The 288358-nt window shown below is 43.7% G+C and overlaps 10 protein-coding genes and 1 long non-coding RNA gene across 40 annotated transcripts in view; 4 read left to right on the forward strand and 7 right to left on the reverse strand.

The window, feature by feature from the left end:
* The first annotated feature begins 13412 nt into the window (after window positions 1-13412).
* rgmd (RGM domain family, member D) lies at window positions 13413-19594 on the forward strand. The gene is made up of 3 exons (XM_029001941.1): window positions 13413-13605; window positions 15476-15987; window positions 18000-19594. Exons 1-3 carry the CDS (start codon window positions 13512-13514, stop codon window positions 18675-18677), a joined length of 1284 nt encoding a protein of 427 aa, XP_028857774.1. The 5' UTR covers window positions 13413-13511; the 3' UTR covers window positions 18678-19594.
* A 2938-nt stretch (window positions 19595-22532) lies between these two features.
* On the reverse strand, window positions 22533-171440 carry celf5a (cugbp, Elav-like family member 5a). 6 transcript variants are annotated; one of them, XM_029001940.1, is made up of 12 exons: window positions 170951-171440; window positions 159230-159312; window positions 87026-87074; window positions 50791-50919; window positions 49202-49281; window positions 41499-41645; window positions 35082-35226; window positions 28403-28615; window positions 28239-28325; window positions 27830-27973; window positions 26043-26205; window positions 22533-25952 (listed from the first exon to the last, which is right to left on the reverse strand). In XM_029001940.1, the coding sequence occupies exons 1-11, from the start codon at window positions 171318-171320 to the stop codon at window positions 26078-26080; spliced, it is 1575 nt and encodes a 524-aa protein (XP_028857773.1). In that variant the 5' UTR covers window positions 171321-171440; the 3' UTR covers window positions 22533-25952; window positions 26043-26077. The 6 variants fall into 6 exon arrangements, with proteins under 6 accessions (XP_028857773.1, XP_028857772.1, XP_028857771.1 ...); XM_029001939.1 differs by having other exon boundaries at window positions 35061-35226; XM_029001938.1 differs by having other exon boundaries at window positions 35061-35229.
* A 21479-nt stretch (window positions 171441-192919) lies between these two features.
* On the reverse strand, window positions 192920-195738 carry rxfp3.2b (relaxin family peptide receptor 3.2b). Its single transcript, XM_029000932.1, has one exon. It carries the CDS (start codon window positions 195736-195738, stop codon window positions 194563-194565), a length of 1176 nt encoding a protein of 391 aa, XP_028856765.1. The 3' UTR covers window positions 192920-194562.
* A 3502-nt stretch (window positions 195739-199240) lies between these two features.
* creb3l3a (cAMP responsive element binding protein 3-like 3a) lies at window positions 199241-203754 on the reverse strand. Of its 3 annotated transcripts, none has more exons than XM_029001194.1 (10): window positions 203346-203754; window positions 202840-202950; window positions 202513-202732; window positions 202187-202320; window positions 201972-202094; window positions 201770-201876; window positions 201485-201553; window positions 201307-201382; window positions 200581-200677; window positions 199241-199935 (listed from the first exon to the last, which is right to left on the reverse strand). In XM_029001194.1, exons 1-10 carry the CDS (start codon window positions 203364-203366, stop codon window positions 199637-199639), a joined length of 1257 nt encoding a protein of 418 aa, XP_028857027.1. In that variant the 5' UTR covers window positions 203367-203754; the 3' UTR covers window positions 199241-199636. The 3 variants fall into 3 exon arrangements, with proteins under 3 accessions (XP_028857027.1, XP_028857028.1, XP_028857025.1); XM_029001195.1 differs by having other exon boundaries at window positions 201972-202082; window positions 203296-203754; XM_029001192.1 differs by having other exon boundaries at window positions 203296-203754.
* A 5835-nt stretch (window positions 203755-209589) lies between these two features.
* On the reverse strand, window positions 209590-213701 carry btbd2a (BTB (POZ) domain containing 2a). The gene is made up of 9 exons (XM_029000677.1): window positions 213100-213701; window positions 212845-212964; window positions 212538-212694; window positions 212319-212424; window positions 211575-211772; window positions 211295-211487; window positions 210794-210881; window positions 210550-210696; window positions 209590-210465 (listed from the first exon to the last, which is right to left on the reverse strand). Exons 1-9 carry the CDS (start codon window positions 213699-213701, stop codon window positions 210304-210306), a joined length of 1773 nt encoding a protein of 590 aa, XP_028856510.1. The 3' UTR covers window positions 209590-210303.
* A 1654-nt stretch (window positions 213702-215355) lies between these two features.
* Window positions 215356-218710, forward strand: hmg20b (high mobility group 20B). 2 transcript variants are annotated; one of them, XM_029001087.1, is made up of 10 exons: window positions 215515-215522; window positions 215959-216014; window positions 216096-216201; window positions 216306-216533; window positions 216619-216739; window positions 216807-216862; window positions 216960-217026; window positions 217114-217329; window positions 217417-217549; window positions 218100-218710. In XM_029001087.1, the coding sequence occupies exons 2-10, from the start codon at window positions 215983-215985 to the stop codon at window positions 218110-218112; spliced, it is 972 nt and encodes a 323-aa protein (XP_028856920.1). In that variant the 5' UTR covers window positions 215515-215522; window positions 215959-215982; the 3' UTR covers window positions 218113-218710. The 2 variants fall into 2 exon arrangements, with proteins under 2 accessions (XP_028856919.1, XP_028856920.1); XM_029001086.1 differs by lacking the exon at window positions 215959-216014 and having other exon boundaries at window positions 215356-215522.
* A 3046-nt stretch (window positions 218711-221756) lies between these two features.
* On the forward strand, window positions 221757-258347 carry unc13a (unc-13 homolog A (C. elegans)). Of its 12 annotated transcripts, XM_028999631.1 has the most exons (46): window positions 221757-221876; window positions 221980-222121; window positions 225253-225282; window positions 225420-225519; window positions 226650-226767; window positions 226865-226988; window positions 227066-227136; window positions 227698-227752; window positions 228207-228236; window positions 228929-229124; window positions 229711-229830; window positions 232714-233448; window positions 234432-234531; window positions 236313-236359; window positions 236632-236710; window positions 238577-238582; window positions 238734-238808; window positions 238888-239107; window positions 239650-239877; window positions 240225-240366; window positions 240480-240649; window positions 240764-240879; window positions 241257-241420; window positions 241550-241703; window positions 242153-242221; window positions 242496-242585; window positions 242689-242823; window positions 243324-243457; window positions 243543-243628; window positions 244261-244387; window positions 244590-244686; window positions 245016-245159; window positions 245253-245330; window positions 245441-245518; window positions 245640-245728; window positions 246308-246460; window positions 246586-246709; window positions 247451-247456; window positions 248793-248822; window positions 249797-249853; window positions 249969-250049; window positions 250318-250465; window positions 251127-251183; window positions 253286-253378; window positions 253459-253618; window positions 254327-258347. In XM_028999631.1, the coding sequence occupies exons 2-46, from the start codon at window positions 222100-222102 to the stop codon at window positions 254616-254618; spliced, it is 5430 nt and encodes a 1809-aa protein (XP_028855464.1). In that variant the 5' UTR covers window positions 221757-221876; window positions 221980-222099; the 3' UTR covers window positions 254619-258347. The 12 variants fall into 12 exon arrangements, with proteins under 12 accessions (XP_028855464.1, XP_028855468.1, XP_028855466.1 ...); XM_028999635.1 differs by lacking the exon at window positions 251127-251183; XM_028999633.1 differs by lacking the exon at window positions 248793-248822.
* Window positions 257892-274633, reverse strand: LOC114801588 (unconventional myosin-Vb). Its single transcript, XM_028999643.1, has 35 exons — window positions 274496-274633; window positions 273900-274010; window positions 273389-273557; window positions 272594-272738; window positions 271828-271984; window positions 271581-271724; window positions 271219-271300; window positions 270999-271106; window positions 270792-270904; window positions 270369-270637; window positions 268217-268298; window positions 267990-268130; window positions 267616-267741; window positions 267284-267367; window positions 267046-267189; window positions 266827-266924; window positions 266500-266586; window positions 265660-265980; window positions 265334-265490; window positions 264848-265087; window positions 264364-264573; window positions 264176-264269; window positions 263782-263930; window positions 263245-263394; window positions 263059-263159; window positions 262796-262901; window positions 262615-262723; window positions 261983-262090; window positions 261753-261904; window positions 261326-261412; window positions 260573-260708; window positions 260186-260483; window positions 259208-259382; window positions 259035-259115; window positions 257892-258775 (listed from the first exon to the last, which is right to left on the reverse strand). Exons 1-35 carry the CDS (start codon window positions 274523-274525, stop codon window positions 258614-258616), a joined length of 4926 nt encoding a protein of 1641 aa, XP_028855476.1. The 5' UTR covers window positions 274526-274633; the 3' UTR covers window positions 257892-258613.
* LOC114801590 (uncharacterized) lies at window positions 258485-268414 on the forward strand. 3 transcript variants are annotated; one of them, XR_003751603.1, is made up of 4 exons: window positions 258485-258736; window positions 265344-265435; window positions 265695-267690; window positions 268011-268414. It is a non-coding gene; the product is annotated as an uncharacterized LOC114801590 (long non-coding RNA). The 3 variants fall into 3 exon arrangements; XR_003751602.1 differs by having other exon boundaries at window positions 265695-267236; window positions 267607-268414; XR_003751601.1 differs by having other exon boundaries at window positions 265695-268414.
* A 2789-nt stretch (window positions 274634-277422) lies between the features above and the next one.
* mbd3b (methyl-CpG binding domain protein 3b) lies at window positions 277423-282977 on the reverse strand. 6 transcript variants are annotated; one of them, XM_029000592.1, is made up of 9 exons: window positions 282851-282977; window positions 282560-282709; window positions 281551-281616; window positions 280122-280281; window positions 279533-279670; window positions 279112-279205; window positions 278856-279033; window positions 278183-278335; window positions 277423-277978 (listed from the first exon to the last, which is right to left on the reverse strand). In XM_029000592.1, exons 2-8 carry the CDS (start codon window positions 282571-282573, stop codon window positions 278188-278190), a joined length of 798 nt encoding a protein of 265 aa, XP_028856425.1. In that variant the 5' UTR covers window positions 282574-282709; window positions 282851-282977; the 3' UTR covers window positions 277423-277978; window positions 278183-278187. The 6 variants fall into 6 exon arrangements, with proteins under 6 accessions (XP_028856425.1, XP_028856424.1, XP_028856422.1 ...); XM_029000591.1 differs by having other exon boundaries at window positions 279112-279202; window positions 281551-281619; XM_029000589.1 differs by having other exon boundaries at window positions 281551-281619.
* Window positions 282978-283965: 988 nt separating this feature from the next.
* The window catches only part of tcf3b (transcription factor 3b), a 19654-nt gene continuing 15261 nt past the window's right edge, over window positions 283966-288358 (reverse strand). For all 4 annotated transcript variants that reach the window (XM_029001247.1, XM_029001246.1, XM_029001245.1 and 1 more), the window contains exons 16-19: window positions 288259-288358; window positions 287475-287707; window positions 287233-287385; window positions 283966-286900 (exon numbers count right to left, since the gene is read on the reverse strand). The exon at window positions 288259-288358 is cut by the window's right edge and continues 36 nt beyond it. In XM_029001247.1, the coding sequence (XP_028857080.1) occupies window positions 287240-287385; window positions 287475-287707; window positions 288259-288358 (479 nt within the window). In that variant the 3' untranslated portion in view covers window positions 283966-286900; window positions 287233-287239. The remainder of the gene's footprint in view (window positions 286901-287232; window positions 287386-287474; window positions 287708-288258) is intronic.

Here is a 288358-nt window from a genome sequence, read left to right on the forward strand (position 1 = left end):
TTTTTTCTATACATTTTGTTTGGTTTTGTTTTGGGTTTATTTATTTATTTATTTATTTTAAACCATTTTTATTGGGCTTAGAACAATTTTACCTAATTTATTCTATTTTTTGGCCTTATACCTTGTGTGATGTTTTAAGACCCGTGCCTGTTAGCTTGACTCGTTGTTATAGGATTTTAGCAAGTCTGCTGGAGAAAAACCTTCAATTAAACATGATATGTTGCAACTTTCAGCTGATGTCCCTCTAGTTTTGCCAAAGGATCAATAATATCTGGTACCTCACATGCTTTGTAGCTACACATTAATTGTTGTTCATGAAATATTGAAACAGGTGGTCAATAGATTCAAGCCCTTGAAGATAAATCAAACATTCAGAAACAAACGATCCGGGCAGCGCTCGCTCTCCACTTGTTAATGGCTAAAATTCGCGGCTACTTTCTTCGTGTGCCAGAGACCGGCAATTTGAGTGCTCTTTGTTTTCTCTTCCCCTCTTTTGTTTTGCTTTCCTTCTCCCAAGCTGCAAGTCTTTAGTCAATGTCCTGCTTTGACAGGTGAAGATCAACTGGACCCATCGCCACTGGCAGCCCTGTGGGACTGAAGGGAAAGGTCACACCGGGGTCATCGGCAGCTCAGTTATTCTATCCCTATTCAATAATAAACCCAGCCCCCACCAGGTTAAAGGTCAAATACAACATACATTCTTGTTCTACCTTTCCACAAACAGCTCAGTTCCTGCTGCTTAAATGTGTGAAGCAATGTAAGTCGTCTGGCAATTATTATTATCTGGCAGTAATTATTATTGCGTTAATTGCACTTGTCAAGGATAAATGATCACAGTAAAGACTGCTTAACAAGCCTTGGATTTCATCTCTAATTAGCCCTCAGGGTCTTATGGGTTGGCAGTGTTGGGAGACAACATGTTAAAGACATGTCAGCTCTACACAGTATATGGATGGGGGCGATTATAAAAGTGCTCGGTTAGGCAGCCAAAAGAAGCAAAAATGACATGAAATGTTTCTTTTATTTCCCCCAAAGGCTTGTACAAATCAAATAATTAATAAATGTTACAATTATTCCGAATGGCCCAGGACTATTTGAGCAAAATAATGGTTTGGATGAAAGGTCTTTCTTTACCATTTTATTTCATTTGAACCCAAGAGTAAAAAAAAAATTAGGAACAAATGAAATGTGTCTAAGCCTGAATTGGTTTTAGCCAGTTTTCTATCAATGCTCTACAGTTGGAGTTTGTGGAACATTTTAGTCCCTTTGCATTGAAAAATATGACTATTAATCAATCATGATTACATTAAAACTATGTTTGACCTGGTATGTGTTAAATAAAAAAGCTGAAATAATTCAAAGCACTTTAAAGAAACATTTAGTTACTCCGCCACTGCATACACCATCAACATACTTTTATTAAATATTTCCTTACAATCTGTCAACCGAGGTGAAAACAGATGTTTATTTCAGGGGGAATACAAAACATGGAAATTCACAATTAATGCCACACAGAATGTATGCATTTATGTCATTTTGTGCTCCAAAGACAATACCTATTGTGCAAGGACAGATAAATAAAGTTAACAATAAATAAATAAAGTAAACATTTCGAGTAATAGTCACACGGATTGGATGAAATTAAATGACATATTAACATGTTTTCTTGCTCCTGATACCATCTTTTACAGCTGTCTAGCCTCTTCTGGACCTTGAAAACCTGAACTAGGTTTACATTGCAGAAGGATGGACAGTGTTAGGAATCTCCTCTGCCTACCACCACCTCTTACTCCCCCAACCCCACCCCAACCAAACGTGTTCATGAATTCCTCCAGGGAGACAGACGCAGATAATTGGTCACAGATTTTTGTTGGCAAGACACAAAGGGACCTCCTATTCACCCCTGCGCAGCTGTCCCATTCACATTCCCATACGGTTTCACCCCACTGCTTCAGCCCAGGCCCGGTTCTCCCTGCAGGGTCTCTGTGTGCTGACCCGGCCATTCCCAAACACTGCCCCTTTCAGTGGCACAGCTGAGCCATTGGGACACTTCCCTCCCATGACCCTGATCCTCAGCCCCTTCATGACCCCCCAGGATCCACTGACATGAACGGAACACCTAAAGCCATTATTTGTTCTCTTTGAAATTGGTAGCACCAATTAGGGTTCCATGTGGTTAGAAATGCACCTGTTGGATGGACACCAACAGTACCAGAGGTTCTTTTTTTTTCATGTGTAAAAGGTCCTCTATTTTTATCCACTGCTTCAGCTGACAGATCATTTTAAAAAGTTCAATCAAAGACTTGTCAAAGCTGAGAAAAGTTTAATTTACATACCAAAGACATTTAGTCATCCAGTGGTAGAGACGCCTGGCCTCTGGGGGGAATGCAAACTCATTCCATATGAGTAGCTGACTTCATGTTTTATCATTCACATGTCCAGCCAAGCTAATGTTCACAATTGCACTTAAAAAATGGCAATTTGGCATATAATTGGGTCAGGATAATTGATACATGCTGGTGTTCAGATTTCTAATGCTAATGAATGCTAATGTTGGCAGCCTGGATTTCTACAAAAATAATAAAGAAATAATTGTAAAGTACATAACAACGGAATATTATTATTATTGATTATATGAAAATATCAAAGAAAATAATTCTATACCATCAACTGGCCTTTAATATAACATATAGATTCATAGTGTTTTAGTAATTGAGGCATGTAAGAATCCTTGGAAAAAAGTTTTTAGGCACTGTTGCAGTCAGCTTCCTGTTCTTTTCTCACAATTCTATCTAGTTTAATGGATCACATGTGTAGATTTAGAGTGCAATGCGAAGCGGAGAAGGTATCAGGTAATTCCTACAGTGGAAAGACTCACATGGTGTAGCACAAGAGTTTGCAGTAAAAAAAAAAGTTCAGACAAAAGCCTTCTGGTGAGAGTTTACTGAGGAAAGAGGATGGCGAATGTGATTGAATTCCCAGTCACAAACAGCATTTCAACTTACAGTGGGGCTAGAATTCTTGCACAGCTCGTCTGGCCATCTCCAGAGACTCATGGGAAGCCAGAGGTCAACCGCCCCTTTCCTGATGTGCCATATGTTAAAGGAATTCAGCATTGCATTGTGGGAGTTAAAGCCCCCTACCCCCATAACTTTCCAAATTACTAACACATACATTTCTGGTGCTCCTTACTTTGTAGGAGCTCAAAAATCACGGCAAAAATTGCTTTTAATGAATCTCAGGTCAATCTTTGAGGAAGTGGAAATGTTTTATTACACATTTTAACACAAGTTATAAACCACTGGAAGCACAACCAGAGGAGCATTTTTTTCTCCGGAAAAGTCCACATTGTTTCACTGAACTACATTTCTGTTCCTTTAGAAATGTGACACGTTTACTGTTGATTAATGTAAATAAATATATGTACTATTTACTTCATAAATATATGTATTCATAAGTATTTGAAACCAACTTACACTTTCTAAGTAGGTGATATACAATTAGTTACAGATTAACCCTTCTGATCAGCTATAGCATTAAGACATTAACACTTTAAGATACTGCAACATTAATATTTACTTATTTTCTATTTTAAGCCCAACATATGTAATAAACTGATTATTCATCAATCGTCAAATAAGTTAACTTAAATTATCACTATACAGTTTCCTGCATCTATATGTTTTTATCAGTCAACACGAAAACCAACAATTATAAAAGAGAAACTTTGTCTGGCCAGTGAATGAAAAAGAAAAGTTACCTGAACCATAGTAAGGCTTTTGTTTCTTTGGGAGCCCCCTTCCTGTTTTTCTTTTTTTTCAGAGAAACTCTCTCTAACAAGACTAATTAAATGTTATTAGCAATTATTCCAACTCAGCTTTTTTTCATCCTCGCGAAGGAAAGGCTGAGAGGAGAAAAGCACCACAGTTCCATAGGTCTTTCCATCTAATTAGCCGCCGAGCAATTAACAGGGCTTCGTAAATTTTTCCTTTTTGTCCTTTTGTCCACACGTGGCTGTGTTTCTGAAAGAAACATTTGGGTCAGTTGGACTTTCTTCTTTCTGACAGTTAAGCATCATGGGCATGAGATGCAGTAAAGTGAATTACCATTCATGGTCTGAAGTGGTAAGTTATGTTTCTCTGCCAGTACTGGAACTAGTGTGTATGTCTTTGGGGAGAATGTGTGTGTGTGTATGTGTGTATGAGGGGGAGGGGGGTCAAGCCTGGGTGGGATATTCACACTCAGGCTGATGGATGTCTGTCAGCCAGCTTGTGGGAAATAAGACAAAAGGAAAATAAACATGAGGCGAAATGCTGGATTTTAGTCCATGCGGCCTGTGAGGAAATAGGCAACAAAAAGAAATATATTATCATTATTATTTGTACAAGACTACAACTACAAACCATGAACATATATATTTCTTTGTCTTTGTGTATTTGTTGTAAATTGAGATGGGCAATTTCATAGAAATGCCCACACAATTGTTGGGAAACGCTACTGAAAAGGCACTTGTGTCCACTTCAATCACACCCCTACAAATTCCAGTGTGGACGATTCGCCTCTGAAGCTATATGGTGGCCTTTGAAAAGATTCCAGCACTGGGTAACAGAATGAACAGAATGCAATCTGTCATTGTATTAATCTCCATTCCACAGTTTCCCACAGCAAAGGCATTTTATGCACACATTAATTATGCACTAGTAATCCATTTATAGAACTTGAATTGACAAGATGTATTGTCACACATTGGATAGATTACACAATGAAATGAGAAAGCATAATTGGTTCAGAATCAGTCATTTCAGCTCATGCTTTCTGAAGCCTAGAAGTTGAGATTCAACTTCTGAACAAACCCACAACAGACTTCAGACAGACAGATGCTCACAAGGACCACATGTTGTCTTGTGCAATGTGTTATGCTGTGGGGAAAATGTTGTTTGTTGGGCAGATTTATTGGAGGATTGCTGTCACGGTTCTTAAAAGAGCACAGCCCGGCGTTCTAACGTGAAATTTAGCAGTCGAAATGTTAAGGAATGTGCAACTGAGATATTATGAATTTGTGGTCCTGTAGGTAGCTGCCCTGCCAGAGACTGGGGGAGGGGGGTTTTATTACACTCCGCCATCATCCAGCTCGACACGTTTCAAACTTACCATAAAGGGGCAGACACTGCCCTCAGTTTCCTACGAAAGAGGCCTAAACAGGGATCCGGCAATAAAGGAGGCTTTCTTTCCCCTGCTTTTCACAAGGAAAATGTGATTATTGTAAGGGCCTCTCTTGCTCTTTTCTATTCCCCGAATATGTTATGCAAAAAAGGCAACGCGGGGATAAAAATGTGCGGAGGCCAACATTTGCAAACAGAGACAGCACTGAAAATATTAATTTAAACTCTGGTTCAGATTATACAGTACTAATGACTCACACGAACAGCGTAGGTGGGTGATTAATAATTTGAGGAGTTTTCTGGGACAATAGATTGTTTTGAGAGCTTTATTTGTCTATCAGGTACTGGAGTGAACCCTAAAATCTGACAAATTACCGAAAATTGCATGCATGCAGTCATTCCTTTGCGGACGCTCTTGGCCCATCTGGTAGTGATCTCAGCACAAAGGGCCCTCTGCTGAGGAGCACATTTTCTCTCGGCGGCACAGTGTGGAAACAAGACGTTCCTCGCTCTGCTCGCGTCTCCGTGGGAGGCACGTGAAGGGATGCGATGCGTGATGCCTGGCAGATGTCCCAGTGGAGCCGTCCTCTCGCTCGTCTAAGCCAAGGAGCAGCAGTGGGTTTTAATTGAAAGCTGCAGAGATGAATGTCGAGCCATGACATCGTCGTGCATTTCAAAGGACTTCTCAATCTGGCAACCTTAAGCACAGCAGTTAAAAGATGTTGGGTTCGATTTCCTGTGCTTGGCACCGCATAGACCAGATTCAAATGATTAGTGCATCAAAAAGCACATTTGGGCTGATCTCTCACACAAGGTCCTTAAGGGCCCGTTGGGAATCAGACATCATTGGTAATTAAACCTTTGGTCTTTCCCAATATAGATGCCATCTCCAAACCAAATGTGGCCTTTTCTCTCGTCTTTCAGCAACTGCAGAGCAGTACTATTATTTTTTTAACTGTAGAAGATTGCGACAACAACGGTGTGCACCCCAAAATTGGTCTTTGTTTCTTGAGGAATTATTTCGTTTTATATTTCGTCTCTGAGCTGAACACTGCCGAGGTAAATCTCCCAACACAGCTGAGGCTCTTAGGTCTCAATTTCCTCTCTCCACAGCTTCCTGCCCTCCAACCTAAAACGCAGACTGGCCCCCTAATAGCACCCCCACCCCCAAAGCTGCATGATGTCACTACTTTTTTTGTTTTTCTTGCAATTTTTCCCCCCCGAGGCCTCCATTGTTTTTAAATATTAACAGGTGTATTGAGATCGTTTTGCGCCGATCTCCTCCCGCACCGTCACATCTGCTTCAGCTCTCGCTTCCTTTCGCTGTGTTTGTTCTGTGCTCGCCGTGTCTTTGATGGCCGTGGCCCCTGCTCCTCGGCTTCAGCAAGTGACCCCAAGCGGTTACGCTCCCACTTTGCTGCTAGCCTGCAGTGAAAAGTCCAGCTAGCATGGTGCTACGCTAAACATGAAATGATCTTTTGTTCATATATATTTATTCAATTTAAGGGCAAAAATACAAAACAATATATATGCCAAAATATTGCACTATACAATGCTGAACCTAACCTTTTCTGCATTCTGCTATTTTCTGCATTAAACCTTATTCGAAAGAGTATTTTAATTTCAATGTTCAAACAAATATGTTCATATTATGAACAGCTCTCAAGGTTGCTCCGTCCACTACTCCACGTCACCCATAAGCAATAGAATGACCATTTTCAATCCAGAGGAAGGTTCCACAAGACTTGAATTTAACATCTCTTCCATACTAGGGGTAGGGGGTAGAGCGGCATTCCAGCCATTAGTGCAATCCAGCCATGACAGATCCTTCATTGTTGGAGGGAGAGACCGAAGTGTTCATCTTCAGAGAAAAGCCAAACTCATTCATCATGCTGAATGGCAGTTCTCTCCACTTCCTGAGTTCACCATATGAGGAGTAGCACTTACCATCAACATCGTCCAGGCCAGGCGTGGAACGGCAAGGCTTTCAGTCCTCCCATCCCTTACCTTTCTATCAGCAGCTTATCAGGCATTTTTCCATATTAAAAGATCCAAACAGACTTTGTGGTGGCACTTAATTCCACAGTACCACAGCAGCAACAACCCTCATAACACTTCTGAACAGTTCACTCAGAGCGTTTCAGAATCTCCCTGATGTCAGTGTGGCGCCCAAGTCAATATTAAAACTGTCATCACTCCGCACTGCTGACAATAGCCTGGCACGGCCTTCAAACTATTTTGCATCTCTTTGTCAGTGTCAGTACCGCAGACTTACACCTTACAGGGCCCGATCCCCCCTCTGACTGGTAAAGACATCACTTAAGAAATAAGCAAAATGAATAATATTTCTTTGAAATTCAACTCATGTGTTTCTTAACATATGGCTGTTACCACTAAAAATAATTTCCTCTTTCTAACAATGCCCTTGCAGAGATAATTGGGGCCATGAAATGGAGGCTGCAGACATCATTTGCTGTTATACAGGCCTTGTGTTATAGTAATTAAAGCAGCTAATTTTGCCAATGTGTTAAATGGGCTAACTGCCGCAGCCATTACAGGAGCCTTTCTGCAGATGGGCAGCTGAGATATACAGCAGGGCCATGCTGGCGGGGAGTTGGCAGCACTCCTTTTGTGGCAAGAGAAGGGCAGAAAAAGTGTTTTCAGACCACTGTGCACAAAGTTTAGCATATGGCAGAAAAAGTTATTGTGACGTAAAGTTATAATGAAGGATATACAATCCAAATGTGAGTCACAGTCATAGACATTAATGGTTATGTGGAGTACATACAGCAGTATCTTTCCTATGGATATTAGTTTACTTTGGCGTGCAGAGGCTTGGAAATATTTCTCCTATTCCTAGCGTGCTCAGCTCACATTTACATTACCTGGAATATGACACGACAGACGGGTGGGATTGTTGTGATTTACTGGATCCCCTGCTGACACAGGCTGATGTTCGGTATCAAGGCCTTCTCCTTCTGTCTGCACTTGGCATCTGATGAATTTTGTATCCATGCTGGAAACAAATTACAAAGGTACGAGTGATGTGTTGGTGACAGCAAACAGCACGCAAACTCCAGTAACTGTGACCTACAGAATGTAAAGTAACTGTAACCCACAGATCATTTTAATTATGCACTAATAATTGATAGATAGATAGATGGATAGATAGATATACAGACTCCCACCCAATAATGCTAATTAAATATATTCATATAGTATTAATATAAGGGTGTGCACACTTATATATAATCTTTTTTATTTGTATTTTTCCCCTAACAGATGTTTTCAATTTAATTGTACAGGTTATAGGTCACATTAAAGGTGGGACTATTGTTCAGTTTACTGTACAACAAACTCCGATTATTATGTGGCAATCATTCATAGTTGCAACAATAGCAACGCTGTTCTCAGGAGACCCCCCCCCCCCCCCTCCCCACCCGACTCTCATTCACTCTCCCAAGGTCTGCTGGACACCTGCTCTGTGCAGTGAGAGCAGGGAACAACTGGAGACGTGGTGTAATTGTGTGTGTATGCGGCAGTGTGTGGGTGTGTGCGCGCTGGAAACAGCGGGGCGAATTGGCGTGGCCTCCATTCGGTTTTAACCCTCTACGCTGTTGAACGCCGCTATGTCGCCACGGGGGCTTTGGACGGTCACATGCCTCCTCAGAAAAAGATATGGAAACAATCTGTGGCACAGTGAGGCGGAGATTACATGGCTCCCGATAGGCTTTGGGTCCAATAATGCTCCAAATCCAACGGTGCCGTGTTGCTGCAATTTGGACCCTTTGTCTTTGCAAACTATGTACTGCACGTAGTCAACCACATCATTCTATAATTGGTCTTTCGCACTGTTTGGGGAAGAGAGAGGGCAAGAAAGAGAGAGGGGCGTTACAAAGAAGGAACGTGAGGAAGGATTACTGGTTGGAATAGCAGTGGATCAACTTAAAAACAACAATGACTCGATTTTGAGATCTCGGCCATCGGAATGCATCGGAGCGCTGCAGCTGTCCACGCGAACAGCTGTCCATATGAAAACGTTCGGTGCAACACACACACTCTTTTACAGAGATTTCACATGCAGATACAGTTTACATTTCAACAAACGGAAGACAACAGTACCAAAACTAACAACGGCGGGGCTATGACAAAGACATAAGATGTACGTTTTCATGACAAATGGTTGATTATTTTTATAAAACCAATGATCTGGAAACACATTTAGAGCCATAGGGTGTTTGTATGAAGATGAAGTTTTTTGTTAACCCAGGTGGCTCTTTTTAAGAAAAACGGCCATGGATATGAGATACAAACGTCTGAAATGCGTTTTGCAGGCAGCCGTGTTTTATGACTCTTTCCGACTGGAATTCTGAATGCGCGTGCTGATGGCTTGTGAAAGATGCACCCAGGGAGGGGGATCAGAGGGGTAAAGATGAGAGACTCTAAAGACTGTAATACCAGACAGGGCACTCATTCATTCCTCAGCGCGGTGCATATGTTTCGTTAACGCCGCCAGCCGCCACCGAGAATATGGACCGTTGTCCAAAGGTGACATATGTTCCCAAGTCAATGAATGTCAATGCATGTAAAAAGGGTGTTTTTTTTTCTTTTTCAACAATTACATTCCTAGATATCCAAGAATAATGGAATATAACAAATCAAAGCGGCGATTATTTTAAAAGGCAGCTGCTGTCATGTGGCTTAATTCTTGGATGTCTCTTTGTGGATAGCGGCTGGCATATTAGTTGCCCAGTTGAGGCTGGTGGGGTCTGTTCTCATCTCATGGTGGTGGTGATACACATAACTATACTGCAAACATCAAAAAACCCAAGGTAAGTTTAATTTTGTTTTCACACATTTCTTGGATGTCAGACCTGGGCGCTTTGCCTTACAAAACGTGCGGAAAATAATGTTCACTGTGTAATTTTGGCTATGTGGGAATTTTTTTTTCCCCCAATCGGATTCAGTACAGAGGGGGTCACTCTACATTTGTCCACATTTCACCCAAGCTTGGATGAAAAAGTACCTTAAGGCACAGCAGAACGAATTGAATTGTACTTGCACTGGAGATGCTACCATGTTTCCAGGTTCTGAATTGTGACAGAGCACTGTCCTTGGAGAGACCTTGGTGAACGGAGCTCAGACTGCGAAATTTATTACAGCGTGGCTTGTGAGTTACTGCGTGTAAACCTGGTTTCACTCCCAGGCTTTTGTTTTCTCAAGATCAGAAGTAGCACAAGTTCACTGAAATGTCCTGGATCTGAACAGCAACAGACGTGATACAGAAGTGGAATCAAGTGCTGTGATGTTTGCCTGAGCTGCACTGAAACCTTTTAGCCATATGATCAGTTTGGGGCCGTCCTATATGCTGTTCCCAAAATGCAACTTGCTGTACACTGATGTCATCATCAAATACATATAGTCTCAAACTACGGTTGGAAAGCAAACAAAATACAAAGCGAAGAAACGAAGTTCAGAGTCTATTTAAAGAAACCGGGGGGGTATTTAAGACTTTGTGACTTTGTGACAGGTTTTGTGCGGCATCGGCTCTGTGCATAAAACCCAGCGAGCCTACAGGATCCTTGCAGGACATATTTTTCATTGCTGCTCCCTTTCTGCACCCCTTAACAGCTGAAGGGTGGAAGGGGAGCTAGAGCAGGTGTGTGCGGCTGGGTTAGTAGGTGGTGTGGGTCCGTGTGTGTGTGGTGTGTGAGATGCCATCCACCGGCTCACAATGAAGTCATTAAATTAAAAGCTCTTGATAATTGGACATTTCAGAGGTTGAATTAACGTTTACTTGAAATCACAAAATTGCTTTCAGAATGTTTTGCCTTTTTGTGTGTTCACACACAAGCAGGCATGAACTTTAGGCTATCCTACAAGTATTTGATGAAGTATTTGATATTGCACATGTATCATAAAAAATGGAGAACAGGCACAGTTAATTTACATTGGTTATCTAATAAATCTACACTGTGTTGGCCTCTAATTAGTTCAAAAGCAGGAAATATCAACAAATGAATCCTATTATGTTGCCCCTCAAAATAATTATTGCCAACAAATATCCCCATTGTGTCCCGCTGGTTTGTCATTTGGGAAAATAATCATCCGCCCGCTAGTATAACAGCGTCAGTGTGGCTTCCCCTCTGTGCACCGTCAAACATCAATCAAGGAGGTGAGAGGGGTCCTCGACTAGAGATGCTATCGAGGCAGGCCTACGGTCATTCGCACTCCTCAGGATCTTATCTTCGCAGCGATAACAGCCGCGTTATAGGTCGACACATGTCAAGTGTGCAGCGTTGTCTTGCTCAAATAGAGATTACGCTGATGGTTCCCCCAATAACGCGGTTTTAACGCTCTCAACTGTGCCTGAAGGAATGTCAGATGACATTAAGAGGACATAAAAGGTCCATTATGGAGACTGAATTATAACAATCAATTATTCTAATTATTCATCTAATTATTAGATGCTAAAATGCCTTTCTCTTCAAACTTTTATCACATTTACAGAGTGTAAACATAAAAAAAGTGCAAAGAATCCAAAGCGGGGGAAGATGGCCAGCTATAGGTGGCCTAGATTTCTGGTTTCTTCCAGACCGCAGTGTGATGGGCCTAATAACAAAAACAAGCATCTCGGTGTGGAGCTGGGCTCACAGTGTGAGGACCTTAATGAGGAACATATGGAGCTGCCCAGACATAAAGTCAGAGGAAACCGAATCCCTCTCGCTTTCTTCCCTCCCAACCTTCTCTCCACCGCCTTCTCCCTCCACTTCTCTCTGCTTTATCGCTTGCCTTTTCCTCAGCCTTTACTTCTTGTCTTTTCTGTTTGCAGACATCGTTTAGACCTCTGAGCGTTTGGGTTACGTAGAAACACAGCGTGAATGAAGTGGTCTGATAAAGCAGCGTGGCCCACAAAAAAAAAAAAAAAAAAAGCAATTACATTTAAAATGTTTTTTAAAATGTAGATCTTATTCCATTTTCAGCAGTTTTGCCCTCAGTGTTTTGCCACTTCGTACCCTTATCTCCACCAAAGTTCCCTTTGTCTCTGATCTCTTTTACTTTTCACTCGCTTGTCCAACTCACAAATCGAGACCAGCCGTTCCTTCTCACTGGCCTGGCATTCAGGTCTGCTGTGAAGCGGATGGCTAATTTTACCAGACTGACCTCATTCTTCTATTGTATTAGAACAAGTGATCCAGTGTCAGTAGAAATGCACTGGCTTCTTAAAAAAACCTGATTCATCCCAGTAATTTAGTTGGTCCCTTGTTTTGAGAGGTATAATATGTATATATGCTTGGTCATGCAGTGTACTATAGTCAAAAGGAAAAGTCTGAATAAAGGGTTCTTTCTCTTACCTCCAGCCCAAAAAGCCAACAAGAACATTGGATTCCCACATCCATATATGTGAATGAGTAAAATGCAATGAAGCCCTGTGGTTGCACCAACTATGCACCAATAAAAATGGATTTTGTAGAGTTATTGAAACATTAGTACAATGTTAGTACAATGAACAATTTGAAAATGATTTAAGAACATGTAGGCTAAACCAGGACCTTCATTGAGTTTTATTTGCCATTATCATATTCATGTTCATAATATAGTATAACAATGTTTTTTCAGGTAGTACTCTAGCTTCAATGGATTCAAGAAGACAGTCGTGTGGCAGGTAAGATTTCTTTTATCGGTTTTGCAATGAACATATGAAGTTTTCAGTATACAGAATTAACACTCTTTGTGCAGAGAGTAAATGCAATAAATTGAGTATGACCTTAAAATTAGGTGAGAATAGCTGCTCATGCAACAGCAGTAATCATAGCGGATGCACATGTACAGTAGATGCTCAATAAATTAAATTCATATGAATAAATATAAAAGTATAAAAGTAAGCTGAAGCAAAGCTGAAGGAGACTAAAGCAAACTTTCTTCTCTCTTTACATGACCACTGCTTTTTGCTCACCAAACTGTCACCAAGGCTCTTTCCACCACTTTTATTATTGCAAATTAAAATCCATCGCTGGATGTCCCACTATTTTTATATAACTCCCCCACCAGTGGCCAGAAATAGTCATTTAATCAAATAACGCATTAATCAAATCCTGTAAAAAAAAAACCAAAAAAAAAAACCAGCAATAAACAATAGTAAATAGACACGGTCGGGCATCCATTGGCCCGCTGCTCGTCGGGGGGCGTGGTCTGCTTGGCCCCGCCCCCCGCGCCCGGAGAGCAGCCTTCCATTTGAATGACAGCGCCGGGGCTCGGATCAGGAATTCTGCCTGCTTTTCCCCCCGCAGCTCCAGCGCCCATGAGCAGCAGCAGTCGGAGAAGTCCATTCTAACTGGATGGATTGGCATGGGGAGAAGCGGACCTCAAAGCTTGGCTAAGCGGCGGCTCTGGACGTGTTTTTCGGCCGTGATGGTTTTGTTCTCCCTGTCGGTGCGGCCAGGTGAGTTGGACGGTGGGAGTTGGGGAAAGTTCCCCTGCAGGCGTGTGCGCGCTGGCGGCGAGCTAACTGTTAGCTGGCCCGTAAACTCGCCGGCCAACTTACTTGTTCGCTCTCCGTCCGGCTCTCGATGAGCCTTCTGCGGACTCACGTTGCAGGGACATCCGCAAACTTTAATCCGGGCTGCGGAGTCAAATCCCCGCACGGCACCGATTTTATTTATTTATTTTTTTAGCGTTAGCATTAGCGCGCTAACGCAGTAGCCGACTTTCTGCACCGAGTCGCGGGCAGAAGGTCATTGGTTAGCGCGGGCAGGTCGGTAAACGTCTCGTATCGTGCTTCACGATTCCTAGAACATATCGTGGAACCCACAATAAATTTATGATAAAAATAAGGAGCTAAAACAGCATTTGTTGTGGACTTTACATTTGGCTCAGACTTACACTTCTGATAGCTGCATTGCTAAGCTAGTTACTTTTTTTCTTTCGCGAAAAAGTTATTTTGCGAATAAATAATTCGCGTTTTAAAGTTGTGAAGCTGCGTTCCGAAGTGCTGTTTATTCGAGTGTAGCGGCGCCTGCTTTTAATCACACTGGCTAATGTCGCCTAGATGACATTTCTTTAAAATAATCTCACTATTAATATCCACAGTGTGCGTCCGTAATTACAATTCGTTCAGATGGGGACAATTAAAACCAATATAGATTAAACGAAAAAACTCGCGACGAACTTTTCTCCCATGATTGATTTGCGTGCCCTCCACCTTAATTAGTTTTAGTGGATAGGCATTTAGAATAAAATTGAATCTGTATAAATAATGAAAGTTTTTACACAAGGAGAAATGCAATCATGTAGTTTAGACAGGGTTTTTAAAAATGTTTATCGTTTTTTTTATGCTGACATGTTCTATCTGAAGTAAATTCATGCTTTTCATTTTTTTGTTCATTTTTTTTATTTGATCAAATTCCATACAACCAGTTGGTTTTTATCATAGCAAATTAACTTGAAAACGTATGAACCAGTTTGCAAGGATGCCAGTAATTTGTGTGTGTGTGTGTGTGTGTGTATAATATATATTAGTTTGGGTTATGCTTTGGTATAACATTGTCATACATGGCCTGTGCTTCTGTGTCATGACACTTGCTTTGTGTCTCTCGGCCAATTAAAATGTTTTAAAACTGTTAAAATGTCGGCTGATTCATTAGGTGTCTATGGCCATCAAAGATGCTTTGTATGCATTTGGAATAAATAGTTGTGAATACATACAACAGCAAGATATCATTTTATGTATTCATCAACATTGCATTCTAGTCCATCGACAAGATTCATTGACATCACTGCCACTGGAGCCATTTTGAACCGATTGCTGTCTATAAGTGCATTCCAAGTGGATTCTGATTATTATAGTGTTATTATCCATGAGGAACTGTCAACATTATTGCCTTTGGGAGTTGTGGAGTTGTTTGTCATTCTGTGACATGTGGCCCTTTATTTTAACACGGGGACGTTTGCAAGCTGAACTTATGTCATATGAAATGCACTAGTGACATAGCGGGTTCAGACATTTATCAGTGTCCAACCTTGTCACTCAGGGGGCGCGGTGTTTATGTATTGTAAGTAAAGGGACTAAATTATTACAAAGTAACACATTTAAAAGATTTTTCTCATGACTTTTATATACTATGTACAATAGTGTTTCATCATATTAGTTTGGTTTATTCTATGGCCAAAAGAATCCCAAATTATTAGTAATTATGAAATGGTATTTGTAAAAACACATTATTACTCGTTTTTATTAATAACTAGTTTCAAGATTATTATATATGTATTCCCTGGCAATCTGGTTGAGCTGATGAATGCGTCTTGCTCTGCAGCATGCTGCCAGCAGTGCCGGATCCAGCGCTGTAATGCAGAGTACGTTGCGTCTACGTCGCCCTCTGGTGGGCTGCAGGAGGAGGTCCCTCCCGACGTGGACTACTGCACGGCACTGAGGGCCTACTCCCTCTGCACACGGCGGACCGCACGCAGCTGCCGCGGGGACCTGGTGTACCATTCAGCCGTCTTCCGCATCAAGGAGCTCTTCTCTCAGCACAACTGCTCCAGCGACGGCCCCACGTCCTCGGACAAGGCGCCCAGCACCCCCAGGCCGTCTGTGCCCGAGCTGTGCGACTACGAAAGTCGCGTTTTGGCCATGGGGCCTGGCGGGCTCCAGAAGAAGTATGCCCACTGTGGATTATTTGGCGACCCCCACTTGCGGACTTTCCGTGATGAGTTTCAGACGTGCAAGGTGGAAGGTGCCTGGCCGCTCATTGATAACCGGTACCTGTCGGTACAGGTTACGAACGTGCCAGTCGTACAGGATTCCAGCGCCACGGCCACCAGCAAGGTATGATGAGGTTCTTCATATGATAAACAAGAACTGCATGTACACATTCTACTGAGAATGTAGGCCTTAATAGACAAGATAATTGCACAACTTATGCTCACCAAAATGTAATGTCCTACTTTTGTTCTGCATTTAATGATTCTGATGTGATTGATCTTTTTATAATCAGAAATCTTAAAAAGACTATTCAGTCCCAATCATTCTTTGAGCAGATTAAATAATTCTAATCCTCTAAGGAAAATTAGGAATTTATAATTAAATTTAAGACCGAAAACAAATGGACATTAATTTGCATTTGATGGGAGGAGGGCCTTAACGTGTATTTTCACACAATTATACTGCTGTTTCTATTTTTATAACGATATAAATACAAATTATGGATGTTTTCTGCAACAGGATGTAAAACTCCTTAGACATTAATTCCTAGATGATTAAATCTGAAATCTGACTGACTGGCTTTATGTTAATCGACTCATGATCTAAGTTTGAAATAATGATACAAGGGTTCTTTCATCTCACACCAAGTGGTGGTTTATTTTACTCCGGGAAAGATAATAAAGGGAGTTAAATTCTAGCTATTACACGGTACTTCTATAATCCAGTAATCTACTGCCTCAAAAAACTTCAGTTTGGTAAGAGTCTCCACGAGCCAATAGTCTGTGCTAAATATAAAGCACCACTCATATTTATTATGAGTGGCTTTCATCCATCGGCTTGTAAAGTCGGGTTGAGTGGTGGTCTTAGTTCTCTAATTTGGCACAAACGATGACGATGAATGGGCCCGGATCAGGGCTATTTGATCTGCTCCTCTGGCACTATTGAACATCGTAAAGCCATGCAGCAGACGGCAATAACGTTTCAAAAGCCTCGCGTTGCGTACGTCCTAAACGTCCTGCCAAAACAACATGGACTCGTAAAGACATGGACTCAATAAAACCTTCGGTGTCTGATGCCACGATGCTCGATCCTGCCGAGACCGAACACGGCTGTCGAGCAGTATCGGTGTCATGGAAGGTTGTATGTGGTCTGAAACACTCTTCATGCAGGTGATGCATGTCAACATAGCAGGAATGATTCCAACTAGCTCACATATCAGGATCAGATAGGATCACGTATCAGGATCAGTGTAACTGATACGTGGCGTTTCGGGTCTTTGTGGGTTTGTGTCCATGCGTGTGTACTACCTCGTCAGTGCTTTCCAAGCTCGGCACAGCACACGGTGACATAGCAAAATGTCCATCACCCTTGGTGAGCAGTGGCCAGCCATGACAGGCGCCCGGGGAGCAGCGTGTGGGGACGGTGCCTCAGTGGCACCTTGGCGGTTTGGGATTCGAAAAGGAAACCTTTTGATTACGGGTCAGTTTCCTTACCTGCGAGGACACCACTGCCCCCCCACACACATGAACACATTAAACAGCCGATATGAAACATCTGTTTGACGTACAGTGGTTTGAATTTAATGTACCACTGAATATTTTTCCATATGAAGACAGGATGCAGAAAAAAAACTGAATCGATCTCCAGAAACAACAATAGAGCTTCTGATGTATAAGACCAAGTTGGACCATGCACCATGCAAGCCATTGGTGCCCATTACCTTTCAACCACTTTCTTTATGTTTAAATGTATTTCTCTCTTACCTAGACATTCCTAAAAATACTTTAGTTTTACTTAAGTAATTGCTCTGAACATTGCTGTTGGCACTAATGCTCCTGAATCACTTTGTTTCAGGTACATTACGAATTTTGTTTGCCATTGTTTGAATGATCTAGATAGGGACAAATAGACATACACTAAGACAGAGGAGCAAAAAAATAGGAATAATAATTAATAATTAGGTTTCCATTACTTGTTCTTGTTATTTCTTACAAATGAAACTTGATTATTTGACAGTAAAGGTTGAAAGTACATATACATACGGTAATACAAAAATTACTAACCATCTTGGAGGTTGGTGGAGGTCAGATTACAAACCACTCTGTAACAGTTTTTTTCTTCTCCATCCTTCTCAGATTACTGTGATCTTCAAGTCGTATCATGGCTGTACGGAACAGAAGGTCTACCAGGCCACCACTGAGGACCTGCCCTCCGCCTTCCAGGATGGGACACGCAGTGGAGGAGAGGGGGGCAGCCTATGGATTGTAGAGAAAGGTGGCATAGGTGGACGGCAGGTCAAAATTCAGGCCCGCTACATTGGGACATCCATTATAGTGCGGAGGGTGGGGCGCTACCTGACCTTCGCCATTCGCATGCCAGAAGACACCCTGGAGTCTTCTGAGGAGAACGGGGGCCTGCAGCTTTGCCTGCATGGCTGCCCACGCAACGAGCTCATCAAGGAGCACATGCTGAACCGCCAGAGCCACCACCCACGGGCTCAGGGTGACGCCGGCAGCATGGCCCTGGCCCTACCGCCTCACCAGGCCTACACAGTGGAGCGTGCCACCACCAAGTGTCGAGAGACCCTGCAGGTGGAGGACGTTTACTTCCAGTCCTGCGTCTTTGACCTGCTCACCACAGGTGACCCAGAATTCTCTATGGCCGCCTATGGCGCTCTGGAGGACCTCAAAGCCCTTCCTCCCAGCAGACTGAGGCAGACCGTCCCCTGGAGTCCTCCCCTCCCCAGTTCGGGGGCTGCGGTCCTACCAGGCATGCTCCTGATCGTGCTCCTGTCTGCTGTGCTGCTGTCGTGAACCCGATGGAAGAGATTACAGCTTGAGGATCTCATGCCCATGAGAGTATACTTGTGACTACTTCTTCACTGAATCTTAACCTTACCCAGGCATTTGGGGTTGGACACTCCAGATGATTTGTCTCCAACATGCAGTCTTGGAGATGAGCTTGACTTTTTTTTTTAAATTTTATTAATTTCTCCCTCTTCAGGAGTCTGATTGGAGCAAGTGGTACATTTCATAATTGCTGTCTCACAAACATGCTTTGTGGTTTTAGAGAACTTGGGGTAAATAAACTCAATGTGAAATTAACATGAATAAAAGTCGTCCAAGAGAAGGTAGCTACAACAAACGGCTTCATAGGGACCTTCATGCTGCTTTTCGGCAGACTGTGTTGTGGTGTGTAGACATTAGGGGCTTCCCTAGGACATTTACAAGGTACTTGTAATTGGGGTGTGACAGGGTGGGACGGTTGACTGACGCTCTAGCCCAATCGGTTGTGTAGGATTTCTAGGCACTTAACTGCAAATGCTATGAACTGTTTTGACACGTTTACTCAGACCGGATCCAACAACTGCATGAAAATACTACCTATTCATTGGCTCTGAGTTTGGTCTTGGGTTGAGGGTCTCGAATGGCACTCAACAAAATAATCAGTGAAACACTCCCATCTTCAAGCTGCTCTGCTTCCTGCATTGTTAAAGGTAAAGAAACACATTCTTTATAAAATAATATATTGAAAGAGTGTATATATGTGTTAATAATGTGTACATTTGCCTGTGTATAGATGATTTAACTGTGACATTTTTTTTCTAGTAGACTTTTTAATCCATGTAATTAATTAACTAATATGTTTTACACTGTAATCCCTTCAATATTAAAGAGTTGGATACAAAGTCATGTTTTTTTCTTTCAATAAACTAAAGGTTTAAAACATTTTCTTTTGCCCTATCAAATCCTTTTCTGAATATTTGTGGGAAATATTTTACTCTGGAATTACAAAGTATCATCCCTAGACTCCTGTATGACAGACGGCTGTTGATGTTCCTTATGCTCTCCTCACAACACATTGCCTGAGAAGAAGAGTAGAGGGCCGCTGAAGCTTTTGACTCTCCTAGAGGTCCCAGGACTACACTGGTTCCATCACTTGGGATCTCTACAGTCAAACACGTAGCAAACATACAACTGGTTAGACTCTAAAAGCTGGTGTCTGATACATAAGAGCATGCTGCAGAATCAGCAGACAGGCAGCAGTGAGTATCTGAAGGTGATGACTGCTGAATAACAGTTGAGGAAAACTGAGGAATAATGACTGTTTGATGTGTTTTGTAATGTTACATTCAAGTCATTAGTTATAATAGAAATAATAATGCCTGGGATAATCATGTCTCAACCTAAAAACACGCAAGAACAATGACCAAAAAAGTGAATCTTATCAAATACTTAGCAAATCATTCCTGGAGGAAGCCCATAGGTTCAAATAGTCACCAAGTTGAATTTGTGAATTCATCAAAATGATGAGTCACAGACATACTATACTCACAGACTATAGTATGTCTGTGATGTCGCTTACTGATGATACATATCATCAGTAAGCGACATGGCCACACAATTCCAAGGTTGTCAATTCGAATCCTGACTGTTGTGTTTGTGAGCTGTGGGCAGCAATGGTGCCCCCTAGTAATGAGGTTAAGATTAACATGTAATGTTCTGTTTTAACCAGAGGGGGCAGCGCTGCTGATTGAACATGATGATATTACAGTGACAAGCTCATGTATTAATGTCGGAAGATCTGTTCATTTGCCCAAAGCTTGACAACAGCAGTTAAAAAAGTTTAAAGTCGAAAGGTTGAATCTACAGCAAGGATATTGTACCAACTATATATCTCTAATGAACATAGAGGAGAAAAGCTCTCCTCCTCCTGCATCAACTCTTTACGCTTTCACTTTCATCTCATAAACAAGGACAATTATTGTGCCAATGAGTTTTTAAGGAAGGCCCCATGAGTGATTGATATTCACAAAGGATGAATTAATTTAATATTAATTAAGCAATTGACTAGATAAATAGACTATGCCATAGATGTCTGCTCCTTGATTGATAAATAGTTAGATTGATGGCTGCCTTTGTGTGGGGTTCACCAGTTCAGAACAACAATTGCATTCACATGAGTTCCACAGTTTTTCACAAGTTAATATGATTGCTGTGAAATAAATGTCACCAGAATCAACTGCCGTGATCATTTGTGACATCACACAAAACATACAACAAGCAAAATGTCACTTGGTTATTTAAATTTTGTGCATGGTGAGTCAAAAGTAATCATCCCGGATATCCAAATCTTGTAGTACACACAAGTTCATTGCAATAAACACAACAGAAGCCTGTAACTGTATGGATGGGTTATAACTTATGACATTTGAGGTGAACACATTTTTTTGAATAATAATAAATGTTGTAATGCATGATAGCATAGGCTTTTGTGCCATTAGAGACACAGACAATGCATAATAAATGACTACTTAGGGCCAATTAGGTAGAATTTCCTCATGTAAGAGCTAATGGCATGAGATAATATGGGAAGGGGTCATGTTTCCTGCTAAAATCTACAGGACAGCATAGCTTTGTTGCAGACACCTCATCATCTGGGTGTATATATTTGTTAATGAAGCTGTCATTACATTTCTTATAAATGGCACCTCCATACCCCGAAGCCAGGAAAAAACCCAGCTCGGAAATGACGCATCAGCATCATAAATCTTGGAAAGTTACAATAATTTGCAATTCACTCCCTCATCAAAGGCAATATTACCCTAATTTATTATCATCCTGCACACAGGGCGCACAGAGGCCGTACCGATAAGAGTTTATCAGGAGGGGGATTGATTTTCATTAACTGATTGTAATAAAGATGAACTGCCGGCCTCGCGCGCTGACCAAGAGCCACACTTTATTGTAATTGGGCCAATTTATTTCATGAGCCAGTGGCTCTACTTTTCCAGAGCTTCCTCCTTCTCATCATCCCTTCTCACTTCATTACTGTTACCCACATACAGTATCTGGCTTCTTGCATTTTATTCTGATTAAGCAAAAGATGAATATGGTCTCGCTTCTTCTGTGTTATGAGAATATACTCAGATTATAGGGGAAACAATATTGAACTAAACCTAAAACGAATACATTTTTTATGTGTAGGTCGTGAAATTTTTAAATACACTGTTCATCAATTTCCTATTGTTTATTTAGATGAAAAAATACTTTCATAAACATCTTAAAGAACACCTACATTAAACAATTAAAAAGTCGACATCCAGTTTGAATTTTTATTGTAAAATTGAAAAAAAGGAGAGACAAAAGCCCAGTAAGCATTTCATTTTGATGCATACATTTTTTCATAAGGATGAGTAAAGCAATATTTTCCCCCTTCAAATAAGTAGATAAATAAATACATAAATATAAATAAATAAAATAAATAAATACTTGTTCAGTACAGTATTGGCAATAATTTCCATTATTTAATACGAAATAATGTTAAGCAGCAAGTGTCTGAGAAAATTCAACAGGAGAAAAATGATTGGTTCCTCAGTCTATTTTAGAACAACGTCTCAGTTTTTTTTCTTCTTTTCATAAAAAAAGTTACTGATCTCCATTCAAGTCACACAAAGTCCATCAAGCAGACGGTGGTGTCTCCTTTAAAAAAGAAAAGGTTGAACAACATTATCCCATACAGGTTTAATACTGACATGGCCTCGCATTACTGATCTGCATCTTTCATATCTTTTTGTGCTGAGAAACCAGAATTTTAACATTGTTCATGAAGCAAAACCCTCCCCACCTTTCCCTCCCAACAGTACCCACCCAATGACACCCTCCCTTAGAATCCAAAAGATTCCTGTGCTGATTTTTCCCTAATATACAGATTTCATATCTATAATAAGCTACTTTCCTTAGCATACAAACCATAGTTAAAGAATCATATAGTTAATACGAGTAGTACCATTATTGTAATTTTAACCCGCCCACCCCATCCCCTATACTGAGCATGCTCAGAGATTGAGTGGGCATTATGTTTGAAAAGTAAGAAATTAATAAAACATGGAATAGAGTGAATAAAATGGCTGTTCAGTGCGAGCAGATCTGAGCACATTTTCCCCTTCAGCATAAACACAGCAGGAGAAAAAAAATCTTGCCAATTGGTGTAGCTCAAAATCCACCCCCTCGAAACAAGATTAACAGCAACAACAACAAAAGTACCTGAATGTACACCATAATTAAACATGGCGCCGACTCAAATTAAATCTCAATGGCAATTAGTGAAAAAAGTAGCTTGATTGGATTTGGCCATTAACTTGTCTACTGTGATGCGATTCTGCTATGCTGAAATAACATACAACAATGTCAATATTTCATGGACGCAACCTTCTTTTGTTTTTAATTAAGTATATATTTGATTTACAATGAATTCCACATCCCTTGTGGACATGGTATTAGAACCCTAAGGTTCTGATGTGAGAGTCACTGTCACTGCAGGACAATAATGTCTCGACCAGCATTTACTGCACTGCAAAGTATAAACTCTCCATTACACAGATTGACAGGGAGATGTCCTGCAGGAGGCGGAGCGCTGCATGCGCGAGGGGTGAGAGTGCGCCCAACCCCTCCCACCAGCGCAAAGGTCAAAGGTTCAGCTCAGAGCGAGGTGGGGGGGTGTTATTCATTCAGAGCAGAAGATAAAAGGCTTTATTCTGGTATGTAAAAAAAGACATTGCAAGATATAGGCAGATGATAACTGGGATTCGTTAATGAAAGTGAAAGTAATTGTTGTTTTTATCATTGTGAAACACTGCAGCACAGCACACAGTGACACCACGAAACGTGTCCTCTGCTTTTAACCGTCACACTTGGTGAGCAGTGGGCAGCCATGACAGGCGCTCAGGGAGCAGTGTGTGGGGACGGTGCTTTGCTCAGTGGCACCTCAGTTGTTCGGGATTTGAACCCACAACCGCTCGGTTACAAGTTCGCTTTCTTACCCGCCAAGCCACCACTGCCCCATGTCTAATGTTTAAATGTTCAAACCTCTCACAGAGATTAATAGGGTTTATTCACTTCAGTTCCTTAATAGAAAGCTGACTGTGGTGCTAATTCCTGAGGAGTTAATTATCTGTTCAATGTGGCAAATAAAACAGAAAGAGAAATAGGGTGTCTTTATACTACAGGCCCAATATGCAGTTTTACGCTCTTGGGAGAAAGAGCATTGAGCCAGTGTGCCTTATGCAGGATAGCTCCCTTCTTCATTTTTGGCAAAGGGATTTCTTTCCCAGTTATGCCACTGACAGCAGGTCTGCATTTTTTTAATTGATGGATCGTTTCACTTCTTCTGACCTCCTATGGCTGTTAAGCGCAATCTGCTCCTTATGGCAGCTATCAGAGGGCTGCCATTACATTTTATGCCATTCGCTGACAGCTTCCCCACCCTCTGCAACCACTGAAAACCCCACTCAGTAACAATCAGTATCCTGTAAAAAAAAAAAAAAGTATATTTCTAAAAAATAAATACATAAGCCAAAGGAGGTGTTCGCCCTTAACTCTGTTAGTTTATGATTCTTTTTCTCATTATGAAAAAATGAACAGCCCCATTAAATTCACTGGAAAACGCTGTGTTGTCGACTACACGCCTCTCTCGCCCTGCAAAGCAGCCCCCTGCCTGGTCAGTGGAATTATAATCCCAATTATGCCGCGACCGAGCGCTCTGGCGACGCCCATTAACAGTGGCGCTCTGTGAAGGTGCGGCAGCTGGATTACTGGTTGAGGTGAACAGGTGGTGGTGGTTGAACAGGGGATGGGGTTTAACACCCAGAAGGCACCAAGTTGCTCGGGTGGCAATTGCCACGGCGTTCTCAGGGTAATTTGTGTATTTTATTAACCAATTAAAGATGTTGCAGTCTTCACTGCAGCTCATGGCACATTTACCACTGTGCTTTACTGGCAGATTATCAATGCTTTAATGACGGCACTTTTGTTTTCCTGATGAGGGGCGTTTTCTACATGGATAAAAAAAAAAAAGAAAGTACGAGCGGAGTGTTAAATAAGTTAATAAGTGTTAAGAGTGTGTAGTTTACAAGGATGGAGCATGGACATGAATGGATAAAATGCGTAAGGCTCTTTGTCCCTGTCTTATCATTTGAGAGGAAGTTTTAAGTTCCTGCAGCCTGGAATTATTATTATTTTATTTTTTTTACACTTTAAGGTAGCAATGGGAGGAGCTCAGAATTTGGCGTGGAAAAATAGATTTGAATGGAAATGAGAATGATCAACTTAATTTCATATGAATGAAGATTTGAACATGCCCACAATCTCTAATCCATATATATTCTACTCCACTAAAATATTATAGCTTTTTTAAAATTATTTTTTCCTTTCCCCCCCTGTTTTTAAATATTCTGAAACCCAGTAAAAGAAGTCAAAGTAAAAGAAACCAATTAATTTTCATCCTCCACCCTGAAGCTATTGTTTGTTCTTCATTTTTAACATTTTTTTTTCCAAGATATAATAATCAATATTAGTAGTAGATTGTAGCATTAGTGTCATTAGTACTATACAGTATATCACCATTGAACAATAAAAATGTTTGGTCCTTTGGTCCCTTAGGGGAGAAAGATTTTTGAGTTGCACTGCTGCTAATGGACACCTCGGTGACCTCATAAATACAAGGTTCTGCACTTGCCGAGAGAGAGATGCTGAGAGGACAGGAGAACGAGGAAAAGAGAAAGACAGAAAGGTCCATCCGTGGAACAAAGAGCCTCTTTTTTCCACTGTGTGTATATGTTCTTTTCTTCTTTTTTTTTTTTTTTTAAACTTCTTCTTCTTCTTCATGATCTTCAAGTTTAACCCTCATTTGTCCAGTAAAGTAAAAGCCACGAGCGCCTCTTCTTTTATATATGTGTGTATATAATATGTATATAGAAATCTATTTTGAAATCTATCTTGCTGCTTTTTCTTTGTTTGTTTGTTGCTTAATTAACAATTCAAGTCTGAGTGAGTGAAGTCCTGTAGCCCAGAGTTCGGGTTGCTACCCGTGTTCGCCGGCGTCCTGCTTTGCCCTGCGGTGCACTGCTGTCGTTGTTGGGTTCGGTCCGTCAGTGGTGCCAGGCTCCTCTGCACCTCTCACTGCTGCTATGCGGTCTTCTTATGTAAATGCTGATATGCCTTTGAAAAAAAATCCTTGTTTTTTTTTTTATATATTTCTTTTTTAAAATTAGTTTTAAAGAAAAAACAAATACTTTCGCTTTTCAAAACCTGAAAGAAAACAGATCCAAACGTACAGGTGAACTTCTTTCATTAGTCTGTTTTTTAATTCATCATAAAGACTGTTCTGTAGGCACCGACCTGTGCTGTTGCAGTAGATGCTGAAGGAAGGCCTGTCAGTACGGGCGACTAGCGTCCTTTGGCCTCTTTAACTGAACTTTCAACCTCTTCATCCCAATCTGAAAGCCGTTCATGGCCTGGATGGCCGCCTGCGCACTTGCTGGATTGTCAAAGCTCACAAAGCCTGTGGGACCAGAAAGAGGTTTTCAGTCCAAGAGGCCAGTTCGAGAATTGTTGTACAGAAGTACATGGATAATCTATGGTTTAAACATCAAATTATTATTATTATTTTGCTCCTGCATACGTCCTGCACTCCTTTACATTAATTACACTAATTAAGGAAAATGTTAGTGTCTGAGGCGTGTGAAACACTTTGCCGGGCAGCTTGTTTTCCTCCAGGTGCAGGAGCAAAGCCTGGAAAGTCAGTGACCAGAAACTGCCGTGGAGTGTAGCTCCGGCTGATACACACCCTGACGTCTGGAGTGTCATTAGGAACATCCAACGGACCATGAAAAACAGCAGGACCCTCCCCAAGTCCCCAGCCACCTGGGAGAGGAGGTGTCCACCGCTGCGCCATTAAGGGGGAAGGGTTATGCGCTGGATATGGGTTATGCATGCAGAGACTGCACACTCGCCTCGATGTCAAGGAGGGATGCAGAAATAAAGCAGCCTTAGGGGGAGCTAGAGGTTTTTTTTTTTTCTCCGAGTGCAATCAGCCTCCCCTCTGTCCCCTGTGCTTCCTCTGCAGATTAATTACCCCACGGAGTGGCACACTCCCCAGACCCCGCATTACCTTGTAAATGTATAGTGTACTAGTCAATACGGCAAACAGGTCTTCTTTCATGAATTTATATGTCATTAGGTTCCCTGAGGGGCCGAGCAAAAAATCAATTTTTGGTTAGGGATGTGGCCCTGCCTGAAGCGAAAACAAATGTTGATCTATAATAATGCTATATTCACATGTTCTGAACCTCACCCCGTCCAGAAGGTATTTTAAAGGGCAGCGGTGTGCTTGTGGGATGTATTGCATAGAGTATTGCAGAGCAGAAGGGGAAGTCGGGGCACAGTGTGTATTATGCCCACTTCCTTCTGAGTATTGATGGGTACGATGTGTTAGGGTGCAGTGATCTCTATGCTATAGTTATAGACAATTCTGAATTCTCGGGTCATATTCTATGCCAAGGCTTAGTACAAATCCATAGAGTTTCCTTCCCGTTTCATTACTTTCAGGAAGATGAAGAATGTTTCCTAAGGTAACTGGTTACAAAAAGTATGGCGGGGTGATGATATCATAACAAATTCAATGATGTTGAAATTTCTAAAATGTTATTTATTTTATTCACGCAAATATTCATGTGACAGATCATTGTAAAAAAATTGTAAAATTCTGACAGAAATAATGAATTAAAAAATTCAGGTGTAATTCTGCTAATGTTAGTAGCTTAATGCTACATTATACAAACAACTATATACATTATACAACTATAAACTGTAACACCTAATGTTTAGCATTGACATACTGTAAATAAATCAGGTTACAGCTGTCATGATTGGTTTATTTACATTACGTCAATCCTAAAATACTAGTTGGGACAGATTAATTAAATTTATTGAACTTTTTTCAGTGTGGCTGTGTGTGGCATAACTTGTTCTTGTTTATTTTTTTTGGCAACTGATGATTTTGCAATATGTTTAAGTGACTAATAATCTCTGAAAACCCCAGGTGAACAACGCTGACAATTGTGAAATAAACAATAGTGGATTTTGAATCCCACTGCATGTGTGGCCTTGCGTGGTTCTTTACTCACCAAAGCACTTGCTCTGGTTTGTGGCTCTGTCCATGAAGACCTTGGAGGAGATGACCGTCCCAAAGGGCAGGAACATTTGCATGAGCTCATTATCTCCAAACTCCTGTGGCAGGTGGTAGATGAAGAGATTACAGCCTTCGGGTCCTGCAACACAGAGGTAGCCATAATATGCTTTATTATTCATATCACATGCCATATTTGTATGTTAATAATGTGTTCGTTGCTTCATCACAATCAGACAGTTTTTACATAGATGTTAGGCTTCTGTCTCTCGTTAGAGGACGATCGTTTTGCCCTCTAGGTGAGGGAAACTCAGACAATTTTAGATTTACGTTTCAAGGACCAGCAGCTCTTATGGAGTTTGTCTGTAAGGGACAATGTCTTAATAATGGCAACCGCGGCCCCTCACCTTCTCTCTGCTGCTGTTGCTGGATGACCTGTGGAGGCTGTGGCAGGGTCTGTCCAATCGGAGTCAGTGTGGTTGCTGGGTAAATTGCTGTGAGAGAGGGGGCAAGGTTAGTACAGCTCACCATTTGTTCAGGCTGAGAATTTTTTAAACATTTTTTAATGTACCTGTGTACTGCTGTACGCCTGTGAAGGCTTGCTGGAGGGTGTCGGCAGCAGTGGGGCTCTGGGTGGAGTAGGGTGGAAGGCCGTTGGTGTACACCGCCTCCACAGCGGGATGTCCATTGGGCTGGTGCGGGATGCCAGTGAAGCCATTGACAATCGGCGTGACAATGCTTGGCACGGCGGAGGTGGTGATGCTGGCAGGTGGGGAGCTGAGGCCTGCAGGGAACAGGGGGGGAGACACGGAGAGACAGGCGGTGAGACCTGGGCCGCTCACGGAGAGTCTGATGATATGAACTTGTCACGCCCTGCCACATCTGACATCCAGCTGGAGAAATCGGTCCGACAAAACATGACTCGCCTGCCATGACTGGGTGACACCCAGTCGGTGTTTAACACTTGCATGATGAAACCTCCATGCAATCTAGAGGAACAGGGTGCAATAGCTTCATTGTTTACAAAAATGAAAAGAATCTTTCTTTCGTCCTCTCGTTCTTTTCTTTCCAACAGATACAAAGTCAATCGGTGGGCGCTTACAGTCAAATGCATGAATATGTGTGACGTCTCTGTACCAGGTTACCACGGAGGTACGTGCATCACTGATGGCAGGAAAAAAAATCCCAAAGGACCACCTTTCACTCTGTGGCCAAAAGAACATGATTGGACAGAAAAGTCTGGTTGTCACGGAAACCCTCAGGCCCACTACTCCAGTAGTCTGCTCATATGGTTAAGAGCCTATAGAAAAGTCCTGGCGGCAATATGCCCAGCAGAGTGGCTCTGCTCTGATGTGAATAGCAGCGCTGTCTGCGTACGAGCCGGGGCCCTGGACGGCTCCCGAGCTGGGAGGGGTGGTGGGTGGGTGGGTGGGTGGGGGGGGGGTTTGGGGGGGTGCTCCGCCTTTAGCGACACATCCGCTGACAATCAGGCAGCCAATTGCTGCAAGCATGGGAATAGCGGCGCTCCAGAGAGAGCCCTTGTGTCTCTTTTTTCCCCCACCATTTCCGCTCCTTAAGCTCCCGGCAATTGTTTGTTTCCTGTAGCCCTGTGATGAATTAGACTGCAGTTCCTCCCCCCCTCTGCTAGGCCCGGGAGACCGCTTCCCCGTTCGCCGCGACTCAGCCGGGGAGCCGGCCTGACCACACGCGCCGCACTGTACCAGCTGATAATGTAGCCTCTCCATCAACAGGCAAATTCATTTTCCTAAAGCTACGATTCCGGTGCCGGGGGTGAACGAGGTCAATGGATGGCCACGTCGGCACGCTGATAAGGTGGCAGAGGAATGAGATTATAAAAGTCACTGGCTGTGAGATTGGGCCGCGTGGAAAGTGATGGACCCCAGGGCAGGAAGAGCCGGCACATCGGGGATGAGCCAATGCCGCAGGCCGACTGTGGCCACCGTAATGTGATAGAGTGCAGATAAATTCAGACACGTAATACCTTTAAATAGCCCACGGTGCACTCCAGCACGAGAACCAAACTTGGCATGAAACACTCATGGCACATCCTGTGACAACTGGGCCTCTGGGACTCTTACAAGGCAACAAGGACACATTAGAGATGGAGTTCAGAGGTCATGAACTCAGTAGACACAATCCCATTTGAAATGCACTGTTTAGGATATCTACATGAGGTTGTGTTTACCACATTTACAGGAAGAGTCACCTACCTCCCACAAATTCTGAAGTGGAAAGTTCAGGAGTTCATGAGCTGTGACTAGCTGTGACTAGAGATCCTCTTACATGGAGAGACTCCAATATACCTCTTCACACTTTAATGGTTTTTCTGTGTTTAACCCAGTAAATTAACAAAAGTGGGAATTTGTGGCGTTATGTTTATCATAATAGGGAAAGAATGGGAATTCACACGCTGGCTTCCTCTCCATGTTAAGAATATCTATGATGTGTTTGCTGACATTTTCAGAAAAGGCGGACGAAGCGGACAAGAGAACAATGAGTTTTTTTGGCATTCCTGTTGCTGTTGCCAAGCAACGGTATTCTCCTGACTTCTCATGGCTATGTCTCAATTCGAGAACTGCAGGCTTCTGAGACTGCATTTGAAGACAAAATTTGACATAAGGAGCCTGACAAGGCTGTCCCCATTTAGAAGGTCCTTCAAAGGGCCCATAAATGCAACCTTCATTTCCCAGGTTGATAAGGATGCATTTGATAGGTTCATTAGTCTTTTACCCTAATCTGGCTGCCTAGTCGTGGAAGGCGAGTCATGTTTTCTCGATTCGATTTCAACCAGCTGAATGTCAGATATGGCAGGACGTGACAAGTTCGCTACAATTTTTTTTTAAACAATGACCAAGGGTAAAATGGAGATCTACAGGATATGATAAATGTTTATTTTATCCAACATTAAAATAGTTTGTAAATGTGCTCCGGTGCTTCATTTTGCAAAAGGCTGTCTCACAACAAGGCTGCACCCTATAAAACACGTGAGATTATAGCAAGTGAAGAAAATATATAAAAAGAAAACAAATCACATGTATAATCAGTAAAAAGTACAAAGAAAAAATAAATGTTATGAAATCACAGTGACTCTTGTCACAAAGGCCAAGCTTTCATCCTCCAAAGGATCTGGCCTTCAGATTCACACATTCACGATTTCTCTGACTTTACACAAGGATGGGAGGGGATGCCAACACACGATGAATCACTTGATTTTTCACTTCGCCAGCCGCATCCAACACGAAATACATATACAGTAGATTAAAATGATTTATTCCAAAAAGATAGAAAGTGTGGCCTTTTGCAGTTTGCACAGTGCAGAACACACAGACTTGGATTTTTTTATTTAGATGATGTTACTATGCCTAATGATCTAGGTGCATAAAGGCATGTACTAAATATGACAAATAACTTCACAAATCAAGCATATGTGTTCTCTGTCGCCTTTCCGTGTGACAACACATCCCAAAAAAAACAATGTCAGCTTGATTTTGTATGACAGGAACCTGATTTAATGCCCATTACAACAGTGTGCTGGTGGTGATTTGTTGGTGTAACTCGAAGTAGCAGCACAAGGGAACGACTTGCCATATGCACCCAAACTATATATTGTGCTAATTATACAGACAGATCATACAGCCCCATGCTGCACCTGGGCCTTATAGCAACGTGTTATACTCTTCTTGTCACAAACTTGTCACCGGATGGCTCAGAAAGTTAAAACCAAGCAAATAGTCTTGACAATTGTCATTATTCCTTTCCTCGCCACTGTGTTAAGCATTTGTTAATCAAACGATTGCTTGATGAAACAGAACAAAGCGTTCCCACTTCACATAAGGAAATTGACAAACTAAATCAGCTATGTTTAATTTTTCCTTCACTATCACACCACTTTGCCCTTTTCCTGGGCACTATTAGTTCTGGTGGAATTATTTATTTTTTTCAATAAATTATCTATGATCACACATTTAATTCTTTTTAGCTTGTGTAAATGAATGCTTTTGAGTAAAGGTAATTTAAGCTGAAATAATAAAAAGCAGCCATAAAGACTCAATGAAAATGTAATAACCCAGTGTTAGACAGCTAGAGTTCTGCGGGCTAGAAGGTGTTCCAGTTAAACCATGCTGAGTGCACGTGCCACGCAAACTGCCTATTCAGAGTTGGCTATTCATCCATGGACCCTCGGCATGAAAATGTTGTGGTTCACGAAAAAGCCGAATTCACGGCAAAGACCACAGCTGGTCCACAGAACCATTCATTACCTCCCACCGCGCCATTTAAAGCCCCCTCTTTAAACAGGCCTGCCTTCCATGTCTATAATTAGTCCAATGACGGCAAGAGCGCGGGTCTGCAGCCCCTGCACGCATCCAGCATCAGCCCATGGCTGCTAAAGGGCTCCGCCCATGTAAGTTCAGACTCTATCAGGTGGCAGAACCTGCGGTGCACTTGTGAGGTCTGAAGAGACAGGTGTGAGTCCATGGGCCGTAGACGCTTGGAAGGCGGGAGGTGAGCATCCGTGGAAGGAGAACGTCTGAATGTCTTCTCCAAGGCTGGAGATAAACATGGTTTGGAAAGAGGTGAAGACAGTTCTATCGTGAAGCAGCACACATGGGGGGGACACAGGCTGAAGGGGAGTCAAACAGAAACGGTCAGTACCAGGTAAACTTAGATCATCAGAGGAGAAGGCTGAAGCATCGTTGTGGTTGGAGGGGGGGTCAAAGGCCACCCGATTCAAACAGGAGCAAGAAATCGAGGTCAGAGTCAAATGGTCGGCAAGGTGGAAATCAGATCAGGTAAGGCTTACAGCAGTGTGATAATAATCGACAAGATGCTCGCATGGTTTGGAAGATTTGTGATGCTTTTATCCTGGTTGTTGACCTTTGGGTGGATTGCATCTGAGTCGATGGGTGCGAGAGTGCGCCCCCTGTGGTGCCCGTGACAGGCTCGTGTGATTGACATGCTGACAGCGAAGCCGCATCTCAATTCGCCCAGGTCCCACGTGTGTCACTTTTTCATTTTTATCTCTTTGTACCTCAGGAGCTGCACCTGCTGAACATTATTTTCAAAAAGCATCATCATGCATCATTGTAAGGATACATGCTCTAATCAAGTCAACCATCTGGCAGCCTGCTTATGCACCATCAAGCTGAAATGCTTTACATCTGTTGATCAAAAGCATGCACCATTGTTTTCTGAGAACACCCTTAACCTTTGCGTTTCTCCCTGTTTCGCACTGCAGCACCCGCTTTGTGTTTTCGCCTTTTCAGTTGCCGGGTGATGGCCAGGCTCATGAGGCGTCTTTGTTTTCCCCCAAATTCAATGCATTTTGTGAAGCCTTCAAAATACAATTTAAGGTGTTTTTTCATTGGTAGGCTAGTATTAGAAAGGAATCCATTTACATAATAAAAATGGTACTGATAGCTGGATGTCTTCTGGGGTCTTGTTTTTGGGATGGGTGGGAGGTTGGGAATAGCATTTTCCAGCACACTTCTGCCCCAACACAACATAACTTAATGTTTTAGAAATGCATGTAGAAAAGAACACAAAATATTTCAATTTGTTGGTGTGGAAGACTTGCCTGCAACATCACTGGCTCAAATGTCAGTAGGCACATGAGCCTGCGGTGCTGTACTAGGACTGTCCCTGTTATTAATGAACAAACGTTCTATGTAAGACAACATAATAAATGAAGATCATAAAGATGAAACAACTTCAGGCAAAGAAACGAAAGACCCTCATGTCAGAGGGAGTCGGGTAAGGCAATGTGTAAAGCCAGTTTTCTGTGAGAAGGATTAATTGTGCAATGGATTCCAATAGGGTCAATAAAAAGGTAATCGCGTAACCTTTCTCTGCACTTCTTCAATTTGCACACACACAAAAGAAACACCAACAAGAATCTTTTAATTGAATGATCTTAAAAACTCCAATTCATTAAGTAGTCATTAACATGGCACGGACTCCCACTGAAATGTACATGCTTGATTTGCAGCTGAATTGGATTCTTTTCAGGAAATTTGTACTATTTGAAGAAAAAAGAACAATTCAACATTGTTATGTCAGTGTGCACAGTCTGCACAGTGCATCAATTCACAGACGGTGGCTTTGAAAACCCTTTGGCAAACATCAAATGTGCAACACAATGTAATATTCATTTATATTAGGGTGTCATAAAGTATGGATTGATCGATATCTGCATACTTTGAATTCATTACCCTTCAATTCAGTTTTAATATTAAGATCACACGTGGATGATACAAATAAAAAAAAAAAAAAGTGTTGTCGTCTTACATTCGGGTTCTAGTCAAAAAACCTGCAGGTGGCACCAACTACAGCATTCACTTGCTCACTATCCATTACCATTTTTCCCCTGCATAATCAGTGAATGAACGGGGCCTTGATTCTAGTTTATTAGAATTAGTATGCTTGATCAAATTTGACATTATGTAAATCATTACATTTATATTTTTATGAGCAACACGTACGGGAGTCACACAACCTCCGACTGACAACAGTCAGAACAACAGTAGATGACAAGAGAGGGTGTATAAAGTGAGATATGGAGCACTTCCTTTAGTCCTACTGTTGAAGGAGAACGCAGCAACCAAACTGTTAATGCAGCAATTTTGTACAACAACAAGAAAAAAAAAAAAAACAATGGCAGCTTGGATCCTGTATTATTCATTATGTGACTCCTTCTGACGAAGATCTAAACATATTGAAAAAACAGATTTTGCTGGATAGGCAAATGTTCTTAAGTGCTTCTCCTGAAAGAACCCCCCACCCAACCCCCACCCCCTTTTCATGTGTCGTCGCTGAGGACTGAGGCATGTTCATACTAGAACACGGATTGGCTTTTTTGAGGCATTTTTTTACTTAAAAGTTCAAGGTTGAAGAAACAAAGGACGTTAGTTGCTTCCCAGCCTCTTGCATTAATTATATATAAATGAATTATAATACATTTATAGGCTTATCATTGTCAGATCCCTGTAAATGTAACATTATTTTAATAGATGACGGCCCAATATTCTGAAGTAATTGGCTGACAGAACTTTATCATTTTTAATCTTTATCACTGTCTACTCATCCAACTGAAAAGTCTTATTTTTAATGAACAGCTTAATGGAATGAGACAGCACGAAATCCCCTCCCTTTCACCCATGGACGCAGTCCGTCATGCCACCACCCGAGGGGGAAGGACGCTCGGTGCTCACCCAGTGGCTGATGAAACTCACCCGACACCGGGGTCATGGGGGTGGGCGGGAGGCCGTTGATGTTGATCGCCCCCATCTGGTGGATGTGTGTCGTGGGGAACGCCACGCTGGGTGTCAGGTAGCCCCCGTGGCTGGCCGCCATAATGGCAGCCTGCTGCTGCATCAGCTGCTGGATAGATAGATAGACGGATAGATTGAAAGAGAGAGAAGGAAATAAAAAGGAAGACATGTAAGTGGGCGCGTGGGGGGGGCACAAAAAAGTTGGGGAAGAGGGCAGGGTACGCGGGCGTGATGGATGGATGGTGCATGGCAGAGTTGAGGAGAAAGTGGAGTGGGGGGGAGAAAAAGAGGGAGAGAATCTGTCACGGCGTGTTTAGCGAACGTGTCCGTCTGCTGTGTCAGGAAGCTGTCATTATCCCGCGAGAAACGTTTCAATAGATGTGTGTCTCGCTCGGCGCCATGCGCACATCACCGCCTGGATTGCGGACGCCTGTCCCGTCTCAGAGCCTGTTGTTAATGCCCCCGTTTGTCTCATTGTACATGTGTTCTCCTGCCACCAATATGCATTCGGCAATGACTTTGTCATGTAAGTCCATTAATGCCGGACATGCTGATAAATAACTGGGCTGTCCGACTTGTCCCATCCAGTTCTTATCGAGCTGAACTGTGAGATATATCTGCAGTAACGTACTGCTTACAGGACAACTCCTGACTCCTTGGATATACAAGGCAGTGACAAATTAAAGGAAAAGCGCTGAATAGACGAGAAACTCGTTTGTGGCACATCTTGCTCTCCTGGAGTCCAAACTTTTTTCAATAGTGCCATTTCAATGTGTAACAAACTACAGAAAGCCAGCAGACTAAATATACCTGGTATTTCTAAAACATTGAAAACAGCATTTGTTCAATTATATAGTTTATTTTGATGTCTATAGGTAGTGCATAAGTGAAACAAAGCTTTGATACTGTCAGAATATATATATATAATGTGTGTGTGTATAAAAATGTATCAAACATTTTTTTTAAATTATAAATATTTTACCATTTATTTCAGAGCAAGAAATGAAGCCAATTAAATGAAAAAAGAGAGAAAAACACCAACTCATTCCAACAGAAATGAAAGACATCAAAGTGAACTGCTGGCTACTTCTGACGCTTTTTGAGTAGAAGCGCTTCAGGCCACTTCAGATCTGTTGACGGGCTGCATTTAGCCCCCAGGCGAAACTTTGGACGTGCCTGCATTAGCGAGAAAGGTCACTGGAACAACTGAAACACTTCTATCCTGATGGGAATCTTCCAGGGTGTCGATGCCCCATTCACAATCATTACTGGATGACTTCAGGATGATAATCATCCCTTCAGCCAGGAAGGATGGTGTCCGTCCCTCTCTCAGGTAGAGTAACAAAGACTCGAGAATCTAGAAGAATTAGTTTTTAGGATGTTAGAAAAAGGTTTTGGAATATTATAATACTGATCATTGTCCAGACCGATTGATTGAATTAATGTTCTTGCAAAAGCTAATTTTGTTCAGTAGAGTATCTAATCTTGAGGTCAACTTTTTTTGTGTGAGTCTGTGAGTTTATGCTGTTCAATGGAACTTTCCCTAACGGTGTTCTGAAGCTCCTGCTTCTATCACTAATTCTAATGACATTATTGGTGGACCGCATGATGACTCTTGCTGTATTTGCATGGAGTCCCTGGATAGGAAGAGCCAATTATTTTCCTTCAATGCCCCTGTCAGGTACCCTGAAAGCGAGCGTCCCGCCACAAAATGGGCGCCGCTGGCACCTCATCCATTAGCACCATGGCTCACCACCACTATCTATTAACTCCTTTGTCATTTGCATAATTTTATCAACGTGACAAATGGGCATCATCCATTTTGCTCCAAACAAGATAAATTAAGCTTTTGGGTAATACAAAAAAGCAACAGGAACTCAACAAAAGAAACAGAGGCAATACAAAATAATTCCTAAACATTGACAACAACAACACAAAACTATGGCACTGCTGACACAATGCCAACCCTACTGCACCCATCAAGATACGAGACCAAATGGCTCAGCCTCTCCCAGCCTTTATTACAGCTCATAGCATGTCAGACTTAATTGGGCCACTTTTGTCCCTCTCATGTCCCACTCGCTGATTTCAATAGGACCCCGGGTCTTAAGATGGCTGGAACTTGCCTACTGTCCTGTCTGCTAGATGTCCACAAAAGCAAGAGGAAGTGCGCTGTCAGATAACAGAACCAGGCTGAAGGCTTTTCCTGGAGCCCAATTTCTTGCTCGGCACCGCACAGATAATGCCCTCTTTTCATGGCCAGATTATCATGGATACCAGCGTGCCAGTCTGATATGCTTTTTTTTCCCCTCAAGAATTAAAACACTAAAAATTGAGGCCTCAACCATGTAATTATGTTGGGCCGAAGTGAGTAATATCAATTTGTTACCGTGCAAGAAAAAAAAACTGGTCTGGGCGACAAGGACACTCAGAATCATTTCATGCTTCAGTTCTGGTCCCTTTTATCGAAATGTGACCAAGGCATAACTAGGGCTGGGTACTGTTCAAAATGTGAACACAACAAAAATACATTGAACAAAATGTTGTTGTTTTTTTTTTTTTTCCTCAATGGTGCATTCAAAACATTTAAAAATATATATACTGACTGCCTGGTGGCACACATCTTTTTTTCTTTTGACCTTTTTTCTCTTTTCTGCCAGTGTGAAATAAATTAAAGAATTAAAGAATTAAAAAAAAAAAAAAAATTATTATATGGGTTAATCATGTCCTTTTTATTATATTAAGTTACTTAAGTTGCACACTGGTTTAAAATCAGTTATACCTTGCATAGCTTAATACTTTCAAAGTCATGATGCAAAAAGAACAGATCAAAGTTATGCTTCATTATGCTAAATTGTAAAAAAAAAATATTGATAATCATTCATTTGTAGAAATTCCATCAGGTGAAATTTGAATTTGCAGTATGCAGCAGTATGTTTTCCTCCCAGCCTCTACAATGTGTCATGTTATGTCAGACAACCTTTACATCTCGCAAACAGATTAGCAAGATTTCCTGTTTGGCACAAATGCTTAATTTTTAATGCTTGATAGCATCTGAGAATTTTGGTTGCTACCCAGCCATACCCATAAGTGAACAATGGATAATTATTAAGATAAACTTATTAATTAAAAGACTCCAAGGTGGACAAAAAGATAAATGGTGCCAAAGAACAGCGAGACAGACGGGGAAAAAGTTGCCTGTGACACAGCTTCCATTTAGTGGCAAGCATCTGCTTTTTTTATTGCAACCTGATGGCATTACTCTCCCTTGGTGCTAGCAGGCAATCACCTCTTTATCACATGGCAATTATCTCTGTAGCACCGCTCGGCGACTCTGGTGACTCTCAGCGCTGTCACATGTGACCCTTACAGCCAGTCCGGAGAGCAGAGAGGGAGGGAGAGATGGAAATGGGGGGAAAGTGGAGCATGAGTTGGGGACGGTGGGGTGGAGGACCCCTGTTATTGAGGTCCTGCACCTGCAAATGGCCTAAAAGTGCAGTCCTGCGTGTTTTCCAGGGTGGGTGGGGGGGTGGTCTGCAGACCCCGGCTGTGACAGAAGCTTGAGGGATTCATTTAGTCATGTGTAGGGAATGTGCGTTATGGCTTGTTCTCTCCTGGGTGTCGTGACTTGAGTGTGACAGCTGGGGAGTAGTGTGTAACCGCTGAGTTTATTTTTCTTGACGGCGCTTCAGTGTGAAAGTGACCCTATCACATCTTCACAATTTCAGTCCCATTTGTGAAGACATTCAAATAAAGAAAATTATAACATTGTTGTAATTTCTGACTGAGGTCTTTTGAAGAAATAACAAATGAAGTACAGACAGGTGTCACACCAACATGAAGTGGATGTGTTGAGATTTGCCAGAACAGCTTAAGACACACATTAATTCAAATGATATTCCCTCATGTATGTTGTCTAAGACATTGCTACAAGCTCTGATGCTCCCTGAGACAGCAATTTGAAGGTCATAACATGCGATTGACCATTTCCATATTGATCAATAATTCAGTGACCTTTGTGTCTTGTGGATGAGGCCACTATCATCCTCTACAATTCGTATCAACACTCCAATCAGGATAAAAATGCTTCATAAAGTTGTATACAGGTGATCACTCACAATATACTAGTTCACCCAAATCATGCGGCAAAATGACCCTCCAATAATTTCCTCCACTCAGTTGTACTTTCATCCCATTTTCACTTGTTTGTACAGAGTGAAGTGACATTCAGGGGACATTCAGATGGCTCCATTCCATACAAAACACACTGTTCTTAACAAAAGGCTAACTTGACTTCTAAATGAAGTTATTTTCTGCAAGGAACCTCACCACGTTATACCCCCCTGAGCTGAGGGCTTCAAGGACGGCTAAGCATATTCCCCCATGTTCCAACAGGGGGCGGTGTTCCTCAATGGGAGTTTCAAACAAACTCATCACTCTCCCACAAAAATTCAGGGCCTTCATTAACGCTGTCCTGAGAACATATTGGAAAGCTATCAAGCAATTTGTGAGTCATATTAGTCTAATGCAAAGTTTTTTTTTTCCTTTTTTGATGATGATGAGCAGTGAATGCGAGAGGGATCTCTCAGCCTCCGCTTTTGACAAGCATGCTTGTTTTTCAAAGGCACTGTAGCAGATTGAGATGGCTGCTGCATGAAACAGACAAGGGATCAAAAGAGGAAGACAAGGGGGAGTCACATGTAGATGATTAACATTCTCCAGACATGTCTGGCAGCAAAATTGATGTTGTTTTAAAAGTATTAAAATATACACATTTTTATGCAACTTTCAGGTTAAGCATGTAAAACTTTTTCTACATTTTTATATTTCCCAACATGTATACCTTGAAGGAAAAAAAAAATCTCATTTTTGGCACATGTTGTCAGTGTTCCGCCCCTCCAATTTATGTTTGCAACCCCCTCCTCTGCTTTGACTAAAATCCAATTTGCTGCCTGTCAGCTCAGTTCCATAATCCCATCCGGTGCTGTAGTTGTGAAGTGGCTCTTTAATTTTGTCATTTTCTATGTTTTGTGTGTTGCCATTTTTTTGTTGTCGTTGTTGTTGTGTTGACGCAGTATTTGGCAGGAAGAAGGTCTATAGGAAGGCAGGATACGAGACCTCGCCACTCAGGGCGAGGAAATGTTTTAGATGCAACACTTCTCCATTCCTTCAGCCAAAAGACATGCTGATGGGAACTTTCTTTTCCTTCTATTAGGTCATTTCGGAGGAAAAAAGCATAGTAACCAATGATTAAATAATGTTGACATATTGTCTATTTTACCGTTTGCTTGCTTCTAAACTAATAATGTCCCTTAGACACAGAGCGCACAAAATAATTTACTTAAACATATTGCAGATCCCTAGAACAGCATCACACTGCAGACTCCATATTGCATTCTATTGATTTTCTCTATTACTTTATTGCACACTGTCTTTTGTGCCTTAAGATCATATTACTAAATTAACCATTTTTTTTTCTTCCTGTCATAAGCCCCGCATTTGTGTCAAATAACATCTAACGCAGCGCAGCAATAAACCTCCTCTTAGGCTCAGGCGTTTGAATTTTTATTTCGTTGTCTTAGCCCCCAGACTCACTTCCTTAGGCAACACTGTGCAATAAAACTTGATGATAAATCAATTGGTGTTTTGGCACTCTCACGCCATGTAAAAGTTCATCATTCTTTCTGTCAGTAATGAACGGAACAGCGCAGAATGTGCTGGAGGAGGAGGAGGCAGCGCTGGGGACGCAGCGGGTGGGAGTGCGGCCCCAGCCTCTGACACAGTAAATAAGAGTCACGGCCAACCTGTGCAGGGCACAATGGGCTCCCCGCAGGCCGCCGCTGCCTCCAGCGCTCCTGGAACATTTGCATTTCTCTACGTTTCCTTGGGACGGACTGCATTTCATGAATGGTAATGAAGGCTGCAGTTGTACTGGAGAGTGCACAGAGATGGCCTCGCAATTACTCTGGGACAGCCAATTTGCACATTTCATACAACACCCTCCCCACGCCTGTGATATGAAAATGAGAACGAAATGGATAAGCCCGCAAGACCTGGACAGCTTCGACAATTAATCCTGCCATTTATAGAGTGGAAAAAAATTTGGCCCGTGTGTATTAATATAAATAAAAATACCGCTGCTCTTTCTATTTGCATGCGGGTATGAATAGACGTGAAGCATGATTGACATCTTAAGTGTCTATCAGTATTTGTGTTGTGCATGCTAAGGAATGAGCAGAAATCAATTTTGCATGGGATATATTCTGACTCATGTCTGACCCTGGGGTCATGGAGCCGAGGGGAGGCTGGAGGTGAGCGTAGGCTGGGATGAGTTGTGCCGGGGCGTTCCCGGGTGAAGCAGGGCCAAGCGGTACTCACTGCGTGTGCGTAGGTGCTGTACGTGCTGAAGGGCAAGGCAATGGCGGGGTTGAAGATGCCAAACTGGCCCACCATCTGCTGCATGCGGCGGATGGTGCGCTCCTTGTCCGTGTCGGCGAACTTCACCACCAGGCTAGAAGAGGCGCCCTGGGGGGGGAGAGAATCGGAGCCGGTCTGAGGAGAGAGGGTTAGGCACGTTTAACCCGCCACTCCGGTTAGGGCACGGCACACATCACAATGCCATGTTCCAAGGCAAACCCCACCCCGGTGCAGTGAAACATCCCGATAGGGGATGTCACACAGGCCACACCAAGGACATTATATCATCCCTTCAACAGTAATTAACACTAATTTAAGAAATCCCCAGTGGATGTCTTGTTCATGATAAGGTGTTAAATTAACATTTTTATACTTTATAAAAACACATCCACAGTCAGATACAACCACAAACTTTAATACCAAACATTACAAAATACTGCTTAGCTGTTAAACAATTTTCATTCCGTATTATGCCACTATTATGTTACCGTATTATGACCTGGCATAACTCATGATGACAATTTCATACTTTGGTGCAAATGTCAGATTCACTAGTTCAACAATCAGAATGCTTACACTGAAAATCTGTCTGCGTGTTGTTTTTGGTTGTGGAAATGGTATTGTTATGTCATAACAGAGACTACGTGTGGTGTCCACTGACATTTTTGTGAAGGAGTATTACACAAAAGGAGGGAGGAGACTGGGAGCTGCGTTAATATGTGAGGTGAAAGTCATTGTAATACACTGCAACACAACGCACGGTGACACAATGAAACCTGTCCTCTGCTTTTAACCATCACCCTCGGTGAGCAGTGGGCAGCCATGGCAGGCGCCCGGGGAGCAGTGTGTGGGGACGGTGCTTTGCTCAGTGGGGATTCGGGATTCAATCGGGATTCAAACCGGCAACCTTCTGATTACAGGGGCCGCATCTTTACCCTCTAGACCACCACTGCCCCCAACTTGGAGGGAATAATGAGGAAGCTGGGATGTGTGAGAGCTGTCAATCATCCCTACAGGACTTCTCCCATCTTAAACCATAGGAATCTTCTAGGTCACTCTAACAAAAGGGCTGGGTAGATAGTTACTTTCTCCTCAAGTGAATATGCAGAACTAACCTGCAGTTTTCTTAGTTAATTATGTAAATGTATTAATTTATGTAAAGCTGATCTATTATCTTTTCTAGCACCACAAAAATCTGACCATTTACATGCCATTATGCCTTTTTACCATGTTCATAGTCACAACATCATGCACCAAACTGCCAACTGACCAGTGTTGTTTAGTTTGATCAGAGATGGAACTATTTTACCACAGAACTTAATATTAATGTTTGTCTGTAAGCTTTTTTAAAAGTTTTATTGTCACAATGTGGACATAGAAATATGTGGATCTCAATGTGTAGCAGTCCTCCATATTGCACAATCTTTTATACAATCATACTTCTTCTACCAAGCAAAAGAAAATAAAAGTTGGAGTGGATTAAAAATATAATTTTTTTTTCAGTAGTACCAGAAAAAGTGATTCATGACTCCGTCTCTATGTCCTAAAACGGCCAGGCACGTCTGTCACACACACCATTCTTTAAGAATCTCCCAATGATGTAGCGCATCGCTTGACCTTTCACGTGGTCCGTCATGCCGCTGTCCGACCCCCCGTCCCCACCCCCAAATCGCCTAATCGATGCCTGTAAAAGGGTGAAATATTACTCTGATCTGACAGCGTGGAAAGGTTGTGCATCAGGCGAGATAAGAGCCTCCCCGAAATTGATGTGAGATTGTCAATAACGGCAGCAAGCGGCGGCGCGCCGGCCGAGGCTGTGGGCTATTTGCGCTGCCGGGGGGCTCCCGGCTGGGGCGCGGGGTTTGTGATGGGGTGGAGGCTGTCTGAGAGGATGTGCTGTGGGCCTGCATTATGGCTCCAGATGGAGGTGAGGAGCACTCGCTTCCCTCCTCAGCCTCTCAGACGCGTCTCTCGCAATTCGACCGGGAGCTTTCCGCGGGAGATGAGGACGTGTCAATCACATTTCATCTCCGGGCTCTACAATTACCTTCCCGCCCGTTCGCCTCTGCTCACACTGGCCAGGCTCATACAACAAGAAGGCCACTGGAGTGGAAGATGAATGCACATTAAAAATGAAACCTCGGTATCTCCACCATTACACAACTGCTCAGCCACTGGCGCTGCATTAGGCCTGTGTTCATTAAGCACGCTGTATGACTAAACAATGCGGTGCTCCGCGAGGCTGCCCACTTCAGGGGAAGAGTAGGGCGGCTCACACAATAGGACACACTCACCACTCCCCATGCAGCCTCATCCTCGCGGCCAGCAGAGCGAGGAAACGCAAGGTCAGGCACTATGGCACGCGGGCTTCTGTTGTGTCCCTCTCGCTTTTAAAATCAGCCCCATTAAAGTTACGGCTGGGTATCAGTGTTAGGGAGTCTTGATCCAGAGGCGATGCGGTGTTGGGTGAATATTAACTCAGATGCAGCCATGGCACTTCACCAATGATGTAATGAGAGGATTGCACTCAGATGTGAGGTGACATGTCTTGGAGCGTCTGGACAGAAGTGGACAGCATTGCAGCCGTCAGCACAGCACTATGCTGTATAGATAATTGTTAATTACTAAGCATGGATACAGTAAAATGTGTTGAGGCCTCTGTTCTGTTTACTTTAAGGCTGAAATTCCTTTGAATGTCCTAGAAACACTTGGATTCATAATGAAAGTTTGGTGACAGTGACCCTCTCTGCATATCCACTTCTGCTCACTACTCACTTTTGACAGTGCTTGTTGTCTGAACATAACTGTAGTGTTGAAGCACATTCCTGATTAAGACCAATCTGACTCCATGTTGATCCTTAGGGACCCTCCCCGTAATTGGCGAATCGAAGATATTCTGGATAAAAGCCTCAGATAAATTATTGATGACAGTTCACTCACGGGCAATGAACTGAAGCATAGCAGTAAAACTGCCAACTCCATCCAAGCCCAAACATGTAACTTTGGCATCGCAGTCATACAGCGTATTCTTAACCACAGTGACTCACAAAGCTTCAATGCCAGATTCTCCCCTCTCTGTTATTCTACTGGAGGAATGGGCATCATTCTAAAACCATTCCCCTGTTTGAAGTGTGGGGTTGATGTCTAGTGGCTGAAGGTCATATCATATGATTTACATCATTCTCATACCACGTCTCATCATTATCTTGGAAATCCCCACCACTGTCTTCTTGATTGAAATGCTTTATAACAGGTGATCACTCACAATTACTTTGTACTGATCTGCAGTGTCACTGTCCATTAAAGGGACAAAGGACCTGAATCAGCCAACAAAAATCCATTCACTTCTTTGGCCTTGATTTGGCACCCATCTGCACAAACAACATGACCGCAATGTTCTCAAAGGCATTAAGGAAATCTGTGTTATATAATTTTTTTGTGTGTGGGATTTGAGGAGGCTTCAATGCATTTTTAATGCAAATTTTACATTCTGCAATCAATTTCTCTCGGTTTGAACAGTCTACTGTTAAAAAAAATCACATTTGCCCCCGATGGCCCTGTTTTGTAACTTAAGATACACTAGGATATATATAAAATACTTCATTTTGCATAATACACATAAAATCAGCATTATGCAAAACTGCACACATTTATTTTCCTCCACTACCCACATTACAACATTATTGCTGTTTTATTTGAAGTTCACCAACAATTATGAGATGCAGGGAATGGATGGCAACTCCAGTGACATTTTTATGTTCTGTACCTTCATGTGGTGTTACTCCAGGCAAGACAATGTTTCATTAGTCTCCGCGTAGCCTACTTTGGCAGCCATAAGCCTGTTCTATCAGCCCCCTCCCCATTCCTGCGTTTTATCCGTCTGTGAGGATATCACTGAGCAGAACCACAGCTACAGAGTCAGGTGGATGAACTATGAAGTAAAAGTCTCATTAAATTTTAAGCTGCCGAGTGTCAGGAGAAGTCCCATAGGCTTAGAGCCTCTGGAATGGATTCGGGAAGAGGGGGTAAAAGTGTGGGAATAAAACGTGCAGCTGTGCTGCCGGGGTGAAAAAAGAAAAGCCTCAAATCCAAGTGATGCCGGCCTCTTTACGAGAGTCCCGTAGCAGGGGGCACCTTGATGCCTCAGTTCCTCAGATCGGAGAAGGTAAAGCCACAAACTAAGCAGTGTACTCTGTATTACTCCGGCTCCATGCATCTGTCTCTGCACATTACTCTCCAATAAGGTTGCGTTATCCAGCGCCCGTCGCCGTCTTACACAAGTGTCTGAAACTCGCAACAGTCTCGGGCGTCGCACTGCAGTTCTGACCTTCTATGCAACGTAAACATACAGAAACACATTTTAATGGCTTTTAATGAGGAATCGTTTACATGTTTAAGTTCCACTGAAATATGACCCCTGCTTTATACAATACCGTAATCACGTAACGCACTAATGACAAACGATGGTACGAAAAAGCGTAAATATGTGTAAAGGCTAATACTTTTCTCGAAAATAGATGTTTAATTTGTTTCAAACTCTTTATTGAATAAAAAGCTTGTGAGGCTTGGCAGCCAATTTGAATGTTAGATAGTGATAACCTCATATTAACCTTCATATTACCATAATTAGATTTCCTTTTCCCCCACGTAGCACTGCATCTGCAGCTCCTGGGCAACAGAAGGAAACCACTTTTATAGCATCAGATCAGCATTTTCTCTGGGTGGTGTGTCAACAAATGAAAATATAATCGTGCTCCAATGGTGGGAAGCCGATGCTGTGGCTTTTTTCCTCCTCACCAAGCGGATTTTAATATCAGATAGCGGGGAGCTGGAGCTTTCATTACGACCCCAGCATCGGCTAAGCCCGGCCCAATCTCTGCCAGAGCCGAGTGAAAATGAGGCCCCAACCGGCCTCGTCCCCAAACCTTTTCTGCTTGTTATTCCGCCCTGTGACCTCCGCCTCTACACGACCTTCCTGAATCCCGGCAATTTGCTTTACAGCTCCAGTGTTTAAATTTTTAATTGTGGAGCGGAGATGGTGCGGGGGGCAGAAACACCGATGATGCGTGTGCAGAATGGTGACCATCTTCAACACACACACACACACGTATACACAGAAAAAAAGCACATATGCTTCTACACATACAAACACAACACGCAAACTTTTAACACACTTCTGCACCACACACACACACCCATATCAGCCACACTAATCTAGAACATATAACACGCCTACACCCATACACCTTAAACATGAAATATGTGCAACCTACACCCTGTCAACTAGAAAATGAGATCAGTCTGTAGATCTCTGAGCTGTGCAGATGAGAGATACAGACTTTAATATACAGTACAGACAATCAGATATTCACACTCTCTTTAGAATTTAGGCCTCCATATAGTATTTTAAGTTAAATGTATCCTATCTATGGTTTACTAATCTATTTTTGAAAATGGCATCTTAAACTTTTTATATTGTATCCCATGCATTTGTGTTAATTCTATAAGACTGATGATGTTAATGTTTATGTAGTTTAAAGCTTAATTTACCACAGGCCTTAGAATACTTATGCTGGGTCCTAATGCCACCTGGGTTAATACAGGAGAGAGGGGGGCGTGACTGGTCGCAACGCAGTGCAGCAGCTCACGTGCAGCAGATGAGATGCTGATATGCTTTTTAGAATCAATTAACCAGACAAGGAGGTTATAAATCCTGTCCACTCAATCCTAACGCTCCCTCAAATCTCTCCGTCTCTGTCACCCCTTTCTCCATCTACTCCCTCCACCCCACGCTTATACGCAAATGAATAATTCACGAGCCGGTGTGGTGAAAGGTGAAGTAAACAAGTCTATTGCCTTATATCCCGGGAGGCTGGAAACGGGAGAAGAGTGAGAGGAGAGAGAGAGAGATAGGGCCTAAAGTTGAGCACCTAATATGGCTCGGCTCTCTGCCTCGTCGTTCACACCGTCCCAGAGTCATTTGCACTTATATTGACCTCAAGGTTGCACCAAAACTAATGACACAGCGTGCTCCTTATCCTCAGCACGGTGCCTATAAATAATAAAATCACATGCTGTAATGCCTCACTTCTGAGGGCCCCGGCCCCCATCGCCTGCCTTGCGGCATGACTTTCTCAGAAAAGGGAGCGCAAGTGGTGCCAGGTACTTCAGAACGTGGCATAATGCGGCCGCTGCCATATACCCAGAGTGGACGCCTCGGCCCTATAAAGCAGAATCAGCGGCCATTGTCAGTGTGGGTGAAGAGATGGAATAGACTGTCAGGAGCAAGACCTCGCGCTGACTCTTCAGAGACTCAACCATTACTTGCTTCCATTATTCTTCAATATATGGCCGATTCAAATCATCAGTTTTAGCCCATTTAAAGCCAATTTAAATGTAAATGTTATTGTAAATGTTACTAAAATTCTGTAGTGGATATGTGCTTGTCTACAGGGGTGGTTTTTGATATGGGTGACAGGGCGGCATCAGGGAGGGGGCGGCATCACAGGCTTTTTTTCCCCCGTGCATGCCCATGCCAGTGCATTTTTGGGATTACATGGGCACCGATTGGCTTTCGATTCATTCTATCACATACATATATGCAGGAAGTGGGTGCGCGGTGTTGATACTGGAGTGCAAAATGAACACTGATGGAAGATCAAAAGCCTCATATATATTTATATATATCTAGTTAAATTCAGCATGGTTCCAACAATAGGTTTTACAAAATAATATATGAATATACAATTCTTAATATGTTTTATGTGATTGTGTGTTGCACATCTTAAGACAGATGTGCCCACCGCTCTCAGTTTAATCCAGCTTTGGTGCTGGAAGAATCTTAAGGATCTGATGGAATTATTTAGTTTGCCGACCATTTAAAAAAACTGCCAACACACTCAAAAAAATGCCAAAAATATATCAAATAGTTTTTTCACCTAAAATTTGCAATCTAGACAAAAAAAAAACAAAAAAAACAATACTGGTAGAAAATATGATATTTTGTCAGAAGCGTTGTATTTATTCCTGAAAAAAAAACTGGCATTGTGTTAAATTCTGGCCAGTCCTTGAGTTTCATCAGCTCATTAATTGCCATGGTTGCTTAGACCACTGCCAAAGCAAAGCCTTCATAAATCAGCAACTAACGCAAAGCCATTCCATGATGTCATTTAGTCTCGCTACAAACAGAGCATTGCACAACTGCACCATGAGCAACTTATGTTAATCATTGACTGTCCTTTGAAAGCAGCCTAATGACAATATTGCTTTTTGCAGCTCAATTCAATGCAGCATTTAATTGATCTGTATTCGCCCTTTTGACCAGTGTGGCCCAGTATATATTATCGCCGCCTCAGTTAAAAGATCTTCAGTAATGGTTCCTCTTTGGTGGGGTGATTTGTCAAGGTTTTTTTTTTTAAACTCACCTTTTAAACTTGCCGATAAGTTGTTCTTGCGCTCTAAATTATATTTTAATGTCTAAAAATTAGGCAAACGTTGCATAATTTTTACAAAAAAAGCAGAACTGATCTTAAGCCAGGCCAAGTTGAATTCAAAAGCGGCAAACTGGGAAGGACACCATCCGATTGTGGTTGTATCTATCTGAACCTGTTTACCACCAGAGACATGTGTAAAAAAGACAGTGAAAGAAAAGTGGTCATACTCACTGGCATGGTCTGGCTGCCGTGCAGGGCGCTGATTGCAGACTGGGCCTCGGCGTGCGTGGAGAACTTTACAAAGGCACAGCCTGAAGAACACACACACAGAGTGTGGTTATGCGTTATCCACAACCATGTCACAACACGACGAGGCAGTATAGAGAGGCTCCCACTGCACAGCAGGCTCCTAAACTCCAGAACCCTGGAGCTGCAGGCTCTTGTTGGCCTTGCGTTGATGGAGCAGAAAAGCACGCTATTTAGCACCAAATGCCAGTCTGTGCATATTAAACACACGCGTGCTGCCAGCTGACACTGTTAAGATTCCTCGCATGTTCGACCTAGCGTTCCTCGAAAATAAGTCAAACGTGTTACTCCCAAATGTGTGCTTGATCAGAACCTGCGGCGTGTGAAACAAGATGTTCGGAGCGACTGCCTCTTAAATCGTGATATAATATGCACAGATTTCCATGCGCGGCTGTTGTAATTGGAACTGTACAGACTAACGGTTCAGATGGGATGGGGGGGGGCATCGTTTGCTGCGATGCATTTCAGATCAGCTGAGTCATTCGATCTCTGGGGGAGGTCTGATCTTAAAGGTGCCATATTGTGAAAATTTCACTTTGTGAGATTATTTAACATTAATACGAGTTCCCCCAGCCTCTCAATGGTCCTGCAGTGGCTAGAAAGTGTGATTTGTGTAAAGAGCGCTTTGGCCATTCTGCTTCCCCGTTCAGAGAGTGGCAGACGATCGCCTCTGGAATTTGTCCCCTTATGTCGTCATAAGGTTTGACGCTTTGATGCCTTGTCCACCCAGAGAATTTCCCACCCCTCCCCTTAAAAAAGTAACTCCACCTTCCATCATAGCTTCCAAGCATGCAAAGCATTCCAGTTACTCTCTGATTGGGTGTAAAAATGAGCACAAATGTATTTTTTTAGTTCCATCACGTGATACGCTGAAGAACCTATGGGTTCATTTAATTTTTTCTGGAAAAACGTTGACACGACTTCCTGTTTGCTCCAAGCAGGAAGTCTTGATGACATAATTTCCTTCTATACTTCAATAGGCCGCTCTCCTCCTTGTCCTGTCTCTCTCCTCCTCATTTTCATTTTAAGCACACACACCCAAACGGCGCGTCCTGAGGTCATCTCATTGTGCGACTGGCTAAAAGTGTCTGTAAATCTGCACCACGGCTGAATTTCGGAAAGAGACTTCACATACAGTTTATACCGTACAGCAAATACCGGTATATACCGATATAAAAGACCAATATAAAAGCAACGTGGCCCTTTAACGTGACCCGTACACATAAAGGAGAACAAATCAGACAAAACCCAAAACTCCGACAGACCACGTGGCTTCCCATTCAACTTCCTCTGCCTCAGGAATCATTTCAGAACCGTGTTCACGGGCCCTGGTTCACGGATCCTTCCTGCACCTCCTATGTGCTTTGGTCCATGTCAGCAAATAGGGGTGTCTCTCACCGTGTCACTCATTCCGATGCCTTTGGATACAGTGAGCTGTTAAATGTACTTGTGCTGATGTCTCTCATGGCGACTGGGTGGGAAATGCAGTGTTCTGTAAGAGCTACAGATAATACCTTTGCTGTTTCCGTCTGGTCCTCGCAGCACCGTGCACTCCTCGATGACGCCGTAGGGCTCAAAGAGACGGTAGACGTCTTCCTCTGTCTGCTGTTTGTTCAGCATTCCCACGAACAGCTTCCTGTCTTCTGGAACGAACCAAACACAGACACAGGGTGAACATTGATGCATTTGCACACATACACACACTCGGAGCCAAATATTTGCTGCTATGCAAAAGCATTTGGTGCAGGGGAAACGGCGGCTGCGTTTGCCTGCCCTATTTAAGCTCCCAGAGTTGAGTCAGAGAGTGCGCTGTTGCCCTGTGCCAGAGTCTGTTCATTTCAGCTCCTCAGATAATTGGGTTTGCTCCTGCATTTGGGTCCTGGGCAAGCCTGGGGTTGTGCGAGTGAACCACCAGCGCTCAGAGCCCAGGGTGATGTCAGGAGAGGAGCTGATGAAAAACAGCGAGGGCCTCACTTCCACCCCGGTACTTCGGGCAGCCCTGCAGACGCACTACTGCTGACCCGCTGTTTTATTGAATACAGGCTATTTATTTCTCAATCTTTCTGGCCTCAGACTATGCTTAATTGCTGCTGATCCAGTGGTTTCAGTATAGGCAAAGAAATATTTCAGTGCTTGTCGCCGAACAATGGCGCCGTTCTCCTGCATGGGGAATGCTGACTTTTCAGTAAGTGTAGTATTGAGCTACGTCAAAAGTAAAGGGAGGAGGGGGGTTGCTGGTGCTCTTTACCTCGACCCGGATGGTGTATTAACAGATCCGTGTAGAACCCGGAAAGGCACAGGACCAGAAAGACAAAGGAAATACTATCTCTGGTAAAGCAAGGGCCCTGACCCCCGGCTCGATGATATTCCTTGCACACACAGGCCGGCTCCCTCGCCCGGCACGGCCCATGATGCACCTTTAAAATAATCACGAGTGTCAGTGAACCGTCTGGAGAGGGGCAGCCCCTCATGCATACTCCTTATTGTATGTGGCAGGATCAGAGGGTACGTATCAAAATAGAAGCGATTCGTTGTGACATCTGTCATGGCGGATTGGGGAGAATTTATTTCCACCAAAAAAGAAAAAAAGGGAGGGAGGGAGAGAGCGAGAGCCCTGAACTGGAAAATAAAAGGCCAAAATGCTCCTGCTTCTTGCCTAAGGCACACGAGCGTATGAATTTTAAGGTGGGGTTTCGGTGTTTACACATTAAATCTGTACGCCATGCCTCTCTGCTCGCTCGCTCGCCCACTGCGCCCCACCGACCAGCGACGCACAGGGCTCTCCACCCGTCTGTTACCTGCAATGTCGGCTGCCAACAGCTCCCGCCCCGCGCCTCGGAGCCCGGATTACGCGACTCGGCAACCGAGGGGGATTAATGTATTCATCTGACCTATATAGATTTCATACGCGCTGATGTGGCTGCCAAGAACAGACTTCCTTCAGCACCTTTTACAATGCGGCAGCGCCACTGTGCCACGGCTGATAGCGTTCACCAGAAAATTCATCCACGGCTCAGTGGAGTATTTTTGTTGGATTGGGAGGCTATCGGGAAGAAAAACAGGATATCAGATTGCGGAGCAGTGTAGGTTTTCCAGTAGCTAACAACGGCATCCAATTGGAGCTCCAAATAAACACCAGCAACGATGCCCCCCTTCCCCACAGCTGTGTGTTTCCACGGATTTGCTCCGTTCTAACAGCGAGAGAGAGCCTGTTTCAGAGACGCGAGCACGGTGGAAAAACAATGAATATGCAGGAGGTTACATCAGCCAGCAGCGCCTTCCTCTAATTTCCACCCAGGCTTTTATAGTGAAGGCTCCGGAATGAAACGGCATCATCCTGGGACAGCAGCGTCAGCTCACAGGAACAATTTGGCTGCGGACATGAAACTCACCCTCCTACAGCAGGGTCCCATGCACGCTCATTAATAAATTAGATGTTCGGGGGGTAGCCCAGAGTCATGATCTCTGAGATCCTCTCACTTGTTAACTTTCTGTGAAAAATGTTCTCTCATTTGCAGATGTGGCTGATCCCTTAATAGGATTCTTACTAAAACAGAAAAAAAGGCCAATGTCAAGACTATGAGACAAAGTCAAAAATTTCCCCTGATTTCTTCTGATTGTATCATGCTGATTTACGAGCACATAGAACAATAAAGTACTATTGCATCAGTATTGCCAACAGTCTTAGTTAAAGTAACATTGTCTTTGGCTGATTGATGATTTATTCAGTATTGAATAGTCGCCAAAAAAAAGCATACATTTGGCAACATCTTCATTTTGGTGCATATTTTAAGATAAAAAACACTGAAGTGGTTATTATGAAGTTGACAGATAAACTCAGATATGATATATGGTGAAAGCTACCTTCACTTCTTCCCCAATAAAAACTCACCTTAATCTTTAATAGATTGATACTGGATAAGAACGTATTGATAATGTATGGGCAAAGGAAGTGTCGCAATATATTGCAGTATTGATTTTTATCTCACCCCTAGTACCAACCATGTCCGCTTTTCAGGGACGTGTGTGACACAGGCGCAGAGAAAGCTCGTGGCTTGGAGAGAAATGTGGGGTGGGGGGGATGGAGCGATGGTAGGTTGCTATGACGACTACTCATACAGCGCGCTGTCAGTCATGTGCCGCTGGTGGTGGGGAGCGGAAGGGAGGAGGGGGAGGGGTTGTCGGGTCATCTCCCTGTCTGTTCTCATCGTTCTTTCATCAGCCAAAAGAAGAGGAAACTAATGCTGACCCGTATTAACATACCAACGGAAAAAAGGGGGAAATAACGAATGCACACATTTGTTAAGAGGCATCAGAGCCTTCCCATGTGGGAACGGCTAACAGCCTTCATCAAAACAACGCGTCTCCATATCTCATTATTCGGCTTTCAAGTGAGACACAATAACTGCACAAGCAAGCAAGGCACTATTTAAAACAGCATTAATAATCTACAAGAGAGGCAAGAGTGCTTAGGCAGTAAAAATTAATCCAGATCATTACGGACGTTACGTATAGCTGTGTTAGCACTAATGAGAGATCAGCGTGGCTAACCTCTCTGCTGGGCCGCTGCGAGGCGCGTGCTGGGGAGGGCAGGGTTTGAAGATTCCTCCCTGCGCTTTGTGCTCTGAGCCGAGTCGCTGGTACACACCTTTTGATGTTATAATAATGGAACAACCCCTGGCAGGCCTGTCGGTTGCTTTTAGAGACGGGGGAAAATTGTCTATTAAAAGGAAGCTCAGTACGCTGGCGCGCCGCGACGCGCCTTCCTCAGCCTGTCCGGTGGATTCAGTGTTTTTTTTTCCCCCCGTTTGGTGATTCTAACAGGACACCATTGTCACACTGTTTCTTTCAGAAAATAGAATTACATTTTAATCAATTTTATTCAATGTATATTTTAAGCAGTTCAGATTTGCTTAAAATGTCTCAAAATGCCAATCTGTAAACCACACAATTACATAAATAAAATACATACCGAAAAAACAAATAAGTGCTTTGCAGGATTTGGTATTTTTGCTCATGATTCCCTTTTAAAACACTTTAAAGAGGTCCACGTCCCAAAACGTGGTCCTAGGTTCCTGCCTGCACTCGCTGGTCACATTATTACTAACCATGAATCTTCCAGAGGCTGTTGTCATGAATTCTAGCTCTTCAGGGGCCAGTTTCCGAACGCAGAACAGATGATGGACTGGCTACACTACCACAGCCCACAACCAGATGAGGGTCACCTAAATCACTATGTGGTCCCCCATCCACACCTCACATCTGGTCAAAAACTGGCCACATCTGTGTCACCTTAAAAACATGTCAAACCAGGTCTACAGGTGTATCTAATAAAGTGTCCAGGTAGTTGATATTCATAGTATGCATTTGCTACAGTGCACACACATCTCCTGCTGTTTCCATCCGACCCATTATGGGAAAATGCAATATCCTGGTTAGTGCCACTGGGTCTCCCGCTGCTGGCACCTTTAAAATTAAAGGCGCCTCCTGGACATGCATGAGCATGGAGGCGAATAATGGTGCAACACAGCAAAGCAGAGCAGCACAATAAAACACCTCGTCTCTTTACTCCATCACCTACACGCTGCGCGCTCGGCTCCACGTTAAATTGGCCATTCCTCTGGCAGGCGCCGGCCCAGCAGCGCTATTCGGAGGCGTGCTGCTTTGTGCCAGAATTTTGTCACAGTTTCATCATCCTTGTGTGAAGGTTCCAGCTTCTGCGGTGGTGAGAATCTATTAAAGTCATCAGTATAAATACCACCGAGCAGCCTTCTCTGGGCTTCAGTAACAGCACTGCAGCGCATCCTGCTCTAAACACACCTCTGGGATGTATTAGGCCTCGGTGCTTTAATACTCAGACTTTTACTTGGCAAACTGAATCACAGAGGTCCCCAACCACTTTATTGCTATCCCATTTATACACACACACATACACACAGACACACACACACACACACACACACACTTTAACATTAGGGCTGCAACGATACTTGAACCAAGACCAAATCTCATTTTGTCATTATGGAAAATACCGCTGCTAGCCTTTAAGCTGTAGCCTGCTCTCATCATGTTACAAATGCAACAAAGCTCATTTTTCATTTCACAATTTACTCTATGACATGTAAATCATGAACTTTTATTACAACCAGCTCCACGTCTACAATACTACCGGTCCAATCTCCCGCATTCCATGTCATATGCACTTTATGTGCATTTTGTCATCTCAATTATAATCTGTATATTGTGTATGCCCGTAAAAAACTATTCTATAAAATATATAGAAATCTAAACATGTATTACATTTGTGTGACTTTTATATATATATATTTACTTGGCATCTCCCCTAAAAAAAAAAAACCAAGGTTCAATTCAAACTGTGCCTCAAAACCTCAGACTACTCTCGTTACACCATTCTCTGCACAATACACGTTATATTTATTTAAAATAAGTGGGCGAGGCTTCTGTTGCAACATCATCCGTATTTCGATAGCCCCGATAGGCAGTCATTCTAAAACTGCCTGCCTTTCTGACCTCTTGTACACCCATCACATATCCAGCATCCCAGCCAGACGACAGTGCTTCCTGTGAACCAAATGGCCCTTCCCAGAAGCCTTGAACACGGTCCTGTACAAGGACTAACCGGTGACTGCATTCATGCTGACAGTCCTCCTGGGTGTACAGTACTTTTTTTTTTTTTTTTAGCAGAATGATGACGCAGTACTCGGGTGCCCCTAAATTTGCAGTGGACTAAAAAAAGGACAGAAGAAGAAAGCACTTAAACTACTTTATCTCCACCATACACGTCTCAGCAAATTTACACTTAATATGATAACAGATGTGAAATATGACCCGCTGCCTTGTGCCGGCTTCAACGTATTACTCAGACAGCCATAAATCCTGAAACTGCTGCGTGACATCTATACGTACCATATATATAAACATTTACAGTACTGCAGTGCTATTTATATTGTCTGCCTTCATAATGCCATTTGCCCGGCTTTTTGGTATTAGTTATTATATAGATTTTTTCCTTCCACTATACCCTGGTGGACAACTTATATGCTTTGGTACTGTTGCAGCCTGTTTCTTAATTATTTTCGCATTGGTGGAATTTCATGGATTCATGGGTATAATGGTGGTACCCACACCAAACCCCCGTATCTCCATCCCATCTGTACCTTATCTTCCTCCTTATTTTGTCACCATCTCGGAGGGGTTCATGAGCTTTCTTCTGAATGTCAGTACTTTCAGGTTAGACCATACCAGGCAGTGGGTCGGGACCACATGGGCAACCCTGCAGGCACATGTTGCTCTACTCACACTATTTTCAAACGAGTGTTAAGCACAGCCTTACATACTAAGCATGGGGCTTGTTCGCTACTGAAAGGTCAAAGGCATCCTGAGGGATAGGTACGTAGATTAACCAAAAGGAAGCACTCTGTAGGTATCTGTATCGAGCTACCTTCATTCTAAATGACTGAAACCCGCACTTGTCAATACGTCATTAAATATTGTGTTCTAAGTGACTGAAACAATCACACACAAATGGTTGTTCGTTTCTTTCTTGTTGTACATTGTAACAGACCTAATGTCTGTTACCAGTAATGACACTCTGAACAGCCATGTATTGGTAACTATTGTTAAAGACGTTTACTTCTTGCCCTAACCAGGTTGCAAAATTTATTATACTAAGGAAACAATATTAGTTCTGTAATTATACCAGCTGGCTAAAAACAAGCTCACGTTGTCTAGTTACAGTAAAGGACGGTGGGGAGTTTTAAAAGTTTCCTGGGTGCTGAGGAAGGGCGGAGCTAAGAAGGTAACAAGGTGTCGTTGACAGAGGGAGCTATAGGTAAAGATGTAAAATGATTTATAAACAAATAATTGTGCAATTCAAATGTTTATTAGTTTATTATTTAATGAATGAACATTATGATTTATTATGAACCAGTTAAACCAGTTAAAGATAATCATTTTTAGAGGCTGACTTATGTTTTTTTATTCATATATATTTCTAAAATAATTATTGAAGGTTTTTAAAATATAATTTAATAAATGGAGTCTTGCCTTCGAACTGCAACCATTTTGTGTCTCCATCACCGCTCAGCTGTCCTGCAAAGCAGGATCTTCATGGGGTCCCCTTACATAGATATGTATTAATGTAAATCGGGGGGACACCTGATTAGTGGCTTTCCCATACTGAACAAGCCTCATGCTTGCCGTGTAGTGCTGCAATTAGCGCCAGTTTGGAAATAGTGCCCAGAGCGATCAAGAAAAGTACTGAAGAAGCCAGCTGTGAATGAAAGGGATGAGAATGCGGCGTGCGTGTCGTGAAGTGTGGCAGAGTTGGGTCCTTTGAGGGGCGTCCTGTGTGGGAGAAAGTTTAGCAGGCCTCGTTGGCAATGAACACTAGAGCTCAGAGGGCACGCAGCGTGCCGACCGTGCCAGTTTAATGTGGGAGGTGCGTGGGTGTGTCGGGATCATGACAACAATGTTTCTCATGACTCAGTGAGGATTCTTCGTCCTGAAATACAGCGCCTTCAGGACACACGTCTTTATCCATATTCATGCAGTAATCTCCAGGTGTTTCAGCACGCTGCCCCCTTCTGCACCTTTCTCAGGAAAACTGCAGTGTAAACAGTTATAGATGGGGGGGGGCTGTATAAGGTAAACCAGCAAACAAAGAAATAAATACACAGGCCTTAAAGCGTGGCAGATATATTTGTAGCTTTATAATAACTCAAGCTTTTTTTTTTTTTGCCTCAAGAATACAGTGCTGACGCTGATACCGGCTCAGGATGTGAAAGCTGTGAACTTCTCACCCCCGACTTTCTCTCGTGTCTCATATCCTTCCCCAGAAAATGGGTGTTAATGTTCCTGCGGCTGCCGGCGGGCGCGACAGTCACCGCCTGCAACAGCACACTTAATCGACCCGCTTGTGCTAAAACCTTTTGCACATGCAAAGCATTTAAAACTGCAAATCTCATCCTCCAGGTACGGGTGTTTGGACAATATTGACCAAGTGTCAGATTTGCTTTTGTACCCATGCTATCCTTCCCTACAGGGAAGTGCTTTTTGTAGAACCAGTTTGATAGAAAAAGTACCTAAATGTACTGTATCACAACATTTCCTGTGTCTTAGTTGGAGTCTTGGTGGAGGGAATTGAATGTCTCTACGAACTGCATGGTGCACCATGGGAATAAGTCTAGGGCGGGGGAGTGCATCGCGGAACATTGTAGAATCCTCACTCTGGGTGGTACATTTTTTAATAAGAAAAAAAAAAGTTTAGGCCAGTTTTTTAGTTTTAGATTTTTAGTTTTATATTTGTAAATAGTCAGAAAATGTTACATTTATATGTTTCATTTCACTAGAGGGAAAAACTAGCAAACTTTGCACATTCACGTAATAGGAAGAATTTTGTTTGTGTCTATGTTGTTTGTATTTTGTTTTTTTTTAATAATTTTATGTAATGTTGTGTTCTTTACTTTATTTTTCTGGTGGTGAACAATAACAGTGGTGGCCTAGCGGCTAAAGAAATGGACCCGTAATCAGAAAGTTGCCGGTTCGAATCCCGAGCCGCCAAGGTGCCCCTGAATAAAGCACCATCCCCACACACTGCTCCCCGGGTGCCTGTCATGGCTGCCCACTTCTCACCAAGGGTGATGGTTAAAAGTAGAGGACACATTTTGTTGTGTCTCCGTGTGATCTGCTTTCACTTCGCTTTCAACAAAGTAGTTACTTGGCAACAACTGTATTTTTACTGTAATTAAGTACCATTTTCATGCATCTATAATTTACTAATGCATTTCCATTTTAGAAGACCTGTTACTTTAACTTTGCCTACAATAGTTTTAACAGGCCCCAGTGTCAGACTAGTTAAACAGTTTGGTTGTTAACATCTCAAAGGTAAATATGTAATATGTAATGATATGTATAAATGAGCATGTGTTTTACTGCCCCATACACAACTTTACGCACCCACTAAATGAATCTCCTCATAGTAGAAATGACTGCAGCAACACAAATAAATTCTATATTTACTGTTATATATAATATTCAGTTCTTTGGCCTTCAGCAGTTGATTTAGTTTTTATTTTATGGTACTACGCAACTTGTAAATCTGTAATGGACATTTCATGAAGGGTTTCAAGTAACATTTGTTACTTTCATTTTAGTTTTAGGCTTAAGGCATCCATTGTGTGTAACCAGCAAAAGAACGATACAGCAGCAGACTGTATCATTTTTTTCCAGTCTTTGTTTTTTATAATGAGTCTCGACCTTCTCCCCAGACCATCCCATTTCCTATACACCATAAGGAGCACCTGGCATGTCCACAGCCTCCAACTGCAGCCAGGATCCTCTCTAGCCTGGAATGTGTCCACTAGACACCGGCCAGATTGAAACGGGCATGTTTGCTGTCCTCATCCTGGGATTTTTAAAAAGCAGGATGGAGGAAGATTCAATCCCATCACTGCAGACCCACTCTTCCCCCAAACGCTTATTAAAAATGGATTAGAAAGGGGGAGGGAGAGTGACGCCAACCCCCCCCCCCCCCCCCCCCCCCTTCCTTTGGACCATCCCAGAGTTTTGACAATCCCATTTGTTTTCATTTTGAGAATGTTTGGCTCAATACCTAATGGATTTCAATCTATATATGGACAAAATTATCATGAGATATGAGCGCAATTGTTTACTGGCTGTCATTTAATTACACCTTGATATGAAAGTTCCCATATGATACTTCGAAGCTATATGAGATTCAACACAGCATTTTAAAATAATGATATATTATTTTACCTCACAAAAGAAAATGACTGGGATAATGTTTAATTTAGTCTGTCTATTAATGCCCTGGTGATTGTGTGTGTGTCTCCCTTTAGACCAGCTGTTTGTGAAGGAAGCTTTAATGCAGAAATGCCGCTGACCTGCTCTCACCTCAACCTGCACCACAGGGCCTTTGAGTGTGAACGCAGAAGTGTGGTGTCAGCACGCACCATATGGAACTCTAGTTAAATAATATGGAAAAAAAAAACCTGATCGTGGAATAAAAACTATATGCTTGAAAGTGTGTGTATGTGTGTGTGTTTGGGGGAGTTGCATCTCTTATCTCTCGTGCTTCACTACCTTCTGGCAAGAGCGTCTTCTCTCAGCTCAGGCCCAGAGCCACGCTCTGCCCAATTCCAATCACATCCCTCCAATTCCTCTTCACCTTAATCTAATTAAGAGTCTGAACAGCAACGAATCTGTGTGTACCATGAATGAATATATTTACATATTTATGCACATTCAAAAAAACTGTGAGCCTGAAGGCATTTTTTGTGGCCCCACCCACTTAATTATGAAAATGCAGGATATTCAGAAGTTTTAGGATCATGATTCCTGCAGGGATATTAGAAGGTTGAAGATAAGCTGTTTGCGAGATATTCTACATTTTACTCTACATAAGACCTCTATGGTTTTCTGACCTTAATGTGTGTGTGTGTGTGTGTGTGTGTGTGTGTGTATGTGTGCATGTGTATAGATGGGGGGTTATATTGTATATGTCTAATACCTAAGCTCAGTAAGAATGCACTAAGTTGCCTACATGACTCAGTCTGAGTTTTCATTGTTAATCTTGACTGAGCTCTGGCAGCACCAACAGTTAACACACTGACTTTAATAGCTTGTAAGGTATTAAAAAGACTGGCAGAATGCAAAATGGGGGCATCCATACTTCAAACAGCAATTGGTGGTGTCAGTGGCACTAGCTAATGTGAAGGATTATCTGAAATGATCTTATTCATCATTTCAAAGGGCAGTCACTGTCGTGATGATTAGCTACTGTACACACCTGTCAATTACGTCTCCCCGGAGAGCAGAAACACCGAGCAGAGGCGGAGAAAATAGCGTCTATGATTCAGACACAGGCATAGCATTTCAAAGGTAACAAGTTACAAGATATTTCATAGATACAAGAATTCAGAGCTATAGATATAGATATAGAATATTCTTTTGTTGCAGATTCCTTAGCCTTTTGCTTCAACTTCAGCAAATGTACTATTATTATAATTTTATATTTTTATTATTTTATTAATATTATTATTAAGGCTCATAATGAAAGTATCACCAAGATTAATCACTGATATTTATAAATACATTATAAATGTGCTTAAATAAAATAACACAATTAATGCAGCTTCGTTTTGTTTGCTTCCTATGTAGGAAGTAATCTTTTACTTGAGTTAACCACTGAACAAAATATTATTTCTAAATATTTATTTCTAATTATTTACTCTCTGCAGGGTGTAAAAAAATCCCTGTCTAAACCTCTTTCTTATAGTTGTCTGTGTTAAAACAAAAAGCCATAGTTAAAAAATGCATTATTACAATCTTTAGTCTTAAGACAATTTAGTCTTCATTGTGATTCATAACGTTGCAAAATGTGGGTTTAATTTGCTATTTTTATTTCTTATTATTGCTATAACATAAAAAACAGAATAAATTCTAGCAGCTAGTTTACCAATACATACTCTTTTTTTAACACTTTCAGGTTTCTCTGCCAAGTGTTTCACTGACTAATAAAGTCTGAGAATCCATAGTGCTATGGTGGTTTAAGGCGAGGGCGGAATGGTGTTATTCCAGGATGAGAAAGCAGCATGGGGATATATATTGTGTGATGTTACATCATGAATGCATTAATTAATTTCTCTAATAAATTATCTAGATAACCTTGGACTAAATTAATGGATATTCTATTAAGGTCTGTGGCTCAAAGCAGACTCTATGGGGGAAGCTACCCAATTTTAATGCAAAACACACATGCCATAAATCCATTAGCATGTCAAATATTTAAAATGTTAAAAAGTTTTAAAGTTGTATTTAATTAAACACATTCATAAAGAAAAAACGGAGACAGAAAAAAGCCCAGAGGGAGACAGCAAGCAGAATCCGAGAAACTAAAAACAGAATCCCATCAGCCTCATGGCCATAAAGGCACACATCACACTCCACTCTCCTCCTCAGACCGGGAGGGGTGGACTCACAGTTAAACTCCTGTTGGCATCACCAAAAAAATCACTTTTAACTTAAATATTCAAACTCAACATTATCATCAAATTCCCATGCAAACAAATACCAAACACAAGCAAAGCCAAAAATCAGACATTTTCCAACACCATGCAACCACATTAGAACTGTTGCCGTTGTGAATCCCGATCCGCCAAGGTTCCAATGAGGTGCCACTGAGCAAAGCACCGTCCCCACACACTGCTCCCCTGTCATGGCTGGCCACTGTCGTTGTGTCACCGTGTGCTGTGCTGCAGTCTTTCACAATGACAATCACTTCACTTTCATACTCACACATTATTGTGCATTACATTTTACTATTAAATTTTCGTGTATATCTGCAAATGTATGTAAATAGGATTTTTTCTTTTTTACATTCAACTGTTCCTTATACTGTGTCGCTTGAAAGTCACCAGAGGCTAGAAGCATAACATACTTGGCCAATAAACATGATACAAAAATGTCAGCATTGTATACTGAGAACAAAGTTTTGTGTTAATCTTTTCATCACATTTCATCATCACAGCCAAGACAGAGCTAAAAATATTGAAACATGACAATGACAATAACTAACCATTACATGAAAGTGTGCATAATGTTTATTCACGTACACAACCGATCATATTCACACCCATTTCTATCCAGCCAAGAGTCACACCCATTTAAAGGCAACACTACCCATCCGATTACACACGCATAAACCATAACAAAGAATAAACTGCATCGCAAAACCCAGAGCGCACGCACATAAATGCTGGCATCTTCAAAAAGCCAACACCTCTTTCGCGTCTGAGTGACAGGAGACCCCAGCGAGCTGCACAGCGAAGTACAGCCAATGTTCCGTTTTAACAGAGAAGTGTTGGCGGTCCCACGAGCCCAGATCGGGGGGAAGAACGAGAGAGAGAGGGAGGCTTTCATAAACGCATAATGATGTGCTCTAAAACCACAGGGGTGAATGTAACCTTTAGCGATGGAGGACGATGTTATTAGAAAACCCAAAGTCGGTGCAGTCATTTAAGTGTGTCCTGACAGTCACCGCTATTCCCATTCGTTTCTCGGCTGTCTGTTGAAACGCGTTGAGGGAGGGGAAAAAATGCCACCAGAAATAAAAATAATAGACCCCCCCCCCCACCTTCCCTACCATTTCCCATTCAATTTCCTACCACTGACCTGCAGTAACTAGAGAAATCAATGTGGCCGGAGGTAAAGGATTTCTACTGCTACACTTAAAAAAAATCCCATCCATCACTGGCCGATGTCAAAGTGACAATCTAGCTTGTCTGATCCTGACACGCACATCCTCTTTGAGCACAAATTAAACCCATGATCCTTGGAGTCACCTGTGATTAATACAGGCGATCCCACCCTATATGTGGGATTTAGCTGGAATGCTGAGGCCTGGCTTTTGGATTAAACTGTGCCCAGAGGAGGAAACCGTGTCTTTGACTGGGGGGGTGCTTGATGTCAAATCCCACACAAGTGACAGGCTTTGGTTGGTTGTAAGGCGGGGTCTTGGCCTGCAGTGTGCAGTTTAAATCTAATAACTTCATATTTACAGAGTTTTAATGAGCAGGAAAATATGCCCAGAGAATACAAGATGCTTCTTTGATCTAATGTTCAACCAAACATTTACTCTAATTAAGTTTTTTTTTACTCTATGGGGCCAGGAAATCAATGTGTGACATGGCTGATATACATCTACTAATGACAGCTTCACCTACAGAATATTCAACTGAAGCTGACGGCATCACTCAGAACAAATTTACAATCCTACTAATCAGACCAAAAAGAGGCTAAACCAGGAATTTCACGGGAAGATTTTTCCAATTAAATATTCTGCCTGCTGGTGGGTTCTTAATGAAGCTCATAGTGAATTCAAATCAGGATTCACATGATAAGACAAATTAAACATACAGTATGTGAGGGATGGTCCACAACTATATGTGCGTAATTGATATTAATGTGAAGAACTTCAATGAATGACTCTATGAATTTCATTACTTTTATTGAATGGCTCAGACCTCTATATAGTGTCTAGATTAGGGGTGTTGGAAAATATATACACAGCAATATATTGTGATATCTTACATGGTGATACTGTATCGATACAGAGACATAAAATATCAATATTTTTGTATAATTTAGTCCACCGGGTGGTGCTGACTGTGTCCTCTACAAGCACGACACCAGCCTTATGTGATCCACCCATATTTACATTTTCAACTGTAGAATATTTCAATATGTATATTAATACAACATATCATTATATAATTGTACCATGACCCATGTATCATGATGTGTACCGTATGACATTCTTCCAAAATTCTACACTATTCAACAGGCAGAGTGTATTACAAAGCCAGAGCATTAATTCAGAACAGTGATTACACATGGCAATAAACCCCTAATAAAGGTTGGTTGCTATTTAATTAATGCTCAGGATACTTCGGCATTTATGGATAGATTAATGTAATGTAAAACAATGACATTAAAATCTTTGTAAATATTGTTTTTTTTTTAGATTCTGGTTCTGTTACTTTTGAACATCGTCATCATCTTTAAACCCGTCAGTAACATTTGATTTTTTGGTTGCCATAAAAACAGTAACAGCACTATAGTTGTATGCCAGTTGTGTAATAATAAATTCTGTAGATGCTCTGCTGTTCTTCATTCAGATCAAAACATGACGTGAATGGAGTTAAAAAAAAACATATCACACATGAGTGGTTCATGACCTGAACATACACCTCCCTCTGATAAGACAAGGTGGCTTAAAAGCATGAAGGCAAGAGCAAATAATGCCCTGACTAAATATGGATCATTGTGTCTTTTATCTTCAAGCACAGCTTTCAAACCATCTGTTGTCAGGGCTCCAGTCAAAAGTCAAGTGAGCTCTGCTTCCTAAGCATATGACAGAAGATGGAGGGGGAGGATGGGGGGAGGAGCATGTGGTGAGAAAAGAACAGAAAAGGCCAAATAACTTCTCAGGCGTGAAAGAAGACTCTGAATCTATTTTTCCTTTCCATTGAAGGCCAGAAAAAAAAAAATCTGAAAAGTTATTTCCAATCAGAGGCTCAGAGAGTTCTTAAAAACACGGCCGCATCACATTAAGAACCATTACATTTTCCCGAAAGGGTGGTCTTTTCAGAATGTACACTGCACTTTAGACTCAGAATTTGATTTTGTATTTTTTTTTATATTAATATACGATAGTTTAATAAGCTACCGCTTCAGATCTTGACATGGTTTCGTGCTCCGGTTTTGTGTAGGCTAATAACCTCAGTGTGGTGATGTAGGTGCTTAACTCTTCTGGAGGGTTTCATTGGTTTCACATTATGATTTATTATTCCATATGCCGCCGAGCTTTCCTCTCACACATGAGTATGCACATCCCGGTGCCAGTGCCCTCATGCCTTGCAATTTCCTGCTCCTTCCTCTCTTTTGAGGGGCGTAATTAGTATCCATGCTTCTGGTGTCGTTTTCTGCTGTAACAAATAACTGTGGAGCTGAAACAACAGCGAGACGCCATGCAGAACATATAATGTGCGACGGGAAAGAAAATGTGGTGGCTGGTATTGACCACTTTATTGGCTTCAAAAGTCCCTAACGCCATCACATCATATGTGCCGAGCAGGAAAGCCTGGTGGAGATGAAACGCCTCTTTTAGGAAACTAATCACCATGCTGGACAAAGTCCCGGCCCTGCGTTCACTCATTGATGGGGAAATGGTTGCCCTTTGTCACGCGGCACGACAGGTCTGCTCGTCAGTCACATGAGCAGCATGGGGCGCGTGTTATGTTAACACCCCCGTTCCCAGCCGCGATTTGACACGACCTAGGCTTGAAAGAAGGAGCACTTGGAATTTGATTCCATTTCGCGGAGACATCAAAGAAGACTCAAAGCTCATTTCTCCGTATTCGAGCCAAAGTGGCTCGACGGGACACCGTCAACTGTGAACAGAACGCATTTCTTTAGTCTTGCTTATTTATTTATTTATTCTGTCATTTAGGTTGCCATCGTGCTCCCTCATCGCCAGAGGTAGAGCGGAAGAAATCGCTACACATAATAGATCTGCCAATTGCCCTGCAAAGGTGTTGATAAGCAGGGCTCAAGGCCAACCCTGATCTGTGCCACCCGCCAGGAAAAAAAGGACACAAATAAATGAACATGCGCCAGGAGATGTATCCACCCTAACCGCATTTATTCAGGCTGGTCTTCCTCCAAGGGTGAATAGAAGATGAATAAACAGCCTGCTAGGACCAGTGACACCAGTGACAACTATTAATGCATATGCAAAGTCATCTTTCAAGTCACCTTCAAACGTTTCACCAAAGCTGATGTACTGTAGGTCAGGTTGCCACCTCTGATCCAATCAAAGATTGGGGAAAGTACGAAGATGGACAGAAATGGCAAGCATGCCCTACATTTAATTTAATTAGGTAATTTTTTTTATTTTGAAAACACAAAATAATAGGAAGAAGATTTAGGTTATGTCTGGCAGCCCGTCAAATATGTTCTATATGATGACGAGGAAGGAAAACGGTGTTGTCAAATGATCTGTCATCCCCTTCATTATAAGTAGTATATAATTATAGTGTATCTCATTATAAATAAATCCACATACTGCATTAAATGAGAGTACTGTTTTATTATGGAGCTCATCAATTTTTGATTGCCATAATATATTTCTGGAGAGGTGATTAATGGTGGTGATTCCTGATATGACACCGAAGACCAAAAAGCCTTTTTATTTCTATTAGAAAATGGCTCACATAACAATAATCAATGCTTAAATCCCGGCAGACATCATTTTTATACTAATATTTGGATTCTCTACAATACTACCACTACATAAATCCTGTGTACAATTTTTCTGCCTCGTTCAATTGAGCTATTTATTGCAGAAATAATGGTTTAAAGCAGAAGCATGATTGTTCTTCACAATACTGTCAGAAAATACATTGATTTTCACAGCACATTGCTAAAAGTCTGCCACCAGCACATCATGACCCCCACTAAATGAGCAAGGCCTTGAAAACATATCATTATTTGTAATAAGAGTGTTTGTTATTACAAGTATTTTGCTTCAAACCCATATACACTTAATGTTGACTCAGGCTGCTCATCCATTTAGAGTATGGTCCATTTAGCCCTTCTGTCATTACAGATAATAAAATAGAATAAAATAAACACAAAGTCACTTTGAACCACTAAATACTCTTTTCCCAGCAGACGTAGAGTTTGCATGTAGGGGCAAAATTATTCATTTTAAAAGCTCCAACACCGCTGTGCATTTGTGCTGAACAAATTTGAGTTAATTAGAAAACAAATTGTACCAAATTCACTCTGTGACCATTAAAATCTTATTTTTTATGCTCTGCGAAGAACCTATATCACCACACACACGGACACAAACACACACACAAAAATTGAAACCCAGATATAAGCCTATGCATTTTAATAAATTTTCATAAATTTATATTAAAGAATACACCAGATCGCTTCCTTAGTCAGGCCTTTCGGTGCTCCAACCACGGAACTTTAATGAAAGATTCCAGCAACAGAGCAGAGACGCTTGGTTGGCCTAATGAGATCTCTAACTGTTCCTACCATCTGCCAACCTGGAGTCATGACATTAGGGATGCTTTGAGCTGGGATTCATTCATTCTCCTAATCTAATCTCCTATATCAACAGTTAATACAGAGGCTTTGTGAATTCATCATGTTAATCTCCAATTAAAAAATTGCTAAATGGACGGGCCACTCCGCTTCAAGTGTAGACAATCCCGAGAGGACCGGCGCAAATGGAGGACCTTAAAGACCTTTCCACGTCGCTCGTTGGATCCGGGTGTTTCAGATGCGCGGCAGAGCTCTGCCCAGGTGAAAAAAAAAAAAGGCGAAGTTTCGTCCGCGGCACGCACAGTTGTCAGTCTCGCTGAGCAGAGATTACTTTCAAACCAGAGTATGATTGACTTGCCTCTGTTCCAGGAAATTTGCTTTCCAGGTTTTTTTTTTCTCTTTTTGTCTTTGAAAGACAAACCATCCAATAAGGGTGAAAACACAATCTGACACAGTGGAGGACAACCACAGACCAGCTCTCTGGGGAAAAATGCGGCCTTCAATCATCGCGCTTCTATTTTTTTTTTTCTTTTTACATAACATTATTACTAAAATGATCATGCCTGTTCGCTGTCATCGCAAGTAGCGGTGATCCCATTATCACATCTCGGGAGCAGAATTGCGCCCACAGTCACGCCATTAAGTGCAGAAAGTGTATAGCATGTGTGCGTGTTGCTCCCCCGTCCGCCTCCCCATCACACACTCGAGTCCCTCCCTGCTGGAGTGCAAATTGAAAAGCGGAGCACTCACTGGAGACCGGATTAGGCCCTTTCGACCCCAACATGCTTAAAACTGCCATAATCTCCCATGCAGATCACATCTGCGGCTAATTGAGGGATTTGCTGGAGGATCCGAGGGCGGCCCGCTCCACCGTGTACTCCTGTTTATTTATTCATCTATTTATCTATTTAACTGTCTGCCGGCCACGCCAGGCTGGGCGCACTCGTCCAGGTGATCCCTCCGTCAGGACGCGTCTCCGGCGCGCTGTCCACCACAATTACTGCGCCGGCCCTCTCATGTGGTCCGGGTTCACATGAATAATTCAAGCGGTCACCCACCCAGCCACGCCCTGGTCCCGCGGCCCATTTTTACAGAGCTGAAATGCTCAAACTCCTGACTTCGCTACCAGCTGATGACTGTGTTTTCAGTCCACTGTACACATTCCCTTTAGACATGGGTGTGAGGCGGGGCTTCCACATCGCTGTATGCACTTGTGGAACTCACTGTCACGTCTGAACACAATTAAGGTCCAAACCTGGAGTGCTGTTGTGTTGTGTTTGTGGGGGACAGTACTTGAGGACAGTTTTGCGCGTGTGTTTGCCTGCAGTGGGTGGAGCTGGGAAGCGAAGATCTATTTTTTCCTATTACCCCGGTGCATACGTGAGCCTCATTTACATTCATGGTTATCCAGATAATGAAGCTTTCAATCCGGGGGATCCTGTGGTGAGAACAATGAACCCAATTACCTCCCGCCGCCTGCGAGATGGGATGGCAGACTCTGAGACAGATGGGAGAGGCTGCGGTCGGCCGGCAATCCAAACACATTCATCTCATTCCCCTGTTTCCCTGCTCCTGCTCCTGTCGCAACTTATCAACAGGCTGAGGCCAAAACCCTGCGATTGGCATCACATACACACACACACAGACACACACACACCTTCAACCTGTGGCCCAATGTTCCCTGAGTCACATCCCACCAGCTCTCACTCAACCCACCTTAGATATCTCCACTATATCCAGAACACAAGACAAGTTGTTCCGTTTTCATACGTTTCTTTATCTCAAAATGCAGCTTCTACGTAACAAGAATTCTTTAGCATTTGAGATAATATGTCTTAAAATAAAAATTCTAGGCTCAATTATTGTCGATTTCGTATTACTCTTTATTTCATATTTCAACAAATGTCAACTGGTTCCTCACCCGGACGTGGATCTGCCGAGGTGCCTGCATTATTGATGAGCCTCTAATTACGCTTATTGCAATTATCAGCTGACCTTTCCATAGGACATCACTGCTCATTATCAGGTGTATTCTGCCTTGTAATTTCTAATGAAATAAACATCACACAGTAATCTCCTCCTCAAGCAGGATTAGGGTCTCACTTATTAAAGCTGAACATGTACTGGCTAAATTGACAGAATCACCCCATTAATATTAACCCCTCTGCTTAGTTAAGTACATTTCCTTCCACATTTTTTCCAGTTTAATGCACAGAGTGTGTATAGAAACCTTTGCGTCTCTGGAGGAAAAAATATAACTTTTTTTTTGTCTGATGGTTTAAGACCTGGATAAAGGAACGCAGTGAAATCAGTGATAAACCATTCCTAATGTTCCTCCCACCCCTCTCTGTAGGTGCCTGGCTTGTCAAGAACCCTGCAGAGGATCCTGTGCTGAACTGTTCCGCTATTCCATTACAATCGCATTTCTCCAGTGATGAGAAAAAATATAGAAAAATATAAATTATATATATATATATATATATATATATATGCCCCCAAACAACAGTTTCCTGGCAGCGTGGCAAGCAGGTTGAAGCTCTGCAGAGAAGACGCACCAGCCAGAGGATTAATGGTCCCGGGGGAGGCCAAGGTAAGCGCACAGCTCCCGCCTGACATCTTTGTACTTGTAAGAGCACACAAATTAGCCAGGCGATGCAGTGAGTAATGGCCAGGTCACTTCCATCAGTCCTATTTAACAATGCATGCGAAGTGCCGCGGGGATGAGTGTTGGGAACGTTGACGCTTGCCGCGCCTTCGAGCGGTTCTGACAGGCGCCTTTTTTTTTTTCTTGCAAGGCCTCGGCAGAGGTAGGACACCTCCAGATGTTTGGAGCTCATCATTTCCTTTCCTCCGCGTAAAAAAAACATCAGAGGGGTTGACGGCGACTCCTGTTCTCACCCAGTGGTAACAGTGGGTGTGCGCTGGCATCGCTAACTGGAATTTGTGGGATTTTTGTGGTTATGACTCGACAGTAAAGAAAGTAAAAGAAAACAGATGGCTTATGTAGAAGTGTCTCAAATCCGCTTACGGGGGGTGAAAAAACACTGGGTCAGCTGTTTGCTGAGGAAGTGATATCGTTTTAAGCACCTCTCATGTAGCGAGTTGATTTACACTAGGTGTTTAACAATTTTTGTCTGAGGCTCTCTTTTGGATGTAATTTCCTTTCGTTCACTAGTTAGACAAATTGCCATGGGTGCTCTACATGCCAGAGCAAGAGTAAGAGAATTTGCATTATTTTGCATTTCAAGGACAAGATAGTTATTCCAGTGAGATTCTGATCATGTCACCAGTTTGTCTCTTGCCTTCTTCACTGTGTGTGTGACCTGCATTGGGCCAGCGTACCACCCCACCGCAGGTGAATCCCTATCTCATGCTCAATGTTTCTGGCATGCACTAGGTCCTGGCATCCGTGGCCCTAATACAGATTTGGGCGGTCACAGAAAGTGAAAGTGAAGTGATTGTCATTGTGATGCACTGCAGCACAGCACAGCACACAAGGAACACAGCAAAACGTGTCCTCTGCATTTAACCATTACCTTAGTGTGCAGTGTGCAGCCCGGGCATGAAAGGTGCCCGGGGAGCAGTGCGTGGGGACGGTACCTTGCTTAAGGGGACCTTAGTGGCACCATTTCTGATTACAGGTCCGCTTCCTTATCTGCTAAGCCACCACTGCCATTACATTGAGAGGAAGAGTAATCACTATTCTGTCACTTCATCTGTTGTGTGAATTAGCTTTGACTGAAAAGATCAGAACCGGTAACAGCAGCACTGCCGACCACTGAACACAGAAGGCCGTGTCTGTTTGCTGGCAATGACAGGTGAGGTCCCAGCCACGCTCCAGCCATGTGACGGAGGCTCTCGCAGCTGTGCGCAGCTGACGCTCTCTCCCCAGCACACTGCTTCCCTCACTAATGACCAGAAGCTCTGCATTCCCTGGCTCCCACGGGGGAACAGCTGCTGCCATCAACAGCTTTTCTCTGGGCTTTGAAGAGATGCGGCGCTGGCGACGGTTCTGCCCGGCAGAAGCGCCAGCGTGGTGGCTAAGCCTGCTGAAGCCCCATCCAGCCAATTTACTCTCCCAGAATGCCAAGCAAACTCTAATGGGGACACCAGGGACCACCAGCGGTTAGGTCCGTTCAAAGATAGGGGAATACAAAAGGGTGGTGCAGAAGATCACTCCTGGGGCACTGCTTCCTAATTTCCACCGTGGAAAGGGCCTGTTTGATTCTACCCAGACCAATTTGTTTTAAATGACAAAGTCCTTTTTAAAGCTATTGTTTTCCTGCTCCGGTATTGGCACGCATAGCCCCTGGTTAGGATTGCCCTTTAGACTGTTTGTGAGGAGTATAAGAGAACACGTGGGGAGAAAAAGAGTGCCCATTCCTGCCACGTCTTCTGTTCTGATAAGCACGGTGCCTGCAGTCAGGCTTCCAGCCCACGGGGTGCACATTTTAACACGGTTAATTTGTGCCAAACTGGCAGCACTTTCATACCGTTTTTAAAGGCGAGGGAAGGGCAAGGCAATGTTTTTATGGTTCCATCATGGTCAAGTGGCATCGCACTGGAGCCATGTTGAAGCATTGGCACATTGGTTAGATGATATCTGATTACAATGGCCATCATTTATCGCTATAATTATATCACCATTACTGGCTGCGCCTGTGGTTTTTCTCCAATTTAGACTTAATAATTGAGTTTCAAAAAAAGTGTCTCATTATTAATGCAACCATTTGATCCATGCTTCATATAAAAAGCTGCATTTAATTTTCCACTTGCTTGAATGAAAGCAATCACATTAGTTTGCTTTTTCTGGATCAGAACATTTGTCATGTCTTATTGGCACCAATTGCATGGGAGCTCAGTGAGGATGATTTTCTTTCTTTTTGTTCTTTCACAGTGTCAAAGAAGTACCCGAAGCGCGCAACTACATGAAGAAAAACAACAGAAAATCAATATATGCACCTCCATTCTGCTGGAGGTTCTTAAAATGCTCAGGCTTCTATTCAGCCTATAAAGCAGAATATCTTCGTACTTGTTGCGTTCGGTAAAACTGGGCAATTTGCTTGCTGTCAGGGCAGCAATTTTCGACAAAAAGCTCATCCGAGGTTTTTCGTTGCCATAGAAGCAGCCTGAGCCCTCCCCTGCTTCAGCACACTCCCGCGTGTTAACACAGGACCTATGAGTGCCTCTTTGTTTGCCAATCTCAAACTGGCAAGGGCTCCAGCCCCCCAAAAATTGGCTCACAGTGTGCCTGGCATGCCAATTCCAGCTGGTCTCTCCAGAACTGGCCCTCACCTCCCGGCTTACAACGTGACAATACAGCAATGAGCTCGAAAGAAGAAAAAAAACTGGCTTCTGTCTCCACACCAGCGCAGCCATTGAGACCAGCCATTAACACTGATCATTAACAGAGGTGTCCAGTTATCAGCATCAACCATCGACATTCAAGCAGCAACATAAGAGAACAGTTTCAAGCACAACAAAATAATGCCAATGAGCACCAAGTTTCAGCAGAACATCATCACCAAGATAAAAGACCATGGACACTGTTGTCACGGTGGATTCACCAAGGACCTTGCACACTTGACGAAAGCTCCCGGAGCAGTGTTTGCAGGCCACGCCCTTCTTGATTCACTATTTTAAACTGGCATTAAGTGCAGTGCCAAGCATGTGGCTTGCTCACTAGGGCAAGGGAACAGGGTATGTATTTATTTGTACTGAACTAGGGTTAAAACAAGAAGGAACAGCTTGGTAACTTGCTGTATCTTGAAGAGAAGATTGTTGGTGCTTTCAAATGGGAGGAGGACCATGATCTACACAAACTACTTCAACCTTACTGGATGATTTAAACCCCCGCCTATCAAAATGAATTAAAGGTCCAAAGAAAATTACACACAAAATTACAAAAAAGGTAATTAGTACCAAGCTGTTCACATAAATCCTAGGATGCCTTTGGCCTTATCATGGTGAATGAACCCCACCCTTAGTATCAGTGCAATCATCATTAGGCCAGAGCATCATCCACGGCATAATCATCTAAAGAATAATTTTTGTCAATGGCAATCAACACAACCGATTAGCTATTAACATCCAAAACAACAGAAAAGCTGTTGAAACTGACCAATGACAGAGAAGATTTGTGCATTCACAGACTAAGGCTGTAGTCTCTGGTTTCTGCTTTTCAACCGCACACCCTTTTCGCATCCTCTACATCTCACACCATTTCAGCTCTAATCTCATCTGAAGGTGCTTATTACAACCAAGCTTCCAGCGACCTTAAATGTGCCACACTCTGCTGAAAAGGTCATCAGCATTGCTGGAAATGAGGAGAGGAAGACACGCAGGTTGTTTGGACAGCTCGGCCACATGGTGGCCCAAGGTCTTCTGGGGGAGGCAGAGTGCCTCCCCACAGCTATGTTTACCCTTTAGCTGCAGCAGAGCATGCACCAGTGTAGAGACGAGTTAAATGCTGTGCCGAATCCTAATGTCAGATTAGAACTGACTGGGGGATGGCCACACCGCTCATATATATATATATATATATATGCCATATATCGCATCTCTGACATTTTATTAATGTCATCACAATAGGGCCCATGTAGCTGGGTGCTGGAGACGGGTTTGGCAGAATAACAATTTAAGGTCTTTTCAATAATGATTCACTGGCAGTCAGTGTGGATTAAATGAAAACGCATATATGTAGAAACCGCACTTCAGTGTAGCAGTGATGTGATAAAATACGAGGCAGGATTCTGGTGTGTCTCCGGCCTGTTTGCTGAAAGACACCTGCTTCAGCTGAACGGAGATGAGAAAGGAGGGAAAGGCAGAATAATCAGAAGCGGCCGGCGCATTGTTTATTCTGCTTTAATGGCATCAGCGGTACAAATAAAAACCCTGTCTCATTGATGCGCAAGGATCCCATTTCTTCAGATTAATAATTCAGACTGTACACCGAGGAGCCCAGGAATAGCTTTCTAAAATAAAAAAATAAAAAGATGAAGGAGGGGGACATCCGATCAGCAGTAAACTTCCACAGGGCGAGGAAGCATAGCATTTCCTATTAACACCACGTTTAAAGCCATCATTACGCCAAGCACAATGACCAGTTTTATCACGGCCGCAACAATCTCGTTTTGATGCCTGCTGTCAGAGTCGGTGAGCTTGCATGTTGGATTGCTCTTGTTAGGCCGGGGCAAGATGCCGTATAGATTGAGCGGACCCTCAAGATTGCACGTCGGCCTTGTAAATTCCCAAACAGGAAGGGGAGGGTCCTGCAGTGTTCAAGGTCCTGCTTTAACATGCCGAATCAATCCCAGTTTTCCCAAGCATTAGCAACACCAGCAGCACAGGCGTGTCCTAAATGCATCTTCCCCCAAAGTGCACATTTGCTACTCCCTTATTCCCCCGTAGCATTAATGGGAGGCAAAAGTCCATGACCAGAACCACAATATGTTTTTTTTTGTTATGGCTTGAGAGAAATTCCAGTATGTGCTATTTTTTTTTAATCTGTTTGCGACACGAGGAGAACGGAATCCTATTGACTACTATGTGTTTAAAGCGCACCTCCTGGACAAGCACAGACAGGCCTATTTACCTCTCCTGAGTGTAGAAAATCAATACTGTAAAAAATATTTTGGTCAATGTCATCTCATTGTATATAATGCTATCCACCGGGGGGAAAGGGTGTGCCTTTTACAAAGATCAAATATTATATCCACAGGAGCAATTAAGAGAATGTGTCCCTGTTGAGATGTCACATTGAGAAGATATCCGACGAACAAACTTTCTGCAACCCAGAACAAACTTTAAAATGGGAGGAGCACATGGCCAGTGTTGAGGAGAGTTCTTAAAATGTTTCATTTGTTACAGTTGCAAGTTACCCTATTTCTAATTTAACAGTAATATAACTATTTTCATTACTATATAAAAGTAATGTAATCAATTACATTTGATTACTTGTTGATTACTTTTGTAAATTATGAATAAATGTTCTTAACTGTTATCCATTAAGAAATGCCTTAACCTGGCAGTGTTTACCTTACAACAGTACTAAACAACTTTAAAGATAATATAATAAAAGCAACCACAAGGACAGACTTCAGGCATCATTTTTAGCATAAGATCACTACAGTTATAAAGTTGTAACTTTTTATAAAATCAACAATGTGAAATCAAATTGTTCAAGAACATTAACTGTTGTGATGAACTTTATGGTTATGTTACCCACTAGGCTACCACCACCTTTACCTCTAGTAACTATATCTCTATTTCAGTCAACAAACTGAAACATAGGTCTATTGTTATCACATGCTATTTCCATTTCATACATACGGCCTATAATAAGCACCTTTCACTGTCAAAACACACCAGGCAGGACTACAGCATCTGGCATCTTTCACTAGCTACTGCCTTCCTCACATGTCATGGTAAGATGATATCGTTTAATTAAATCGCTATAATCAACTTATAATCACTGCTGTAATCAACCTGTCTTCCATCTTGGTTTCAGAGCCTGCTTCAGTGCCTTGTTCCTTTTCAAATTCAAGTTTGACTGTGTTGTGTGCAGAAGCAAAATCACTTTCCAATCTTAACAGATTCCAGCACATAACGGACTCATGACATTGGGTGGGACCTGGGCTTGGTTCAGACTTTTATTTGGTTACAGAGTTGGGCACTTGACCAGTCTGCTTTGTCTCCCACACATTTCCCATAATTCCCTTTTGATCATGCACCTTGCTCCTGGTAACTGTCTAGTCTGTAATTTAATTACACCTTTTCCAGGTTTAACAGATTACAATAACAATTCTTTAGGAATTAAATTATGTACCACCATTATATGTAATTCGTTAGTCCCCAACACTGCCCACGGCAATGATTGACAGCTCTCAGACATGCTGCTGCATAATTGACATCACATGCTCAAATCATCAAGAAAAAAGTTAAGGTTTCTTATTTCTTTTATTTATTTATGTACATTTTGAGGACGCCTTTGACCTTACATCAACCAACAAGGCCCATGCACAGAACATAGTTAATCCCTGTATAAAATGAGTGCTCTTTGTCTGATTCTAGGCAAAACTGGTCCTGTGCCAGACCCAAATGTGGATTGGCACCCACATTTTTTCCAGGATGCTACCTCTCTCTCTCATCACTCCAAGCTGAGCTCTGGGAAGCTAATCTAGAGTAAAGAGCCACTGCGGCTCTGATCTTGCCAATAAGTCTCGCTGCCATCAAAGTGCTCTTTGAAGTTCATGTTCTGTAAAAATTGGTTCAGGTGTCAGGTCAGAGTTCCTCCAGCCAAAGGTAGGGCAGCTATTTGAAGCACGCTGCCTTTGTATTTCTTGCAGTCCTTCATGTTTATTGTAAAGGAGCAATCAGTCCGCCCTGTGTTTCAGCTCAGCTCTGTGCCTAAGATGAGAACTGTCTTGGGGCTACGCTTATTAACTTCTTTGTGCTGAGAGCCATTCAGAAATCACCCCTGACATTGGTTAGGCTGGAGCCCTGAGCCTGATATACCCATCAGTGGGAAAGGCGTTAAAAGGAAAAAAGAAGGGGTGGAGGGTGGGGGGGGGCATTGGCTATTCTGAAGGGTTCCAAGGACGAAACGGTCGGTGCTGAGAGAATCAACGCACCGGTTGGCAGAGCTTTAATGAAGCCACAGGTATGTATACATAGAGGCTTCCTCATGTTAATGCAGTCCGTGTTCTTTCATGCACCACAGCCAAAAGGTTACAGATCCTCCAAGTACAACATTTTTACAGCCAGGGAATAAGTGGTTCTCTCTCCATTACCTGTGCAGTCATTTGACTGCTGGGCGGGTAATCATCGGGCTGCTCCAGACGCTGATCGCAGGCGCCGCTTTCGGCATCATGCCCCATTTAGAAGCCTCTTTGCAGAGATCACTGAAGCACTGTGGGCCCACTCTAATGGGGCATTGCACCAGAGTCCTCGACATGCCCAAATATTTCCTCCAAGGTCTTAATCCAGCACTGGGCATCAAAAAAAAAATGTACCCGTAAGAAATCGGACTGGGTTTTTAAAAGAGAAGGACAGAAAGGGAGCTGAAAAAATAGGTTATGGGAAGAGTGTGAAGAGGTAAGCGTGAAACACTTTCAAAGGAGCTGCACTGTGCTCTCCGCTTGCAACGGAGTTGCACTGAAGGCTGCAGGCCAAAGGCACATTTTATTTGAATCATTTGAAATGTTCCGTTGAATTACTGGATAACACCAAAGGGGGTCACTGCCAAAAAATTACATAAAGAATTAATGGCAGCCACTTCATACATACTGCCTACGCACAAATTAATTTCCCATCGACTCAACCAAAATCCATTTTCATTGCAAAAACAAAAAAAAAAATCCATCCACACACGCTAAAGCACACATTGATTTTGCAGAAGCTTAAGCTGTGGCTTTTCTTAAGATGTGCACAGTACACAAATGTCTAGAATGTTTTGTGATATAAATAATATCTTGTTTGTATAAAACCACAAATTGCACTGGATCTGAGCAGTAATGCCTGGGATGGTTATGTAAAAACAAGCCTGCTTTTACTTCCATGCCCTTGTGATCTTGGAGCAAATGAATACACCATTGATTTAGGATTATAGGGACAATTTACTGCAGTGTTTTACAAGTTACTCTAGGGACTCTAGGATCTTAACGATCTGAAGTGGATGGCCCAAGTGCATTTAGCACCAGTTTTTTTTATTTTTTTGGCCCATCATGCAATCGCACTGAACCAACTAGCTACACCTGATTTTAAATAACCAGGCAGAAGTGCATTCACTATTTGAAAGGCACGAGTACTGGACAGGCTCAAACTAAGAAGGACACTTGTCTTGCAACGGGCTTACTAGAGAGCCGTAGACGGTTTCAGTCTTTTAACAATCTGATTCTGCTTTATGTACTGATACAAACAGAAGACCTCACTGTATTGCATATTCTAATATCAACACCTCCCACATATATTAGCCTCTATTTAGAATGCTATCTGTCATCTAATGGCTGCCAACATGTCACTTCCAGCACTTATTACATTTAGCGGAACTGGAGGGAAAAAATGAAATGCTGAGACTTATGCACAAGCAAAAGTGCTCACCAGACCAGATTATATTTGCTGATTTTCTCTATGAATCTCACAAACTCTATGCATTATTTATCTATTGGAAATAATGATTCTGTCTCTTGCTAGGCTATCAATGAAAATCCAGAATTTGCTCTTGCATGACCACCCTGTTAAAAAACTGGCACAAATGCTTAAAAGTCAATAGACAGAAAGAAAATGCATGCGTCTAAAAAGACTCTTAGACTCAGCGGAGTAATGTCCTGAAGTGCAGTGCTTACGCTCCCACAGTCTGTCTCTCTCTGACGCCAGCAGCAACTGCAAGGTCACACGCTGCCATCTTTTTACATCTCATAATGTTAGCCAAGCTAGAATATTCCTCTTCACACACAACATGCGAAAAGCGGGAACAGAGGAAAAAAAAAAATCTCGACCTGTGCGATATAAAGATATCCCGTATATCTCCGCCCGCCAGCAGTGCATTTCAAAAGTAACCATGGAGATGAATGAAGTGTTTGCCACACTTGGCTCTGTGTGCGCACGCTTCTGTGTGCTTGAGCATCTATTTTACATGCATGTTAATAATACTGTTTAAATGTATGTGTGTATGTAGATCCGAAAAAAAATTGAAGAGACTTTAATTCAATCAGGAGAGATTAGCAGAGCGAGGAGCAGAAGTGGGGCAGAAAATCCAGCGCGGGGCAGAGCACACAAAGAGAAATCCCAATCTCCAGTTGATTTGCATTATATTTGTGAATGCTGATTTAATCAGGCGCCCACACTGTCACAGTAATAAGCAGGTGGATCCTGCGCAGGGCTCATTAAAACACGACTCCGTTGGCGGCGGTGCGCCGCGCAGCCTGGGAAAAGTTGGGGAGAATTCTGCAGCCGCCCGGTCTAATCCCCTTCCCATCTGCTAATGGACCTGCTCTCCCAGTGCTGCACTGGGCCCTGCCCCGCCCCATCTGGGTGCTCCTGCCCTCCATCGTCTTCCGTTGGCTTCCTGTGTGTGTACACGTACATACGTGTTTGATGTTTAATTTTTTAATCATACACATGTAGCATACACAAATGCTACTCTGTGTATGAGGGGACAATGTGTGTGTGTGTGTGTGTGTGCTGTGGGGAGAGTATCTTACTGCGCTCTAATGAGCAGAGTTGGTTATGAAGTAGTGTCATTAACTCTGAGAGCACGCGGGTGATTATAGTGATTTGGCGGTGCTCTTACTGAGCCGCTCGGCCAATCAAGATGCCCAGAGGGGTCCTCTGGTGCTCTGCAATCACAGCACACACACCCACACAGACACACGCACACACACACACACTCCCTCATGAGGAGGCAAAAATCTGATCTAATATAGAAAATATGCACTACCGTACCTCTAAACATGAAATTTTGCACTCAGCAACTTGCCACTAAAACAAAATAGTTTGCTTCTTTTTCAGTATTCCACTTAAATTACAATATCATTATTGTAAGACATACATAATGATAATTACATAAGTACATACATACATAATTACACTGATTCCAGGCATCAATAATCAAAAAAAGTATTATTAAAATTTATATACACACAGACACACACACACACAGTGTCATGTAAGGCAGGAAACATGTTGCCAATTGATTAAAGTGATTTACTGTACAAAGGCTACAGATTTAATCTTGCCCAAATGTGGTTTTCATCCAATTAAATTATTAAATAACCTGCAAATCAATAGCTGATAAATCCATTCAGAAAAAATATTTGAGTTCCATAATTACTGAAAGTTTTAATCCCCACCAACAGTGAACCCAGAGCTGTCATCCCCACTAAATGTCTACGGTATTTCTGTAACATTTCACTAGTGACTAAACCGCTTCTGCAATGACCAGTGGACCCACCCAGCCTCAGTGGGCATGATGGGTTCGCATTTTTGCTTAGTAGAAATGGAGCCAGTCACTTGGAAATTAACTACAGTCTTCCTACGCAGATATACAGGGTGGGCCATTTATATGGATACACCTTAATAAAATGGGAATGGTTGGGGATATTAACATCCTGCGTGTGGCACATTAGTATATGCGAGGGGGCAAACTTTTCAAGATGGGTGGTGACCATAGTGGCCATTTTGAAGTCGGTCATCTTGGATCCAACTTCAGTTTTTTCATTAGGAAGAGGGTCATGTGACACATCAAATTTATTGGTAATTTCATAAGAAAAACAATGGTGTGCTTGGTTTTAACGTAACTTGTTTCTGACCACTTATAGTTTCTGACCACTTATAAAATGTGTTCAATGTCACCAACCATTCCCATTTTATTAAGGCGTATACATACTATATAAATGGCCAACCCTGTAGAAAGAAACTAGTATTGAGATTGAAGTTAAGTAAGAGGACACTGTTCTGTCCTGTTCTCGAAGATCAGATCACATCGTAGGATCCATTCATGCAAGAACTCCCACAACTGCGTGCAGCTTTAATGTGTACGCTGATTATAATTCCGCCAGAGTGCAGTTTTATAGCAGCACTGTGTTAAAGGGCCACAGCCAGTGCTGTCACCCAATCGCAAAGTACAGTGTAATATTTATGTGTGTGGCTGCACACACTCAGGGCGCAGGTCTTTCCGGTCTCCACGGAAGGTGACAGGCTTTAATGAGAACCTGATTTTTATATATATTTTTTTCCTCTGAAAGAAGACAAGTGTGTTTCTCAAGGTGATTGTTGCAGTGATAAGAAAGGCGGTCTTATTAGGGGTGACGGCGGAGGAGTAGGCATGGCTGGATAACCTTGCGCGGGGTGCCTTCAACGTGAGCATCGCCACCGCTCGTCAGGACACAATCTGCTGGGCTGGAATTACCTTACAGCCAGAGGAAAACTAAACATGATTTCTGACCTTTACTTTTTGTGTTCAACAGTAACCTTTGGTGGTCCGGGTGTACAGGCAGCACAGCGCCAAAATGAATTTCTGTACTGGCGCATGCAGCCAATTCCATTTTATTTTATTTCAGTGTGTGTGTGTGTATGTGTGTGTGTACACTGACAACATGTGCACTAATATGACTATGTAGATGAGTGTGGCTGATTAAGAGCCGTGCATCATGCTACATATAACTAGGCTAAGTGCAAATAATTTTCCATGCACACCGAGAGCATAAACATAGGAAGTGGGTGTGGGTGGATGTATATGACCTGTCATGGGGGACAGAGGTGCTGTTCAGTATTTTCTTTTTGAATGGCTGTCCGTGAGATGACTTTTCAGAAGCACGTTTCATTACATGCAGGATCTGCTTTCACACCAAGCAGAAATACCAAAATCCTAATAACATATGTCATATTTCATAAGAAAAAAATCCTGTATTATTTAATAATTTGATAAGTGAATGCAGCATATGGAACCTGTATAAACTCCTGAGGAGATATATGAAAAGAATTATGCTGTATTTCACACTAAATTTGTTGATGGTGTTGATGGAATCAGTTATATCAGCACATTTACATATAATATTCTGTCTTTCATGTATGTATAGTCTTTGCTTGGCTTACGATGACATAAAGTAAAGTAATGTAAAGTAAAGTAAAGCATTTCTTGTGGTTATGCTTATTAGAATATTTTACATTTACAATAGTGGTGGAGCCTTCATAGAAAAACTGGCACAAAAAAATGTTTACATTTACAGTATTTAGCAGATGCTAAATCTGCTACACCAGTGCTTTGTAGTTTATATCTGATCTTCAAAACTGTTAAGTGAGACTATCAACTAAGTTATTAAGGTGCAAATAACATTACATTTAAAGTAGGTTTATTCCTAATCAGCATGTTTTTTGCACATTTTATTGACAGCTGTGCCACTAGTTAATAAGATTGAAATGTTTAAAACTGACCAGTGTTGGTGATCATAGTGGTCATTGTTGCCAACCTGGTTATGCTGCTTGACCAGCACACTGATCCAAATGAGATGAGGCTTGTTCACAGAATGTGGTAGATTTATTATATTTAATAAACAAAAGCTAATAAATTAGAAAAATATATATGCGAAATGTGAAAAAAAAAGATGTGTTGAACCAACAAATCCCTGTTGTCTGGGTTATTGTAGCAGGAGTAGGAGCAGTCCCCTCGCCACCATCCCCTGGGTGTACAGTTTGGAGATCTGCTCAGATCAAAGCGGTTCAGAGGAGCAGCTCCCTCATTACTTAAGCGGTATGTAATATGTGAGGTCACACTGCTGTGTTTCTCCCTCAGCGAACGCAGCAAGAGAGACGCTGTTCCACAGACCCCCACCTCCACGTACGCAGGGCCCACCGGCTTGTTTGTGCCGCCGGTCACTTCACCGTTCCTGAGTAATCCTGTTCTCTGTCCTTCAGACTGGAGCAAAAACAAACAGCAAGCTGCAGCTCAGTCTTGCCGGGAAACTCTGGTAGGAGGAGGACTGAAGCGGAAATTGACCCATTCTGTTACATTTTGGAGTCAGTGCACATGAGTCTAAAATAGAAAAAAGTAAAATGAAGAAACATGCTTGAGTGTATGTAACAGTGTCTATACTGCATGTGTGTGAATGGACATAAACCACATATATACTGAATGTATGTGTCAGAGAGTAGGTACACAAAATCCTTATTGGGGTGGTACTACTCACCAGAAGACCATAAAGTCACAGGTTCAAACACCACTTGCTACCATTAACCACTGAGTGTCTCCAGGGGGGCTGTCCCTGTAACTACTGATTATAAATCGCTCTGTACAAGAGTATCTGATTAATGCTGAGAATGTAAACATAAAAGACAGAGATTCCAATTTAGCAATGTAGCCAAGATATTGTGAGTTGGTTCATTGATTAAGATAACTATAAAGTTATAATGCATGTCCTCTTAATTTTCCATTAATATAATTTTACTTAACAAGAAAAAAATACAAACAAAAAAATTATGATAAATTCAAAGGCAAAAACTCGGCGCAAAAAAAAATCATATTTCAAGATGTAAGATTTTGAATTAATTAGCAGTTCTGTGAAGGTCTGAACTCTGCTGTCAGGCATCGGTTGAGCTGAGGGGCCCAACTTCCACAGCCCTGCTTCAGTGCAGGCTTCATAGACTCAATCCAATTACAAATTAAAACAAAATAAAACCAAAATTGGCACAGACTCTGTCTTTCTTTGGTGGGCGAGTTGAGGGTGGCAGAGGGCCCCGGGTCCGGGGAGGGGTTTAGGTGGAAATCAAAGCAGTTAAAGCTGATTTATCCTGTGTAAGGCCTCAAAGGGTTCACACTGTTACTCAACAGCCCTTCAAAAAGAAATATCAGCGGCCTTAACATCCAGCCTGCGCCAGTCATCTGCCCTGCATGTGAAGCAAAATCAATGTATTTCATATCCCAGGTGCTGCAGACAGCCATGTGTGTGTGTGTGTGTGTGTGTGTGTGTGTGTGTGTGTGTGTGTGTGTGTGTGGTTCCTCAGAGACCCCACTGCTCTCCTGAACGATACACACTCTACAATAGACCAAAGCGGAGTCAAACCTAGTTTGTGACACACACGCTGATATATGAGACTAGAACAGCACAGGAGGATTAATATTCACACCCAGCCATTTAGACAATGGGGGAGCAGGTATCAAAGTCCTTATTCTCTCAAGGTTCGCATTTTTCTTTGAGCTGCAGCATGGTGAACATCCCAGTGGAGGTGTCACTTGTCTATCAATTTTCAGCAACATTCACCGGGCTAAAGAAAACGTGCCTTTGTACCGTCCTAAACTCTATCAGCACAAGAGCAGTCGCCACTGAAGATAATTGCATGCCATTGTCAACAGTTAACAGCCACTTATGGTGTCCTCACCAATTCAAGGTTGCAAAATGTCATTGCTCAGTATACTTCTAATGATAACACACCAATATCCAAATTTAACTAGGCAGGGTGTCAATCAAGTGACCCATCAAGGAGAATTGCATCCGCACCAAACACACCAATGCAGATTGTAATGAGAAGGAAATGTTGAAGGTGCTTAATCACATTACCTCTGTAGTCTTAATAAACTGTGACAGTTAGTCCTTGTGGATGGGATTCCTATAGGCTTAGCAGGTGCCTCCCAAATGGACGCCTCTGAACAGGTGCTCTGGCCTCGTGTTCGCTTAATGAGATTGAGAGTGTAATTAGCCGAGCAGAAGCAGCACTGTGGGCTGAAGCCCACCCCAGCCCCTGAGAACCTGCAGGCCCCATCCCTGGTGGCGTCTCTCCAGCTCCTAGTACATAATTAAGACCTTGCGCCTTAATCGGAACCGGTACGGTGCTGGGACGATGACCCCATGGCATCACTGGACACCGGGCAAAGCCATTTGAGGCCGTCTTGGTGCTCTTGATTTCTCTCAGATCTGTTCATTTAAGGTGATGAGCAACTTTGAGACCTGGCCGAGGGCTCGTTTAAGCCCCACCAGGCCACCGGCAGCCAGGCAATAACGGGAACTGCGACCTGCCTAGGAGAGCCTTGGGAGCCCTAAAGCCAGGCACTCAGAGCAAAGTAAAAAGACAGCTGAGTGTCACTGTTAATGCGAACACACACCACCACAATGGCAAAATCAATGGGGTTTTATGGTGCATCAATCTTGACAGCACAAGACCCACTCGTCTGCCACTTTGACTGTTTGGGGGCGTGGGTTGGGCTGCGGCAAGCGTCGCAACTGATCTTCTTTGGCCTTTTTATAGCGGTCTCCTGGGGTGAATCTGTCCTTTGAAGGCAGCGTTGTTTGACAGTCAGCCAAGCTGAAAGCCACCCTAATGGATCCCAAAACAGAGGGTTTCTAGGTGAGCTTATGGATGGTGGGATGGATCCATGATCTCACTCACCATTGCTAAAGGTACAGCGAAGTAAAGCCTCAAAGGAAAAAAAAACAACATCACAATCCTCATTCCTTTGCACATATTATATGTGAAGTTTACTGCATTATATGTTGAATTTACTGTATGCCATTTTTCCAACACCTCCCAAAAAGACAGAATAAGTAAAAATGCCGATTTTCTTTTTCAAAATGTAACTTGAATCCAGTACCTATACCAAGTGGTGCCTGAGGAAAGTGCGGAAAATTATCCAAGAGACCAGTCACCACAGCCATAAACTGTTCAGGCAGGCGGAACTGCAGCATCCAGTCCTGGACCAGCAGACTGGGGGACAGTCTCTTCCACCAGACTACTGACCACTGACTACTGCACAATGACACTTATCTACTCACCACTAATTGCACCTGATGACACATGTTTTTTTTTTTTTTTTGTCCATAGATGTGAGTTCTTGTGACTAAAGAGTTAACCGTTTTCTGAAACTTGGACTACACTGGGAAAAACTACTAGAATTTGTACTCAAGTGTACTCAATATTTGTACACACTGTGAAACTTTCAAAGTAGAGCAACTCACCAAATGCAAATAAAAGCTAAATGAAGTGCTAAAATGAAAATTAACAGACTGCTGTTCTATATGGCCTCTACTGTAAATACAGCAAATTCCATGTTTCTTGCATGTTTTCTGTGCTCTGCCTGTCTGTACATGTAAAAGAACTTGAAGCGAATGAAAACCCAGGTACAATCTGAACAGGTGCAATCAAATCTAGCCAAATCCAGGACAAAGAAAAGAAAATCTTGGTGCCTGACTGTTCCGCAGGCAGCACGTCCCTGTTCACGCCTCGTCTTCCAACCGTTTATGCCCTCGTTTAGGACATACACTTCGGTTTGACCAAACATGCAGTTGAGGGCTTTGGGGCCTGGGGCTGTGGTCCCAGTATCGCGGGCTAATTACTATTTAATTTACAGTGTAGTGGTAATGTGCTTGGCACGAGGAACAAGGTTAGACAGGCAACAGAAGCCACTTCCTCTGCACTCAGTAACACCACAGCCTTCTTAATTAAAATGAATACTCACGGCATCCATCAGATAGACAGAGAGAGGGAGAACAAATGGTACGAAAGAGCAGGGAAGAGCGAGGAAAAGCGCTGAGGGGAGTCATGGGAGGGAGGGGACTGGATGAGAGATAAAAAGCATGGAGAAAAGAAGACAACTACCTCCACGGCTCTCACTGTCAGCCGGCTTCACCTGGATGGGGCGAGTCATCTGGAAAAACAATGGAGAGGCAAAAAGGTTAGTTCTCGCGTGTGAAACTGTCGTCGCCTCAACAAGGCAACAAGCTTGAAGTGTCAGACACCTCACCCACACAAACAGCTGTTACCCGGCCCTGATCAAACTGCCATGCAAAGATTCACCTTGAGGAAGAAACTTGGTCTAGCCATGCGTTAAAAAAAAACAGATAGCGAGGAAGTCGAAAGAGAGAGTTTGTATTTTAGACCACGCCTTGGCCGTATTCTTGGGTGTGAGGGAAACGCAACAATAATAAAAGTGGAAAGTGCCACAGGAGGAGCAGCGATCAATGCGGCCCTATTGATCCCCGGCCGCTGGGCTGAGGAGGGAGTCTGGCAAGGAAGGATTCAGTGGTTAGGAGCCTCACAGTAATCCACTGGAACCTGATAAGAATGGCATTGGCTGGATTAGATGCTTCTGCCATCGCAGCCTTTGTGTCGTGCGTTCGCCAGACTTTTCTATCCTTCTTTTTTCATTAAATTTGAAAGGGCTGAGTGGTTTGTTTTTTGACTCCTTTCATACTCCTTTAAACTTCACGTCAGGCATCACAGTGTTGCTTAAATGAAACAAAAAACGATTCAAGTTTCCTACACTGATATGTTTCAGACTAGATCATAGTTTTCAGGTCATTAATGAAACCTTTGCTGTAATAATAATAATCACACTGATATCTCTGGGAAATGTATTTCCCATAATGCTTCTCATTTAGTGCTATAATCCAGTGACCTGGGTGATTTTCTTCCATATAAAACAAAAATAGCTTTGCTAATAACCAACCGGGGGCTTTTTAAGCGATCTGAGATCGGTGTCCATTTGTGACACGATTACCAAAAATGCGAATCAACCTCAACTTGTCATGACTCTGTCAACCATCTGCAACCTGGCATTAAGCAGCTCTTTATTTCAGGTGAACCCTTGCATCCATCCAAATTCCCAGAGTCACTGAAAAATCTTACAGAGTTTCCAGGGTCAACATTTCTTCACACTCATACTTTTTCTTCTCAATTTTCTTTTACTGTCCAATACCAGAGCAGAGCTAAAAGGTCAGATTTAAAGACAGAGCAGTCCCATAAAAGCATGCCTTGTTCAAGGAGAAACACCATAATGGGATTTTAAAACGTCTTAATAACATGCTGATATATGGGGGAGCGGCCCAGGCCAGATTCATTAAGTGCTAAACGTATCCATTTTCACCTTCAGGAACGAAATAACCTTCCTCTCAGGAATTATTCCATAAATTTATCCATCGTAAATAATAACTAGCCGAGGCCAAGTATTTGTGGAGTGAAAGGTGAGAATGTTTTGCTTTTGAAGGTTGAACTTCAGACCTTCGTTTTCTGCAGTCCATGTCCCTCCATCGTCTGTTTGCTGATTTCAGAGAAGAGAAAACGCCCGTGTAGCGCAAGATTTAAGTGCTGTGAAATTACCCATAACACAGCAAATCCTCTCATAAGCCACCTCTCTTCGAAATATTTGCATGACTATAAGCAGTAATTTGGTGTTTCGGGTATTTGAGGGAGAAATGAGTTTCACTAAACATGCTGACAAAAAAACAAGACAAAGTTAACCCTTAAATGAGGAAGGGTGAACACTTGAATATCATTATTTTCAAACCATAACATGCTATAAAATGATACGAAAAAGTCTGCATAAAACATTATGTACTATAAATACAGGTGAAGGTGCTAGTCAGGATTGACGACACCTGGACACATCACCTGTGCCCAATCCTGACAGCTGTTAAAAGCCTGTGACTCCGCCCCTCTGAGGTGGTGACATTTTAGTGGAGTCAGTTTCGTGAACTCAGTTTATGAACTTGACCTTCTGTGTGGACCTGACAACAGTTTGTGTTTTTGGGTTCTGGCAATCGGCACACGCCTGCGCTGTTTATGGCCATCGAACCTGATTTTGTCTCAGTTCCTTTATTGTTATAAATAATATCCCCTTCCCAGAATGTCCCCGTCTCTGCACTTCCCTCCCCCGTCAGCTCTCCTTGGTGACAAGTATTAATAGTAGTGAAATTGTAGTGGTAAACTGGGTGTTTAAAACTAAAGTTGCATTCCTGAAATACATTTCAGGTTTTTATGAATGGTACAGTTTAATAGTTGTTGTTTTAATGCATCTTTGAAGCCTTTTATGACAATATAAATCTTAACCGAAACTAACCACCTTCACCTAATGATGAAATGCACAATGATGAAAAACAATGATGAGCTCTCATTGTATTCTCATTCAATGGCTTACAAAAAGTGTGGTCAAATCTGGCAGTGTCTTTTCTCTCCTTTGCAGGGGTTTTATCACCATTAAAAAAAACCTAATCAGTGTTGCTGCTGGGACATCAGAGAAAAGTAGGGTGTGAGTACAGAACAAATTGCTTTAATAACAACGCGCCAGGGACTTACTGAGGGATGGAAAGTGTGCGGCAGTGCTGTGAAAAGGCCGAAAAGCTCACAGCAAAGCCAGTAAATGTTTACTGTTCGGTAAACAGTATTCAGAACATTGGCAGCGCAAAGAAATTCGCTGCAATAAGCACGCAACACCGCTGATGACATTTTATTTTATTTCACTGTGTCTGCATCCATTTGGTTCCGATTCCGAGAGCTTATTCACACTTTGCCTCAAGACACCACGGAGGCAAACAAAGGATGCAGGTCTTTGTTTTTTTTTTTGTGTCTTTTCTTTCATTTTATTTTACAGGGTTTGTGTGTGGAGGGAACGCATCTCTTAAACCGGTTACAGTTGGCTTGAAAAACGACTTGTCTTACGGTCCAGTCATTTGCCCGAAAGCGATGCATTTCTCCCGCAGAATCACTTTGTTACGTTCCTCCCCGCTCCGGCACAAATAAATATATATCCATTGTGTACGAGTACACACGTTCGCCAGGTGCACACACGCTCGCAGAGTAAACAAAGAGTGCAATTGATGAACTCATGCCGTTGTCAGGGAAACCATTCATTTCGCCTCGCTCCTGGGAGTTTCGCCCCCCTCCCTCCTCCTGCGAGCTGCCGCTCTACCCCTCCTTCAGTCATTTGCTAAAAAGAAATTAATGATACAAAAAAAAAAAATCAAATAAAAACACACTGGGAGAGTGGGTTCATTCTCCATCCAGTCCTAACAACAAAAACACGCTAATTGTTGTGCCTTTATTTCCAGAGAGGGCACCTACTGAATAAGATGAGGGGAGGGATGGGGTGGAGGGAGAGAGAGAGAGAGAGAGAGAGAGAGCTGCCTGCAACTGCCAGATAAGATTGCCTTGCAGTTGAGTGGCATTTCTACAGCCCCGACTCCACCCTAATGCCTCACACATACGTTACGTTGATGGAGCCCGGCGAGTGAAAATGCATACACACACACACCCGGTCCTCATTGCTGCCTGCGCCTCTCAAGGCCGAGCCTTCGCACAATTCTGTCCGCAGCATTCTGTCTACGTGGAGTAAGTGTTTTCACAGATTTTCTGTTAAACTAGACACGACGCTGCAAAAACCTGGAAATGAAACACCAGCATAATTCCCTTGCCCTGTTACGCAATGGTGGTTAGTAAACTAGTGAGCATTTGCAATCAATGGGTTGTTAAATGTTCGTGTAGTTATACTTGTTCCAAAAGCATCTGGAATTGTGTGGTCTCCCGGGAAAGTGGGTTATCATCTTCATAAAATCCATTGTTTAAAAAAAAAGGTGTTGACTTGGCACGATGCATTAATTTTAGATTATTAAAAAGTGCATTCATGTTACAGAGCAAACAATCCGCACTTTATTTGCATTCAGTATCTGGAGTAGGGATATTATTTGCATTATATGCATCTTTGCAAACACAGACGGCTAGCACTTCTGCGTTCATTCCCATTGAATCAAAAGTTGAAATGTCACTCATATACAGACAATGCCGTTGCGGAAACCAGCAATATTGCTCTATATATCAGTAGTACATGTGTTCGTAGTTTTTGATTTCATGTAAAAATGACCACCCTGTGAATAGAATATAACCGTTTCTAGAATATATCCTTCTGGTGTACTAAGTCTCTCACCTTTATCCATCCCTCTGAGCGCTGTCCCTTTTCATGGGATCTTTTCCTCCACTGGGCTATTCTCCAGCCTCTGTCCACTTGTGTTTAAGCAGCAGCAGATCTTGATAATCTCATTGTTTATTTCACTGTCCCCAGCACCTGGGCTGTTTGGAGGCTGTAAATGGTTTTAGAGGGGGAATGCGCGACATCAATTTCCTAAAGTGAGCCAACTCCTTCCCGGTGTCATTTCTGATTATGCAGTTATGCATGACTTGGCCTGTGTGAATGGGGGTGAAGAGCAAGTCACGCATTACAGGCTATTCTCCACCATGCTGCAGATTACCGGCCGCCTCCGCCAACAATTCACCCCAAATCTCGCAACTAAAATGCTCAGCATCCATAACCTTGCTTAAATACAAAAATGTCCACTTCATGTAAGAATCAATTCATATCCATCCTTGTCTCTTCATATCTGTTTTTTTATACTTTTAACATAATTTAACATAATAGGTTTTGCATCAAGAGCACAAAGAGCCACAAACATGGTAATGGCAATGCGTGGAGATGCCCTAGAACTCTTTTCAGTTGCATATGAGCCATTTTTTCTGAGCGCATACAGTATAAATATCATATTCTCCAGCTCTAAAGACTTCAGTGAATTTGCAGACGATGTAAATTCAGGCATCCACCACCACAAGACTCTATCCTTTAATAAATTGGCAAGCCAGGGTATGTTAGGAGAGGTTCCTCACCAGGCCTGAAAGGTTCCTAACTGGTGTTTCAGTTCTTTACATCAGCCTCTTTCAAGACATAGTGATTAGAATTTATTAAGTCATTATTATTTTCATTACTGCATTTTTACTTAATGGCTCCAGAGTATGCTCCAGTCGTACCATCTTTTCTCATTACACAACTTCCTCATGGGACGGCACCCAAACATGTTAAGTGCAAAGTAATTTGCTACTGAGTATACTGTTTTCTACAGCTTTTTGCTGACTATTATGAAACAGCAACAGAGCGAGGTGTCTGGAGGGGGGTATTCGTGTATATAGCTGTGTGTGTGCTTTATGAGTTAAATGTGAAATAACAGAGTGTCCCTAGATCATTAATACACATTAGCAGTCCATCAAGGTTCACTTTTCCCCCTTATTCCTAATAGGAAAATAAACACCTTTAGAGCAGAGCATCCCAGCTGTGATAATTAATATTATTGATTTGAAAGTGTGCCGCGTGGTGACAGCCCAGAGACTCGATCCGACTCATAAATCTGCTGAGAGAGAGAGAGAGAGAGAGAGAGAGAGAGAGAGAGAGAGGTGGGAGTGTACGTGTTCCTGTTCTAGCATATTTACATTTGTTTGGGAAAACTCCTATCAAAGAGAGAGCGAGCCTGCAGCACGGCAGTGAGGAGTTGTGTGAAAGGCGTGGCTAGAAGTACCACTGTGAGCCCAACAATAAGAGCCCTCACTGCTCCCATCACTTGTCAATAGCTGTAACTTTAACCTGGAACAGCCAGACCAAAAGTGACCGCAGGTCAGTCAGGCCCACAGCCTCTCCATTGAATCTGTGGTGCGAAGTGAAAATAATAAAGAGAAGACCAGCAACCTCTGGCCATCTCTGACCCAGTGGATGGACACGACCACTGCCCTTCAGGTGTTGTGACTGTACCCATTGTTCTAATTAGAAAGCCTGTAGTCATTAATCCATTTTACTACATTGGGTAAAAAAAGAAAACATACAAAGAAAATTCATCAGAATGCTCTTTCTACATTATATTCATCAAATTCATACATTTTCTTTGGAGCTACACAGACAAGTAAAAATATGTGAGGTTTGGATTAAAAAAATGTAATTAACAAATGAAAAATGTTAATTATTGCAAAATGATAAGTTGAACTATTTTATGGTTATTTTTATGTTGCACAAATATATTTTACAAAATCGTAACCATTCTGAACAACATCGTTTACACCTGCCAAAAAAAAGAATGAACAATGAATAATAGATTGTTTTGTTTTCTTGAAAGAAATTAGGTAATTAATGATGGATTTAATTGTTTTCCCATCAGTTTATGTTGTGTGACCCAATGAATCGATTCTGTTAATTGTATTTTTAATTGATACTAATTTTAAACTAATTCCAAATAATATTAATAAATCAATAAATCAATTTTGGATAGCTGCACGACCTCTGCATTGATCTTATTAATTGTGACCTCAGACATTGTGTCATGTGACACCAAACACCTTCAAAAACAGGGGTCTTCAAAGACATAACTTTAACAGAGATGTCATAGAATTTAAATAAATCAATGCTATCAGTGAAGACAAAAAACGAATCCAACAATCTTGGTTAAAGACAATGATTACAGTGAAAAGGACCAGCAACCGTGGATGTTGTGTTTTTATCTGACACACCACCTCAGTGCCGGGTAAAGGTTAATACAAATAACTAATAATTAGATCCAATCAGCCATTCACTTGCTTCTATATGACAGCATGCATTTCCATGTCATCTGCAATCGTTTTGTTTGCTAGTTCTCCAGCTTACTGAGACTCATGTGGAGAACCCCTATGCCACAGTATGTAAACACAAGCATTATTCATTCCTGTTTACCTACCACATCCACATCTTTATGTATTCAAAATGTTTTTGTTTCCTTCAGGTGAACTTCACCGCCATTCTGACATTTTCTTTGTAGAGGTTCCACGGTTTTATTAAGGTAAATGCCAGACACCTTAAATTACCTCCCAACATATCTGCACTGCCCGAATCACCATGGACAAGCCTGGCCACCATGGACAAGTTTGCCTTAAAGGGACATATCACCTAAATCTCCACCTTTGGAGTACAGTGCTATATCTAAAAAATAGTTGAGAGGCTCCTTTTGCTGTCACTCTTCTGATTTCTTTTGACATCAGTGACTTCAGGAGATGATTTTAAAGTATCGTCTAAAATACAACCATTCCTGGATGAGTTCAGCTTGCTGGCCACTGATAAAAGTTGAATATTAGAAAACCCATTAATTATCTATAAAGCACCACAGATGCTTAAAATTTTTTATTTTCCCTAGAGATGGAAAACTGGGATCTAAAAGTCCACCAGTTTCCCTAACAATTTTCCCGCCTCAAATTCTTGGACGTTAATGCCCCTTTAAAGTCAACAGGCACAGGACAAACGTTCACTTGTCAGACCCAATCGCTGTGCAAGGGCGGGATTAAAAAGATTTCTGCTCGCATGTGACAGTGCCGCTACAGCAAAGTCATGGTTGGCAGCAGATAGAAGGGTCTGAGCAAACGGCCTAATCCGGCAAACACTGTCATCCGCTCAAAGCAGTCAAACATCCAAAGGAAGATAAAGAGAAGAGTTGGAAGAGTCCAACTGGCCCCCCTGACTTTAGAGCGTGCTGCTACTATCAGGGGCATCGCTGCCCAGCATCTCCTGCCCGACGTCTTTCAACTCCAAACAGATATTGACATGCTGTGTTTCAGTGATCCATAATCTGTGTCAACACATTCGGAGTTAGATTTGTTTTGAACCCTCCCCCCATAGACCAGTTACCCCCGTCAGGGGTCGGCACAGAGGATCGACCGGTTGTCCGCATAATTCATTTGACAAAAGTTATATGAAAGTGAAGTGATTGACATTGTAAACACTGCAGCGCAGCACACGGTGACAACGAAACGTGTCCTCTGCTTTTGACCATCACCCTTACTAAGCAGTGTGCAGCCATGACAGGCGCCCGGGGAGCCGTGTGTGGGGACGGTGCTTTGCTCAGTGGCACCTTGGCGGATCGGAATTCGAATCAGCGACCTCCTGCTTCCTTAACCGCTAGGCCACCACTGCCCCTATATGCTGGATGCCCTTCCTGACGCAACCCTCCCCATTTACCCGGGCTGGGGACCGGCACCAAGAAACATACTGTCACATGTGTCCCCAGTGGCTGGGATCTTCTTACACAAAGCAATACAATGTGTTAATCGGGTTACCACCTTCCATATGTTGTGCAGTTCACCATCATTAGCAAACTTATGGAATGATTAGCAGTGTTAGAGTTACAGTGGTGAATATGTTTACGTGGCCTCACTTGTTCAGTACAGATGTTTTGGAATTGTAAGTTTGGTGCTGTCCACTGATGGCTTGTTACCAAGGTGTAATACGGAAAAAGAAAACTGATGGAAAACCAAGACTGATGAGGGGAGCTCAATGTAAAAAAAAAAAAAAAATCTGTCACCTTTTCCAGTATTTAACAGCATTTAACCTGTGCTTAGCTATCTGATATCTGGCAAATATCACTAAAACTGAGTCAAATTAACTGTAGTTACTGCATACCAAAGACAAAAATAAGTTTAGCAAACTGGAGGAGAAGTATCAGAGGAAGTTTTGCTACCACGCACGCCATGAATCTAGAGAAGCTCTACACATTCAGGGGACTTCACAGGGCGTCGGCTCTTGATTTATTTCCTACTAAGGTGCTCTTGTTGGAGCTGACCGCATACTGCTACTGGGTCTTAAAGAGGTGATGATATCTCAGCATGCAGCACACAGCAATATAGTAGGCCGTGCTTTGTGCCCTCCCGGGGTGATGACTTGGGGATGCTCCCAGTGCTGTCACTGCAAGTGTTGGATTGTGACAGATTATAGGGCACTGCCTTGACCAATAGGCAGCCGGAAATGCTTCCTGGTCGGTGACCCATAATTCCCGGAGTACCTATGCCGAGTTGACGTTTCTTTAATGGGTTACAGACCTCCAGCGAGCCCACACCTCTAGAGCGCTATGATAGACTATTAGCAATTCACCACAGCTTGCACTTTTTTTTTTAAACCCCCCCCTCCCCATCCCTCCACCCACCAGCATGTTCCAGGGGGATGACAGCACCAGAACAGAACACAGAAGAAAGGAACAGAGGAAGAGGGGAATGCAGAAGGGAAAAGAGGGGGAGGCAGCCAAGCATGTTGTATTGGCAAGGAGGGGGTTTGGGATCTTAACATTTGAGGAATGAATATTAAGACAGAAAGAGGGGGAGAAACCCCGAGTCTCCAAACCGCACAAAGTCAAAACCATCAGAATCATCTGACCCCCTAAAAAAAATGAAAATAATAATAATGCTGTGTGGTCTCCTTGTCAGCGCGCTGTCACCTCCACCACATCAGCAGAATGCGAAGCGAGTTCCCAGAATGCCAGAGACTAACTCCATCGCTCTGGTTACTCAGCTTTGACTTTATTTAATGTTAACCAACAGGCCCAGGCACTTTTCTTTTTTTTTCTGCTGAGATGATAAAAAAAAAAAACATCATAAGTGATCAGCACTGCTGTGGGAGGAAGAATGCAGATCCTACAGAGACTGAGAGAAGCAGCCAGAACCCCTGAGACTGGACGCCCTGTCCACCTGCTCCTGGTTTCACTCTCGGCATCTGACTGTGCACAAAAAAGGAACGAACCCTGCGCCATCACGCGACCGGACTGTCCACATAATGGCAGGTCTGCCTCATCTCCATAAAGTCTAACAGAGCAAAGCACCAAAATAAACATTTGCTGTGGGCCGGGGAGGGGCGGGGCCAACCTTGAACTGACAGAAGCCTGGAGCTGAGGCAGAGGCACACGGAATGACCTCCTGGCATTTCCAAATCTGCAGCAAAAGGCTCTGACTAAGTGAGAACAAGAGGCAGTGAGGCAGAAAACATGCTGGAAGTGTCTGTCCATCCCCAACTCGGCTCCCTCTGAAGGATTTTGATGGCTGTTTTTGGCATGTGGGAGGGCGGACCGCAAAAAGTGTGTATTCCGAGTCGCTGAGTCACTGTGTAGCCTGTGGACCTGTGGAGTGGTGGTCTTTTTTTAGGATGGAGGTCATCAAGCAGATCCTACATCTTACCTGCCCAGAGCCTTCATCATCATCATCATCACTTCTAACAGCTGAATAGCAAAATTGCATAAGTAATCTTTTTCTTTATTGGTTTCCAGTGTTTGTGTCTGACAAGGGGGTTTCAGGTGATCTCAGGTCCACCTTTTTGCATTTTTAACTTGTTAACTGCATAAACACTGACAATGCACACTATTATAATCCCATAATGCCCCAAATGGCCATTATGGTCAAGAAATGACATTATTTTGGAAAGGACCACATCGAGTACTGTACGGAATTTCAGTGCCCTACCAACGCTGTCTCGGTTCTCCCTAAGACCCCGATGAGACTGACCTGTCCCGACATTAATCAGCCGGCGCTGAGGACCGCAGCCGGGCAGACGCGGCGCCGCCCACACTCTCCTCCCATCAGATGCGGCGCTGCCACTGTCATTTATCCGACGCCTCCTTTCACTTTGCACTTTAGCGGCAGCTGCCGCTCCCTCGCTCACGCTGCCTTGACAGAAGCTACGATCCCCTCTGGGCTCGGAGCCTGCTGCCACTCAGGGACATTTGTATGCATGCATTTATTCATGAGCATGTATTAAATGAAAGACGTGTTTTACAGTCAACATCGATGTGCGGCCGGAGAAAGGGGTGGAAGGGAAAAGGCAACTCTTCCTGAACCGTGTCAGGATGCTGGGAATCAGCGTCATTTTTCAGGATGTAGCCAAGCATTCCTTTTTTTTTTTCCTCTTTCGTTCCCTTTTTTGGAAAACCATTCAGTTTTGTGCTAAAAAACACAAATAAAAGGATGATATTGCATACCCAACATGATCCAGTTTTTTAATACAGATAATGTATTATGCTTCAAGTTTTTCTAAAGGCTCCCAGACAGGCATTGAGCCAGTGGCACAATGGGAGGAGGGCACTTTGCTCGCAAAGTATGTACAGAAAAAGGAGAAAAAGAGGCCAAGAAAAGTGATTTAGGCCCATAGTTCATCTTCATCTGTGCACTGTCCCACAATCCAGTTCATGAAATAAGTCCTGCTGAAAATCAATGGCAGCCCCAGCCTTGTAAAGGTCACCCATTCAGCACAGGTGGCCTTTGTGAGCGGCTAAACCCCACACTTGTATGGCGCAGCGCTGCTAAGTAGAATTAATGGGGGGGATCGATTATTCTGCACACGCCTTAAATTGAACTAAGCAGGGAATCATTTTAAGGCAGGAACTGTAGCATGACAAGCAATGGGACACGTTCGGCCATTTATAAAGTAAAGGCAGAAAATGAAAGTAAAGGCAGAAAATATCAGAGGAAAAAAAAAAGGGGGGGGGTGTAAGTACAGTCCCATTCAGGCAGGGACGCTGCGCTCCTGGAATCTGATGTTATTCGCTGCGACTGAATCCACCCGGGGACCGCAACGCTGATTTGATAGTGAGGAGCGCTACCCACTGGCCCGCCCCTCTTCTTTTTCACTCTGCTGTTCCCCACGTCACCTCGGGCACCTCATTTCTCAAGTTTTTTTTTTCTGTACATGTTTAAAATAAAATCAATAAAGCACCAAGGGAGACAAATAAACGTGGCCGATGGCCGCAGGGGAAGGCGCCCGACATGCGTCCCACAACTCTGGCCACATGCTCACCGGCAGCTCCCTGACACGTCCAGCCAAGTGGCAGATTGGCATTGGGGGGGGGCAGGGGGTGTCGCACAAGGAATGCTGCACGGATAGCAGGCGTGCCGAGTCCGGGGCATCATTTATAATGTATATCGTGGGAGATTTTCATATATGAAATGCGGCGTCTCGCTACCCCTCTCTGTCTCTTTCTGCGCGCAAGTGAAGAATCGCCTGTGGGGCTGATTTCAATATTCTGTACTGTTTGTACTTTCACACTGGTAATTCACACAGACCCCGTGTTCGCGGGTGCACCTCTTACTGTGCACGCCAAAAAGGATTAAGTGCTCCATGACTATATGTAAACACGTTTAAGATTATTCAAATCACGGCTAGATATGGCGGCTTTTGTGCCTAACCCCTAACTAGGCCAAGAGTTTTAATGCCAATCCGGCTTCGAAATGACAGTGTTAAGAGATAGAAAACAAGGAAACGGGGGAAAACAAAGGCCCGATATTATTGCCAGGGGATTATCCAGCCTTGCATAGCCAACATTGTCACCTTTCCCCTGTCCTCTATGCCTATTTAAAAAGCTTAGATGGCTAGCGTAGGTCTAGCATGCGAGAAATGAAATAAACGCGACAAGTGGCCACTTAACCACAGACTCTCTGGCTGAAACTTGATGAGTCCCGCGTCTTTGTACACTTCAACAAATGCTAAGTGACACGCTTAAGTGGGTTCAGGTTGCGTATCAGGGGTAATTCACTAAAAATACAAATGAGGCTGGCAGTGGAAACCAATAACTATCCACCAGATTCAAATAGAGGCAGCGCCGCTTTCCCATGCTGCACTGCACGTCACTATCGACTCATTCAGCTATCAAGCTGTGGGAATAAACAGCCAGTATGGACAGGATAGATTTTCCTCATTGAGAATCAATATCAAATAACCCCACTGTTCACTTGCAATTATGGGCTGGATCAAACCTGCCTGCCTCTTTATTTTCTATTCCACTGTTAAATCTGACCTTCAGGTCCCTGCTCCCTGCTCCCCATGCTGAGTTCGAGTCAAGGGTCCTAACTTTTGGGGGATTCAAATTGAGCCCCCAGGGTGGGAACAGGGGTGTGCATCTCCCATGACAGATCAATTACAGGCCCACCACAGGGCACTGGGCCACTGTTTTTTTCCCTTTCCAAAGGCTGCTAACAAAATCCCAATGTCACAGATGACATTACTGACTCAATATGTTATCCTGAGCGTCCAATGCCTCAAGCCGCTGCCTGTTTTTACAGTTTGACCATTTGACCTATGAGGATGATCTTGTGGTTCTAACATCACCGGGCTGGCTTTGTCCTGTTCCAATTTCCATTTCCAACTACAGGAATAAAAGTTATTGTGATTTTTATTTTGTTATTATTTTTGTTGTCATGTGTGTTATTATTATGAACCAGCTCACTCACACATTCATGACAAAACTCACTTACACAAAAGAAATTATGTAAATAAATGCCTGTTTATGTCTTTAAAAATATTTACATGCAGCCATAATAAATATGTGACCGAGGTTGCACATCCCACAAATGAAGTGATGACCCCTGTAGAATAGACAGACCAACATCATGCCTAATGTTGTGCAGGTCCACAACAAGGATGCCATGACCAAAGCAAGGACATTATGAGGTTTCCCAGTAGAAAATTACTCAGAGCATCGCACTGCCTTGTTTTTCACATTAACTATCTACTTGCTACCCAGTTCTGACACTTGGATGTCCATTGTAAACACTCCTGAAGATGGACTGCAGGAGGTAGGAGTTGGGCCCTGTGAAATACTGATTATTTTTTCCTAATTCCATTTTATTTTTTCAATTTTAATTCTTCTGAATTCTATGTTTTATGTTATAAATGTATTTATTCAACGAAAATTTTTGTGATTATGGAGTGGATGGCAGAAAAGAAATACAACATGACAAATCATATTTAATCACTGTTCAACACTGTTCAAGTGCTTGTGCATTTACTGTTTGCTGTTGTATTTACATGGTATTTAAATATGTAAATACCATGTAAATAAAATGTGCATTGGAAGCAAAGAACTATTTCACAATATCACACATTCTTCCATTGTGAAATATAAGTGTTTCACGTTTGATATAAACATAAAAAGCATACCAAATAAATAAACATTGGGAGACCTGAAATAAAAATAACTGGAACGTTGTTTACAAAATCCCGTTTTGAATCACCTGATTTCTTTGCATGACCAAGTGTTTGCCGGGTTTGCGTGGAGCCAGCCGGGCGAGTGGTCCAGATTCGACACTGACAGCCTCTTCGCCACAGATGACCGCACGTTTACATTGCGTTGGTGTGTGCAAACATCCCATCTCAATGTGTAGTGGGCGGAAGTGGCCAGAAATGTGAATTATACACAATTTTACATTTACATTTATGTCATTTATCTTCTGGTTCATGGGTAAGTGTGTTAATTACTAGGTAACTACCACCCAACAACTACAATATATATTATGGCAAGCCAAACAGGAAATAAATAATATATATATTGACAGGGAACTGAATATATGGAATGAAAGTCTGAATATATGGAATGAAACCCGAATATATGGAATGAAAGTCTGAATATATGGAATGAAAGTTTGAATATATGGAATGAAGTCTGAATATATGGAATGAAACCCGAATATATGGAATGAAAGTCTGAATATGTGGAATGAAAGTCTGAATATATGGAATGAAACTCTGAATATATGGAATGAAACTCTGAATAAATGGAATGAAAGTCTGAATATATGGAATGAAATTCTGAATATATATATATATATATATATATCTCTCTCTCTCTCTCTCTCTCTCTCTCTCTCTCACCCACTGTACCACTGTCACAAAGTGTTTCAGTTCCCACTACTTTTAATGTTGTGGCTCTAGAGTGCATTTGTATCAGGCATGAAAGAGATTGCCGTGTGTCATGTTCACAGACATTACTGTATAGTAGCACGTGTTAGTACATCTGATGATCTCTGTGCATTCTGGTGTTTGTGTGTGTGTGTGTGTGTGTGTGTAATCTCTGCCCCCCCTCTCTCAGTGTGAGAAATGACATTTGCACATCGTGCTGCACATCTGTCCCCTAAACACCTCAGGCTGCTCCACAGAGGCTAGCAGTAATTAATTAACAGGAAATAAAGAGGCACTCAGATGGCTGTTTCCATAGCACCCAAGCCTTCACTACCCAGCCAAAGCCTACTCACCATATTGAGAGTGAGAGCTGGACCTCGGATTTAGTCTGCAGCATTAGGAGATATTAAAATACACACATGATATTTAATGGATGGGTGAAGTGTGCAGGAGATGATGCAGATTAGAGTGCAGAACGCTATCTCTCCTGCCTTAAGCTGCACTGGCATCTCTTTTCACACAGCAAGCACCACGCCCATCTGTCTTTTACATGTGAGCTACACAGGCTCTTTCTAGAAAAAAAAAACAGGGAGTCCACAGCTCTAAAGCAAGCGCCCCTGGTAATCTCTGCTTATACTTTTCTGTGCATTCTCTGCACCGGTCTGCGGCATGCCGCACATACACATGAGCCGTGGCTTACAATATACAGAGACAGATATTTGCCTCGTTCACTGCCATAAGACTCTATGCAAATAATGTCCTTTATATAGTTTCGTATGAATTTTGCACAGGCTAAATATTGTGTTGGTTTATTCTGTCATAGACAACATTAGCCAACACAGCTGGGGTTTAAGAGAAAAGCCAATGTATGGAACTATAGGGCAAAAGACGAAACGACTAAAAGAATGCAAGTAGTTCAGAAACAAGTATGGGACACAGGTCTATTTAGAGTGACCATCCCCCCTTGTGTGGGTGGCGGAAGGAACCTGGAGGAAAAACGCTTCAACACAAGGAGTGCATGCAAACTCCACACAAACAAAGGTGGGGCTCAGATTTGAACTCACAACATTGGAGGTGTAGGGTCAAGTGATTGCCATTGTGAAACACCGCAGCACAGCACATGGTGCACGAAACGAAATGTGTCTTCTGTATTTAACCATAACCCTTGGTGAGCACTGGGCAGCCATGACAGGCATCCGGGGAGCAGTCTGTGGGGATGGTGCTTTGCTCCGTGGCACCTCAGTGGAACCTTGGCAGCTCGGGATTCAAACCTTATGATTACGGGGCTGCTTCCTTAACCACTAGGCCATCAAAGTGTGAGTCCAACTCCACAGGGTTGGCCCATGCACTTAGTTCTCTTATTAATGGTCCTGAACCATGATCTGATGTCCCATAGTGCTGTTCATATTGGAACCACACCACTACCCTTAATGTACCCATTTCTGATGTAATTCCAATATGAACAGCAAGAACAAGTACATCAGACAGCCCATTTAGGAAATATTTCAATCCACTGTAATTAGGCTAGTTTGTTACGACTCATAGGTGCTTTTTTTAATCTTTCCTTTCTAAGTGCAGCAGCCTCCCTTGTTTTAATGAACTAATGAGAGAGTTTGCTTGGCTAACCATGAGTGAGACAAGAAGAAGAGGAGTTGGCAGCCGGCACAGCTTTACAAGCCAAATAAAAAAAAGCTTCATTCCAGATAGGTCCATCTTTTTCAGGCTGAAGCAGTAAAGTAAAACTCTTGAGCAAGGCTGTGATGTAAATATGTTTAGAGGCACACAATGTATCTGCAGCCACATCGGCATCAAGCAGATCATTTAGACTTGTCAACATTTAATTAAAAGTTCTAACAGCACTTGTTTTTTTTCCGCCCCATCTGTTCCATTACTCAACCCTTAAAAGCTGAAAAATTAGTATACAACTGCTTATAGTTATAATAGTACAATACATCATATATAATATATAATTTCTTTACTTTCATACTATAGTATGTGCTATGTTATATTTCTAGTATGAAAATAATTGATCATATTCTACATACAAATGGTTAAGTAACAATATGTTATTGGCTCTTTCCACTGCCAAACCGACACAAATAAATTCTTAGCAATTTATCGATAATCCATGTGACAATTCAGATCACACTACAGCCCTTTTTGTTTTGGTCTTTTGGAAAAGTTGTTCGCACCTATTCATTTACAAACATGCCAAAGCACCTGGAAAATATGGCCGTAATAATCACCATTAATGACTTCCCCCAAAAAGTAACATTACTCAATCACAGCATAGGATTTATCACATATTATGGATTGCTAAACTCAGTAGAACAAAACAGGGCATCAATACAGCAGGCTGTGAATAAGTACATAGCTGTTTGTTGCAATGACCGGGGGGCTGCGAGCACAGAACGCTCCCACGATGCCTTTCTCTCTGTCTTTCTCCATCTCTATCTGTTCTGGCTCCACAGTCTATCGTTCCCTTCTCCCTTGCTCGCTCTGTATACACAAACACAGTCTCTGTGTAGTTTTTTAATCCACTGGGTAGGTGCAGAGGCAGTGACAGGCACAGGCAGTGACAGGTCCTTTAAATTCACGACTGCCAATTAGAGTCACTCCTGGCGGCGAATAAAAAAGTGGGGGGTGGGGGGACGGGGGGGGGGGGGGGGGGGGTGCAGCGATGAGCGTGGGCCTGACAGGCACGATGTGGAGATGGAAATGTGGTAATTTGGAGCAATTCGGCAACTCGCTGGCGCTTGCCTTGCCTGCCTGTCTGTCCGCCGGAATAAATGGGGTCAGCGGCGTGTGATCGGCAACTTTCATTTATATGTAAATGACCCCACAGCCGCCACAGCCACCGCCGCTGCTCCGCCATCGCCCACTGCTCTCTGGCTCAGGGCCTGAGAGGCAGCCAACCACCCAGCCCCACCGTGTCTGCTCCCATTGCATACTCTCTCTCTCTCTCTCACACACACACACACACACACACACACACGCTCACTGACTAATACAAATTGTGTTATAAACTCCATAATACACATACATACATACACACACACTTACACATCTTCCCAAATACTGTTCCTAATAGGCAAACACACACAATCACAGAGTGACATACACATACCCTCTACCTCCATCAAATATTTAGGTTTATTTTGATACACGATTAACCTCTGGATTTTTCTAATTAATCGATTAGTTGATGCTTTTAAACTGTACGAGGAAACAAATAATCATGAAATACACCACCACAATTAGCTCTTGTTAACTGGAAATAAAGTGCCACTAACATTTGTTGACCTAATGATGTAGTGACAAAACTAATCGATTACGCAGTTGGTTGGTAACTATTTTAAAAATCTATTTATTTGATTAGTTGTTGCAGCCCTAATATGCACAGTGACTTATTTGCACAAAGACACTCATCTGCATAAGCTGTTCAAGCACAATTTAATCTCACACACCTTCAGGTTGTTTTAAGTCTACATACTCTCACTCTCACACTATATGCATGCTTTACTGACACACACACACACACACACACACACTTCACTCTTCAAAAAGACTCCTAAACATTCTCTCATTCACTGTCTCTCACCGTCTCTGACCCTCACACACACACACACACACACACCCACACACATACAGTTGGGTGTCAGTAGAGCTGCAAGTTCTCTGGTTGAAATACCGGCTGCTTTTCCTGTTCCTGGTGAATAATAAAAGCCATTATTCCACCATCCCCCTGAATAAGAAGCAGAGAAAAACAGGACACAAGGGCCACACACAAAGGTGAGAATAATTACACAAATAAGGGAGGCAATAATTAAACATAAATCATTAAACACCAGTTCTGTAAGGTTTTCAACTCATGTCTGCTTTTCTGCTCTTAAGTGCACAGGCTGTACTTAAGTTTAAATATTAAAGGCTGAGCTGCAAACTCAAGGATCATGTTTATTCACTTTCACTTATTTATGAGGCAAACACTTTTGATGATATATTGATTTCATTATCAGATCTTTAAATTATGATCATTTGCACCATATATTCATTCATGTCCTGTCTATTACTGAAATCTGCAGATGGCATAATTCTGCTCTTTGGACAGATTTTGCAGGATTTAAACTCAGTAAATGATTCATGTGATAAAATAAATCCATTTGCCATACATCTGGATGACGGAAAAGCATGACCAGCAAACTATGTCTATTTTTTACAGCTAAAGGTCCCTGTTGTGAATATGAAATATGTGTTTTAATAACATGTTTTTCCACCCCTATTTTAAGTCAGACATTTTAATATGCTTCACAGTATGGGCCAAATGTTCCCACATTTGTTAAAAGTGAAACAAGGAGATAAATGTGGAGATATGTTATAATTTTTAAGTGCTGCTCATCCATGTTTCTTCACATCAACCCCGGGCAGAATGGGAGCTGTCCTGCACCGTGTACCCTTGTGGAGCCTCCTACCTCGAACTGTTGGTAGGGCTAAGGTGCCGCCCCACGGGGCGGCCGGAGGGGGGTACTGAAGCTGTTGGGGAACCCTGCTGAGGAGCCCTGATCCTGGGAATCAGAGTCAGTCTGCAGCTCAGCTCCTTTAAATGCCTCGCTCACAAAAGCTCCAGCCAGCACTAAACTTGGCCTCAGGAAGACGTTGCTCGATCAGAAGCAATGTTTTTGGAAAGCGGCGCTCTTCAGTAGGGCCATGTGGTGCGGTGTACCGTGCTCGGACTTCATTAGGGGTTAATGTGGTCAGTGCGACCACGGGTGGTGTGAATGTGACTCCTGCCCACAGGCTGCATCATCACAGTGTAGCGCCCACCCACCCCCAACTCCATAAATACCCACAAACACACATACACACAAATACCCAACACGTCGAAAATCTACAGTATTCACCAGTAATCAGCTCGAGCAGCATGCGGGGGTAGAGGAAGGGAGGGAGACGGAACGGGATTGCAGGGTAATGTCGGAAGGCGTAGTCCTTGCATGGCTGAGGGTGAGGAGGCCTTATTAAAATTTCAGTGGTGCCAGGTGGGCCCGGCTCCTCCTGGTGTCCTTGTGTCTGCAGTTAAACAGACTATCCTTCATTTCTTCATCTATTAACCTTGAGGGGGGGGAGCAACTCTAAATCCTACTGCCTTCTGCTGGTTATTTAACATGAAAGTTATACACACACACACACACACACACACACACACACACACATGCAGCAGGGTGCGAAGCATGCTGCCTGAAGTGTGTAAACAAGTGTGCAATGCGAGTGACCTCTTTAAAATTCCATGCCCATTTATTCTGTTCTGCATATGAATCAACCACCAATCGGGTATAAACTTAACATGTATTTTAAAGAGATACTGAGACACCACACACATTAGGATCTCTACAATGCTGTTGACTTTTTCTTAAATTATGTCCAGGGGCCTTGGAAGATGTTCAATATTGTTGCAAACCATGTACACTCCCATCATGGATGTATTTATTCCCTGATGACAGTGAACATTGGAGCATCGGAGGGATCGAGCATTGGAGGGCTGTGCTGGAAAACAAGACCTTTAAAACTTGAAAATCCAATGCCACCATGGGCCACACTATAAGACATGGAAATGTGTGTCTTCTGGATTTAAAGATTGCTAGCAGCCAGCTCTGTTGGTTAATGCATAACAATTTCTCACACCCAGAACAATTTCATGATGTTTAAATGAGACAGAAAGAACTCTTCAGCTCTCGAGGACTCTTCTTCCTCATTCAGCCCCCTGTCAATACATCACACACACAAGCTCCCGTCTGCTCTATTTCCATCGCCCCTAATAGTCAGGTGCATCAAACTAAGCCAAGTTTGGACCACGCCCACTGCCAGATAGAATTTCAGTGATTTTATTCAAGCATTCTGATTGGCAAACAAGTGAATATAAACTTCCTATTGGTTACAAATTATATAGCAATTAAATAATTCCTATTGACTTTCATGTCATTACCTGTTCACCTGCTAATTAACTGTTACTGGAGCATATTCATCACTGATGCATTGGAAGCAGAATCATTTGTAAAAAGGTTTATATAAAATGCATCATCTTTGACTGCATCAAGTCCCGCAGATCATCTCCAGTGGTGCCATGTTTGGACGTTCTCTGCTGAGAGTTGTAAGTTAGAGCAATGTGGCATCTGAAACAAGTGAAGGCAGAGGCCTGGGACTGGCGCCATACCCCAGGCCTGTGGGCTTATTTTTTTGTCTGTCTGTCTGTGTGTGTGTGTTTGTGTGTGTGTTGAGGGGGTGGAGTGGGGGGATTGTCAGTCCACAGCACATCTTTATTCGGACGGGCGGATAGTGACCTTCGCACTCCTCCCTGAGCACATCAGGACTGCGTAATGAAGACTTCAGGGCCAGGCACAACAAATTCGAATAAATTGCCGTGCCATGACTGAAAAGCGAGAATTCTAATCCCCCTGCATATTCGGTGGCACATTAATTCTCAACAGCAGGGAAGCCGGAGTGGATGTGATTGTGTGTCCTACTACACTACTGCCTACTGCACAGCCAACACACACACACACACACACACACACCTTGAATACACACTCGCTGCACAATGCAACAAGCTACTTTAATAAAAACGTCAACACCGATATCTGGAGCGAACCTTTAAGAAAAACACCCTGTGATCCGGCAGTCACTGGGGGGAGAGAGAGGCCAGGAGGAGCCCACAGATGGGGGAGTACAGGAGGGGATATGGGGGAAAGAAACTGTCACCATGGCAACACTTGACCTTTAAAGGTGAAGCAAAGTTGAGCAAAGTTGTCTTTCTTCTTCACTTAAAGGGGAGTGACATTTAATAGTCTCCACAGGTCAAAGGAGGGTAACAAACACCAAATAAAGGCTGCCAGCTGCTTAAATAAAAGACCTCAGTGTTATCAACAGAGATGGCCTGGGCCCTGGCCAGCCTGCCATTTGGTGACTTCCGAACATCAATGGTGAGAACATACTCACCTACTGGTGATGGTGGCCACACCCCGTACATTAAAAGGACTTATGTGATTAAAGGACAATGTGATTAAAATGGCCTTCTAACTGTCAACTCAGAGGTTCACTCAACATCCTCACCAAACTAAACATGACATTAATGGCATAATAAAAAAGAGAGAAAATCTCATGATTCTGTGTGACAATTAGTCTTCTAAATCATTCTAAATTAATGAAGATAATGGAACTAAATGCAATACATTAAACGCAATTAAACATTTTAAAATATAGTTAGCTACTTTTGCCAAGGTGGCTATTTGTCTTTTTAATTTTTTTGTCCTCCAGGATCAGGATTTGGAACCCCTGCAGTACGTAATATTAAGATTCAAATCCGCTGAAACCCAGCTAATTTACAATACGTCTGGAAAGCTTACATTCTGTTAGTCCAACTTCATACCAAACACAGTCATGGTGCAGCACTTGTTCCAAGGGCTTTCAAAAATGTTCTTCTCGTTTAATATTGTTGAAATTTTTTCAATACACATGACAATGTCGCTAATAGTTTCACAGAGAGCTCACTGAAGCAATGTCTCGAGTAATATGATGAAATTTCATCATTTGGGTTGAAATGCAGCTTTATGAATCCAGTTCTTCATTGCTTAGTGAAGATAATGCACTCTGAGGAAACATCTCATCACCAACAATAAGCAGCAGTACTTGTCTGTGTGTCAGCGCATCCACATTGAAAGACATCTGAAATCTTTGCCCGTCTCACTCCTCCTAATCCAAACATTTAACTGCCAGTTAATTAAGGAGGAGCAGTGGTCCACAGAGCGATGTCTCCTCCAGCAAGCATGCCGGCTCACCACTGGCCACCGTAATGGATTGTGGTCCACGGACGACTCAGATGTTTGACCTTCGTTCCTGTGGCAGGGCGAGAAGGGGAGCACAACCTCCACCCCATCCCATTTACGATCCATCTCATACAACTCAAAGCTCTGGGGAGGCCATCCTCTGCCTCTCGCTTTTTCCTGCTCAAGCCGTGAAATAGGCGGGACTTTCACTACCCCCATCCCTTTGTTCTACTCGCAGCTCCATTGCTGTAAACTTAATTGCTAATTAAATGGAAAAATCTTGAAGTGATGAGATACTCTGTAAGGACTGCATCATTAGGATTATTCAAAATCGACACATCAGCGAACAAACAAGCATAAAGCTCGTAGTCGTGATAATATATATGGGAAATGTTCTTCTGCCATGCATGAGCTCAAAAGGGGAAGGGGGGTTCACTATTCGCTGTAGCATCCATGCACAGAAAAATGTGGAAAATGTGACTGAGGCAAACTCCTGTTGTCCTCCCGATAAATTCAGAAGGTTTTGAACAACCCAACCCAACCCAACACCTCAAACGACATCTGAGGACGCCGGGGGGCTCGGGAGGTCGCCGTGTGAAACCCCACAGCCTTATTGTGGATGCTGCGAGGCTGCGTCTTCCATCACCTACGCACGTTTTATGCCCTTTTACATCAGGCATAATGTCTTAGTGTCTGTACATCCCATAATGAGGCAGTTACTACTTGAGAAAGGGAGGGGTGGATGCAGGGCTGCGGTGGCGGAAGGCGGGAGGCGGGCCGTTGCGATTGACACAGATAGGCACAGCCAGCACCGTTGTTAACATCTTGAGTGTTTATGCTATTATGACCCCGGTAAAATCAAATAACTCGTCAAGCGTCTGCCGGGGGGGGAAGGGTGCGTCGGGCCACGGCGCCCAATAAACACATAAATAAATGCATAAACAAACAAGCACTTCAGACGTTCTCCTGACGCGCTGGAGACAGCACCCAGGGCCGCGGGAAGACTCTCCGAGTCTCGGCGCTGCCTGCCGTGATTGATTCAGAGGAGTCGGATCAAAGGCGACCGAGCAGCAGCAGCAGCTCGCTGCGGGGCGGAGCCTGGTTGAGGGATAGTGTTCGTGCCGTCACTCAGCCCAGGGGACGGTCCTGCTGTTTACAGGCTAGTCCACACATCCCCTCTACCTGCTGGGCCAGGGAGAGCGGTCTGGACATGGCATGTCTGTCAATCCTGCCCGCCGCCAAGCCGGCCTGCAGGTTCAGTACCATTAATAACAGAGTCTAATAGCGGCGGGTAATGTTAGACGGAATTGGAAAAAGATGAGCTAATGAACTAATAAGTTATCTGATATGGATGCTCCCCGTGGGCCAGTTTCCTTCCCAAGGACATTTAAGGAAGCGGAGACTGAAGGTGGACAGGCCAAGAAAGTAAAGGAAGAGAGGACAAAAAAAAAAAGAAAAGGGTTGGCAACGTGAAATATTTCCTGATATCGACCTTCTAGTCAGGGACATGCATAGATTTCTGTATCTGGAAGATAAGTGGCTTTGATAAAGTAGGTTAGCATTGATTAATCCATGAAAACTTGGGACTGCGGCGCTGGAGTTAATGAGTAAGGTTTTCTATTTTCCTTGCAATCTCTCACGTCTTTCATTCCACGGGAGCGCAGGGACCCCGCGAGCGAGCTCGCGGTGGGCCGTGTGTTATTTTGGCAGAGGACGAGCAATCAATGGCACTGACATTTGTTGCTGTGAAGGATTAACAATGCGGCTGCAACTTAACAGTTGCGCGCGCCACCTCAGGTGCGCATGTGAGGGGACTGCAGGTCAAGGCTAATCGGAGAAGCGCTGTGGTTATTTATCTACATAGGCGCGCATAAAAGGGGAATGAAAGAAGATCTATATGTGCGGGGAGGTGCAAATGGAGTGCCAAACGTGTGCACCCTGCCTCTTCGGCAGCCAGGCAATTTCCCACCATTTCAATTGGCAATAAACAGCAAGTGTGTACCCGTCCATTTTTTCGTTCCATAACCACCCCTTTGTTGCAATATTGAACATCATTCAGCGACAAGAAAATGCAGCCTTCTGAAATCCTTACAGACAATCACCATTGTGTCACCTAACGATGGAAATAACAGGGTTTTAAATTCCCATCTACATTATTTGGGTGGCTTTTACGCCGCTGCACTTAATGAGACATGACAGCCTTTTGCACTTAGCTGCAGGGAAGTAAATGCAAACAAAACAACACGTTGACTATTTCCATCTGTCACATTTAGGGCAACCTTGAGATGTACCATATCGCTCACCCACACATCTGTGGGGAAAGGTATGTCACATGACTTGTGATCATGAGTCACGTCATATTAACACACTTTATCTGTCTTAAAAGAACCCAACCACTAGGGACGCATGTGACCGCATGTCCCCAGCCCGCGCAAATGGGCGGGGTTGCAACAGGAAGGGCATCCGTTGCAAAACTTTTGCCAAGTCAACTATGCAGACAACCGATGGGAGCAGCCGAAAGAAAACGGTGATCGGTCTTAAATAAATCAAATGCACACATAATTAGATCAGAGTAAAAGCATGGAAAGAAATAAATAGGTAAGTATTTTTCTGAATTTTGAAACTTATACACTAATGCACACCTATCCTGTATCCTAAAGTCACCGTGTGAAGTGATTGTCATTGTCAAACAGTGCAGCACTGCACACAATGCACACAATGTCCACAGTGTCCTCTGCATGTAACCCGTCACCTTAGTGAGCAGTGGGCAGCCATAGGCAGCAGTGTGTGGGGATGGTACTGGCGCTTTGGGATTTGAACGTGGAACCTTCTGATTGCGAGTCCGCTTCCTCCACTTACATGGCTCCTCCATTGTATTCCCAGAAAAGTGGTTTCATTTTGTTGAGGGGTGTGAGAACAGCTCAAACATAAAAAAAAAGATTATTTGACAAATAAATGAGCATTAGAGGTATACTATGTATGGGCTAAAAGAGACACTACTGGTGGAGGAGGTGCGGCTTTGGCTTCCAGAGACTGTGTAATATTTTAACCTCTGCACTGAAAACACAAGAAGGTCTGCACTCCGCAGAGCGTTCGAACTTCATTACCCAAAGAGCAAGGACACAATGGAAGCTAAGCTATGGCATTCTGTAAGTCGTAAGCCATTCTACATTTTAAAGCAAAGGTGAAGGGGGACAAAAAAAAAACAGCTATGCCTGTCCCTCTGCATGCTGCATCACAGTCCGAAGCACTTCTCCCCCCTCAGCTCATTTCCAAATCCCTACTTCCAGCCCCCATAGCCTTTAAATCATGGGTGTTACAGGACCGCACCTCCCCACCCTCCTCCCTTTCCCACCCTCTTTGTTTTAATGCCTTTTTCCAGGAGGTGTCCAGGTTATTCCAGGAAAAGACAGCACCATAGACCCCCTGACACACAGCGTAAATCAGCCGGCGTGGAAAGATCTAATGGCACCAAGCAGGCCTGATATACTGTGAGGGGAGGGCTGTCTCTCTCACACACACACACACACACACATACACACAATGTTCAAATATAGAAATGTACTAGCAGATACGAAGCTCAGACATCAAGATTTTCACAGGGACACTATAGGCTAGGTGGCTATTAAGTGTTTTTTCGCCATGGCGGCTCAGTGCTCATCAGTGTCACAAGCACCCTCCCACCTTCCCAGACCCGCAGTAGACGCGCTGATGAGCAGGGCCCCAGAAGTGCAAACTCATTTCCCCGACACCAAACGCATCCAGCTGGGTCTTCAGAGCTCGTAGTCATTATCCGCCGCAGTGTCTTAGGCAATTTATTTATCCTAATGAGTTTTTATATGTTTGCTTCCCTGTGCGAGCGCCGGGATGCTGATGTGTGATGCGTTGCTGGCGGCGGTGCTTGTCCGCGCAGCCGGAGTGAATGACAGGGCTAACAACACACGACCCGCCTGTCCGTCAGACCAACACCCCACCAGCTCATCAGTGGAGCGCCCTGGTGGAAACACCATGCCAGGAGCACACACAAACACACACACACACACACACACACACACACATCTCCTCCTGTTAAAACAGCACAAATTAGCAATTTTCAGGCAAGACATTCTAAGTGGCGAGGCATGAAATGGTGACATTAGGAGTCAGGATGTCTAATAGGTGTGCATTAGCGTATATGTGTGTCTGTGTGTGTGTTGTTTGTAATCAGTTTGTAATTATGCTGTACAACTCTGCTCTGTTAAGCTCGGTATGTTGTCTTTGTTTTGTGCTATACATTCCTCTTCAAAGACACATTAACATTTACAACATTTATCAGACGCCCTTATCCAGGGCGACTTACAATCAGTAGTTACAGGGACAGTCCCCCTGGAGCAATTTAGGGTTAAGTGTCTTGCTCAGGGACACAATGGTAGTAAGTGGGGTTTGAACCTGGGTCTTCTGGTTCATAGACGAGTGTGTTACCCACTAGGCTACTACCAACCCAGGCAAGGGTTGGTAGTACACCAACTATTTTATGTAAAAAAAATATCATAGAATCATTAAAAACACAAAGTTGCCTTTAATGCCCACTGCTCACTAATGTGATGTGTTAAATGCAGAGGACACTTTTCTTTGTGTCACCGTGTGCTGTGTTGCTGTGCATCACATTGACAAAAGCAATTACTTTCAATTTCAGTATCTCAGTATTTTGGGAGGATTAAACCAACAAATTTGAAAGAAAGGCTTCGTTTTTAGTTTTGAACTTCATATGGGGCGTAATATTAAAATTTTAATTCCAATACAAATGCATGTAAAATTAGGGTAAAATAACCGCCCCACCTTTGGTCATGGGTGCGATTCTTACATTTTATAGCATAGCACCCAACTACTGTTTTGCCTTTTTTCACTTTGATTGGACAATGCACAGAATATGCTAACAAGAGAATATGTTAATTAGGCTACCACCCAGCCTTCAACCCAAAATGCAGTTACTGTCAACGTATCTGTCTCACTAATAGCAACCAAAGGGACTATATTTATGGTAGGACTCAGAAATTAGCCTACATAATAAAAAAAAATGCATCAATGCCTTTGTGTTGGCAGCACTAAGATTGTAGCACGTCCTGAACAGAACTATGCAATGCTGTGCTGCACTATATTATTACTCAGTTTTGCTGTGCTCGGCCCTGCTGCGCTGAGTTGTGTTGTTTTGTCTAGCCTTGTGTTGAATTATTAAACATTCCAGTGCTGTGCTTGCTGCACTGACTTGCATTATTAAAACCGCCTTGTAACCATGTGCTGTGCCCTGTTATGTTGTGTTATGCTTGCTGTAATAGGTTAAATGTTGAGTAAAACGTGTGCAGGTCTGTGCCGCTGTGCTGTGGCTGTGAATGGCCTTGTTGGGGGACGAGTGTGTTGAGGTCCAGTCGTGCCCGCAGAGGGCCTGACTGAGCATGGCCCTGCCACACACTAGCAACGAGAGAAGGGGGGGGGGGGGATTAATCATAACCCCTGAAGACTGACTCGTATACCTTGTGTGTAAAGTGTTTGTTACTGCCTGTGAGATGTTAGAAAACCGTGTGTGTGTGTGAGAGCCTTTTGTAAATTTGTATGTGGAAAGTGTGTGCACATATGAACATGTATATACAGTATATCTATGTGCAGGCATGCTTATTTCGCATGCATGGATGTGTGAATGTATATGTGTGTGTGTGTGTGTGGGTCTCCAGCCCCATCAGCAGTGACAGTGAAGGTCAGTCCTGACGGTGAGCTCCACTAGCAGGCCTCCCTCCAGCTCCACACTTTAGCCTGCGGGCAGTGGGACATCACTGTCATACCCAACCCTGACTCACTCCACCCTAAACAACCACACACACACACACACACGTTCCTCCTTTGACACACACATACACTTCTCCCTGTTTGTTTCAGATATGCACACTCTCTCTCCCTCCCTGCATAGACTCTCACATTCACACACCACCCACTGACCATCCAACCCCCAACACACACACACACACACACACACAAACGATGCACTGCTCTGCCCTTCTCCTGTCCCCAATCAGCCCCACGCAGTCCTTAAAGCGCGCTGGCTCTCAGAGATCCCCGCCCAGCTGGCCAGTCGCTCTTTACAGCCGACACATCGCTCACGAGGGGAGGAACACATTGCACAATTACAGCCCGATTAAGAGGGCGATATTTTATCACGTCCGCTGTGCTTCTGTTGGACTGCAGTTTGCTTGGCAGCGCTTGTGAGCTTGGAGGCCACGACCGGGGGCTTTCGCTCTGATTTAAGTGGGGACCTGTCCTCGTGTGGGGGGAGCATGAAGTGGGTGTTAGGACCCTCACCAAATACCCTTCCGCCATCCATCCCACACCTACATAACCAGCAGCCTCTCTGTGGGTTTGGGGTGTAATTAAATTCAATAAATAAGCGAAGGTGAAAAAATAAATCAAGTGGAAACTGATGAACAACAGGAGATTAAATGCCACTGAGGCGTGCAAACAAATATTTCAATGCTATTTTTTTCAATAGAATACACAGAGGAGCCCTGCCACAGCTGCCACGTTCCGCAATGCACAGCCACCAAAAATAATAATCACCGTCATCAACCCCATGTCCACAAACACACACACGAACACACACTCTTCAGGCCCTCACACCCACAACACCTCTTTCAGCTGAAGAATACAGGTCTTTATTAATGACTATTGAAGTAGCAATTAATGGTGAATAATACATGAACTACAGCTGTGGAAATCTGAATAAAAACCGTAATTAGGTACTAAAGAGGAGCGGAGAAATGGTGCTGGTGCATATTAATGCATTCATTAAGCTGCAGACGAGGGCTCTACAGGAACTTGTAAACTCTACTTAGGTTCTGGAAGGAGCGGATTGTAATGGAGTCCCATCTTCATCCAGTCGCCTTTGGTGTGTCAGCAGCGCCAACGCGGTCATTACTCCATTTAAGATGCTTATTTTCCTGCGGTGTAATGACTGGATCTGGATGGGCTGAGCAGCTCCTTTTCAAACTTGTGGCCATAACTACTGTGGGCTCTGTTTTAACTTTTTATCCAAACATACCAGTTCTCTTTTATTCTGTTTATTATAATTAATGCAAGTATACAAAAATGCTTTTCATTCTTTTTCCTTACTTTCCCTTTAATTCATACAATTGTTTTTCATCCTAACAGCCTATGAAATGTACCCTCAGTGACAAAAGTTGTTTCTGTGCACAGTGCTGTCAAAATTACAATGTTAGCATTTGTGTGGCCAATTTTAGCACTTGTACAGATCTGGGAGTTTGAGCTTTTTTACCAGCCAATAGTAAAGGTGTTCAGATCTGGGTATTTTGACCTGGGTGAGAACAACTGCAGTGAAACATGTCTCAGTGATCAACAGCACTTTTCATGGTTCACTGAGTATATTTAACCCTAATTTCTCTCATTGCCCATCAAGCTTTCCAACTCTTGTGACAACACAAGAACTTTACTAATACTGTGATAATGGCATAGACCAGGATTCTTAAGCTCATTGCAATCAAGGTCCAGGTAGTGTCGATTTTCCAACCTTCCATAAGTGTTATGCCAGTCGGAAACAGTATCTATGAGCAAAAGGGGCACATTTTTAAACTGGGAACGGGGAAGAGTAAAAAAAACAGTCTTTTAACAGCAGCATTGAGAGGTGCCCCCAATACAGGGATTTATTTGTGGTCTCTCAGCCCTAAGAGGCCACAATTTTATCCTGAATGTTTCAAATATTGTCTCAGTCCCAATCTGTCTCTATCCATTGTGTTGATTGAGACCACAAGTGCCACTGGATTGCAAGGACAAAATCACTTTCCCTGCTACCCCCTGCACAAAAAAATCTTATTCCAAAAATATGTCCCCCACCCGATCAGTCACACTCACTCTCCCCTCCTCTTAACAGCTGCTCTCTCTTTATTATCCCACTCCCTCGCTTCTTCTCTCCGCCACCCTGGCCTTTCCTCCCTAATCCTCCACCAATATTCTCCTGTATGTCCCTCATTCCCCACAGAGCTTCTTTTGCATTGACAAGCGTAAAGTTGTTTTTTCTTTTCCTTTCATTACATCTTTCTGGCTTTTTCTATTGTATTAAAGTTTTAGCTGGTTGTAGAAGCAGGATTACTTAATTATTTCAGCACTTATCAGAGGAACTACAGCAGATCAAAATACATTAAGTATAATTGGCAACTTCTGTCGCTAATAAATGTGTTCCAGGCTTTATTATTCCCCCCAAAATGCAGATATGCTATTATTTGAAGTCCTTTTGTCATGTCTGTGTTGTAGTTGCTGCTCGGCTGAGATAATTAGGAAGAAATTTGGAATTTGCTCACTGCAATAACAGCAGAAGACATGATTTGGTGGCTTAAACAAATGGGGATTATTATTATTATTTATCATTTGGAGTGAGCTCACATTAAACTCACCCTGCTGCCCTTGGCTAATTGCGTAACCCTGACCTCGAGCAGCAGGACCCCGGATTTCTGAGCTTCACCAGCTTTTATGGGTCTGCTGTAAATGACGCATCGCTCCGAGCGGAGATTGAGGACAGGGAGAGGGGGAGAGGGTGTAAATCATTCAAATGAAATGCATCATTTGCCTGACGGAACACTGAGAGAGAGCTGGTGACTCATGGGAAGGCTACTGCAGAAGCCTGAACTGACCAGGCTTTAGAGCTTGAAGCCCCATTCCCAGGTCAGCACCATCTCCATCACAGGGAAACCCACTCACCATGCATCACTTGGATCCAGGACAACAGAAGCAAACTGCATTCTTTAAGCTGCAAGGTGTACTAATCAAAATCAGAAAAGCAAGAAAAAAAAATGATATATAATTGGCACTTTGGCCAAGATAACACACAACAAAAGTAAGAGAGGCAAGACTACATGGATGAGACAACGAATTAAAAATGAGAGGGAATTATTTGCCCTGAAAACCGCAAATGAAATTACTGAGGAAATACTTGATATGTTATTTCTGATCTGTCAAGGGGCCATCCAAGTTGGGTTCTTGAAGAGGCAGGTACTCGTTGCTAATATTCAGAAAATTCCCAAATTCTCCCACACCACTCGATGTATACGTTCCCTCCACAGGCTTCCTGTATCAGATTGGCACCCTTCTACATCAGATCTACTCGCTCTGCACCTCAATCTCTCAGATCCTCCAGCACTGCTCGACTGGCACCACCATCTCTCAAGGAAAAATTTTTTAGGAAGAGTCATCTAGACTCTTCTCTGTCTTGGCTCCTAGGAGGTGGAATGACCTTCCAGGTCATGTAGAGTCACTAAAGATCTTCAAACGTAAGCTAAAAACCTTCCTTTTTTGCTGAGTTATAAAGATAATGATATTCACAGATTGGTTACTGATCCAGCATTCATGTAAGTTTCCCTAGGTAAGTATAAATGTACATGGACAATCAAGTATTAATAAAAGAATGAATGGAACCACATTCACATGTCACTCTCTACTCTAGTTCCCAATGAGTCAACAGTCGCGCAACCAACCATTGACCCACAAAAATCCTGGCCATAGGTGAACAACTAGCAGCCTGACTAACCTCAGGTAGACGTTTGAAACAGCGTTTCCCACACACAGGGGCACAGATCAAAAATGTGCGCAGCGCCTGTCTAATCTGCCCAGCGGTTCAGGGTCAATACGGCCAACTATCGGACAGCGAGCATAAACCAACATGACACTGCTCCTTTGGCTTTACCTTGGCCCGATAACCTTGATCAGCATCTACATCAGTCATGGTTTCTTGTGTCCGGGTCTTTTCCCGTTGGGGGAACCCCCGTTTCCTGGCTTGCTTCAGTCCTCACCAGGGTCACACGTCTAATTTAGCTTGATTAGCTTCACAAACCGCTCCGGCTTTAGCTGCGACCTCGGACAGCGGCGCACTAACAAACAAGACGGGTGTGCTCCTTATTGAACGTAAAGCCATATTCCCAGGCTGAAGCTTTAAAAAATGATTATAATAAAATATAGGGCCATCTCCCTTTCATATCGTCCTCCCGCGTTCAGCGAATTAGCATAAATCCTGTTACTGCTGGTATTAATAATACACGACCTACTATTACATTTCTTTTGTGAAAATGGCTCTTGATGTACAGAGGTTATGAATCTTATGAATTTCTGAAGCACCAAATAGCGCAGAGTGCAGGGACAAATGTATTCACTTGCAGGAACAATGATGGCGAGGTAATAGCTCCTCAGGCCGAGCCGCTGAAAGGGGGCCTGTATGGCGAATTAGGCCCATTTGAGCTGGACGCTAGGCGAGGTGGCTGAGTGACTCAACCGGTGCGAGCCAGAATGAGATGCAAGAGGAACGCACTGGCATTCTGAGGGGCGGAAGGGGGAAAAAAATCCCCAAAAAACAAAGAAAAGCGCGCGAATCCCAGGCCGCTTGACAGGCTTTGTGAGGGTACACTGCGCATTGGCTGATGGGGGAGGGATTGACGTCAGCGGGAGGGGGACACGCGCTCGCTGCTGTCTCTGAACTCGTCTTCAAAGCCATGCTTGGCAGCTGCTTTCATGCCGTAGCGGCGCTGGCCCACTACCACTCTCTGAGGAGTCGTGAGGGGCCACAGCGCCGCGGAACGCGAGAATACGAACATGAACACGCACGCGCCGCGTGGGCGTCTGAGCGCGTGAGGGAAGAGCAGGATGTGTGAGTCTGCTGGATTTTTGTAACACAAAACTGGGTTTTGTTGTTGTGAAAATGTAATTATTAATTCAACTTTAACTTGTTACCATCTATTTCTAGTTGTTTTTCACATATACTGTCACATGGACTGACATCATTTAATTTCCTCTATAGATTAATTCATTAAATTCTAAATACTTGTTAATTCAGCAGGTGGATTGTTATTGAAATTATGAAATATGGTTAAAAGTAGATATGCAAAAATCTTTTTCATTTCAGTTTTTGTGTAAATGTGAAATGAACTAGCATTATTCAGTCAGCTCAGTGATACAGGCAATGACAACTTGAATGAATTCATCCTGGACCAACACGCTCAATCTGGTCCCCACATCAGAAGTGAAAACAACAGCCTGGTTGCCACGGTAACGTGTTACGCATGATGAATTAAAATATTGGCTGCATGAAAAACCATTTCTCAAAAAGACTGTACAAATTGGACGGCCCTCGACACCTTAAATTTGTACTGGCTATGAAGCGTTGTCAGATTATAATCTGCATGACGAGATACTGATATGAATGAGTGACATAATACAATTATAACTTCATGTAAATGAATGAATGTTTGGAGGACCTGACACCTAGGTACACGTCTGTACCTAGGATTAAATCAATCGTCCCAGTCGACTTGCTCTCTGGAACTTTTGCAGAAAAACAATGTGGCGCTTCCCTACCCTACCCCTTCCTAATTCTGTCCCCGCATCTTTTCTTTTCCATGTTTCTTTTATGCCTTCCCCCCTCTGTTTTTTTATTTCTCTTTGCTCTCAGATTTTCACCTCCTTTTATCTTCACTTCATACAGAATAACTGTGCGAACTTCAAACCCTCCCTCCGCCGAATCTGCAGGATTCTAAAGCAAAAGTAATCCCGGAAGAGATATTTTTTACATTCAGACACAGAGAAGCACAGAGAAAGTGAAAAATTTCATGCCTTGCATTGTGATTTATCTAAAACAAAAGTAAGAGGGGGTGGGGGGAAAGAGCACAAAATGTTCAATATGATGCAAATGTGGCACCACTTTTTCAAGCATTTGTACTTAACACTTAAAAATCTTATAATACAGCCCTATCACACGTTGATATCTAAAAATGACGTATGTGGGGAAAAGATTCTTTTTTAAATATTAGGGTCATTTAAGACATATTCCACATTTAGTATTACTTTGTTTGTCAGTGGTGGAGCAGTGGTGGCCTAGCAGTTAAGGAAGCGGCCCCGTAATCAGAAGGTTGCCGTTTGGAATCCCGATCCACCACTGAGCCACTGAGGTGCCACGGAGCAAAGCACCGTCCCCACACACTGCTCCCCGGGCGCCTGCATGGCTGCCCACTGCTCACTAAAGGTGATGGGTTAAAAGCAGAGGACACATTTCGTTGTGTCACCATGTGCTGTGCTGTGTTTCACAATCACTTCACTCTCACCGTTAATAATGTTTGTATTTAACACTAGAACACGACAAGCGGTAAAAACACTGACATGGTATTGATATGATTAGCTTTGTTGTTGATCACCATCAGTATATTCATGAATCTTGGTAAAAACACTCAGGTAGTTTGAACAATAACAATATTTTAGAGTTAAGGCCTGTTGGGTTCCGTCATGGCTCACAGGGGATCTTAATGTACAGATGTGCACCAACTGAGGCAGGTTTGGAAGTGTAATTGCAGTGCCAAAAACTCACAGTAGCTCACTGCAAGTTTCAGCAATAAAGCAGATTAATACATGTTAATTGCCATATAGCGGCATGCTTAAGCGCAATACCTGAGATTTATCATGACGATTACGCCCCTGCTTTAAGAGCTGAGAATTGCGATAAGGGCCACCCAGAGGCCCATGCTAAAACGCTAGTTCCAGGAAATTAGAAATCTATGTGAGAAGGCCTTGCTCTTGTCATTGCCATCATTATCATTTTTCTTGTTTGCCGGTGATTGTGCGCAGTTTTCTCCGGGTTTGTTTGACTAGTGAGAGCTTCCAAATGGGCCAGTCATGTAGCGCGGGGGAGCAGGACAGAGTCTGGAGACACCCCGAGCTGTAATGAGCCGGCATTGTGTTGTACTTTACAGCAGTTCATCTTTAGAATGAATAGTCCCAGAAGGGCCAGGTGGTTAATGCCATTTATTAATAGAAAGACACAGGCAGCAATTTGGGCTGGAGCCCTCGGAGAGCCTTTTATTAAAGGGCCTGGACAGATAGAGGAAGCATGATGCACGGCCCGGATATTGATTGCTCGGAGAAAATGCTGGCCGCAGACGAGGGGGGACTGGAAGAGCGTTAAGGAGAGGACATCCCAGAGCGTCAATAAAAATGTTTTGATTGGGCAGAGTCAGTGATTAAGGTGGAATTAAGTGCAACACGCTGCCGAGCTCAATTATCATCGACGCGGTGACGCAGGAAGGAGCTCATGGAGAGCACAAGTCCTGGCGTGGCATTAGTCTGATTTTGACAAGTGCTACTCCATCACAACACAAGCCCCAGAACATAAGTGTATCCACATTATAGTGGTGTAGTTAACACTGACGCTGCGGCACCTTCAGGGAGCATCTAATAAGTCATTTAGTATGATCTCAGTCTCAACCACATTTTCTGACTATGCAATGTCAACATAGCCTGTTAACCTGTTAATATATATACAATAAATGAGTAAAACATGATGATGAAGCTATGATGCAATCACTCAATTATATTCTGTATCATAATGCCATTTGAATCTCCAGTAGGTTCCTGTGTAGTGCTGTAGCTCCAGTCACGTTGCAGGACCTCACAATCAAAAAAAAGCTAAATATCACTGCTGTGTTAAGAATGGAGCCACAATGGTCAGCAGTGGTTCACCCCAACTAGAACATTCCCAGATTCATTGATTATAGATGATCACCTTGACAGTAAAAAAAGACCAAAAACAAATGTAATGCTTTATTCAGCATTATTTTAAAGTTTTACATCCATATGTAGCTAGAAACAGAGGGATTCTTCAAAAGTGGCCAGTATAAGAAATTCAGTTTGGGTAGACATAACTAGGTACTACAAAACTGGTGAGCACAACGCCTTGAGTCATCACAGACCTCGTGTAGAGCCTCCCCAGAGCCCGGAAGGACCCTGCCTATTAATGAGGCACCGGGCATTACCTCCCTGTTAGCCTGCTCTGTGCTGCACCATTTGTCATAAGTCGGCCCTGTCACTGCAGCCCAATGCAGCGAGGCGGCAGCGTGGCACGAGGTTCCTCCCTCTCCTGCTACCCCCCCCCCCACCACTGTAGGAGAATTTCATTTGATAAAAGGGTCCAAACAAAGAAGACCTGAAGAGTTCACAGAACTAACTCACTGCACCAAGCAACTTTCGCTCACATCTGTGAAGCTGTCGACCAAACCTACATCACCAAAGTTGGGTAACTTTGCACAGTTATTTACAGCTTTAAAGTGTAGCGGGAAGAAAAGGTCTTACCTGTTAGAGATTAGCCAAGGGCAACGTCCCAGACATGAAAGAAGAGGGGGAGAAAAGAGAGAAAAATAAATGTAATTCAACTGATCGACACACAGAATGCACAATCACATTCTCCGCAATCTTGTCAGTGTCGAGGATGCCTCAATTTGTATAAATTTAATTCCCAGCCCATTTCCAGCACACAACATTTGGTTTCCATCTCCCTGTTTTTTAAAAAACAATAAACTACAGAGCGGGAAAAGCGAGGGCTCTGGATTTACAGGCTCTTAAAACCGCTGGCCAGTGGCGGGGCGGTGTGATGGATCAGGCTAATATACCTGCTGAGTGTGACTGGAGGGTCCATGGGGGGGGGCAGCTCAGACCCCTGGGCCACAGCGCTGTGCCACGCCTATCCACCGCGCCCATTGCCAGTCTGACCAATGATGTGTTTGAAACATAAATATTCATTGACATTGGTGATTTTTTTTTTTTTGCACATGCACCACTACTGCCATCTGCAGAAGCAGGAGTCAAGCTGTGCCACTCGGCTTCATCCTCCTCCATACATACATTAGCGGGAGCAACTGCAAAGCCAAATCCCTCAAAGCCCATCCAAAGCAACCTACACTTGGCGCACGAGTGTTGCAGCTCACTGCTTGATGGCAGCACTCTCCCACCGGCCCCACGCTCTACATAATTTACTAAACACTGCAAAAGTTATTCTGATATGCACTGCTAGAGCGCCGGAGCAACATATCCTGGTGACACGCATATGTGCTACAGGTATATGCTATTCAATACAAACAGTGCTCAAAATGTGAAAGGAAGTTTGAGGTGAAAAACTTGACTTGAACTAATCCTGTTCAAATAGCGAAAAGGTTTAAAAAGTTCTTCTTCGAACTCAAAACAACAACTATACGCCAACTTCAGACTTCATTTTGCTCTCAAATAGAATCAACTCCTCCCAGTTGGCAACAGAATATTTTTGTGAGTCTGCAATATGTATTACTGAATAGCATAAACACAAAACCTAGGGCGCTTTCACACCAAAGTACGTTTGCTTTGGTCCTAATCAGTCTGTGATTTTTGGACATTATATCATTTTTCTCTTGGTTTGCTTCCTTTGCACACAGGGAAAAATACATCAATTCAAATAACACAAGAACTTTCTCTCTGCTGATTTATTGCAGCGGGAACAACAGGAAGCAGATCTGCTGTTGTGGACTGTGTTTGCAAGAAGCTGGAGAGACCTGATGAATGTATATTTATGCAGGTTGGCTGTTGCCCTGGCGATTTGATATTATATTACGTGCATTTACCACTTTAGGCAAAACATACATTTTGAAAACGTAGCACAATTACGCCTTGAAAACAATATGATGATGCACTGGAGTCGCTGAAGGTGCATAACAAGACAAGACAGGAGGTGACGTGCATTAATCATTTCAACTGTGAAAAAGAAATTCACCCATTATTTTTAAGTTCTCAGATCATGTGACAGCGTTTGTTCCTGGTTTGGTTCCGGATGCATTTGGGTCCAGACCTTTGTGGTGTGTTGTTTGGTGCGCACACGAGTCCAATTACTGTGATCACACAAGACAAAATGAACCAAGGATGAAAATGAAGTTGAGTTAGATTGAAGTGCACTGAAGTCTGTAGATGTAAAAGCACTCGTAGTCATGAACATGTAATTCATTTGCTTCCAGTGTCTATGAGACACAGATTGCTCTGTTCATAGCTATCCTGAAGAGAAAAGTTAGTCAGAAGTTAGTCGAGAATAAACTGACTATGTAAGTCATTACCAATGCTTCTTTTCTCCATTAGATCACTTAATACACTACGTACAGTCTTGTGAAGGGCATGAATTGCCTCTACTGTCCTATGCTCATGGCCACGTCAAAGCCACTATAGCCTCTTACACAAGGGCAAACAGATCAAACCCTCAACAACTGGGCTTAAATTTGCAGCTGTCACATCTGGAACGATGGCTGGACATAGCATGGAAGAAGGCCGTATACGCACGACAGGGGATTAATACATGGTGAACAGGACAGGGGAGACATCAAGTAACAATGAACAGCAAACAGACACGAACTGGGCAACTTTATGCAGTCATACACAGGTGAAAACTATGAGGAAACATAATAGCACAGGACGACCATGAAACTCCGGTATCGTGACAGCAGCATCATTTAAAAGAGTAAAAAGGTTGAGTCGTTTGGTACACGTGGAGCCTACTCCATCCCGGTGGAAGACGTTATTTCAATCAGAGCAGCTTCAACTGGGACTCTCAGCAGGAGGCTGGACCCCTACCATGGGGTTCAGAAGAGCCTCCTTTCAGACGCTGCATAAGAGCGAAAGGGGCTTCGTTCAGAGCTGAGCTGTCCGCTCTGAAGGTATTTGCTGTGTAATTATTTAAAGGCTTTACATTACAGTCTGAAGAAGAAGAAAAAGAAGAAGTGGCACTGGGCAAGAGGAGAATCAGTAGGGTCCCTGCTGAGAGAGAGAAGCCTTTAATGTCAGCCAAATCCAGGGACCGGTTAAAATGAGTAGACATCAGTACCTTTGGCTCCGGGAAACTGCTGTTGGGTTGCACCAACTGGAGAGATACAAACATTGCAGGACCCAGAACCTGAAGCAAATAAGCTGGAAAGGGGGATAAGACTCCGGGGATATGATTCGAGTGCCTTGCATTTGAATGTTTAAAGTTAAACTTAAGACAAATATTGTCTATTTGATGCACAGCGATGCAAGGCCTGGTGGTTGAATGAAGACAGCAAAGTGTTCCAGAACACAGTGGAGAGGAGCAGCCATTAGCATTCATCTCCCACAGCCTCCCCGGAACGGAAAGTGGACCATGAAAGTGAAAGAAAGGACGAAATTATAGGAACATTATCTGTACATTACTTACCCAGCATTTATCAAGTGCGCTCCTTTTTGCCAAATGGCTGGCAAAAGTATACATTACGTGCCCTCTGCCTGGTGGGTAAGTGTTAGAGTCGTCTTTGTCTTTGTCACACTCGCTCACACACACACACTCTCCCACACACTATGCGCGACGCACACAGAGACGCACACGCTGTGACACTTTAATCATAGAACAGGGTGCCGAGAGTTCAAGACAAAGCACAATCACCACTGTGATAATTTCGTCCTCTCCTTCAATCAGCACCTCAGTAATTGCATCGGTCACCATCTCCATTTCATCTTTCATCTCTCTACCTTGACTGCCAAGAGGACAAAGGACCTCCTTCGACCGGAGGACAAGCTAAACGCTCGCGGCGCTGAAGGGGAAAGACAAGCGTCTAATCAGAAGGACGGCGAGGAATGACTAATTGTTGTCATTTTAATCAAGACCTATTCAAACTTGATTTGTATTGTTATCCCCTGTGCAGGTCAGTGTAATTGTGTCACTTAAAAAAAAAAAATCGCACACACATACAAATGCAATAGGAATGACCCTGCGGTGGGATGACACGATCGGTCAAAATAACAGAGTTTAGCACCATTAATGTCCCGGTCCACGAGGAAGAGTTGAAGAGCTCCGTAATTTAAGGTTTCTGCCCCAGATCCCGTTTTTTTTTACGTTGGGAATAATTAGACGCATCGATGTTGTGCATGCGCCGTAATGCGCATGTCATGTAAACGGAATTGGGCTTTGAATGATTCACGGAGAGCAGTTGAAATTTTCATGGAAAACACAGGCAGAGTGTGAGGAGGCCATTTATAATATATTAAAGATCAGGACAGGGCAGAAGACTGGGATACAGACACACACACACACACACACACTCTTATACAGCATGAGGATTCATCAATGCAGACCAAGAAATAGGAAGGGGCAAAGAAGCGAGGGAGTGCTGAACTGAAAAATAATGCTTCTGACAGGGAAGGGGGGAAAAACAGGCTCCCGGCTCTTCACCCTGACATCATGTGCATAACGTAGACAAAATACACACGCATGTGCGCGCACACACACACACACACACACACATACACAATTCACCAGCATATGGACACAGTGCACTCACTCCTCTCTTCCTAAAGTAATGGATTTGTGAGGGGCGGTGGAGATAAAAAACAGACAGAAGGATCAATTTAGATGATCTATGAAAGATATTAGTAATGACATTTATGAATATTTTATGGAACGTAGAGAATGTCATCATAAATTTTTATATAGGGAAATGAGGCAGGAATATAAAACAAACAGCATTAAACTTTGAACGTGGCACCCATGTCAAACGAATTGTGCTGGGAGTGAAGGAAGAGCCGGGGGAGGTGGGCGCTCCATCACCCTCCGGCTCCTCCCAGATTGCTGGGCCCTGGAGCGGCACAAGAAATGCCTGCGCAGGAACGAGGGGAGCGTGTTGTGGGGGTGGCGCCTCCCAGAAACACAGCCATCAATATGTTTATCCAGATATTGATTTGTCCCCACGGGCTGTGTTTAGCTGATTGTCGTGCATTAAACTAAAAGCCGGCAAAACGCTTTACATGCATAATGTCTGGCGCGGCACTCGCATAATTCTACATCGCTATCATATCTCAGGGCTTGAGTGGAGGTCGTCCTCAGGCACCAACGGGCGGGAGGGGTCCGAAATGTGCACACATATATGTGTGTGCATGTGCGGGGAGGCGGATGGCGTCGGAATGCATGACTTTCATTTTATTTGTACAAGGCTGTCTGTCCTGTCACCGCTCTTCTCTGCAGCAGGGCCTCCTCTGGGGAGAGTGGCGCTCTTATTAGAAAGCTCCATCTCAGGAAGAGAGAGAGGGCGAGAGCGCCGCGCACACTGATTCCGGCTCACCCTCCCATTTACATAATAGCCGGAGATATTCCCCCTGTCCTCCTGTGCATTCATGTCCTGACAGGTGAGCGCTATAAAAAGGCGGCTGAGCCGCACACAGATGGCTCAGCAGAAATAGAAATAAAAAGAGACATCGGGCTTCCCGGTGACAGTGGGCGAATTTTCTACGTGCTCTCAGAAGCCGCTTTGCCATTAAATTACAACACAGGGTCTGCTTCTGAGACCTAGTTCAACTGGTCAATGCTGTCAGACCGATGCTGACCATCTGACCCAAAGCCAAAATTGGTTCTCAGGTGGTTAAAAAAATTAAGACAATTAGCAGCAAATTTTGCAACGAATTAATCCTGATTGATTACAATCACGATCATAGCGGCAAAATTCGCAATGACTTAATCATGATTGATTACAATCATGATTCATTACGTGGTACTGCGTGTGCTTAAATAAATATTTCATCCGGTCACAGCTGATTTCCACTCTCTGCTTGCCTGAAAAAAGCAGATCTACACGCAGACACATGATGTGCTTTGCTGTCTGTCTCCATCTATCTTTCTTGCTAGTACGCATGTCAAACTCAACACCGATACTAAGGATGGTACTCGATAGTTTTTTCGATAGCATTTTCGTAGATCATTTAAGTTAGAACACCATAAATATAAATGTATTTTGATGTTTTTGAGTTGAACGTTGAGTTAAAAAGTTTCCTTGCTTCTCATGCTTTTCACGCTTTTCACAGAAGGGAAAATTATTGTGCGTTGAGCAATTAGGGCTGTAATCGGGCCCGAAAAGTTAGATCCTGTGCGAGCCCGACAGAATCCGACTTGACCCAACAAGTACAGCTTTTTAAAAGCAAGGCTTTGAGTGCAATACTCCATTTCACCTCCTCAGCGTTCTTAAAACGAATTAAAACTAATCACCTGTCGATGGTGGCCGAGAATTGCATGTCAAATTAAAATTTTATAAAAAAATTGGCATTTAATAAAACATGCAAAGCACTTTTACCAATCACCAAAACAAATTTATGAGCAGCAAATCATAAAGGATAGGTACTCTACTGGAAGTTTGCTGACCGATCATTTACTGTGTGAGCTCTACCCAACCTGATCTGGGCCCGACTAAAATTAGGAAAATACTTTCGAACAGTGATCTTGCTTTTTACATTTTATAGCATGCCTGCTGCTGAAGAGTTATGTTTAAAGTGTCTCTCACTTTAGGTGAGAGACTCTCACAGGTTAACATTGGGTGCTCCAGGTAGCCGGGGGACAGGCTGCCTTCTTCAATGCATGTGGAAAATTGCTGGTGACTTGTGTGACCGGCAGATCACACAAATTTAAGAATTTAAGTATCAGTGCTAATTAATATCGAAATTGATACTTCCATAGAATCCATGGCATTCGAATCGACTTACATGGATTGCTTTTGCATCCATGTCATTGGTCAAAGCCCACACAGTGCACAAAATGTTGTTGTGTTCATTGTGTTAATTTATAACTTTTATAACTTCCTCACAGTGATTAATTTTGACCGCCCGAGTTGTTATTTTACATATATTATTACATTTTATTTAAATACACAGGTATTGGTAGATGCCCCCCTCCCCATTGTTGACTTTGATGTTATGGCCTTAATGTAACCCAGCAACTGAGCTCTGATGTCCACAGCGTTGACAGCCAGCTTCCCACAAGGGGGGGGGACCAAACGTGGGACTCTGTATTCAGAGGGCACCTGTTGAAAACCGCGAACCCGTCCTCGCTGAGAATAATTACAGTGATTTTGCAGCGGCGGGTGCACAGAGTAATTGCAGTCTTTCTGGAGCCGTGCAGCCCGAGCTTGCAATCTCACCGCTCAGTGCACGCCATGCCAATACAGGCCAGGCCCGTTACCGCCGCATCAAAGGAGGACGCCAAGGCGTCTGCTGTAATTAAGTCCCTGTTGCCATGGTGACGCCTAGCCAAGTGATAGCGCGGCTGACAGTGGCATGCTGTCCGAATCCTCCTCTTATTAGCTGCGGATAAGAGGAGTGCTGGCGTTTCGAATGATAATGGCCGACGCTAATGGCTGTGATGTCCAGGTGCTGTGCCGTAAACAGACAGGCAGGGATCAGATATCTTACGGATCGCCTTTAATAAAAACAGCCGCCGCGGCTCGCCTCCCGCACTCACTTAGCCGGGCAGCTTTGCCATCACTTCACCCATTACAAATTATGTTATTTAGCAAACGTCTATGCTGACACCCTCGGGATGGAAAGCTTGATGGAGGGAATGTATAATATTACATAAAGCATTAGCACTGTGTAAAGCGTCAATGATTGGTGTTAAGGTTTTCATTACACGAATTGAGTAATTGCTTGTCATTCCGAGCTGGCATGTCCCACAATCATCCTCACTTGTGTGCCATCCATCAAGTTTTTAACTGCTGACGACCCGGCCCACATCTAAACCAAGCAACATCATGGAAGCTCTGTTAGTCTGTTGCATTCCGCATCTGGGTAGATGGCTTGAGAATAACGGTTGAACAATAATTGCATTATACAAATTGCATTTACAAAAAATTCAAACATCATAAAAAGATAATTAGTTTTCGTTATTCTATACAAAATGGTATAGAATATATATATGTTCAACCCCTCAGCTCCAACTGGAAGCTGGAAACTTTTGTATTGTAAATCTTTTTTAATTGACAGCAGCCCAGTTTGTCTGTGTCGCACACGTGCACTTTATGTCGGTAAGTGTCTAATTGTTCAAAGGTTACATGTATCACCAGGTTCAACTTCAACTTGGACTATAATACAACTATAATTTCATGCATTTCAGACATTAAAGATGTCATTCAGTAGATTACTGGCTGCACTAGGATTGAGAAGCATCCACTATTTATGCTTAATCAATATGATGGTTTTGAGGATTTATGATATGTTACACACATATGTGTATGTATGTAGATATGACGTGTGTGTGCGTGTGCCTGTGTGTATTAGTCTTGTCACGATACTGAAATTCCAAACTCAATACCGATACTATTTTCAATACTACAGGGGGAGTAAAAAGAAACAAACACAGGAATTTATTTTTTAAAAATAAATGAATAAATAAATACATTGAATAAATAAATAACTAAACAAATAAATTTAAGAAATGCATTTTAATGTTTTTGAGCCAAATTTTTAAAAATGCTCTTCTCATGCTGCAGAAGTGAAAAATGTATTGGCGTTAAGCAATTAGACCCGTAAGTGAGCCTTAAAAGTTGGGTCCAGCCCGAGCCTGACAGAATCCTATCCAATCCAACCCAACCCGGCAAGTACAGCTTTTTAAAAACCCGGCTTTCTGTGTATGCACTATGAGCGCAATACTCTGTTTCACCTCCTAAGCATTTTTATATTTCTCTCATGATAATTAAAATGCATTACCTGACAACAGTGGCCGAGAATTGCTAATAAAAAAATCATTTAATAAAACTCAATTATAACAAGCAAAATACTTTTAACAATCAACAAAACAAATTTACAAGCAGCGAATAATACGGAAAGGACACGCACTACAGTCTAGAAGTTTGTTTTTGCTGACTGATCATTTACTGGGCAGGCTCTTTCTATCAAGCTTGGTGCTGCAGAATTATGTTTAATTGTGTCTCTCATTGGGTCCTCCAGGTAGCCGTGGGAGGGGTGTGTGCTGCAATGCATGTTGCTAATTGTTGAAATCTGCTAGTGATTTGTGTGAACTGACAGATGCAAAACTGGAATTTGAATATCAATACCAGTGCTAATTTTAGTATTGATTAATTTTAAACTTCTAAACTACCAAGCTACAGAACACTGCAGGGTTATAGTGTCTGGAGCACAATTTTCAATTGTAAAAAACTACATAAATACATACACACACACACACACACACAATTGAAAATTGTGCTCCAAACCCTATAACCCTGCAGTATTCTGTAGCTTGGTAGTTTAGAAACTGACACTACACCATTTCTCTTTTTCAAGAAGGGCTAAGAGCAAATGTTTTTAGTTGCTCAAGCAGAAACTGTACTTTGTGTGGAATCGAGTGTAAACTCCTGACAATTTGCTGACCACAAACACTCCTAACCACCAGAAGTGCGTCTAAGCATCCCATTTTGCCTTCGCCAATCTCTTCTCCCACCAGTCACCAGTCCCACATAGTTATGTTGAGTTATCTCCTAATATAGTCTGCTCATGGCCATGGGGCAAAGCAGATAGCAGCAGAAAAGTCCTCTGCCCATCTACACCTCTCCTCCTCAGGATGGGGTGAGGGGGTGGACAGCTGCAGTCAAGCAAATGATTTGTTCAGTTAAGCGGCCAAGGCCACGTCCACATCCAGCTTCTGGTTGTGAAGTGCAGAGAGGGTTGAGTCTTTGTGCGTCTACCTTTGCTGTGGAAAGGCCACTTAGTGAAAACTAATATATATATTTCTTGAATTCTTTAAAGCAACGACTATTTCTTGAATTAAATCCCTGCATAATTTTTTTTCCAAGTTCTCATTTGATTAGGCAATTGTTTAAAAGTATAGCCCGGGCGATGCAATTGCGGACAGCAGAAGCATGACACGCTGCATCATAACACGGCCAGTGTGGCGGCACTCCAGTTTGTTCACAGATGCTACACCAACATTGCATACAGGGGTTTTTGTTAATATCCAGCAAGAAACCTGCCAGGGTCCCAGGGGCCGAGGGCTAGCAGGGGCTCTCACCAAAATAAACAACGAGGCGTGAGCGTGATGAGATTGGGAGGCAGAGGACTGAGAGATCAATAACTTAATGGAATTAGTCCAGCTTTGAAACCCGGCTGCCAATCATATTTACTGAGGGCTGTTTGCCATTGCGTCCTGCATAATATATTTGGGCTGTGAAATCTTATTGGTGCTTCGACACAGCGACAGCCAATCGAAATAGTTTAACTCTGAAGAAGACTAAACGATGAACAAGGCCTTCTTAAAGTATGAAGCTACAGGGACAGTCCCCCCAGAGCAACTCAACTCAACTTAACTTAAGTGTCTTGCTCAGGGACACAATGGTAGTAAGTGGGATTTGAACCTGGGTCTTCTGGTTCATAGACGAGTGTGTTACCCGCTAGGCTACTACCACCTCGCAGTATTAGTGGCTAGCTCAGTATTTTCCCAACAGAACAGTGTCATCAGGTGTCATGTCACTTAACCAGTTCAAAGCATTACCGTTAAAAAAAAAAACATTATGTGCGCATGTTCAGTGTTTCGTGCATTGTGGTCAGTAAATGGAGTTGATGAACACCAATTCCATATGCCCAGTCAACAAGTGTGGACCATCCAAATCGATCAATGCAATCATGAGATATTCCTGTGCGTATTTGTCCAGAACGAATCGTGAACAGTCCCAATGCCACTCGTAGCTTTACTGAATGACAAACAAACTATTGTTCAAAAGATCAGAATTGCATCAGACAATTGCAAGATTACAATTGTCTGATATAGGGGGCGCTCAGGAGCAAAAATACCACATTAAGACTGCCTTCCTCCTGGTAAACGCTCAATGCCTCGACAATGACCACTGCGCCTTTTATGCACTTAAATAAACTGCTGCACCGCCATGCTTTTAAAGTGGACACAAAAAAGAGGACTATAAAAGCGCTGGCAGCTCTCAGGACGAGCGTTTTCCCAACTCCCACTGGTGCACATTAACCAGTGCCTGAACCGGACACGGGCACTGCACTCCGGGCCTTGTCTTGGCCCCCTTCAGACCCAGTAACACGGCGGCAAGTTAACCAAATGCCGAGCCCGGCCAGCGGCAGGCTGGTCGGCGCTGCCCGGGAGACGCCCACTCTGCCCCCAGGTGAGAAGAGGTGCCAGGAACGTGGGCCGGCACAATAAGCCAAGCTCACGGCGGGGAAGTCATGCACCGAGCGCGATTAAGGACACGGAGCAGATGCCCACCTGCTCCTGCTGAACCTGGCCATGCCTGGGTGTCTAGGGTCACCCTGGGGTGCCTTAATACGCCGTTTCCATCTGTTGCCTGGAAAGTGAAGGGCAAAGACGTCCAAGCGCACAGACATTTTCTCCCTCCGGCCTCTCCACTCCTCTCCCGCTCTGGGAGAAATTGATGAAATAACCCAGTCTCTTTCTTTTGCCTTTTAAGGCAGTGACATCTACAGAAAAAAAGCTTCTTTCGTCTGACATACTGGCATTGTGCATTATCACAATGAGGGAATGAGCAGAGAAAAAAGACTACAAGCTCCTCAGCATGTCTCCTTTGATGCGGCTCAATCTCACCATTTATCAAAGACAATTCGGCTAGAAATGCTATTACTGGCACACAGAAATGCAACAGTGTAGTGTTAAAAAGTTGAATAATGCAATGATAAATACACGTATTTAAACCCACGTCACTCAAACCGCATTGTGTTTTTTCTTCTCCTGCTTCCCCCGGTCGTAAATGATTATTATCAGTTCGAAGGCTCTCTTTATTGTAATTGCCTTGTAAATAAATTTGCTTGTCATTACTTTTCAAGCCAATTACATGGTGTCTAATGGCAGTGCTTAATTAGCAGACACTCTTGTGGAAAAATGGAGACAGAGGAAAGAAAAGAAACAAATGGTAGTGGGGGTGGTTGGTTGGGGAAAGGGGGATGCATTCTTTCGATAATGATACCGTCCATCAGTTTTCCACCCAGATCACAATGCGCTTCCGTCACATTTGCGTCCATCTCCTTTCTTGCCACAGCGAAGTGAGACCCGGACACTCCTAACAACCCAAAGCAACCGTGCACAGCACACATGACGAAGACTGTGAAGCCGTTGTTTTTTCCTTTTTTGCTACACTTGCCACACATTTCCACACATTAGATCAATCAAGATCAGCAGTGACCCAGCATTTACAAAAATTATCACAGATATTGTGCCTCATTCTAAAGGTTTAAGTGTAATCAATCGCATGGGTTCATACTACAGTTCTACTCTAATATTATATTAAATCCTTCACCCCCACCCCAGTGTTTCATTAGGTCTCATTTCCAACATTTTGTCAGAAAACGATGGATAGGAGGTGACATGGGTGCATTCTCATTGGCTGTAGCCTGTCGGCATCTCAATCATCTCAACCACGATGATTCAGTAAGAATGTTCACCACTGAAATGCAAATCTGAAATTGTGTTTAATGACCACTGGCATACTATCATTGTAAAATGATTGGCAAACGTCAGTCACTGTTTAGAATAAATAAATTATTTACAACACTATCATAGTTAATCTCTATGTTGCATTTTGCTCAAAACAGCATGGGATGGGAACATGGAAATGCGATTCCCATTTAATCAGGAATGCTGCAGCTCTAGTCCCCAGGTACAGCAGCAGATCTTGAGTCGTAATGTTTGCCATGATTGTAATTTGATAGGCTTTGCATTGGCAGGGAACAGTTGAGGCCTGGAATGCCTCCATTTATATAATGAAACGCTCGACGTGGCGACAGATGCCCAGACGGGTCACTGCCAACTTCCTCTAGTGAACCAGAACATTCACCAGAATTTTCTGGAAGCGATTTGGTGTCAACAGCCCAGAATGCAGTAGCATTCACAATAACACTTGATTGTGGTGAGGTCAGCTGACCATTCAGGCTGCAGCCACACTTGTTTGAGAGGGCGTGAAAACCCTGTCTCCAAACTCCCTGGTCTGCTTGGCTATTACAGGCTGGAAAAACGTCGCTGCTCTGACAGCATTATCACTGGGCCAATCTGACACGGGGTGTGTGATGGCAGCTGTGTTAAGAGCCGGGAGAGATCTGTATGGTGCGAGATTAGACTTTGGCCATTTACAGAACGAGGGCGGAGCAGTGGGCTTAATACAAGGGACCTGGCAGCATAATCGCGTTTCTTATCCTGCCCTGCATCTGCCTCATTTCACGACAGTTTCTCTCTTATCTTTCACCATTCTCCCGCTATCCTGACCAATCAAATTTGGCCTGGCAAAGGAATTAGCAGGGAAAACACTGATAAAACTTGTCGTTTTTATTTTGTGCTTTTGTTTTTTCGTATTTTTTTTTCCTACCCAGCTGAAATTACCAGGACGCTTGGCATTCTTATCTGTCTAGCTTTAGCAGCCTGTCACGCTGCGCTGGCAGTCCGGAGCTTTCTCGAAGTGTGGCTTTGAAGGCAGAGCACTAGGGGGGTGGGGTGGATGTATTAAATCACAATAATGCCTGGTCTCCATCAGCGTTAATAATATGATGCAGCTCTGGCGGCCTCAAACAGCCGGGTCGGAATGGCTCCGGCCCCCTGGGCTACTCATATGTGAACCGGGACACTGTGCTACGAGGTTGCAGGTAGAATTTCCACTCTGTCCCAGCAGATGATGAAAACCGAAGAGCAAGCACAGAAAAGAGACTATCACTTTTTCCCATTAGTTGAATTCTGGCCATCATTTATGCCGATTAAAAAAAAATAGAAAAGGCATAAATGACCATATATAAATATATGTGGAAATATAACCCACTTTTGAGTTTTCATGTTATTGTGTGTGTGTATGTGTGTGAGACTCAGCAAGCATTCCCTTTTCACTGCTTGGGTAAATAATTTCTTTGAATATAAAGGAAATAAAATCCCTTTGAAAAGGAAAATTGAAAAAGCACACATTGTTAAATCCTCAACTTATGGAAAAAGCTTGAGGGCATGAAGATGAGGGTGAATTTAAAAGCTATATTTTGAAATAAGAAATGAAAATGGTGCAATGGTGTTAAATTTGCCTGTATGTTTGTGTGTATAAAACACGTTTCCTTTAACAATACTTCAAAAACATTCAGATGAACTCAGTCATCTTAAACAAAAAGTTTCTTTTACATACATGGTAATAACAGTCAAGGCAATTTTAGAAATATACATTCATGGGTACATAATCTAAAGATGATATTTTCCAAACATATCTTTATTTGAATAATTTCTATTCTAAAATATGTCTATAGCTAAAACAAACTCATTATAAAAGAAAACACAGGAAAGGGCTGAATCTATTCTTGCAAAACAGTAATATAGCAAATAGATATTGAATTATCCTTAAACAGCCAGACTCTTAGTCATCAATTTTAGCTTCAATAATATTAATATGCATCAATGTTTTCTGCCTTGCTTTTTTTAAATTAAGTTCATGTCAATTTGGTTATTTTATATTGGCATAGGCCCGCACTATGCATGGCAGGAAAAAAAAAAAAAAAAAAACACACACACAATACCCTACCCCATGCAGGACAACCATTGTTATACGCCGTGCGTTCTGCAATTACTCTTCAAAGTGTGTTTACTGATGAAACCTCCCCAGGGGGAAGCCAAGCCGCTTCCAATGAAAATAAACCGACATATGGATGAGAAAGGTAATATCTGCTGGAGCAGAGATAAACAAGATCTCCTCGGCTCAGTCCAGGTAAAGGTTAACTCAACTCCTCCAGGCACTGCGTGAGGAGGAAGAGGAGGAGGACGAGGAGGAGGAGGAGGGGTTGTGTTGTGTGTTCCGACGCTGTGTACAAGACGCATTTATGAAGAGGGGTAAAGTGACGTCTTGGCAACACATGCTCGTACCGCATTTCCACCGTGTTCTATAGTTGCAGAGGGTGTCGACTGACATCTGTGTAAAAAATGGCAGACTCTATTATCTTCGAACAACACTGCAGTAATAGGAACTCGGAGGAGAGAACATGGACCCGCATCCTCACAGATGCATAAACATACAAAAACACGGCAAAACATATTTCTGCCAAAAAAAAAAAAAAACAGAGAACAAAAAAAGCAGAGGGGACACAAAAGATATGCAGACTCTCCTCTCTCACACCTTCCACGGCATCACACCAACGATCCCGCACTTGGAAGCGGAGAGAAAGGAGGATGCAGCTGACGCCGTAATCGCCCCGCGCACGGTGCATCTTTCAGCGGGAAAGAAGCTGCCATCTTTCCTGAGACCAGATGGCATCATTACACCACTAAGGCTGAGTGATTACGCCGAGCGGCGGGGCTCGGGGAAAACAATGGCTGATATTTCCATAAGCGTCCTCCCGCCCCTCCCCGCCTTTATCCTTCCATCCCCCTCCCTCACCCCGCACTCCGCCACGGGAAGATAATTAACACCGAGAGGGCAAAAAAAAAAAAAAAAAAAAAAGAGGGTGTTTGCGCCTCTTCCCTTCGCTCAACGGCGCGCTGGAATAAAGTGGGAGGCGGCGAGGGCCAACAGGGTGGCACGGCCGCGCCGTATCAATGCCCTTTTGTTGCCGTGCAATCTTGTCAGCCCGGGCGTGGAGGAGGGGAAAAAAGAGAACGAAAGCCGTGACTGGGATAATCTTAAAGACAAAGGTCAACAAGTTTAGAGTGTGATGGAGAGAGCGTGACACACCTGTCACATCTCAGATAGGCCGAGCGCGAGAGATGGAGCCAGGCATTAAGGATTCAACAAAGGAGGCCGAATGAAAGAAAGCATTACCGGGCTGCAGTCAGGGGGGAAATATGAAAAGAAGCGAAAGAGGCGAGGGAGCTGAGGAAGCCAGTGGTTAGCAACACAAAAGGGAGCACTAGCATGTTTCCTGTGGGGAATGCAGGGTTGTATGGGGATTGTGTGTTTTTACACTTTCATAATTCGGATCTCTGGTCCAAAGAAAAAGGCAGTTTCCTCCTTACCCGTCAGGTAGAACATGCAAGGCATTTAAAGAATAATTCCATCATAATTCCTTGCACAAATACATGTTCATAATTTCTACAATATTTATGTCCTGATAGTTTTACTTTAGTATTTGCCTGGACACTGACTTACAACCAAGGCTAAAAATATGTATTTGTCCTGACCAGAAGACATATTTAAATGGTTTTCCCCTTCTCTACTTAGAAAGCAAAATGCATGTTAATGAATTAACATTTTATTTCAAAATTTAAAGTTTGGTCCTTTTCAGTAAATATAAGGAAACACCGTTAGATGGCGCTGCCAATGGGGAATGTGTGAGCAAGGTCTGGTGAGCCAAGTCATTTATAATATCTTTATTTATTTACCAATTTTATTGTACATTTATTATTTCACCCCTTAATGGTCTCCCAAATTGTGGTATTTTTTAATATATAAGTAACTTAAAAACTGCATTTTTGTCAATATTTAAATTTTTATTTAATGCATAAATTTTATCGAGTCTATTATAGCGTATATTATACTTTTTTATTATATATATATTAATAACCTGAAGTCAGTTTTGATGACTAAATACATGGATGAAAACATAATTTCACTGATAAAGTGATAAAATCATTTTTTACAAAATATTGAAAACTCTTCTAGTATTCCATTTTGACCTCAACAGCACTTTTTTCTAATACTGGAATAAATTAATGACATTTTTTTATCATTTTCCAGTTTGTTAAACTTTTTTTGCTTTTCATTCTCCAAACCGTTTCTAATCCCTGCTAACAACTGTAACACCCAGCCACTCTTATCATCCCAGGCATAATCCATCAGCCGCCTTTTAATATCTCATGCCCCCTTATTGTTTTACTTCTGGAAGCTCCTTGTCAGACATCTTCACTGTTTAGCTCTTCACTCACGGCCTGCATTGAGTTTTAAGCGTATTTCTCTCTTCTCCCTTCACCTCGCACTCCTTTACACACCATCGTCCTCCTCTGACATCCTCCGTGCCTTTTTTTTTTTCCCTTCTTCCTTCTCTCTCCCGATCTGTTCTCCCTCACCCCACTACCCCTGGCAGGCCTGAAGCCCCCCCCTTCCTCCTCGAGCCCCCCAGGCGTTCTCTCTTCTTCAGTCGAATGACAGCAAATCTTACTCATCTCCAGTCATGGCCCAGGGCACGGGAGCAACATCTGCTTATATAACTGTTAATTTGAAGTATGTATGCCCAAACTGTCAGACGCCCCCTCTCTCTCTCGCTCTCCCACCTCCCGCTTCTCATCTCTTCCCTCCCGCTCTTCCTCTCACTCCCGTTCCTTCTGTATAGTGCATTGAGATAAGATCTTACAGTAACCTGTGAGTTTAAAGAAGCCGTACAGCGGCTTGTAAACAAGACAATACAAAACTCTTCTTTCTCTCCGGCATCAGCACCTCAGCAAAGCAGAAGTTCAGAAATCAAAGCGAATTCTGCTCAAAAGCAAAGGCCCGTATTATTAACACTCGCGTCATATCGCATCGTGGGCAAAGCGGTGGGTGCTAATGCTTCATCTTCGGATTTACCTTCTCTCTCCCGCCAGGCCCTGAACTCGCTGCGTGCCATCAGGGAGTGGGCGAAGCAGCGGCCCGGTGGCACGGGGACATAATCAGCGATGCGGCTGCGTGTACAGGGGAGATAAGGGCCGCTCGGCCGCCGCGCCCGCCGCCGGCATATGCCTCTTCGCCGGGCGGAGCATTGAGGCCGACTGCAAGGCTCTGGCCGGCACTCCAGTCTATCCATCCGCCGAGTGATGCCTCTATTACAATGGCTGCCCCACAGCTACGCGGGCCCGGCGCCAGCAGCACAGGATTATAATTAGAGGAACCATGAAGTGCCCCGGACACCGCCAATTGATCTGCCACTGACAGTCCAATATTTCCACCAGGGAAATAAACCCTCGGATCACGCAGCGGCAAGGGGGACTGGCTGGTGGGGGGGCGGGTCAGGGTTCTTCGGCTCTCATCTTTGTCGTTTTCTGCCCGGCCTGCCTGGGCCGGTGTTTTTTCCTTTAAGCCGCGAACTTCAGTGCCGTGGACAGTTTTGCCGTGCGCTTTCATATGCGGACGTGCCCGAGTCCGACTCTGTGAAATTAAAATGCAGGAGATGCCTCTGGAGAGGCGTCTGGTTTTAAATGCATGAGTCTCGTTCATTGGAGCGACTTAGCGCGGCTCTTTATCAAATCTGGTGTTTGATGTAGGGTGCACGGCAATGGGCGCTGCGCCTTTGTGTGCGTCGCTGAGTGGGAATGGAATCTTGGCTTAGCCACGTCAATTCCCCGCTCTGTTTTTATTTTTCAAATGAGATGTTCGAGGGCTCTGACTGTGTTGCTGTTGTAATTTCAGGTCAATTCAACAAATAAATTAGATTTGGGTGTCGGTGTGGGGGGGGGTTACATTTTGAAGTATTTTTTTTTTATATGTTTCTTTGTCTTCCCCGTCCCCAATCATTACAAAGAGAAGATAAGTCTAAAGTGCTTCCTATAAAGCCGATGCTGAGAAAGCTTTACAATTAAGCCATCGAACATGGAGCAGCTGTTGCACACGGGTGTACAAAGAGCCAAAAAAAATGAATGGGAGGCAAATGTAACTCTAAAAGTACTGTCAACCCTGGCAAAGCATTAACTAAATCACCATTAACTGTGCAAGATTATCTGTAATTCGCTGCAATATGGTGCAGATGAGCCAAACTTTTTATTTATATTTTATTATATATTTTATGTCGGTGCATAATGACACCTATAAAAAAAAATCATTTTTTAAATGGCGTCACATCGTGAGTTGAAGAGTAAGGCCTCTGTGATCTCTTTGTGACTGTTGTCGCATAAATTATTTGGTGATCACAGAATAAATAGGCAGCAATTAAGCAGGAACCCATCAAACGTATACTGCGACAATGTATTATTGAATAATATCAATTTTGCATTGCAGCATTACAGATTAATAAAACATGACCAGCGGGGTCAGATGGAGCGACTATCCCATTCATTCTGATTAAGCTGTCAGTCACTCGTCCCAGGACGAGCGTTGAAGAGAAAAGGAAACTGGAAATAATAAATGATAGCCAATGCCCAGGCTAATGAGAGAATTTTTTTTTTGTACTAAAATGAGTGTTTAATGTTCTAATCCCTGCATTGAAATGTACTGCCAGTTGGGTCTTTCATCTTCCCATGAGAGCAGCATATCGAGATCGGAAAAAAAATTGCTGCAGCATTCATAAACAGCGCCACATCCCCCGAACGTTCTTTGCAAACACAGGGCCATGACTCAGGCTTTTGGTGTGCCATTATTCTCTGTACACCGCGATTAAATATTGTGGCGTAACACCCTCTATTTGAAACAAGCCAGTCGAGCTTCATGTGTCACCCAGACGCTCTGAGGTAACGTACCCTCCTTCATCAGGAGGCAGTGGCTGCATTATCAGTGCATTAGAAGTGTGGCAGGACGATATTAATGGCCTCTTCCTTCTGCTAAATTAAAAATGACTGCAGAAAAAGCACAAAACCCTGCTTCGCTCCAGTGTAGGTAGGCTTTCTTCGTATTGAGTCCGGGGCTGTGGCTTGTGTGTGTGTGTGCGCCTTGACAAATACTTTAGGCTAATGAGATTTAATTGCCAAATATTAAAGTGGTAATTATCACCAGCTCTGTTATTTTCATCCCAGTAAAATCATAGGGGCCCGAAACCTCATTAACGAGGCAAGAGAGCGCACACAAGGAACACTGCAATGCTTGGTAATGCAAGTGGCATAAACGGTAAATAATCATCTTTGGATGTATTCGATGGAAACGCCCTTAACAAACCTAAGGGATGGGAACAACACACCTTTAAAAAAAAAAGTCAGGTCATGTGATCAATCATGTGATCAGTAATTGGCAGCCAACAGTAAATGTTTCAGTGGCTGTTTGTTTGATTATTATTAACAATAATGACAATAATGACAAAGACGAGTGGCTTGTGGTTGGTTGGATCGGCACGTTTGGCCTGACAGACCCGTCTCGCTAAATTAAAAGCAGAACGCGCGGGAATATGGAGCATTCCACGTGAACACGCAAGCTAGTGATCTAATTTCTCTCACGATGTGGCGGACTGAAAAGAAAACCCGGCGGGGTTGGGGGCACGTGCACGTGTAATATATATATATATATTTTTTTTAGATGGGGTGAAAAGAAACAAAACCCTTTTGGCCAACATGAAGCGTAGTGGGATCTTTTTTTTTCTTTTTTTGGTTTGTTGCTGTATGTTTTAATTGGAGCTCCGCTAAAAATGACACGAGTGACATTTAAATACATTCACGCATGCGCATTTCATCTACAGGCGCTCGAAATGGATCACAGGGTGGTAGTAGCCTAGTGGGTAACACACTCGCTACTATGAACCAGAAGACCCAGCTTCAAATCCCACTTACTACCATTGTGTCCCTGAGCAAGACATTTGAGTGTCTCCTGGGGGGACTGTCCCTGTAACTACTGATTGTAAGTCGCTGTGGATAAGAGCGTCTGATAAATGCTGTAAATGTAAATGAAAAGGCAAAACCAGCTGAAAACATCAAAAAGAAGGGACCATTCTGGAGGTTTTGATAGACCAAATCAAATCAATCGTAGAACGACAAACTGAGATTTATTGACATAAAATAAGGAGAAACGTGGCGGCGTTGTGCAGAAGGACACTGTGAATGGAGGAATTGTAGTGAAACAGTCCGAGTTTCAGTGCCGAGTTGCTGTTCTAAAACCGAGTAGGCCCCTGTCTGGCCGTTCAGGGCTCTGGGGGAGCCTGGGGCGCCTCGACGCTCACAGTCCCGGGAGGAGCAGACGGGCCTGCTGAGCGAGGAGAAAAAAATGGCTTTGAAAGGGACAGGAGAGGCAGTTTAACAAGTTTAAAAGCTCAAACATGGCTTTGAAGTATTTTTGTTACATGCATAAACAGATATAGTGGCCAGCGCATTCTGAGAGTCATTGTCAGGAAGAAAATGGCATTTAGAGCCTTCAAATCGACTTTACGTTATTCTACAGTGTTATTATTACTGTGGAGCCTAATGAGTGGCTGTGTTCATTATGGGCAGTATTGTACTGTATTTTTTACTTGATGCGTTCCAACAGAAATGCAGGTCACAAAAGCAATTATACACTTCCCTCAAGTAGCACAGCCAATTTACAGAGAAACAAACAGAAAAAAATCAGATTAAATGGAGGTGGGTAAAGTGGGTAAAGACTTTTGCAATGTCATGTAGGCTAGTTTTTTTGGATTACAGTGAATAAAACACCACCCCACCCACCCCAAGCAGCTATGTCAACTGTGTCAGACAGAGCACATAAAATGTATCACAACTTCATCTGAAATGCCACTCTTTTGCATGCTTTTGACTAACCCCTTGGTGTCTGCAATCAAGTTGCCTGATGTGTATGACACACAATTTTAATCACATTATCATATTGCCGTTAGCTAACATGGAACTGTATTAAGTGCACTCACATGCTGAAATTATTAAGGTACATACATTCTCTTGGGTTTTTGCCTTGGCTGGCAGTAATGAGAATGTGCTTTAGGACCACGGACAGCAACAGGGTGAACCTACTATTCTGAAGTTCAAGCTATCACCTAATTTGGACACATGATTCACAGACGGCTTAGTAGAGACCTACATCGCAAGACCACGGTATCATCAAACAACCAAACAGTGGGACTTGACCCTTGGTTTTGTCGGTGAGAAAACAAAACACCAGACTACAAACCTTACTCAGAAGTGAAAGATTTGCTAAAGACTCCATCTGTTAAAACTGTGATCCGAGTATTTTTTTTTTAAACACCCACACAAACACACATGTACACACAAACACATGCACACTCCAGGAGGAGAACAAAGGCAGAATTTCAGAGGCCCTCTGCAGCTCTCTTACCAAGCCATATTGAAAATACGAAGCTTCTCTTTCTAAAGATACAGCCTTGACGTGGGAACGATCAAATCTAAAGCTGGTGCCTTGAAAGAGCTTTGTGGACTACAAAGATCCTTAGTCCTATTGTGCTTTTTGCATATGAACTTTCTTAAGTCACTGCATGTCACATTTACTCAGTTTAAGGACCAGTTTAACCAGCTAAAATATTTAGCCCAGCCACAAAGCATTTCTTTGCAAATGATAGTCTACTTTACTGTGGCAAAAGGCAAATACTGGATCTCTTTACATGCCGGTGTGAGACTCAGTTGAACCAAAACTGTGGAATTCTGAACAATGATCCTAACCAACACCATTAGGCTAAATAAATATTGACTAGTGCTGGGTTTAAACATGCATAATTTGTTTTTGCCATAGATTTCAACAATGACTTGTTGTGTTCTGGTGGAGTGGAAAGAAATAGAAAGTATTTAAATGCTTAAGCAGATAAGCAAGGTTGTCTGGGGTAAAACATTTATAATCTACCAATACACATAATAAATGAACTATATGACATTGTAAACATTAAACTGATATTACTGAAATATTACTTCTGGCTCTAAACATTTTTGAGCCATGTTCAAAGCAGTTGAGAAAGAAACTTTAGTATATAACTATATTGAAAGAAACAAATTATTAAATTATATATTCAAATATAAGAAAAGTTCATGTGTTGAATAGCAATTAAGAGAAGTTAACTACATTACCTGGAATAAAGCAAATGATAAACTGGGTATCGAAGTGTGTAAAGTTGCTATTATCTGAATCATTTTATAAACACCTTACCACAGTGCAATGTGTTTTGTGGCATGCAGCTTTAAAACCTGTATTCACTACGGTTTAAATTTAAACCCAAAGGAACCAGTTGACATTTTCAGATCTCCACTGAGGCTATGTATTTTATAATGTAACTGTGCTGAGACACAGGCCACAGCTTTGTTGGTTTAGCCACTCTGAGATAATCTACCTCTTGTTGCATCAGAATGAGGGACACATCAGATGTTATGTAGATAGTGCTAATGGAAAGTTAAGCAGGGTCGCTCCCTGCAGACTTCCCTTGCGTTCTCAGCTGGAGACTGTAGAAGATACAGCAGAGCATCATCACAGCTCCATGGTCCCTGTTTATACATCAGACTTTCATAGAGCCCTGGAGGCTGTTGTAAAAAAAAGAATTCACACTAAGTTATTTGACCAGCGGGCATAAGTACTGCAGGAAGTGCCAAATATACCTAGTTGTCTGCTTACTCTATGTACAGGCCAATCAGAGTTATCAGATCATGGTAAAGCACAAATGTACAGACACAAATACAACAGAAATACTGTATGTAGAAACAACCCTGCAGGTTGCCCCAAGCTCCGCTCGATTGGGTGCATACGACTCTGCAGGTTGCTGGCCTAGCCATAGCAAATTCACATGATTCGTTCTGTTAAGAGAACAGTAGATATATGTTTGAGTACGGCAACCAGAGGGAAATCCCTTTTTGTCACGTTCTCAGACGGGCAGAAGTCACCTTCGCTAAAGCCTCATAAATACATTAACAAAAGCAGTCAGCGAGCAAAAAAACAGAAGCTCTTGCACTCAAAAAGGTTCAATGTAAGGGATTGATTTATATGCCATTTACATCTTTGCTCCCCTATGTCCCACCTCAGAGAATTGTAGCTCCAAAAGTGTGAATGCAAGCTAACATTAAATTAGGAACTGTGTTTTTTTTCTCCTCACACCGTATGGGGCTAACCCAACAGAGACGAAACCCAACGTTCCCTCTCTGTTCCCTCTTATAATAAATCTGACACAATCAGAAGCTGGTCACTTACTTGTCAAAGACAAAGTGCTTTTGGAAGTGCAGCATGAAGTGAGGGGATTTCATTGGAACGCTGACGGCACTGCATTTGTTCTGGTGGAAAGTCAGGAAGTCTGTCAGCTCGGGAGAGGTGGGAGGGAGTCTGGGAGACTGGCAGCGGGGCTCATTGACTTGGGCACTGCAGCTTGTTAGCTGTGCTGGGATTAGAAGTGGGGCTTTGGGTGCTCTGGATGAGCTACATGGAGCAGAACTGGTGGTTTTCATTCCCCGGTGCAAGCGTGTGGGTGGTAATAATGCAGCAATGGCAAAATGGTGTCAGGAAAATGGCTAAAAGTGCACTTATTAGCCATAGCACATTCGATTAGATCAGTGGTGCTATGAATTGCGTCTCATGGCTCATCTCTTTGCTCAGCTCACTCTGTCCTGGCGTGGAGATCCATGTTGGCTTCAGGTTAGATGGCGGATGGAGATGAAGCCAGTGCTGCTTTTTTTTTCAGTCCAGCTGGAACAAAGGGAACCAAATTGAGGGCGGCAGCCCAGCGCTGCCAGGCCAAGCATGACACAGATCAATAAATAATCATAAATAATAAATCAGGGACAACAGGTAAAATAAACCTTGTAGATAAATGTGTGTTTTCTTCAACTCCCCCACAGCTCCGTAGTCTCCTACTCACACCTAATGGATTGTGCACTCTGTTGCGCTGTCGTTTCCTCGTGTTGCCATGGCGACTGGTCAGCAAGCCCATTAGAGAGGAAGCGTGATGACGAGAGACGACTCAATTCAGCCGCTTTCCCGGCGTGACACACACACACACACACACACACACACACACACACACAGTCCCATACAGGCCGTGGAATAGGTTCACATTGACTATATGTGAACAGCAACACTGTACCAGCAAATGGATTATTATTCCAACTGTAACGCGAACCGGGACCAGAACAAGAGAGACGTGTAGGAGGAAACGAGAGACCTCGGTGCGGTGGGACGCAGGGAGGCAGGTAAGTTCCTCCGCGTTAATCTGCGAACGGGGACGGCGCGAGCCGCAACACCACACTGATGTTGTCGTTCGCGTATTAAGACACAAGACAGGGCAGGACAGAGTGACAGGAAGGAGTTCAGGTATCGGGAGAACAGAGAGGACAGGTACGGTCTTACTGGGAGCGGGTTTTCGGAGCCGAGTCGAATGGCGTGCGTCATTCAATGACTGAGCAATTGGCAGCTGCTCTCCAGCCTATTATATAGGAGTCACGTTACCTCGTTTCCGTGTTACTCCCGGTCACATGATTGGATCATGTGACAGTACCCCCCCCTCCAGGGCCGACCCCCGACGGCCCCGGAGTGGCGGCGGTACGCTGCCGGTACTCAGCCACCAGAGACGGGTCCAGGATGAAACGACTCGGGATCCAAGACCGTTCTTCTGGTCCATAGCCGGTCCAATGCACCAGGTACTGGACCCCCCGACCTCTGCGGCGCGAGGCAATGATGCGCTCCACAGTGTAGGCGGGTCCCCCGTCGACGATGCGTGGCGGTGGCGGATCCGGAGCAGGAGGATGAAGCGAGGATCGGACAAAGGGTTTGAGTTTACTGACATGGAAGACTGGATGGACACGGATGGCAGGAGGGAGTTGGAGACGGTATGTGAGGGGGTTGATCCGACTGAGGATCCGGAATGGTCCGATGTATCGAGGGGACAGCTTGTGTGACTCAGTCCTGAGACGTAGGTCTTTGGTGGACAGCCACACCCTCTGTCCCACTCGGAAGTGCAGTCGACGAGGGTGCCGGCGATCGTGCTGGGTGGACATCCTTCGGGAGGCGATGAGGAGGGCCGACCGCGCCGATTTCCAGGCCGTTCGACAACCGCGGATCATCTGACGGGCCGAGGGGACCCCACCTGCAGGCACCTGGTGCGTGAAGATGGGGGGCTGATATCCATGGCAGATCTCAAAGGGACTATGGCCGGTGGCGGAGGAGATTTGCAGGTTGTGGGCCAGCTCCGCCCACAGGAGAAACCCGGGCCAAGTGCGTTGGTGTTCGGACGCGAAGCATCGCAGGTATCGTCCCAGCTGTTGGTTGGCCCTCTCCACCTGACCGTTGGTCTGGGGATGGTAGCCAGAGGAGAGGCTGCAGGTGGATCCGATAAGGCGACAAAACGCCTTCCACACAGCTGAGACGAATTGGGGTCCCCGATCAGAGACGATGTCTTGGGGGAACCCATGGAGGCGGACCACGTGTTGAAGCACGAGGTCAGCGGTTGTGGCAGAGGACGGTAGGCCGGGCAGGGCGACCAAGTGGACCGCTTTGGAGAAACGATCCACTATGGTCAGGATGGTGGTCATACCACTAGCTTCAGGGAGGCCGGTGATGAAGTCCAAGGCGAGGTGGGTCCAGGGGCGATGAGGAATGGGAAGGGGACGCAGGGGCCCAGCAGCCGGAGTGTTGGGAGTCTTGGCACGGGCACAGACATCACATGCATCCACGTAGGCCTGTACGTCCCGTCGTACTGAAGGCCACCAGAATGCTCGGCGAATGAAGGAGAGGGTCCGTTGGCGTCCTGGATGGCCTGAGAGGACGGAGGAATGGCCCCAATGCAGTACATCGGGCCGGCAGGTATTTGGGACGTACAGGCACCCGGGTGGGGTGTTGTCTGGGCCAGGGTCGGATGCCTGTGCTGCCCGGACCTTCGTCTCGAGGGACCACCGGAGAGGGCCTAGGATGCGATGAGGAGGAAGAACGGGTTCGGGGTCAGAGGATGGTGAGTCTGGGGCGTGTTGACGGGACAGGGCATCGGCTTTCTGGTTTTTGGAGCCGGGACGGTAGGAGAGTTGGAAGTCGAACTGTTCAAAGAATAGTGCCCACCTCGCCTGGCGGGGATTGAGCTGTTTGGTGGTTTTGATAGAGATTAGGTTTTGGTGATCGGTCCAGACCAGAAAGGGGGTGTCACTGCCTTGCAGCCAGTGCCGCCACTCCTCGAGGGCCCACCTGACCGCCAGCAGCTCACGGTCCCCCACCCCGTATCGCTGCTGTGCAGGGGTGAACTTCCGCGAGAAGAAGCAACACGGGTGCAATTTCCGGTCCGGACCGCGTTGAGAGAGGACGGCGCCAGCACCCACCTCTGACGCGTCCACTTCTACAACAAACGGAAGGGTAGGGTCTGGGTGTTGAAGAATGGGGGCGGTGGTGAAATGGTGACACAAAGATTTAAATGCTTGAATGGCCTCCGGGGTTAGGCGAAGCGGACCTGGTGACGGTTTGGTGAGAGCAGTGAGGGGTGCTGCGACCGTACTGTAGCCACGGATGAAGCGACGATAGAAATTTGCAAACCCAAGAAACCGCTGCAGTTGCTTCAGCGTCGTGGGTAGGGGCCACGACGCCACTGCTTCTAGCTTCTTGGGCTCCATGGCCACACCCTGGGACGAGATGGTAAAACCCAGGAACGTGGTGGAGCGCTGGTGGAAGGCGCATTTTTCCAGCTTACAGTACAGTCGGTGGGCGAGCAATCTCTTTAGTACTGCCCTCACGTGTTGAATATGGGATTCTAGAGTGGGTGAATAAATGAGTACGTCGTCCAGGTAGGCATACACCCACCGTCCCAGCATGTCCTGGAGAGTATCATTTATGAACTGCTGGAAGACGGCGGGTGCGTTGCATAGACCGAATGGAATTACTAGGGATTCAAAATGACCAGTGGGGGTGATGAAGGCGGTTTTCCACTCATCGCCCTCCCGGATACGAATCAGGTTGTAGGCAGACCGGAGATCCAGCTTCGTGAAATACTTGGCTCCCGAGAGGGCGTCCAGGGCGGTGTTGGTGAGGGGTAACGGTGTTCGATTTTTGATGGTGATTTTATTGAGTCCCCGATAGTCCACGCACGGTCGCAGACCACCATCCTTCTTGGTCACAAAGAAGAACCCTGCCGCGGCCGGGGAGGTCGAGGGGCGGATGGTGCCGTTTTGAAGCGCCTCTGCCACAAACCGCTCCATGGCCAATTGCTCTGCCTTGGAGAGGGAGTAGAGATGTCCTTTCGGAGGAGTGGTTCCTGGCAGCAGATCAATGGCCATGTCGCCTGGTCGATGGGGAGGCAGCTGGGCGGCTTTGGCTGAACTGAAGACGGTGGCTAGGTCATGGTAACAGGAGGGAATGTTGTCTAACACTGGAGGACTCGGTTCTGGGTTCGTGGAGACAGACGAGGAGGGTTGTGGCAGAAGGCAATGGTGATGGCAGTGCGCTCCCCACTCCAACACCATGCCCGACGACCAGGAGAGATGGGGTTCATGTAGGGACAACCAGGGGAACCCGAGGAGGAGTGGTGAGGTGATGATCTTGGTCACCAGAAATTGGATTTTCTCCACATGGGAGTCCAGCCGGAGTTGCAGAGGGACCGTACGGTGAATGATGGGTCCTGCGGAGATAGGATGACCATCCACGGAGGTTATTGTGAGAGGACTTGGGAGGAGTTCCAGGGGAATGTGATGTTGTCGGATGAAGGAGTGGTCTATGAAATTTCCAGCCGCCCCGGAGTCCACAAAGGCTGTGGTGGAGATGCTTCGCTGATTACATTCCAGGACGGCCGGGAGAGTGAGTCGGGAGGTCGGTGGCATCAGATGTGGAGGAAGGGGCCTAGATGGCCGTGCCGTGCTGATCTGCTGGGTGTCCCGTCTCCCCGGACGAATAGGGCAGGTCAGGCGGATGTGTGAGGGGGAAGCGCAGTATGCACACAAACCCTCCCGAAAACGCCGTTGCTTCTCTTCAGGCGTGAGGGTTGTCCGTCCCAGCTGCATGGGTTCCCCCCTATGGTCTGGAGGAGTGACGGTGGGCTGAAGTGGTGATAGAGGCGGTCGAGGGGTCTGATGCAGGGTCGGAATGGGGGCCGCAGTTTTCGGGAGAGCCAGCAGATGGCGATCAATCCGCATTGCGAGTTGTATGAGGGCCTCATATGTTGCTGGCATCTCCCGACTGACCATCTCACCCCGAATTCGTGGGGCCAGTCCCTCATAGTACATCATCCGGAGGGCGTGGTCGCCCAGCGGAGTCTTTGCAGCCAGGGTCCGGAATCTGGCGGTAAACTGGCTGACTGATGAGGAACCCTGGCGCAGATGGTAAAGCTGTGACGCGACGTCTTCCACGCCGTCCGGATGACAGAAGGTGAGTTTTAATTCCTCCACGAATTCGGCATACGAGAGGGACGCAGAACTGGGGGAACTAATTCGCGCAGCCGCCCACTCTGCGGCGGTACCACCGAGCCGGGTTAGTAATAAGGCGATTCGGGACCGGGCACTGGGGTAGCGGCTAGGCTGTAACTCGAAAATCAACGAGAGAGCGGTGAGGAGCACCTCGCCGCTCCCCTCGGTCCCGTTCCAGCGCTCCGGGAGCGGCAAACTGGGTTCGGGAACCGCGGGGGGGCGAGGGCTCTGCGCCACGCTCGCCGCTTCATGGTCTCGGTGCGCGGCGGTCACTTCCTGAACGCGCTGCCGCAGGAAGCGAACCTCCTGCGACAGACTTCCAAAAAGATTCTCCTGCCGCGCTATCCGATCGCACAAAGCAGCGAGATGTGAAGCGCGTAATTCGGGCTCAGTCATTCTGTAACGCGAACCGGGACCAGAACAAGAGAGACGTGTAGGAGGAAACGAGAGACCTCGGTGCGGTGGGACGCAGGGAGGCAGGTAAGTTCCTCCGCGTTAATCTGCGAACGGGGACGGCGCGAGCCGCAACACCACACTGATGTTGTCGTTCGCGTATTAAGACACAAGACAGGGCAGGACAGAGTGACAGGAAGGAGTTCAGGTATCGGGAGAACAGAGAGGACAGGTACGGTCTTACTGGGAGCGGGTTTTCGGAGCCGAGTCGAATGGCGTGCGTCATTCAATGACTGAGCAATTGGCAGCTGCTCTCCAGCCTATTATATAGGAGTCACGTTACCTCGTTTCCGTGTTACTCCCGGTCACATGATTGGATCATGTGACACCAACAGGAATTTTTCACACAGAGTTACTGCTGCTGGGGACTTTACGGCCCCCTTTGCTGCTGTGTTTTAGCGCGCGGACGATGCTCCCTGGACAACAGACTCTTTTTATATGAAAAGCATGGATCACCGAGGCATCTTGGAGTACCCGGAGGCATCAAAGCCATATGATTACCAGCCACCCCCTTCAAAGAGTACGGCAGTATTCCAGCTCAGCCCAAAGTGCTCCATATAGTGCCATGCTGACAACTTAATGATTATCCCTAGGAGGCTTTTGGTGTTCATCATGGTGCTCTGTAATGGATTGGTTGCTATGGTGCTCTCAGAGCAGTTTATAACCAGCAGTGGTGGTCAGCAGCAGGGCCGTTTCGTAACAGCCCAGTGATTCAGACCTCTGTGTTTTCATTATTTCACCCCGTCGTCCGACTTATGAAACAGTCTTCTGCAGGCTTAATGAGTGAGGACACATGGAGCGCGCTCTCAGAAACGCAGATCAAATGCGCCCGCCGAGCAGCGCGGGGCTAAATTGCTTCCGCAGCACACTGCTGGCATATCCACCCCAGCTGTGAAGGGGGCAGGGGGATGTGCTGAAATGCGCGATCGTGCTGCCAGGGCACCAACCCTAAAAACACCTGCACCCAACAACCACCTTACACTGCGGAAAGCCTCCTTTTTTTCGTAGTCTGTTGACATAAAGACATTCATTTAGACATAACCTGATGGTCCATGTACCCCTGTTAAAAACACGACAATACAAGTCATTATAAGACAAACAAGCAAGCATTTACCTGAGACCCTTATCCAGAGCGACTTACAATCGGTAGTTACAGGGACACTCTCCCCCTGGAGACACTCAGGCTTAAGTGTCTTGCTCAGGGACACAATGGTAGTAAGTGGGATTTGAACCTGGGTCTTCTGGTTCATAGGCGAGTGTGTTACCCACTAGGCTACTACCAGCCTACTACCTACTAGCCATTAGACATAAGAGCATCAATACTTATGATAAAAGAACAGTGAATTGCTATGGCAAGATTTACAACATTTACAACATTTAACCGTATTTTTAATAATCATTCCAAAACAACCTGCATGGATATTATTTTAGCCTAACTGCGTTATGTTGAAAATATTGCTTAAATTAGTCCAACATTTCTCAGAGAGCAACATCCCCACTTAGGCTCCACGGGGCTAAAACTGCGTTGTTAATGATGTGAGCTGTGATTGGGTCCTGCCTGGAGAGAGTGCGGGGCACCAGCTGCCTGCTGTCATGCCTCACGTCAATCAAACCGCAGCCCTCATCCCTCTGCAAACACTTCATCGCCGCACATCAGTCCCAATTTCTGCTGACAAATGCCCCTACCTTCTGCGGCCTCAGACCGATCTGCCTTCCAAATGAGGCTGCCGGGGAGAAGAGTGCAGTGGGCTGCCCAGCTCAGGGGGATGGCTGTTTTAACATGGATCGCTGTTTCAACACCCCGCTGAAAGTATGGCTTCAAGCTGTCTACATGACCCTGTGTCCTCTCTCTCGCTTGCTCCCCCCCCCTTCTCTCTCTCTCTGTTTCCTCTCCATCGCAGGCATTCACTTTGTTTTTCTTTCCATAAAAGGGACAATCATCATTAAAGAAAGAAGGCTCCATTACGTGTCATATTACATTGTTTCCTTCACATAAATAGAAAGCAGAGCTTTCAGCCACAACCGCAGCGTTTTTAAGCCCTGTCCTTAAAACCAGGTCAGGCCATTTGTATGTTGTGGGTGTGACATGTCTCAGAGGTGCGGTTACGTCTAGATTGTTCTTTGCAGGGATTATGAAACTGAATTGTCAACATTAGATTCCACATTCGCGTTCCCCAGCCTCTCAGATCTCTTGTTACAGGGGCCGGTGTTGCCTTGTGCTCCGCTTCTCACCTCTGTGCGCATGCCCACCTGGCCACACCTGCACTTGGTGTTCAGGGACACCAAGATGGATTGGCAGTCAGGGTAAGTCTTCCTCCTGGCTCCTCTGGCTTGGCCATTAAAAGGGGGTTGGGGACAAGTGTTGGGCCGGCAGACACCGACCCCATAGCATGGCTAACCCAGATCCCAACATCACATGACTAAATTCCACAGACGCCCATCTAGTCTCCAGCCATGGCCAGAAATAGGCTATAGATGCTAAAAATATGAAACATTAATAATTCACCCCCCTCCCCCCCAAAAAAATCCCCTGCACAACAGATAAAATAGCACACATCACCCAGAAGTGGCTTAATGGGCAGGGGCTGGTGGATTATCGCATTTCCCCCCATTTTTCAACGTGATCCACAAGTCTCCAATGCCAGCGCAACTGCCTGTGCTAATTGTTTTTTCTCTGAAGATCAAAACATCTGATGTTCTCGAGACATGAATATATGCAACCTCCGCCACCCCCTCCCCCAACTCGCCCCGCTTCACTCATCATTATTTCAAAAGCTACGAGTAACTTCTGACGTTGAGTCACTTAAGCTCCATGATCCTCATGGCGTTAAGATGCTGTTCCAGGGTTTTTGTTTTGCCTCGAAAGGCGAATTTGCCAGAACGATCTGCTAAATGCAGTGAAAAGAAAGGCCAGGTCCACCTGACTAATACTGTAAACCAAAAAGCAAAGCGGAAAAGAACAAGAGAAGCAACCATTAGCCAAGCGTGTTTCCATCTATTTCTAACTGCTGCTGCTACAAGGCGCAGGAGCGGACTCCCCGAGGAGCACTCGAATCTCGAATCTCTTCACTGTGTGCATTATACCACCAGACTATTATCGGCCAACACACACAAACACACACAGACTCACAAACGTTCCAACCATCTCCCAAAATGCCACTGTTGGCCAAATACTCATATTTCTGCACTGTGCCACTGCACTGGATCTCAATAATCTGTCAAAAATGTGATGCCGGCATGGTGCCTGTATACATGTACCTGGACTATTTTGTGATGCATGCAGGGTTTCTGGTAATTATCTCAATCCTGCTGGCCACAAAAAAAGAGGAGCACCGGCAGTCTAGAGACGCATTTCAGTGGCTAACCACGAGACAAATCCTGCACTGAGCCGAGATCAACTAAAAGCACAACCAAGGTGCATTTCTAAAGCATTATCACTCTATTTACACTCCTGAGAACCATTTAAAACAGAAACAGTAACTTAACATAACTGCATGTGTACATTTGAAATATAATTTTTGTATGAAGTATGAAACTCAGAACCTTCCACAAATGGAAAGGCTCCATTCCAAGACATTCACATGCAAATGGGACGCCTGCTTCCCGCTCCTGTCTCTTAAGCTATTCAGTCATTCAGACCCCCGTAATGCCACCACCACCACCACCTCAGCCCCCTCCCTGCTTCCCCTGCTACCCAAGGGCCAAATTCTAACGAGCTGGAACCTCACACTACAAGGCCTCCCATCCGCCTAGCACCGCCCGGCTTCCCGCCGCTCGGCCCCCTCCCCACCCTGAATTATTCAGCCCGAGCGGCAGTGGGGCGGCTGGCGAGCAGGTGGGTTTGAAATGGCAGGAATCCGAAGCCCCGGGGACGCCGGCGCGCTGCAGCCGGCCGATCTCATTTCCACCACACAAGGTCGGCGCACTCTCTCTTGCCGGCGTGGCCCGGCTCCACAGCGCCCGACACACGGATCAGCAGAGAGACGCCAGCGCACAGAAGACTTGCTTTACATAGTTCAGCCCTGAGACGTGCGCTTCACACCTTAACCAGACATGCACACACTGGTAAGACACACTCAGCATTGCAACTCGGCACGTGTGCATGCGTGCAGACACTGTGTTTGCTGGTTAGCGTGAGTGGGTTTTGAAAGCATTTCTCATCAAAAATATAGAAACTTGCCATTGTGTTGCTGGTCCACACTAAGAATATCTTACAAAATAAATATGTATAAAAACGAGCATCTTGTAAAAAAATGGATGTTACATACAGGGCTAGAGCTATTTGGTTATACACGTCACATATTTATACCCGAGGTCCTCGAAAATAAAATGCGTGTTTCTGTTGAATTATTTTGTAGTGACCCAAGATTTAACAAGTGTGGCCCACAGCGTGTTGATGAGAACAACACATCAACACAATTACCAGCCTTGCTGCCATGTGTTTAAAGGGTTCTGAGCATGTTGTTATTTTTGCAGCTTAGCGATTAAGAATTTGGGGAATAGGATTTGTTGCGATGCCGTGCTTGGCTGGGTAAATCTGCTGTAGAGGTGCACGGACTGAGACCGGTTCTGAAACGTGGAGGCGATGCCCCCTAATCTACACGCTTAAATGCCCTAATAACAAACTAGCTGGAGGGTTAAATAAATACACAACTAAATATAGCAGAGCAAAGCTCATTAATGTGTATTATGTGACTCAAAAGAAAATAGTCAGTTAAACACACATAAACACACTCTCACACCAACAAAAATACACACACACACACAACTTGGGTGCATTGGTTCATTTTACATACATATGTGCATGCACACATACATACATGCATGGATATGTAAAGTATTTATAAGTAATTTTCTGCCTGTTCCAGTCATTTCGTGGATTTTGCTTCTATGTTTTTACTCAAATCTGTTAAAATGGATTACAACCATCCATTCAGGGCATTACCTGAGTGGACATTCATAATGGAAAAAGACATGACCATGTTATAAAAGTGCACATACATATTTTGCTTGCTAAGCAATTACATTTTCTTACAATGGCACTACATACACTTCACTTATTGATCACATTGTGAAATTTTAAATGTATGGAAAAATGTTAATGGAAAAACATAGTCCTTAATAACATATAAATCCTCTCTGGGGTACAGCCAGTTCACATTAATTACTCCACAGCTCCTGACAAACTGCATATCAAGCAGTATTCCACAAGCAACTGGCATATCTACTTACCATCAGCACAGAGCAACAGGGGTCATTTCTGAGAGATTTAGGGGTGGCTGACTATGAAGAGGCCGGCAAAATACTAATGCAGCAGAGTATGGACACGAACACAGGCACACATACATTCATTTTTATACTGTCAATGAATAAATAGATTAATATAGTATGGATTTACCGAAAAGGTTCAATATATCATCTGTAGGCCTAGTATCATTTGTAACTTTCTCACTTGTTATCTGCATGTTCAGAACCTGGCAGCTCCATCTAATGAAATTAAGATTTTGGATATTGTCTGGGTATTTGGGTTCACTGGAAGTCATAGGGATACATAAAAAAAAGCCTGCAAAATATGGAATGTGTACAAATGTTTAAATACCTTTTTGTTACAAGCTAAAACCTACTGTTATCCATGAACCCAAACCTCAGTACCCAGAACTTTTTGTGTTGAACATTTACACCACCTTACACCACCCGCTACCTGTTTCCAGAGGGAGCATCTTCCAAGAGCATAGGAAGAGGCGTAGCTTTCTCAGCAATGTCTGACACATGTCAGTGTCTTGTTGTTGTGTTTCAGGCGAGATGGTAGAAAGATCCACCTCACATAAAACCACACTGAACAGCACGCAGGAGGCGCCTGGTTTCATGATGCAATCGAGTGTGAGAATGTGTGTGTGTGTGTGTTTGTGTGTGGCTTCTGAAGAACACATAAGAGTATATTCGTGCATATGCATCCAAAGCAAACCAAATTTCAATTGTCCCCAGCCACAATGTGCTTGTCTATAATTTGTCACATCCCTTTTCATATCTTAAATCTTTAAAGACCCAGATGGCTCAGAAACTCCTCCTTTTTCAAAAAATTAGCCAAGCCGCCATGTTCTGTCCCTTTACCCTCATTTATACATTCATCTGCATATTCTTTTTAATCCCGGTGGCGGGTCAACCCTGACGGATGGCCGCCGAGGTTGGCAAGTGGGCGCAATTAGTAGCGCTGCGCGCGGAAAGCACTGGCAGCGCAAAATCAGCTCTGCGAGAAACCCTCTTTTTAACGCCCTGCTAAACACAGTTATAGTCTGGCCTCAACACATCCCTTGGCATTCTCTCAAAGAACAACTTTTCCCCCTCTCTCCCTTCTATTATTCAAATGCTCTTTAAGAAAAAAAAAGCCCTCAAGCTTCAAGCTTGGCAAATTTGAAGGATAAAAAGAAGCTACTTGTTTTTCAAGAAAGTGCCAGAAATGTTCAAAGTTAGCAGCGCTGTATTTGCATCTTTAATGTGAAACATGTGCCTTTTGGCTGGGCATGGTCTCCTCTTGTCTTTTTAAAAAAAAAATTTCCCCGTTTTTTTTTCCAGAGATTTGGTTTAACCGCCCGGCGTTGATGTTCATCTGCCGGGGTTTTGATCTCTCCACGTTGAGCCAGCCAGCCTGTATCAAGGCACTTTGCTCTTCTTTGCTTTTCTCCACTCTCCCTATTGGCTGTTATCTTCGGCACAATTTAAAAAAAAAAAAAGCTTGACGAGGCAAAAAAAAAAAAAAAACTCCTTTGGGTGAGACGTGTTTATTTTTTCACGTTGATTTAAATTTTTTCCTAAAGTTACTAAGAGTGGCTCGGCACCCTTTACAAACAGCAGAGATAAATTCAAGAACAAGTTCTGCATCTGATGTGAGTGCATCAAAAGCACACATGGAATGCATAGGCAGACTTGAGAACCACACAAACCCCCCTACTCAACACAACGCCACAACGCTTATTGGATGGACATAGTGGGCGGAGAGGACTTACCCCTGGCAATGTCTTCTGTTCGTGCAAAGCATTCTGGGCTTTGATGGCTGACTCACGAGCGCAGTAGGTGAGAAAGGCGCAGCCTGGAAGAGAAGACAGACGGCCAACATGTTAACATCAGCCAAAGTCAGCGCTGATGACCACATCAGCATCAGTCTAAAACTGTAAACCAGCAACCACACATAACATTTAGCTGATTAATGCCATATTTGCAAAAAAAATTATAATTATTATTCATTCTCAAATGGTTCACAAAATGGATTAAGACAACAGTGTTAGATGTTTAATTGTTTTGCGTTCAGTGTTCAATGTAGAATTAATGTTAATTGAAGTTTAGATGTTTGAAAGAAAACAAAAAATGTATTATACTGCAGATTGGCAGAATATTAACATAAATATGCCTGTATCTGCATTGGGAGCTAATCACCACTGCTGCAGGCACTGGCAGAACAGAACAGTCCCAACAGAACAGGACAATGAGAATGCTGGGGTGCCGCACCCAAGGGTTTCCCCCATCAACCTCACTTAGTTTCAGCCGGTGTCAGTCATGGAAAACAACCGGGGCGCACTGGGAGACGGGGGAAGTGTCCCTTACAATGACGGAGGCAGGGCCGCCGCGGAAAGTCCCTGCAGACAGGCTAAACACAGACAGTCTATTTTCTACTACGGGGAGCCCGTCTGATCCGCCGAGCATGCTGGACCACAGTCCCACTGCCATAGATCAGGCCGCGCTGCTGCCGAGCTGAGAAGAAACACTGAGCCCTTCTGACAAGGAGGCTACAACCCGGAGAGCTGAGGGGGTTTTGTTTGGCCAGGGTGGGGGCGAATACAGTGGGGTGGAGCAGCAGGAAAAGACAGCAGGGCTCCCTGAACACAAAGGGGGTGGCCAAACTCGTGACCTCCTGATGCCTGATTACCACACACACCGCCAGCCTTACAAAGAGACACCACAGCCACCCAGACAGCCAGAAATAATTCTTACTATTACATCTAAACTGGAATTGCACTGAAACATTCCTTAACGCCTATTACACTGATTAAAGGCACTAACAATTTTAGGGATAAACTTCCGACTTTCGGAAGGGCAAATTCATTCATTTATGATCCAGTTGCTGGTTTGTTGCTAAGCAACGCCATTCAGTCAGCAGTCAAGTAGCTAGCAGATGCTTATTACTTATGTTGGGGCCAATAAAACAAAGTAAATAGGGCAGACTGAAAAAAAGATGCGCAGTGGGATCACAGTCACAACTTCAGAACTCACTACGAATCCATTTCATAGTGTTATGGAACTTATTTTTGGATTCGGAAAAGAATAGTTTTAATATTTATGAAAATATAGACTCCAGAAATCCAGGATTTCTGTGGCAACACAAATATGAACTGATGCAAGAATGTATGCAAGATATTGAAATTGTTGCCAGTGGTACTGAAGAAAAGACTGACCTGACCTGAATAACTGAAGTATAGAGCAGTGGTTCCCAACCTGGGGTCTGCTGGGTCAGAGTTCGCAGTGGTAGTGCAGAATTGTATCTGCCCTGAGGTCACCAAAATGATATTTCTGAACATTAAATGTATAAACAATAACAGAGCCAATGGATAATCAGAACTCTGTATTATCCTGTATGCTTTAGTTACTAGAGCTGTAGATCTTGGCCCAGGATGGGTCAGCTTCATACTCAATCTCCTATCAATTTATTCAGGTTCGGGTCGGCTCAGCTTAGTCAGCAAACATGAACATCCGATGTATAGTACCTGTCCCTTCCGTATGTTTTGCTGATTGGTATGTTTTTTTTGCATGTTGTAAATTTGTTTTATTAAACGTTTGATTTGTAATTCTCAGCCACCATCGTCAGGTGACGCATTTTAATTATCACAACAGAAATGCAAAAATGCAGAAAAAGCAGCTGAAAATTATATTTTAAACAGGCACGCTTCTTTTCCTTCTTAGTCGAGCACCCGAAGCGTGCACGAAGAGAGCCGGGCTTTTAAAAAGCTGAACATTGCAAGAGCTCACAGGATCATGGCGGTATGGAAATGGCGCAGTAGAAACACTGACTGTGTGACTGTCATTTATTTAAATGCGCCGCACAGCATTACAGGTCGGGCTCGGACTGAATTCTGTTGGGCTTGGGCCGGGCGACGATTACAGCTCTGATGTGGACTTTATATAGCCTGCAGTGTAAAACAAGGAGAATAAGACCAAAAACCTACAACAAAGTTTAGGTCATGCAGTCATGGATTTATTTAATCATGCAAAAATAATTAAGAAGAACAAAGTTTGCCATTGCCAGAGTGGCAGATCAGGACATAATTTCAAAACTAGTGAATGAGCAAGGAGAAAGCTAATCATGGAGGCGACCAACAGGCAAATGGTAAACTAAATCCCTTTAATTCTCCAGAAACCAGAACAATAGACAGCTATTCTTTCACGTTCAGTAATTTCATTAGATTAACAAAGTAACATGGAATAAATACAAGAAGCAGGTGTCAGGACCCTGTGAGGGGTCCTAGGGATGTTAGGAGATTAACAGGGCTGCATGAAATTGAATGGCAGGACAATGCTCTTTTCTCCACAGTACAACCATTTAGCATGCTGCCCCACAAAAAACATCCACATGGGATGATGTCTAAAAGTCAAAAGTAAAGCCATCGGACAATTGTGCATACAGTCAAGTCTGGTAGAGGCAACACTGTTTTAAGATCCTGGTTCTCTGAAGCTGGGACATGGCCTGTGGTCAGCACAGAGTGAATAACAAACGGCTCAATATAGCTGGATATTTTGGAACCAAACCTGCAGCCCTCTGCCAGACAACTGCGGATAAAAAAGAATTTCAGCAATCACAGCAATGATCCAAAACTCAAACTCAAATAAACCATGGAAGGGCATAAAAAATCGAAGATCAGTTCCCTGGAATAATCCAATCAGATCGCTGTCCTCAATCCCCCAGCTCAGGATTTCCCAGCCTTGCTCCAGGAGCAGCTACTTCCAGAAATACTCCATTCCAACTCCCTTTGCTTTCACATTATTTTTTCCATTATTAGGCCATTAACGAACACCTGTGTCTAACTAAAATCAGGTTGGAAGGGTTCCCATTTTAACAAGGGTATTTTTTTTTAAATATGTATGCGACACATCAGACCCCTCACTTTCTCAACCAGTATTCTTAAAGTATTATTTTTCCAATGCCCCCTAACATTCTCAGAAGACCCAGAAGATTTGCAATGAGCGTCCTGAAATTTCCTTAACTGTATGTTAGCATTGATAAAGCGTGACTCCCACAGTGCGCAGCCTCAAAATTGATAACTGCAACGGGGTGACCTTTAAAGACCCAGATGGTGAATGGGAGTGGCACTGACAAGAATTTAAGTATTGATTCCCCGCCACATGCACTGTGCTCCGGAGGCCCCTCAGACCGCCTGTGGCTATGAACTGTGAGGCAGGTGCAGGTCATGACCCCTTCACTACCTCACCACCTCGTGCTTCCCCGGTCCCCCAGTAGTCCTGTTGTAGTGATTTCCAATGGAAGTCATACAAATCAGTCCATCAAGGAGATGACATTCTAACTACGGAAATTTCTATTTTGGATCAAGAATCAGTAGCTGCATTAATAATAATAGTAATAATACAAAATACAAATACAAGAGACATATCTCACAGGTGTTTTAAACCATACTTTCAAATGTAATGCTGGGTGCAAATTTGCAACCCTCAGGCAATAGCTGTAGCGTATTCATCATTTGAATTCAAACACGTACAAATTGGGGGCACTCTGTTGCATACCAAATACCAGAAATCTGAGAGTATGATGAAATAGTTTGAAACACGACACAAAAAAAAAGACAGAAGAAGATGAAGAAGAAGGACTGTAACAAGGCCCTGCTGACACAGCAGCAAGCCAACCGGTGTAGAGAAATGATATTCTGCTCCTTCTGATCAAAAAATCCAACCCGTTCACCACATCATCTACCCTACCAGGCAACCACATGAACCAGTCAGCTGCATTCAGTGCTTTGTAACGTCTGAAGAGACTGCAGTGGGCTGACCCATGGGCTGCTGGGAAGGTGTTGAAATGGCAGTAATTAAAGAGCACAAATTGAAGGTGCCGCTCCTGCCTTGACTCAGACAGCAGCCCGATTGCTGGCTTATTTACTGCCGCCACTGTGTATCCGGTCCAGGAACCTTTGGCCACAGAGTCTGGGTCCCTCCGCTGCTTCACCGGGCCTCGGCCATTATTACCCCTTCTTCTTGCTCTTCTTCATCGCCGTTGTCTCCCTCTGCTGTCACACCCTCCCGAGCTCTCTCACACTCCCGATCTCATTCTATCGTTCTATCTCTCTCTGCCCCAGAGGAGCCTGGCCCAGCGTAATGAAAAAGCATGAACTTTCCCCCCCTGCTATGGCATTTACTTCATAAAAAAAAAAAAAAAGCCAGCCATCTCTGACACAGGTTCTGCCCATCACCTCGTACTTCATTTCCACATGCAGGGAAATGTCATCGCCAGGGCAAGATTGCTTGCTTACTTCATTTTATGGCAGCGGACACTTGGGGGAAATGACAAGCTTTTGGAAGATTTGGGCTGAAACGCGCATCATCAGCAGCTCTGACACAATGTGATTATTAGCTGAATCCGTGCCAGGCGCCTCGCTCGGTGGTCCAGATTGGATATGAAGGATAATCAAACGGGTCTCGGAGCAGCCCTTGCAGTTCTTAATCGCCCCCACGTCGGCCAATCCCTGATCTCCAATCTATTCAGACATAACAAGTGCCCTGCCGCTCGCAAGGGGGGGGTGCAGTCTAACCAAAGTGCTCTCACTCATTGTTCAGACAACAATATTTTTCCTGCCCCCGCCTAATTATCTCGTAATGAGTCCTGTAATATAAGCAGTACTCTAGCGTAACCTGTAAACCTTAATTAAGTCGGGCACCTTTAACTGAGCCCGGCCTCCACCGCGCCAGCATGGCTCCGAGTCGCGAGCCCAAGTGCCTTTCACGCGGCCGAGGGCGCCCCTATGGAGTACGGCGTCGGACTGATTCATCCGAATGCACCAGGAGACCGTCTCGGCGAGTAGATCTACTGCCGTCCGGCAAAATAGCTGCGCTGCGAGATGTACAGTATGATGGATCCTTCACTCATGACTTTCAGTAGAGACAATTCAGTAGAGAAAAAAATAGTATTCAGATGTTTCGATTTAATAATCGAACATTTTAATCCAACAGTAACACACTTGAGGTTGTGCTATACTATAAGATGAGAAGTTTATATATCAATTTATGATGTTGCGGCATCATACTTTCAAACAAGGACTTTCCCTCGTATTTACTTTCAAGAGATTCTGAATCAAATTTTTGTTTTTGTCTCAAGAACTGTTTTCAGAAAGCACAAAGCGTGTACATGTCTACTTCTGTGTAGAAGCACAACGCAGTTTAGTACTCTGCTCTCATTTTTGTGTAGCAGTTGCGGGGTCAGCGTTTGCCTGGAGTTGGAACGAATGTCCCGTTCAATCCGAGCACGACTACAGGCAGCGCCTACGAGAGTTTACGTCAGGATCGATGAGCTACACATGTCATTCTTTCATGTTCAGCGACTGCTAAACATGAATTTTTCCACAGTAAAAAAGAAAAACTTTTGTCCAGTCCACGGCGGCGCTCTCGGCGGTTCCACAACAGTGTAAGAAAATGCCTGCATTTCATTTCTTATTAACCACACCGGCCAAATCTGAGCGCGATACGCATCTGCACTACTTACCAGCCAATCAGAAGCGGGTGAGTGCAGTGGGGCCTTATCGCATGCGGAGGAGCGTTTAGTGCTTGACTAATGTTACACGGGGTGGAATTGATGGCGGAGGCAGAACAATGAGAGGCAGAGGAGCGGCTCCCACTGGGGGCGACAGCTGCTCCCTTCCCCTCCAGCTCCTCGGTACGGGAGCCGTCTTTAGGGGACGGTTGGCAGGCAATCAGTGATGTCATGCCAGCAGTGCAGAGATGGCAGCTTAACCTATTTTCAGAAATACCACAGATTTCTATTTATAGCCCTGCTGAGCAGCGTGTATTTCCATACACCCCAGCGATGGCCCCCCCCATTTTTCGAACCCGTCTCCCAGTCAACGCAATCACCGCCACCAGTCCCGTCCACGTTAATATTTCAGCATTAGTGACTGGCAAGGAAACGGTTTTAGCAGCAGGAGTAGGAGACGGGAGGTGGCAGGGCCTGCTTTTCATCTATCAGCAGCTCTGAGGAGGTGATTATGTTATACATCTGCCAAACCTGCCCTCTACACCACCCACCCTGCACTAAATCCCTTTGTTTTCCTCCCGTGCCCCCCGATGGAGTGGATATGGCTCAAAACCTGTCAAGGAGACAACGGCAGTGCAGAAAGCACAAGTCTAGGATCGCCTCGGGTTTAAAGCCTCCATTTGTTTCAGGGGCGCTGACACCCGCTTCATCTTCCGCAGTCCGCTCATCCATCGTGCTTGTCAGTCATCTTCCTTCTGTCCGCTCATCGGCGGCACGTGCGCGAGCCGAAGACTTCGGGCTTGTCAGACTCCGCACAGACTGACACAGCGGAAGCATGCGATCCTGCTCTAAATGAGGGTTCGCCACCGAGACTCGACAAAAATCGTCATTTTTCATCGAGGCGCTCTTCTGTTCTTCAAGCCACCAATGTTACTGTGGCGGGGCTGCCGACTGTATGGTGCCAGCTTCAACACGCAGAGGACTGATACAGTCTAGCAAGGGTAGAAATGAGGCTGTCTATAAAAGCCAGCATGTATCGAGCCAACTGAGACATACTATAGGAAATGAACACCGATGAAATAAAACCGAGCAGTCATGGACGCCATCATGCTGAGGTGCTGATGTCCTTCCATTAGGTCTTCTTACAGACATGTCCAGACACTGTTTTTTTGTTTGTTTGTTTTTATCAATATGATATATCAGTTTTTATCTACCGATTCTTCATTTATCAACTAAATCCAAATCCCGATTAATAAGGAGGAGCTCTTGCTACGGACCGGATAAGGGGGTAAGATTCTCTTTCCACTGCCAAGAGGATAATCCTTCATATGTGCAAATAAAGATCACCAATATATATTTAATTTGTTTTTGGCACTCATCAAAATAGTTGTGCTTTTTTTTTTTTTACTTCAATCCATGATGCATGACTTGTTAGATGGTATAAGAAGCCATGAGGATGAGGATGGAGTTGGAGGAAGACATTTTGCGTTTGGCCATGAGCTTCCTTCGTTTCTCGCTAACAAGCTGTCGTATTCCATTGGACGCCTGCCTGGTAGTGAGAATCGCTCCCTCGCTCTCCAAACAGCGTCAGTTCTGTAACTCGTCTGCTGTGTCCACCTTTGATCCGTGAGAACTGCCAGCTCCTTTGTCACGTTCTCATTCAGCTTTAATGAATCTGTGATTGTTTGGCTATTGTGTGGGGGATCTTAAGGAAGCAGACCATGTCAAAACAGAGGCTTCTTTTTATTTCTGTTGGTTTAATGAAAGAGGGTTTTTTTTACCAAAAGATCTCGAAATGTTATCGTCTTTCCCATTTTATCTGTTATCTGTCATTTTATCTGTTTCCTGCCAGCCAATCCTGCTAACCCTCACACTCCCAGTGTCTCTTGCCTCCACTCTATTCTCATTGGCATGCAGAATTTGCAGTTTTAGTTACTTAATATTAAATATTAAAGCATACACCACAAAATACTTGACAAAGCAGTGAAGTCTTGAAGAAAAACATCTTTTCTCTTTTTCTACAAGCCTTCCAACTTCTACAAGTTTATTTCAGGCCAAATTAAGGAAAACAATAATACAATGATAATAACTGCAAATTAAGATCTCTCTTGTCCATAATGTTCCACATGCTACAATTCGGGAAGCTTTCTTTTCAGAACTCATTAGTACAGCAGGACACTGTCCATGGTGGAAGTCCCAGGGAAGGACAGCAGCACCATGGATAGTTCCCTTGTACAATGATCTTCATATCAATAACATCAACGATTCCACGTAAAACAGAACAGGTTTCATATATGACTATGGGACTGCTTCCTGTGGGTCTTGATAGACAGAACTCATTTTTAGAGGAACGTTTCCTTGAAGAGCCAAACCTTTTTTTTTCAGAAGCATTAGGAACCACATTTATTCCAAGTTCAGCCACAACTGACAGACATTGTGATGTGCTCACAAATATTTTTCAATTTATGGGTTATGGCTTCTTATTTAAGGCTTTAAACCTGCCAGAATGCAATCCAAATACAATATTTTATGTCAGGCCTGAATAATCTGTTTAATCTAAGAGCCCCGCAGAGCAAAACAAAAATGCCTGACAGCAATAAGCCTGAGTTTAATCTGAAGTAAGCAAAAAAATGAAACATGAATTACAAGAAGCAATCTCTTTTCAAATCAGGGCCCCACAGTAATCTTTATTGGTGTTAACCTAAAAGGATATCTAAACCAAACATTTGTATTTCAGATCATATTAATACTGGCCGTACTTCCAAGAACTGGTGCCTTTCAGGCTAATATGGGCCGTCCCAAAGACCATCTTTCTGGTAAGAGCACACAAATAGCTGAATGAAAATTATTTTTAATGGACACCGATGTCTTCAGAGAATCTATAAATCTAAAAGGCCTGGGCATTTAAAAGTGTGTGCACGTGTAATAAATTCAGCATTAGAATTAAAAGGCGAATTACAGGAGATGCCTGCCGGAGCCAAAACGAGCTCATTCTGTAGTCCGGGCCCATTGCTCCTGTCAGAAGCTGGAGATGCGCTGCAATTTTTATGAGGAAACCTTGTTGCTTATTACAATATTTACAGACATTCTGCCGGTTGCCTGAATGAAGGTTTATTATTAAATTTATAGGGTCTGGTGGCCTTACTAACTGGCCAGACATGAGGCAATATCATTATGTCTAAATAAATCATGAGGTCTGTCAGTAAGTGAAAGGGCTGGCTGGGCAATGTCAGAAGAGAAAAAAATATGTTTTGACGACCTTGCTCTCTCTCTCTCTCTCTCTCTCTCTCTCTCTATAGTTAAAAAGTATTCACCCACTTTTTGAAAAAATTCTAATTAAAGCATTTTCTTTTTCTGCTCCCTAAACCACCTGAAGTTATTGCAGAGCACCTGTGGCAGAAAACTCTAGCTCGAAAATAAATCTTTTCCCTGGTCTCCTGCATGCCTCCCTCCAAGAGGTTCCAACACCTCACTCCATCCATTTTCCACTCGCGTTTTATGAGCTTTCTGGGCCCTGGAGCAGAGATGCTTCCTCGTTACATTATGTTACCATCCTCTCTGTTCTTGGTATAGGGAGTCACCTCAGGATGTCTGGAGGATGCGCAGTGTTAATCACTGCTGTGCAATAAAAAAAAACTCAATTTTCATCTCATCTCAAGGTCTCACATGGCAAGTTTTAGTTCCGATTCATATTAACCCTCCTACTAGAAGCCTCCCCTTAATGATTACATTTGCACTTCTACCACCACCTTTACAGCAAAATATCCAAAATATTTTAACAAAATCAAAAAATATTCATTGCATAGTGATTTCTGAAATGGCCACAATAACCAGTTCAGCTATGGAGAGGGGCCGTTGTAATCTGTTTTTTACGCATAAATCAGGAATCCAAGTACCTATACGTCCCACCCATGTACAGTAAATAAGCTGGCACAAACATGTAGACCTTTACATCCGGCAGACAGTCTTGGTCCCTGTTACAGCCGCCTGTGCAGAATTCACGACTCCAGTGCTGACACGATAATCAGTTTCTGGGGATGGCCTGTCTGTGTTTTTTTTTTTTTTTGTTTTTTTTTGGTGGATTCGGAGACGTGCCACATGTGCTCCATTTCTTGGAGATCTAGGCACTAGCAACAGGGTACATGGATATAGTGCATGCGGAGGGTGGAGTACGTATGTGTTTTTCCCCACTAAACCTTGACTATCTGGTGCAACAGTGAAATATAACATTATATTAATGTACATAATGATGTAAAATTATGCAAAAGTGACCAGTTATGGACATAAGATCCATTTAATTCGATATTCATGGGCGAAGGAAGGCGTTCCAGGTGTGATCTCCCCCGACAACCTTCTAGCCTGATTCCAGCCGACCTGCACAGCCTATATTCTCAGCTCTCCTGTTACGCGGGCATCCCACAAAAGGGAGGGCATAAAAATAAAACTTGGATAAATATTTCATTAGATTATTGCTATGATTTAATGGGCCTCTCCTTGGTTGGGGTCTACAGCAATATCTCAAGTCAATTTATAAATGCATTAACACAATGATCCCCCTGACACCAGCTTAATATTGGTGAAGCAATGCAAGAACGCTGCCAGACATTAATATGTGAGTGTTTGCTGTGTGTGTGTGTGTGTGTGTGTGTGTGTGTGTGTGTGTGTGTGTGTGTGTGTGTGTGTGTGTGCTTATATGTGTTCGTAAAATGTGTTACGGTAACCCCATGTACCATACAGCATAAATTATGATACTAATTATAATAATATGAGTATCAGTCCTTGTATCTCATGTTTCAGTCCAAAAATAATCTCCTCTGAACGATTCACACAGCTACAGGTGTTACCTGCTGTAAATAACATGACCAGCAACATTTTAAAACATGACGCCAACATTTATACCGCATGCTATAAGTGCCAAATGTGGTATTATTTGTCCATTCTTTTTCTTCGTGGTTGAACAGGAGCAATATAAATAATCCAGTGTATGAATTTGGTGATATAATTGTAGAAAAATCTATAATTTAGTCATTTTTTTCTCCTCCATGAACAGATTCATGCATGTATATTAATGGTCACCCACCATGAATAAACGTTCTTGCGCTGAATGTGAATGATTCATAATCATGGGAGCAGTTACAATTTTGCCGATTCAGTTCAAAAATTAGTGGAGTAGCGCGGCAAATATTAATTTTAGGATTCTGCTCAGATGTTGTAAGATCATTTTAAATGTCCCTTGTCTGTGCTGTGTTTTTTTTTTTTTTTTTTTTTTTTACTTTGCCTTGGTGGGCTCCGTAACGTCAAAACCAATGGAAATATTAAGATAACAATTTTTGATTGATTGGCATGTTGATGAGATATATATCATTTTATTATGCTAGCATATTTGCATATAAACTGCAATCATCTGCTGAGGAGCCACTCACAGGTGGAATTAGTTTGGTTCTCTATTGGCTTTTGTGTCCGTAAAAATAAATAGATGAACGAGCTGCAGGCCCAGGGTGCGAGACATGCACATGGGAAGATGTTAAAGGAATAAATAAGTCATGCTCTCTCTCGTGCTTTTCGTTGGAGACTTTCAGTGGGAAAGGCTCTTTAAAAATGCATCCGCCATCCAAACCGACCTCGGTTCTGAGGCGGCGAGGGACAAAATAAAACCCAATAAGTGTACGAACAGAAATAAGCCGACAAAAAAAGGGTGGATCTGAGGATTTTGGAAGGGGGGGGGGGTCCTACGTCACTGTGGAGGAACGCTCCCCAAAAACATGTCACACTACGCTTAACAAAAACAACAACAACAACTACAACAAAAAGAAATAAACAATAACTCCAAGAAACAAGAAATTTAAAGGAGAAGATGCATTGCTTGGAGCGCCCGTGACTTCCACTGTTGCATCTGGACACCGGACCGACAGACAATAAAAGGCACGTCGCCGCAGGCTGCGTGCGTGAAACGTCGCATCACCGCACATCCACGCCGGCTCGTTACCTTTGTGCATGCCGGTGTATCGGTCCTTCAGAACTGTCAGCTCGTGGATCTTCCCGAACTGCTCGAACAGGGGCTTCAGGTCCTTCTCCTCCAGGTTCCGCGGTATTTGCCCGATAAACAGCTTTATGGCGTCTTGGTCTTTCATGGTGCCGCTCTCCGGGTGAATGGAGATGGATTCGGACCCGTTCATGGGCTTGGGGAGTGGGACCTGGGAGTACTGGTGCTGGTGCGGGAGGAGGAGTGGCGGCGCCCCCGGTCCGGTGAAAACCAGGCTGGTGTGAGCGGGATGGGGCTGCTGCTGTGGATGGTGGTGGTGGAGCTGCTGCTGCTGCTGCTGCCGTCTTGTTTCAGTCTGAGTGAATCTGGCCATTCTGAGGCTGGGAGCAGACTGGATGATAATAATAATGACAGCACACACACACACACACACACACACACGCTGAGAGAGAGCAAGCACTCAGCTGGAATCCCGGGCTCACTTTCCACCCAACACACACCACGCTAACACACGCACACACGCACGTACACACCGCGCGTTTTGTGGAAGGAGCGGCGGCGCGGCGGCGGAGACCGCCGCTCGTTTTAGCTCTGGTGCGACACCACGTGGCAGATGCGAGGTACTGCACGCCTCCACGTTGCGCTCGTACACATTGCAAATACATGCCATATATTTCACATTTAGCCTTTAAATTCTACATGGAACGTATCATTTAATATAACAATGGCACAACACAACTTACAATTATCTTGCCATATTACAGAGGTGTGCACGCTATGTATTCTATTTCACAGCAACCACGTTCCTCGATGGCAGTGGTCTCTTTCAGTAGGTTTCTCTGCCTTGCCGCAGGGCGATAAAAGTAGTTGACTTGACCTCGTAATTCCCCAGATTTTCCCACTTGGTTTTTGTTGTTGTAAAGACAACTCACAGGATCCACCGAAAACATTCAAAGAGTCTAAAAGGAGCACCTACTCCAGAGGTACTGCTGAGTTTCTGCCTTCTTCCACGTGTGAGTGTAGTGTGAGGTCTGTGTAGTCAGACTGAATCAACAGCTGGAAGAACAAGGCCAGGATTTGGATCCTGCATGGTCTACCACATTTCAATGTTTAATGTTATGGCCAATGAGGTGGGCGATAGCTTGCAAAAGGATTAGCTTCATGTGAAAAACTGTACGTTCCTGTTTAGTAAAAATCATTCATAATTTCACGCCACTCCCAATTGGGGTTTCATTCCATTTATAGACTTCTAGAGCTTTGACACGCTTTTTCTGTCAGATGTTCAGTCAACCACTATTCACCCTTGTTTCTCTGCGCCATTTGTGAAGCATAACATGTTTTTTGTCAGTCTGACTGCTTTCCTTGTCTCTTTGCCCATCTGGTATCTCATTCTCCTGCTGTGCTTTGTTGGTTTGTGTTCAGATCGCCCATATTGCTCTGTTTGCTCCTGATTCGACTGCAGCCAGATCTCCGACTACAACTTGTGGATTAGTGATTTGGGGTTGGCCGCATGAACTCTTCCCTCTTGGCCCTTGCCCGCCTGCTACAGTTCCATCGCTCTGGATTCACCACCGGTATACAGGAGGGAGGGGGGGGGAATAAACAGAGAAGAACCGTATTATCCGTATTTTTAGTTGTCACATTCAATAAAGCTCCAAACAGCCAGAGCCAATGCAGAGAAAGAATGACTGCTGGCAGAAATGGGATAATGGTGAGCCATTTTCTTCATAAGGTTTTATTGCTCCTGGGAATAACTCACGCTGGTGGAGATGACATAGCAGGCAAGGTGTAAAGTTCACCGCATTCAGAGGGCTGTATATACCAATCCAGCCACCAGATAAACACGATTCCCGTTTTCATATCGCAGCCATCCGCTGGGCCTTCATTCAATTTTGAATGCATCTATTTGGATACCTGAACGAGATGTGACTGAGCGGCGGCAGGGAGGGGTGTCGGTTTTCGCCGTGGCGCCTTATCAGATCTGGCTGCAGCTCGGCCTGTCTGACGCGCGGCAGGGAAACAAAGAAGGACACAGGGCCTTACATCCATTAGGCAGAGCGGTGCCGCCGCAGCAGCCTCGGAGGGACGTTGCGTGGCTATTTTTAGGGGGGGGTGTTTGACGGGAGAGGACAGGGTGAGAACTTCCAGTTCATGCTTCGTATTGACCGTTTCCATTAGTATTTTGTCAGGCTGAGAGGAGAGACAAGAAATCAATAGTGCCAGTACTATTAGTGCAAACTTGCACCGAACAAAAAAAAACTAAAAAAAGTTCCATACAATTTAGCATGCTAGCGTTAATGCTACAGCTTGTTAAGCACTCACTCGTCAAAAAGAGAGGCAGTCAGGCTTGATCTTTACAGTCTGCAGTGACTTGGGCCCAGGGGGTGGCAGGGAGAGCTGAGGGAGCTACTTAACTTTCAGCAGAGCTCAGGCTCACACAGATAAGCACTAATTACCAAAAAAAAAAACCTACAGCGTAATAATCACTCACACGCACGCACAGACACACAGGAATAAACCGAAACCTCCATCACATTCAATCTAATCTGAAGCTTAAAGGGTCACTGCACATTTAAATATGTTGTTGTGAGCTGTGAACTGACTGATAAGCTTCTACTTTAACGTCTCATATCAAACCGACATGTTCAGATTGTGAAAATTACTTATGTTTATTTTACAATTAGTATTTTAAGAACACAAACCCAGCCACTGGTGATGCATATGACAGTGTATCACTTTATTGCTGGCCCCCAGCCCATGTAAATGGGGAGGGTTGCATTAGGAAGGACATCCGGCATAAAACCTTTGCCAAGTCAACTATGTGGACAACCAGACCGGATGATCCACGGTGGCAAACTTGTTTTGTACATAATAACATTTTAACTAAAATAAAATGTTCTTTACAGTAACTCAGCTGTGCCCTTCTTAGCATTTTTCAAAAATGTGCTGTGGCGGGAGATAGAGGTTATGATGTTGGCACAACACCTAATACATTACATACAATACAGACATCTGACAGGATATGATCATAAACCTGATGATCATAAAATAGTAGAAACATGGGATAAGACACACCCAGTGTACTAATAGATGTTTTCTTATTAATTCTTAACATGTTTCAATGTACTTTTTCTTTATACTAGCATATGAATGCTACAATATTTATACAATCATTAAGCAGTATTATAATATAAATAATATTATAAAATTTTAGTAAATAACCAAATACTCCATTTCCCTCTGCACTTTGGTCACCTTTGGGATTTCCCTTTTGGATCAATAAATTATCGATATATATTTCGACTGGGAATCTGATTCTTTTTGGACAGTGGATGAGTCTGGATCAACTGAGACAGTATTCTGTGTTTCCATTTTCCCTCCAAATGTTGTCAGATTGTCTGATGGCATTAAATATCCAATTTGTTTATTTTGTCCATGTGCCCATTCTTTTAAAGAGTCATCCCCATGAGATATTTATTATGAGATATTTACAGGACTATCTGACTTGGAACACACTTCCCTGCATGCTGGTTGGCTTGCAATCCTTCTCTTTTCAAAACCATCATAATACATAATTAATATGAACATCTGACAATGTCTACCACAATAATGAAAATAACTGCATACAGAATCATTTTAGATGCTTTAAACACGTGAGTAGTGACACATGCTGAACTACCAGTGTCGTGTGTGATTTCTTCAGATGAACATATAAAAGCTGAGGTAATCTGCGCATGATACCAAAAATTCTATGCAATAAACACAGAATCTAACGTAGTAGATTATGGCACCTTGTAGATTGATGATGAATGATTGAGTCTGCTCTTGTGGTGTTGTCCTTGCATAACACTGTCTTACTTCACTTCTTATCATTCACTGTCTTCACCGCAAGGTAATGAGTCACCAACCGCAGTCACCTGAGGCCTCTCAGACCACGCCCATTTTATCCAGAAATCATACGAAGAGTATATTATAATTTTACCTGTTATACATAGAAGAACAGGTTTGCTTCTTATATTGCTGTACAAAAATGAAAATAAAATACACAAACATCCAACATGCTTACAATATGTTTGCAATTAATTGTTTTAATATGTTGCAAATCTCATAAGGCTAAAGAGACAATGGCCTGCTATGATTTGTCAGGTATATGCAGTATGTCCACCAAACAGCGGATGTGCATTACTGCAACTTCACCTATAGGTGGAACTATAATCACATGGTTTTTATGCAATTGTCTTCTATCCAGCTGCCCTTCTTCCAAATTAACCTCCAGCCAAGGCACAGCATTGGGGAAGGTGGAATCTGTACCAGCAATCTTCATGTGGTGAATCCTATATCACCCAGCTTCAAAGGGTGCAAAATGCCGCTGTGTTTTGGCTCACAAAAACATTTTACCGGTTTTATCCATGCCTCATTGGTTACCTGTTCATTATTTTAGGATTCATTTTAAAATTAGTTTCTTTGTCTTTAAGGCTCTGAATGGTCTCTATGATCAACTGATCAGTGTGTCAAAAACTAAGCATAAACAGAAACTGCACTTTTAATGCTGCAGCTCCAAGACTGTGGAATGACTTGCCCTTGTTTATTAGATAGGCTTTCTCCTTTTCAATTTTTAGACTCCCACTTTAGACACTACTTTCTACTTTGGCTTTCGACTCACTGTAAGATGTTGACTTAATTTTTTTTTTATGTGATTGTGGTTTTTATCTTATTTGTCTTATCTTCTTCAATTCTCTGTACAGCACTTTGGGTCCTAGGACTGAATGTTAAAGTTGGCATGGTATGGTAAAAGCTGTACATTAAAATATGCTATTAGCAATCTAAGATTAAAAAAAGTGGTTGAAAAAAAAAGTGGTTGTCAGTGCTGTTCACAAACTTTTACACTTTCCTTGCTTTGCAGGGTAGAAGGTGTGCTGTACTTTGCTGAAAAGTATTTTAAATCTTAAAAATTCTCACCATTGTGATCCTATTTATTTTCCTTTCAACAAGATGTCGCATCATCTGAAGGTCTGATTAAAATTGGCAAGTCTCTGACTTACAGAGCTGAGCTGACGACTGATGTGAGCACATCAACATTTTCTGATGCATTGCTCATCATGAGTCATCGATCATTGCAGCAACACTGTAGCAAAGAAAAGTCTCTGCCCATTCTGTGTAATTATGGATGCCTATTTATTTGCAGGAATAAAGAAGTAAAAACTGAACGGGATCTGCAATGATTGCTGAGAAAATATGATATGATTTTCATACAAGACGAACAAACCTGACTAATGAACAGTGCACAAAAAGGAGCACTTTTAAAAAGACATTAGTCTTTATAAAAATAAATGTTGTTTTTTTAAACACGTCAAATTCTTATTGGAAGAAACGTGTTGGCAAAGAAGTGAACTTTTTCATGTTCGTCCCAGGCTCCACTTCCCCTGAGAATTAGTGTATGTGTGTGTGCGTGTTGTGTCGAGTGTGCAACCAATTTCCCAGTAAGTCCCCATCCCATAGTGTGCACTCGGTGGTAGGCTTCCAGGTTGTGGGATCCTGCACTAGTCGCCCCCCAAGGGTCCTACTGCAGGATTAGAACTCCTCGCGGTCTAATAAGTGTCAGGCGTGGCTGGTTTGGTTTCATTAGCTCCTTATTTAAGCCCACCTGATCCATGGTTCTACAGAGTCGTCCTCGACCAAGGCGTTCCCCTTTCCCGAACAAGTTTGGTATGTGAAGTGTATGTGTGTATCTCCCTGCTGTCGCCAGTGAAGTGATTGTCACATGTGATACACAGCAGCACAGCACACAGCACATTACAGACTCTTGCTCAGCCCTCGGGATTCCCCTCGGGCAGTGATGTCACCCAGTGAACTGGGACTGTGGACAAAGCCAAGGTATAGGACTTGGATATGACGGGGATTATGGCTGGGACTTACTGGCTTCACAGAGCCATTACCGAGGGGAGTCAGAGAGGGAGAATTGTCCAGTGCAAAGCGCACTGATTTATTTGTTTGTTTTATGTAAATAACCTAATTTTTCGTTTATACCTTCAGTGTCCATCTTCGTCTCCTCGCCTTGGTCATGACAAACTGTTACTTCCATAAATTGAAGATCAAAAGTCTCTGGACCAGTTGCAGAAAGACTTTCAAGGTCATTCCATCCCACAAAGCTATTTCAGATCTTCAGGGCAGTCATGGATGTATAGCACTCTTCGGGTATTCAGAATTTTCTAGTTCTAAACCAGACAATATACATCAAATTATAATATCAGCTAACATTTCAGTGATGGGCCAACCTATTAAAAATTACATTTCCTATTTCAAGTAGCAGATAGAAATGTAAAAATTACCATTTATTAAAAAGAAAACAAAAATCATGCTAGTGTGAGATTACAAACTTTTTTACATGTAGTGAAACATAGTCGATGTATACAGCATTTGTGGTACTTTTGATGTGCTCTCTGTCACTGTTAAAATAAACCTACCATTAAAATTATACTGTTCTGAGACTTTTCATTTCTTTGTCATTGGACAAACTTACAAAATCAGCGAGGGGTCAAATAATTATTTCCTCTACTGTATGTCCCCAGTGGCATGGTTAGTCAAATTATATAGCAGTAAGTTTGCAGTAATTGATGTGATTTATTCATGATGGGGGAAAAACAGTAGGAAACCTGTTGGTGAAATCACTTCTGTGACAACACAGGAGATGTGACCTTTATCATACATCTATAATTATACATGTTTTTATACGTCTGAGGTCGTATATCATATCATCTCTGACAACAAGTCTACTTCCTAAGGTCTTGACTAAGGTCAAGGATTTTGTGTAACTGCTTGTAAATCTCTGTCCATCTATGTATATTCACCAATAAATTACTTTCATGTCACGCGCCAACATAACAACTGGGTTAAACTCAAGGCAACCAAAAACACTGCAAAGTCCTGATTCAGGTCACTGTCTTGTTGTATCACACAACACCTTGACATTATTATCTTGACGTCAAGGACTCTACTTCAAGCTGAAATTTTTTATCATTTTGATATTTTGGACCTGAGATATCATATCTTTTCCAAATCATCATTCTCCCTCCTCTGTGAGCTGAAATATTGTTGCAGGGTCCTTTTTACAAACACAGCATATTGTAACCAAAAAACTCAATTTCAGACTTCTGTCTACAGAACATGAAACATCCAAGCAGTGTACAACTAACTTGACTTGTGTTGGCAGGTTTTTGACAGTTCTTTCTTTTGCTTTGCAAAATGTACATTGTTGGAAATCACAGAGGTCAGATGTTTCTTGTAGTTGGCCATAGAGCTTGCACATATCATAAGGTTTTTTGTCCCACTCCTCTTTGCAGATCCTCTCCAAACCATTTCCAATACCCTGGCTGAGGGAAGGAGGTTCTCACTCAAGATTTGACAGTACATAGCGTAAATTTGTTCTAATCTGACTACAACAATTTCACTGAGTCCTCCTCTAAATCATTTACATGATCAGTGGTTGTCACGGGTCTGACTCAACAGTCAGTCAAAGTGCCGCTCCAGAAGAGTTTGGTTTCCGGTTGTTAATGTCATTATGATATCGATTTCCTAATTGTATGTAAATGATGTAGAAATGTATAAAATCCAAGCATATTGTGTCTAGTACACGTTGGGACATTTTATGTTTCTGTTATTGTTATAAGTAAGCTCCTGTTCCATGAAAGTCATGCAAATTAGTTCTTGCCTCCATGCCTCATCACGGCAACTTCCTGTCAGTGGAAAACCTGTACATGTGCTTTCTTGAGAAGGGGGACCTTGTGGGCACAGCAGGATTTCAGTCCTTCACAGCATGGTGTGTCACAAACTGTTTTCTTGGTGACTATGGTCCATTAAAAAGTTCCTCCCAATAGTTCTGGGCTGGTTCCACACCGATCTCCCTATCATTGAACCTCCACAAGGTGAGATCTCATCTGGAGCTCCAGATTGAGGGAGATTAACGGTTAAGTGATCAGTTCTAGTTCATTAGGACCCTCAACTATGAATACAATCTTTTTATTTACTCAGATTCTGTACATAAGTTAGACAATAAGAACGTTACAAGTTAATCTAAATATTCTCTAAAGAGGAAGGTCTTGAGCTGCCGTTTGAAAATACTCAATGACAGAGCTGTTCTGACCTCAAGGGGAAGTTCATTCCACCACCAAGGGGCCAAGACGGAGAAGAGTCTAGATGAATGTCTTCCTTTTACCTTTAGTGATGGAGGGACCAGGCGAGCAGTACTGGAGGCTCGGAGTATACGAGGTGCAGTGCGAGGTGTAATAAGGGCTGTGAGGTAGGATGGTGCAACTCCATGTTTGGCTTTGTAGGCCAGTATCAGTATTTTGAACCTGATGCGTGCAGCTACTTGGAGCCAGTGGAGGGAACGTAGCAGAGGGGTGGTGTGGGAGAACTTGGGAAGGTTGAAGATCAGTCATGCTGCTGCATTTTGTATGAGTTGTAGAGGTCGGATGGTGGTAGACCAGCTAGAAGGGAGTTGCAGTAATCCAGTCGTGAGATTACTAAGGCTGAACCAGTATCTGGGTGGCCTGTGATGACAGATAAGGGCAGATTCGTCTGATATTGTAGAGAAGGAATCATGAAGCGGGAAAGGTTGCTGATGTGAGTTGAGAAGGAGAGTTGGTTGTCTATTGTTACTCCAAGGTTGCGGGCTGTTGTAGAAGGAGAGAGCTGTGAGTTGTCCAGGTAAATAGCAAGATCCTGATGTGGTGAAGAATCTGCTGGAATGAATATTAGTTCAGTTTTGGTGGGATTGAGTTTGAGGTGATGGGCTGCCATCCAAGATGAGATGTTGGTTAGACATGCAGAGATTTTGGAAGCAGCATGTAGATCAGAGGGAGGAAAAGAGAAGATGAGTTGTGTGTCATCGGCATAGCAGCACCAAGTGATCTCGTGGAGAGGGATAAAAGGAGAGGACCTAGCACCTAGCCTTGAGGGACACCAGTGGAGAGTCTACATGAGGCAGAGGTGGATCCTTTCCAAGTCACTTGGTAAGATCGCTCATCAAGGTAGGAAGCAAACCACTGCCATGCTGAGCCCTGAATTCCAAGCATCTTCAGGATTGACAAGAGAGTCTTGTGGTTAACTCTGTCAAATGCTGCAGAGAGGTTGAAGAGAATAAGAAACAAAGTTGTGCAGAATTTTAATCCATGATGACGTAGTGTGTTACCAATAGTAGCCTTTGTTACTGTAGTCCTATCTTTCCCAGGTTGAGGGAGATTGTCAGTGATCTTGTACTTTTTCTTGTTTCAATGTTCAGTTGATCTTTTCTCACCAAGCTGATTGCCTACTGTATATTGGCTCGTCCCAGTCTTGTGCAGGTGTGCAATCTTGTCCATTGTGTTCTGAGACTGCTCTCTGTTCTTGGCCATAGTTGAGGTTGGAGTCTGACTGTTTGAAGGTGTGGACAGATTCAACATGTTCAACGCATTCAAACATGTGCCATCAATACAGGTAATGAGTGACAGATAGAACAGCATCATAAAGGAGAAGTAACAGGTCTGTGAGGGACAGAATTCTACAATGTGATTTATTGGATGTTCTTTACATTCTGTCTCTTACAGTTAAAGTGTACTTCAGATTAAAATGACAGATCTTTCACACATTACAGAGCTTTCACACATGCACTTCCTTTCTCTCTCACTCACTCAGATTACTACAATAAGTAGATACAGTTTATTCATTTCACCAGACTTAGAGTTTTTCAGTTGTTGCAATTTACACGAAGATTAGGTCACATTTTCATAGTAATCCATGCAGAAGTGGAGGTAATTGGCAGGAATTGGCAGTTCAAGATGGAGTTTGGTTCATTAGTATTTCATGTGCATTTCTGCCTGTCAAAGACCAATGACCTTGAATTATAGAGAAGGGTCAGATACATGCTGTCCACACACTGCTCAAATCATCCTTCTCAGCAGGGTAAACATTTCTAAGAAATGTATTATAGAAAGGAATTAATTGTAGTCAGACTTAAAAGTATTGGGGCATTGTTAAATTAATTCTTATTCACATGTGTAAAACCTTGTTAGATGAAAACTCTCTAACTCTAAATTTCTCCAAATAATGGATATGCATTCACTATCATTTGGGATGCTTATTCTGCTTCACTGAAACAACTGAAGACGTTTATAAAATCCTCTATAGCTGGTAGTCGGAGTTCTGAGTCCACTCTGTGCTGAGATCAGTAGAGCCCTCGGTATTTAGCACACTTCACTGCCCAATACACAACCTGAATGTTAATAGAACACTGTGGGCACAATTTTCATGAAGATTTTATACTGGAGCCTTTGGAGAGTGAAATCTGTTAAAGGCATTGTTTGAAAGAGTGAATCCATGAATCAAATATTAAATCTCCTTGGACTCAACTGGTCTAGACTAGACAGTTCACAGAAACCGTGCTTTATTAGCTGTTAATGCAGTCCAGTCCAAGAACAAGCTGATGATAAGCACCACAAATTTTGAACTCCAAATATTTCTCAGATTTTAAGAATAGTACAAACCTGGTTCTACATATGTAATGGACTTTTTTCTGATTTAAAATTTAATCCAGTCATCAAAACCTTCCTGCCAAGATTTCACATTTCATTTAATCAGTTCTGATAGAAAAAAAAATACATTGCAGTTATTGAAGGTTCTGTGAAAAGGTGTACTTCAAATTCCCACAGATATCAGTAAGGTGAGGTCATTAGTATAATAAGATCAGGATAAATAAAAACACAGAAAGAAACCATTTTAAAATACTTGTTCAATGACATGCAAGAAATGACCTTGGGAAATGAAGGTTGTGGGAATTACTTCCTAAAAGGATTTTCTACAGTTGACTTCTTAGAAAGTGGGACCTGGACCCAACAACCAGTCATTTCTGCCTGATCACTGCCAAAGAATTAGAATTCACATAAACGTGTAAACAGATAAACAAATTCCAAAATTAGTTCTCAACAAAAAAAAATTCACAAAAGGTTTCCTATTTAGAAACACGGTGTCACGACTACGGACTTACGGGGGAAGGAAGCGCAGAGGTCTGACATTCTGGGAAGGGGTTTTTATTACAACAAACAATAAAGAAATACAAATAAACAATGGCGCGATGGCCGAAAACAATTTAACTTAAATTACGAACATAAACTAACCCGTAGGCGTGTGGCGATTGCCAGAACTCAAAACACATGAAAACAAAACTAGGTCAAGTTCGTGCAGCGAGTTCACGAAAATGCCAGCGACCCCGAACGGGCGGAAACTTCCGGCATTTATGGGGCGTCAGGATTGGGTTCCGGTGTGGAGCCCAGCTGCAGGCAATCCTGACAGAGCCCCCCCCTCCAAGGGCTACGTCCTCGGAGCCCCAACAGTACCATCAGTGGAGGCGGCGGGGCGGACGGCGGCAACCACAGGGCTCCTGCCCTGCTGTATCCTCCCCTTGGAGGACCCGGTCCCTCGGGCTGGCTCCCCGGCGTGGTCAGGCGTGGCGGCCCCGGTCCCTCGGGCTGGCTCCCCGGCGTGGTCAGGCGTGGCGGCCCCGGTCCCTCGGGCTGGCTCCCCGGCGTGGTCAGGCGTGGCGGCCCCGGTCCCTCGGGCTGGCTCCCCGGCGTGGTCAGGCGTGGCGGCCCCGGTCCCTCGGCCTGGCTCCCCGGCGTGGTCCCGCTTGGCGGCCCCGGACCCTCGGCCTGGCTCCCCGGCGTGGTCCCGCTTGGCGGCCCCGGACCCTCGGCCTGGCTCCCCGGCGTGGTCCCGCTTGGCGGCCCCGGACCCTCGGCCTGGCTCCCCTGCGTGGTCCCGCATGGCGGCCCCGGACCCTCGGCCTGGCTCCCCGGCGTGGTCAGGCGTGGCGGCCCCGGTCCCTCGGCCTGGCTCCCCGGCGTGGTCCCGCTTGGCGGCCCCAGACCCTCGGCCTGGCTCCCCGGCGTGGTCCCGCTTGGCGGCCCCGGACCCTCGGCCTGGCTCCCCGGCGTGGTCCCGCTTGGCGGCCCCGGACCCTCGGCCTGGCTCCCCGGCGTGGTCCCGCATGGCGGCCCCGGACCCTCGGCCTGGCTCCCCGGCGTGGTCCCGCATGGCGGCCCCGGACTCCCGTACCTGCACACAATAATCAGGGCCGATCCATCTGGGTACGTGTGGGCCCTGTCTCCACATGTCCCCTCTGACACTTCTTGTGTCACCCCCTGCACTGCGCAGGGAGATTGTCCCAGAGCCTCCGGCGACTGTTCCAGGCACCCCAGGCTGGTGCCTTCTGGGACTATGCAGCCCCTCTCGCTGCCCAGCCCTGGTGCCAAGGGGGGGGCATTGCCAGACCATCCGGCTAGCCCCTTCTGCGTCCGTTGGGACAAGCAGGCCCTCTTCCTGCCTGTCCCAGCTGGGTCCTCATGCCTACCCGGGGGCTCTATGGCGCTCCACCCCTCTGGAGGCAGACGCAGGCCCATGCCTGGCCCGCCCTCCTCACTGGCTACCGGAGGACCCAGCTCCATCGCTTCCCCACCTCCCCTCCCCTCAGGAGGAGTCCCCAACCCGAACTGCACCCCCCCAAAAAATTCTTTGGGGGAGCACCCCCCCCGGCTGGACTTAGGGGTACCTTGGGGCTTGTCCACCTCACCTTGGACCAGCACATTCGGGTCAGGAACCTCCTCCCTGGGGTTCGGCTCCGCTGCTGGGTCGCCATCTGGTGGACACAAAGAGGGGAAGTGGGGGCGACATACGGACACATATGCCACACAGACACACACAGACAGAGACAGACAGAAGAGAGGGTCGTCTAGTTCCCTCTCTGAGCACTCCGGGACCTCCTCAGGGGGCACAGCCAGGATCTCGGGAGGCGCGACCTTCTCGTCGCCCGCCAGTGCTTGGTCTTCTTGCCCCGGATCCTGACTGGCGCTGGATGTGGTGGAGGGGCAGAGTTCGATCCCTGGCTCAGGCTCTGGCCGATCAAACTCCGCCCTCAGTCTCTGCTGGAAGTCCCGAAAACTGCTGTCTGTCTCTCCCTGCTGCCAGAGGGCTGCGCTCCAGCCCCATGCTGACCCAAGCAGACACGATAGGATGGTGGTGGTCTTATCAGTGTCTGCTGCCCCACTGAAGGGTCCCGGGACAATTGGGCTGTCCCACACGGGGCTGGGCACGTCGCTGGAGATGGTGGTAGGTGTGTGGTGTGGAGGGGGGTGGACGTCTTCTCCAGCAGGTGTGGGCGCTGGTGCTGCGCTGCCATTTCGCTGGGGAACGTCCGGGCAGAGGGAAGGCGGGTCGGCGACTGGAGCAGGAATGGAGGATTCCCTGCGAGGCAGTCCCGGCAGCGCAGTTGCTGGCTGGCGACCTCCCGTCGCCCTCTTCCACCAGCTTTCCTCACACTGCTGGGAGGGACGTGGGTTTCCACGGACCTCGTGACGATCCTGGATGGGCGCGATGGGCGGAGCCATCCCGGCACCGACTGCCCAAACGGCGTCATCCTGGTCGTCGTCCGTGTCCACCTCGTACCCCCGGAAGTCACATGGGTCATCACGGACGCCGCGATGATCTCGGACGCGCACGCTGGGCGGAGCCATCCCGGCAACGACCGCCCACCGAAAATCCACGTCATCATCGCTTTCGTCATCCGTGTCCTCCCACCGGTGACTCCAAGGGTCGTCCACCCTGCGGACATCCTGGACCCATGGCGCGATAAGCTCCCATGGGCAGTACTCTGGCCATTCGGGCTGGAGGCTGCCCACCTCCTCGCTGGAGGAACGCCGCCGTTGTTGTTGCCGCTTCTCACCCCCCTGGAAGTGACGTGGGTCCCCACGGACCTTGCGACGATTGCAGACTGGCGCGATGGGCGGAGCCCAACTCTCGTCTCCTGTGCTCTCGTCGTCGTCCGTGTCGTCCCAGTCCACGGGGAGCCTTGCCAGCAGAGCGCAGAGTTCTTGGCTCGACATGCCGAAGATCGTGGGGGTCACATCTTCTGCGCTCGCTGCCCACGTCACTTCCTCGCTGCTGCCGACGCCAACGTCCTCGCTCCGCCCACTCACCCGCCGACGTTGTCGCTTCCGGGTTTCGCGGAGTTTCCCGGGGGTGACGTCATCACGCGGCGCCGCGTACCACGGCTTCTCGGGGAGAAAACGCTCCACCAGAACGGGCGGCGCGTCTCTCCCCTGGCGTCCGCGTTCGCCGCGCCGGGCTGAGTCCTTCGCGGCGTTTCTTCTCCTCTGCTTTCCACCTCTGCGCTTTTGGGGGGGTCGCTGGCATTCTGTCACGACTACGGACTTACGGGGGAAGGAAGCGCAGAGGTCTGACATACTGGGAAGGGGGTTTTATTATAACAAACAATAAAGAAATACAAATAAACAATGGCGCGATGGCCGAAAACAATTTAACTTAAATTACGAACATAAACTAACCCGTAGGCGTGTGGCGATTGCCAGAACTCAAAACACATGAAAACAAAACTAGGTCAAGTTCGTGCAGCGAGTTCACGAAAATGCCAGCGACCCCGAACGGGCGGAAACTTCCGGCATTTATGGGGCGTCAGGATTGGGTTCCGGTGTGGAGCCCAGCTGCAGGCAATCCTGACACACGGATTCTGTAAAAAATTATATACATATATTTATGTCAGTGATTTGATTGTATTTAGAAATATATATATATATATATTTTTTTTTTTTAAATAATTTTTCTGCATCAGTCAATATAGACCTCTGCACAGCCATACTGCATGCGCTATAACCGTCCACCTCTGTCTTCTTTTTAAAATGTATTTATTTAATTAGACTGTACAGAAATAGCACAGATCAAAATAATAAATGACTTATTGCTGCTGTGTCTGGGGCTTCTCTGAGTCTTCTGATCATCTTAGATCTAAGTGCCGCATTTGACACACATAGCCAATGAAGAGAGTTCTGAGTTCTTCTCATCCTTGGACCATTTCTTTACCCACTTTGGTTTTTACCTTCAACAGGTTAAAGAACAGCTTTATGTTGTTTATGTTGGCTATCCTGCATATATTTCATGCTTTATACACAGTCTGATTGTTGTGTTATGTGTTAGTTTGGTTACGTGGCATTGTATGGTATGTTTTTTCTTTAATCCCTTCTTTTTGTCACCTAATCCCCCCCTTTTGCTTAATCCCCACCTTCTTTTTCAGGTGATTGGGCTGACAAATCCCTTTTCCACCTCCATGGAGATACCATTTAAAAGAAAAAACATTCCATTATAATAGCCATAATTACCCATGAGGCTTTAAAAAGAACTATTCCCATTCTATCGCTCTGTCAAAGGGATCTAAGCAATGTCCACATACGCAAACAGCCTTGAAAGTGAAAGTGAAGTGATTGTCATTATGATGCACATCAAGCACAGCACACGGTGCACACAATGACATGTGTCCTCTTCATTTAACCCATCACTTTTAGTGAGCAGTGGACAGCCATGACAGGCACCCGGGGAGCAGTGTGTGGGGACGGTGCTTTGCTCAGCGGCACCTCAGTGGAACCTTGACAGTTCAGAATTCGACCTAGCAATCTTCAGATTACGGGTCCGCTTCCTTACCCTCTAGGCAACCACTGCCCCAACCTTGGATCCTTCTTTAACAATTCATAATTATATCCCCTATTCAAACACCGTTCTTGTGATGTCCATGCTTTTTACAGAAGTCTTCCCTTATATCTAACTTTATTTTGATTTATATGTCAAGCCCTATCCATAATCACTAAAACTTTTAGCCAGTAGTGAATATACTCTGTATGTCATTCCCGGATGTGCATTCCTGTGTTGTTTCATATCGGGCATATTTGGCCAGGCATTGCAGTTGACAGTAAATTCAATGAACACGAGAGCTGCTGAGCACAGACTGCTTCTTGGCTTCAACTACACTGATTCTAGCTAAATATGATAGTGTTTCATATCTGGGTGATTCTTTGCTTTCCACACCTACAGTGACTTAATTAAATCAGGTAAGTCTGAATGGCACCCTTGCATTTATGAAGAGGTGGTAGGTAGTGATGGTCGACCTTTCCAATCCTAGACATTTTATTTAAAGCATTTTTTGTTCCACTTCATTTGTATGGAAATTTTTATGGATAATGTCATTTTGTATTCTGACATTTATTTTGCTCTTTGTTAATTAATTCTCATTTTGAGATGAGATGGTGTCTCCAATCAGTACAAACCTAGATTCTGAACTGTCTACTGCCACTGCAGATGGTGCTGCATTTGATCTGGGGTGTGTGTAAAGCAGTCAAGGGTCCATCATTTTTAATGAATTGTCTATAGATGTTACACTTCTCTGTACAGACCTCTTCAGGCCCATGACTCTGAATAGCCATGGTTGTGGCATCTCCATCAAGTGTGTTCAAATCTGTTCACTAATTACATTACATTAAAATACTTTCCACTAATGACTTGTCCTTCACATGTAATGTTTATATACTAAAAGACTAGTAACAACTAGTAACTTATTAGTCACACAGTGTTAAAAAGCCAATTTTTATTATCTTAGTTAAAGTTTATTGTTATTATTAATAATAATTATAAAAGCTTCAAACGGTAGGCTTAAAATATTATTCATAAAGACCATGTGCTAGACATCTGATGTAAATGTCGGCTAATTGTAATGAATCACTCACTTTATAATTTCTGTAACCGTTCAATCCGTATTTGGGTTGCAAGCGCCAGAGCGAATCATGGGTCATCAGAGCGCAAGGCAGGGATCTGCGTGGTTTGGCCCACCATTCACTCATACACCTACAGCCAAACCACCTAGCATTCAACGTGGTTGATATTAGGCTTTGTGTGCATTATGCATTAAGCAAATGCATTGTAATACAAATGTATGTTTCAACTCTTCATTTGACATTCTTACACAAGGCTAGTGAGTTGTTTTTCATCTTATCTTTCTTCATACAATGTGATGACGTCTTGGACTCTCCTGAAATAAATTTTACAGAGTCACTGTCTCAAAAGAGCTCAGCTCGTCTATGAGCATAACACAGTGTTGGAGGTATGAGAGAAGCACTATGAAAGTGTATTTTTACATTTGCTGACAGGAAATCAATAAGTATACCTGGAGGTCAAACCCTTCCCAGTTGAAGGAACGCTTGTATGACTTTTTGGGGATAGAAGGATGGAAATCCACTAAAATCACTTTACAGCAGAGGTCATTTTATTGTCCCAGACAGCCAGAGGGTTTCCTCTTCCCTGTCAACCTGGATGTCCAACTTTATCTACCGAGGCCACTTGTAAGAGTAGTGCTGTACGGCTGCCTGAGCCTGATAATTGCTTCGAGAGATGGAAGTATCTCAAGCCCCAGAGGGGTGGCCGTAAAGATACACTCTGTGTCTCTCAGAATTGCAATCCCACAGGAGTCAGCTCTCCTGAATTTCTTTTTAACTTGAGTACAACCGCAGCTGACAGCCCCTTTTAAAGGACCAACTGCATTAGACAAGCCCTGGTTTACTCTGTAAATCTGTCATATAATCCATTAGGATAGTGACAATTAAAGTGGCAGTAAGATTGTAATTTCCATGGCAAATTTTACTTAAAAATGCATGCATCTTAATATTGAGGGATGAAAATGACCAATTTACTCAGTTCTCACAAATGGGCCGTGCCTGGAAGCCAAGTGTCATATAGATAAGCTACCCAATGACAATGTGAGCATATAATACATTTATATAAGATCTAAATATAGCAATCTCATTAATACATATATTAATTATCTTGCATTCATAACTAAACTGGCACTGACCATCAAAATTACCAATTAAATGTTATATATTAAAATGCGTCGAAAAACCCCTGTATACATTCATGCAAAGGAACATGCAGAACAAATGTTTGTATGACAGAACCAATAATAACATTTAGATCATGTCAGCACTGTAGATAACATTTTATGGGTGCAGAAACGAGCGTCTGGTGGCTTTAAGGGGTTAACTGGTAGAGATGCGCTCGTGCCATATCCTGTCACACAATTTTCCAGATCATAATGATGGTGTCAGCCCCAGCTGAACCTCACAGGTGAGCGTTACCAAGGATGGAAGGGTTGGAGTGGAGACGTCAAACTCTGTAGTGCTGAGGAGCGTCTCAGAACGTAGGGAAGAGATTCAATTTACACCCTTTAAGCAGAGAGACCCTCCTTCCACCCAAGGGGACGTCAATGGTAATTTCAGACAGCGCTGTCGAGTGCATGGGAAGGACGGCAATGAATATCAAACAACAGCGCGCAGACGGAATTACTCTCAGGTTAGCCGGAGCACTCAAAGTACCATGCAGAGCTCCGCCGGAGGGCCGAGATGTTTACTTGCCAGCGATGAATGACACTTTATTGGCGTGCATTGTTCACTTATGTCACTGGAATCCATTATCAGTAATAACCCTCGTATGAAGAGCATTTCCAGAACGGACTTTAAGAGATCCGTCCCGGGAGATCATGTGGGCTGACCCGCTGCTGAGCGCCGGCTCCTGTTGATGAATTGCAGTCCCCTTGATCCCTCAGCAGCCATGACAGCTGCTGATTAAGTAGCGAGGCTGGAAAAGCAACAAGCAAACACTGCCGCACAGGCCAAGATTCGGGTTTAATCAGGCTTTAATCAAAGCGCTCTAACTGCAGCCCACCCTAATATCAAAAGGGGAGAAATGAAAGGTTTCGGGTGACCGGCCCTGACGAGCCGGCTCTCAATGGCTGCACGTGCCTCTTCTTCACCCGAGTGTTCTCGTTGCCCGAAATATACAAACCGGGTGCATGTAGCCACCCCACCACCACCACCAGACACGCGCAACCGCATGCTTCACCTCAATCCAATTTGCAGGCTGTGTCCACATCACACATGACAAATGCAGAGGTGGACACGTTAGTATTTTTAGGCGTTAAAGCTTCTTAACACACGATCCGGCTCATGTCTGGAAAAACAACAAGCACGGGGTGTAAAAAGCACAACACAGAGCACTCCTGTACCAAACTGAGGCTTCCGCATCTCCCGTTATTGTGAGGTACATGAGAAAAGCCGGCAGATGAACTCGCCCAAATCATGTCTGAAAGCCCCAGGAACGGCTTAGATTGTTTTGTCACTCATAATGATAGGTACAAGGCCGCATATTTCTATAAATGCAGGAGCATCTCGACGTTTCCCCTGCTCATATTACCAGTCATTTAGACTAAATGGAGAACAAAACGTCCAGACTCAATATTTACCCACCAATCTTTCTTCAGACTGCATTTAACGGACCTTTTCAAACCACTATTTCCTTCGATCAAACACCACATGTAAAATTACAGATAAACCTTTTCTAAATATCCGTAGATTGATTCATTTTTCTGGGTGAAAAGGGGTTGTAGTTTCACACACTGTCGTATGCCATAATTTTGAGTAAACTCACAAGCAGTCTGTTATTGTAACATTGAGTTTATACTGACTACTTTTTTTTCCTGATGATTTGGTATCAATTACTGATGAACTATGACCATGAGCATTGAGACATGCATTTTAAATCAAAACCATAATCACTATAACCCATCACTCATAATTGCAGAATTCAGACTGAAGATAAACCTGTTTCCCATTCTTGTCTTCTTTCCTTCATTCTCCACATCTTTGCTTGTGTATACATGCGAATGGATGGTGCGAAATCAATACCGGTATTTTTAGAAGAGGTGTGTTTTGAACCATAAAGGACAAATTTTCTTTCTTTTTCCAAAAAGTACATATTGATTTGTCAAATGCAACTATGAAAGCACCAAAATCAATCTCACTAGAATTATCACATTTTTACCTGGATTTATTTAATTATTTACTTCATTTGTGTTTATTACAATCCACTTGTGTGTTTATTAATTGTTTTGACCATCAGCCTTTTTCTGTGCTGTTTCGGAGCAGCAGTGAAGAGAAGCCACAGAATAGCTGCGCTCCCGTAACCGTTTCGAGGCGATTCATTTCCATGTATTCATTATTCATTCGGCGGAAATCAGACTGCACATCAGCGCTGTTTTTTTATATGTTGGCCGTCGTGCGCTGCACCTGCCTCCTCTGGCAGCAGACACCGCGGCCCCTCAGCACACATTACATCACGGATGCTGCTGTGTGCCATCCTGGATGAGGCTTAAGAACACGAACTCAACGCCTGTCCGCAAAACAGCGGGCCAAAAGTTAGGCCGGATTGCACCGCACCCCCCACATGCATCCTCTCATGCCCTCAAATGTGCAAGAACATAAAAATACAAGGATTATAAATGTGATTTCACCACCCAGTAATCCAATAAGAGCTACAGACAATGAAATTACTGCGCAGCAAAGCCTACTTATGCAGGCATGTGCAGAAATCTGTTTATCAGCACTTCGGCGTGAGCGGCAGTGCCTGTTATCCATCATTCATTACTTGCTGATCACTGTACAACTCATTATTTAATGGTGCGAATAAACCGCTGGGTGATCATAGTGTCCTAAATTTTTGCAAGATGGGCTGGTGTAAGTAGGTCACCATTCGCCTCAACAGGATTTCGGTAATTATAGCCATCCTCCACAAAATGATCCAGACTTTGACTCCGAAAAAAGATTCTGTTAAGGTGAGGCAAGTTACGCCGTACATAAAAATGAGCTGGCTGGTCTACATTATTACGGGCAGCATCTTTAGTGTGTATAATTAGTCACAATTTGATATAATCGGCTGCACCTATACACACATGAACTTAAGAAACAAGGACTGAATATCATGATTGCGATTATAATATTATTTAATATTGAATCATTATGAATTTTACATGTAGCTTTCACCTAATGTTTATACATTACTTATGAATGGGTTGTGAATGTTCTATGAATACAGTATGAAGTTGCACAATTCCGACATAGCAGTGTCTAACATAATATTTACCAGCAACCAATCAAAGCTTGTGGATGTTTAATGATGCTTATATCTTGATATGATTGTAATGTGAATGCTTGATTTAATTGTTAGCACTCTACTTCTAAAAACAGAAAATTACATGCAGGGACATTATTACTGAAGTCATGAGTTAATGGAAAACTTTCACCAGAAATTCAAGTTCATTTTCAGATGAAAGATGCATGTCAGACAACTGTTTTTTTTTTTTCTTTTTCTTCATGGACTGCGCCCATATTTAGTCCGGGCATATCCGTTAATATTCACATTTCACTGTTTTACATTGTGTCCTTGCGTTTAACTGAGAACAATCAATTACTGCTCCACTTCTTCAGTCGCCATGATGACACTAATGGGATGAGCAGACAGTGGCTGGCTGGTGGGCTTCCACCACTGATGGTGACATATGCAGGGACGCTGTGAGAGACGGGCTGATAATATTCATACATGACGTGGTATTTCGGCACGTCCATTGTCTGCAGTTTGGACACAGTGATTATCACGCTCACAGTCTGTGACAAAAGGTCACGGCAGAACCTGCACAGCAAAGCTGGACACTTAATTGCATCAGAGGACAAAACACATGATCCAAATTCACAGAGAGAGTACACATTTGCCTAAGTATGGCCATATAGTACTTTAAACAACCATCTAAGGGTTTTAATCAGGCATTCTGAGCATCGTGGGCTAATCCCCCCGGGTACCTGCGGTTCTAACGGCCCCTGACATTTTCCTTGAAGAAATTTTCGCCTAATTGTTTGCTGCTGCAAGGTAGTCATTATACATGAAACAAAAACGAGAGCGGTCTGCAGGCCTAAATGATTAAAGGCTCTGGTGAGCCGACCACTGATTGTTCCTCATTTAAGTCACCAATTCCACCCGCAGCCATCTACATATGAAACAGGACAAAGCAAAAGCATAACCCTTCCAAGGATGAAATCACAAGAACAAAGGGATACACTTACCACAGTAAATCAAACATGATGTTTAATGAAATTAAGCTTTTCCAACCTGGAATTACATTTGTTTACACAGGGGAGAATCAGATTCTCATTTTGTCTGGAGACTAAAGCTTAAAGCAATGCCAAGTTAAATAAGAGCAGAATTTCACACCATGCACAGAAATGCATCAAGCATTACAGAATTCGTGATGCGGCTTCCAGAGGTGTCATGAAATGACTGAACACTGACTACTGAATAGTGATCCTACATTTTGTGTCCTGATTTAGATTTCAAATGTATTTTGAGTCAAATAATTCCAAATTCAGGCATCTGTCTATTCATGCTTCCAACCATCTTGAAAGGTGTTTGCTATTTGTAACTGAAAGGAATAAATTATATTTCAATCGATATTTACATATTATATATTTTGACATGGGCTATGAGAGCCACTCTGTAGCCACTGCACTTTATTTGTATTTAAGAAGTGGCAGAAAATATGTGCAGCATTATTATACAATAATTGACTATTTCATTTACCTTTAAAAATGGCAGATTCTGGAAGGATGTTGAATGGCAGGCTATGAGTAATTGTGGAAGATATTTTCTTGTGAAATACAATTAATTATTTGTGTGGAAGATAAGCGTTTTGATGCTGCCCATGCTTGCCCTTATGTTGGTCAGCGGTTGGCATGGGTCGTAATGACAGCCTTGTTTACATTAGGCAGCGGCTGAACCTTTTTCATCGACTCTCGACACATTCCTACTCACCATGTGCTGTCAATGTGCCATGTGCGGATTCTAATGATCCCAGGAGGATTAAAAAGTGGACAGCATCATCAATCACCCAGGATCAAGAATCTTTCAACACTAAACTGTCACTCTAGTCATTTAAGTCATTTAACAACATAACTACTTATTATTCATAATTATGCATTCAGGGGATGTGGCGACTCATTAAATGAACAGACCTGCAGGTCATTTAGACCGCTCCCTTTATCAGAACACATAGTTATCTCAATTCTGAAGGCATCTAATTGGCGAAGTCAGATGACCTTAAAACCCTGGGATTACAATTATTCACCTAAACGGTCAATAGTTCATTCAGATATTCAGATATTTTGGGACACATGCTTGTTTTTACATTTTCAGCACATTATTCACTTCTGAGATGTTCACAGATACTAAAACATGAATGGATTAACATCTCATAAGCACCGCACATTACCATGTGGAATGAGAACAACTCGACATCAACATCTCATTATTGGCACAACTTACATGTCTTTTCTAATGAGGAACCCAAATTTAAGACAACACTACATATTTAGAGAAAAAAAGTCTTTATCTTCAAGCCTTTATAGGGTAATAGCTAAGAAAGATGAAAATGTATATTGAATGAAGCATATTGAATCTAGCACACTTCTGCACAGTTTTCTGGATCGGTTGCACGGAACATTACTAATGAAGGTGCTGCTCTGGAAAGTCCCCATTGCACCTCAGTCAAGCATCAAAGAGCTGGGAAATAAATAGATGATTCAGTGTTCCCTTCAAGGACTACTGGGAAGAACTGCTAACAATGCAGCCAGAAAAAAAGAAAAAAAAAGTCCCAAACTTCGTCCGTCTCGGAACATCTGCGCTCACAATAAAAACGCAAAGGGAATTCGATCTGGGGACAGCCCAGTGCGGAGTTCCAGACGAATCTGAGGGTGGATGTTGGGGGATGGGGGAGAAACCGGGCCGCTTCCCAGTGGGCATTACGTTTCAACTCTCCATCAAGCTCCATGACGGTCGGACTCACGACCAGTCGGAATGTGTAAAGGTCCGCCTCACACCTCCATCTGCACCAGGACCAGTACAGGTGGCGCCTCGGCCACCTTGGCCTTGCGCGGCAGCAGGTTGGCGAGGCTCCAGGACGACGTGCTCCACAGAAGCTCTTTGAGCCCGGCTCGGAACTCCCGGCGGACCAGGCAGTAGAGCACGGGGTTGAGGCAGCTGTTGGTGTGCGCGAGGCAGACCGTCAGCGGGAAAGCGTAGGCTTGGGCGGCGTAAAAAGCGTCAGTGAAGGGCACCAGGTCGAACTTGATGAGCACGCTCCACAGCGTCAGGGCCTGGTTGGGCAGCCAGCAGAGGAAGAAGGAAAGCACCACGATGACGACCGACCTGGTGACCTTGGAACGCCTCCGGTGACGGCCTTGGTCGCCCTGGGGTCCCGCCAGGCCGCTTATGCGCCGACTCAGCACGAAGCGCAGCAGTAGCAGATAGCACGCGGTTATTACGGCCAGAGGGATCACGAAGCCCAGCAGGACCTTCTGCATCTGGTACAGGCCCAGCAGAAGTTGGGGCTCCCAGCTCCCCGTTTCAGGGAAGCGCACCAGGCACAGCTCCTCCCCCGGGAACTGCGCGCTGGTGGAGTAGACGGCGTGGGGCAGCGTGGCCAGCAGGGACACCGCCCAGATGCCGAGGCTCGCCCACTTGGCCCCGGAGGCGGCCGCGCGCCTGCTGCGCATCTTCAGCGCCGAGGTCACCGAGTAGAAGCGCGCCACGCTCATGGCCGTCAGGAAGAAGACGCTGGCGTACATGTTCATGGTGGTGACGGAGCTGATGATCTTGCACATGACTTTGCCGAAGGGCCAGCGGAAGTCCAGGACGGTGTCCACGGCCCAGAAGGGCAACGTCAGAACGAACTGCAGGTCGGTGACCGCCAGGCCCATGACGAAGCAGTTGATGGACGACTGCTTCTGCCGGTGCCGCGAGCGCAGCAGGTAGAGCGCCAGCGAGTTTCCCACCAGCCCCAGCGCGCACACCGCCGAGTAGACCAGCGCGATCGCGACGCGCACGGCCGCGTTGGTGCCGTCGCCGTGCAGGTCGGCGCCGGACTCCCTGGCCAGCAGCTGCAGCCAGCAGCGCAGGGAGAGGTTCTTCGGGGACGCGTCGTAGCCGTCGCCCAGCGTCGCCTCGCACTCCCCCGGGTCCGAGGCGTGCGCGCTCTCGTTCCTCGGCATGGTCACCAGTCGGCGACACGCGCGCGCGCAGCGGTGTCCATCCGGAGTTTCCTCAGCGCACCCCTGCCGCTGGCTTTTAGTTTTTACTTTATTATTATAATGATTATTCCGGAAAGTTTTGGTCTCGGACTGGCCGCGCCGCCGTCTCTCCGTCCGCGTACCTGCGTGAGCTCCCCCTCCTGCGCGCTCGTTCTTATACCACCAGCTCGGGTCCGTGGGTGCGCACGCGTGGCGCAGCCCGGCGATCACGGACCCGTTTCGTGGCGGACAATTTGGCACGGACCGGGCCATTACGCGCGGGGACAGAGACACTTTTATTACGCGCACACCGCAGAAAAAAGTGCGTGACGCACCGTAACGCGGACTCGGGGTTTTTTTTTTTTTTGCGCGCGTCATACAACGTCGCGAATGTCTACAGTAGAGGCCAGAAGTTTGGACACACCTTCTCATTCAATGTGTTTTCTTTATTTCATGACCATTTACGTTGGTAGATTCTCACTGAAGGCATCAAAACTATGAATGAACACATGTGGAGTTATGTACTTAACAAAAAAAGGTGAAATAAGTGAAAACATGTTTTATATTCTAGTTTCTCTCGATGAGCTTCAAGAGGTCGTCACCTGAAATGCTTTTCCAACAGTCTTGAAGGAGTTCCCAGAGGTGTTTAGCACTTGTTGGCCCCTTTGCCTTCACTCTGCGGTCCAGCTCGATTGGGTTCAGGTCCGGTGACTGTGGAGGCCAGGTCTCCACTTTTTGTTAAGTAAATAACTCCACATGTGTTCATTCATAGCTTTGCTGCCTTCAGTGAGAATCTACCAAAGTAAATGGCCATGACAATAAAGAAAACACATAGAATGAGAAGGTGTGTCCAAACTTTTGGCCTGTACTGTATGTGCACATTTTGTCCTGAAACACTGAAAGCATCCTGAATTGTTTGTCCGAAAGATTCCCCAGTAGTTTTTAAGAAGCTAATATCAAATGGGCTAAATTTCCAAACAAATATTTCTTAATGGACAACATACAATGATAACGCAGGAAACAACTGCCATTGCACTTTTGATCAAAATAATCCAGACGAAAAAAAAAATGTCACACACCTTGAAATCAGGTGGCCTATCAGGTAAAGAGGATAATCAGATGTTGGGTCGAATCCTGAGCCAAGGTACCACTGAGGTGCCAATGAGCATAGAACCGTCCCCACACAATGCTCCCCGGGTTCTTTCATGGCTGCCCAAGAGTGATGGGTTAAATGCTGAGGAGACATTTTGTTGTGTGCACCGCTTGCTATGCATCATAATGACAATCACTTCACTTTCACTTCACATACCTTAAGATGTCGAGGACATTGCAAGCATAGATAGGGTCTGAGCTGTTTTAGCAGCAGATAAAATGGAACAAGTCTAGTATATTGTGGAAATGTTGAATGTTGAAGAACCAGGGAACGCACAACACTTGACCACTGTTACTCCACAAGCAAACTGCCTTTCACTCCGTGCCATCTTGTAGAGCTTGAAAATTCCCACCATGCAGTGATCTGCACGTTCCAGCATACAGATGATAACCCGTGCTTTCTACAGCTAGTGGGGAGTCACAGGGGTGGCCAATCTGGGGCTAGTTTTGTAGGTGGAATGAAAAATCAATGTCTTCATGAGGAATTAAACCACAGAGAACAGGATTTGTATGCACTTTTCTCCTTACAGCAGTCATTATCAGTTAAGCATGCATAAATTGTACAATAAAAAAAAATTGTACTGGCTTAACACCTTGTAAGGGGCTACATATATAGACACAGAATTGGAGACTCTATATCAGTAGTTTAAAACATTATTTTCCCTGAAGCCACCCAAGACAAGCCAGGACCCCCCCAACCCCAATTCCTTCATGTATTTGCAAAGAAAATTAACAGCAGTTGTAGGTTTTTAGTCTTATACTCTTTGTTATATATAGTCCTTATAGTCTATATATATAGTCCTATATATAGTCCTTATTTGAACTGTAATCGTCCATAAAAAGTTAGGCCCGTCAAAATTCAGCCTGACCCGAGCCTACTGTTACGCTTTAAGGTGTATTAAATAAATTACAGTCACACAGTCAGTGTTTATAATGCTACATTTACATACAGCCATGACCCTGTCAGCTATTGCAATGTTCAGCTTTTCAGCCATTTCACCTCCTCAGCCTCTTTCTTGTGATAATTAAAATGCCGCAACTGACAAGAAATGCAAATGAAATAAAGATTTAATTAAAAACAGTAATAAACAAATTTACAACATGCAGAGCACTTTTACCAATCACCGAAACAAAATTACAAGCAGCGAATCAGGGTTAGGGGTAGGGTTAGGTTTAGGCACCGCGCGGTTCCGCACATGCATGTGCAGAACCGATAGAGCAGGTAGTACCGATTGGGTACTGACAAACCGAGCTAAAATTTATCATTCTAGTCTATACAGCATAGTATTACATGTGCATATTCAATACTGTGCTTCCCCTGTGATCTCTGCCCAACATTGCACCATTTATGCATGGCATGCATGTCTGCTGTCACAGCAATAGAGAGTGTTGGTTGAGGTTTGAGTGCAAATTTAAGTTAAAACTAAAAAAAAATCTAATGGAAATCAATAAAATATGTGTGTTATGCTCCATATGAGCAAATGATATGGACCCATTAATGTGTACAAATCAGTGAATATTAATTACATTTTTTTTAATCCAAATGTAAGCTTGTATTGATGGATAGAAGACAATGAGGCTCATTTGGCTTTTTGTGCTGTGTAAAGCTGCTGTCATTTGGGTCCAGAGAACTGTGCATCAGAATGTAATAATTTACTGGGGTTTGAAAAATGCATGATGATCATAACAATTGTGTATTTAATTGGCTTTTCTCATTAATCTATTTGGCTTGATTCGTAAACGTGACACGTATTCATCTAACTATGACGGGACTGACTCTGGTTGTCGTGAGCAGGTTGATTATCTGATGTGCAGGAAGATGCTGGACTACCACACTGCACATGGCTAGACAGCAATGACTTGAGCAGAATGTAATTTAACAGACAATCACTAATTCAGAAGACGAGTCTCTGCCTTTTCTGGATAAAATTTAAAAAAGTTCAGCAAACTGCAAAGTTTAACCGAAACAGTACACGAGAAAAGAAAACCTATTTGCAGATTAAAAAAACGGAGGACATCTCTTTGACAGTGTCCTTCACCTTCTCCTGCTCAGGAGGAGACTGTGCATGGACTGAAGACTTCATACCTCTGGGAGATGAAGCATCAAAGAAAGCAAGGACTTTACTGATTAAAGATGTCGGATGCTAAGCCACTTGTCCAATGATTAAATTGGGACAGAGACAAATTAAATAAATACACAACTCAACAGAAACTGCAATACAGCCAATTAAATGCAGTTTTGTCCATAACTAAACACAGAAAATGAGAAATCAATTTGTTTATTGATTTTCTTATTTGCTTTTTTAAAAAATCCAAATTAATCACACACCGGTATTCTGATTAAAAATGTCACTTTTTTAGGCATACTGTAACATTGTGATGAGCATTGATGCTGAACATGAAAAAACAAAAAGAAGAGAGCAGGATACATATTTCTAAAGAATCGGCATTCAAAAATTACCATTCCACAATTCTGCAATCTAGGGCCAAATTTAACATAAAAACTGTACAAAACATCTTAAGATGTTCATTGCCTCCCATTGCTGATAACATCAGTTAACATTTAGCAGCTCAATTGGTTAATTTTTTAGGGTATCAAAAGGATTGATTTAATACCCTTACCAACAGGCATATTTCAGAAATCAAAAATTGTATTTACAACAGAATAGCATTTACAAAAAACCCTTAAACTGTTACTGGGACTGGATAATCCTTATGACTGTGGTTGTCACATATCATCAGCATGCGGGCGAATCTTTGCACCCCGGCACAAGGTCAGTGTGCCTATATGTCCAGTAATGGGGTCTCCATGGTGATGAGGCTGCTCGAGTAAGCTGCAGTTGGGAGCGAAGGTCTCTAAAGTGGGCAGCCTATGTGGCACGCCAAGCTTTTGCAGGAGAATGTCATCTTGCACTTTATCTGCTGAAAACTGTCGAGATGTAAGTGAGTCTTCAGCATTGAAAGAGGGATGATCATGAATGTGCACCACACGAGAGGACTGAATATTGTGCAAGGACCTAGACTGGACTGTGGACAATAAAAAGGAAAGACATTAGACATTCGACTAATAGACTGATTTCCATATTTAACATGTTATGGGTATGCCCTTCGGTCGAGGGACAACTTTTATTCTCTAAGTTACAGATGAATAATATTTTGGCCCTCTCTCTATCCAGCAATGACACCCCATACACAGAAACAGTATCCCACAATATCTCCAACATGTTGGTACAAATTAATTCTAGAAAGGGTAAACTTCAGGACATCCTGGCATTGAAAAGTTTTCCACTTTGTTTACTTTTGGCATCTGCTCAAACATTTATGAGAGTAGAGCAAGACATTGATTTTATGTTTTCTTAAATGACTGGATCTTGAATATGACAAATTACAGCTGAGCTGGACTCTGAAACCACTATGGACACAGTTATCATTTAGGCCGGTGCAGATCCATCAATACTTTCAATTATTTCCACAACACTAACATATAAATTGTTACCTTAATCCTTTTGGCGTAATCTTATAGTTTCTACACATACACAGGCATTCTGGGCATTTGGCTGAGTTTTTAATTTCTACAGAGGGCCAGTGGAGGGTATGGACAGATGTTTCTTCTCGCAGTTTATAAAAAGAGGCATCCTGCCTCCTCTGGGCAGCTGCAGCAGGCTGACTCACCTCTTACTGGGCTGAAGTCCCCTTCCTGGCTGACCTTGCTCTCAGAGAAAGGCTTTAGGCTGGGGAACAGGATCAGGGAGAAGGACAAAAGCAGCACCTGGGAGGGGAGGAGTGAGGTGAGTACCCCAGCAATCTTTTTCGGAGGTGGCAAAAGTCCTGGAGGTTCCAGAGACTATCAATGAGTCTCCATGGAATCTCCATCGAATCTGAAGCGCCTTGTTACATCTGTCTGGATACTTCATGCACATGCCGATGGTGGGGACACATTCCCACCCCTTTTCCTATATTTCATGGTAATAGCACACTGTGATAAAACACAACATATAGTCATTTTATACCACAGTGTGATCCAAGCAGGGATTTTGATATCCTGCGAATGTTATCTCACAACAAGGGTACTCTAATGCAGTTCTCCAAATATGATTATACTTTATTGCATTGCTTACAGTCACAATGTTATATGACCAGCTGATGCATGTTGCTTATGATAAAAAATTTATAGCAAGGTTAAAATTTGAACATTCTTCAGTAATAAGTATTTTTTTTAAATTGTCACAAAGAGAGGTTTGCTTCTACTGCGCTCGTGAATTGCACATTGCCCTCATTTGTGTATTACTCTGTGCAATTTTATGCTCAATGACCAATTTTATGATGATTTATTCATTATCCATCTGTCCTATTGCCCTGTGCCCTAGTCTCTTCACGGTTCAGTATGAAGCTTCTCACCAGCACGCAGGTTCCAGTCTGGGCCGTTTTATTGGATCCGTTCATGACCAGGGCCTGAAGCTGCTCCATCAGGGACCTTAGAGACAGTTGGTGATTAAGCAGAGAGGCAGAGTAGTTACAGGCTTCCCGATGAGTGGAAGTGAAATTCAAAAGCATGATAAACAACAAAATATCTCACATGTTACATTTCTCCAGCTGGAAAACTTTTCTCTGTAGTTCCTGATTCTGTGCACTGCATGCCGCCATCCTGCAGAAAGGCTTGTAACGTTAATAAGGCACCCATAGTTCAGCATGTCAGTTCCTTCATGTCTTTCAGCTCCTTCATCAGCATAGCATAAAATGAATAATTCATAATAGATCCCCATGCCACCACAAACCATCCCCATGCTATACAATTCTTTGTGTCTTTTAGATTAAAACAAACATTGTAGTTTGTGTGTGTTTGTAGGCCGGCAATCTATACCTGCTTTCCAATCCATCAATATATTCCTTCTTCTTCTTTCTGCTCTCCTGGGCTGACTGCTTGTTTCGGATCTTTCTTCGTATTTTTTTCAGAATTCGCTCCTCATACTAATATCATGGAAACAATGAGGAAAAAATAGGCACCCTTGTATGTACTACATGAGAGGGAGCTGCACATAAATTAAAAATCGAAACTATGGTACCTTGGTGAGAGGATGTTGGCTGGGAAGAGTCACTCCTTCCTTGGCAAGCAGCTTCTTTTCATCCTCACTGAGGATCAGCTCCTGGACAGACTGCTGAGGGGTCTGGGGGGGCTGTGAAGAAGACTGGAATATCAATATGTAGAAAATAAATCTTATATTTAGCTGCCTGGCCTCAACTTCACAACTCATTTCGCTGGGAGGCTCTGAGCACTCACAGGTTCCGATATGCCGGAGAGCAGCAGGTCCTTGACAGTCAAGGGCAATTCAGAGGACAGCTGAGTCTTGGGTACATTACAAGCACAGAACATCTCCTCTGTCTTGCATGGGAAGAAGCCGGGCTTCCAGCCATCTGCAGCAAAAGATAAAATGTACATTTCTCTGAATTCAGCATGACTTCTCTCAGGGATCAAACTGCATCTATTTCAAGGAGTTTTCACTCTCTTAACAGAATTGGCAAGCAAAACGGCCTCGCTGAACTCACTGAGCTACTTTACAGCGGTTTTGCATTTCTAGATTCGCTTGAAGTGTACTGAGTGCTGACCCAGACTGATGGGAAGATCTGCATCCGTGGCTGGTTTTGGCTGGGGAGGAGTGTACATGAACTGGGGGTCCTGAGGAGGGCTCAGAGAGGGCAATGGGCTGTCCATGTGATCAGACAAGGGGTCGTCGCTGATGCCACTATCACTGGGGGAGGAAGTCCACAGGGGTGACCCCGACACAGAGTTCAGGAAGTCATTATTGCATTGCGACTGAATGGATACCTAACAAACAAAAGAGGCAGCGAACACAGACATAATTATAAAACTCCCAAAGGCATGTGAGCATATCGTACTGAATAAAAGCAGAGAATTCCCTGGTGAGGACTCACAATATTCTCTGCTATTGGCCATCCCTGACTATTGTGATCCATCTTCTCATGACGCAAGATTCCATCATCTTTATCAAAGAGCAAGTCCAGCAAATCAACGCCATGACAGCACTAGGGCAGAACATGTACAGAATATGAATTTGTAGTGCAGGTATGGTTCAAATCATACAAGTACATGATCATCTGTAGTTCTCCTGCAACTCTTCATAATCCCTCTACACTTGTCCTCAAAAAACACAGGAATAACACGCATATTTATGGTGCCCATACAAAATAAGGCAAGGATACTGGCATGTTGGAATACAATAAGGTATGTACATAACAGAATGTTTGCTTAATATTACATACACTCTAATTGATAAATTCTGTCATTGAGATATTTGGAAATCTACACAGTATATTAGACTGACAGAGCTTTAAAATAAATGTAGGATAAGGAAAATGTTTTTATCTCACCTGTAAGGCAGCATCCCAATGCACACACATTAAAATAAAAAAATATTTACCGTATCTGAGTAGGGATCCATTGTTTAAGTTCAAACACAAATCCTGGGAATTCCGAAAACAATACGGAGCAAAATGCAAGTTCAGTTTTGGTAAGGCAAGGATTATTCCGTACAGTCTTTGTCCAAAGTTCAAATTCCAACATGGCACAAATCACCACAGGGGTTGGTTTTATCATTGCCTGCCGAAGCCACTCCCACAAAACAGAATATCTGAATGGGTCAAAAGTCTTCTTTTCCTTTTCTGTTTGTTTGAAGAATGATGACATTGTGACCTTGTGCACAGTAATCCAGTTGAAACATTATGATCAACCCATCAATCATATGAGCATAGGTAATTGTCTTGACGCATCACTGAACCAAGGATTACGACATAGTTCCTATATAATACATAACTATATTGTCATTGTCTTTTTTCCCCACATGATCTTTTATTTAGCAAAAAAAGGGGGGAAATCAATAAAAACAACCCAGAAAAGGTAATATTGATTTTAGGACACACACACACACTGATTCTCTTTTTATTTTATTGGCAAGGGAACCATTTCTGTGTGTTTGTTTGTTTGTTTCAATTCGCCTGGTAGCGGAGTTCCTGTGATAGGCTGCAGGTACAAAGTGCAGTGGATTTCTAGATGATATTGTTTAAGACATTGTTTACACAAAAAAAACATACCAAAAGCTACAATGAAAAGTATTAAAATCATTGTGTTAATAATAAATACATAATGCACTATTCCTATATTAATATCCAAAACATTATTTTTATGTCCTCAAATGGTCAGAGCAGCCCAGTCGTTGCACCTGCAAGTCAGATAATCTGTTTAGTAACTGTGATGACAGAAATGTATATGACTAAAATCACAGGTATGCTGTAAATTAGGATGCCCAATTTCCAAATCTTCTCAACTACTGTTTAATTTTAATGTTTAAAAACACACTGTAATTTCATTGATCTTTGATGAAACCTGTCTAACAAGCATGGGGTAATAAAAACTTGTGAAAAAAGACACTTAATAACTAGTCTGCATAGTCTGCAGCCAACTTCACTGAGCTGGCCTTCGGCATTGACAGCCAGTCAACATGAAAGTGGGTATTGTTGTATACATCGATATTTCTCAAAGTAATAAATGTTACTCAGAGACCTAGGTGTAAGGCAAGTAACACAAATCAAAGGCATGAATTTCCTGACCTGAAAAGGAAAGTCTGTTGAGTTAAGATAAGATATGGACACATAGTCAGAAAAGAAAGATAATTATGGCAAGCCCATTAATCATTCATTCATTCATTTTTTTTTTTTTTTAAACTAAAACAAATGTGCTCAATCATTGTGTCTTGCCAGAACGTTATTTCTCTCAGATACTGAAACAGGATTAACAGCAATGAAAAGGACAGCAGCCTATATACACCAATGATTTGAGATACCTAAACAAAAATACATTTTTTATGTGTGTTGAAATCACATTCCCATATAAAAGGTTATATTTAACACATAGTTCTGTGGACAACCACACTGGCTAGAAATGTTTTATGGAGCAAGTAATACTGCTTGTCTGACAATAACTAGATTAAATGTTTGCATTGCTAATGTAAGTAAATTATCTACTTTTGGCTGGATTATTATTAGAAGTTTACATTTTCCTTCACAACTAATATATTTAACCATCAAATAAATCTGTAAATGCTAGTTGTTAATTAGTAAAGTCTCAAGGCATTATCAACTTGTATTAATCAATAGAGCATCAACTCAGAAATGTAAAATACCATGAAGTAAGCAAAAATGAACTTGAACCAGTAAAACATATAATCAATGAACAATGAAACTGGTAACTAATTGGAAAAAATCATGCTTATTGAATTGTTTGATGTGATGGTTCAGGATAATTTGAATAAATGGTTAGGCTATTTTATTAGCTGTGACAGAACATGTGATACAAGTTATTAATGTTTTTTTCAGTGGCAAAGGTTGGAAAATGTCAAGTGATACTGACTCCTTTAGCTGAGAAAAAAGCAGAACTGGCCTGGCCTAATGAGAAAAGGGCTTGCCAACAATGAAAATACAACCTGCAAAGACAGGAATTTTAATGCATTATTGCCACCTACTGGATAACATGTTATTACCTTTAATATAAACATGTTTTTTCTTTTGAAGTGATAAGCTAAAAACCATAAGCTCTTTAGAATAACACAGAAGAAGTTACATTACATTTTGTAAGATAATGCAGTGGTATAATGTTAGTGACCCTGAAAGCACACAAAAATGATCAAATTACCTCTAAGAGTTCTGACATGAGCGGTTCACCTGACTGACAACACAAGAACTGGACAGTGTAGTAGCTTTTTAATACACGGGCCACGTCCAATGCATCATTTGCACAGTTGTTGATTTTGTAAAATACACAGCGGAGAATATATAAGCATGTAAAAATGACCGGTTATTTTGTGGTTAAGGCGCTTTGGTGCTGTGTCGGGTGGTAAGACCCATCAGTTCACCCAAGTGTTCGTACGGAAAATGTGGAATTGCTCACCTCTTTGCACTGCCTACGGAAAACAGAATAGCAAGCATGTCCCTTTGCCAGTGTCATAGAGTTGCAATTGTCTCTCAGCTTCAATATCCTCTACACAATGACACGGTCAGTACTGTCGCTTCGACAGGTCAGAACGAAGGCTGGGAATGTGCCTGTGCCTATTTTGAGCTGCTTTCTCTGTTCTCCCTCTTATCTCAGGGCCCCTTGTGTGCGGGTAACACGTCTTTTTTTTTTTTTAAAACATCCATGATTGTTTCCCATGGTGCCTGTGGCTGCCAGGGTGCCTCTTTCCATTTCGACTCGTCAACTGTCGAGTTTTATTTTTTTTGCTTTAAGACACTGAGAAATCATGAACTGAAAAACCAAACATACTGAGATGCTTCACTATAGCAGGCCCAGGCTACATTTCGGTTAATGGTGTCCAGACGAGGCAGAGAAAGCACTGTCCTTGCACTTGTCGATAGCATCTGACTCGGTCTGATACTTCTAAAGTGCATCTGTGAAGTACAGAGAAATGCACTGAAGCTAAATGTCCTCACTGAATCAAAGACAGAAAGTTCAGACAGAATGTGACAAATAAAGCATACCATACATGACCAGCAGAAGTGCATCTCTGGAGCTTTTAAAGCATCTCCACGGAAACAGTTTAAGGGTCAGTGATAATTAATCATGTTAAAGTGATTCCTAGAAACTATATATTAATATTTATTTGTCCTTTCCTTTACAGTGGAGGTTTTCTGAAGGGCAGTCCTTTGTGTGTGTGTGACATTTCATCTTCACCTTTTCTGTTGTGTCGAGCAGAGAGACTGTAAATGTCCCTGTCCAAGTCCCCAAACAAGCCTGGGCGAGAGGTCAGTGATGAACAGCTTCTCACCCGTTGGCAAATGAGTGTTGTGTGACTTCACAGGAGGCCTGGTGCTTTAGGGAGACGTGCTTTCTTGGAGACGGGAGTTCCTTACCTCAGCAAGATCAAGGACAGAGTAGAGGCACACTTTCAATGGGCTTTTAACAAGGTCATGGATTAGCCCTCTCTGTCTGTCACAATTGGATTGAAGTAAGTGGTTGTACCTATTTTAAGAAACCGGTTCGGTTTCTTTGCCTAATTGAGGGGTACCTTGAGTGAAAAGGATTCTTGCAAAAGTATCCAACCCCCCCCCCCATGAAAGAGATTGTCATTTGATGCCTGAACACATTTTTCGTTTGGCAATTTCACGTGAACAGGATTAGGACCGAGTGCATTAGAGGAACAGTTAGGGTGTTTCAGGGACAAAGTCAAAGAGGTGAGATTGTGTTGGCTTTGGACATGTGCAGAGTAGGCAGGACAACGCATGTGGCTAGACGGAGCATGCGGGTGGTTGGTGTGAAAGAGTAAAATAAATAAATAGAATAAAATAAATAGAATTATGCATCCTGCATAGGGTTTCTCTTCAGATATGAAAAGCACCCTTTGAAAGGAAAATGCTACAAAGAAATATCAAACACTTTGAATATCCAGTTAAGCATGGTTGGATCGATCTTCAGAAAGAAGGTTCATCACAGCACCCTTCAAAGGAAGACGTCAACTCGTCAGAGAGGCGCCTGGAAATCCAAATGTCACTCTCAGAAGTCTCCAATGCCCATCTGCTGCAACTGGAGTGAAGGCGCTCTCCATAAAACAGACCTGTACTGGGCGGCTCCTTACCACGGTCCACATAAAGCATAAAAAGGATCCGGTTAAAATGTGGGAAACCGGAACAGAAGAGGTTCCAGAAACACAGTTGTGGTGGCAGGATGCTATGGTGAAATCGCCTCGGTTTATATTTATATTTATGCCTGTCCAAGGCACTGTCCAGCCGACCTAGCGCATCTACGGGAAGAATTGTTCTGGAACAATGTGTCACTCAGCAAAGCACCGTCCCCACACACTGCTCCCCAGGCGCCTGTCATGGCGGCCCACTGCTCACCAAGGGTGATTGTTAAATGCAGAGGACACATTTCGTTGTGTCACCGTGTGCTGCGCTGCAGTGTTTCACAATGACAAAACACTTCACTTACTCCATAGGAGCTCACTTTAAAATACTAACCAGTTATTTCAATAAATCAAGGCTGAGTACTACATGCGCTATTACCTCCATCAAAAACAGTAGCAACAAGGTCACTGCCACACGGTGATCCATGGTGGCGGCTTACTAACCAGTCACTTACTTATGTTCTACCTCAGTAAAATATCAAAATATTATAAAACTTTGATATACTCTCGCCACATTTAGCGGGCATTCCAGCCAGACAAACGAGATGCCCGGCCAGGTCCGTTTGGGCCGGCGCTACCGTCCTAGGAACAGTGCCTCGTCTTGTGTCTAATGGTTTTCAGCTTTGTCCTGGTTTTATTCTGGACTTCACATCAGATACAATATAACAAGATTGTCCAGCCAATTGGACCTCCTCCTTCTCCCTCACGTACAATCATGAACACTCTGCTTAATCTGTGCTAATCGAACAGTTTGGTGTCTGGGTCAAGAGCATTGTTGCCGGTGTAATCTTCAGAGGGACTTGGTCTTCATTTTCCTTTCTGTGATTCTCAAAGATGTGGTCCAAGTCAGGGGCAAAACAACCGAGGTTGTGGGGCAAAAGGGACATGGGCATCCAAGGCTCACCGATACGCTTTAAGGACAAAAGGCAGCGTGTCTAGTCCAATCCAGCAGAAGGGATGCTGTGGTAAAAATGGCTCCCTGGGGTGTATGGTAGAAAGGCTTTGGAAAGACCTTGTGCTGCAAGTTTTTTTTTTGCTGAATCTGACTAATGTCTTTTTTGCTTTTATTTCAGTGCTGTATGTTATTTTTTTATTTTTGTACTTTATTAATCCCGAAGGAAATTGCTTCTCTGCATTTAACCCATCACCCTTGGTGAGCAGTGGGCAGCCATGACAGGCACCCGGGGAGCAGTGTGTGGGGACGGTGCTTTGCTCAGTGGCACCTCGACAGAGCATAAAAGCTGCCACATTCTTGTTAGTCGGGAAGCATAGAATGGGCGTGACGTTCTGTTTACTCCATCTACAAGCTTGTACATTATTAAGCGCTTTATACAGTAAGAACAAGTGCCATGCGAGTCTTCCAACAGGTCGGGCAAAAGCGTGCAACACTATTCAAATGTACGCAGGAACACAGCTCTTTAGTCAAAGTGAATCACCTGACTACGGTGGCCGAGAAGTGCAAATCAAGATCAAAACAGATCATAAAACACATTTACAACTTTTACACAGGATTTACAAAAAGCAAATCATATTCAGCGTCTTGCTCAGAGACACAATGGTAGTAAGTGACTTTGTGGTCTCTTGGAGTGAAAGGGTAGTTATTGTCATTGTGACACACTGCAGCACAGCACACGATGCACACAACGTGACGGTCGCTGGAGATAATGCTTGAGGGGAGGGGTGGGAAATTCTCTGGGCAAAGCGGGAGAAACGGGAGGTGACCTTTCCCCTTATGACAGCATAAGGGGACAAATTTCAGATCCGACCGTCGGAGCTGCCGCTCTCGGAATGGCCAAAGCGCTCTTTACACCATTTCTAGCCACCGCAGGACCGTACACAGGCCGGTGGTATCTACTAACGTTAAATTATCTCACAACCGACATTTTCATAATAAGGCACCTTTAAATAGGGTTCCACAATATAACACAGACACTTCTATCCACCTCCCAACAAATGATTAGTTTGAATTGTGTACAAAGAAACAAGACAGGCCTTTTAATATTTACAGAAATCTTACAATCTTTAATAACTCTGGAATTACATACTACCAGTAACACAGACACTGGTAAAGTAATTGTACAATCGCTATTTACTCGAGTTATGTATTAATCTCCTTAATTGCATCGTACAACTCTGAAATGACCCAAGATACACACCAAACATGTATGTACACAGCTTTAAAGCATGGCAAATCGTGCAGCGGCGCAATATCACGCCACTGCGGCGGGTGCGGCGTTTATCTACATTAAACCTTGGAGAGATATGAAGAAGATGTAAAAAAAAAAAATTATAATAAATCACGTCTACCTTCAGGTTTATCGATCCGGGCGTATATGCTCTTTGGAGAGGTAACAGTTCTGTCTTATTTAACAACGATTCAAACCTGTGGTAATGTCCACGGCCGGGTAATTGTGTCCCTGCCCGAAAGTGCATCAGTGCAACGAATGAAGCTGGAGCGCCACAAGCAAATTGCAATCGGGATTTTGCCTTTGATCTGGGAAAGGCCGACAGCTTCCAATCGATTCGTTTTGCGCCGCTGTTCTTACTAGTGTCCTCAGTAGTCACGTTTCATATGCTCATGGGAGCCTAGCCTAAAAATTCCAAAACGGGCCCGATCGGCCACTGTGGTCAACGTGGAAGAGAGGAGGAAATAAACTGCAGGGACAGCGGCGTGGTTATGTAACGGACTGCGATGCTGAGGCGGAAATTATGTGTAAAAGATGACCTCTGGAATCTGTCCGTCCTCCACCGAGGTGCCATTGTTGTTGCCCGCAGCGTAGCAGAACGTGAAGCACGTCTTCGTGCCGGTGGCCGGAGCTTCGTGAGTGACTTTGCGCATCCCCTTGGTTCCGTAATGGGAGTCTGGTCCCTAAGACAAAAGTAAAAGACGACGTCGGGCCATGAGGTCAAACTGAAATGACCTTTTCTCTCTCCGCGCTTTTTCTGTAGGTACCTTGAGCGTGGCACAGGCAATGTAGTTGACGCTGGGCAGAATCTCCACGGGCTCCTTGAACATCACCCGGAAAGTGCTGGCTGAACCGTCACAGCTGAAGCCCGTGTCATTCTGGCCGAGGACGGTGTTGCTGTCGGTGTGAATAATCTGCGTGCCGAAAGACGGCGAGACGTAGTCTTAAAAATAAAAAAAAAAGACAGTGCTTTTGGTTGAACACGTCGCTCGGCTCGATTCAATGCGCTACCTGAATGTTGACCTGGTAGTCGGTCGGACCGTGTATTGACCCGTAGAGGCCGAATCCCACCACGAATATCCTACGATTCACCGAAAACCTAAAAGTAGCCAAGAGCAGTGAGCACACTGTAGTTACGTTCCAACCGGCGCATTATTTAAAACTTCCTTGTAAAGCATGCAGCAATAATAAAATAAATAAATAAATATATATATAAAGTATATATATATATATACACACACATATATATATATATATAAAGTATATACACACACACACATATATATATATATAAAGTATACACACACACACATATATATATATATATAAAGTATATATACACACACACACACACACACACACATATATATATATAAAGTATATACACACACATATATATATATATATAAAGTATATACACACACACACATATATATATATAAAGTATATACACACACACACACACACACACACACACACACACAAATGAAAACATGAATGCGTTGATCCCACCGTATGCGGTCGCTGGTCCCGCTGTAGCCCCAGCGGCTCTCCACCTGGCCGAAGCGCGTGATGCTGCACTCCTTCCCCCGCAGGCAGCAGCGCGGCCGGTCGATGAACTCCACCTGAGGCTTGGGGTTGACGGTGAAGTGAAGGAACAGGCTCACCACCTCGCGGTCGCTCAGGATCCCCGACTGGGCCGGACCTGCGAGGTCCAATCGCACGCACGTTCTCGTGAGGGCGGCGCCGCAGCCGCGATTGCGCTCGTGGCGGAGACACGCCGGAACGTTACCTGCGGCGAACTCCTCGATGGTCATGAGGGGGAAGCGGATGAGGGACAGGGCTTTGCCGAGGACTCGCCGCTTGTTCTCCGACGTGGGCTGCAGCTGCTGGCGCTGCGCCTCGGCCTCGGCCCAGCGCAGCGCCGCCCCGAACAGGCACACCTCCCGAACGCCCAGGGTGTCCCGCTCCAGCACCGCAACCAGCGTGTCTGTACGAGGCAGAAACCGACATCGCAACGGTCAACTTCCAGCTTTCCATGTTCTAGTATGTTACACGATGTGATCCTGAAGTCAACTTCCTGTACAAACTAACAAACTTTTTTTTTTTTTTTTTTATCCATTTCACACCTGAATGTCAGAGGATCAAAGTAGAAAATGAAGTCCTTCCTGACTTGACACTAGTGTTTTCAACCACTTTCTGCTCCTTGGGATGAAAACAGGCTGAATGAACCGGCAATGGTGGGTGGTTGTAACACACTCGCCAACGAACCAGAAGACCCAGGTTCAAGTCCCACTCACTACCACTGTGTCCCTGAGCAAGACATTTAACCCTGAGTGTCTACTGATTGTAAGTCGCTCCGGATACATTCGGTAAATGTAAATGGCAATAAAACACATGCTGGCAAAATGGGCCCGTTGCAGTGAAATTGCGGGGTCGTGCGGTATTGAGAAACCGGGGCTCCTGGAACACCCCCGCACGGCCACAGACCTGCAGGAAAACTCAGCGAGGCGCGCGTTTCACTAACGGTCCGTACCGAGGTCGATGTCGGTGAAGCCCTCGGCGGCGAGCGCGTCCGCGGTGTTCTTGTCGATGCTCTCCAGACACAGGCTGGCCAGCTGGGGCTCATCAAACAGCCGCGCCTTAAGAAAGGAGGAAGAAAAAAAAAAAAAAAAAAGGAAAAGGCGGCTTCCTTTAACAACCACGCCGCACATCCTTGCGGAGGGGCTTTGGTGGCGGCCGCCCGACTCCGTACCTGTGTCAGGAGCATGAAGGCGTTGTCGGCCCGGAGGTTCTTCTTCAGGAACTCCACGCAGTGAGCCTCCAGGGCGGGCACGGCGTACTTCTTCGCCGTGTATAACGTGGTCATGACCGTCTCCGGGCCGATCTGCACCTCGTCAGAGTAGAGGAACCTGCCAGAGAGTGAGCCCCATGTCCACATGATGCTCTCCAGTCCAAAAAAAAAAAAAAAAACCCGATACGCTGCAGGCCCCAGTTTTCACTATTTAAAATACATTTAAATACGTAATTCGCATGCGTGGCACAAACAGGCCTGTCCTTACTTGAGGAGGGCGAGGAAGGCTGCGGGCTCCACGTCCGGCAGCTCGATCTCCGTGGACGTGGTGGCCATGCCCCCGTTGAACATGGCATCGAACACCGCGCTCCCCACGGCCAGCGCGAACCTGGCGGGAGAGTCGCACGAAAGGGCCGAGTTTCTCGCGGCTTTTTATTTCTCAAATGTCTCCAACGGCGCGGTAAAGCGCCCGGTGTAGCGCGAGTGTCGTGCGGAGAGATTTGCGAGCATCCGCTCTGCCTACCTGTGCGCCGGTATCCGCTGCACCCCCATTCCCTTCCCCACCAGAAAATGGACGTCGCTGAGCACCTCGTTGTTGAAGAGGAAGGCGAAGCGCTCCTTCACGGTGCTCTTCGTCGCCTGCCAGTTGTACACGGGCTCCCGGTACACGAGCACGGACGCGGAGGACGCCGGGCCGCTGGGGAGCGACGCGTCCGGCGGGGATGCTGACGCGGCCGTCATGTTGGACGCGGAGGCGGATGTCGCGCCCGCCGCCGCCGCCGGAGCGAGAGCCGCCGCCGCGCCGTTCCGGTTCGCGCTCTGCCGAGGAGAGTTGCGCGCCTGCGGCGAGGCCCGCACCGCGGCGTCGGCGCCTGCTCCGCCCGAGTCGGGGCCCGAGCGGGGGTTCGAGTTGCCCGCCGCCCTCGGGGCGCCTCCGGCGGCCCCCGCCGAGCCCCCGCCGCCGGCGGCCGAGTGGTGCGCGGCGTTGCTCGGCTGCGCGTTGCCCAGCGGCCCGGAAGCGGGGAGGCTCGGGCACGCGGCTCGGCTGGCGCTCTCCGCCGCATCCATCTTGGATGGAGAAGACCGCAGGCTGTGCTGGAACAGGCACACGCTGCAGCAGCGCATACCCAGCACCGCGCCCGGAGGATGGAGGGGGACTCGCGGCTCCTGGAGCACACATGTGTGGGGATGCTCGCAACAAAACGGGCAGAAGAGCAGCTCTATGGTGCTCTATGGTGCTCCATTAAACGTGACAATTGTGTATTTGATGCACTTTTTAAGCCATGTAAACATGTCCGTTCTTCAGCAAAAATACACGAATTAGGTGATTGTTTTTCATGGAGCACGACATAATTAAGTAAGAATTAATTGCCAAGATAATAGTTCTATTGTTCTCTACAGGGGCCGGTTTTTTTAAATGTCCATTTCCCCAATATAATTTTTCATAGTAAAAATAAAGGTTTATGTAAGTCACTTTGTAATGACATATATTTTTTTGTGACCATCTATATTAAAAGTGGGATATTTAAGTGATAAGAATCCTGTCTCTAAACCTTCGAACAGTGAGTGCCAGTTAATCGTTTTTTTGTTGATTTACTATAATTCATCTACAGCATATTAAAATCATTCAGACCATTATTGTAAAGCTCCAAATGATCGAATGGCCATCACTAACACTTCACTAGGTAAATTATGAACATGGTCCGTATTAAAAATCATTTTTGTCTTTGTTCCTTATTACACATATTACACTGGTCAAGGGTGGCCAGGGAGAGTGTGCAAAGGGATTTTTTTAATCCTATTTTGTGTTGTTCTGCATGTGTGCGGCACAGTACAGCTCGAACCACATCATCATGTTCACAGATGACACAACAATAGTGGGGCTCATCACCAACATCGATGAGTCTGCCTACAGAGAGGAGATAAAGCATCTGGTGGATTGGTGCCGGAGCAACAACCTGACTCTCAATGTCACCAAGACCAAAGAGGCGGTTGTCAACTTCAGGAAGAAACCAACTGTCCTCACCCCACTGCACACCGGTGGATCAGTTCCTGGGTGTACACATGACAGATGACCTCTCCTGGAACCTCAACACCACCTCCACCACCAAGAAAGCTCAGCAACGTCTGCACTTCCTCAGGAAGCTGAAGAAGGCCAACCTCCCTCCTCCCATCCTCACATCGTTCTACCGGGGGACCGTTGAGATGTTCTCTGCTGCTATGTCACTGTCAGGTATGGGAACTGCACTGACGTTGAGCAGCAGGCATTGCAGCAGAAAGTGAAGACAGCATCATCGGGGTTCCACTTCCACCCATCTCTACTAGAAACACCTCATCCATCGATCTCGGAACATAATGAAGGACTCTCACCACCCCTCACGTGCCCTGTTCTTCCTCCTACCATCTAGCAGACAGTTCCGCAGCATCAGATCTGTAACTGCCAGACACTGCAAGAGCTTCTTCCCCCAAACAGTCAGAGCTCTCAATGCACTGCCATCACCAAAAAACTGATAAACTCAACAGCAATACACCTCCAGACTTATGCACCTGATTTTTGCACATGTTTGAAATATCCAACATATCCACTTACAAACATCCTACATTATGTTGTCCAGTTATGTCCTGTTCGACCTGTTCATTGTACAGAAAAGTTTTACTTTTCTCCTGTAGAGATAACCTGTACTGAATTTAAGCTTTAGTATTAGTTAGTTTAGTTTAGTGTGTATGTGTGTATACATACATATATATTTTTCTTTTATGATTGCACTAGAGGGGGGTCTGTGTGAAACATTATTTTAATACACAGTATACTATGTATACTGTTGTACTGACAATAAACCAACACTTGAATGAGCGCGACGCCACTATTGCAGTACCCCTCCGGCACGGTAGGGGTCAGCGTGAAACTTTTCCGCTCTGTCGTCTCCGTGCGGCCAGAAGAAGACGGTAAGCTATAGTCCACCAGTCATTATGAGCATAGTGGCGCTGTAGAATTAACCAATTTGTACAATTTAAATAATATATTTAATATTATTCGACGTTTAAGCGGATATTTGAAAAGATCGTTTTTCTTTGCGATCGTGAATATCGCAGCTCTTTGTTTCCAACTAGGACTGTAGCCACAGCCGCTAACGTGACCGTAGAAGTGAATTCTTTAAAATAAATATAAATCTATATGATACGCATTTGTCTGTGTTTTTGAAATATGCGAACACAGTAAATGATTGTTTGGATTTTAGTTCCACTACCGCAGTAAATAACGTGGCTAGAAAGACATCTTTATTTCTACGCACTCCGTTTGTGCTTTATTTTATTTATTTATTTTTTACAACTGACAAACGGAAAGAGATTGTAATCGTACTTCCCCCTCCTAATCTCTTAGATTGTCGTGTGCCTTTATTCTGAAATGTCTCAGAATACAAAGCATCATCACAACGAGTAAGTAAAACTCGTAAAAGTGGAAGCTCCGTGTTTGTGTGCGTGCTTAATGTGCTTTGAATTTGTTTTTTTCCCCTGAAGTGCATCGTCCGTGAGGATCAGTATTATGGGGGGAGTGAAGCAAGAGTTGAACGACATGCCTGTAAACAGAAATGCACAAAATCCTTCAGATTCAGCCCATGAAGAGGTGATTTAAAAAAAAAAAAAAAAAAAAAAAGTTCTTCAGCAGTTCTTTCATCTTGCAGAAGCAGTGCAAGAGCACTTTCACATCAGTCTTCTGTATCCTGGCAGAACTCTGGGACACCCTCGGTTCAGCCTGTGAAAAAGCGCGGCTGGCCAAAGGGCAAGAAGAGAAAAAAGGTGTTGCCCAATGGCCCCAAGGCCCCGGTTACGGGCTACGTGCGCTTTTTGAACGAGCGGCGGGAGCAGATCCGTGCCTTGCACCCCGACTTGCCCTTCCCAGAGATCACCAAGAGGCTGGGAGCAGAGTGGAGCCGCCTAGCTCCTCACGACAAACAGGTACCCACCACCGGTTCACCGCACATTTCACCTCTATCCAAGAATGGTTGTGCTGGCGTACCTGAACCTTACGTGTCTCCTGCAGCGGTATCTTGATGAGGCGGAGCGTGAAAAACTGCAGTACGCTCGAGAACTGCGGGAGTACCAGCAGAGTGAAGCCTACCAGATCACCAGTGCTAAAGTTCAGGATAAGAAGATCAAAAAAGGTTAAGAGCTGCAATTCTTTGCTGTTAATTAGGGTGTTAAAGTACTAAAATTTGATTTTATTTACAGAAGAGTTAACATCAGTCATAATCAATGCCAACAGTTCTGGACACCATGGATTAAAGGTATAAATATGGGCATGCAACTCGTAAACCTGCACAATCTGCGATTATGCTTTAATTCTTTTGGTGTAATTTTTTAATCAATTCCTCATCTATACAGGGATCAGATGTCTCCAACAGATTTGATATTCCAATTTTCACTGAGGAATTCTTGGATCAAAATAAAGGTACGGACAATGATCACAATTATTGAAATAGAGGTTAATGTAAACTTTTGGTTAACGGCTCTCTTTCATATTATCATGTTTTATTAGCAAGAGAAGCTGAGCTGAGGCGGCTTCGCAAAGCCAATGTGGAGTTTGAGGAGCAGAATGCAGTGCTGCAGAAGCATATTGCCGATATGTACAGCGCTAAAGAGCGCCTGGAGGCCGAGCTTGGCCAGGATGAGATGCGTACGCAGGCCCTTCATAGGCACCTCATGGCCATCAAACAAACACTTGTCAGCAGCCTGGCTGGTGTGCCCTTACCAGGTCAGTGTTTCAGAGTTTCTTCATTTCCTAGCTCAGGTCATTTCTAGTTTAATGTGCACGTTGACGTGATTACATCATTCCTTTCAGGTACGGGTGAGACACCTTCAGTTAATAATCTGGACTCGTACCTAACTCGCTTGAGCAACGCACTCGAGAACTGCCCCAATGAGCACCGTGCCTTACTGATTAAGCTTCAGGACGTCCTGGCTCACCTAGACAGGTACTTGATACCAACAAACATGATGGTATTACTGTATGTTTAGAAGCATAACAGGAAAGACAATGTTTGACCAGAAATGCACAATGCAAATCCTAAATGAAATGGTTAAAGGATATAAAGTAAATATTAGAGGTGTGGAGTAGTAGACAAGGAATCATGGAGGTATAAAGAGTTGTTACATCAAGGATATGGCATGTTGTAGTAAAACTTGGGACGTTTAGAAAGCTGTCTAATGGATAGCTGTAAAATAAAATGGGGTATGGAAAAAGGGAGGGAGAATTGATTAACATTTGTATAGCAATTTGTAATAATGAAGTATCTTAAGTTGAATGCTGTAGATAAAAAATATTATTTTTTACATGCTATCCAGACTGAAAGTGGGCTGAACCCAGTTTAAAAGCAGGTTATTGCCGTCTTAATACAGTACAGTATCAGTAATACAGTAAGACTTTGTTTCCTATTGTAAGTCGCTTTGGATAAAAGCGTCTGCTAAATAAAGTAAAGTAAAGTAAAGTATCTTAATACTTGTTTGTCATTTCTCTCTTTTCAGTGATAAAATATGAGGTTTTCTTCCACTCTGAGGTTTTCTAGATTTCTAGAAATTGTCCACATGAAGACTCAGTCCCACAAAGACAATTTCATCTGCTCCTGTTGAAGCTGGAGAAGTGCAGCAACGACTGGAACCTCTAACATCTCAACACATTTCACTGTCAATTAACTGGCACATCCCACATTCATATTTGAGGTTGAATGTGTCAGATTTGCTGTTACTTATTACCGCATTCCATTAAACGAAGTGGGGAACAAATGTCTATTTAAACACTATGTAAGCATGCAGAGGTCATTCAGGCATCGTAGTGTTGAAATCGTGTGAAGCTGTTTTGTCTAATTCATACTGTGATGGACCTTTGGGGGAACGGGGGAACTGTTTAGAGTTTAATGAAATTCCTAGATTTGAATGAAATTTTGTGGGATATGTGATGCTGTTGTGTAGTTTTATGCCCGGATGATGAGGCTGAATAAAACCTGGCCTTGTTTACGCTCGTTTTTTCAAAAGAACGTGAAACGTGTGTGTGTGTGTGTGTCTTTTGAGTACTACATTATTTCAAATTATTCTCTATGTTTTGTTCTCACAATTGAAGTATACTGTTGTCATGGTCATATTCTGTGTGTATGTGTGGTTTAATGTACTGGAGCCCTTTATATATAAAAAAAAAATACTTTGTTTTAGAACCTCCTAATTCAGAGCCTCTGTTCCACGTTCTGCTCAGATTGTGAACGTGGACAGATGGTGTGAGGTTCTCTGTTAATTGTTGGCCTTATCTTCCACCCCTTGCAGCACCAGTGCTTGATATATCATCTGCAAACCTAATGAGCTGAAGGATGCTTTTCCTTGCCAATTAGATATTTATAAGTGTTTTCCTTAAATGCTGCTCTTGTGAACACAAATCCAGGGAGGCATCAGCAGATTCCTGGACTTCGGTCCCAGGCCTTGATAAAATAAAACATTTGTATAAGCCATTGCATGTTGACAGCGTGAATAAAGCTAGTTTGATTAACTATTTTCATACAATTTTGTACTTTCTTTTGTTTTAAGCTGTCGGAAACATTTCAACACGGACGTATCAGAAAGGCCTTGATCTGGAGAAGGCCAGTAGCGGTGACACCTAGAGACGCGAAGATCGTGCGGTGACGTTCCAGCAGGGGGCGCTGTGGCTGTAGTCAAATTAACGGAGAGCTGATTTCAATGAGCTTATGTGTTCATTGCCCAGCACCATTCATTCACCTCAACTTCAGCAGTTCATCTGTAATTAATGTAATTCCACGCCACAATGTTATGAAGAGCGATCAGATGAATTGCAAAGTCACTCTTTGCCATGAAAAAGAATTTGAAGTTGAAGTTGAGCTTTATTGTCATTCAGCTACACACAAGTTGGACATTGCATAGTGAAACGAAACAGCGTTTCTCCGGAACCTGGTGTTATATACTGACATATGATCCAATGCTGAGGAATGATGGTGTTGAATGCCGAACTGAAGTCTATGAACAGCAATCAAGCATATGTGTCCAGGTGGGTGAGAGTCAGATGCAGGGTGGTGGTGATGGAATCACTCGTGGAGTGGTTTGGACGATAGGAAAATTGCAGTGGGTCCAGGGTGGAGGGCAGCAGGGTCTTCATATGTTTCATGACCAGCCTCTCACTTCATCATGATGGGTGTAGGTGCAACGGGACAGTATTCATTGAGACACGACACTGAGGGCTTCTTCAGCACAGGCACGGAATAAAGGCGGTGCTCAGTGAGATGTTAAAGATGTTGGTGAGATCATCTGCCAGCAGGTCTGTACATTCTCAACATCTTTTTCTTTCATCTGCCATGGTTAGACACAGCACCTGATCACTGGGAGAAGGGTTGGATTTCCTCACAGTCACGTTGTTCTGTTTGTCGTGCGTACTAGTCATTCAGCGCATCTGGTAGGGTTTTAGCACTGTCACAGGCAGAGGTTTTAGTCCTGTAGTTTGTGACGTCCTGGACGCCCTGCCACCTGTGTCATGTGTCTCTGCTGTCCTGGAAGTAGATGTGAATTGGCGAACGCTTTTCTGCTCTAATGGCTCAAGACAGTTTGGCCCTCGCTGACCTTAGGGCCACTTTGTCACCCTCTCTGAAGGCGGAGTCTCGAGCTTTGAGCAGTTCACGTACCTCTGCAGTCATCCACAGCTTTTTGTTTGGTCTAGTGATGATGGACTTGAAGACTGTAACGTCATCAGTGCATTTGCTGATGTAGCTGTTCACTGATGTACTCCTCCAGGATGATGGTGTGGTTGCCATTGGTTGCAGCCTTTTTGAACATTTGCCAGTCAGTGCACTCAGAACAGTCTTGAAGAGCAGAAATGGCTCCTGGCTCCTCCATCCCAAAAACTTTTGCACTGCATTTCAACCCTGCCACAAAAGCATGTGCTGAGATCAATTCAGATGATCTCTGCATTCCAGAGATCAATTTCCAGGGCATCACAGCCAAGGAAATTGCTGCTACTACGATTTATCAGATCATCAAAAACTTCAAGGAGAGAGGTTCAAGTGTTGTGAAGAAGGCTTCAGGGTGGCTAAGAAAGTCCAGCAAGCACCAGGACAGACTGATATTCTGCAAAAACCATTCATGTGTGCCAGGAAACTCCCTGAGAACTTGTGGTCAATCCCCAAGATGTGGTTAGACAAACAAAAATCCCACAAATAGTGACAAACTCCAAGCTTTGATTGTGAATGAATGGGTTGCCATCATTCAGGATTTGGCCCAGACATTGACTGACAGCACGCCAGGGCCAATTACAGAGGTCTTGAAAAAAGGACCAACTCTGCAAATATTGACAGTGCGGGCAGTGGGCAGTGCTGACAGTGGTGGCCTAGCGGTTAAGGAAGCGGCCCCATAATCAGAAGGTTTATATCATAAACCTGATATAATTGCATTAAAAGCATTTGAAATGTATAAAATGCTCGTAATTATACTTCAGTACACCACAGAAACAACTGAAAAAAATGATCTAAAAACACTGAAGCTGCAATTTTGGTGAAAACTTGTACTTATAGGAGCAGTGGCGGTCTAGCAGTTTAGGAAGCAGCCCCGTAATCAGAAGGTTGCCGGTTTGATTCCCAAGCCGCCAAGGTGCACTGTGGTGCCACTGACCAAAGTTCACTAGAACTGCCCACTGCTCACTAAGGGTGATGGTTAAAAGCAGAGGACACCTTTCGTAGTGTCACCATGTGCTGGGCTGCAGTGTCTCACAATGACAATCACTACACTTTCACTTACTTGTGTCATTTTCAAAACGTTAATCCATGACTATAGTGGGTCATAGGTTTTTATGGGAAACAGGAGAACTGGAGCTTAAACGGTATATAAATGTGGGAATAACTTCAATAGATCACTCTGCTGTTACTATAAAAATGTACGTTTGTGGCATTTATCAGACTTTATCCTTATCCAGCGTAGCTACAGTGACAGTCACTGTGGAACATCTCAGGGTTTAACGTCATGCTCAGGGACACTCGAACCTGGGACTTCTGCTTCGTAGGAGAGTGTGCCACGTCCTAAGCTATAAAGACAAGTGTGGTAATTCACCATAGCGAGGCGTTTGTTTGTACTTAATGAAACAGTGTGTGTGTGTGTGTGTGTGTGTGTGCGTGTTTCCAGCGCGCCTCCGCCGTTCATCTTGAACGTGACGTCACGCGTGTGTAACTGTCCCCGCGGCGGAGGTGCTGAACAAGATGGCTGTGGTGGGAGCGGCGGAGAGCTGAGCGGGCTGAGCAGTGAAAAACCGTCAAGCACCGAGTGAGTATTTTCGGGCGGAAATATGACTGGAGACCACGGAAGCCGGGGCTTCATTCTGTCTCTCTCTGTCTCTCTCTGTCTCTCTCTTCCTGCCATGTCTCAGAACGCTCCACAGCCCGTCCGCTGCAAACCTGTCGAGTGCAAATTCTGCTTTTTTAAAAACCAGAAACCCGCTTTCCGCCGGAGAAACGACAGCCGGCAGTGGTCACAGCCACCGAGAGAGATGTCACTTCTCTGTGTTGGGGGTGAGTGGAAATAACCGTAGATATCTCTCTCTCTCTCTCTCTCTCTCTCTCTCTCTCTCTCTCTCTCTGTCCAGTAGCCTTTCTGCCTCCATATCTCCAGCGTTTACATGCGTTGCTGTAGTCTAGTCATTTTGGATAATACGAGGGCACCAGGCGCACACATTTGACAATTTTGAACATTGTTCAAATTAAAATGAAATTGTCGCCCTGTTGCATCCATCACTGGGGTGGTGGTGACCGGCTCGATGACGGATGAGGGGTGGGATCCTTTCGTCAGTCAGCGCCTCATTCATTCACAGCCTGCACTCTCTAGAGTCGCACGCCGATGGCACACGTAGTCCCACCCGTTTGATATTTGTATTTTTGCATTTTCTCTAAAAATAAGGCCGTATGTGTGTGTGTGTCTTTGTTTTTTGTTAAGCCAGAATATGTGTGTGTGCGCGCGTGTGTGTTCTTTCACACGCGCGCACAATTGCATCGGTATTATGTCTAGTTTCCCCTACGATGGCTGACAGTTAATCAATGCAGCAATTTTACTCCGGCCGGCTGCCCACACCATGCACCGTGTGTTGTCTTCTGTTCATCTGGCAAGAACGTGTTCCCTTTTGTGCATTTTGTACATTTACGGTGAGCCGTCGTTTTCTGAAAATTAGAGCTAGTTGATTTTGCTAATAGCGGCGTCCCACCGGTCACACGCACCCACATTACACACACACACTTCCCTACAGCGGGCCCGCCACTGTACTGCAATTAAACAGGCGGAGATGTGCGATCCAACGCTGGCATCCTGAAGTGACAGTGGGTGTGTGGGCGTGTGTCAAGGCAGGAGCAGCTTCCAGCCTCCTGGTGGATAAATCCTGCCTGTCTGACTGCACTGCATGGTCTACTGTGTTTGTGAAGCTACAACAATACCAACATTAATTACTATAGTAATAACACTGCGTTGAAGGAGCATAGTGGTTGAATCGTTGGTGGAGTCCTGGCTTTCTGTAGGCGTTCTGATTTTCTCAGTTGGTGATGCAAAAATCAGTCCTATAAACTAGAGGACCAAAAAATCCTATAAACCAGAGGACCATAAAGTCACAGGTTCTACTACCGTTGTGTCCCTGAGCAAGATACGTAACCCTGAGTGTCTCCAGGGGGGGTCTGTCCCTACTGACTGTAAGTGACTCCAGATAAGGGAGTCTGATAAATGCCGTAAATGTAAATGTCCAAAGATTGGCACTGGTATGTGGTTGCAATTCCACTGAGGAATGATGGATCCAATTCCAATTCCTTAAAACATTTTTGCTGTTTTAAGTTCTCCACGTTTAAGTTCTCACCTGGATAACTGCACTTAAAATGGCCATCACGCAACACACAGCAGTCAGCTGTTTACTGAGAACGTTGTTCTACACGTCATCATATTTTGGCTAATGATGTAAAAAAAACTCTGTAAGTGTTCTGATTGTGCATGGGTGGTAAGAAGGCAAAGTAAGAGCTTTAAAAGAAACATTCAAGGAGACGAGAAATTTGTTATATGACATGAATGGAATTGCCACTCACGTGACACATTTAGGGCCTGCAACTCTGAAATATCAGCAAATGTTATAACTATTAGAACCACAATATACTTTGTCATTTACAAAAATGGTGGTATTGAGGGCACTCACTTACTTGCTCTGTTTCAGCTATGATTTATTGATGGTCTCCATCATGGTGTTTATTTTATTTTGAAACCTTGCCATTAAACACCCCCCCCAACCCACACACACACACACACACACACAAACACGGGTGCGTGTGCATTCATAGGCATTTTTGATATTTCATTATTTTGCAACATGCCATGATCTCAGCACTCTGTTCATGCCGGCTCCCCGTAGCCCCTCCCCACCGTCACGCCGAAGCGGCTATTTTTAGCTGCGCGCGCTGCCTCCGCCCGGCTGCACGGGGAGATTAATGGAGCACGAGAGGGAGAGATGGAGCGGGCGGCGCACACGTGTGCGGTTGCCACATGGCAGCGGGCGCGCGTGGGCCGGGAGAGGGAGAGGGAACCCGGGGCGGACAGGCAAGGGGGGGCGGGATGGATGGGGCTTTTCAGGGTTTCCTGGCTTCTGACCTGTTCCTGTCACATGTCTCTCCTTCATAGGCGTAATTTGCGGGGAGGGACTTAAAAGATTCACGACCCTCCTTGTTTTTTTTTAGGTGAATAAACATTCATCACTTCATGGGTTTCCTGATCGTTTTAGCATTTACGGGCTTTTAATGGGCTTTTACGCCATTGTTTTAGAAAACTCGCTTTGTAAGTGATGAACACACGACCCGTCACTGTCCCACAAATCCCTTCTCCAGCCCATCCACATACACTGAGGTGCCTCCCCTGCAATGTTAGACCCGACGCTTGTCAGGAAGTTTCTGGAAGTGTAGCTTTCTGTTGGGTGTGCTCCAGATGAAGCCCATGCATTAGAGGCAGGCTTCCTTCATTTAAACCCCATCTGTTTAGACAGCTCAGGGGAGGCATCGGCAGGGATTACCATGGAGCTTGGAATCTTAATGTTCTTTTCGAGGCAGGGAGGCTTGCCTTCCACAGGCCCTACAATCTATGAATTATGAATGGTTTCTGGCTGACATTGTCCTTAAAAAGTCACCATATCAGAGAGACCCCCCCCCCAAATGAATACACATGAGTCAACCAGATGCTTTTTCTTCTCTCTTCCCGGAGTTCACCTGCGGATTTATACTTGATTATGACATCAGTACCTCTGTCACTTGTGAAAAGCAGGAAGATTACTGCAGGTTTTGATGTTGGTTGAAGCCTAGTCGTACTGCCTGAAGCAGACCTGCATCCTTTCATAATACAGTGCTGACTGTGAATGAAGGAGGAAAAAAGTCCAACTTTACCCACAGGCTTCAAGTGGTGGTAGTAGCCTAGTGGGTAAACAAAAGAGCTCAAATTCCCAGTTTCAAATCCCACTTACAACCATTGTGTCCCTGAGCAAGTCACTTAACCCTGAGTGTCTCCAGGGGGACTTTCCCTGTCACTACTGATTGTAAGTTGTAATAGTGATTGTAAGCTCTGCATAAGGGCGTCTGTAAATGTAAATTTTAACTCCAGTGTCATGCTTTTCTTCTTTCTCATTTCATTGCAGTAAAAAAAGCTAAGCTTGATGGACCGCAAGGTGAGTCAGTATACATGCAATATGTATTTGATACTATAAGATTATATACTGTAAAGGAATTATATAGTACAATTAATACAATATCATACATATGTGTAATATATTACATATCCAATTATGAAATTTTAAATCTGCAGAAAAATTCAACACCTACATAACACTGAAGGTACAGAATGTGAAAAGTACCACTATTGCTGTTCGTGGCAGTCAGCCATGCTGGGAGCAGGACTTTATGTTGTGAGTTAATTCTCTTCTCACTTCTCATTGCTTTCCTCATGTCTCAATACAGGTTTCAGGTTAGATATTATTTTGATGGACTAAACCAAAATGGAAAAGAAATGGGAGGGGCATACACATACACTCGCTCTCTCATGAACATGGGGTGACATCAAAATCAGGGCCATCAGGGCAAGATAAAGTAGCTTGGCTAACAGTTTGTGGCACCAATTTTCCAGCATGATGATGGGGTGTGAATGGGGCACTAAACCAGCACAGTAGCTCAATTACAACAGGGCATATGAAGGATAAGTAAGTGAAAATTTAGATGTAGTTAATGTAGTTAAAAGAGAAAGATTTGCATTACTATCTATTTACCATAGAAAATATTTATGTGATTATTCTGTGATTACTTTTACAAAACATTACAAAGGCTTAACTAGCATCTTGTTTGTTTCGGAGCTATAATTGTCATAGGGAACTTTTGTAGTACTATAATTTTTCTTAGAGACACAGTTTAATACTAAGACTGAATCCTTTTGGAGAAATGTTGTGAATGTTTAGTAGAAGCGGAACAAGGTAAAATTTGAAGTTGTGGATTACAACCATGTAGTATTGATGTAAATTAAATATCTAATTAGCGGATCCTGTGACAACTGCTCGAGCGTGAACACACCCTAAACTAGCACATTAGCTCATTTACAGCAGGGCTTCAAAGAATATTTAATCCTCCAGGTATAAAAGTGAGTGACAATTAGGTTATCCCATAAGATAATGTAGTTAAAGAAGAAAAATAGCACATGGATATTAATACAGTTCCTCTGGTTCTACTTTTGCCAGAGGCTACTTTATTCTGTCGAGGCTGGAGTGGTGTTTTTTTGTTTGAACACAGGCTGCTGTTGTGACCAAGCACAAGCACTGGTGCATGACAGCCTTTATTATTGTGTTTTATTTCATTACATACAGACATCACTTCTCCCACTCAGCTGCATGCCCTTTGATTCACTGACCAACCTGTCCCCAAAGGCAGAATCATATTTTCTGACCGTGATTGGATTCAAGATCATTTGTGATGTCGCACAGTATATTACACTTTCCCAGTGAGTAAGTTAGTGTCTCTCCAACGTTCCCTAATGTCCTTCTGTCCCCAGCGAGATTAATCGGCTGGACCTGGGCCTGACAGTGGAAGTGTGGAACAAAGGATTAATCTGGGACACAATGGTGGGCACCCTGTGGATTCCGCTCCACAGCATTCGCCAGTCCAATGAGGTGCAGATGGCTTGTACTCTTTCCTGTTCTGCCTTTGTGATATATTTGTCTAAACGGAGTCTAACACATCTCCTATGTTTTGCATTCTATCCAACAGGAGGGTCCAGGGCAGTGGCTGACCCTGGACTCACAGGTGATCATGGCAGAAAATGAAATTTGTGGCACAAAAGATCCCACCTTTCACCGCGTCCTCCTAGACACACGTTTCGAACTGCCATTAGGTGAGACCGAGTTGAAAAATGACACTTTAAAGACTGCGTATGAGAGACAGTGCCTGACTGGGCCGCATCTTCCATAGACATTCCAGAAGAAGAAGCTCGCTACTGGGCCAAGAAATTGGAACAGCTCAATGCCATGAGGGACCAGGATGTAAGACAACTTTCCTGTTTAGATGTCTTTTGAGTTCCATGAGGCCCAAGGTCTGTAAACATAATGTGTTGAGATTCCCGCTACCAATAAGAAATAAGAGGGCTTTTCAGCAAGCATGCTGATAAAGACCAGAAGAAAACCAAGGACAAGATCTGAATGGCTGGAAAAGATTAGCTTCTCTGGTGGAAAATCTAGCTATTGTTTTTGAGACCCCTAGAAGGCCAAACTGATTAGCCAGTCATATTTTTGAGGTATCAAATTATGGTTGAAACAAAATTTCTTGCAGTGAAATCTTTTATATTATTTATTGTGGGGCAGTGGAGTCTCGACCCCACTGAGGTGCCACTGAGCAAAGCACCGTCCCCACACACTGCTCCCCGGGCGGCTGTCATTGCTGGCCACTGTTCACCAAGGTTGATGGTTAAATGCAGCGGACACATTTTGTTTTGTCAACGTGTGTTGTGCTGCAATGTTTCACAATGACAATCACTTCACAATCAATAAATCAATGTCAATCACTTCACTTTTACTTAATCTGCTTGTTGTTATCTCTCTTTTCAGTACACCTACCAAGAAGAGCAGGAGAGGCCGCTTCCAATCCCATCCACTCAGTGCTGTGAGTATTATGGGATGGCCTCGACCCAAAACACCACAAAAACCTGTGCCATTACATTAAGAAAATTTGAGGAGTGACAGGCTGAAGGTTGAAATGAAAAGACAAACATGACAAATAGCAAAGCATTCAGTAGCGTTCAGGGAAGGATGGATGTGGATTGGCACACAGAGCCGCGGGAGTGTGCTGATGACGTTGGCGGGAATAGTTCCTGTGTCTGGGCAAGTGCCAGCCTGGCGGGTGAGATTTGCTGTGGCGCTCCGGCCACATTGCATAAATCAGCTCAAACTAAAGTGCAAGGTCGTTCTGCTGTGTAGTCCCACTCCACCGGGGCCTCTGACTTACAAACAAGTCATTTCTGCAGCGTCGCCAGCGCAGTTATTTACTGTGTGGCATGCTTCTTTATGGGTCACACATCTGACTGCTCTCATTTAGTCACTTCTGCTTTTTGTTCCAGGCAACTGGAGTCTGTGGGGGGACCAGCAAAGTGAGTACTTCCTCCACTCATTTCAGTGTAGCCTCCATAAAATTTTGAATAAAGTCACATCTCAGAATGAGAATCCTCACCCACACGTGAAAGAGAAGAGATTATTTCGAATTTTATATGCATTATATCAGGACTGCTGTGAATGAGGTGAAGGACTGATGCAACTGATGTTAGTGTTCAGGATAACTCTCTCTAACCAACAATCACAATCAAAGATTGAGAGATATAAAGACCTCTCCAAAGCCTTAGATTATGAGGAACTCAATTAACCAGCTACCATAGAAAATATTTATTTGGTGATTACTTTACAAAACATTGCAAAGACTAAACTGGCATCTTATTTCTTTATTTCGGAGCTATAATCGTCATGGGGAACTTGTGTAGTACTATAGGAGAGGTTTTTTCCTGTGATAATGTCTTAGAGACACAGTTTAATACTGAGACTGAGTACTTCTTGGAATGTTTAGTAGAAGCAGAACAAGTTAAATAATTTTCTGATACATGTCCATGTGCAATTGCAAAATAACAAAAAACAAACATCTTACACTAGTTTTTCAATGTATTTTAAAAAGCATGTATCCTCAGATTCTTCAGCCTTTGCGTAGGAGGTTGTAGTGTTTGTCAGTAACACCCACCTGCACGTGACAAAACACATTGCCGCTCACTGCGAGGACATTTCTCTGCCTGCACAGATGATGATCCAGACAGCGCAGTGGATGATCGAGACAGTGACTACCGCAGTGAGACCAGCAACAGCATCCCTCCACCATACTACACCACCTCTCAGCCCAACGCGTCCATGCACCAGTACCCAATGAGGCACCTGAACCAAGGATCACGCTTCAATGACGTGCAGGACCTGGACTATGACAACCAGAGAGCCATGAGGTAACCTCAGCCCACCCTGTGCGGTAGTGGGCAGTAGTGGAGATCAACTAGATGCTTCCATGTCTCTTTTCCATTTTGACAATTTTTTTATTAGTAACCCCAGTATTGCCACGTTTGATTCAGTTGAACTTTCCTCACTGAATTCTCTGAACTCTGCACTGCAGGAGCAGTCACTGGAGAATTTGTCTGGTCCTATTTGAACGGAAGTGTGTGTGTTACGTAAAAGGACCATCTACTTACATCCTGCCTTGTTTTTTTTTTTGGCTCAAAATATGAGTGCTGTTACTGCATTCTCAGTTTTTTCCTTTTCTACATGTCAAATATTCTTCGTCTTACATACAGACTCATGCATTATGTGTTGAGATGCATAAAGGCATTTGAGCTCCTCTGGTTTTGCCCCAAAAAATTGCATTTTAGCCTCACAAACCCATCTGGTTTGTGAAAGCTAAAGCCTCACTGGTGCATAGGGCTTCTGGGGGCCAGTGGTCTTTATGCAGTGGGCTTTGTTGCCTGCGGTGGCTCGAATGTTTGCCCTTGCCCTGATATTTCTCATGCTCCTCCTTTCCTGCCTTCCCCCCTTTGCCAGACGCTATGATAGTTTAGACTCTGCCACCAACGGCCGCAGCGATCTCGATTCGGCCTCAGGTTCGAGCCGGCTGACCAGCCGCCAGTACTCTCTAGACAGTAGGCACTCTCTCTCCGATAGGTGGGTCTCTGCACCTCTTCCGCCTCCTCGCACTTCCTCCTCCACCTCTCCTGCTCCAGCCTGTGATTGAGTCTCGCTGTGATGTCATTTATGGACTTGTCCTGTGGTCCTCGCTGTGCTTGCATGCGCACGACCCCTCTCTACATGCGTATATAAACTGTATATCCTCTATCATTATAAATCTGTTTCTTCTATGTATTTATACATATGTTTGTGACAGTTGTACAGTATGCGGTATTATAACAAATCCTGCACTTGTTGTTTATGTGGGAGAGGTCCTTTGTGTTTATGTCAGAGGCTATAATCTGTGTATTGTTAAGTAAGGGAGACACATTTCCTGCAGTCATGTCCATTAATGGCAGCGTGCAATTCCGCTGTCCTGTTTGTGGTTCGGGGAGAAGGCAGCTCTGTGATTCTCTGTGTCCAGCATCCCTTAATTAAGCAGTCGCTTCAGGAGCTCAAGGCGCTGATTGTGTGCTCGGTCAGAGTAATTGCGGCATATCAGGATGTGGAGGACACACCTGTCCTCAGGATTGGACTGCGTGGACCTGAGTGATTGTTTCTTTCATATCATGGGTGTTTTTTGAGTGAAAATACTTTCTGACATGAGACGAGAACAAGGATGATTCTTGGTAGCGTGTGTGTGTGTGTGTGTGTGTGTGTGTGTTCAGTATGACTGTGTTTGTGACAGGTGTGGATTTTTCTATGTGTGAGAGAGACTTGGAGCACATGGTAAAGAATCCTCAGGATTTACATCTATCTATCTATCTATCTATCTATCTATCTATCTATCTATCTATCTATCTATCTATCTATCTATCTATCTATCTATCCATCCATCTATCTATCTATCTATCTATCTATATATATATATCTATATATATATATATATACATAAATATTTATATAGATAGATAGATAGATAGACAGACAGACAGACAGACAGACAGACAGACAGACAGACAGACAGACAGACAGACAGACAGACAGACAGACAGACAGATAGATAGATAGATAGATAGATAGATAGATAGATAGATAGATAGATAGATAGATAGATAGATAGATAGATAAACAAGAATAGAATATAATAGACTAAAATAGAATAGAATAGAATAGAATAGAATAATCCTTTTTCATTGGTGTGCAGCTATTTCTGTCATCCAGAACACAATCTCTAATGATTCAGAGTTTAAAACTGGGAGGACCCCAATGATGGACAACTGTCACGCATGTGACTTCCTCATTCTGGATTATTTAAACCCATGTCCGTCGCGTGCAAAACAGCGAAGATGATGTTTCTTTTCTTTTTTTTTATCACTTATGTAAATCCTGAGGATGACTTACACTATTGAACAAGCATCCCACTTAGCGTGCTTATCACCAGTTTGAATATAGTGAAGTAATGATATTTGTGTGTATTTGCAATGTTTGTGTGTTAAATTTTTTTTATAGCTTGTAGCTGTGTTTACTTTGTGAATAAGGTCGTATGTGTAGGAGTGTTTGTAGTCTATGTGTGTTGCTCAGGGCATACTCAGATGTGTGTGTATGTGCATTTAATGCTGTTATGCCTTGGTGAGAGTGTTTTACTGCGTGTGCATGTGTGTGTGCAGTTCTGAACCTCCTCTGTGCTGCTCAGGTGCTGTTGTCTGTATTGAGGCCGGTGTCTCTGGCTCACTGAGCTGTTTAACTCTCTGCATTTTTATTCCTCTCTGCTACTTCATTCATTATTGAACCTGCTGTTCTGTAATCACCGGTGTGTGTGTGTGTGTGTGTGTGTGTGTGTGTGTGTGTGTGTGTGTGTTTTCCCCTCTGTGACTCAGTTCCCACCTTGTTCTCTTTTCCTTTTGCCTAATTGCCTCATTCATCATGAGGAATAAATGTCCCTCTTTTGTTTCTGTTAGTCTCTGCATTTCTTCTCTTGTCCGTTGAATGGGATCTCCTTCCCTCCAACCAACTCTCTTTCAGTTCCCTGACTCTTCCCATCACCTGGATGGATTTGTTAGCCTTTCTTGTACTGGCCTTTCTTTTATTCGTCATTGATATAATTTTAATGGGTTTAAAGTCTGGCACACACTAACCAATTCATCAATATTTGATAATCAACTAATGAACCACTTCTGACACAGCAGTAACACAGCAGTAAGTTATTAAGGCAGACTTTGGTCTGAGCACAGATGACAGGATTGAAGCTCCTGATCTCCTGAACTATCCATGACAAGAGCTGAGATATTGTGCCTGGTTTTCATAGCGCTGTAATAGACATAGTGCATGGTGAGTGTTCGCTGTAACATCAACCTATTTTCAGATAAATAAAAAAAAGGATCACCTGCTATTGATCTCTATCTTGGAGAGGAGAAACTCCGGTCTTCCAGAAGTTGGGGTGGTAATAGCCTAATGGGTAAAACACTTGCCTATGAACCAGAAGACCACAAAGTCACAGGTTCAAGCCCCACTTACTACCATCATTGTGTCCCTGAGCAAGACTGTGCCTGTAACTACTGATTGTACGTCGCTCTGGATAAGAGCATCTGATAAATGCTGTAAATGTATATCAAATGATGCTTTAATGATGCTTTTATCAACAAAGCCCATAGGGAAGATTGACAGGTGTTGCGCTATTTACTTGTTGACAGACATCAGCTAGATAATATGCCATTTACGAACACTCTAATATTACAAAGTGCCTATAATTCTAGATGTGCAGACCTTTCAGAATGGCAAATCCACCCCATTCTTATTCTTCTCCTGGCTTCTTTCCTTGTATATACTTTATTGTTGGTGTAAATGTTAAGTGTTTTTCTCTTTACCATGGCTTTTGTGTGACATTTCCTCCCACACAACCGTTGTTTGCCTGACTCTGTTCCCTCTCTCCCCCTGCAGTCCTACTGGCAGCAGCCGCTACGCCTCCTCGGGGGAGCTGAGCCGCGGCAGCTCCCAGCTGAGCGAGGAGTTTGGCCCGGAGGACGGTGAGAGCTTCCGAGGCTCTGAGTTTTATGACGAGAATGAATCCTACCATTCCTGCCACTCCTCAGTTAGTTATGGCAAAGATTCCCCCGGCTGGGATCCCGAGGAGCCTCAAGAGGTTTACAGCGACGAGGGGGGCTATGAAAAAGATGGTGGTGAGGAAGGCGCACTTTATGATGAAGAAGAAGGTGAAATGTATGAGCAAGAAGAAGGTGAGTATAACTATGAGGAAGAGGAGGAGGAGATCTATGAGGACGAAGACTTCCCACTTGATGGCACTCTTAGTGAGGAACAGGAGCCGCCATACACACCAACCCCAACCAGCACGGTCCCCAAGCTGGCATCTGAGGCCTCTATCTCCAGACCCCCCTTGGAGAAGCAGACTTCTCTTCATTATCAGCAACCACCTCAAACTCATTCCTCATTCCAGCCACCAGTCACTCAAACCCAGATTCCTCCGACTGAGCCTTTCCTTGAGACCTCTGCCAAGCCCCCTGACTCAGCAGACACACTGCCACCTGTGGCCCCACACACAGAACCCTCAGGCAAACCCGGGATTCTCTCTGAGGAACCAGTGCCCTCAGATGTGCCGTCTGCCAGTCAGGAACCTCCATCTGGCTCCCCAGAGAAAATCAAGGTCCCTCCTGAGAGGTAAATTTACAACTAGCAGCACTGTACACGCTGTTCACTATTAGTTACTGAACACTGGACCTTCTGCTCATTTGCAGTCTAATTCATATATTATTCACGTAAACAATCAAAATGTGAACCTAAACCATCCTGCAGTAATCCACAACTATAACTTACCACAGCTAGATGCCCAATGAGCAAACAGTGACTAACAAATTGCGGTAGGTGTGAAGAGTGTTTTGGTCATTCTGAGTACAGACAGCTTAGATGACTGGATCTGGAATTTGGCCCCTTATGACGTCATACAGGGACAGGTTACCTCACATACCCCTCCTGCTTTGTCCATCCAGAGAATTTTGCACCCCTCTCCTAAAATACTTGCTCCACAGCTCATGGCTTGCAAACGAGTAAGGATTGCAGTGGCACAGTGATTACAAACCACTGAGCAACTCAGTGAAAAATGAGCACAAATATATATTCTATCACTCCTCTTTGCCCCAGCTCTCTCCTCCTCATTTGCATTTAAAGCTACAGTCACCGAAATGGAGTGTCCTGGGGGACTGGCTAAAATAATTCTGCACCAAGGCTAAATTTTGGAAAGAGACTTTAAAAACAGTATTAGGGGATTACTTAGGTTGATATAAAAGCAAAAAATATATATGTCATGGGACCTGCCATTCTCTAAATGTTCTGATCCAGTCTTCTAATGTCACAATTTGGTCCTTGTCAGAGTCGCTCAGATACCTTTGTCTTTGTATTTTTCACTATGCATAATATATGCATTTCCTTGGCAGGTGTCATTTTAACCAGACAATCATCGTTATTAATTGTTTTTAATGCTGAATGGCATCTGGATTTTTCATATTTGGGCCAATGTGGCAGCTCAGCTACAAATTAAAATCGTTAACGTATTGCACATAATTGTGTTACTCACAAAATGGCAGAGAATCTGAATTGTAGGGCCAGCTCTGAGCATCACCCCATCTCCCCTGTGCCTTCCACAGTGTCCCAGCGGCAGAAGAACCCCAGACGCCCATGCCTAAGCGCACACCCAAAGAGAACTGGTTGCGACTCTTCAATAAGGTCCGACTACAGCTACAGGAGGTACATCTGATCTCCAGCCCTGCATGCAGCCCTCATTTTCACAACCTATCCTTTTATTTATTTTTTGTTGTCACGACCCCTTTTGTGCTGTTCTATTTCAACCCCTTACTATTTATGTTAGAATTTTTTTTAAGTTGTATTGGGTGTGTTCAATTTTCTCTGTGTTCCACCTCATGTTTTTCTCTTTAGTTTTTTGTCATTCCCATGGCGATTAACATGTTGTCCTATGACTGGCCCTGGCCGGAGCCTCCTGAGAGGTGGGTGTGTGGTTTATGCGTGTGTGTTGGCCTGACGTTAAACAAGACAGGAAAGGCAGCACCAACACGGGCAAAATAGAATTAGGTCTGCCATAAATCTAGCCTCATTATAAATCTGAGACACGAGATGTAGTTCTGACGTCAGTAAGCCAAGCACAAACAATACAGTCAATCATTGGGAAAGTTTATTTTAAGTTTTTGATCATTTAAAGTCCTTTGTAATACAACTTGGTGAAGATGTGAGTTGTAGATGTTGACGTAAAAAAGGGGAGCCAAAGTGTACAAAAATAGAGACAGTTATTTTACAATATATATACTATATACATACACCAGTGAAACCGGTGGCAGGGACCACGAAATAAACACTATTAACCCTACAATACCCCTAGTCTAACTGTTAGTAACATATTGGCTGACTACCTGACCCTGGAAAAACTCCTAGTGTGTATAAATAGACTTATATATTGGGTAATATGTAGATGCATGCACATACTGCACACGAGATTCACCAGTCCAGTGATTACTAACTAGTATAACTAATAATCATAACAATGACACACGACTACACTAATCTGACAACCACACAGCTGAGTTACTATACACAGCCGATTCGATTCGATTCGTCTCCACTCCAAGGTCAACAGCATGAATGCCAGCCGATCCTTTCCTCCATTTTCAGAGGCAATATTAACATGAAGCTCCGCCCTGCTTGCCAGTTGTAATCAGACTGGGGGGGAGGAGCCTGAGAGAAGAGCCTGGGGAGGAGAACCCTATGGGGAGGAGAACCCTATGGAACCCTATTCATGAATAAATATCAAATATAAAACAAATATATTTCTTGATTCAGCAACAAATGTGACAAGGTTCACAAATATAACTTATGACTTACAAATTATTACAATAATGCATATCCTGACTCAAAAAAAATTTACGCAATGCACAAATGTCAGTGCAGTTACATTTATTCACAAACCGATAAACCTGCATTTACAAACCACTCTATATACCCTTATGAATACTCTTACATTTCTTTGTAGATTTTAGAAACTTCCCTGATTGGGCCAGATTCACTTTTTTTTTCAAAGGGTAGCTAATCAAATGTCTCCAAAGTTTGTTGCTGAATTAAGAAACATATTTGTGCATGGTGTGATAATTATGAAATCTCCATAGTGAACAAGCAAAAACAAAAAAAGCAGCACCTGCCCATAACACTGCATGTAACAAAGTGTTCATAACTGTGCTTTGCAGAATGTTGTTTTGATACAAAGCTCCTCATTTAGATTTAGGAGATTGCAATGGGCAGCTTCATACATAATCCATACCCCTAAAGTCATCAATTAAATGCCTTGTGGTTATACATCACAAAAAACGCAAAAAAAAATAAATGTGGCTAGATCCAATCCAAAAATCGGCAGGGGGATCCTGCTCAAGGGTATGACAGAATGCTTGGATTGCAAAAGAATCATCCATAGAGGAAAAGTGAACAACTTCTTCTTTACCTGACTCTTTCACCTTCCCTTTCAGGCACGTGGAGAGACCACTGGGATTCAGTCGTTATGGTTGCAGGCTGGGTGAGTATCCCTGTCTAAGAACATTACCATGAGAACCGCATTGGAAATGTCAATACCAATATAGTGTGAAATTAAATGTATTTGTACATAATTGGGTTAAATAAAGTCACTTTTTAAACTGTTCCTCTTAGTATCTGTGAATGAAGCTCAATTAATTCAGCTCTTAACTTAACTCTTAAGATTTATTGCTTACCATAAATATTAAATAAACATCTCAGCTCAGAGCATTGGCTATTGTCTTCCTCATTTTGTGGTATTGTTGTTTTCTGCAGGCCTGGTGGTGCTCTGTACAGCATTGACAGCATGCCGGACCTGCGAAAGCGAAAAGCCATCCCTCTTGTTAGGGACCTGGTGAGTCTGAAACCATCATCTGTGTTTTTTTATGCTGTGCACTGATGGACTAGATAAAAAAATGCACTGTTTGTAGACCAGAAGGTCTCATGTTCACAGGGGTTCATTTAATTTCTTTCTGTACAGAAATGTTTCCATTTACTGTCATGTTTTGAAGCCCTCTAGGTAAACCTGTGTTGAAATGAAAAGGGCATATGAGAATAAATGTGAAGTGTGTTTGCATTACCATTTAAACTGAAAAGTTTGGATTGGATCAGTTTGGATCAGATCATGCCTCCTGTATCACAGTAATGCATGTATTAGACCGTGACATCTCATTCCTCAAATGCCCTCTGAGTAAATCTAAAAAAGTTCTGAAAATGATTTATTTGTATGACCATTTGTAACCATTGATGCCTTCAATGATGCTGGCTGAGAAGGAGTGCAGTTGAATATGCACTTTGACTGTCACGCTAATGAGCCTGGCTCTTTGGTGTTGTGGTCATGTTGTTTGTGTGGTGCCCTGGAGACACGGGTACCAGGTCCCTTGGCTACATTCAGAGTGACTCAGAGATCCGCACCCATCTACCTTAGATGGCTTTCTCTCAATCCATACCACTGCATTTCTCTGGTGATCCTGATCCAAGCTATCCGCCATCTCTTACACTTTTATATTTAACTTTGATCTGAGTAGTACTTTTTCCCATTGAAATGTGTAGGGTAAATGTGTTTGCCTTTCGCCAGTGATGTAAATAGTCCAGTGTATATAATGACTGTATATGTTGACACTCAGAGCTGGTAACTAGATGTCCACAGTGAGGGTGTGGCTCCTTTGATGTCGGTGCATGCTGACATCATCTCAGGAACTTGCTGTGACAGACAGCACAGGGAAACTGGAGGCTGTCAGAGGCAAGCCTTCCAATCCTATGATGGCACATCACCACGGACTCGTCCACCCCCAGTCCTGCTCCTCCGGGTCCACGGATGTGTGACATGTTTTGTAATGACCGCTGGCCACAACACAGGCTCTGAAAAACTGGGTGTCCAAGGTGTCCGACCCAGAAACAGTGTGTGGCCCATTTGTGGCCCTGCAATTTTATGAATGTTCTTATGCAGAATCATAAATCGTGGTATCGATGAAGAAGTCACTTTAGGAATGGCTGCTGACTTGGTAATGAGTTTGCAGTGAGCAGCCAGATGGAGCCGTGTAAAGGAAAAGGTGTTGTTGAGTCTCAGGCCTGAATTGATTCGGACTCCCTCTGGCAGCGTCTGCAAGATACCTGTCAGACCAGGCCGGCAGCCCTGTTTCCTCCACATCTCCTCAAATTACTGCTGAAATGAGAAATTACCATACTGCGCTAAGTATCCCTGCCGAGTGTCTGCATTAATCCATTTTACCGTTACATTTGAAAGCAGCCCAGTTTGACTTGTCAAGGTAATTTGCTGACTGGAACTGAATTTAAATGTTTGTCAAGTGCAATCCATCACTGATGCAAAATGCTGGCCTTTATCATCATTCTTCATCTTTCAGTCTCTCCTGTTTCTTGGTGATGTGCTCAACTGTCCTCAACCAGTGTAGAGAACTATTCCTTTAGGCCTTAATAATATTTTTTTCCTTTACTGATTTTTTTCACTGTTTGACATCAAATGTTTGACAATAAAATCCAGCCATTTGATGTTCAGCACCACAGAGCTCCCCTATAATGAGATTCTTTTCATTTTCTTGAAATCCATTGTCTTTAATGTTTATTGCCTTAGGCTTAATAGATGAATTCTGAAAATGGTTCCGAGTGATGTTCAGTGTTAATGTTGGAATTTTGATGAATCGTACATTCTGTAATCAGTTTGTCTCTTTTTATTGCTTGCCATCTGTCTGCGCTGTGACAGGCCATGGTGAGTGTTATTGTCTGTGCACAATAGCACAGTAGAAAAAAATAACTCATTTGTAGAAGTTGTTTAGAAGTTTAGTTCATTTTATTTGCCAGTGTTGTCCATGTAATGATCAACCCTTGGTTCCAACTCATTCTTGTGTGATGAATTTCAGTCTCTGGTCCAGAACTCACGTAAAGCTGGCATCACCTCAGCCATGGCCTCCAGCACCTTGAACAACGAGGAACTGGTGAGTTGTGGTTTCTCCGAATCCGGTATGGGTGTTACTTTAATTTTGAGAGCTTTTCCGTTACTTTACCCCACTGTAGAAGAGTCACGTGTACAAGAAGACCCTGCAGGCTCTCATCTACCCCATCTCCTGCACCACACCACATAACTTTGAGGTGTGGACGGCCACCACGCCCACCTACTGCTATGAGTGTGAGGGACTACTATGGGGCATTGCCCGGCAGGGAATGCGCTGCACCGAATGCGGGGTCAAATGCCATGAGAAATGTCAAGACCTACTGAACGCTGACTGCTTGCAGAGTGAGGCTGCTTTTCTCTTCTTTTACTATCTCACCCCTTCCATACACAAAACCAGGTAAAACAACAAATATAAGTTTCCACTCAGTGGTAATATACCGATCATATGCAGCATGTAGGATATGGAGCTCTTGTCTGTGAACATGTAAACTTGCATGATCTAAGGTATATCCCTTTTAAGGAATATCCCTTGTTTTTTTTTTATTATTTGTACTCTTGGTCAGAAAGTTACAGCTAAAAGATATTCAAAACAGTCCTACCTTACCAGCAGAGAAGATCCCCAGATAGAAGTTAACGCACACTACATCAGGCTACATCATTGTAACATTGCACCCAGTAATAGCCTGGAAATTGAGCGGCTTCATCTGCAAACTAGGTCAACAGGAAACAGGAAAACAGGAAAACACTTAACAGGTCCAATTTACCAATTCCTCCAATTCCCTATCTGTTAAAGAGCGTAACAAACAGGTATTGTGGCATGGGGGAAGACGTGTCTGTCTTTTCATGCTGCTATGAGACACAATAGAACCTTCTTTCACTCACAGGAGCAGCGGAGAAGAGTTCCAAACATGGGGCTGAAGACCGGACTCAGAACATCATCATGGTTCTGAAGGATCGGATGAAGATCCGTGAAAGGAACAAGCCAGAGATCTTTGAGATGATCCAGGATGTGTTTGGAGTGATCAAAGCCACTCATGTGACACATATGAAGCAGATCAAGCAGAGTGTTCTTGATGGCACATCCAAATGGTCGGCCAAAATCAGCATCACAGGTGAAGCTTGATTGATTGATTCATATAATGGACAGCTTAAAAAGTCTGATATATAAAATGACTATGCTAGGAGACATTGTTTACACAAAGTGCTTTTACTAAAGTGTTGGTTTTATTAAGGATTGTTGTAGTAATGAGATTCCAGCACTACTGTGATTCTTTCAATCAAAAGTCCAGGTAGCTGATAAACTAAATTAACAACATTATTAGGGGATGTAGGTTTGCTTATTGTTGTTGACATTATGGTATTTTTGTTCTTGTTATCAGCTAAATTAAACATTTCTTTCTACTGGAGTTGAACATTACATTGGTGAAACTGAGTGTATGGCATTTCCCTTGTTTCACAGTGCTGTGTGCTCAGGGACTTCAGGCTAAAGACAAGACAGGTTCCAGTGACCCTTACGTCACTGTGCAGGTTGGCAAAACCAAGAAGAGAACCAAGACCATATATGGCAACCTTAACCCTGTATGGGAAGAAAGCTTTAATTTGTAAGTAGAACAACTCTAAAGCCTTACAGCACTCGAAATCTACCCCAAACCCCCAAATATTAGTGTAAATGAATTATCTTTATTTTAAATTTGGATCATGCCTTTGTGTCCAGTGAATGTCACAATTCTTCAGACCGTATAAAAGTGCGAGTGTGGGATGAGGACGACGACATCAAATCTAGAGTAAAGCAAAAATTTAAGCGGGAGTCTGATGACTTTCTGGGTCAGACCATCATCGAGGTGCGAACGCTGAGTGGAGAGATGGATGTGTGGTACAACCTCGGTGAGTCCATGGGTTACATCAAACTGTCGTTGTTCCTACCAATACAGTGAATGTTTTGTAATGCAGACTAAGCTAATAATACAGTTTAATCCCCCACTTGATCTTCATTTGCAGACAAGCGAACTGACAAGTCTGCAGTGTCTGGGGCCATTCGGATGCGAATCAGTGTAGAAATCAAAGGAGAAGAGACAGTTGCTCCATACCATGTCCAATATACTTGTCTACATGAGGTCAGTATTTCAATCAAACAAATGGATCTTGTAATATAGTGAGAAATAAAAATATTCCAGATTTTTCAAACCTCTCAAGGATTAGATTTTTATAATGCATGCATGGATCAACAAAAACCCTGAATATTTCTGGTAAAACTTAATTGTCTACTAAAAATTCATTCAGTTTCTTACCACTAGAAAACAACAGGAACAAGAAATTTGTAATATTAACCAAAATCATGTCCAAGATAAAAATCATGTAATCCGAACCTTAACCAGAATCCTACCTAATACAAAACACTCATTAATACATCTGTCAGTAAGCCTCAACAGCCAGTGTGATGTAATGTTTTATTGTGGGGTGTCAGTCTTTTCTGTTTGTTTGCATTATGTAGAACCTGTTCCACTATGTAACTGACGTTCAGAACAATGGAGTGGTCAAGATTCCTGATGCCAAGGGAGATGACGCATGGAAGGTCTACTTTGAAGAGACACCACAGGAAATAGTGGATGAATTTGCCATGCGTTACGGAGTGGAGTCCATATACCAGGCTATGACGTGAGCTCCATTTCACTGCATTGTGCTTGCATAGTGCTGCTTTTGCACGTTTTCCAGAACACTGCAAGCACAGAGAAACAAAAACAGAACTTTCTGTGTTGGAGCTGAAATATCTGTGTTTTGTTTCAGACACTTTGCCTGTCTGTCATCGAAGTATATGTGCCCCGGTGTTCCAGCAGTGATGAGCACCCTGCTGGCTAACATCAATGCCTACTACGCCCACACTACCCAAGCCACCAACAATGTCTCTGCCTCCGACCGCTTCGCTGCCTCCAACTTCGGGGTGGGTGGGCCGGCCTGCGCAGATGCCGCATGACTCAGAGGGCATGGGGTTTGCAAAGAGCAAAGATTTCGCAAACTGCCTTGCCTCGCTCTGTGAATGCAGCCTAGTGTTACATAAATGGAGGTTCCAGGCACCCGTTTGTGAATTAATGCTTGTTAGGCTGTTGGGAATTTTCTTTTTGGATTTGATAGGGCACCATTTTTGTCCTGCTTGGCTTTCTGAAAGACAGACTGATTATATATGCAAGGAACCCGATATTTCTAAACACATCAAGCAGCTTTCAGCAATCTCTTTCAAGCAGCTTTTATCTCATACACATCGGCTGCATTTGCATCAGGCTGAGTGGCATTAAGTGTGCAAAGTGCATCTTACATATTTCAGCTCATGCACTAAAATTGTTTTTCTTTGCTGCATGTTGCTGAATATGTGTGTGTGTGTGTGTTCCACAGAAAGAGCGCTTTGTAAAACTCTTGGACCAGTTACACAACTCCCTGAGGATCGACCTCTCCATGTATCGGGTAACGTGGGTTTCTCTCTCTTCTACTCCAGCATGGCCCATGCTGAGCGGTGGCTCTTGCCAACACTGGGTGACAGCAGGGTGTGGGCGGACAGGGAAACCTTCCGCCCTGCCTTCATTTGAGTCAAGAAAGCAGGGCAATGGGCTCGTTGGGATGACATCTTCACCCCATTTACAGGATTACTGATGGGAGAATAAAGATTCGAAGTGATGAAAGAAAATTGTGCTGTTGGTGTCTGACTTTGCTCATTTAAGTCTGTGTGTGTGTCTCACAGAATAACTTCCCAGCCAGTAGCCCAGAGAGGCTGCAGGACTTAAAGTCAACTGTAGATCTGCTTACTAGCATCACATTCTTCAGAATGAAGGTACATCCTTTCATCACTAATTAGCCATAATTTAGCTTCCATTATAATTAAGGTCTTGTTTCATTAGGTCTCTTTCGTGAATGTTGTTCTCTTGTGTGTTTAGGTCCAGGAGCTGCAGAGCCCACCTCGTGCCAGTCAGGTGGTGAAGGACTGTGTGAAGGCCTGTCTCAACTCCACCTATGAGTACATTTTTAACAACTGCCACGAGCTGTACAGCCGCGAGTACCAGACAGATCCGGTGAGGATGGCTCCTCATGGCCACACAGTCCTGGTCCAGTAATAACCTGCAGTAATTAATAAATCCATGTGCCAATTAAAATGTGCAGTTAATAAACAAAAAAAAGAGTCATAAATAAAACGTTAAAATAATAAAAATTCTATCTACTTTTAGCCAGTCATGTGCACCTTTCATTTGGACACAATTCATTTGGACAATGTTCTGCTCACATCAAATATCATAAATGTGTTTAATCAGATTGATTAAAATAATCTAAAACGGTATTCTGACAGTTTTCAAGCTGACAATATATTCTGACTATTAAAAAAAAATATCACTGGATATGAGAATATCCAGAATTGGTATATCATGATTTACACTCCTGTCTAATACTGAATTTACCATAAAAGAATGTAAGTTAACTATGAATGAAACTAGGCAGATTCCGCCTCTGGCACAGAGAGGTGTCCATCCATGGTGAGTGCAGAGAAGAACTTTTGTTTGTCTACATTTGCTTGCAGTCTAAAAAAGGGGAGGTTCCCCCAGAGGAGCAAGGCCCAAGCATCAAGAACCTGGACTTCTGGTCCAAGCTCATCACTTTGATAGTGTCCATCATAGAAGAAGACAAGAACTCCTACACACCCTGCCTTAATCAGTGAGTGTCCTTTACTAGTGCTGTGTAATGATGCGAGGTTTGCCTCAGTTTGTGGAGAAGCAGTTATTTCTGTCCTTCCCCGAAGGTTTCCACAGGAGCTGAACGTGGGGAAGATCAGTGCGGAAGTCATGTGGAACCTGTTTGCCCAAGACATGAAATATGCCATGGAGGGTGAGTTTGTACTCATTCAGTGCAACAATTTTAGCTGGGAATCTTTTCTAGTGATGCAATTAATTCAGTCTCAGCTTTGGGGCGGAAGGAGGGGGTCCATGTTTTTCCATGTTCTTTAGTAGCTAATATTTTACAGAGAAAAAAACGTTCATTTCATTGTACATTACCAGTCAACTCATTTATGGATCTTGCATTTTTCACGATAGAACAAAGCTGAAGACACAGGACTATGAAATATTACAAGTGATGTTATGTATTGAAAAAAACAGAAACAATGTAGCTTTTCACACATTTGTCCTGAAGGCTTATACCAAACATTTTCTGGTCATTTAGTCATGCTTTTAGTGATAACAATAGTGAACAAAGCAGGCATGAAGGTAAAAACTGGCGACTCTGACAAAACAGATTAATCAAACACACTTCACTTTCTCCTGCTACAAAAAATTGGCTTCTTTAAAATGGCTCCATCTTAGTCTCCATAACCACCACATGGTAGGTGTGTCCAGACTTTTGACTGGTAGTCTAGCATTGGTAGCATTTCTAAATGCTGCAGTGCAGTAACTTTGGTTGTAAACTCCTCTTTGTTTTCAGGGTGTAATGTAATGTTTTGTCCTCAACTCTCCCCCCGCCAGAGCATGAGAAGAACCGCCTGTGCAAGAGTGCCGATTACATGAACTTGCACTTCAAAGTGAAGTGGCTGTACAATGAGTACTGCAAGGACCTGCCATTCTTCAAAAGCCGGGTGCCCGAATACCCAGCGTAAGTGTACCCCTTCCCACACATGGCATCCCCTCACAATACCCATAGCCAGTCAAGGTCAGCTTTTGAGGGCTACTCACTCAATTTCCGTGCATTTGAGTTGCTCTCTGGCTTTTTTGTTTAATGCAAAGTCATCCTTTTCCTCTTTGTGAGTGATAACTGATGGGAAAGGTTTTGCCTCAACCCCTTCTGTGTTCCTCAGGTGGTTTGAGCCATTTGTTATCCAGTGGCTAGATGAGAACGAGGAGGTGTCTAGAGATTTTCTGCATGGCGCCTTGGAGCGGGACAAAAAAGACGGGGTAATTACAATTTGTTCGCTCGCTCTCCTTAGTGCATGACTTTGTTGCTTTCTGTCAAAGGTAATAAGAAAAAAATGGTACTGATGAGAAATTCCCTGGCCAAGTGGGCTGTCACAGGACGTTATTTAATGAGCCTAGACGCAGTCCACAGCCAATGGAAGCACAGTTTCCTTTATAAGTCAGGAACGGCCACAGACTCACCTCAACCCAATTACCACCAGACATAGAGAGCCTTTCCACCTGGACATATCTGGCCACAGATAGCCCTGTGTGAGTGTGTGTGGGAGGGGGGTGTCTAACGCCCCATGTCCTTTCTTCTCATCTCACAGTTCCAGCAGACATCTGAACATGCCCTGTTCTCCTGCTCTGTGGTGGATGTGTTCTCACAGCTCAACCAGAGTTTTGAGATCATTAAAAAGTTGGAGTGCCCAGACCCCCAGATTGTGGGCCACTATATGAAACGATTCGCAAAGGTACTGATTCAGCGAACATGTAAAGCACCTAATGGTTGCAAAATGGAGACCTTTAGCTTCAATATCTTACTGTTATATATTATTTCCCATCAGACTATCAGCAATGTCCTGCTTTCTTATGCTGACATAATTTCCAGAGACTTCCCAAGTTACTGCAACAAGGAGAAAGTGGTAAGTGTCTTCATCCGCCATCAGGTGGCACACTTTTGGCCCCATAAATCTCATTTACCAAAAAGGTACCATCATCAGCTGTTTAATGGGCCATTTTATGTCCTCTGCAGCCGTGCATCCTGATCAACAACATCCAGCAGCTCCGTGTTCAACTGGAGAAAATGTTTGAGGCCATGGGTGGCAAAGATGTGAGGGGCCTAAAAGCAGAGTTTCTTGTGTGTGTGTGTGTGTGTGTGTGTGTGTGTGTGTCAGGGAAGCATTGTGTCACAGTATGTATTCTGAGTTAATGTGTTTATGTGTTTGATGTAGCTGAACGTGGAGGCCAGTGACATTCTGAAGGAGCTGCAGGTGAAGCTTAACAATGTCCTGGATGACCTGAGCAGGATATTTGCCACTGGGTCAGTGCCTCAAAGAATGCCATTTAAACCTAGTTTATAAAAAAATAGACTTTTCAACATTTCAAGACAGATTTTAAGACCGATGGAAACCAATCAAAACCCCCAATTGGCAAACCAGCAGTTGAGGTGAAAGTGGATAAAATATTTGTCATGTAGCATCTAGCAAGCAAACCATCTGATCAGGTCTCAGATGAGCTACAGTAAATTTGAGTGAAGGACATGGGATGATTTGAAGGCTAGGGACCTCCAAATCATATTGGCATAATGCCCGTTTATGCCAATCAGTTCTTTTTTGTAAGTAAGAGATTCAGGTGAAGGGAGTCAAAGATGAGGATGGGGGAAATTGAGAGGACTTAAGTTGTTCTTACATGGTCCAATGGACCAGCTGAAAGTGACATTTTTATATAGTGTGTTGCCCCTTCAACACCTGTCAGTCATATAGTATGACCCAATCAGAAATGAGTTTAACTGAAAGTAGCCTGAACTCTTACAGCAATATGGCAATTTTGAAAGTCAAGTTTGACTTTATGATTTTTCATAATGAATGGCACCTTCTGAGCTTTATTTCCTTGGTGACAGTTTCCAGCCCCACATCGAGGAGTGTGTGAAGCAGATGGGCGACATCCTGAGCCAGGTGAAGGGCACAGGCAATGTGCCGGCGAGCGCCTGCAGCAGCGTGGCACAGGATGCTGACAATGTTCTGCAGCCCATCATGGAATTCCTCGACAGCAAGTGAGCATCTGCCACGCTGATTAGACGTTATCCTCATCCTGTTATCCTTCAGCCAACACCCCTCACAAACAGGACGTGATGTGTCCATGCTCACGTTCACATTTTCTCATGCCTCTGCTGTACAGTCTGACACTGTTTGCCAAGATCTGTGAGAAGACGGTGCTGAAGCGTGTGCTGAAGGAACTGTGGAAGCTGGTAATGAACACCATGGAGAAGACCATAGTGCTGCCGCCACTTACTGACCAGACGGTGAGAAAACCCCCAACACAGAAATTCACTTAACACCTTACAATTTATGCAGGTTAACGTAATTTTCACAATTTCACTGATCGTTGCATTTTATTATAATTAAAATGTTCTGAATTTTTGCGTGCATAGAAGACTAAAGTTCTTTTCAAGACCGTGTCTTTCAAGCAGAAATGTATCCACAATCCTGGGCCCAGAACCCATTGTGCAAAAAAGACCACCTGCCCCATTCTTAAAGGGGCATTTAAAGCGATCTTCAAGGAGAAAGGGAGTGCACCATTTTCATTCTATTCCTGCTCAAGGCTGTTCTCCAGTCCTGCACTGTCTCTTATCTTTCTGGCAGCTCCCACCTAGATCTATAATTCACAAATTGATTCGAAGGACTGATCTGAGACCAGCCGGGATTTGAGAACAGTTTGAGAGTGTTTCTGTTAATTACTTTTGATATAACTGTGTTTTATGTTTTTTGTTTTTTTTATAGTTTTTTTGTATATTTTTTTTTTAAACAAAAGAGCCCCATATCACCCCTTTGAAAGGGTCTTTATTGGGTAGTGGTACAATTGATCCGTGATATTCCCAGTTACTCACAGATGACCTGTCCCCTAGAGGCTGGGGTCAGATGGGGCCGAGTGTGGACCCCTGTGAGTGTGTCTTGATGCTGCTTGTTTGATCTGGGGCTCTTTGTGGTTTCACTGACCCTTCTCTCTGGTTATTACATCCCGCTCCCACTGCTCTTCACCACAGATGATTGTAAGTACGGCACTCCTTGGTCTGTGTGTGTCTGTCTGCAGTCCGTTAGTGCCAGGCACTCAATCCTTCTGCTATATGTGGCTGCAAAAAAGTGCCCCCTGTTCCCAGTCTACCTCAGTGCCTCTTGCTCTGTCCTGTCCATGTCACCAGCGTCTTTCACCTCCAGGATGCCCTCCCTGTCTCTCACCTGCTCTCTCATTTCTTCACCTCCTCCTGTGCCCCCCGCCATTTTTTTTTCAGTCTGAAGTGACTGCAGCATGGTGCATTCCTGATTCTGGCCAGGTCCTTCTCTGAAACCTCAATCTGGTGCCCTGAGGTCCCTCTTCAACCTGACCCTTACTCTCTGTCTGTCTCCTCTTCTGCCTCACACTTTCCGTCTTGGAAGTGGCACACTTTGTCCTGGTGTTGCCTCCTGTCTCTCTTGCATCATGTGGCGGGGCTCCTATCTGGGTGACTCTGATTGTAGTTCTCTGGTGGCCTTCCTGAATTCTCCTGCTCCCCCCTGTATGAACTGTGTTTCCTCATGTGGATTCTGTTGCTTGCATACAAATGACTGTACCTCCACTGCACTGTAGTCTCCCAGTACGTCCTCTTACGGGCCTGCTGTTTTGCGCTGTCCTGGTTTTGGTGTTTTCTTGTTTTGAAATGATAAAATTCAAGATTAAATGAGCCATGTTACAGAAACGTTCTTATTCAAGTTAACAATGATAATAAGCTTTAGGATGACTCTGATGCTTTCACTTGGGATGCATCCTAGGTGTGGACTAAGTGGCTATAGAAAATCAGTGCAATAAGAACTGAGACCCTTTAACTAGGCACACAATGAAGACGTCAGGTCTGTTCAAGTTAACAGACATAGACGTTGATGTTGGATTGACTGTTTATCATATAAAAGATAAAAGTAGGAAGAAGTTATATAAGATAGGATTCCTTAGGTTAGTTAGATCCCATATGTATAGAAAAACAAAATACATTAAACCTGTAAAAATAATAATAATAAAAGCTTATTTGCATTTCCTGTTTTTTCCATTTTGGGATATTTTAGATTGGGCAGTAGACATCCTGCAGATTCACGCTACTCCCAGTTATCCTATTCCCAGTGTTCATATGTAAAACTGCTCCCGCCATTCTGAGCAAAAGCCAAGATGACATGAACTCTGAACTTAGCGAACTGCTGACTCTCCTGCAGAACGTTAACAAACACAGAGCGGAGGGGGCAATAACGTTTTTTACACTTCACTCAATGTCCGGCGGACCTTTAATTAGATAGATGCTCAGACAGCCGGAGCAGAGCCGGACCACCTCCTACGTATTAACACCTGTCCTCTCTTTGCAGGGCAGGGTGAAGCTTGCTTGTCACAGTGATGTAAGGACAATACTTTAGCTCAATGTGTCCTGTCTTCTTTTTCTCTTTGTCCCTCTCTTCTGTGTTCTTCTTTGAATGGTCTTTTGGTGAAACGAATTGGTGAAAAGCGTGTCTCTCACCTTTCTTCTGGTAAAAGGTGTTATGCTTGCCGGTTCGTATAGTGCTCCTTTAGACTCCCTTTCTATGCAACTACCTGCATGTTTAACCCATACACTGCTGCTAAAGCCGTGTAGTGGTGCAGGGCAAGTTGGACATTCAGGGTAGGGTAAATACTGCATGTTTTCAGTTTATGGTTATGTATCAAGTGACCATGACGGGTATTTATAAATGGTTAAAAGGCCTTTTTAATCATGTCTCATTTTACTGTACCAGCTTAGTGTCACTGAGGATTTTTAGTTGAAATATCTGGAAACTTTGCCATGAAATAGTTTATCTATGGCAAAAGATTCCAACTGCTTGCATCATTTTTTACTTTGGGAGGGGTGTAGAGAAAACCTGCTCTGTGGAATTATCTCAAGACAGTCCTGGCATATGTTAATGTCATCGAAAGGTTGGTAGTTGATAAGACAGGGCTGCTGTGATTGGTCCTTAAGCCTTGGTCATGTAGTGATATATCCTCATAATCCAGTATCACGCAGTTAAAGATACATGATATATCACTCTAATGTGGGTGTCTAGTCTGCGGAGTTAATTACCCAATTAACCTTTCAGCACTGTCTGTCTTCTTATGTCTCTTCTATGTAGTAGCCTGTCTCGCATTTCAATGACTGTGTGTCAGTGTGTGTCTAAGAATGAGAAATCACAGTGGGTCAGAGAATGTGTGTGTAGGAATGTGGGTGAGTGTGGCTATTTCCAGTAATATGTTTTTAATAATGTGTGTGTGAGCTTTTTTAGAGATATCTGTTTAAAACAGGAAAATGAATTGTCACTGTAATTAAAACCTCTTCTTTTTCTTTCTGCTTTGTTTCCTCCAGGGAACACAACTCATTTTCAATGCTGCTAAGGAACTCGGACAGCTCTCCAAGTTAAAGGTGCCGCTGTCCGCAAACACCTTCTCACTGTGTTGCTCTTGAGAACATGGTATGAAAAGTGTACGTAGAGCTTGTGGGTAAATATAACTGGTCCCATACTGGTTCTTCCCAATAGGAACATATGGTGCGTGAGGAGGCTAAAGCACTCTCTCCTAAGCAGTGTGCTGTCATAGAGCTGGCCTTGGACACCATCAAGGTAAAGTTATGGTCCAGGATATGATCCATATGTCCCAGGTTACACTGATTGAATTTTGATGTATCCCTTGGTTACCCCATCTATCTATTTCTCTTGTAAATGCCTCTTCTTGTTTACCAATATTTAATATGATTTCTCTTGGTTAACATACATTTGTCCAAGACTTCCTTCGGTCACTGTCCATGTGTTCATGTCTCTGTCTGGATGTCTTCCCTGTTTCATTGTCTGTCACTTCCAGCTTGTAAAACTGGACTCTTTTCTTTGGCAGCAATACTTCCATGCAGGAGGGGTGGGTCTGAAGAAGACCTTCTTGGAGAAGAGTCCTGACCTGCAGTCCCTTCACTATGCCCTGTCCCTCTACACACAGGCCACTGACAAGCTCATCAAGACATTTGTCCAATCGCAGAACACACAGGGTATGCATCTCTTCCACTGTCTTCACTGTCCTATGTCTCCCTGTCTGATTATTCAGATTTTTTTTTTGCTTTTAGCCTCCCTTAACGATTTTTACAATTTTATTTGCAGCACTAAAACGTTTTCATTCAAACAGACTATAGTTTAGTTTATGAGCCACAAGGTGTGAGTGATGAAGAGACTTGTTTCTCCCCACGTCCCCTCATCCCAGAAATAGGAGCCCATTTGCTGCAGTGACACACTTCACTTCTATGAGCCTCTGGCACAGAGTCCTTTAATGAATGATCATTGCCAAATTAATTACAAGAAAAATGTGGGCTTCTTGAGAAGTGTTTAAGTACACTACAAATTGGAAATAGTCTTCTGTGTGTTCGTGTGTGTGTGTGTGTGGGAGAGCGAGAAAGAGGGCCCTATTTCAGTCTTTGGTAGTTCAAATGTTCCCCACCCAATTTTCCAGATTTAAGATGTTATTCACCTGACATTTGGACAAAAATGTGTAGGTACATATGTCTGTCAACTGAAGTCCATATTGTACGTTATCACAGGGTAGCTTGGATATGAATATGGTTTGCTCTGTGTCTGTATTCTCTCAGTTTTATTTTTGTTCTGTCTTTTCTCTGTGTGCTCTCTCCCTTCTCTTTTATCCCTCCTCCCCTCCGCTAGTCCACGGAGGGAAGGGGGTGAGGTTTACCCATAGCGAGGATGTGTACCCAGAGAAGGGTATGTGCACACCTGACAACAGGTCCCTCCCAAAAAAAAAAAACAGCCCTCTGATGACAGACTACGGCCCGACAGCATGCACACATGCCTCCCACATTTCCCCTGTGGAGAGCATCACATGAGCTCTCACTGGACCCACATATGAGCTGCATGCGTGTGTGAGCAAGTGTGTGCACATACATACTGGATGTGTGTATGTATGGGAGCACCACTGTTGGCTTCCCGAGTGTGAAGTGTGTGTTTGAGATGAATTGGAGAGGAAGTGAGCAAGGAAGGATGGGAGCCGTGACTCATGCTTTGTGTATTTGCCTTAGAAGTGTGTGCGTATTTTCTTCATTCTTCAGTAAAAAAATTATGTCTCATGGTAATTTTTTTAAACTTTTCCTCTGAAACATTCTCACTGGTCACTTTTCCCCAGGGAAGCTCACCCATAGTAGTGGACGTGGCCAAGCTCTATCTCACACACACACATACAGGCACGTTCCTGCCCACTCAGCATGTCAGCTGGGGCCCTGGGCTAGGTGGAGCAGTGTCTGTCAGAATGAATCAAATCTCACGATGAAGCACACAACCTCCATGCACTGACACACTCTCCCACGGGTCACAGACTCAGCAGCCACTTTCCACACCCACTTTCCTTTTTCACTAGACTCCTCACTTCTGAGGGGAGTCACTGTCTCATGAAAAAAGACAGTTGTTTTTCTCCTTTTATCAGATTTTAGAGAATTCCTTACTAATCCCCTCTACCGGAACCAATACAAGAGCACAAAAATTCTGAAAAGCTTCCGAAAATTTCCCCCATTCTGTTACTTCTCCTTTCAAGTCTGGCACGTTGTGGCTACTTTCATTATTATGAGAACATGCAGGGCTAAAGCTCACAGATTGGCATGAGCATGCAATCCGGTAGAAGGAAATAGTGGGTCTGTTTTTCTCTCTTCTGTACCTGGCGCTGTTTCTGTCTCTCTATGAGCGGCAGCACAGCCATCTGTCTTCTGGCAGCAACCACCAAGTGGCAGCGGCCTGGGAGCAGCAGGCGAGCCAGACAGCAGTGAAATTGCCACATCAGCCTGTTTTTCTTTTTTCTGCCACATGCCAGACTCAGTGAGACTGTGACTCAGAATCTCTATAAAGAAAAGACCGCCTACTGATCAACAGCACGGCAGGAAAGGCTTTTAAACAAGAGAGAATGAGGAATAAGAATTAAGCTTCACTCCATGAAGGTGAAAGTTAAAAGACGTGTCTTAATCCACATACCCAGATTGTTCTGTTGAAATTGAAGGAGTGTCTTAAGACGGTTGTGTGTGAGTTTGTGTGTGCGTGTGTGTGAAATGCCTGCCTCTTCCTGGTCAAACTGAGCCCCAGTGTGACTGAAGCCCCATTGTGGGCCTGCATGCCTCCACCTCCTCCACCCAGAACCAGCAGCATGGAGCCCAGAGCAAGAAAGGACATCCTGAACCAAGGGACGCGCATAACCCACTGAGCTTTGTTTTACACATTCATTTTCCCAGCAACCATTGCTGCTGCACTGCAGTGGGATTATGCACCCCCTCATTCAGGATATCCGTTGCGGTGCTGACCACACCGACCGTGGAGCTGGACTCGGCCACCCGTTCCGCCCATGTCCATGCCCTGCTCTGGAGACGGGTTCAACTGAATGGCTGGGGCAAGGTCCGAAATTAGCACGCACTTGCTTGTTCTGACAGATGGATGGACCCACACTGACCAGCTCTCCCATGCCACTTTCAGTGGTTACCATGACCTTTAGTCTCATTATTCCAACAGCAATGTTACCTAAAGTCAGATGAATACTGTCACAATACCTGTGAGATCACGGGTGCTTACACTTCTAAAGTTTGTTAATGAATCTGCAGTTCTGTTCAGAACCCTGAGGGGCCAGTCACAGGTCAATATATCTGGCCTCAAGTGTGTTCTTCCTGAGCAGAGCATTACAAAAAATCTGTTCTTCAGTCGTCTAGCAGGACGTAGAACACTTAAAGCAAGGGATCTTGGTATACAAGCAGGATATCTAGAAATAACCTTTCTTTTCAAATAAGGCAGAAGTGATGTGCTGGGCTCATCTGTCACTGTTCACATCCTGTCAGGCTCAGGGGTAGAGGATGCAGTTGGCGAGGTGTCTATTCACGTGGAGATCTTTACCCACCCCAACACAGGCGAACACAAAATTACTGTCAAAGGTGAGACTTTATTATTCTACAGAAAAAATGTAATCCGATATTAAGTCCACGTCCTCCTCACACTCTCTCCTTACATGCAGTTGTGGCTGCGAATGACCTGCGGTGGCAGACTTCAGGGATCTTCCGACCTTTCGTAGAAGTCTTCATCATTGGTCCTCATCTTAGTGATAAGAAGAGGAAGTATGCAACCAAGTCAAAGAATAACAGCTGGGCTCCAAAATACAATGAAACCTTCACATTGTAAGTTTTACAAACTTTGAGAGCATTATTAGTCATTTATTTCAGTCTCCAATAACAGCAGGCCAGGCATCATTAAGTATGTGAAGCCTAGTCTTTAATAAGCACTAGATAAGAATGTTATTTTAAAATAATTAGTTTAATAAATAATTATTAGAAACAAGAATTGCACTCTGAAAGACTTCAAGATAAACAGACCTTAATTATCCCGGAAATGTAGGTGTCCAGTAGCTATATAGGCAACATACACACACATAGGCACACTGACACATGGCATCCACACACATACTACTACTACTACTACTGCAAAAAAAGAAGGTATGCAACAACCATACATGTCATGTCTATTAGAAAAATATTGACAACTGCTCTCAATATGAAGTTTGACTAACTGTATTTGTGCACCCTAGATAATTATTACCCACAAATATGGGTTTTATATGAAGTCCTTTGAGCAAGTGGAAAGTCTCAGAAAAAGCTCAGTGTTTACATCATGGTGTCATGCTACTTTGGAGTTGATCTAACAAGCATTATGTAGTCCCAAAGAAATTATTATGGCCAGTCTGCAATAAATGTTTTTTTTTGTTTGTTTTTTTACTATACTTCTGATCTACTGAAAATGTTGGTCTATTCTTTCATGCTTTATTTTTAATGATTATGTTCATTTACTGAGTGCAGTAAAGTGATTCTGCTAAACTGCATCTCCTCCAGTACGTTAAGTAACGAAGTGGGACCAGAGTGCTACGAGCTGCAGGTCTGTGTGAAGGATTACTGCTTCGCTCGTGAGGACCGGACAGTGGGCATGGCAGTGCTGCAGCTGAAGGACGTGGTGTCCCGGGGCAGCGTGGCCTGCTGGCTGCCGCTGGGCAAGCGCATCCACATGGACGAGACAGGGCTGACCGTTCTCCGGATCCTCTCCCAGCGCAACAATGACGACGTGGCCAAGGAGTTTGTCAAGCTGAAATCCGACCAGCGTTCTGCCGAGGAGGGCCGCGGCAGCTAAGAGAGATGCCCTGCCCCTCCGCCCCTTCACATTCCTCTCTCTAAAACTGTGTAGGCTGCACAACACTGCCCTCTATCTTTCTAGAGTTGCACAATTCTGAACACACACAATCTTTACACCATACACACATACAGTCCCACCCAGGCACCATTATTATCTACATACAGCAATTATAGACAGGATACACTGCCAAAATACTCTTAATAAGAGCCCTGTCTCGAGATTGCTACCTTTATTTTCTAAACGAAGGATTGAACTGGTCTTTAATTATTTAAATGTGTTCTAATATTCGTTCATAAACAATATGTCATAACTAGACATTTATATCAAACTATACGAAGATATATGATATATGATTATTTTGAAGATAGATATATGAAATATGTGAATTTGAAGATGTATATGCTGAAGCATCAGAGGTTCTATTGTATGATATGGTTATTTTACTTTGTAATGTGAACAGATGTACCTTTTGTCTGGTGGAACACTGAAGAGTGTTTCAGGAAAAAAAAACAGCTGTTTAAAGCAAAGATGTGTAATTCTGTCAAGAGTAGGGTTTGCTTCATGTAGTGCCATGTTCTTCCATCCCTGCTGAGTTACCACCCAGACACTTGTTGTCATATATGATTGTGATACATGATTCCCCAGCCTGTCCACAAGGACTCCAGTGTATTTCTACAGAAGTTACACTAATATTCTAACTTTTTTCTTCTGCCTATAACATTCTGTTGTACAACGTCAATGTGACCAGACATTTAACAGTGATTTTCTTATGCAGATCAAGCACAAATGGGCCAATAATTGTAAAGATCATGGCTTATGCTCTAAATTGCTAGGACCAAATAAACAGTGTGAGTCAGAGAGGGTTTTACACTGACCTCGCTATGAATTTCAGCACTTCCTGCACTTCCCACGGGAAGACTAATTATTGAACAGGCAGGTATAGTGGCTGTTTTTACATGTGCCAGCTGCACAGGTCACATGACAAACAAGACCTGAGGACTTGTGTGGACTTCAAGAGAACCTTCCTGCGGTACCTTTTACCTCTTTTAAGCACACTGCCTACCTGTCTGATGTTGATGTCATCTGCAGGTTCCATGTGACGCCATGAGGCGTCTCCACCCTTTGTAAACCAGTGTTGCCTGTTCATAAAAATCTAGCCATCATAAGTAACATGGAAAGATGCCATGGCTTAATTGTGTTAAAGTAATTGAATTGTAATGGCTAAAATGCTCCTAAATTGCTACAAAAGGGGCATAAATAAATTTAGCACACTGAGAGAGAACTTGTTTCCATTTGCTGTAATCATCTCTCCTTAAAACTACCCTTCCTTTCAGTGTAGGCCCGTTAAAGATGCAATGTGTTTAATTACAAGAAGACCCAGGCATCTTAATCCTGGTAAAGGGCATACCAGTCTCCTTTTAAAAATCAGACTTGAAAGAAAAATAATATATTGAGCCGCTGCCTCAGTGCACAAACCACCACACTGCACATTCCACATATTCATTCACTACCTGTATATAATCAGAGGGTGGAGCCAGTACCTGATCCATTCCTTCACCTGGACCCGCCCACATGTACATTTTACAGTGTATTTTACACATATTTTTTTACACTGTAAAAAGTACATATGAATTTTACAAATCTTTATTTTAAGTTTCAAGCATTTGCATGAAAACAATGGATCCAGCAGACAGATCAGACTGGGTACTGACAGGGGATCACTTCAGCCCTATAGACATTTGGGTTGTTATTACTTCTTTTCCTCAAAAATGGGTCTCAGTGCAGTAACGCAATGTCAACTTTAATAGACACAGTGGGGCTCTGGTCAATGAAATTTTCAAAACACTTATTTCTTTACATTCTCTCAAACATTTTAATTTAAAAAAAATACTATTTTTACACATTGCACCTTTAAATATGTATGATTAAAGGTAAATATACATATATTAATCGCACAAAAGTAGAGGTGTCTTTACACCAGGTCTACCCTCCTCACCACCTCAGTGAGTTCAGGATCTAAGTAAAATGGTTTAATGCTGCCTTTATAATCAAAAAAGGTCTTCTAGTCTCACTGAAGTCTCAGTGCTGCACATGTACAGCCATTGATGCTCTTCCAGCCCATTTCTAAGGGGGGTGGGGCCAAATCAAGACATGGATGAGGGATCCACTTTTTTTTTTTTTGCCTTTTCTAGGGAAAAGGCTCTGATTTTCTTTATCATTAGATGTTTAGCAGGAACTTAACTGTTCCCACTTAAGTCTCTCTTACTTGTGAAGTTAGTGACCCCAACATTCCACTATAATGTCCACAGGGCTTTTAAATTTTATGACCTTATGCTCAGGTGGGCAGTGGCGTTGTTATGGACAGTAACTGATGTGTTTTCGAATTGTCTAGCTTTGCCATTGTGGCCTCTGATAAAGGTTTGTTTTGGCATGCTTCATCAAATATTGCCTGCCATGGGGCTTTTCTTTGGGCTGTGCCGAGAACTCAAAGCTGATATTTGCCGCAACCCTGCTGTCCATCTCCGTAGTGCTTCTGAACTGAGGGCTCATCACATTTGCACAGCTCATATGCCAGCAAATTGGCGTTTTCACAACCAGCACGGGGAGCTGGGACCATGACACACGTTTACATGGCATGTCAGGAGCCAGCGTGGTCCTTCAATGTCAGACAAGGTAGCCCCTGTTTGTGTGTGTATCATGTTGCCATGGCAGGTTTGAGTTAATGGCACCACTCGAAGGACGGATCTGATCGAATGCTCCGCGGCCTTGTCAGCATACATCTGCGTCAAACCTGGAAGTAGCTGCCACGCCGTCTAATGAGAATTTAGGAATCTCAGAGCGCAGGCTGTGCCCAATCAGCATTCTGAATAGACAAATGTACGTGCCCTTATAGTTTTACTTTTAAACTTTCAGTCTATGCATTTGTTATATGAAGTTTAGCTCTAGAGGTGATGTTTACAGTGTGATTTATATCAGCACAAACCGTTCCTTGTCTTGTAAATGCTGTTTGGAAAACTGGTCGGCGAGTCCCGTATCTTCTTAAAAAAAAAAAAAACTGTATATGTCAGGTATGATCGATTCCTGACTTAATGGTTGTGCCTCTGAGCATTCTGTTTAGTATAATCTGCCGCGAGGGGGCTTAACCCCATGGTTTCAGCCTTGCCCCTTACAAAACCCACACTTCCCAGACGCAGCGTTGCTATAGCAGCTAACAGCATCTGCAGTAAGAGATAAATGGTCTTGCGGTTGACAATGAAACGCAGTGGGGATCGTTGGCCTTTGTGATACTGTGAGGTTCGCGAGACGGGAGTACAGACACTGACCAGAGGAAGTGCAATCGAAAAGCACAACCAGAAGCGCAGGGTATCCAGCCCGTGTTCACATGTGTAGGCTCCAGCCCTGTAAATAGGAAGCAGTGCATGGTGGGAAAGATTCTTGTGCAAGCATGTGTCTTTTGATGTAATTTCCTACTGTTGTCCTTTTTGTTGGTTTTCCTTTTAGTTATTTATTTTTTTGTATTATTTTTGTATTTTTCGAAGGCTTGTGAATATATAAATATGTATTACTGATGTGTAGTGGTACCAAGTACTCGCATGAGAGTTTTTTTTATACTAAGATGTTTATAATTTTTTCTTTTTGTTTTTAATGATTGTTCATATTGCGGGTGGAGGTGAGACGGACTACAGCACTGCTACGTTTCTACTTCCAATAAACTGTTTCAAAAGATGTGCTGTTTCAAAAGTGTTTCAAATATTCATATATACTGAGTCTACACACAAAGTACACACAAATTAACATGGTTTTAGAATAAAATGGTCAGATTTTTTTTTTAAGTACATTCTTCTTACTATTATTAGTAGTAGTACCAGTAGTAGTACAAAACTTTACTATGTTTAAATAATTTATCCCATAATCAGAAGCAGTAGATCTCTAAACTATAACAGAAATGAAAGGCTATGAAAGGGGCTTTGGACTGTAATTATTGTTCTGGCTCAGGTCTTGCGGAGGAAGGAGATCTTGAGGCATTCTGGGATTGCTAGCTGCTCCGCGTTTAGAAGTGGTGGGGTGTGGCGTGGAAATATTACAGGGAAGACCCGGCGCACATCCAGAAGCAGGTATGACTGCATGACACCCGAACGTTCCTTCAACAGGCCCTGCAGCATATACATCCGGTCAGAGACAAGAAACATCTGAAGAAGAGCTTCCTGTTTTCTGACAATGGGGCGTGGTCTTACATTCGGTGTTTAGTCAAAAACACAATAGCAGATGATACGGCCAAATATGACATTTTGCATTTAGGGTAATCTAAATGACCCTAATGGGGCAGTGGTGGCCTAGCAAGTAAGGAAGGGGACACGTAAAGGTGCAAAATAATACGTCACAGACAGAATAAATGACACTTTCTAGTTGTACCTGCACTATACGGATGAAGTTGAGCGTGACCCTCTCCTCAGCGCCACTCTGTGGGCTATAGAGGGTTAACAGCTTTACAATCTAGGAGAGGCAAATGGAACCGGGTCAGAAGGACATGGAATTCACATGAAATTCACGGTTGGTGTTTCGTATTCTGAATGACAGCCTCCCACCTGTTGAGTAGAGAGCACATGGCATGTTTGGACCAGGGCTTTGGCATCAGCGTCAGAGTTCTTGCTCATTTGCAAGAGCTGGGCGGCCTGGATGAGGGGCTCTAGTGTGGCAACAGCTCCCCCTTCCTGCAGCCCCCGTGCCCTCAACCAGTCCTCCAGCAAGCTCAGGTTGTACCTAGTTGAATCACAAACATGGCACCCTAACCACCAGCATGGTTCAAATAAAAGTGGAAATCAGACATAATGCTGTTATCAGCCATTGGGGCCTGGTCTTGAGGATGGATTTTAATCAGTTTTAGGTTTTAGAGATGATCTAATGCAGATAAAGTAGTGCTAAATAAGTCTCTCCAGAAATTCATGATGCTGTGATTGCAACAATTAAAACTCATTCAACCAACCCCTGTGAATTCTAGCAAGCTTCCAGTCTTCTCCGATTTGTCCATGAGTTTCAGTTCTCAGTTCATTTAAAAGGATTGCATCTAATTTTTGCATCTTTATTTTGGGGTCAAAAACGGAAGAGTCTGGTTATAGACTGTCTGAGGTCCACCTAATATTTGCATTTGTTTTCTACCACATATCGGCTCATTATGGGAAAGCGTCCTATGAGTTCATATGAGTTCTAGAGTTCATGAGTTCTAGAGTTCAGCCATGCATTCCTGTAAATTAAAAGAAAAATTGCTTGTTTTTCTGTTTTGGAGGCTGGACTAAAAATATATATATATATAAAAAAATTTAGCTCTCCATCTCACAGCTAATTAGCTACCAGACATTTCTGGGAAATAATTGGTCTGATTTAGCAGCGTTAAAAAATGAAGCCCGATTGATTAAAGCATGTACATGATCATGGCAAAGACACACCAAAAACAGTGATCCAACCTTAGAAATGAGCATGTCACCACCGCTGTGGGGCAGCAGTGATAACGCATGATGCTAATGTGAAATGGAGGTGGTCTGTGCTATTTACTCCTCATAGTCTACCTGGTCTGCAGGCCACAGTTCCAGCAGCACAGGTCTTTGCGCAGGATCAGGCTGTTGAGCGCAGTGGCTACAAGCAGGTACGTGATCTGGCGGAAGGCCTGCTCCTGCAGCCTGATCGGAAGTTCCTGCTGGTTCATGGCCGTGTGCAGGGCGCTCATCTCCCGCAGCACCATTACCATGGACGGTGCCTCAGCCCCAGCCGCTCTGGGGTCGGATCCTGTTCGCCTCCGTGAGCCCACCAGCTTACTGCCTGATCCTGAAAGCCCAGGGATGGTCTCAGTCTCCAGCACTGCAGGGACTGAGGGTAGATACGGGGGCGAGAGGTTAATGCAGAATGCAGGAGAAACACTGCTGTGGATATCTGAGCTCTTAAAGACAAAGACCTACCAATGAGGCTCTGTAGACGACTCTCAGTGATAGAGAGCAGCTGCTGATAGGCCTGGATGCACAGGTCACTTAGTGTACGATTCAGTTCACTTGTATTGAACGTCAATGGCACAAAATTGTCCAAACCACTCTGGTCCTGAGATCATGAGCACACAACAGCTCTCTCAGAGATATATATGTAGAGAGAGAGAGAGAGAGAGAGATCAATATATATATTGATCAGCCACATTAAGTAGGCCCTGACCCATCAAGGCATGGATCCTTCCTGTAAGTACTGTATGTTGTGAGGTGATGCCCCTGTAGATTGGATTTGTTTTTCTAGGACATCCTACAAATGCTTGATTGGATTGATATCTTTGTGACCCCCTCTTTGTGAATCGAGCTTTGTGTCCTTTCCTGCCACGCCATGTATTCATGACATCTTTCTATGAAGGGTGGTGGTGGTGAAAAAGGAATACAGTATCCACATGAATGGAAGACCCATGGTTTCTCAGCAGAACGTTGTCCAAACCATGCTCAGTGTAGAACATGGTGCCTATGCAAGTAAGCAAAAAAACTGATGCACTGTGTCCACTGTGACACCTTTCTATCAGAATCAGTATTAACTTAATTGGAAATTCTCCAGTTCACCACTGTAGACCGGGAAACCAGCCAGTCAGTTGCAGTTTGGACCCAACCTCCAAGTCATCACAATTTTGTCTATCACCTTTCATAATCTTACGGCTGATTGGTGCATATGATGGCCCGACTGACCTGAGTGGAATACTGACTCAGAAGGTCAGCTAAAAGGCAGGAATTTTTTAGCCACAGTGCTGTCATAATGAGGTCACTGCAGTGTGTCTGAAACAGAGAACAAGTGTTTCATTACAGTTAATAAAGCCTTTTTACATCTTATTTTTATAGTATGTATGGGCATCCCCTGTCTTTACCCATTACATCCCTAAATAAAGATTATGTAGTATTATCATTCCCAGACAGGCAAAGACAGTAGTCTAAATGATGATGTCCGTTGTAACAGAACATTTCCGCATATAAATGTCCATACATTATCTAAAGTATGTCCCCACCTCTTTTCGGTGCATGCTCAGGGACACAATGGAGACTTTGTGGTCTTCTAGTTTATAGGCTACTACCACCCCATCCTTTTGGTCATTAGTGTTGTCTGGCCATGGGCGGGTACCTTCAGAGAAGCTTTGATGGCAGCGATTGAAGTGCTGCAGAGGGCATGGGCGCGAGTCGGCTCCCCACTGCAATCCGCCTGTCGCACACAAAGGAACAGAACCTGCGCTGGCAGACCCAATGGCAACGATGCCGCAAGGCTTGCTCTCAGGTCTGTAAAATAATACTTCTCATCACTTCTCATTGTCTCCACGGCAACAAGCACCCTTTACCATCCTGCCACCCACTAACCTGTGATGAGGTTTTTAATGAGTCTTCCCTCGTCCCTCTTCTTACACTCCAGCAAGCCTGTGACATCTCCTGCCTTCGCCTGGAGTGGAGGTGAAGCCACAGCAGGGCCTACAAAAGATCTAAGCTGTATTTCATAATCTTAAGAAACCAGGGCAGACCTCACCGGGCCTAATCTGGTCTTCTACAGGAACATTATCAGTCAAAGCGCATGTGAAATATGCATATGTTTCTCTTTAACATTGTAATTAATTTGACCAGTCTCCGACAAACCAGGTTAAATTGTAATAGCAAACTGAATATTGTCATGTTGATCACAGCCTAAAATGTTCGTCTTTCGTAATACTTGTGTATAGAAGACAACAATAGAAGACAATACATTGACTTGGCTTTCTTTCTATGTTAGTAGAAACTGTAGTCTACAAAGTTTAGGTCTTTGTAGACTTTGTCACTGTCATGCACTGAATCTCGGGAGTGGTGTTTGTCCATGGAAACAACGGATGGAAGGGTTTGAAGGAGTCTTTGATCTAGAACAGCCTGATTCTGTCTGTTAATGCACACCATGAAGTATGCAGTCTAAGAACCGGGACATTGCATTAAGTGGTTTTGCAGGTTTCTGTTATCAGGGTACCAACCGGACAATAACAAGCTGCTCCTCAATGTGACGGTGTGTCTCAGGTCTTTGAGCTCCTTCCTCAGGCGCCAGCATTCTAGATCCCTCACCTCCAACTGCTCCATCAGCTCCTGAACGGAGACACATGTTGGAAACTCCCTAGAGCCGAATAACTATGGTGTTCCAGTGGTCTCTCGGGTTACCTGGATTTCTGGGTTCTCTGCCGTATAGCAATCAGCATGTACACTCAGAGCAGGCAGGTTTTCCCTGCACTGGGCACCCTGGGAACGTATCTGCTCCTCCAGAAACCTGACCAACACAGTAGAAAATTCAACCGTTATCTAATACACACAGTAGTGAAGGTAGAAAACTGAGCTTTCAAACAGAACTGATTTGATTCCTTGCAGAAGCTAAACGTAAAGACTATTAGTAAGCCTTTAAAGACTAAATATTAAACCCCCCTCACTTGTTGGCCACACGCAGAGCATCATATGCATGTGTAAGGTCTTCAACTTTCATTTTCTCAGCCGTCTCCATCACCACACCCATGTCCTCCATCAGCGTTCCCTGACAATACAAGAAAGCTTTTGGACCGGAATAGATTTGAACACAGTAGGTTCTGGGTAGTACATAATGTTCACTCAAGACGCACCAGTGAGGTGTCAGTGCCGACAGGCCTCCTTTCAGGCGTGTTTGAGGTCACACTGGCCCGGCGCATGTCCTCAGGTGATGGGAAAGAGGGGCTTGTTGGAGAGGAGACCAGGCCCTGGGATGAGTCTGTCCTCTTGTGTCCCTGAGATCGCTTAAAAACCAGTACAAATCAGCAGTTTAGCCGTCTAAAAGAGCCTAGATGGTGTCATGGATGATAGCCTTGGTACTGCGCTCTCTCATACGTTCTTTGTTTTAGTTCATTTTCTGTGCATTTGGTCACTCGGACCATATTACTTTTCCCAGAGATAAACTGTTAAACGTCAGGCAATTTCAAAATAGTTGATATCTTTTTTTCAATCTTTGTATTTTATGTATATACGATTTATGTTGTTTTTTATAATGCTGTGCCTGAGAGACACCATCGACGGGAAGGAAATCCCTTCTTCGTGTTCGCACACGTACTTTGGCCAATAAGCACAATTTTGATTCTGAGTCTGATTTTCTCACTCTTGTGTTGTTTTTGCTGACATGTGGGTACCTCAGCAAGCGCGCTCATGTCCCTCAGGTTCTCGTATCTCTGCTCCAGGCGGGTGAACTCTCTGAGCAAACCCTGATAGCGCCGCCGTTCCTCCTCCAGCTCTGCTTTCATGCTCGCGCCGGCATTAGATATGGCCTGCGCCATGCGCTCTGGAAAATACACACAGAGTTTCTGACGTTATTTTTGTATGGCGGCTAGGAATCCAATACTAGAAACACCTTTAGCTTCATGACACTACAGGTATTATCATTACCAGTATTATGAAATGGTCTATCATAAGTAAAAGAAAAACAGACAAATCCTTCAGCACTTAAGGAGGTTGAGAGAAGCATCTTAAATTTTGTACAAAACAGAAATAAGTAGGTCTGTCAAAAAAATATATATATAAACTCACCCACTTGTGATTTCTCCTGCTGGAGTAAATGAGTGGACAGGTCCTCCTTCTCTTTTTTCAGAGATTCACCTTCTACTTTGAGAGCTTGAAGCTCCTATGTACAGGCCGAAAATGATTGCAGCGTGATTATGGACGTTCTTAGGAGGGGAGACTGCGGCGCGGGGTGATGCTCAGAAGTCAGACCTCACCTGTGTGAGTCTGAGGACATCACTGGCATGTCGCTCCTCAGTCCTCTGTCTCTCTTCCTCCTCTTTGACTGAGACAGCGGGAGTTTTCTGTGGTTTCACCTGAAGCTGTGCCTCTAGTTTGCGCAGGGCTGCCCGAAGTTGCTCCAGCTCTGAGACATGGGCCTCGCGCTCCGTATGGAGCATTTCCCGCAGACTGGCACTCTCCCTGGCCTGAACACACACGAAACAAGCACGTTGTACATTATTCCATTATTCTTTTATATATTCATATGATAGAATATGCACAGCACTGTATTGTACCACTGCTAGTTTCGACTATTTCACATGAAAAGGAATATGTCGAAAAATAAACCGTTGTATAATATATTAAATATCATGCTATAATGGCCAACTATTAGATGTTATATTGGCCTTTTTATAGCTGCAAATGAAAACCAAAAAACTGGTGAACAGAATGTTCCAAAGGTCAGTGTTCCTTTCTGACCTGATGGTCAGCACGCAGCTGCAGCTGCATCAGCTTGACCTCCATGCCTTTATTGAGCTCACGGTACTTCTCCACCGAGCGCGCCTCCGCTCGCAGCTTTCGCAGCTCCTTCCTGGCAGCCTGTCGGCGCACACAGCACTGCAGCAGCACCACTGCAGCCCGGATGCGTCCAAACGCCCTCCGCTGCAGCCACCCCCGCACTGTGGCCTGCAGCAAAATCGCAGCTCGCTGCTGCAACAGCTGGAAAAGAGAGATGAAATATGTTCATGCCACGACCAACCACTATCGTTATCCACTAACCGCTATCAACCGCCAATCAATCAAGAAATAAAACAACGATCATTAAACATTGAACTGATACATGGACATTTGACGTTTGAGATATGGTGAAATACTGCCCCTGTCTGATGATGTTAAATCTTATACATTCCACCTTTAATGAGATCTAATCCTGCCCATTAATTTTCATGGAGAGAATTGTTGCACCTCTCTGTAGGCTCTGCGTGCCAGCATGCCCCTGATATAGGCCTGGATGGTGATGGTAGCCTCCCGGATCATCAGATAGAGCTGCCTGACCACCAGCATGCGGTAGGTCTTCTGTACCACCAAAGCAGCATGAGTGTAGCGCAGAGTGTGGGCCAGCCTGCAACACAGTCAGCATTCTGGGAAAAATCCACAGCACACAAAACACTCAAGCATCCATACGTTCATGTGTTAGTGGTAATGATGTCCATTATATGCATACAATTGTGTCAAATACTAAAAAATAAAAAGATGGAAGTGTAAGCGTTGACGACACACATTTAACTCACCTCCTGACCAGGCGTCCTCGTGTGTATCTCTGCAGGGTCAGCACTGCCCAGCAGATGTGGAGGTAGCGCCTGCGGGCCATCCAGCCCTTCACCCGGCTCTGGATGGTGACCACAGCCGCATGTAGCCTCTCGCCTCGCAGCTTCTCCAGCACAGCCACCTGTCCAGCCCTGAAGAATACTTTTGTCTTGCCAAAGCAGTACAGTTCTGAGTCAGGGATGAGCTCCTGCAGGGCCCTCTGACAGTCGGTCTTAATGGTCCCTTGGCCTGGAGACTGACGCAGTAGCACTCTGTAACGGCTAAAGAAGTCTTCATAGGTCCATCTAAACCAGCCAAAAAAAAAAACAAGAGGTGAGAATAAAGGTCTCAAGAAAAATTCGAAAAATGGGAAAAAAAGATTTAATATAATTTCTGTATAACTGCAAAAACTACATGCAAAGAAATGTAAAGTATTCTTTACTTTATTTTACTTTACTTTACTTGGCAAATGCTTTTATCCAAAGCGACTTACAAGAGGAAGACTCCAGAAATTCTCATTCAATTTATATAGATTTTGAGTTACAAAACTAAGAGCCCTGATAAGGTCTAACTTGTCAGGAATAGAACATGCTAGGGAATTGTTAAGTGCTAGACGAAAAGTTTTTTTTATTTTTTTTATTTTTATTTTGTGCAGTGTGTGTGCATGTGCGTAGATTTGTACAGAATACTTTACATCATATGAATGATTATTACTGTACACCAGTGATTATACATCGCTGGAGGGATTTATTGTGCTACCCCAAGTCCTCAAACAATCTACAACCACGTCAATTTGCATCAAGCATTCAAAGTAGACGTTTTGCCTTGAAGGGTATCCTGCAGCACTAATTCGGATTGTCTCCAGTACGCCACATGCTCGTAGCTGTTGGACTATCCTCTTGGGATCGAACCTGAGGGTAAGAGAGATTTAGCCACAATGGTCACAAAAGATTTAGAGCTATACCCAGTGATGGCCATGCCTGGATCTGAGACAGCAAATCCAGACCACGGTTTTGTACCAACTGACAAGCTGAGTAGGGAAAACATTGATGGAGTCACTGCCCATTCACAATTAAAATTCTGGTTTGAATTCATAATTTCAGTTCCAGGAATTCCCATAACTGGCCACACCCACTCTGGGCCTCACGCACTCAAAGGGCTTTTTGAGGTCATTAGGCTTTATGCAGCGGATATAGTGCGGAGTGGTGCTGTTCAGTGTGTCCATCAGGAGCTGAAGAGATTGACGGAACTGTTGGCATAGAAACAAAATATATATGTATGTGTATATATATATATATACATATATATATATTATTATTATCACATACATTAATAGAACCCAATGGAACCCTGTTCTTCCTGAGACTCACCTGGAAGCCCACAGTCAGCTTGTGTTCCCTGTGAGGTCTTTTCCCAGAGCGCAGACTCCCATTGGGAATGGAGGACTTGAGCGTTAACAGTGTGAGAGCGCCCCCTGCAGCACCCTGCTGAAACAGCTCAGCAACCAACTCAGACTGGGAGGAGGAATGTTGGGAACCAGTAAGATATGGCAGCAATTTAAGTGAGAAATAGGTTTATACGGACAGTTTGTATACTGTGCATTCATACCTGACTTGCTTTCATTATATTAATTGGCTCCTCAAACACTGTATCTCGATTTTTGTCTAAAAATCCCTCACACTCATACTGCACCTAAAAAGCGGAACATAAAGAACAACAGAATTTTAAATGTCATATGTCATTCTTTGGTAACACTTTATGTTACTATACCTTTGTTGCACTAATCCATACCTGAAGAATATTTTAGTACACTGCGTATAATCATGTAAACACAGTATTAAGGGTCAGTACAATTAAGAGTGACATTTTCAATCAGATATTTATTCATGATTTCTATGTTATTCTTATGTTATTTTTCATGTAAACTGCAGGAAACTCACTGTATCAGCGAAGTGCAGGATGATGAAGGCCGTGTTTGACATGCGTGGCTTGCGAAAGTGGGCGCTGCGCGTCAGGTGCTGGTCGTACAGCTTCTGCGCCCAGTTTTCATCTGAGCCTTTTGGCATCTGCAGATTACACACCGGAATGACACAACGTACAAGCACACAACGCAATAATGCATGATGATGGATAGCCCATCATCATTCTGTTACTATATCACACAAAGGTGTGGTTACACTTGAGAATGAAGTGATAGCATCTGCATTGTGAGGTGGAACCTCCAGATTGTGGAGGAAATGTTATGGCTTCTTTGTCTTTTTTTGATAGCAGAAGAAAATATGTCACAAGGTGACCACAGCTACTTGGGCCTTACTCTGCACTCCTCATCCAATAGGTCCAGCAGCCCCAGCGGGCCCTCGAGGAGTGTGATGCACGGCTGATTATCGCTGAACTCGATGCGTCTCCAGGGCAGCTCTTCTCTCATGTACTCCTCCTGCTCCAGCTGGAACACATGCTGTGGTGGAGGAGAAAATGTCAGGGGAAGGACCGGAGAGAAGAAACTGAAGACTCATGGAAAAGAAGGCATAAGCAGATGCATACCCTGTTAAACTGCTGCTGGAGCTTCTCGTTGGCGTAGTTAATGCAGAACTGTTCAAAGCTGTTTCTGTCAAAGGTTTCAAATCTGAAATAGAGGATCAGACCAACTCTAAAACATCAGAAAGGATTACAGTGGTGCATCATACATCATCATACTGCAACATAACAAATCTGTATTAGAGGTTCCCAATCATGTTAGAACCAAAGGGGCCTACATCAATTAATTAATTGATTAAAGGTTGAATAAATGTATGCCTTGATGCCCTGTAAAAACTGTGGAGAACAGAATAAAAAACTCTCTCTCTACACATACAAAAGCACTGTATTCAAACCACTCCAACTTGATGTTTCCTGGCAGAAAGAGGCATGGCACAATAGAGGTTAAAAGAATGAACAGTTTCTAATTTATTAACACCAGTAAATTATTATTGCAGTTACATGTGAATATTGTATGTAAAAAGGTACCAATGTTGCAGAGAAAACCAAAATGAAAGACAGGAGAAAAAGATAGAAAAGGACAGCACAGCCTAAACCAAGTTTCAGAGACATCACCTGATCCAGGAGAAAAATGGGAGGAGAGAAAAGACTCGGAAGGCTTCCGATGGAAAATCAGCTGAGAAAGAAAGAGTACATTTACATTTACAGCATTTATCAGACGCCCTTATCCAGAGCGACTTACAATCAGTAGTTACAGGGACAGTCCCCCCTGGAGCAACTTGGGGTTAAGTGTCTTGCTCAGGAACACAATGGTAGTAAGCGGGATTTGAACCCGGGTGTCACGGGTGGGCTGGACATGGCGGTGAAGGAGGACGCATTTGCACGATCACAGGACAAACATGAAACTCCGGTCCGGACCCCGGATCCGGAGTCAACCCCTGCCGGTCCGGATCATGACAGTACTCCCCCCTAAAAGCACTACCACCAGGGAGTGCCCACAAAACGGTCCATGAAAGGGGGGAGAAGTCCATAAGGACGAGTGGCGGTTGTCCTGCACCGGCGGCGTCAGGCCCGGGCCAAAGCACGGCTCGTCCGTGGGGGACCGGCGTCCTGTCCACCGTCCATAGGCACCGTCACTCCGGTCAGTCTCCGGTACGCCCCGCTGGGAAGTTCGCCGCCTCCCCCGTCTCAGTTAACGCTGGGAGCACCTGAACTGCGCGACCGGTCTCCTCGACCCCACGGTAGCTTTCGTAGGCCATCGAGGTCCGGTCACATGGATTCACCGGTACTCCCCCGCCTCCGGAATCGCCAGGGGGGACATGGACAGCGTGACAGATCCTCTCGACCCCACGGTAGCTTTCGTAGGCCGCCGAGAGTCTGTCACGCTTGGGGAACTGATTAAAAAACCTGACATGGATCATGGCGGGGAACTGGCGATTACCGGAGCTGCGTCGCTGGAATCCGGACGAGACGGCGGCGTCGGGGGACGTCCGTACATGGAACCTTGGACATGGATCTGTGGAGCAGACGTCCTCCCGACCATCCACGGTTCCCTGGATCTCAGCAGGGCGTAGATCAGCTGCGTCCACGTGGTCGGGTCATTCTGTCACGGGTGGGCTGGACATGGCGGTGAAGGAGGACGCATTCGCATGATCACAGGACAAACATGAAACTCCGGTCCGGATCCCGGATCCGGAGTCAACCCCTGCCGGTCCGGATCATGACACCGGGTCTTCTGGTTCATAGGCGAGTGTGATACCCACTAGGCTACTACCACCCTGCAAAGATCCAGCCCCTTCCCCACATGTGAACAGATCTTTATACACCTGGCCTATAGGAAGCTGTCACAGACTAATCAGAACCTGTGGTTTCTGACGTCACGCCCCCCGGTGCCTCCCGTCTGGGAAAGAGAAAGAGAGTAGGCGGTCCCGACGGCCGGCACCTCACACGTTTGGCTCAGGGGAGGGCCGGCAAATGTTGCAAAGCCGTTCGGCAAAGACATGCAAAAACAGAGGTGTTGAATCTTCATGCACAACAAAGGCACAGAAATGTCATGGCTCCGCGACGTCCCATCTTACAGCCCCATTAATCAATTAAATGAGAAATTTGATATAAAATGTATCATTCAGTAAAACAACCAGAAAGAAAAACAGAACTACAGTGTAAAAACACACATTAAATTAGGACCATCATAAGTGAGAGCTGTCCAGACACTTACCCATAAATGTCTAAGACCCCAATGAAGGATTTAGGCTGCTCTCTCTGGCCCTGCAGGGCAGCGTTGAGCCTCAGAACGGTCCACGTGAACAGCTGGCCATAGATGTGTTTGGCCAGGGCATCTCGAGCATCGCTGGCCTGCTGCCCCGACATAGGCTTGACCAGCATCTCCCCTCCCACGGCCAGCCGCCGATGGCAGAGCCAGTGGGCCATCTGAGCACACTCCACACCCAGAAGCTTGGAGAAGAGTGCCAAGGAGCGGTCGTCCGCCTGCCACAAACACAAACCCACCAGCAGGTGGGATGAAACCAGCAGGCCTGCTGGAGACACTGCGCCAGATCTGAGCTCCTCATTCTACAGCCCAGCCTGTTCTATTTCACAAACCAACATTCAGTTTCAACCAGTCAAATGAGCAGAGACATACATCAATGTAGCTTCTGTCTCCTCCCCTACCACTGGCCTGAATTTTGACATTGCCAAGGTGCAGAACAGCAGCCAGTATCTGATAGAGTTCCATCTGCTGGTCAGACTGCACTCCTGCCGTTCAAAACACAAAAACACCACCTCTCATAAAGACGTCCAGCGCCTACAATCATCTCCAGTCATGATGCGTGCAGGACTGAGTGTCTACCTAGTATGGTGAAAGCATTGCGGGTACGATCAAGTTCCACAGCGTCGTCAGTGCCAGGAATCTGTGTTTCTTCTCCTTGGTTGGTGTAACGGAAATGTTCAGCAGGCCCTGAAGACATAAGCATGCCATGCAGAGGTGCTTCGCTTCAATTTACAACAGGGTAAACATAATTTTCTGAGGAAGGTCTGATCTGATGTGACCAGAGATATGGTAAATGTACCCAGCTTCAGGGCTCTCATCTCAGGCAGGTCTCTGGAAGCGCAGAGCTGGTAGAAGATGTGATAATTCCTCTCCATGGGAGCCTTCAGAGTTGCAGGTTATAGTAAACCTCACTTCAGTTATATTATAATATATCATGTGTGTACAAAGCCTGCACAACTATATTATACTGGAAAGTATAATTATCTGATCAAATAATTAACTGATTGATAAATGCAGCCAAAAAAATAGCTGTTCATGTTTCTGCTACTCACTTTTTTCTATCTGGAATCTATCTGTTACCAAATGATAATGAAGCTATTAAACTGTGTTTAATTATACAGAAGCAAGTGTATTGTAGAAACAGGCTGTAGCTGAAAATACCTGAAAAACAACTCGAGATTTCTCCAGCAAGTATGTTCTCATATTTGCTCCAATTATGTCACCGTTTTGTCCAAATCCAATCTCAATGTACTTCCCAAACCGGCTGCTGTTGTCATTACGTGTTGTCTTTGCATTGCCAATAGCCTGAATAACGTGGCAGAGGGCAGAAATCACCAGATATAATCAGGTATAAACCAGGTATAATCTCACCAGATATATTGTAATATCTAAATGATATATACTTCACCTCCATTATGGGGTTTGAAGCCAGGACTCTGTCCTCCACGCTGGTCTGTTGAACTGCACCCCCAACTACAGCAAAGTAGCGCATGGTGAACTTGGCGGACACAGTCTTCCCTGAGCCTGACTCCCCACTGATGATAATGGACTGGTTCGTCTCTTCACTGAAAGGGTAGATAATGAAATTGTCTGAGAATGGCAGCACAAAGACCAGTGTCTAAGATTAAAAGTTTAACAAAAACAACTTGCTCATTAATTTTGGTAATCTCTGTTTTGCACAGCTGTGTAACTGTGTTTAATATTTCAGAATTAGAATTTTTCCATGTTCTCCAATCTGCAGTTAGCTGCATGGATGCCAGTTTAGACTTGAGAATGTTCCAAAGAGTGATGATGGGATGCTGAAACATTGAAACCTGTGGGTTGGTGTTTCAACAACATTCAGTGGCAGTAGTTGTAAAAAGGGTTAAACAAATACTTAATGATTATGAGGTGTGTATGTTATATGACCATAATGTCTCCAACTGCAAATAAATATTAGAATGTATTCAGTTATCATTTATCACATACTGTTTGTAATTACTGTGTTGTATCATTTTGTATATGATAATTATATTGTATAAAAACGATCACATAACAGCTTTTAACCTGGGAAATGACAAATGAAGTGAAATATCATTAGTCATATGAAAATGGAGCAGACTATTGTCCCTCGCTAAACTCAAACCCCCGAAAGTGAATACAGTGTTGGTATAGCGTTAGCTGGGGCAGCTCACCGGGTCATGGTGCGGTACGCTTCCTCGGCCACCGAGAAAACATGAGGCTCCATGTCGGCCATGTCCTGCCCACTGTAAGCATCTATTACCTCCTCTCCATAAATGGGCAGCTGCTCGTACGGGTTAATGGCTACCAGCACAATCCCTGTGAGCAGAATGTGGTGGTGATGAGAGGGACATACCAGGATGCCCCACCCAACAGAATGGCATCGTCACACTTGACATACAATCGCATGACATTCCCATTTCAAAATACACACACAAAGTTTTGTGTCTAAAACATGCGTCAGCCTTGTTTTGGGGTTAATATTTACTCAGAATCTTTAAAAGAATGGAATTCACTGACAATATGGTGCCACGTTTCTGAACTTTGCACGCAGTTAAAAATGGCTGTTTGGCAATAAAACAAATTTAAATGCAAATGAAGGAGCCCTATACAGATGTGTGGCCATTGGCATATCCAGGAGAGGAATCCTCATGAAGAGATACTAAAAATACAGCTCAAGCAACCAGCACTGAGCTCGTCTGGTACGACTTTTCCTGTCTCATATGCATTTCAGAATATATGCAACGGAATATATGAAAAAAATCTTCATCGAGAGATGCATTACAAAATCTTCATATAGACTAAAACTAGATTAAAATGTCAACAGTTTTCATTGACTAAAACCAGACTAAATAATTCTGACTAAAATATGAGTGAAATGCTGAGAGTTTTAGTTGACTAAAACTTGAGTAGAATGAGTATGGATGCGACTAAGAATCATGACGAAAACGACTTTTTTCTTATCTCACCGCAGTAGGTGTATATGCTGTTGTAGTCCAGGAATCGCACATGAAGGTTGTGCAACACCGCAGGTTCATGTAGGAAACTCAGGGCAGTTAAGTCATTCTCTCCCTCCAGAATATCTGGGTTACCCAGAGGAGGGAGCCCAGATGTTTGGGTGACTGGATGGGACATCTCCTAAAAAATGGAGAGACATCATAATCAAGTCTAAAATTTCCAAAATGTGGAACCAAGCATCATGTCAATAACCGATTTTATCAGATACAGCAGCACTGCAACCGCTCCTAATACAAACCATACATACGTGGCAACAGCCTAAACACACTGTCACTCACACTCACTCACTTCCCATAACTGCTCGGTTTTAATCAAAAGTCCATTTTGGAACACTGGGCGCACTAAACAAAATTGGCAGGTCTGCAGCTGGATTACAGAAAAAAATGTTCCAAGATAAGGTTGTGAGGAGGTCGGTGTGTGTGATCCATATTCAGATGCGTGTGTGATATAACTCAGCCTCACCCTCCCATCACTGAGCTCCAGCTGGAGCTGCTCATCGCCTGGGCAGAAGTCCCGCAGCAACCGAGCCGACACCCACACATCCTCTGGGTCTGGCACCCAAACACATGCACCCTGGTGTCAGATACAAAGTTACTCAAAAAAAAAACACAGAGAATCTTTTTTTTTAATCCATAGAAATGCAACTAAAAGAATTAACAATATTTTCTGCGCTATATGTGTCCTAATTTTTATAGCTCAGGGAATGCACCCAACCCGGGAGCTTCCCTGACATCAGCATAAATCTTCATTTGACGTGTTAAATATTAACAACGGTCATTCATTCTTCTTCCACTTTTTTGCAAACTTGTTTTCTTTCAGTGCTTCTGTTTGCAAAAAGATTTCCCGACAAGAATGCACATTTACATATGCTGTACATTATGCTGGCAACAATTATGTGTTATTACTGTAATTAAATCTGTTATTACTGAATGCATTCAGAATTGGTGGATAAATCCTTGAAAGTGCTCCCACTATCGCCATAAGTAAAAGTGACCGGTCGGTTGTAAAAAAAAAAAAAAAAAAAAACTTTTAAAAAAACGTCTCTTGCAGACACTTACCTTGGTGTACAGGTTAGTTGTTGCCATCATGTGAGTTTTTGGGTGGATGAGAACTGATGGAATGGGGAGCAATGAGGAGGATCCAGAGCTGAGAGCGGGTAGATCCTCTCTGAGGATGTCACCCCAGCTGTTTCCTTCACGGAGAGGGTGACTGTGTCACTGTACTTTGATCTGTCAGGGACAGTCAAGCCTGAGGTGGCTGAGGTTAACATTTAATCCCCGGGAAGGCCGAAAGCAGAAGAAGAGCTAGATGGCGCCCTGCACATCTTATAAATTAATCAATCTTTATTTATATGGAACTTTTTACATTGTACATTGTCACAAGGATACTAACAAATAGAACAGTGCTCAAAGCCCCAGAGGCAACAGCGGCAAGTAAAAAACTCCCTCTAACAAGAAGAAAACCTTAACAGGAACCTAGACTTGGTGACCAGTGGAACCCATCCTCCTCTGGTCAGCACTGGATTACAATGAAATACATCCAGAAAATGATGGCATATGAAGGTTATTGCAGTCCACTTGAGTATAATGAATTTACATCCAGGTAGTTTAGAGTGTTAGAGTCCCAGCAGGTGAGGGTCAGCAGAGGGCCAAGTAGGACAGTCTGTGGAGGTCGGCCACGTCACGTGATCACTCAGAAACAGGAAACTCCCCAGACATGTAGATTCCTTCTCTACAATATCAGACAAATCCGCCCTTATCTGTCAACCCAGACCACCCAACTACTGGTTCAGTCCTTAGTAATCTCACGACTGGACTACTGTAACTCCCTTCTAGCTGGTCTACCACTATGTACCATCCGACCTCTACAACTCATACAAATTGCAGCAGTACGACTGATCTTCAACCTTCTCAAATTCTCCCACACCGCCCCTCTGCTACGTTCCCTCCACTGGCTCCCAGTAGCTGCACGCATCAGGTTCAAAATACTGATGCTGGCCTACAAAGCCAAACATGGAGTAGCACCATCCTACCTCACAGCCCTTATTACACCTCGCACTGCACCTCATATACTCCGAGCCTCCAGTACTGCTCGCCTGGTCCCTCCATCTCTGAAGGTACAAGGAAGACATTCATCTAGACTCTTCTCCGTCTTGGCCCCCGCGGTGGTGGAATGAACTTCCCCTCGAGGCCAAAACAGCTCAGTCACTGAGCACCTTCAAACGACAGCTCAAGACCTTCCTCTCTAAAGAATATTTAGATTAAATTGTAACTTTCTTATTATCGAACTTGTGTACAGAATCTACAACAGAGTGAATAAAAAGATTGTATTCATAGTTGAGGGTCCTAGTGAACCGGAATTGATCTCTTCATCGATGGTAACTTGAAAGCACGTTGTAAGTCGCTCTGGATAAGGGCGTCTGCCAAATGCCGTAAATGTAAATGTAAACATGGTGACAAAGAAATGGGTCCTCTGCTTTTAACCGTCACCCTTGGTGAGCAGTGGGCAGCCATGACAGGCGCCCGGGGAGCAGTGTGTGGGGACGGTGCTTTGCCCGGTGGCACCTCAGTGGCACCGTGGCGGATTGGATGCACCTTTAGCTGACCATTTTTATACCATTTTATAATGGTCAGGACCATTCATACCATGGTCATTCAAATTAAAGGAAGACAGAAGAAAAAAAACAAGAAAAGAAACCAGTCAAACCGAGAAGGTGCAAATCAGTGTTTAGGTAGTTTGTAAAGCCTGAAGTGGTGCAAGCAGTGTCCTCCCTGTCATGAAGTTGGTGACCATACTAACTTCTGTTGCTCACTATTTATTTTAGACAAAAACAAATGCGTTTACAGAACAATTCAAAAAGTGAAAACCAAACCGGCGTTCATCTAAGCCGCAAGCAATTTTGATCAGATATTGACATACATAAACTGTGAATCTCTTTATTTTTACCAAACAAAATCATGTAGCGAAAGAGACTCTGTTATCCTCAATTGTTTTCTGTCTGTAGACTTCTGCTTGTAGAAGATCACTCATTAATTTACAGTTCCAGATCTCCAAATATCAAATAATATCATTCTAGATATCAAGAATTTCATTTTTGTGTAGTCTTCATCTTCCACAGTCTTTTTAGTTTTTCTTATCTATTCTATTCATTCTTGCAGTTCTTTATTTCTAAGAAATAATGGATTAAAACATTACATGCCGTAAGGGTTCAGTCATTGGCAAAAATGTTGACATGACTGACATGAACAGTTGACTGTCTTTTTTTTTTATTATTTTTTATAACTTTTATTGTGAATAAGACATGGGGCACAATCATATTGTCCCAATAATCAGAAATTAAAGTAAATGGAACAAGTGGAGGGTGGGTTGATCTATGAAGATTTCATGGTCACTATGCTATTTAAAGACGTTCCAGGTCTGCCATGTCCCTGGCAATTTTAATTTACAGCACTTTGGTCAGCTCCTCTTTTGTTCTTCATCGATGGCAACTTAGGCACGTTGTAAGTCACTCTGGATAAGGGCGTCTGCCAAATGCCGTAAATGTAAATGTAAAGTGCTTTATAAGTAGATAAATATGCTATTATAGTACGGTACATTCCTTACTGGAACAATGGTGTAAGAAGGGCAAGGGCTACAAAAGCCTATGTGTTAACACAGCCTATAATGAAGTGAATTTCTGAATGTTCACACGTGCACAAAAAAAGAACACAGGACTTGCCAGCATTACAGGTGGTTTTTAATATCTAAATTGCTTGACAAAAACCAGCAGTCAGTCTGCAGTAAGCAAAACGATAACCACAACTGACATCTGTATGAAATTGCAACTATACACTGTTCCTGTTAGTTATTCAGATTATTTCTGGTTTGATCAATGAAAAACAGTTTTTTTTAATAAAAAATAATAATAAACAGCACCATTAACATTCAATGCAAATTCTTAGAAAAGCAACAGCAATGGAAAGAAAGAGAAACAAACTGTCACAACTTTTTTTTTTTTTTTTTTTTAAAGGACAAACAAGTGTTTCTAGTTTTAACAAGACATGTTATATTTGAGTGCAGTTCAATTCTGTTCCCCTCAAGTATCTCTCAGATCTCTGGACAGCACCGTGAAAGATCTGGCCCCCCTACATTAAACCGCCACAGGCCCTCTCACACAACATAAAAGAACTTGTGCGTCTTGCGTCAGCATTCTCACAGATCTGTGATGGAAATTTGACTTTTGATTGTCACAAAATCCAATACAATTAAAACTGGAAAAAAAAAAACAATGTCGTTTTGTATGTAATAATATTATTTGAATTCAATTATGCATTCAAAGATTTTTTGTCCTGTTTTTAATGTCGATATTAAATACAAAGAGCTTAATCAGTTAAATCCATCTTCGACTGAGATTCTTGGTCACGCGCAACCAGTGTGAGGTGTCAATCATCTGGGGGTCGAAGGTGAGTGAGTGGTTTTTCTGGCAATATGAGTTCTGGTCATGGCCCGAACAATAAGTAGAGGAAGGGTCATCAAGGGTGTTCTGGCATCCCTGACTGACCCTACAAACAAGAAGGAAAATTATTCAGAACATACATAGTGCACATTATGTTGCACAATAACATATGCTGTGAAATAGATATTATATCACTGTAACTAAAAAGTGCGTATGAATGCTGGTTTCTCATGGAATGGCACAACCTCAAGAACCTTGATCCAGTCGTTTCTTAGCAACACCATTCTGGCAGCTCAAGCTCTTCTGGTACCTGTGCTATACCGCCTCCATGTCATCATTGCAGTTCCCCTCCTCTTTTAATGGGTCCCCCTCAGTCGCTGCCTCCTTCACATGGGCGAGCATGTCCGCCATCAGCGCCTCTTCCAGTCTCTTCCTCACGCTGTACACAAGCTCCTCCTGTTTCCTGGAGGCGTACATACAGTTACATCACCGGGTGACACAGCATCCAAAACCGTATTATTTTAACAATTACTGTTATATTACAGATTCTGTATGGGGTTAAGACACATTTTGTGCAGGTCCAGTAAAAAAACCTACTGCCCGGTCCTTCAACAGCTTTAGTGAAATCCAGATGAAGGTTTCATTGAAAAATGAATTTATACATCTTGTCCCGGCTTAAAGTGTCCTTCCGGTGCAAGTGGAACTGGTCAGCTTGTGAATATGACTATGGAGTTTCTCATTCTGGCCTTGTGGGAATCACAAGCGTGCAACTAAAAATGTGTGGGGGTACGTGAAGAAGCTATGACACAAGGAGAAGAGGGAGATTTGCTGGTCATCAACCTTCACCGAATTGTACCACAAGTACGCACAAATATACAAGAAAAAAAAAAAAAAAAAAAACACCATTGATGTGAGGTCTGTGTTATGAAAAATCCTGTCACCTTAGACTGACTTGGCCGATTTACTCGAGAATTTACACAAACCTGATGTCCTCGTCTGTGACTATGAAAGCTTTACAAAGGGGCTGTGCCGTATTTAGCCACACGCCGGGATTCTTCTCGACGGCAGCAGATAGCTGGCCGGTGATTGGGGCTGCACTGGTGTGCAGGGCACTGGCAATAGCAGACAGGAGTGTTTTATCGGTGCATCCAGGACCAACACCTGGAGAAAGGTAAAAGCGGGTCATCGCTGTACTCTGGTACGAACAGACATTCTCTCCAATGTTACCAGCTTCTTCACCTTGCAGGCCTTTGGGCAGATCCATGGTCTTCACCAGTTCCTCTGCAATGTCGAATGCATTGAGTCCACTCAGCTTCTTCTCCCAAAAGAGCTGCTTGTGAAACAAAAAACAACTAGACTGAGTAAAAGAGTTGCAAGAAACGCCATATTGAGCAAAATTTGATAGGGGGAATTTTTTATTTTTTTTTATCTCCGATGCGATGATAAAAAGAAAAACCCAGCCACTGTGGACGCATGTGACTGTGCATTTCTCGGTTCTGGTCCCAAGCCTGGCTAAATGGGGATGGTTGTGTAAGGAAGGGCATCCAGCATTAAACTTCTCCCAAATAGTTGTGGTGCGGACAACCAGACCGGTTGTTCTGCTGTGGCGACGCCTAACGGGAGAAGCTGAAGGGGACACAGCATGATGATAAAAAGAAACCTGTCTTGGTTGGTCGACGGCCTTCTGTGGATCTGTCTTGACCTTGTTACTTGGATGATTGGTAACCTTGGTGACGGGCTGTTTAAAGATGGAGGCAGTCTGTCGAACAGGGAGTGACGTGTTCAGATCGGGTTTGCCCTTAAAAACAAAAGCACTGACATTAGCACCACCACGCTATGTGCAGGAACTGTACTTTTTCATGCTGGGGGGGAAGAATTTTTTCAAGGACACCCTTAACAATGAACATAATTGTTATTGTATGTTATCACAACACCACAGCATAAGGATGCCCTTATCCAGAGAATCTTAGAATCAGTAGCTCAGGGTTAAGTGTCTTGCTAGTAAGTGGGGTTTGAACCTGGGACTTTCCGGTCTTCTGGTTTACAGGACAGTGTGTCAGCATTTAGGTCTAGATGTAGATCTTTTTGTTTTGCAGTTAGATGCAGTTAGTCCGTTTTTTACCATAGATCTTTCTGTTTTGCAGTTAGATGTTACTTCACCTCAGTTTATGGCCCAAGATACCAGCAACATATTATTAATTTTTTTTTTCCCTGTGACCCCTTCGCACACACGTCACGGTGATCCACACCTTTGTCTGGCTGTTGCTGTCATAGCGGAGCCTCTGACGATTTTTGTTCAGTTTGCTCATGAGCATCTTCCCCGTTCGGAAATCAAAGGAGCTGAGATCCATTGAGTTTCCGAGGTAGCGGGCCAGCTGCGGCTTGCTCCGGAACTTTTTTCCGGTGGGACTGAGAAAAGAAGAGAGAAAAATATATAATAATAAAATCAACCATAACATGAGACCCTCACTTGCAAATATACATGCAGTACATGCATTTACATCAGTGGTGAGTTCATCAATAGCAGTCATGTCACAGGAGCACAGGTACAATGCAGAACATGCAGAACACCACAGCAGGTGAGCATATGTGCCTGTTAATGTTTTCATGCATGAATATAACAAGCTTTCAGAATTAAGAACCAAGCTGCCAACTTTTAATAAAATGGAAATTATTATTATTGCATTGACTGCTGTGCTTTGTATGCTATAAAAAGCCTTTTATTTGAAGATAATTATCTTCTAGTTACAGTTTCCGATGTCTGCAAGTAACACTGCAGACAGTCGAAGGGCAGCAAACAGACTGGGCCATGACTGATGGTGACAGTGGCAACTGTCATGACAGTCAGGGTGCACAGCTGTCACCTGTTGCCGCTTACGAGGGACGGCATGGCGTCCTACGCCTCTTTAAAATGCACTTATTTACTGGATATTATTCGCAGACGCATGGAGGCCTTCTGGAGCCACCCAAGCAAACTGCATGTGGCTGTCTTATGGTGATCAACAAATAAATATATTCAATATTATAAAAGCACAGTCCATGCAAAATTCAACCCACTGGCTCGTGATATACAGTACATGCCAAAATTGAATGCCTTGTCATTCAATGTGTTTTCTTTATTTTCATGACCATTTACGTTGGTAGATTCTCACTGAAGGCATCAAAACTATGAATGAACACATGTGGAGTTATGTACTTAACAAAAAGTGGAGACCTGACCTCCACAGTCACCGGACCTGAACCCAATCCAGATGGTTTGGGGTGAGCTGGACTGCAGAGTGAAGGCAAAGGGGCCAACAAGTGCTAAACACCTCTGGGAACTCCTTCAAGACTGTTGGAAAACCATTTCAGGTGACGACCTCTTGAAGCTCATGGAGAGAATGCCAAGAGTGTTCAAAGCAGTAACCAGAGCAAAGAAACTAGAATATAAACATGTTTTTAGTTATTTCACCTTTTTTTGTTAAGTACATAACTCCACATGTGTTCATTCATAGTTTTGATGCCTTCAGTGAGAATCTACCAACGTAAATGGTCCTGAAAATAAAGAAAACACATTGAATGAGAAGGTGTGTCCAAACTTTTGGCCTCTACTGTATATAAAACAAGGGTCTTGCGTGCATAGTACCATGGTGTCTGAACAAGCAAAAAAAAAAAAAAAAGAAAGAAATGCGACATTACCACAGACTATACAAACGACCCGCCTCCCCCCTGTCGCGCCTCTGTTCCTCCTCCTCTTCCTCACCTCTGCTGGAAAAAGAACAATGTGCACAGGGACCGACATGACACTTCGGACACTGGACGTGGTTGGGATGTTCTTTATAGTTTTTCTCTCCCCTTTTTTTTTTTTTTTACTTAAGCCAGTGTTTCTGCACCATTGTCCCCACTCCCCGGCACTTCCGCCGCGGGCCAGGCCGACTTTCTGGCCGCTGCCTCCGCGGCCCGGACTCCCACCTCTTCCGGCGCATCCTTCTTCTCCGGGAAAAGCGCGTTAACAAAGGACGGCCCATTATTACCTGCTCACCGCTGATATCGCTCCGCCGCGCTACTCCGCGGCTCGACTCTACTGTAATGTAGTGCGCCGTCACTTCTGCAGCAGCACGCAGCGGCTTAAAAATATAATCATAATAACCCACAATGCTAGCAGTTAGCGTATCGCTCTCTCTTTTAAAAGCGACTAGCCGAACGATGCGCGGCGAATTAGAAACGCCGTTCGACGTAATTACGTTTCTATAGACGACACATTAAAACACAACGTTGCGAACTACCGCACCGGTGTTACTTCGACCACACCGTGCGTGTCTGCGAGGGACTTTGGACGGCGGTCTAGGTGGTTTCGAGCCTGGTGGCTTCATCTCACGCGTGCGAGCGCTGCCGCATAAATTATAGTTCCCGTCGCGTCGCCGGCGCTGTTGATCGAACGCGGTCACCGAGACAGCACCGCGACTGCAAATGTAAACGGCGCCGCGGTTTCTTATAAGGCGCTGTACACCTCGTCTCGATCAAAAGCCTGTCGGGCGAAACTGGACACGTTCGCGTAACAGTCCGCCGCGCCGGCGTTCGCCTCTCCGCGCCGAAAAAAAACGCTGCGTTTCGGCCGCCGAGCTCCCTCCCAGTCGAGCCCGCACGACGCGACGGATCCGCGGCGTTCAAAGCGCGACCGCCGCGCTGCTTCGCGTCGAAAACTTACTCGTTTTTGTCCATGTCGGCGCCGCCGTTTCGGGTCTTGGTTAAATCCCCTCTCCGGGCTCCTCTTTCGCTCCCCTCCCCCTCCGACGAGAGACGCGAAGACAGATTTACTGCGGAGCTGGACTCGGCGCGGGCGCCGACACTCTCGTAACTATGAAAGAATAAAAAAAAATCGGTGTCGTTAGGGAAATATTGGAGGACTTTCACATTCGGATTCGTCCCACCCTATGGCCCTTTAAATTTTATATGTTGCATCATATTTTATATTAGTATAAGTTGTTTTTTTTCCTACGCTGTATTTAAGATACCTCCCCGGCTCAGGGACTGCGCCCAAGTTCGTGCGCTTGTTGGATGTTCTGAAGGTCCGTTTGATCGCCCCGTGACACTGATAATTAGTGTTTGTGTAAAAGACAAACGGTAATTGGCAGAAATAATTCAACGTGCATCCAGTAGAACACGCGGGCGCACAGCGCAGTTCTCCACGACGGCCACAGCGCCGCCTGCAGGCGCAGCGAGTTCATTACGGAGGCGCGGAAAAAACGCGTGGACTCTGTCGCCGCCTGCTGGCCGTCCGCGTCACGTCAGGATCACCAGCCGCAGAACCACAGAAGCCCGGATAGATGCACTGGTAGAAAGGAGCTAAGCAAGTAGAGTTTGGGTGCAGTCTGCAATTTCCATGTCTCTCCACACCCAAGTTAGGAATGATGGTAGTCGAACCAACATCTGCTATTGCATTGGATATGTGAATTTGGCCACTTTAATTGCTTCTTTAAATCAGTACAACTGTTTTAGGCTCTGCTAAAAAATGAAAAGCCTTGTTTTTTTTTTTTTAAAAGTGAAAGACTTTGGTTAATGAACACAGCATTCCATTGGAACTGAAGACTATTTGTTGATCTCTACATGCACTCAGACTATTAAAGCTCTCTACATGCACTCAAATATTAAACAGACATTTCCAGCTACCAGATTAATTTATAACATTAACAATGACTGGACATTTGATTGCTTTGATTGTTTCCCCCATTAAAAATATATTTTTTTAAATTACCCTAAGTGGGCAGACATTTTATTTAATCCAAGTTTCAGCATTGGAATTTTTGGGATCATTTGTTCATTGCTCAATAGATTTAAACAATTAAAAAACAGACCATCTAATGGTCGTAAAACAAATTGAGTGAAAATATGAGAGCATCTTAATTTCCTAGCTGAGTAATCATAGCTATCAACTTGCTTGTTGCTAAAAGACTAGGAAGAGAAAGGAAATTATTCCATATTCACACACATAAAACATTGCATTTTATATATATATATATATATATATATATATATATATAAAAATTATACTGAATGAACTATTTCAAAATGATTTGGGGAAAATTAAACATGAGTAACTTCAAGAAGACAAGATTCAAAAGGCAGACATAGGAAAATGTATTTTCTATTATCAAAAATGGCACATTTATTGCTACATTACTGTTATATACAAGACAGTTCTTAATACCTACTTTTATATATTTATATATAAAACAGAATAATAAAAAAAAAAAAAAAAAAAAAGAGACAAACTGGAGGCACTCTGATGTCACAACAGCGGTATTGTTCAAGTCCCTTCTGCAAAATGCTTCAGAAACTGTATAATATAATGGAGAGATCATTATCCTGTAAATAAATTGTATACGCAGTAGACTTATCATTCAAACAGAATGTGCAGTGACTGAACAATATTCCATTACATTTTCCTCAGGATGTTCTCAGCAACTACTTTTGTAAAAGAATACATCTGTAAACGAAAAAAGAAAAAAATAATCTTGCAATCCATTACTAGAGCACAACACTCAAGCAGCTGACTTAAAGATACTGAAGAAGTGGACAGTGATAAAGCACAGACAATGAAAACATTAAAATACAAGCCTGAAACAGTGTAAAGAGCGAATCCAGCCTCGTTCCACCATCAACATTTACATTCTGAGGTGCACACACAGCTCACCAGCACATCTGACACACCAGTGTCAAGAGGCAGGACGTAACAGACCAAATGGGGAGCAAGCGGGTGCGGAAAAGAACACACAAAACAAATGAGAACGTGACAAATGCTCCCCACAGAGTAGATTTAGGGGGAGCAATATATTACAAATGTTAATGTTCAAATATAGCTCAGAAATATTCAACTCCAGCTTCTTTTGAAAAAGTGAAATGGCAAAATAATTAAATGTACCTGTGGATCATTTAATATAAAATAAATTTTTAAAAGCATAGGCACTGTAAGTCACTCTCGAAAAGTTTGTCTTGAGAATGAAAAGGCCACTATGTTTGAATGATCGCCTCACACTCAATTTTACAATTTTCATTTACAAACTGCTGAAAATGTGTAGCATTTGATGCTTACACCAGGAAGATGGTAAAACAAAATCTACCCAATTTCTGCAGAAACAGCATAGTGAAGCTGCACATTGGCAATTGTTCTATCAAAGAATGTGCTTGGAGTGTTGAACATGAAATTAATACAATAAAATTGTATTGATAAATTAAGCAAACCTCCACATGAGAGCAATTGATTTGAATGGTACATTCAACAAAAGTTGCATAAAAAGGTATTGGCAAGACAGTCACAGAGCAAACCTTGCCTTCTGAAGGTACACCAGATAGTAAGAACACTTGAAACTTCAAATCAATCTTGTGGTTGGGCGTGGCCTTTATACCAATCCTTCACAAAGGACACTGCCATGAATCAAAATAGACAATAAACAATGGCCCTGAACTCCCTTCTAATAGAATCTTTTTGAAAATTTTGCACAAAAAAAAAAAATAATTAAAATATTAATGATGGGGGGGTGGGGTAAATATTAACCTAAACAGTCTTAAATTTCGCCTAACTCTGTTAGACTACAATAAAAGGATTAAGATTTTTAAAAAATGGTGAATGACCATGTGATATCCTTATAATTCATTTCACTTTCTCTGTAAATACACTTTGCTTCCTTGCCTTTATGATATAGTCTTATAAGCTAATAGTCACTTATTTAAAAATCTACACTGTATAGACTAACAAAAATATATTTATATATATATATATTCGATGCTTGCTGAAAAGCCACAGCCTGACGTGGACATATGAGCACATTGTTCACTTGCTTGGCAACGGAAACTCTTACAGGGCTGTAAGACCTCTTTAAATGCTTCTTATTCTTTGTATTGTTTATGAAACCGGTTGTCCGGCACCAGTTTTTGCCTCTCCAAAATCCTTACAAAACCAGCAGGGAAAAAAGGTGGGGGCCTGCTGAAGCAGGTACTCTATACAGCAAAGCAGACATGATCAGCTTTTATGTTAAAGCTGAATTTCACTTAACATAAAGAAAGAAAGAAAAAACCTGCTAACATTAGCAAGGATTCCTCTAAATATTGTGGGTCTTGAAATGGGAAATTTGCACCAAAATGTGGCAGTAAGGAGCCCAACAGTGTTTAATCTTGGAGCAAAAAGGTATTAGAAGTGGTGCTGAGAGAAAAAAAAAAATCCACATTACTTATGTAGCGCCACCAATCCACAGAATAATGTATAAATGAGTGTGTGTATATAAGAGAAGTGATTTACACAGGTAGTCTGCAGAACAGAGCCAGTGTTCCACTACACCCCCGTTTTACTGCAAACACAAAAAGGGCACCTTTATCAAAGCCACATTACTGACTATTATACCTGAGCCGGCCAACTTGAGCCACATAGCCACTTCAATCCAGAGCCACATAGCCATGGGTCAATTGCCCAGCCCAGCACGTGTTTTAACGCCAGATTTGGTTACACAACCCACATAAGACTGTACCTCAATGTTGGGAATGACAAAGTACATAAAATTGCTCAACATACAAGCAACAATGGAAAAATCACACACAAACAAATTTGTTCCACACATGAAAGCAATTTGCTTGAATGTATATATATATATATATGTGTGTGTAAAAAAACATAACATTTAGGCACAAATCCTTGATTAAATTCAGTTAGGTTTCCCTATTTGTTTTTCCTTTCTTCCTCCAGAGTACCACTCGGCAGTCAAAAATGTCCATCGTGAAAAAGAATGATTACTCCAGTGTTCCAATGTGTTATGGAAGAAAAGGTACGTAGAATTACCCCCACCCCCTCAAAAAAAAAAAAACAGTTCACATTTGTGCTGGTAGTCTGGAGTCCGGCAAACTGTCTGTCTCCTTCTGCAATATGTGTGTGCATGTGTAAGTGCACACCTTTTAATTTCACTGACAATTCAGTCCAGTATGGGTACACAGACATAGATAGAAATGACGTGAGAATAAAAAAAGGCCACATCTTCAGAAAGCCATGGGAACACCACATCTGTAAAAGAAATGAGGGAAGAAATGGTTTAAAAATATAACAAATAACAAAGAATGATTCTTAAGAGCACTACAATACTACAAAGATAAATTTAAATTTCAAGATATTTCTTAATGGCTTAATAATGAAGGTTGTAAAAGTGTGCATTTGATCTTAAGTCCTGGCAGTGGTTCTCTAGGAGCAGATCAGAGTTAAAATTTAGAATCAAGTTACTAATATTAAAAGGGAAGATATTTTTGAAAAGTATAAAATATTATATGCTATGATCACTTAACATTGTAGATGACATTTTTATTTGAATAGCTTTTCAGTGGGACTCTCTATTAACATACCCAAGTTTTACATGTGACTGACAGGGTTGTGTCCATCTCCACCCAGCCCAGGGTGGGCCCCTGAGAGAGGCACCTGAGGCTCCCCCACCACCCCAGAGACCTTGTCCTCCTCACGGCGCTTCAAGCACGCCGCTTTGGGATTCAGATTACGTTCTGCACAAATAAGAAGAAAATTAGAAAATAAATAAAATGTAAATTAAACAATAGTTGTGGTGTTCCACTTTTTAAACCCAGTCACTGACCTCGAACTTGCTGCTCAAGGTTAAGGATAACATTGACGGCCTGGTGGAGGATGAGCAGTTTGGTTTGAGGTTTATCGTTGCTCAGGTGCAGCTGGCACATGCGGCCCAGCTCTTTGAAGGCCTCGTTGATGTCTCGCACCCGCAGCCTCTCCCGAGCATTGTTGGCCACCCGCCGCTCCTTCTCGCGCTCAACTTTCACCTCAGCTGGAAGGTCGTCTGTGTTCTCATCTTGACTGAAAGATAGAGCAACAGGAACAAAATTAACTACATGAAAACTGGATATACAGCCTAAAAGTTAAAAAAAAAATAAGTAGCATGGACATTGCTCCCAGCATTGTAAACACAAACATTGCTTCTTTCTGATCCACCAAAAGTACAATAAAATGTGCACTGTGACTTAATGGCTTAAAGAGAGCTTACATATAAACTTGTAAAGTGGTGCCTGTACATAGAGACTCCCCATGGTGAGTAAGTGAGCTCTCAGTCAGTAGAACTTACTTTGTGTACCTTACTGGTACGAAACACCTGAGAGGACAGTGAGGTTAAACACCTCATGTCTGAAAATACAAAAAAAGTCAGAGTCTGAAAAGACAGTATGACCAGAATGGTTGTAACTGGCAAAGAGTAATTGTCTCGACAGAGGTACACAAATGGATACAGAAACACTTAACGTAGCTATACAAAAGACAAAAAAAAAAAAAAAAAAAAAAAAAAAAAGTTCTTCCAATGCACAAATAAGTTTAACACATCAGACATAAGAAAATAACCCCAAGCAATCGGCTACCTTGTTTGGATGGTTTCTATTTTCTCATCGTCAGACTTGTCTGCTATAGATGAGGTCTCGTCATCCTCCTTGTCCTCTCTCTTGACATCGGAGCTGCTGG

This window comes from Denticeps clupeoides, chromosome 13 (genome assembly GCF_900700375.1).
Source record: "Denticeps clupeoides chromosome 13, fDenClu1.1, whole genome shotgun sequence".
NCBI lineage: Eukaryota > Metazoa > Chordata > Actinopteri > Clupeiformes > Denticipitidae > Denticeps > Denticeps clupeoides.

Excerpts from the sequence above, each read along its gene's own strand:
- rgmd (XM_029001941.1), top strand. The coding sequence starts at position 13,512 with ATGGGGAGAAGCGGACCTCAAAGCTTGGCTAAGCGGCGGCTCTGGACG. Across the intron at positions 13,606-15,475 it reads CTCCCTGTCGGTGCGGCCAG|CATGCTGCCAGCAGTGCCGG; the intron begins GTGAGTTGGACG and ends CTTGCTCTGCAG. Across the intron at positions 15,988-17,999 it reads GCGCCACGGCCACCAGCAAG|ATTACTGTGATCTTCAAGTC; the intron begins GTATGATGAGGT and ends CATCCTTCTCAG.
- celf5a (XM_029001935.1), bottom strand. The coding sequence starts at position 171,320 with ATGGCCAGATTCACTCAGACTGAAACAAGACGGCAGCAGCAGCAGCAG. Across the intron at positions 35,230-41,498 it reads ACAGCACCTACGCACACGCA|CAGCTGATGCAGCAGCAGGC; the intron begins GTGAGTACCGCT and ends CTATCTATCCAG. Across the intron at positions 27,974-28,238 it reads GCAACAGCAGCAGAGAGAAG|GACCCGAAGGCTGTAATCTC; the intron begins GTGAGGGGCCGC and ends TCTGTGTTGCAG.
- rxfp3.2b (XM_029000932.1), bottom strand. The coding sequence starts at position 195,738 with ATGCCGAGGAACGAGAGCGCGCACGCCTCGGACCCGGGGGAGTGCGAG.
- creb3l3a (XM_029001192.1), bottom strand. The coding sequence starts at position 203,325 with ATGTGTGTGCATTGGGATGCTGCCTTACAG. Across the intron at positions 202,321-202,512 it reads AGATCTTCCCATCAGTCTGG|ATGGCTGGAAGCCCGGCTTC; the intron begins GTCAGCACTCAG and ends CTTTTGCTGCAG. Across the intron at positions 201,877-201,971 it reads GCCAACATCCTCTCACCAAG|TATGAGGAGCGAATTCTGAA; the intron begins GTACCATAGTTT and ends CCATGATATTAG.
- btbd2a (XM_029000677.1), bottom strand. The coding sequence starts at position 213,701 with ATGCGCTGCTGCAGCGTGTGCCTGTTCCAGCACAGCCTGCGGTCTTCT. Across the intron at positions 211,773-212,318 it reads CTTCACCGACATCGACCTCG|ACACGCTGGTTGCGGTGCTG; the intron begins GTACGGACCGTT and ends TGCCTCGTACAG. Across the intron at positions 210,882-211,294 it reads GGGACCAGCGACCGCATACG|GTTTTCGGTGAATCGTAGGA; the intron begins GTGGGATCAACG and ends GGCTACTTTTAG.
- hmg20b (XM_029001086.1), top strand. The coding sequence starts at position 215,389 with ATGTATACTGTTGTACTGACAATAAACCAACACTTGAATGAGCGCGAC. Across the intron at positions 215,523-216,095 it reads CGTGCGGCCAGAAGAAGACG|TGCATCGTCCGTGAGGATCA; the intron begins GTAAGCTATAGT and ends TTTCCCCTGAAG. Across the intron at positions 216,863-216,959 it reads CTGGACACCATGGATTAAAG|GGATCAGATGTCTCCAACAG; the intron begins GTATAAATATGG and ends TCATCTATACAG.
- unc13a (XM_028999631.1), top strand. The coding sequence starts at position 222,100 with ATGTCACTTCTCTGTGTTGGGG. Across the intron at positions 227,137-227,697 it reads ATGCCATGAGGGACCAGGAT|TACACCTACCAAGAAGAGCA; the intron begins GTAAGACAACTT and ends CTCTCTTTTCAG. Across the intron at positions 243,458-243,542 it reads TACACACCCTGCCTTAATCA|GTTTCCACAGGAGCTGAACG; the intron begins GTGAGTGTCCTT and ends CCTTCCCCGAAG.
- LOC114801588 (XM_028999643.1), bottom strand. The coding sequence starts at position 274,525 with ATGATGGCAACAACTAACCTGTACACCAAG. Across the intron at positions 261,905-261,982 it reads CATTAAAAACCTCATCACAG|ACCTGAGAGCAAGCCTTGCG; the intron begins GTTAGTGGGTGG and ends ATTATTTTACAG. Across the intron at positions 260,484-260,572 it reads TCGTCTACAGAGCCTCATTG|TCCCTGCAGTGCTGGAGACT; the intron begins GTAGGTCTTTGT and ends ATCTACCCTCAG.
- mbd3b (XM_029000589.1), bottom strand. Across the intron at positions 280,282-281,550 it reads GGTCGTTTGTATAGTCTGTG|TCCCACCGGAAAAAAGTTCC; the intron begins GTAATGTCGCAT and ends TTCTTTTCTCAG. Across the intron at positions 278,336-278,855 it reads GTCACAGACGAGGACATCAG|GAAACAGGAGGAGCTTGTGT; the intron begins GTTTGTGTAAAT and ends GTACGCCTCCAG.